Source organism: Artemia franciscana, chromosome 3 (genome assembly GCF_032884065.1).
Source record: "Artemia franciscana chromosome 3, ASM3288406v1, whole genome shotgun sequence".
Taxonomy (NCBI): Eukaryota; Metazoa; Arthropoda; class Branchiopoda; order Anostraca; family Artemiidae; genus Artemia; species Artemia franciscana.
In genome coordinates this window covers 43,284,544-43,539,933 of record NC_088865.1, presented here as the reverse complement: position 1 = coordinate 43,539,933, position 255,390 = coordinate 43,284,544, and the positions used below count along the sequence as shown (strand labels likewise).

The following is a 255,390-nucleotide window of genomic DNA, read 5'->3' as shown; positions in this document are numbered from 1 at the left end:
CGAAAACCATAATAACTATGTCTTTGGGGATGACTTACCCCCCACAGTCCCTGGGGGAGGGGCTGCAAGTTACAAACTTTGACCAATGTTTACATACAGTAATAGTTACTGGGAAGTGTACCGACGTTATCAAGGGGATTTTTTTGGTTTGGATGTGGGGTTCAGGGGAGGAGGCTATATGGGAGGATCTTTCCTTGGAGGAATATTTCATGGGGGAAGAGAAATTCAATGAAAAGGGCAGAGGACTTTCTAGCATTACTATAAAAAAACAATGAAAATATAAACATGAAAAAGTTTTTTCAATTGAAAGTAAGGAGAAGCATTAAAACTTAAAACGAACAGAGATTATTACGCATATGAGGAGTTCTAAAAACACTTTAGCATAAAGAGCGAGGTATTTAGGAGGAGATAAATACTTCGCTCTTTATGCTAAAATTTTTTTAAGTAATTTCAACTATTTATTCTACGGCCTTTCTGATTCAGGGGTCATTCTTAAAGAATTGGGACAACACAAAATTTAGTGTGAAGAGCAAGGTATTAACGAGGGGACCAGCCCTCTCATATATATAATCAAAAATATAAGAATATAAAAGTTTGTTACGTAAGTTAATTCTTAAGTTACGTATTTTTTTTTTTTTAATAAAAACGTTCGTTAAAAATTAAAAGATCTAGTTGCCTTTTTAAGTAACCTAAAAATTGGAGGGCAACTAGGCCTCCTTCCCCACCACTTATTTCTCAAAATCGTCTGATCAAAACTAAGAAAAAGCCATTTAGCCAAAAAAAGAATTAATATGCAAATTCCATTTTAATAATTTATGTACGGAGAGCCAAAATCAGACATGCATTAATTCAAAAACTTTCAGAAATTAAATAAAAAAAACAAGTTTTTTGAAATGAAAGTAAGGAGCGACATTAAAACTTAAAACGAACAGAAATTACTCCGTATATGAAAGGGGCTTTTTCTCCTCGACACCCCGCTCCTTGCGCTAAAGCTTGATTCTTTCTTGCAGCTCTACTTTTTAAAACAATAAAAAACTTTAGCGTAAAGAGCGAGCTGTCGAGGAGAAAAGCCCCTTTCATATACGGAGTATTTTCTGTTCGTTTTAAGTTTTAATGTCGCTCCTTACTTTCATTTCAAAAAACTTGTTTTTTTTATTTAATAATATGAAACTCATATGGTACAACTTGTTTATTGGAACAATGTCACTCACTGCAAACAACTTTGACTATATATTGGTGTTTTGTCACAAATCACACAACGAGCTACTGGCCAAGAACAGGGCTGTGGGGTCGGTTATAAATTATAACCGACTGCGAATCCAGACATTTTCAATATACTGGCTCCAACTCCGACTCCATTCAGCAAAACTAATTGTAATTTTGACTCCACAGCCCTGGCTAAGAGCCTATTTGGTGAAAAAGAGAAAAACAAAAAAAAAAAAAATGTATTGTATACTCTTTTGTAAGGACCAAAGAAAAATATTTTAACCAGTTCCCTCAACACAAGACTTTAAGTCCCCTTCCCCTCCTGAAAAACAGTCATGAAAAGTCTCAACTTGGTCTTCGAGCTGTGGGACAAAACAGAGCACACCTACCAAATTTTGTTACAATTCCCACCTCTTAATGAAAGCTATTCACTGTATACAGTCTCTTGACCCTGTATGACATTAAATAAAAAAAAAACAAGTTTTTTTAACTGAAAGTAAGACGCGACATTAAAACTTAAAACGAACAGAAATTACTTCGTATATGAAAGAGGCTGCTTCCTCATCAGCGCCCCGCTCTTTACGCTAAAGTTTGACTCTGTCTCTCAATTCTTCTTTTTAAAACAGTAAAAAACTTTTAATGCTGATTTTAGTCTTACGCATCAAAAGTTACGAGCCTGAGAAAATTTGCGTTATTTTAGAAAATAGGGGAAAACACCCCATAAAAGTCATAGAATCTTAACGAAAATTACACCATCAGATTCAGCGTATCAGAGAACCCTATTGTAGAAGGTTCGAGCTCCTATCTACAAAAATGTGGAATTTTGTATTTTTTTTCCAGAAGGCAGATCACGGATGCGTGTTTATTTGTTGTTTTTTTTCCCAGGGGTGATCGTATCAACCCAGTTGTCCTATAGTGTTGCGAGAGGGCTCATTCTAACTGAAATGTTCTAGTGCCCTTTTTAAGTGACCAAAAAAATTGGAGGGCACCTAGGCCCCCTACCACGCTAATTATTTTTCCAAAGTCAACTGATCAAAATTCTGAGATAGCCATTTTATTCAGCGTAGTCGAAAAACCTTATAACTATGTCTTTGGAGACGACTTACTCCTCCACAGTCCCCGTGGGAGGGGCTACAAGTTACAAACTTTTACCAGTCCTTACATATAGTAATGGTTATTGGGAAGTGTACAGGCGTTTTCAGGAGGATTTTTTGGATGGGGGAAGGGGTTGGGAAGAGGGGGATATACTGGGGTAACTTTCCATCGAGGAATTTGTCATTGGGGAAGAAACTTTCCATGAAGGGAGCGCAGGATTTACAAGCATTATTTAAAAAAAAACAATGAAAAAATAAATATGAAAAAGTTTTTTTCAGCTGCAAGTAAGGAGCAGCATTAAAACTTAAAACGAACGGAAATTATTACCCATATGAGGGGCTCACATCCTCCTAATACCTCGCTCTTTACGCTAAAGTATTTTTAGTAATGTCAACGATTTATTCTACGGCTTTTGTGATTCAGGGGTCATTCTTAATGAATTGGGACAAAATTTAAGATTTAGTGTAAATAGAGAGGTACTGACGAGGGGGCGAACCCTCTCATATGTGTAATAAAAACATGAGAATAAAAACTTCTTTACGCAAGCTAATTTATAAGTTACGTATATCTTTTACTAATAAAAAGATTCGTAAAAAATTTAAAGTTCCAGTTGCCTTTTTAATTAACCAAAAGATTGGAGGGCAACTAGGCTTCCTCTCCCGCTCTTTTTTTCTCAAAATCATTCGATCAAAATTATGAGAAAGCCATTTAGCCAAAAAAGATAAATATGCAAATTTCGTTTTAATTATTCCTCTGCGGACAGACAAAATCAAAACATGCATTGATTCAAAAACGTTCAGAAATTAAATAAATAAAAAAAAGTTTTTTCAACTGAAAGTAAGGAGGGACATTAAAACTTAAAACGAACAGAAATTACTTCGTATATGAAAGGGGTTGCTTCCTCATCAACGCCCCGCTCTTTACGCTAAAGTTTTTTACTGTTTTAAAAAGAAGAGTTGAGAGAAAGAGTCAAACTTTAGCGTAAAGAGCGGGGCGTTGATGAGGAAGCAGCCCCTTTCATATACGAAGTAATTTCTGTTCGTTTTAAGTTTTAATGTCGCTCTTTACTTTCAGTTGAAAAAACTTGTTTTTTTTTATTTAATTAGTATCAAAATTCCCTTTTTTAGAGTTTCGTTTACTATTCAGCCGGGTCGCTCATTACTAAAGTTCGTTATCACGAACTGTTTCGTCAATGGTAAAGCTATTTATGGGATGCCAAAAAGAGCTGCCACGTCAAATGATAGGATAAACTAGGGAGTTGTGAGTGGTCATTCAATTTTCAAGATTGATTACGCAGGAAAACATGTAATTTATATTTTGAAAGAAATCAAATAATTTAATTATATTTGAAACATGCTTTCAAAATGGAATGCACTCGAAAATATGTAATTTTTATCCTTAGATGTATGCTTTTTAAAGTTTAACTGAGCATCAAACATTACACAAAGGTCCGTAACTGAATAACTCAATTGAATACTATAACCTGATGAAGCATAAACAATCATTTATTAAAATTAATTTTAAAAGAGTTTGTTCACAAAAAAGTTTTTCAGAGAAAGGTGAAAGAGGTAAATGCTCAAAGATGAGTAGAGTTAATAAGAAATTATTAATTTTCTATTATATCAAAAAATATCGTCATCATAAATAAGATTACTGAAAAAAAAAAAAACAAGAATGTGGATTGACAGTTTAGAAAATATACTGATATTCATTCCTCAAATTTTTTAAGTATTTTGGATTTATCAAACTTAAAAAGAATAACATTTAAAATTTATTTTGCATTCACTAAAGAACAAATTATTCTTTAATCATTATTAGAGGTCGAGTATCTCAATTCATAAAAAGGTGGTAGGGAGGGGGGATTTCCACTCTTTTAAATCACTGGGAAAGGGGCAGCTTTATTCTATTTTTTATTTTTTTCAATGAAAAGACTGAAAATAGGTATTTTTTTCAGATTCCAGATGGTCTAAAAAATCTAGTGGGAGGGGCAATTAAACTCCCCCATTTATGCATCTGTTAGAGATGAGCAGGATTCATCTGAAATCCATGAACTTGGATAAAGAACCTCAATTTGATGGGCTGTCAAAATTTTAGTATCTTTGGTGTTCCCCAAACTTTTAACCTAACCTTGAACATAAGCAGAGGATATTGAAAAACTGAGTTTCTTAAATAATCCTATTATTAGATGTTTGGATCGACATATTTATAACAGAGGCAGATAATCATAATGGAATTTCCAGGTATGCATGAAAAACAAATGAAAGAATAATCTTTTATAAATTAGACCATTTAAAAAAATATATACAATTTAAACGGTACAATTTTAACTTTTACAGTTTAATAGCAAGCTCCAAAACATTGTAAAAATGGTCACTTGGTCTGAAAAAAAAATATCACTGTTTGCTAGATATCCGAAATTGGAAGGAAGTCCAGGTTTGGTTATTTTCGTCTGATTGTTACATTTATGAAAAACTCTCTGGGGTGCCAGTTAGGAGGCAGTGTAGGGATAGAGAAATGGCCCCCATCCCAGATTTTATTCTGGTCCTTGTTAATTATTCAGAACACACTCAAGAAGGTTGCTTTGTTTGGTCTGAGTAAACCGGTTTTTTTCTCGTATTCGGTTACAATTAGCTTATTCTTTCGTTACAGGTAAATTTTAATTAAATATTTAATACATAGAGTTGGTTAGGTTAGGTATTTAAAATAATACGTTTTGGGTAGCCTGTAAATCATCAGGGTCTCATGCAGAAATATGATGAAATCACTAGGAGATTTTAACGCCCAGGCTGGATGAAATAGAGATAGATGGTATCCTAGCCTAGATAAATTTGGTGTTGGAAAAGAAAACAGTAATGGCAACAGACTTTCGCAATTTTGTAGGTACAGCCATCTAGTTATAACCAAAACGGTATTTGGTCATAAAATGGCCCATAAGTTAACATGGTATACACGTAATGGAAAGACAGCAAAGCTTATTGATTATGTTATAGCAAACTGAAGACTGGCAGGATTAATACAAGATACTAATGTATACAGGAGTGCTGTTTTTGATGTTAAAAATGACGATCACCCTCTAGTAGTGTCTAGGGTTAATTTAAAGCAAAAATTTCAGGAGGGTAACTACCTCCCACGAAATTATGATGTTGGTAGACTCCAGGATGAGAATTTGAGAGAAACTTTTTAGGAACAGTTGAATATTAAACTTGAGAAGTAAAAATTTTACAATGTGGAAGATGGTTGGAATAACTTTAGAAAAACAATTTGTGAAGTTGCTGAGGGTGTCTTAGGAAAGAAAGTTAGACCTGCAGCTAGGAATAGTAGTGAAAAAGCCTTATGGTTTATAGAGATGATAAGGGGCTTGTACAAGAATTTTTTGAGTGATAGATAATACAAAAACAAAAGGAATGTAAAGAAACTGGAGAAAACCTGAAAATATGAACAAAGCTGATGTGACGCGGAGGCCTTGGATAAAATTGCCGCGGATCTGGAAGATTCAGCTAGACGGAATAATACTAAAATATTGTACTGGCATATTAATAAATTAAAAGGGAGTAGTCAATCCGGACTTTTACCAGTTAAAGATAGGAATGGGCCACAATTGGTGATAAGGAAAGAGTTAAAGAGAGATGGACAGAACATTTTGAGAATTTGCTAAACCGAGATAGAATTGCAGGAAAAGATACAGAGGAAAATGAAAAGGTTTGTGATATCTTGGATGTGAAAGAAGATTTTATTGCGAGGAATAATTAGCGACGGTACTAAAACGATTAAAAAATAATATGGCTCCAGGTGCTGATAGTATGTTAAATGAGTTTTTTAAGTATGATGGCTCTGAGGTTAAAAAAAGGTACTGAAGATTATCAATATGATTTTGGAAAAATGGGAAGTCCCTGACGATTCTAGGAAAACCTTAATTTAACCACTACATAGGAAAGGTGACAAGAGTGAGTGTGGTAATTATTGAGGCATTAGTCTGCTCTCTGTAGGTGGCAAATTGCTTGTAGGTGGCTAAGTTAATATTTATAATATTACTTAGGGATGCTGTAAACAAAGTTTTAAGAGAAGAACAGTGCGGCTTTAGAAAAGGTAGAGGATGTGTCGATCAAATTTTCACTCCTATGTTAATAATTGAGAAGTGCCTGATTTGTCAAACATATCTGGTTCTTAGTTTTATAGTTATGAATAAGCGTTTGGTTCTGTTGATAGAAAAGCTTTAGCAAAGGTATTATCAAAAATTGCACACCAGAAAATAACACTGCTTCGGTTAAGGTAGGAAATGAGGTTACCAGTCAGTTTTGTATTAAGTTTTGTATTAAAGGGTTGTGTTCTATCCTCCTTTATATGGATTATTTTGATGAACTTCGTCATAAGGAGCACTGGAAAGGCAATGGGAGACCACCGAATCAAATGGGGAGGAAAAACTCTCCTGGACTTAGCGTTGAATTTAAGCATCCTTGATGAAAGTTTGAGCAAAATGAATGAACTTCTAGAGGAGTTGCGAGTTCAAGGTGCTAGAACAGGTTTGAAAAATAATGTTAAGAAGACAAATTCACTAAGGCTAGGAATAAGTGAAGATGAAAAGATGACGATGGGTAAAGAAAAAATTGATCAGGAGGGCAGCTTCAGTCACTTTGGTAGTATCATTAGTAAAAGTAGTGGGAGCAGTGAAGATGCTGAAAGTAGAATAGTAAAGGCTCAGAGTATTTTTTTTTCACATTCAAAAAAGCTTTTGAAGAATAGGTGGATAATTCTGCAAACCGGGATTAAAATATTAGAAGCTACAGTGATGACAGTGGTTCTGGCTCTGAACCATGGCTCTATACATTGCCCTGAAGCATGGGCACTCCAAAACTGTAGGCTGTAAGAAAAATGTGGTTCAATCCCTCTTTCTAGGGCTACAATGAAAGAAAGGCTGATATGGTTAGGGCACGTTGTACGGATGAAGGATGCCAGATTGCCAAAGATTGTCTTTTTTGGCCGATCGTCTAGGAACGAAGGGAAAGCAGGTCGTCCTTGTGTTGGGTGAGAAGATGCCGTAAAGAAAGATTTAAAGGAAATGGGAACTTTCGGGGAAGATGCAAAAAAGGGAGGCTTTGAATAGATTGGGATGGAGGAGGAGCGTGCTTAGCTGTGTTGGCCTCAGGGGGCTTGGTGCTGCAGTGGTAGTAGTAGTTGTTGTTGTACTGTTTAGATTTAACGCAGTGACAATTGTAAAATGGAAATCCTCTTGCATGGGATTCAAAAACATGAAAATCACAGAACGAACAATTTTTGACTTGCATTGCAATATCTCAACACAACTTATGCAGGTTAAATATTCGATATTTAATATCATAATTGTTCGCAAAGGTGCAATTTTCACATGGCCAACTTCCAAGAGTGTACAAACACGGGGGGCAATACGGAATATTTTAGGAAGTCACATGGAAAAAATTCCTTGATGCGATATGTTGAAAAAGTTCTTCTTTTATATGTGTAATGGCCCTGCCTAAATAGCCTATCAAGCAAAGTGGATTCATCGTATTATTTATTTATTTTTTATCTTTTCAGCAATCCACTTCGCATGGAAGGTCTTACCCTAGTAACTTCAGATGGTGTTCATTCATCTGGAAATTGAAAGTTCTAGTGCTCTTATTAAGAGTGTTTTAATGGCAACCAGCCACCTACCACGCCCTTTTTATTGCCCTCTCCCCAAAGATTTCCAATCAAAATTTTGAGATACGCATTTTGTTTATGCTTCTGAGGATAAGATTATAAATGAGAATCTTTCAGGGAATGTTGTGGGGGAAGTTGAACTAAATAAGACAAACTATGTGTTGGCAGGTTGTCAAAAGTACCTATCAGTAATAAATCAGGAATAGCTTAGTGTACTAAGTTTATACTTTCATAGCATGTTGAGTGAGATGCTGAACTAATCAAAAGATCCTGTGTGCATACAATTACTACTATCAATCCTACTATTGCTGCTAGTTCTACCACTACTATTACCACTACCAATACGGCTTCTATTGCCACTACTACTAGGACCGCTACTACAGTTATGAAGGCTAAGGGTATTAAGATGCAACATTAAGGAAATGTTGAACTAAATCAAAATGTACTGATTGAATGCAGGCTGTCAAAAGGGTGCATCAGTACCCTTTGGAATTTTCAAATATTTCTACTAATACGACTACTACTATTACTACTACTGCTACTATTGCTACTAATGCTTCTGCTTGCTTTAAACCACTAAAAATAAGCGTATCCATTATCGTTTTCTGTTCTATATCAACAAGTTTTAGTTCAATCACTTCGATTCTGTCTTCCAGAGATGCAATTCGCTTTTTGAGCCCAGATAACATTTTTTAAAAGCACTGAACTTTGCCGAGTATTCAACCAAAATTGAATCATAGATTTTACAGACAATGTCTTCTGTAACTGATGATGCTAGCCCTGTAGAAGGTACCGTGTTCAAGTTGTCACGAACCCTTTGCTCAATTTCATTTCTCAAACCGTTTCGCAGATTTACAAGTTCTTTTTGAGCATTGTCCACAACGGAGGCAAGAGAAGCCCGATCCAAGTTTAACTTTTCTAAGTAAATATCCGGGAAAGCGGTAACTTCGCTGAATGCATTTGCTACTCCTTTGGTTTTTTTCTTCACAGCCTCATCAAAATTATAAACTCATAAAAAAAACTCATAAAAAATCACAAGTCCTCTAATTTCGAATCCTCCAGGCATATCGGATAATTAGAAAAGTGTTACCTTTTAATTTCCTTTCTTATTTATAGACGTGCCAGCCTTCGTCTGTTTCTCATTAAAATTATCAAGAAAAAGTATCAAAAAAAGATTTAATTTCTTTGTCATTGAGCAATTAGATCCAGTACTTTTACAAAACGTATCAGTTAACTCTATTGCGTAAGACTTAAAATACTATTAAATAAAAAAAAACAAGTTTTTTAAATAAAAGTAAGGAGCGACATTAAAACTTAAAACGAACAGAAATTACTCCGTATATGAAAAGGGCTTTTCCTCCTCAACGCCTCCCTCTTTACGCTAAAGTATGACTCTTTCTCTTAACTCTACTTTTTAAAACAGTAAAAAGTCTCTTCCCCCGTGAGAATTTTTTCCATGGAAAGATCCTCCCACGTAACCCCCCCCCCCACCTCAACTCGCCCTCCCAAACCAAAAAAATGCCCCTGAAAACGTTCGTACACTTCCCAGTAACCATTACTATATGTAAACACAGGTCAAAGTTTGTAACTTGCAACCCCTCCCACGGAGACTGCGGGGTATTAAGTCGTCCCCAAAGACAGTTGTTAGGTTTTTTGAATATGGTGAATAAAATGGCTATCTCAGAATTTTGATCCGGTGACTTTGGGGAAAAATGAGCGTGGGAGGGGGCCTAAGTGCCCTCCAATTTTTTGGTCACTTAAAAGGGCACTAAAACTTTTAATTTCCATTAAAATGAGTCCTCCCGCGATATTCTAGGAACACCGGGTCGATACAATCACCCCTGGAAAAAAAACACGCATCCGTGATTTGTCTTCTGGCAAAAAATGCGAAATTCCACATTTTTGTAGATAGGAGCTTGAAACTTCTACAATAAAGTTCTCTGATACGCTGAATCTGATGGTGTGATTTTCGTTAAGATTGTATGACTTTTAAAGGGTGTTTTCCCCTATTTTCTAAACTGAGGCAAATTTTCTCAGGCTCGTAACTTTTGATAGGTAAGACTAATCTTGATGAAAGTTATATATTTAAAATCAGCATTAAAATGCAATTTTTTTGATGTAACTATTGGTATCAAAATTCCATTTTTTAGAGTGTATGTTACTATTGAGCCGGGTCGCTCCTTACTACAGTTCGTTACCACGAACTGTTTGATTCAAAATAATCCTTTTTCAACACTGGTCTTAACTGGACGAAGTCTGAATGAATACTGAAATGCTGTATATTCGCAAGTTTTACGTAGTAACAACATATATATATATATATATATATATATATATATATATATATATATATATATATATATATATATATATATATATATATATATATATATATATATATATATATATATATATATATATATTTACAGGTGGGACATAGGGACACAATTACAATGGCGCGTAACTAATTTGGCGCGTAACGACTTACGCGTGCGGGGGGGGGATTGGGGGGGGGGCGAAGTGCCCCCACCATCTAGGTGCTGGTGTGGTGCGAAGCGCCACACCTACAGCTAGTATTATATAAGATAGCTGAGTTTCCAAATTTAGTCAGTTAATTATCCAACACAATTTGTGTAGAAAGTCCCAAAAACAAAAAATTGTAGTTGCAGCTACTGTAAATAAATAAAAAAACAAGTTTTTTTTAAAATGAAAGTAAGGAGCAACATTAAAACTTAAAACGAACAGAAATCACTCCGTATATGAAAAGGGCGTTTCCTCCTCAACGCCCCTCTCTTTACGCTAAAGTTTGACTCTTTCTCTTAACTCTATTTTTAAAACAGTAAGAAACTTTAGCGTAAAGAGCGGGGCGTTGAGGAGGAAAAGCCCCTTTCATATACGGAGTAATTTCTGTTCGTTTTAAGTTATTAATGTTTGCTCCTTACTTTCATTTAAAAAACTTGTTTTTATATTTAATTTCTGGACGTTTTGAATTAACGCAGGTTTTGATCTTGGCTCTCCGCACATAAATAATTAAAACGAAACTTGCATATTAATTAATTACAATTAATTGGAATATTTTGAGAAAAAGGAGCGAGGGAGGAGGCCTAGTTGCCCTCCAATTTTTGGATTACTTAAAAAAGCAAATAGAGCTTTAATTTTTTACAAACTTTTTCATGGGTAAAAAATACACGTAACTTAGGAATTAACTTACGTGACGAACTTCTATATTCGTATGTTTTTATTGCGTTTATGAGGGGATTCAACCGTCGTCGATACCTCGCTCTTTACACTAAAGCTGAAATTTTGTCCAAACACCAAAAAATTGTATCAGTAAATTCTCAAGGGAACGGCTTAGAGTATAAATTTGAGACTTTCAGGGCATTTCGAGGGGAGCCTTGAACTAGCAAAAAGGTACTATGCGCATGTTGCTACTTCTACTAGTGCTAGGACTATTACTAAGGCTAAGGGTATAATATGGAGATTTCCAGGAATATTGAGGAAGTTGTTGAGCTAATCAAATGGCACTATGTGCATACTCTTCCTACTACAATCCCTAGTGTTGCTACTAATACTACTACTACTACTACTCCGACTATTACTACTAATACAACTTCTGCTATTACTACCACTACTACTACTACTATCACAGCTACTACTAAGGCTAAAGTTACAAGGGCGAAACTTTAAGCGGATGTTGAACTAAATCAAAATGCACTATGGGAATGTAGGTCAGCAATAAATCCCGAAAGGCTTAGAATATTAATTTTAAACTTTCAAGAAATGTTCAGAGGATCTTGAACTAAACAAAAGGCACTTTGCATATACTACTAATACTCCTACTACTACTACTACTACGACTACTACTACTACTACTACTGCTACTACTACTATTACTACTACTACTATTATTATTTACTACTACTACTACTACTGTCACTACTGAGGGTGAAGTTATAAAAGTAAAGCTTTCAGGGAACATAAAACCAAATCCAAACACGCTAGGTGCATGCAGGTTATCAAAAAAGCGAATCAGCAATGTCGCAGGAACAGTTTAGGGTATTAAGTTGAAAGTTTCAGGAAATAATAAGGGGGATGTTGAACTAAATAAAAAAAAAACCTATATGAAAGCACGCTATATATGCATATATATATATATATATATATATATATATATATATATATATATATATATATATATATATATATATATATATATATATATATATATATATTGCAAGCAGATCGTCTTCGGTTGGGATAGAAGGCGCCTTTGTGCTGCAGTGATTTGTAGTAGTAGTGTTAGTACTATTATCTACGCACTATTACTACCATTACTATTACTACTACTACTACTACTACTCCTAAAGCTGGGGTTACAAGGGTGAAACTTCTAGGAAATATCAGATTTTCGCTTCTAGGATTTTTGGCTTCTTGAACTTGAATTTCAAACCCGTTAAAATCATGGAGGATGCTGTCAATAACAATGACAAACAAGAACACAGAAAAAAACAGAGTCCTATTTTAGGTCAGATATTATGTATACATATTTGGTTCTCCTTTCTTCAGTCTGAACACAGCATTCTGCGGTTTCATTTAATGCAACAATTAGGGTATACTATTTGTGAAAAAACTTCAAAATTTCTCAGGATTTTCAAAACGTGCCTTGGTCAGTGGAGTCAAAGGCTTTTTTTGAATTTTGAATAAAACCAGGTACATTTTTCTCCACATTCATTTAATTCACCCCTTGATCTTTGGATTTCTTGTAAGAGGTCCTTCAGATCGGTAAAGCACGAGCGGGAACTTACCCTTAAATCTATTTTGTTTGTATGAATATTTTACAAGTAAGGGTGCAAAAGGTGGAAAGATATTAAGAGTGAGGTTAATATTTATTGTTGCGAAGATTCTTTGAATGTTAAATATAAGAATATACTTTCATACTTACCTAGAGAGGTGGAAAAGCCTGGGCATCACCATAGATGAAAATGGAAGCAATGGTCGATGTGATGCATTTAAATTGACAGGAAGTATGCATTAGGGAGATTGCCTCTTCTAGACCCCCTGAATTTTTCGGGAAGAGTTCGTAAGAAACATCTAATATAGATGAATTGCATGGAACATATACGCAAATTAAAGCAAGAATCTCAAAAACTTGAATTTTTCAGGAGGAGGGGGGGAAACAAAATCCTCCTTTGCCTTGAGATTTGCCTGATGTCTCTGTTATTGTCTGCAATGATCTGGGAGATATTCTGTTTTACATTATTGGCCATGTATCAATCAAAGTTTTCCCATTTGGCAGTTAATACCCCAAAATTATGCTTTTTCTCAGGGGCGCCAATTCACGAAAATAAAAAAAGATTTAAATGAAGATACAACAATAAATATTTTCAGCGTGGTGATGAACCTCCTGATTCCTCTTAATTGGCATACGTGATTTTGATATATCAAATATAAAAAGTTATCCCATCTTTTTTCTTACATTGCAAAAACACAATCAATTATTGGATGGAGTGTCCAATGTTAAAAATTCCCAAACATAATATCAAAAAATTACCATGTTTTTGCTGAATTGTGCTAATAGTATAGGGAGAATTTTAGAAGACAGATCATTTCAGAGGGCGGGAGCACGGGATAAATGACGCACTCCTCTGTACATTCCTCTTTTTAACACTTATACCACTTCAACTAATACAATCTATCATTTAAAGTCATAATTCAAATCATCCTCCTTGACAAAAAAAAATAAAATAATATAATAATTGGTCGTTTTCAGCAGATGGCCAAAAGCAAATGGTATAGGATTTTCGCACGGTACAAAATATTTTTACTTCATACAATATATATAGTTTATAGGTACTCCCATATAATCCAGAACACACTCGAGAAGTGAAGTTAGGTAAATTCTAATGAAATTTACCATATACGATGAAAATATAATACTTCAGTAACAAAATAATAGGAACTGCAACTTCAAATTATGGAAAGCACCCGACCTAGAGCGGATTATATTAAATACCTAATTTAACATAAATTAACCAAAATACCAACTCTCTATATTAAATATTCAATTAAAATATAGTTACAATGCAGTTTATTTCAGTGAGCCTAAGCTAATTATCTCCGAATACAGAATAGTAAACCGTTTTTTTGCTGATTCAACTGAACGAACTTCCAGAGTGTGTTTTGGATTGTATGGGAAGATAGACCAGTTTATAAAATGTTGTATATATATATATATATATATATATATATATATATATATATATATATATATATATATATATATATATATATATATATATATATATATATATAATACTTTATTTATAATACTTTATTGTATATATATAATACTATACTTTACATATATATATATATATGTAAAGTATATATAGTTTGTAAAATATGGTTTATGAAATATTTTCTAGGATATTATTTATCATATTTTTTTTTTAGGCAGGTACGCATAAGTTTGTGTTTAGGGATCGGGAGGCTCAATACTATAAGAAAGTATTTTATTTGATGATATGAATAATGAGTGCCAAGAAATTCAAAGAAATTAAGCGTTTAGGAGCAGGCCCAGAGCCCCGATTTTCCGTAGTCGGGTATGAGTGGGATCAAGTCAAAGTCAAGTCAAATGGATACTTTCTCTATAACTATGCACAACTGTACGTTTCGATCATTATTTTTTGAGACTTATTCTTAACATTACTTCAATAATTTAGCAAATAAAATGAGATTCTAAAAACACTTGATATATATATATATATATATATATATATATATATATATATATAAATAAGTTGTCTGTGGGTTATGTCTGTCGAGTGACGTCATGTCATCATGTCGTCATGAAGTTAGTTGTCGTCATGTTTGTTATGACGATGACGTCATTAAAGGTATTTAAGAAAATCGTTCAAAGACAAATTTTTAATTTTAAGAAGATCGTGGACGGAAAAATGTTTGATTGTAAAATGACTGAAGAACCTACAATGGCAACAGCCGAGGAAGCTGCTCAAAGAGTCTATACCAAAAAACTTGCGGCTGATAGAGAAAGTAAGAAAAGAAAGCGTGCCGAGGAATCACAAGAACAGCAAGAAAACAGGCTTGCGGCTGATAGAGAAAGTAAGAACAAAAAAAAACTAAAAAAGGTAAAAACTACAAAGCTGTACTTTATCCTGAAAAGGGGGGATAAACGCCCTAATATCAAGGATAATTCTATTTTGCTGTGGAAAGCAAACTCTCTTTACGAAAAAAAAAATAACAGTACAATCGCTAATTACTTCAAAGAGGGTAAAAGTTTGACAGAAAATAGGTTAATAATCGGGCAGTGTCTTGACCGGATAATTGCATGCTGTTAATCTCAAAAAAAGGCTTCACACATGCATCTAGATTCTTAATAAATGTCCTACTTTTGCCAGAAATCCCAAGAAACCATGGGGAAATTCAACATTTCACAAAATTTCGGGTGGGTCCAGGCCCGAAGCCCCCCCCTTGCTTACGTGCCAGTTTCTCAGTCTAGCTGAGCAAGCAGTTAGAATTACAACGTTAAATAAAGTCATAAATTGTACGCCATCCGCATAATTATGCCTGGTTCTACCCGTTCTGAATCGAGTTCTTTTAAATCGTGCATCAAAAAAGAAGCTGATGGACCAGTTGACTAAAAACCCAGCAAAGCTTACGCAAATTTGGAAGAAAGATTGCAGTTATTTCTGCTGTCTGTGTGTAGCAAGTGGATAAATTGTTAACATGAATGTATTTTAACAGTGTATTTTAGGGAAAAATTCTATGGATTAGAAAAGTAAATATAAAACTTTTTTAAGGATATTATAGTCATGTATGGTCATCATCACCATACAATACACCCTCCCCCTCTTGATTTTGGGTATATCTTTAGGCTATGTACACAATTGTATTGGTTACAGTAATTTTTTCTATTTATTTTCATCGACAGTTTGTTCGTAATGCAAAATAACTCCAGCTTGAAAAAAACACAATAAAATTGTGAAATTTATAGATATAGCACAGGACTGTATCCATGTACTGGGAGAGGGAGAAGTGGGTGCTTTCTCACGGTAGTAGGTGCTATATGTGGAAAGAGTTTTAAACAAGAATTGAATGATTTTAGTCTTTTATTGCTAATGCAGCTAGTTTACAAAGAGACTGATTGCGCAAGCTTTCAGATAGTGAGCTCCCTGTATTCGTCGGAATAAAGCAAGGAGCCATTGCATCACCGATTGTCTACAGCAACGCGTCTTTTCCAGCGCAGATTGGCTTACCTATTAGTTGCATTTCAAAAGAGATGGATACATCAGTGCTTTGTTATGCGGAGGAACTGTTAAATCCTTGCGGGTTAATAGCTAGCCTTCAATAGAGTTTTCATAACCTATCCGATAGATATGTATAAATAGGACTAAGTATGAATGCTGCTAAGTCCCAAGTCCTCTTCTTTAATTTTCACGGTTATTGTGTGCCCGATAGTGTCTGTCTAGGTGATAGTGCGGTGGCACCCACCACTGCACTCACATATTTAGGTCTCTCGATAGTCAATGTTCCTATTACCTGAACAATTGTTTAGGGATATGAAACTATTGTTAATAGATGCATTTTGACTTTTGGAACATCTCTTCACTCTTGCAAAACTACCGCAAACTCATCGTTATGGAGTTATTATATATTTGCACATTAGGGGGGGGGGAGTAAAGCATAGCATATATTAAATACAGCAATGATTAGTTTACGTATTTAATATATGCTCTGATTTACCCCCACTCCCCTAATGTGCAAATATATAGCCCAAATTTGTTTCTAAACTATTACAGATTCGCGATTTCAAATTTGCGAACGAAAATGCAAATGATTGCAATTCTATATGTATAAATACAAGAATATTTGGGCCGGAATAACTCCATAACGGTGAGTTTGCGGTAGTTTTGCAAGAGAGAAAAGATGTTCCAAAAGTCAAAATGCATCTATTAACAATTGTTTCATGACCCTAAACAATTGTTCAGGTAATAGGAACATTGACCCTCTCGATTGGGTATTCGATTAAGAATAAACGAAAGCTTTAGCTTCGGAATGCTGATAACAAATTTAGAATTGCTTATGCTAGTGTGGTTACATCGCAGCTTAATCTGGAACGGAAAGCCCTTTCTCAAATATATAACAGTGTGGCTCTCCCACATGTTCTATATTTGACCCCATTTTGGGATATTTTCACTGAGTCTGATAGGCGAAGGTTGCGACAGTGCTATTTTAAGTAGGCTACAGGCCCCACAAAAACAAGTTTTGCTTCAGGCCCCCAGTGGCTCAAGGATAGGTACATCGTTAACCGTTTGGGTGTGATGGAACCACTTCAGGTGATGAACAGTTTCAGAAACTGAGTAACCAGCCCTCTTCTCGTCTGTGGAAGGGCGCACTATTGTAGTCGTGGCATTATTTGTAATTTGTATATATCTTTATGACATGTCTATTTTATTTTACTTCCTTGTGTGCCCAATAGTGTCTGTCTAGGTGATAGTGTGGTGGCACCCACCACTGCACTCACATATTTAGGTCTCTCGATAGTCAATGTTCCTATTACCTGAACAATTGTTTAGGGATATGAAACTATTGTTAATAGATGCATTTTGACTTTTGGAACATCTCTTCTCTCTTGCAAAACTACCGCAAACTCACCGTTATGGAGTTATTATATATTTGCACATTAGGGGGGGGGGAGTAAAGCAGGTTGCGACAGTCACTTTTTATTTTTTGTACTACATCGTCTTCTTTTTATGTTTATAGATGGGTATTTAAGAACATTCATTCATTCATTCAAAAAGTAGATTTTTTCAGCCCTTTTTGATACTATGCGTAAAATAAAGAGCGCATAATGATTTAAACTTGTATCTTGCAAAGTAGCATCATCGGATCCATAGGTCTCCACCCGAATAGTTAAGACCACAATTCCCCAATATGTAATCGCAAAGAAATGCGATTTATTTTACCTAAAAGACGAATGCTGCCCTCTTACTTTTGTCATAAATGAAGTGTTTCTCTGTACCAAAAAAGGTATTGCAAAACCATCTTACAAATTAGCAACAAATAAAATTGTGATTACGGCTCATGGCGATGTTATCAAGCAAAACGACAACAAAATGGTATTTTACAAATTTTTTTGAGAAGCACGTCAGCTAAAAATACTAGGATTTCCCTTTCTTATACACAATGTCGTATCTTTGCTTAAAAGCATTTTCTGGCTACGGTGTGAATACACCGGTTTGTGGACATTAAGGGGGTTCGACCATTTTAAAATCAAGATATTATTTCTGTTCTACTTGCTGTTTTTTTCTGTATTTGAACTTTTTTTCAATTTGTTATTTTCACTTTCTTTTTCTAGGGCGATTAGCCATCAATGATGTACAGAGTAATATCAAGATCATTTCGGAAGAAGAAAAACATTTTAAATCTGTTCTTGGTCTCACTTGTGTTTTTTATTTGTTTGAATGTGTCCATGCGGGGAATACGGGACAGTCCCATTAGTGACGATGAAGTTATTTCCATAGAACCAGAATCAAAAGCCAAAAAGGTAACTGATCTATGTAGTTTGTTTCGTTTTATTGTACAGGCCTTTGATGCTATCAAAATATACTGGCTGACCCCCTAAATGTTCTAATTGTAATTTCTATAAGAAAAGTCTTTTAAGTTCCTCTAATCTTCATTAGGGTCGTGATTCTTTTGTTGCTGTTGATGTCAGTCAAAACAACACTGTTAAAAATACATTTGTTTTAAGTAATGGGCAAATGACAGTAACGCCCTTTAGAAGGTTTGAGAGAGTTCAAAATTGCTCAGTATCTTATTTGCAGTAGCTCTTATTTTTAAACCTTGGCCTTCCTTACAATTCCATTTTGCTACTGCGCTCTTGGTAATGTCAGGACAAAACAATAAACAAAACACAGTGCTTAAAATTTTAGTTGTTTTCAGTAAGGCGCTAATGACACTCTGGTCCTTTGAGAGCTTATGGTGGAGCCCTGCTCTTTTGTTTGTTTAGGTCTGTTCGTATTATGGTTACTTAATTATTCATTCTAATATGTGTTCGTTTATGTGCAAATGTACATCTACATGTTTTACACGTCTTATATAATTTTTAAGTCTAATTTCTGCTTTCTTGGTCCGTTTTAGGTTTTAACTGGGCTCTTTATTTTCATTTTTTGAAAAGATTCTCTTTTAGGGAAATTTGTTTTCCTTATAATATTTTTTTTTAAATTAATCAGATAATAAAAAGTAGGTTGAAGGCCTGTCATTTAACGTACACTAAATAAAAAAAAATCCTCAAATGAAACTTAAAGGCAATGCTAAACCTTCAATCGAACAGAAATTATTTTGTTTATTAGGAAGGGAGGGAGGGGTGTTGAATACTCAATATCCCCCTCCGACCTTAGTTACACTTCAATATTATAGTTTTTTTTTTTTAAATACACCATACTCCAACCCGGTGGAACTTGTGTTTATGAATCATTCTTAGAGAGTCACTCTTAGGAGTCCTCTGGCATATACGAAATATTTTCTATCCGTCTTAGGCTTTAAATTTGCTTATTAATAACATTAAGTTTATATGTTTATTTGTAGGCTAACCGAAACTGTTTTTTTTTTTTATGTTTGATTAATGTCTTGAATCTGTCTTGGCTTTCGAGGTAGGGTACTCATAACTGATTCTGCTCGTTTATTAAATAAAAAAATAAAAAATTTCCGTTGAAAGTAAGGAGTCACATTAAAACTTAAAATAACAAAGTTATTATATATTTGGGGGGGGGGGGGGTCTTGTACCCTCCTCAACACCTCGCTCTTCACGCTAAAGTTTTCAGGGCTTTAAAAAAAGCTACATACTGGTCTAATTGAACAGTTGTTCAATTAGAAAGGTTCCAATTACAAGGTTCAAATACCTTGTGTTTCAGGAGTCGTTTTTAAAGAACTGGGACAAAATGCTAACTTTAATATGAAGAGCGAGGTGTTGAGGAGGGGGAAACTCCCCGTATATACATAATAATTTATGTTCGTTTTAAGTTTTAAAATTACTGCTTACTTTCGGTCGAAAAAACTTGTTTTTTTGTATTTAATTTCTGATTGTTTTTCTTAAATAACAACAGGATATATGGCTCCACCTCCACAGAAAAATACCCCTTCAAATGGAACATTCCTCTGGATAATTCAATCCTTGCAAAAATTAACCCCGGATAGTTACTCATAACATATCCACGCGTAAAATTTAATCGGGAAAGAGGAACCAAGATATATAAGGAAACTTTGTATAGGAATTTTGGCAAAATCCCCTAGTGTAAAATTTCCCCTGCATGGTTCACCCCCTGCAAACTTCCCTCTCCATGGAAACTTCTCCCCGTGCAAAATCCCCGCAGTAAAAAATTTTTCCTCCCTTCCCACCTGAAAAATATATGAATATTCCCCGATAACAAATACTATACTTAAACAATGGGCAAATTTTATAACTTAAAGATCTTTTCCCAGGGGCTGTTGGGAGTCATGTTATCTTCAAAGACACGGCTATTGGGCCTTTCAGCTAAGCTAAAAAAAAAATTGTATCAAAATTTTGATCAGACGATTTTGGGAGAAAACATGGCGTGGGAGGGGGCCTAGTTGCCTTTCAATACTTTTCGTCACTTAATAAGGGCACTAGAACTATACATTTCCGTTAGAAAGAACACTTTTCCAACGTTTTAGGCCTCACTGGAAAACTTTTTTCCTCACTGGAAAAAAATTGAAATCCGTGATCTTTCTTCTGGCAAAAATTACAAAATTCCACATTTTTGCAGATAAGAGCTTGAAACCTTGTATATCTGAAACTTGTCAATTTTTATAACCCAAATTCACATACTGTCATTTCACCGGTAGTACTATTATACCATGAAAAAATCTTAGTTGGTTTACACGTGCGGCGTCCTAAAATATTCAAATATTCTTTAAGCCTAAGGCTCACATAAATATGTTTCTTCAGACACCAAACAAAACAAATTTCGATATACCTGTTTCAATTTTTGATTTGAGGCAGAAAAACATTTTGGGGGACCTGTTATGTTTTTTACGGAAATTTTTTGCAGACATTGGGGGAAATTTTCGATAAGGACCTATCTTTCCCAGTTCATTAAAATTAACGTAGAAAATGTCGTAAACGCTCTAGAAAATGCCAAATTTTACGAATCCGCACTCTTTAAAAATTTGTTCAACTATAGTCAGTAAAATGAGAATAAGTATCAATCTACATCGAATGGTCATTTGGAACAACTATCGTTACTTGTCAGTTATTAAAGAAAATTTTTTTTTTTTAAATGAAAGTAAGGAGCAACATTAAAACTTAATACGAACAGAAATTACTCCGTATATGAAAGGGGCTTTTCCTCCTCAACGCCCCGCTCTTTACGCTAAAGTTTGACTCTTTCTCTTAACTCTATTTTTAAAACAGTAAGAAACTTTAGCGGAAAGAGCGGGGCGTTGAGGAGGAAAAGCCCCTTTCATATACGGAGTAATTCCTGCTTTTTTTAAGTTTTAATGTTGCTCCTTACTTTGATTTTTAAAAAAAAACTTGTTTTTTTTATTTAATTTATGGACGTTTTTGAATTAATGCATGTTTTGTCTTGGCTCTCCGCACATAAATAATTAAAACGAAATTTACATATTAATTGATTGCAATTAATCGGAAGATTTTGAGAAAAAAGGAGCGAGGAAGGCGGCCTATTTGCCCTCCAATTTTTTGATTACTTAAAAAAGCAACTAGAACTTTTAATTTTTTACAAACGTTTTCATTGGTAAAAAATATACATTTTTTTTATTAGTAAAACTAAATGTTTTTATTAGTAAAAGATATACGTAACTTATGAATTAGCTTACGTAACGAACTTTTGTATTCTCATGTTCTTATTACATATATGAGGGGGTTCACCCCCTCGTCGATATCTCGCTCTTTACCCTAAAGCTTAAATTTTGTCCCAATTCCTTAAGAATGAGCTCTGAATCACAAAGGTCGAGTTAGAGTAAATAGCTGAAATTACTAAAAATACTTTAGCGTAAAGAGTGAGGTATAACGAGGAGGTAAACCCCTCATATGCGTAATAATTTTTGTTCGTTTTAAGTTTTAATGCTGCTCCTTACTTTCAGTAGAAAAAACTTTTCATATTTATTTTTTCATTGTTTTCTCAAATAATGCTAGAAAATCCTGCACCCCCTTCATTGAAATTCTCTTCCCCCATGACAAGTTTCTCCATGAATATACCCTCCCACGTAACCCCCCCCCCTCAAACCTCCTCCCTAAACAAAAAATCCCCCTGAAAACGTCTGTACACTTCCCAGTAACCATTACTATATGTAAACACAGGTCAAAGTTTGTAACTTGCAGCTCCTTCCACGATGATTGCGGGGGAGTAAGTCCCCTAAAGACATAGTTATTAGGTTTTTCGACTATGGTGAATAAAATGGCTATCTCAGAATTTTGATCCGGTGACTTTTGGGAAAATGAGCGTGGGAGGGGGCCTATGTGCCCTCCAATTTTTTGATCACTTAAAAAAGGCACTAGAACTTTTAATTTCCGTTAAAATGAGCCTTCTTGCGATATTATAGGACCACTTAGTCGATACAATCACCCCTGGGGAAAAAACAAACAAAAAAACAAATAAAAACGCATTCGTGATCTGTCTTCTGGCAAAAAATGTGAAATTCCACATTTTTGTAGATAGGAGCTTGAAACTTCTATAATAAGGTTCTCTGATACGCTGAATCTGATGGTGTGATTTTCGTTAAGATTGTATGACCTTTAGGGGGTGTTTCCCCCTATTTTCTGAAATGATGCAAATTTTCTCAGGCTCGTAACTTTTGATGGGTATAACTGATCTTGATGAAACTTATATATTTAAAGCGATTCTTTTGATGTAACTATTGGTATCAAAATTCCATTTTTTAGAGTTTCGGTTACTATTGAGCCGTGTCGTTCCTTACTACAGTTTGTTACCACGAACTGTTTGACTGGAAACACACTGGAAAAGTGAAGTTAAGCTAATTTTATTGAAAAATAACAAAAAAGAATAATGATAAAATTATACTTTAGAAACAAAATCATGGAAACCTAGCCTAACCCCCACCCCCATTTAATTTACAAATATACAGCCCAAATTATACAAGTCCAATGCTTTCTGTCTAAGTCTAATGTATTGTATCCTCCATCATTTGTTTTTGTAGCTATGAAACCGGTTTTCTGAGATGTAACCTAAGCATAATTCTTGAATGGGTTTTTAATTATCGACAAGTACCCAACTATCTGCTAGCAATTACAATCACATAATAATGTACTCTTATAGTTTTAGCCACGAGGAACTACCATGAAGATATCAAACAGTTCGTGGTAACGAACTGTAGTAAGGAGCGACCCGGCTCAATAATAACCAAAAACTCTAAAAAAATGGAATTTTGATACCAATAGTTACATCAAAAGAAACACATTTTGACGCTTATTTTAAATATATAAGTTTCATCAAGTTTAGTCTTACCCATCAAAAGTTACGAGCCTGAGAAAAAATCACACATCAAACACAAATAAAAATCACACCATCAAATTCAGCGTATCAGAGAACCCAATTGTAGAAGTTTCAAGCTCCTATTTACAAAAATGTGGAATTGTGTATTTTTGCCAGAAGGCAAAAATAAACCAAGAAGGTTTATTTGTTTGTGTGTTTTTTTTTTGTTTTTTTTTTCCAGGGGTGATCATATCGACCCAGTGGTCCTAGAATATTGCGAGAGGGCTCATTCTAACGCAAATGAAAAGTTCTAGGGCCCTTTTTAAGTGACCAAAAAAATTGGAGGGCACCTAGGCCCCCTCCCACGCTAATTATTTTTCCAAAATCACCAGATCAAAATTCATTCACCAGATAGCTATTTTATTCAGCGTAGTCAAAATACCTTATAACTATGTCTCTGGTGACAACTTACTTCCCCAGAGTCCCCGTGGGAGGGGCCACAAATTACAAACTTCGACCAGTGCTCACATATATAGTAATGGTTATTTGGAAGTGTACAGACGTTTTCAGGGGGATTTTTAGGTTGGGGGGATTGAGAAGAGGAGGATATGTTGGGAGAACTTTCCTTCGAGGAACTTGTCATGGGGGAAGAAAATTTTCATGAAAGGAGCGCAGGAATTTCTAGCATTACTAAAAAAAAAACAATAAAAAAATAAATATGAAAAAGTTTTTTCAACTGAAAGTAAGGAGAAGTATTAAAACTAAAAACGAACAGAAATTATTACGCTTATGATGGGCTCACCTCCTCCTAATACCTCGATCTTTACGCTAAAGTATTTTTATTAGTTTCATCTATTAATTCTACGGCTTTTGTGATTCAGGGGTCATTCTTAAGAAATTGGGACAAATTTTTAACTTTAGTGTAAAGAGCGAGGTACTGACGAGGGGGTGAACCCCCTCATATACGTAATAAGAACATGAGAATACAGAAGTTCATTACGTAAGCTAATTTTTAAGTTACGCATATATTTTACTAATAAAAACATTCGAAAAAAATTAAAAGCTCTAGTTGCGTTTTTAAGTAACCAAAAAATTGGAGGGCAACTAGGCCTCCTCTCCCGCTATTTTTTTCTCGAAATCATTCGATCAAAACTATGAGAAAGCCATTTAGCCAAAAAAAAAAAATATGCAAATTTCGTTAAAATTATTCATCTGCGGAGAACAAAAATCAAAACATGTATTGATTAAAAAACGTTCAGAAATTAAATAAAAAAACAAGTTTTTTTTTAACGTAAAGTAAGGAGCGACATTAAAACTTAAAACGAACAGAAATTACATCGTATATGAAAGGGGCTGCTTCCTCATCAACGCCTCGCTCTTTACGCTTAAGTTTTTTACTGTTTTAAAAAGTAGAGTTAAGAGAAAGAGTCAAACTTTAGCGTAAAGAGCGGTGCGTTGATGAGGAAGCAGCCCCTTTCATTTACGAAGTAATTTCTGTTCGTTTTAAGTTTTAATTTCGCTCCTTACTTTCCGTTAAAAAAAATTGTTTTTTAATTTAATTATAACAAGAGACTTTCGTATTTTTTTCAAGTTAGTCCTAAAACATTATTCCACCGTTTCTTTACAACCACTGACGCAAATTTCTAAAAATGAACTCGCACAATAGTAGTGATGAAAAAATTAGTCTTTTTGATTCTGAAGTATAAAAAACTGTTTTTAAAACCACTGTTAGTGTAGCTAGGTAATATCCAGTATAAACAAAAATAAAAAAATAGATAAAAAATAGGTAATTTTATTACCAATTAAAATTGGATTTTTACTGTCGATTCGTAAATTCTGCACCTTCAACTTCACCATTTTGAGGGAGTCTATACCAAGGAGGTGAGGAACTAACACATTTTCTTTCCATTAAATTGCTCACCGACTACATGAAAAATAATAACGAAGGGTTCTAATTAGTTAATATGTAGCTAACACATAAAAGTCTAAAATGCACAGTAAAACATAAACAATTAAAGTAATAAATAAAAATAAAATAAATAAAAATAACCTTTTAAACCTAATGAATGAACAAATAAACAAAAAACTACCCAAATAAAAAAAAAACTAAGAAAATGGAAATAAATATAGAATGCTCGGTAAAAATATACCGAGAAATGGCATGCCTACCATTGCCCCAAGCTTCATAGCGTCATGCCGCAATTTTCACGTAACGTGGTTGTCAGCCTTCTTAGTTCGGAGCGAATATATCAAGGAATTTTTCATTTTCGCACCTGATATGTTTGGTTTCTACAAAAACAAGCAGCTCCTGTGACAGATTTAATGTGTTCTTAGAATGATTGGCTAAAACAACTGCTGAGAGTCTTTGCCACCGATCCTCAAGCTTTTGATATAGGTCCTTCAAGTATTAAAGCAAAAACAAAAAATGAAAAACAATATATGAGGGCAGCTGTTCCCTTCTCAATACTTCTCTCTTCACACTAAAGTTGTTTATGACTCGTAAAAAGCTTCTTTATCTACTTAAGTGGCCCTTATATTTTTTTTTTTAATGAATTTGGACAAAAAGTCAAATTTTAGCGTAAAGAGTGGGATATTGAGGAGAAGGAGAGCTCCCCCCATATAGGGATAATTCTTGTTTCTTTTTAAGTTTTAATATTGCTTATTGCTTTCAGTTGATAAAACTCATTTTTTAATGTAATTTTTGACCGTTTTTCAAATAATATCGGTAAATCTGACTACTAATCCATGGAAAATCTTCCCCATAAAAATTTTCCATGGAAAGATCCTTTTGTATAAAAGAATCCCCCTCCACTAAATTATTCCTAGATAATTCCATCCTCGCTGCAAACTCCCCCCAGAAAGTTTTCTTGTGGAAGATTTCTGCTTGAAAAATTCTCCTTAGGATACTTTCATTTTATAGAAAGACTCGTTTTTTACTTACTTTCTGATGTGGGCTTCAAATCAAGCTAGAAATCTCACTTATTTGAAAAATTTTCCCGAAAATCCCCCCCAATAGATAATTTTTGAAGACCATACTGCTTTTGCACGGTGAACAAAATGGCTACTTCAAAATCTTGGTCTGTTGACTTCGGGCTAAAATGATAGGGTTAAAATAGAACTTTTAATTTGGGTTAAAATGAGCTCTCTCCTGATCTTTTAGGACATTGGGTTGATACGATCACCCCTGGGAAAAATAAAAAATAAGTTAACACACTTCCGTGATCTTTTTTCGGCAATTTGTCAGGCTCGTAGTCTTTTATGAGTAGCCTAACATTAAACTTATGGATCTTAAGTATTCGAAATCAGCATAAAAATCTAATTCTCCTGATATTTCTATTATTATCAGAATTCTGTTTTTAGAGTTTCAGTTGGTATTGGACTGAGTCGCTCCTTACTTACAGTCGGTTACCACAAATATTTTGACATTTCCAAATAAAGGGTTTCTCTGCATCATTTTGGCAGTAGTTACCAGTAGCACCTACTTCCGAAAATTTAGAGGGGGAAAGTACTTTACAAAATCTAAGAGGTTGGTACATTTGTCGTATAAATCTATATTTAAAAAAACAAAACAAACAAACTAGAGATTTCCTAGCTACCTCACATAAGGGGGTTGCTCATGATCCCAACCCCTCTAACATAATCCACTTGTCCTCCCCAGCAATGAGTTGATAAAGACAATGCTCGGGAGCCTGTAAACTATGTATTTTATTTTCCTCAAAAGAGGACCTGTAACTGCATGTATATCAGCTGTCAATGTGTCAACTACGCAATTTGTTGAGTTATAGTAATCGATTGCTCTGGGTTTTTGATATGGATAGCCCACATAAAGCTATTAATGCACCGCAAAAGACCATTTTGGATCGTTCAGGCCTGACCATTATTGACCTTATGCAACCGTTCCTAAGTTTCGCAAGATTAATAGTCCAGATATGAAGCCAAACAGGCCTCCAGGATGAAAAAACGTTTTATTTTTTATGATTTTCAGCTAATTCAACTAGCTGTTATCGAACCTACCTGTTCGATTTGCGAAGTAGTAAGAATCATCTCGGTGGGGATGATATTCTGCAGGAAGAATTTTTTTCCAGGAAAATTTTACGAGGGGGATTTTTCAGTAGGGAATGCGCTGAACCTTGAGGATTTGAAGGAGGTTTTAACGAGAGATGGATGGAATAGTCAAATGGTCTTCCCTCAGCCTTCGTCTTTAACATAAAGCCTTAACATATCATCCCTGGCTTAGGTGTCCTTTGTTTTATCCCTTTTTCATGGGCATCACAGGACAAACTGATTAAATGAAATGGCCGAAAAAGTAGAGAAAATAACTGCAAGTCTGTAAGAAGTCTTGGTAGCGATATTTATAGTTCCTTAGTTATCACAAGGAAATTTTTGTCGTAAGATGGTGAGTACAGTCACACTTAGTCCATCATGAAATAAATCATGAAATAAATTCTGAGACACTCATGAGTATTTTGTTTCGACATCGGCCTGTTTCACCAGGTTGGCTAATTTGTCAAAATTGCAAAATACGGTAATTTCTATGAATGCAAAAAGGGTCTGCTACACGGAATCTCAAATAGCAAAACTCACCCTTGTCGGTGGTTTGTCATGTCTTTTTGCTTGCTGAGACCTTTAGCCCACAAGAACAGGCTGAAGCCTCCAACCCTCACAAACAAGGTTTCACATGCTAAATATTATTACTTATCCTTCCGCTGGGTGATGTTCGAGCTTTCGAACCATTTCACACAAAAAAAAAATTAACCATGATTAATTAAAGCATAAATTGTTAAAGTTAATAAAATTTACAGCTTCTGATTATTCCTAATGTAACTACAACAAAATCACTGACATTCCTAAACATTTTACACAATTTTCATGGAACACATTTCCACAATAAGAAGAGTAAAGATTCGCTTAGCGGAATTAGCAGCTGAGAAGGGGCACTTGTAGATATGACCATATTTTAACAAATAACCATATATAACCGTATATTCTAAAATAAATCCCTTGACATCATGAGAGTTCAGGGAGTCCTTTCATACAGCTCCAATGTATACTTAACTACCAAGGATTGATACAGATAAGTTATCAAATAGTTAGTGGTAATGAACTGTAAGTATGAAGTGATGCAACACCAAAGTAGCCAAAAATCTTAAAAATGGAATTTTGACATCAATAATTATATTAAAAGAATCGGATTATTATGCTAATTCCAAATATATAAGTTTCAATAAGTTTAGTGTATCTCATCAATAGAGCCTGAGAAAATTTACCTGATTTTCGAAAATGGGGAAATACCCCATAAAATTCAAGAAATCCTAATGAAAATCACACGATCAGATGCAGCACATTCGAGAACCCTATTGTAGAAGATTTAAAATTCTATCTGCAAAAATGTAGAGTTTTGTAGTTTTTGTCGGGAGTAAGATCACGGCTGCGTGCTTATTTGTTTGTTTGTTTTTGCTTTTTTTTCCCAAAGCTGATGGTATTGAACCAAATGTCGCTAGAATATTGAGAAAAAGCTCATTCAAATGAAAATTAAAAGTTCTAGCGCCTTTTTTAAGTGACCAAAAAGGTTGGAAAGCAGCTAGCCCCTTAACCATTTTCCCTGAAGTCTTCTGATCAAAGTTTCAAGGCATTTTATTCATCATAGTTGAAAGATCTAACAACTATGTTTGAGGATGACTTAACCCATATAGCTTTCAGCGGAAGGAATAAAAGCTCTGAGCTTTGCCCGTTGTTTACACTTTGTATTGGCTATTTGGAAGTATACAAAAATTTTTTTGGGGAGGGGTTTTTCAGGGGGGTTGGGGGTATTTATCATCTGGGAGGAAGGTTTAGACGGGATGTATTTTTCTTGGAGGAAGGGATTTTCCATGGGGGGAGCCGGGGTTCCCGATATTATTTTCAAAGATCATAAGTTAAAAAACGAGTTTTTTTTCAACTGAAAGTAATGAGCAACATTAAAATTTAAATTGAACGAAAAATCTTATGAATATAAGGGGGATTGTCCCCTCCTTAATACCTCACAAAATAGTTTGAACAGAACGTCAGGCTTTAGCGTAAAGAGTAAGATATTGAGGAGGGGGAAACCTCTCTCATATTCGTTATAATTTCTGACTATCTTAAGTTTTAATGTTGCTCCTTACTTTCAGTTGAAAAAACTGTTTTATTAAATTTAATATACTTAAAAGACCTGAAAGTTTGTCTCTAGTCCAATACTTAGCGTTAAACCTTGACAAGAAAAAATTACATCAGATTTAATCGATGTGTCGTCTAGTCTCTGTTATAGTTTCCTTTTCGCCAGGAACCTGAACAAGCAAACTGCAACTCAAAGAAAAAATCTGTCAAAAGTTGGTTTTACACAGCCTTATCCTGTCTTGTCACAATATGTTTGACTTTTGGCTCCCCTAAGGGAAGCAGATATGGCATCTCCGCTTCGAAACCTAAAACAAGTTATTTAGCCAAATAAAGTGCGTTAAAATTTTATTTAATATACCAACCAATATTTGAAATACTAACTAAAGAAGGAAGTCCTTATTTAACTAGCTTATTTAACCATAAGAAAACAGTTACATACACTTACTATCGTTAACAGATGTTTCCGAAAATTTCAATCCGTTCAAAATAAAAGGACTGAGCACTATGAGAGACTGATGTATCCAATTCTGTGACTTCGATCATCGACCATGCTTTATTCCAGAGAGAATATCTTTGGAAGCCATTTATCATATCTTCCTCTGCCTCTCTAAGCGTCCATGTTTCAGAACTATGCTTGACGCTTGTCATCACCCTGGCTTTCAGTATACTAATCAAATTTCTAAGCCTTATTTTCTGGAATATTTTCTGGCTTGTCCAGCCCTTTTCAATTTAAAACACGCGATTTATTATTTAATTGACCGTATGTTCACTTGGATTTTGTTGTTCTTTTGAACATATATGTTCTTACTATTTTACCAGAAGGTGTTGCAAAAGTTACCTAGCTGTGTGATCAACTTTGATTTTTTTTTCAGTTTGACGAATTATTTTACAAAGCTATTAAAATCACCATTAGTTTTTAAGATTTACAGCGCAACTAAAATCATCATTGACAAGTTATGCCAAATATTCAAACTGTATGATTATTAGTTTTGTCACAATTTTTGACGAAAACTTTGTTTTGTGAAATCAAACCTGCTTATTTGTTTATATGCTTTAGTCAAAATATATTTTAAAAACCAGTTAGTATTGCAGACACGTGCTTGAGAATCTAAAGACGGTGCCTTTCCTCCCTGCATGAATATTTGTAAAATATGCAAAACTAGCACTTCACTGAAAACACAAAATTCGCACGAAACATGCAGGATGCTTCTTTTTACAAACTAGAAAATATCCTAAAATGCTTTATTTTTCTAATGGACGAAAAAATCCTACTTTGTTTTATGTTTTTAAACGATAGTTTTTTTTCAGAATTCTATAAATGTAGTTAAATATTTTGAGTTGGTTCATTTGAGTTAGCTTTACAGATGTAGGCTGCGAAGCAACAATTTCTGGTCACTTTAAGTTTCAAGCCTGTTCTTCACTCCCGTCAAAGGAACTATGTTTCTTGTCTCAATCCATCACGCAGTCGATGAATCATCGCCTGACCTGTTCTTCATTTATTGGCTGATGCACCTCTTCCCTCCTTCTGTGATTAAAATAAATGAAACTATTGAAAAATTAATGAAACTTTTAATAAGATAGTGAAGTTTTCAAGGGCATAAACTATACAAATCAAACAGTTCTTGGTAACGAACTGTAGTAAGGAGCGATACGAGCCTGAGAAAATTTGCCTTATTTAAGAAAATAGGGAGAAACACCCCCTAAAAGTCATAGAACCTTAACGAAAATCCCACCATCGGATTCAGCGTATCAGAGAACCCTCATGCAGAAGTTTCAAGCTCCTATCTACAAAAATGTGGAATTTTGTATTTTTTGCCAGAAGGCAGATCACGGATGCGTGTTTATTTGTTTGTTTGTTTTTCGTTTGTTTAGTTGTTTTCCCTGGGGTGATCGTATCATCCCAGTGGTCCTAGAATTTTGCGAGAGGGTCCATTCTAACGAATTGAAAAGTTCTAGTGCCCTTTTTAAGTGACCAAAAAATTTGGAGGGCACCTAGGCCCCCTCCCACGATAATTATTTTCCTAAAGTCACCGGATCAAAATTCTGAGATAGCCATTTTATTTAGCGTAGTCGAAAAAACTTATAACTATGTCTTTAGGGACGACTTACTCCCCCATAGTCCCCGTGGGAGGGGCTACAAGTTACAAACTTTGACCAGTGCTTACATATATAGTAATGGTTATTGGGAAGTGTACAGACGTTTTCAGGGGGATTTTTTGGTTGGGGGGGGGAGAGGTTGCCAGTAGAGGGATATGCTGGGGGAACTCTCCATTGAGGATTTGTCATGGGGGAAGAAAATTTCCATGAAGGAGCGCAGGATTTTCTAGCATTATTTAAAAAAAAAAAAAAACAATAAAAAAATTATCAGGAAAAAGTTTTTTCAACTGGAAGTAAGGAGCAGAATTAAAACTTGAAACGAATAGAAATTATTACGCATATGAGGGGCTCACCTCCTCCTAATACCTTGCTCTTTACGCTAAAGTATTCTTATTAATTTCAACAATTTATTCTACGGCTTTTGTGATTCAGGGGTCATTCTTAAGGAATTGGGACAAAATTTAAGCTTTAGTGTAAAGAGCGAGGTACTGAAGAGGAGATATACCCTTTCAAATACGTAATAAAAACATGAGAATACAAAAGTTCGTTACGTAAGCTAATTTGTAAGTTACGCATATCTTTTACTTATAAAAACATTCGTATAAAATTGAAAGTTTTAGTTACCGTTTTCAGTAACCAAAAAATTGGAGGGCAACTAGGCCTCCACACCACTCCTTTTTTTCTCAAAATCATTTGATAAAAACTACGAGAAAGCCATTTAGCAATTTAGAAATTTCGTTTAATTATTCACGTGCCGAGAGCCAAAGTCAAAACATGCATTGATTCAAAAACGTTCAGAAATTAAATTAAAAAAAACAAGTTTTTTTTAACTGAAGGTAAGGAGCGACTTTAAAACTTAAACCGAACAGAAATTACTTCTTATATGAAAGGGGCTGCTTCCTCATCAACGCCCCACTCTTTACGCTGAAGTTTTTTACTATTTTAAAAAGTAGAGTTGAGAGAAAATAGTCAAACTTTAGCGTAAAGAGCAGGGCGTTGATGGGGAAGCAGCCCCTTTTATATACGAAGTAATTTGTGTTCGTTTTAAGTTTCAATGTCACTCCTTGCTTTCAGTTAAATAAAAACTTGTTTTTTTTTTATTTAATAACGATAAAAGTTCGAATACTTCGGCCTCACCATGGAAAGCGTTTATTCAAAAAAAAAGAATAGGGAAAAGCTAGCTTAAACAAATAAACAGTGCATAAAAAGACTAGAAAAATACAAATGCCAGACAAAGAAAACAGGAAAAACTAAAAACAACGTTTTTTCTTTTTTGCCATATTTTAATACTATTTTATTTATAAATTAAATAAAAAAACAAGTTTTTTTAAATAAAAGTAAGGAGCGACATTAAAACTTTAAACGAACAAAAATTACTCCGTATATGAAATAGGCTTTCCCTTCTCAACGCCCCGCTCTTAACGCTAAAGTTTGACTCTTTCTCTTAACTCTACATTTTAAAACAGTAAAAAACTTTAGCGTAAAGAGCGGGGCGTTGAGAAGGAAAAGCCTCTTTCATATACGGAGTAATTTCTCTTCGTTTTAAGTTTTAATGTCGCTCCTTACTTTCATTTAAAAAACTTGTTTTTTTTATTTAATTTCTGAACGTTTTTGAATCAATGCATGTTTTGATTTTGGCTCTCCGCAGAGGAATAATTAAAACGAAATTTCTATATTTATTTTTTTTTGGCTAAATGGCTTTCTCATAATTTTGATGGAATGATTTTAAGAAAAAAAGAGCGGGGGAGGAGGCCTAGTTGCCCTCCGATTTTCGGTTAATTAAAAAGACAACTAGAACTTTTTATAAGTAAAAGATATACTTAACTTATAAATTAGCTTACGTAAAGAACTTTTGTGTTCTCATGTTTTTATTACATATATGAGGGGGTTTGCCCCCTCGTCAGTACCTCTCTCTTTACACTAAAGCTTAAATTTTGTCCCAATTCATTAAGAATGACCCCTGAATCATAAAAGCCGCAGAATAAATAGTTGAAATTACTAAAATTATTTAGCGTAAAGAGCGGGGTATTAGGAGGAGGTGAGCCCCTCATATGGATAATAATTTTTGTTCGTTTTAATTTTTAATGCTGCTGCTTACTTCCAGCTGAAAAAAAACTTTTTTATATTTATTTTTTCGTTGTTTTTTTTAAGTAATGCTAGTAAATCCTGCGCTCCCTTCATGGAAATTTTCTTCCCCCATGACATATCCCTCGATGGAAAGTTCCCCCAGCATATCCCCCTCTTCTCAACCCCTGCATCCAACCAAAAAAATCCTCCTGAAAAAGCCTGTACACTTCCCAATAACCATTACTATGCGTAAGCACTGGTCAAAGTTTTGAACTTGTAACTCCTCCCACGGGGACTGTGGGGGAGTATGTCTTCCCCAAAGACATAGTTATAAGGTTTTTCGACTACGTTCAATAAAATGCCCATCTCAGAATTTTGTTCCGTTGACTTTGGGAAAATAATCAGCGTGGAAGGGGGCCTAGGTGCCCTCCAATTTTTTCGGTCACTTAAAAAGGACACTAGAACTTTTCATTTCCGTTAGAATGAGCCCTCTTGCAACATTCTAGGACAACTGGGTAGATACGATCACCCCTGGGAAAAAAAACAAAAAAAACAAATAAACACGCATCCGTAATCTGCCTTCTGGCAAAAAAAATATAAAATTCCACATTTTTGTAGATAGGAGCTTGAAACTTCTATAGTAGGATTCTCTGATACGCTGAATCTGATGGTGTGATTTTCGTTTAAGATTCTATGACTTTTAGTGGGTGTTTCCCCCTATTTTCTAAAATAATGCAAATTTTCTCAGGCTCGTAACATTTGATGGGTAAGACTAAACTTGATGAAACTTATATATTTAAAATCAGTATTAAAATGCAATTCTTTTGATGTAGCTATTGGTACCAAAATTCCATTTTTAGAGTTTTGGTTACCATTGACCCGGGTCGCTCCTTACTACAGTTGGTTACCACGAACTGGTTGATGGAATGGTAGTATGGTCTAAGATATTACTTCCCCTAGTCTGAAATATCAGAGCCCTCCGACATGGTGTTCAGCAATTGTGCCTGTTCTGATAATGCTTTTTAGCCATCTTTTTACTCTTTGAGCCTATGTCTAGTGTGTTTGACCTTGTCACTGCGGTGGCTCATGTCCTTGTTTTCAGTTGAATGATAGGGCATTTACGCATTATACCGACCACATTGTTGTGCTTGATCTGTTTAAAACTGGTTTCTCTTTGTGCAGTCGGATATAATCAGCTTAGTTTGAGTGACATCAACTACTATGCAGGTATATTTTAGTTAAATATTTAATATATTTAATATATAAAATTATTTTATATTTTAATATTTAATATATAGAATTGGTTAGGCTAGGTATTTCATATAATGTGTTCTTGATGGCCTGCGTTCCATAATTCTCTGTTGGAGTTTCCATAATACTGTTGCTAATATATTTTATTTTGATTTTATTTTGGCATTTTCCGTTAGGACTAACCTAACTGAACTTCTTGGGTGTGGTCGCTATAACACGTAAGTGTCCAAGATACAAAGAAGTATAGTGAATCGACTAATGAACATTAACAGTCCACTAATCATTACTCAGCACATTGCCTGACATGAACTTGCCTGACATGTTCTTCATTTACCAGCTGATGTCCTCCTCCCCCCTATATGGAATATTGGAACGCTTCAAAACGAAATCCGGGACACATTCAAGCTCTCACAACGTCTTTTAACCTGCTTTTGGTTCTTTGACCCTATATTCTATGCGTTTGACCTTGCCATCGCGTTGGCCCAAGTCCTCCGATTACAAGATAAAAACCAGTCTAGTGAATATATCAATGAGAAAAATTCAATTAACGAGCAAATTTTGCAAAAAAAATAACCGTGATAAAAAGATTTCAGTGGAGAACCCTTTTGCGTGCAACTAAGACTCAATGAACAGGTCGATCCTGTTTTATGGCCGGTCAAAAGTCATTGTACTTTGGCGTGGTCGTTCTGCTTTACCTGAATGATTAATGGTCTAATCCCTCTCTCTTGTTTAAAAAAAAAAAAACAGAAACAATTTGTTCAAAAGAGAAAGGATTTCTTAACATGGCAAGGTCAACCCTCGTAGTAAGTTTATACCGGGTCATTGAAAACAAAATTATTAGAGGGAAAACTTATGCAATACTAAAATTTCTGAATGGATTTACACGAGTGATACTTAAGGCTATTGGATTTTTATACGATTCCACGAAACCGTCATTGAAGCATAAAGTACCAAGGATAGTGAAAGTGAAACCTAAATGCCTTGAACAGGCTAGGAGGCAACTTATGCAACATCCATAGCAAAAAATTGGTAAAAGCTAGATATTTGTTTTCTGAAAAAATGTAATTATGCAGTTCCAGTAGTAGCGGGCTTCACATTTAAAATAAAGAAACATGGGTGAAAACTCAGTAAAAAAAAAACAACTAAAAAATATATGATTTAAAACCGCTTCGAAACAATACCTTTGAAGGTGTAGTTATTTATGAGAACAACAATGTTGAGTTTTTACGGATGAAAAAAATTGTAAAATTTAATTAATTAATTAACTTGTCACGGCTGTGCTTGACGGCATTGACAAAAGGCGAGACTGCCCTAAAAACCGTATAATTTGGCATGACGAAAAGAAATACCGCATAAAATCATGTTTTTTTGGCATGAATAGACTTAAGATGGGCTCAGGGGGAAGCAAGCTTGTATTTTAATGTCTTTGGTAGGCTACTTTAACATGTATAAGGTGAAATATAAATATAAAATTTATTTTTTTTATTGTTTATAAAATAATAAACTAGCAGTTGTAACCACTAACAAATCTGTTCGTAACAAAATCATTAGAGGAAACAAAAGGGTACCAAAATGGTAGCCTATATCGGTTAGGTGAATAAAGCATGACAAAAACAGAAACGAGTGCTTAGTAACTTCTAAACTCGCAAATTGTGAATCGTAGTTACCTATTCAGTTTTATTGTATTCAACGAGTTTATTATACTATATTCGTATCTTCACTTTACTATATCATCCGTCATCAGTTTATTACATTAAAATTATTTATTTGGTTTAATATTTTCAGTATAAGGGACTTCTATAGGATTTTTTTTAAAACAAAATAGCCCTTGTAGTTAACCAGAATGAATTGTGTTTTTTTTAGATGTTTTAAAGCCTTTTTTTGCATCTGCTTCAGTGATTTTTACTTTACAGAATAGTAGCGAGTTTTTAGATGTGCTATGCCATTTCTTATCCTCTCTCCTGAAGCAGATATATGAATCTAATTTATCTTTAAGACAAAAGTTTTAAAATAACTTTCTTTTTTAGTTATTTTGATGCCCTTTTCCCCTATTTTCAACACCTTTTATCTTCCAGAAAAGCTACGAGTTTTTAGATGAGCTCGCCAAGCCAATAGCTCCAGACACTAGAATTGAAGATATTCCAAGTTACAAAATACCGTGTAATACAATCAGTGCAACTGCAAAAAATGCTTTAAAAAGGACGAAAACAAATCGATGTCGGCAAATGATTGCCGACGCGGCGTGTAAACTTAGCTACAATGTTGCCATTCCTACGACTGTTCATAACACGTGCAAGAGATTTGAAAACGCTACGTCAGTGAAAATTCGGCATCATGGTTGTCACAAAGATGATAGAAAAAATAGAGTGTTAGGAGTGTCACATAAATGGTTTCATGATGATAATACAGTGGAACTATGTATTGATTTTTGTAGAGATGGAATGGGAGCTGCATATGCTGGAGTTGAATTTGGGTAAGAAATTTCCTTGTGAATATAGCGTAAGCTTGAAAAATATTTGTTTTAATCAATATGTAGTCCGAAACGTTTGACTCTTTCTATTAACTCTACTTTTAAACAGTAAAAAACTTAAGCGTAAAGAGCAGGGCGTTCAGGAGGAAAAGCCCCTTTCATATACGGAGTAATTTCTGTTCGTTTTAAGTTTTAATGTCGCTCCTTACTTTCAGTTAAAAAAAAACTTGTTTTTTTTATTTAATTACCACCATAGTGGAAGGTCCTGTTATATAGAATATTAAGTTAACGCTGTTTAGGTTAGAGGACTCTGAAGTCCAAACGGGTTAGGTAAAGGGTTTACTCGTAAGTCTAAATTGTTTTTTTTGTTTTTTTTTTAAAAGAGAAATACAGATTATGGTTTTTGAAATTAGACGCTTTCAAACGCATAATACGTTAAAAAGATGAAATAAAACATTTGCTTTTTTCACAAAATCATTGAAAAGAGAGCTTAAGGTTTAATTTCCCTTTGAAATATGTATTTTTGTAACAAGCCTGCAGATATGAATTACATCGAAAGGACAAAGAACTTGTATCATTGGATTCACTTACTTTGATCTATTCGTCTAGCCAGGATCCTGATTTTTATTGCAGAGCTTTTTCTTAGAGAATAATCTAAATTTGCCAAAAGAAAAAAAGGGGGGATTGTACATTTTTCATGTTTTTTAAAAGCTTCTTCTTGTTCTCTAAAATGTTCTCTACATTTTCATGATGTTCTCTAAAATACTGGTGATAAGCAAGACAGAGTTTCATTCTTAGTTTTTCGCTTTGCTAATATGGTAAAAATTGAGATAAGTAGGCAACGCAACGAAAAGCTGTTTTTTTTAAATATGAAAAAAGGAGATTTACGCAAGAGAGGTAAACTGCAAGATAAATGAAGAAAACAAACACAGCTAATGTGTTTTGTCACAGCTTTTTTGTGTACACATTTCGTTTTAATCACGGTGTAACTCAGCTGTGCAACCAGACGCTACTACTCCTTTCGGTCTCTTTCTCAGGGGCTGTTCAACTGTCTGTGAGTCTACATTAATTCCAGCTCGTATCGTTCCAAGTCTTTTATGAAACGTAATAAGCGTTACTGTGACCCAATCTACTTCTTGGGTCTATCTTTTCTTTCTTGAGTTGTCTCATCGGCCTTTCTGAAGCTACATTCAAAAATGACAAGGAGATGAAGACTGCTAAGTTTTGAAACAGTTTCTCTTCCCCAGCGGTCCCTCATACTTAAAGCCAATCTTCCGCTGTCGCTGAAACTCTCAGAATATTTCCACCGCTCTTTTTTAAGTCTCTCTTAACTACCACCCTGGCAACGAGTAACGTTCTAAATAATGCACAAGTCAAAGCCATTTCTAGTTTTGGTGACCCCCTAGAGAAAATTAATTAAAGCCCCCTCCCCCCCAAAAAAAAAGTTTAAGAAAAAAGACTGTATTAAAGTGAAAAATCGGATCAAATTTGTCAATCCCCAAGGCGCGGAGTCCTCTTCACAGCTTTGCTGCCCAAGGTACAAGACCCAGTCCCCTCCCCTTAGGAACAGGGTGAGAGGGTTTCTTGACTTGGTGTTTTTGGATTTAATAAAACTAACAATCTTAAAAACAGGGCTTATGCTTTCACCGATAATATAATGCCACTAAATTATTAAACTAAGCAAAACTAAAAACCGCACAAATCATAAGAATAGCAAAACAAGCTTGAGCATGAGGCATGTTGATTTCAAATAAGATAGTGATGGGCAATCTTCGGCCAGTGGAACCGATTGGGGGGGGGGTATATTTCTCCCTATATTTTGAAAATATATTTTTGGGAAAATTTGTATTTTATTTAACGAAGCATAATTTTTTTTTCCTTTGAAAAATTGTAATAACGCAAAATTATTCCCCCCCATGGATCTTTAAATATAAATTTTGCTGCCTCCCCTTAAATTTTTGCTATCTGACATCACTGGCTTGGACCTTTCTGGAAAAAGTCTGCTTCGTAAGGCTATATCCAGGCCAAGGGGGGGGGTTGGTTGATTGGTATACAATTCCAAAAATACCCATTGTAATAATAGAAAGAGGGTTGAGTAGCAAACCTAATTGTATTTTCATCTTAACGAAGAAAACAAAAATCCCAAAAAGACCAGAGACAACTGCCATATAAAACTAAAAATAGCAACTAATCAGGATATAGCTTAATGAAGTTTATATGGAGCTTAATGAAGCTTAATGAAGAATATAGATTATGAAGCTTAAAAGACTGTTCAGATACTTTTCAAGGTGGTGAAAAACCTGGAAAGCCTATATTAGAACCTCTGAAGCTTATAAATTGCGAAGCCCATAATCTAATTTCTTTCCGTAGACTATTTTGTTTTTACAACCCTAAATATAACACTAGTCCAAACTCAAGCCTGTATGATATTCTCTGAATTTATTCTCATCTCAAGTTCATATTAAATAAAAAAACTAGTTTTTTTTAACTGAAAGTAAGGAGCGACATTAAAACTTAAAACGAACAGAAATTACTCCGTATATGAAATGGGTTGTCCCCTCCGCAATCCCTCGCTCTTTACGCTAAAGTTTTTAATTGTTTTAAAAGTAGAACTATGGCAAAGATTCAAACTTTAGCGTAAAGAGCGAGGGATTGCGGAGGGGACAACCCATTTCATATACGGAGTAATTTCTGTTCGTTTTAAGTTTTAATGTCGCTCCTTACTCTCAGTTAAAAAAAAAACTATGATCCGTCGAACTATCATTGATCCGTTGACTTTGGGAAAAAATGAGCGTGGGAGGGGGCCTAGGTGCCCTACAATTTTTTTGGTCACTTAAAAAGGGCACTAGAACTTTTCATTTCCGTTAGAATGAGCCCTCCTGCGACATTCTAGGACAACTTGGTCGATAAGATGACCCCTGGGAAAAAACAACAACAACAAAACAAATAAACACGCACCCGTAATCTGTCTTCTGGCAAAAAATACGAAATTCCACATTTTTGTAGATAGGAGCTTGAAATTTTGTTAAAGGGTTCTCTGATACGCTGAATGCGATGGTGTAATTTTCGTTAAGATTCTATGACTTTTAGAGGGTGTTTCCGCCTATTTTCCAAAATGAGACACATTTTTTCAGGCTCGTCACTTTTGATGACAATGACTAAATTTGACGAAACTTACATATTTAAAATCAGCATGAAAATCCAATTCTTTTTATATATCTTTTAGCATCAAAATTCCGTTTTTTAGAGTTTCGTTTACTTTTGAGCCGGGTCGCTCCTTACTACAGCTCGTTACCACGAACTGTTTGATAGTTTCAGTCTCGTAACAAACTCTACGTTTGTTGAACCAATTTTGTCACCAGCTTAATCAAAAGGTACACGGAAAAGGCACTCAAAGTAACATTTCGTGGGGATTCAGAGTTTTAGGTGGAGTTCCCCCAGAATATTCTTTTTCTTTGTCAGGAGGTGGATTGGGAAGTCGGTATATCCGCTGAGAAAATCGGTAGAAGTGGAAGCCGGTAGAAAAACAAGTAGAAGAAACGGTAGAAGTGGAAGAAGTGCATTTTAGTGAAAAATGTTTTATGTTTACGGGTCCCAACGTGTGTTCTATCACAAATCAATACAATTTACGTTCATTTATTTCCTTTTTATTGATTAAATCTTATATAATCTTGAAAAAAGTGGCGAAAAAGACAAAAAAAGATGAGATTAAACAACTAGCACATACTAGAAAATAACATAAAAACATCAGAAATAAGACAAACACTTTACAAAATAAATGAAAAAAGAAACTCACATTAGCGGGGCGTGTGTAACTCCGTCCCATTCAACTCAACCCATTTAACTGAATCTTTGTTCAACTCAAATCCTATTTAACATAATCCACGTTTAAATCAACCACCCTTTATGTCAACCCGTGTTTAACTCAACTCAGCATCAACTTAACTCCATTCCACTCAACCTTTGTACAACTCAACCCCTGTGCAACTTAACCCTCATTAATTTCAAACCCCGCACAATTTGACCCTCATTTTAACTAAAATCCAATTCAACTCAAACCTCGTCTAGCTAACTTGTTGAAATCAAACCTCATTTAACTAACCTATTTGACTTAACCCCAATTAACTCAACCACCATTTAACACTACCCAGGTTTTGGCTCAAACCCTATTCCAATTGGTCTACAAGTAAATTTGGGGGTAAATGAAGCTTAAAGTGAAATAAAGATTTTAAAGTTTTTTGGGGTAAAGCTATTGGTATAAATAAAGAAAAGGTTCAAAAATGGTACATGAATTTTTATACCAATACATATGCATAAGAAATTAGCTTATTATGGTGATTCAAAATATATAATTTTCATTAAGTTAAATGTTATTCATCAAAGGCTACAAGCCTGAGAGAATCTGTCTAATTATCGAAAGAGGGGGGGGGGCAACCGTTAAAAGAAAAAAACTCAGTGCAAATCACATCACCAGACTCAGCATATCAGAAAATCTATTGTAGAGGTTTCAACCTCCTGTATGCAAAAATGCGGAATTTTTCTATTTTTTGCCAGAAGAAAGATCACGGATGTGTTTTTTTTTCTTCCATGGGTAATCGTATCGACCCAGTGGTATTAAAAATTGGGAGAGGACTCATTCGAATGGAAATTAAAATTCTAGTGTTATTTTTAAGTGACTAAAAAAATTGGAGGGCAACTAGGCCCGTTCCCCCGCCCCTTTTCCCCAAAATTGTCCGACCAAAATTTTGAGGTAGACATTTTGTTCGTCATAGTTGAAAGGCTCAATAACTATGCCTTTGGATATGGGTCCCACAGGCCCAGAGGAAAGGTCCGTAAGCTGTAAAATTTGCCCATTGTTTACACATAGTATTAGTTATTGCATACATGTTATATGCATATATTTTCGAGTGGGGGGTGGGACAAATCTCTTTCTGGGAGGTTTTTCCATGGGGAGGGAAGTTTCAGGGGAAGTTTTACAGTGGGGGAATTCGCCATAACTCTTATACAAAATTCTTTTTATATGCCTTGCTTTCTCTTTTCTGTTTCAATTTTACACGTGGAAATGTTAAGGTAATTGTCTGGGGTAAATTTTCACTAGGAATAAACTGTTTAGAGCATATTTCTGTGGGGACGGGGATTTCTCCGTGGAGGCACAGCCAGATTTCCTTGCATTATTTAAATAGCGATCAGAAATTGAATGAAAAAATAGGTTTTTTCAATTGAAAGTAAGGAGACGCATTAAAACTTAAATTGAACAGAAATTGCTACGTATATGAAAGGGGATTGCCATCTCCTCAATGCCTCACTCTTTACGCTAAAGTTTGGATTTTGTCCCAATTCTGTAAGAACGACTCTTGAAAAACAAGGGTTGTTTAAATAGAAGAATAAGAAGCTTTTTCAAAAGTACTAAGAAACTGTAGCGTAAAGAGCGAGGTTTTGAAGAGGAGGCAATTTCCTTCGTAATCATAACAATATCTGCTCATTTTGAGTTTTGATGTTGCTCCTTACTTTTCTTTGAAAAATTTGTCTTTTATTTAATTTTATCCAGAAACAGCACTGAATGGCGAACCGAAGATATAGCTGTGGCTGCAGCCATGAAAATCAATCATGTTCGGGCCCAGGACATGACGATTTTTGCTTATTTGAAATATATAAGACAGAAGGATAAATTTTTGCTTTTTGTTGGAAGGGTTACCAGCTTTGCCTCTCACTCAAACTGTCTGCCTTGGCGATTTCTTTAATCATCCATGGCTTGATGGCAACTTGATTTTAATCCATAAATCAATGTATACAAATCTGAAAAAGGCACAAGTCTTTTTCATTTTTATATAATTACTCTTTGCCAATGATAAAGGCAAGAGGCATAAAGATATTGAATTAAATTTGCGGGTGAAATTGTATTAAAATAAGCTGAAAAAACACCTGGAAGAATACCAATTGTAAAATTTTAGTTTAAACTTTGGCTATGCAAACTAAGCAATTAATGAAATAACAACCGGGTGATTTACCTTTAAATATTCAGTGAATAAGATTTATTGTGGCCTCCTTGGACTTGCTTGCCTAGTAGAAAACTTGAAGTTTCCTCATTGGACCGTCTACACTAACAGGGGTGTTTCTTGTTAAACTTCATGTTGTTTAAAGGTTGATCTTAATGACTAATTTGTTTTTTGAAAAGATTAAGTCTTATGTATTACTTGAGGGCAGTTATTGAATTTAAATTGTGTTTAATCTTTTCTAGTCTCTGACTCTAGATCTAGACCTGATTCTAGATTTTTAGATCTAGGCTAGTGGGGATAACCTTCTCATTGCGCCTTTGAGAGCGGTAAGAATAAATAGGACCAGACTACTAGTAATTTCAGTCAGCGTCCAGTCACTGGTCGTCTTGCCCAGTATCTGACCACGAATTAGGATATTTTGTGAAATAGGCTGCTGGGAGGGCATTTACTGAAAGCCAATATGCCTACCAATATCATTTCCAGTTGGTCAATGATGGATATTTGAAGTTCCGACTGTTGAGTAGGAAAAAATCCACTGAGGAGGAATCCGAAGTGGGGTGAAGATGTTTTCTTGCTAGTAGTTTTATTGGTTTTGAGGTCGTTTGCCCTTGCCACTGATGACTAGAAAGTGGTGGGTGATTCTTTTCTCTATTTTGAGGTAGAAATGCTGCTTTCAAATTCGGTTGGAAGCTGGTGGGAGGGTCGAGGGGTCAAAGATTGGGAGAAGACAACGTTAAATACCTTAACAACAACAATTAAAGCTCTTCTACAAAGGAGAAAAAGAGATAGGTAAACCATATTGAAAATACTTCGCTCAAGGTGACTCAATAGCCTGTCTTTATTGGTGCTACATTAAAATGTTTTTATTATTATTGATTGTGAAGGCAATGGGGCTTCGTGGCTTATGTCTCGCCTCACCTTTGTGAGTCTCCCAGAACAAATATCATGTCTGATCCATCTTTCTTTTTCTTATGTTCTCTCGTGAAATTATTTTGATGGGTATTTTTATTTATTACCAAATTTTTGGGTGTTAATCTATATTAATGACTTTTCTGGTTGATTACATTTTGATCGATTGTGGTTTTGAAAATACAATTTACAATATATCTTGCTGCTCTCATCAAAGGGGAATATAGGGGAAAATATCGGGGAGAGGACTATATGACAAGGGCGCAAATAAGCAAAATCTTATTGCGGGGCCCAATGGGACAAGGGTGCCAATAATTGACCAAATCGACAAATCTATTTAATAAAAGAATAAAAAAAAAACAAGGAATGAATGTGCCCGAAAAAATCCTAGGGAGGGTAGGGTCCTCATCTTCCCCAAGATCTTCTAGCGCAATAACCTATAGCTATTTGCAGTTGCGTTGGTTATCCCAATATCTTTCTCAAAAAAAAATCTTCAGATATTCTATTCTATTTAATCATGTGCCGAATTGATACCAAGTTGGCACCTACGGACTGCTTTCTTTCGAGAGCCAGCTAACGACACTGCTGTTGCGAAATATTTTAGTAATTCCCTGATAGCTAATACAAATGAAACATGTTTGCAAAATCAACAATCTTAGTGTTTCAAAAAAGAAAATTGGTATAATTTATAGGACATAAAAGGTTCAATGACACGGCAAGTCTCATATTCAACTTTTTTAAAACAAGTGACAAAGAAATTTATAAAACTAGTTGCAGTTGGGTATAAAGGACCATTGCTCAATATTATTTTTCCCTTTTAATTTTCTATTTTGCTATGCAATATAAGGTCAGCCATATTACAGGATCAAATAGACAGGGTACCAGGTAGAAATATGGTGTTTTTGCTAGGAGACTTAACGCCCAGGTTGGTTGAAATAGGGATGGATGGTATCCTACCACTAGGTAAATTTGGTGTAGGAAAAGAAAACAGTAATGGCCACAGACTTTTGCAATTTTGTAGGTATAGCAGCCTAGTTATAATCAATACGGTGTTTGGTCATAAAATGGCACATAAGTTGACATGGTATTCACGTGATGGTACGACAGCAAACCTTATTGGTTACGTTATTGTAAACCGAAGACTAGCGGGATCAATACAAGTTACTAGGGTTTATAGGAGTGTTGTTATTGATGTTAAAAGTAAAGATCACCATCTAGTAGTGTCTAAGGTTAATTTAAAGCTGAAATTTCGGAAGGATAACTACCTTCCCTCAAAGTTATGATGCTGGTAGACTCCAGGATGAAAATTTGAGCAAAACCTTTCAGGAATAGTTGAGTACTAAATTTAAGAGTTTAAAATTTGACAATGTGGAAGATGGACGGAATAATTTTAGAAAAAAAGTGGTGAAGTTGGTGATGGTGTCTTAGGAAGAGTGCAAGGACTGCAACTAGGAATATTGGTGAAAATGCTTTATGTTTAATAGAGAGTAGAAGGGGTTTGTATAAGAATTATCTGAGTGATAGATCATATGAAAACAAAAGATCATTAAAAAATAAAATAAGGAGATGTGAAGTGGAGGCCATGGATAAAATTGCTGAGGATCTGGAAGATGCAGGTAGACGGCATAATAGTAAAATATTATACTGGCATGTAAATAAATTGAGAGGGAGTAGTCAATCCGGACTAGTCCCTGTTGAAGATAGGATTGGGGCTACAATTATTGATTAGGAAAGAGTTAAAGAAAGATGGGCAGAAAGGAAGAGGCTGTAGACCCAGTTTTTAAGGGAAGAACAGTGCGGTTTTAGAAAATGTAGAGGATGTGTCGACCAAGTTTTCACTCTTAGGTTAATAATTGAGAAGTCCCTTCGTTGTCAAACACCTTTGGTTCTGAGTTCTATCGATTATGAGCAACCGTTCGATTCTGTTGATAGGAGAGCATTAGTAAAGGTCTTATCCTTATTTGGTATACCAGACAAATATATTAAAGTGATTTGTGCTATGTACGAGAATAATACTGCTGCGGTTAAGGTAGGAAATGAGGTTAGCAACTGGTTTTGTATTAAATCAGGAGTTAAGCAGGGTTGTGTTCTATCTCCTATTATATAGATCATTTTGATGGGGAGGTTAAACGATCCTGGACTTAGATTATGCTCATGATTTAAGCATATTACATGAAAGTGTGAGCAAGGTGAATGAATTTTTAGGGGTTTTGCGAGATCGAGGTGCTAGAATAGATTTGAAAATTAATGTTAAGAAGACTAAGTCACTAAGGCTAGGAATAAGTGAAGATGAAAAGGTGACGTTGGATAACGAAAAGATTGATCAGGTTGGCAGCTTCACTTACCTTGGTAGTATTATTAGTAAAGACGGTGGGAGCAGTGAAGATGTTAAAAGTAGAATAGCTAAGGCTGAGGGTGGTTTTTTCACAGTTGAAAAAAATAAGTTTGGAAGAATAGGAAGATAAGTCTGCAAACCAAGATTAGAATATTTTAAGCTCCAGTGATGACAGTGGTTAAATATGGCTCTGAAGCTTTGGCGCTCCGAGAAGCAGACGAAAATTTACTAGATTTTTTCCATAGAAATTGCCTACGGACTGCTCTGGGTACCCGGCTGACTGTCTGTATTTCATTCAGTAGGTTGTACAAAAAATGTGGTTCGATCCCGCTTCCTAGGGCTATAATTAAAGAAAGGTTGAGATGGCTAGGCCACATTCTGCGGATGAAAGATGACAGATTACCGAAAATTGCCCTTTTTGGCCAATCGTCTGGGGCTAAACGGAAAGCAGGTCGTCCTCTTCTGGTTTGGGAGGATGTCATAAACGAAGATTTAAAGGAAATGAGAACTTTCTGGGAGGGTGTGAAGAGGGAGGCCTTGAATAGGTTAGGCTGGAGAAAGAACGTGCGTAGCTGTGTTGGCCTCAGGCGGCTTGGTGCTGCAGTTTTTTATTATTATTAGTAGTAGTAGTATGATAGAACTTAACCTTTTTCTATCAGTAAACTTCACAATTTTCAGAAAAATTGGGTAGAAACATAATGCAAATAGTTTTATCAGTCATAAATAAACTTAAAAATTTTGAATGAGATGTAGAGTTTTTTTCAATTATTTTAGCTATATGGAAATTGGAATGGCACAATTCTATAATTCCTAGGGTTTTTTTCCTTTGATAAGCAAAAAAAAAATTTTTTTAATTAAATGGATAAGCGAAGTAATTCTTGAGATATTCTAATTTGATTGAAACTTTTAATTTACAATCGAATTAACCCCCATTTAAAATTTCAATGATATTGTTAATTATGATAGAGCAGCGCTGTCTATGATATTGTTTATTTGCTCGTTTTAAACCTGCATGCATATAGTTTTTTTTGTTTAATTTAAACTCCCCCTAAACGTTTGCTAAAAGTTTGACTTAAATGCCCTTGGCATCATTAGTTAGAGTAACTGTAGTGGTCTTGTTACTAGTATACACATAGTGCCTTTTGGCTAGTTCAATATCTGCTATAACTTACCCTAAAAGGTCTAACTTTATAATTTAAGCCGTTCTTCCGATGTTACTTGTTATGTTACCGATGTTACCGATGATACATTGCTCGTTTTGATTCAGTTCAACATCTTCCTAAATATTCCCTGAAACCTTCCCCTTAGTACCCTTAGCTTGCGTAGTAGCATTAGTTATATTAGCAGTAGTGGCATTATTAGCAGTACGCGTTTAGCACATTTGGTTTTCTTCAACATTTCCTTCAACAAATGCTGAAAGTTTCAACTTAGTACCATCAACCGTTTCTGAAGCATTGCTGATACATTATCTTGACTACCTGTGTCGGCATAGTATGTTTCGATTTAGTTTAATAGAGATTCAATATTTTGCAAATTTTCTGCCTTAGTACCCTTAGTTTTAATAGCAGTAGTAGTAGTACCAGAAGTAATAGTAGCAGCAGTAGCAATAACAGTAGCAGTAGTAATAGCAGTAGTATGAGTAGAAGCAATAGAATTAGGATGCAAATATTGTCTTTTTGTTAGTTCAATATCCCCCACAGCTTGCCCTGTAAGTTTCAACTTCACTCACCAATCTGTTTCTAAGATATGGCTGATACGCCCTTTTGAAAACTTGCATATAGACATTGAGATTCAGTTTATCTTTCCCTCTCAGAATTTCCTGAAAATTTCACCCTTGTGCTCTTAGGCGTGGTTGCAATAGTAGTCACAGTAATAATAGTGTTAGTAGTACTAGTAATAGTATTAATAGCAATATGTTAATGCAGCTAGCCTTACAAGTTGCTAAAGCAGAAATAGTAGTTGAAGTACTAGTAGTAGTTAGTAGTAGTAGTAGTAGTAGTAGTAGTAGTAGTAGTAGTAGTAGTAGTAGTAGTAGTAATAGTAAATATAGCAGTAGTAGTAGTACCAGAAGTAGTAATAGCAGCAGTAGCAATAACAGTAGCAGTAGTAATAACAGTAGTATGAGTAGAAGCAATAAAATTAGGATGTAAATATTGTATTTTCAATAGTTCAATATCCCCCACAGCTTGCCCTGTAAGTTTCAACTTCACTCACCAAACTGTTTCTAAGATATTGCTGATACGCCCTTTTGACAACCAGCATAAAAAATTGAGATTCAGTTCATCTTCCCCCCTCAGAATTTCCTGAAAATTTCACCCTTGTACTCTTATGCATAGTTGCAATAGTAGTCACAGCAATAAATAATATTAGTAGTACTAGTAATAGTATTAATAGCAATATTTTAATGCAGTTAGCCTTACAAGTTGTTACAAAAGAAATAGTAGCTGAAGTACTAGTATTAGTAGTAGTAGTAGTAATAGTAAGTATAGCAGTTGTAGCAGAATTAGTAGTAGCGTGCAAATATTGCCTTTTGGTCAATTGGTCTTCCCCTTGAAGTATTCTCTGAAAGCTCCAACTGAATACCTAAATCCGTTCTTGAGATACATCCCATTGACAATCTCCATGCACATAGTGTCTTTTGATTTGGTTCGAATTTCCATGCACATAGTGTCTTTTGATTTGGTTCGAATTTCCTCTCAATATTCTATCAAACTTTCAACTTCGTAGGCTTGGCCTTAATAGTGCTCGTATCATAGTAGTAGTGGTGGTAGTAGGAGAAATAGTGTCAATAGTAGTGTTGTATTAGTAGTAGTATTAAAAGTAGCAGCAACAGTATTTGTAAACAGTAGTAGCATGTACATGGTGCCATTCGGTCAGTTGAACATCCGCCTCATGGCTACCCGGAAGCATCACCTTGATACGGTAAGCCGTTCCAAAAATATTGCAGATGTACCCTTTTAACCCCCTTTTGACGCCCTTTTCATCTAAATACTCTTAGGCTTACAATAGTTGCATCGAAAAAGTAGTTGGATTAGTTTAGTACCAGTAGTATTAGTAGTAGCAATACCAGTAAAAGTAACACTGGTAGCAAAGTTAGTAGTAGCATGCCCATATTTAATACCCAAATACATTCTTGAGATACGCCATTTTGAAAATTTGTATCCACGTAAATTGTTTTGATTTAGTTCAAGTTCCCCATCAATATTCTGCCAAATTTTCACCTTCGTATGCATAGCCTTAATAGTATTAGCATCATATCAGGATATTAATAGGAGCAGTAGTAGCAGTAACAGTACTATTTTGTAGTAGTAGTAACAGTAGTATCCGCAGTATTAATAGAAGTAGTAGCAGGTACATGTTGCCTTTTGGTTAGTTGAACATCCCACTACTGATGCCCCAAAAGTTTTATCTTGATATGGTAAGTTCCAAGAATTCAGCTGATACTTCTGTAATAGCAATCTGTATGCACATAGTAAGTTTTTATTTAGTTCAACTTTCCCCTCAATATTTGATCAGATGTTCAATTGAATATCCTCAGCCTTGGTAGTACTCGGTACAGAAGCAGTAGTTTTAGTGGTAGCAACGGTAGCAGTAGTAGTAGTTGTAGTAGTAGTAGGGTGCAAAAATGGTCTTTTTGGCCAATTCATCGCAACCCTTATCATTTTCTGAAAGTTCCAACTTAATTTACCTAGTCATTCCTGAGCTGCATCGTTTTGACAAATCGTATGCATATAACGTGTTTTGTAATAGTTCAACACTCCCATCAACATTCTCTGAAAGGCTCGTCTGAATGACCTTCGCCTTTTCGGAAAGTAAAGGTCAAACCTTTCTCAATAACATGTACTATATGTCGACAATTGGTGAAGTACTAACCTACAGCCCTATCCATGTGGGCTGAGGGGAGTTGACATCCCCAAAGACATAATTAATGGACCTTTCAACACTGCTGAAAAAATATCTATCTCACAATTTGGGTTAAATGTGCTTGGAGAAATGATGGGCGTGGAAGAGGGGATGGTTACCCTCCAGTCACTTTTGACTCTTACAAAGGACACTGGAACTTTAGTTTCCAATTTAACGAGCTCCTCTCGAAGTTTCTATCACAACTTTTATACGAAGTGTCTTGGTCAGAAAAAAAATAATACATTGTTCCCACTTCGCTCTTCACTTACGCAGCGCTGCTTTGCTGCCTATGACATCTGCTATTTTTACCAGTCCCATTAACTGAAATCTGAGGTAAATAAAATGGATACAAATTCATCCAAATAGTAAAGAGAAGAAACAAAATAAAACAGTCATGAAAAATACTAACGATATGGACATTTTGTGGGTACTGGCCAGAATCTTAGAGATTTTGGGACTCAGTATTCCAACTGAGTCCGAAGGTTCTCTGACAGTCTAGCTGAATGAAAGACGATGATTTAGCACGAGACCGGCTTCCTTGTGCATATAAACTACCAAGGGCATTAACATTAAAACATATTTTGCTTCATAAGCCCTGCCGAAGTGTATTTATACCTAATAACTAAGATTTTATTTTGGTTGTATAAAAAACTATAAGGTTCTTCGAGGAGCACAATCTTTTCTTCAGTGCTGCGAAATTGAACCGTAATAGTAAATAGTTAAAATTAACTAGTTAAATTTATCAACACTTTTCATCCATAAATAGTACACTTAACATTCTGTTGACTACTAAATACAACAAAACCTTCAAAGAAAATCTCTGACCTATTGGGTCATTTTGTGCCGTATGATTTAGCTTACTTTTCGCTGATTTTTTACCTGCGTTTTTTTTAAACTTATTGGGTCATTTTGTGCCGTATAATTTAGCTTATTTTCGCTGATTTTTTACCCGCGTTTTTTTGTTTTTAATTAGGTGCCCGTTACAACCGAAAATTGAATAGCTGCCTAAGGATGTATTTTAAATTATGAATTGAATTATCGATAATTATTAATATTTTTAAGATATGTCAGTGTTCACTACCTTTGGTACCTCAAGCCTTACTAAGATATTTTTTGCTTTACTTTACATATTATTTGTATGCTATTCTTCTGCAGTATAATGTTTTTAATGTTTCAACGTAAGACACCCTTTTTTCTATACTATTCAATAGTCAAGCTTCGGTTTTACCCATTTACTGATTCATGCTTCTGAAATTTGCTTGGGATTTTTAGACTGAAAAATATGTCAAAAATAGGCAAAAAACGTGAAAAATAGGAAAGTTATTTTATTTTTTTTAGCAGGATCTGATTATTTCTAAGAAAAATATAACTAATGACAAATATCTGGCCTGGCCAAGAAACTAATAGGTCAGAAATTGAAGACTCCAATTATATAAGCATTTCGCTGCAGCGTTAAATACGGCAAAAAGATAACTACTTTTAATAAAACCCTTTTGTTACTAAAAAATTCCACGGAGGAATTTTTCATGGGGGGAATATAATTTCTACGAAGGGTGCACTCGATGTCCCAGCATTATTTAAAAAATGATCTGAAATTGAATTAAAAAAAACAAGCTTTTTCAACTGAAAGTAAGGAGTAACATAAAAACTTAAGACGAACAGAACTGTCGAACAGACAGTTCGGATTATTTCTAAGAAAAGTCTTAGGAATAACATAAATCTGGCTCGATGAATGAATAGATCAGAAACTAATGAATCCAATGACATAAAATAATAAAATATAAGATTATATCTTTTGGCCTCAAGCTACTACAATAGGTTTTTGGCAGAATCACATCTTTCACATAAACCTTTATACCTTAAGTGTTAAATACGGCAAGAAAGAATTAGAATCAAACACTCCAGTTCTAAGCTAACTTCGTATATGATAATCAACAATATAATTTATCAATATGACTGGACAAAATACACAGGGCCAATCCATAGAACTTGAATAAAAAAACAGATTATTTCAACTGAAAGTAAGGAGCAACATTAAAACTTGGAAAGAATTTGAGAGGGTTCACCCCCTCGTCAATACCTCGCTCTTTACGCTGAAGTTTGGATATTGTTCCAATTCTTAAAAAATGACCCCTGAATCGCAAAGGCCGTTTAGTTAGAATAAATAGTTCTTTTGAAAGTACTAAAAAAATTAGCGTAAAGAGCGAGGTATTGACGAGGAGGTGAACCCCTTCATATATGTAATAATTTCTGTTCGTTTTAAGTTTTAATGTTGGTCCTTATCTTCAGTTAAAACAATTTTTTTATTTAATTTCTGATTGTTTTTAAATAATGCTGGGAAATCCGGCGCCTTCTTAATGTAAAATTGCCTTCCCCAATGAAAAATTCCTCTAGGGAAAGGTTATCCCATGTAACACCCTCCCCCGACCTACTCTGCCAGAAAATATCCCCCGGAAAACGTCTGTATACATCCCAATAAAAAAATTCTATATGTAAACAATGGGCAAAGTTGATAACTTGCAGCCCTTCCACTGGGGACTGTAGGGGATTAATTCATCCTAAAAGACATAGTTATTAGATTTTTCGAATATGCTGAACAAAATGGCTATCTCAAAATTCTGATAGGGCAACTTTGGGAAATAATGACAGTGGGAGGGGCCTATTTGCCCTCCAGTTTTTTGGTCATTTTAAAAAGGCACTAGAACTTTTAATTTCCGCTCCAATGAGCCCTCTTGTGGTATCCTAGGACTACTGGGTCCACACAATCATTCCCAAGGAAAAAACAGCATAATAATTATATTCTTTTGATGTGTCTATTGTTATCAAGATTCCGTTTCTTAGAGTTTCAGTTGCTATTGAGCCGGATCGCTCCTTGCTTACAGTTCGTTACCATGAACTATTTGATATTCAGCTTAAGATGGTTTATAAATTCCAGTTTAAAGGTATAATATCATGGTTTTGTCAGCCAAAACAAGTACACCACCGTGTAAATCAAACAGTTCGTGGTAACAAATTATAAATGAGGAGTGACCCGGCTCAACAGTAAGCGAAACTGTAAAAAACTGAATTTTGATACCAATAGGTACACCAAAAGAATTGAATTTTTATACTGATTTCAAATATATAAGTCTCGTCAAGTTTAGGCTTAACTATCAAAAGTATCGAGAAGAAACATCCCCTAAAAGTCATAGAATCTAAATGAAAATCAAATCATAAGATTCAGCGTATCAGAGAACCCTCTAGAGCTTTCAAGCTCTTATCTGCAAAAATGTGGAATTTTGTATTTAATGCCAGAAGAAAGATCACGGATAAGTGTTTATTATTTTTTTTTCTAGGGGTAATCGCACTGGTCGTATTTCTCAGTGGCCTATAATATCGTGAGAGGGCTCATTCAAACGGAAATTCAAATTTTTAGTGCCCTTTTTGAGTGACCAAAAAATTTGAGGGCAACTAGGCCCCGAGTCACGCAAATTTTTTTTCCAAAGTCACTTGATCAAAATTTTGTGATAGCTACTTTGTTCAAAATAGTTGAAAAATCTAATAACTATGTCTTTGAGGATGACTTAATCCCCCGCAGTCTCTTGGGGAAGGACTACAAGTTATCAACTTTGCCCAATGTTTACATATAGTACTGGTTGTTGGGATGTACACAGACGTTTTCAGGGTTTTTATCTGGTGAGGGGGTTGGAAGGAAGGGGTTACGGGAGTGGATTTTTACATGGAGGAAGATTTCATAGGGGATGGGACATTTCTATGAAGGGGGTTCTGGATTTCCCAGCATTATTGAAAAATGATCAGAAAACAAATAAAAAAGAAGTTTTTCGACTGAAAGTAAGGAGCAACATTGAAACTTAAAACGAACAGAAATCATTACTTATATGAGGTGGGTTCGCCCCCTAGTCAATACTTTACTCTATGCGCTAAAGTTTTTCCTAGTACTTTCAAATGAGCTATTTATTCTAATTAAAAAGCCTTTGTGATTCAGGGGTCAATCTTAAGAATTGGAACAATATCCGAACTTTAAGTCAGGATGGACTCCCAAGGAATCTTCCTATACCTCCCATGTTAAACATTTGGAGTTTGCCTGACGTTCCTGACTTAGTGATCTCGGCGGCGACTTATATAGAAAAATATCTGGTAAATATTTTGATCCAATCAAATCTTAAAGCCGACAATTATATTTTTTATAAATCACAAATAATTATAAAACCTGTTGCGGGTTTGCATCCTAGATTGCTCCACTTGACCATTGTTGTTGTGGGGTATAAAAAATAGAGCAAAAAATATTATGTTCAACAATCAGAAACTTATTTCTATAATATATACTTGCTGGCTGCAGTCCCTTCAAATACTTCACATATTTATATTCCGAAGTCAAAAATTCCCCCCCAAAAGACTAGATGCAGCTGTTATCAGAGCGCTTGAGAATTCATGAACTAGACCAAGGGACTAACGACTCGGATTGTTCTTGATTGGTTCAGTGAAGTATTAGTTAGTTGTAACCGCTGTTACCAGAAATTGTCGACGGAAGTTTGCCAAGAAGTATGGAGACACGGGAACCGTTTATATGAATACAATTATGCTAGGTGTAGGTAGTTGTCATGTGTAATTACTGTCTTATTCGAATACAAATTCAGATATACAAATGCACAAGCAGCACTCACGCTCTAGGATTTTTTTTTATGGACCCGTATAGATAAATAAAATAAAGTAAATTGGTCACTTCGCTGCAAGCAATTATTTAAATTTTATTTGTTTAAATAAGTCTGCCTGAAGTAAACACCCGAAAACATGTACTTTTTATTTGTAATTTCCACAACTTTTTACCGCACCCTGGCAAATAATGATGACCAGACCACAGGCACGCACGCTGGGGAGGGATTCGCCCCCCCCCAACTTTTCAAAATGTTTAATTTTCCCGTGTTTTCCTGGTATTTCTCCCTTAAGAGTTGACCCCCCCCCCAAAAAAAAACAAAAATCTCCTCGAATAATAATTTCTATAATCTTCTCCTTGAATAATAGTTCTTTTGCAAATAAATCTTCCTATTTACTTGCCAAATTACGAAGAATAACAATGCAATAATCGTAATTTTGAGTGAGAAACCCCTTGAGCTTAACCTTATCATATTTGTTCAGTAGAAGCGGTGAAGAAAACTGATAGATTTGTCTTTAACCGATTTGCTGCATCTGAAAAAGAATTGACTAGGGAGTAAAATGTCTGGACTTCTGCTAGGCCCTAACGTGATGAGCCAGATATTAACTAGGGGGCGAGCCATCTCATATAAGTAATATTTTCTGTTTGTTTAAGTTTTAATGTTGCTCCTCACTTTTAGTTTAAAAAAGAACTAGTTTTTTTTGTTTAATTGGTATAAAAACCGACCACGAACCTTTTTTGTTTTCTATTTTTTGTTGTTGTAATGTTTTTAATTGTTATCTTGGGAGTATTAGTTTTAGATATTTTACTTGATTGTTTGGAGTTAAACTTTGAGTGTTTATTCGGAAAATAGATTTTGGAAAAAATTTGCTTATATAGAAGAAAATAGTTTTTAATTAGAGTTGCAATATGTTGAATTGTGCTGATTGGTTTGTGCTATTGTTAAATTGAACCCAAGAGAAAACATTTGATGTTATTCGGTATCATTACAGTTTTTACCATAATATTGGTTACCTTAATTTACAACAAACATGAAGGCTACAAAATTGACGTTTCCGTGTAAGCTTTGCTTCGTCATCGACAGACGAGTGATTACGCTGGCGAAATTTCATAGACAAATACTCAACAATTTCCATACGATGAATCAAATTAAAGAACAGGATTTTTTGTGTATAGCACTGAAATTAGGATAAATTTAACAAAAATTATAGAGATACTAAAGAAACGTAGAGAGCAAATTTTTTATCTTCAGTGTGCTAGTTGGTAAAATTCCTCTTTTCTGATACCAAAGGATTTTAGCCATGGGCACAAGCGGGGGGGACAGGGGGGTCCTGCCCCCTGTAAATTTGGAACCATAAAATTAATTATAAGGACACCAAAGGAAAGAAAGCAGAATAGGGAAAAACCATGGAAAAAATGTTTGTTGCCATATTGTTGGCTGCCTGCTAACAGATTTTGACCCTTAATAAGGAAAATATAAGTTCTATGTGACTGAGTGACCCCTAGCCAGTTTTCCACAAGCATTTTCTTGATCCTAAAGATGTAATTGTTTATTAGTAATTAGTGCAGTTATTAAAACTCAAGAAAGTTCGCATAATTAAAGAAAATACTAGGAAAACCACTTAAGAAGGGGCAATTTTGGTAAGAATATGTCAACAACTTTTGCTTACATTGCAAGTATACGCATGAGTTGATATAAGAAGCCACTATAATTAGAAATATTCCCCTGAACGGAATGCTGGGAATTTCTGTGTTTTATTATAAATTTAATCCAGGAGTGATTGTATTTATCTAGTTGTCACTTAGAAAATGATTTATTTTTTTAAAGTTACGAAGTATAAAGGTGTCAAATATACTGGCTTTTGGTATTCAAAATTAAATTAAACATATTAAATTAAGCATTTTTATTTGATTTTCTCAATTTTATTTTTAATGTTTTTCTTTGAACCAACTACTTTGATAATGCGTTACTTCTTATAAACACTGAGTCTAAAGGCATTAAGTATTTTGGTATTGGATAACCAAGTTAAAAACTGTCGATATTGTTAAATGATATACGTCCAACGCTTCGACATTGCTCAACAGAACTGAATGCTGGGAGTCTATATCTTAGTTTTTGTAAATAGGCTATCATGTGGTAATCATTGTGATACACTTCCTTGTTATAATTCTTTTAAGTTTAAAATATTTGTCAGTTACGGGATCCTCAGTTATATACTTATGTTTAAATGAGGTTTAGCCGGATCTATCTGGAAGATGTTTTCTGCTTAGTTCTTATTACCATTTCCATCATACTAGGAATGCAGACAATCTGGTATGTGAGAAGAGAAATACAATGAGGTCAACCCATGTGGTTCGTTACGTGGCTGCAACCCTTTAGAATAGCCTATCGAACTGTACTATGGGCTTTAAATTAATTTCTTTTTTTAAACCGCTGGTCAAATTGTTTTCCTTAATCACGATGCAGGGCGAGAGCATGTTCCTTGTGAAGACTATTGTTTAGGTTTTGACCTAATTATTTGACCTAATATTTTTTGAATTGATTTTTTTTTTCTGTGTAAATTGATCAAAGTAAAGAAATCTGTCTATCTATTTATTTCGTACCGTTTTTAATTTAGTTTTTTTTAGTTAATAATCTTCTAGTAAATAGACTATAGGCGTTTTATTTTCCTTTTGCTATAATAATTTTATTAATCAACTGAATTAATATGTAAGTAGCTACTTGGAATTCCGCGCGACTACAAGCCCAAAATAGGCTTATCTCCAGCGTGAAATATTATTTTTTTATTAGTTTACTTGTGAATACTAAAAATAGACATAAGAACTAGAATTCACTAGAGTTTACATGAGTCAAATAACATTTTAACTTACGTTGGAGGTGAGGAAGATAGTATGTTATGTCATAAATAATATTTCTTCACGTGAAAATTCAATTATATCTTTTCTCTTTTTTCTAGTGCTGAATGTCATTGTGGATATAAGATTAATTCGATTCAAGAGCTGAATTACAGGCAATGCAACATAGCCTGTCCTGGTGATAGTTTACAGAATTGTGGTGGAGATTTAGCGATTAATGTATTTTCCACCGGTGCAACTGGTAATCATGTTTACGTAGTATTTTACCTTTTATGCCATTTCTTTCTTTAGGCCCAACCATATTTTATATTCGCCAAAGGTCTTTTTTTAGACAGTGATTCCGCATTGACTAGATATACCTATAATATCGGGTTTAGTATGATTACATAAAAAAAAAACTAGTTTTTTTAACTGAAAGTAAGGAGCGACATTAAAACTTAAAACGAACAGAAATTACTCCGTATATGAAATGGGTTGTCCCCTCCGCAATCCCTTGCTCTTTACGCTAAAGTTTGACTCTTTGCCACAATTCTGCTTTTTAAAACAATTAAAAACTTTAGCGTAAAGAGCAAGGCATTGCGGAGGGGACAACCCATTTCATATACGGAGTAATTTCTGTTCGTTTTAAGTTTTAATGTCGCTCCTTACTTTCAGTTAAAAAAACTAGTTTTTTTATGTAACTCCTGAACGTTTTTGAATTAATGCATGTTTGATTTTGGCTCTCCACACATAAATTATTAAAACGAAATTTGCATATTAATTCCTTTTTTGGCTAAATGGCTTTCTCTTAGTTTTGATCTGACGATTTTGAGAAATAAGGGGTGGGGAAAGCCTAGTTACCCTGCAATTTTTCGGTTACATAAAAAGGCAACTATAAATTTTAATTTTTAACGAATGTTTTTATTAGTAAAAAATATACGTAACTTAAGAATTAGCTTACGTAACAAACTTTTATATTCTTAAATTTTTATTATGTATATGAGGGGGTTTGTACCCTCGTTAATTCCTCGCTCTTTGCACTTAATCGTAAGTTTTGTCCCAATTCTTTAAAAATGACCCCTGAATCTGAAAGGCCGTAGAGTAAATAGTTGAAATTACTAAAAATACTATAGCATAAAGAGCGAGGTATTTATCTCCTCCTAAATACCTTGCTCTTTATGCTAAAGTATTTTTAGAACACCTCATATTCGTAATAATCTCTGTTCGTTTTAAGTTTCAATGCTACTTCTTGCTTTCAATTGGAAAAACTTTTCCATGTTTATTTTTTCATTGTTTTTTTTTATAGTAATTTTAGAAAATCCTGCGCCCTTTTAATTGAATTTCTGGTCCCCCATGACATATTTGTCCAAGGAAAGATCCTCCCACATAGCTCCCTTCCCTCAACCCCACCCCCAAAACCAAAAAAAATTCCCTGAAAATGCTGTACACTTCCCAGTAACCATTATTATATGTAAACACTGGCCGAAGTTTATAACTTGCAGCCCCTCCACCAGGGACTGTGGGGGAGTAAGTCATTCCCAAAGACATAGTTATTATGGTTTTTGGCTATGCGGAACAAAATGGCTATCTCAAAATTTTGATCCGTTGACTTTGGAGAAAAAATGAGCGTGGGAGGGGGCCTATGTGCCCTCCAATTTTTTGGTCACTTAGAAAGGGCACTAGAACTTTTCATTTCCGTTAGAATGAGCCCTTTTGCGACATTCTAGGACCACTTGGTCGATACGATGACCCCTGGGAAAAAAAACAACAACAAAAAAAAAACAAATAAACACGCACCCGTGATTTGTCTTCTGGCAAAAAATACGAAATTCCACATTTTTGTAGATAGGAGCTCGAAACTTCTACAATAGGGTTCTCTTATACGCTGAATCTGATAGTGTGATTTTCGTTAAGATTCTATGACTTTTAGGGGTTGTTTCCCCCTATTTTTCAAAATAAGGCAAATTTTCTCAGGCTCGTAACTTTTGATGGGTAAGACTAAACTTGATTAAACTTATATATTTAAAATCAGCATTAAAATGCGATTCTTTTGATGTAGCTATTGATATCAAAACCCCATTTTTTAGAGTTTTGGTTGCTATTGAGCCGGGTTGATCCTTACTACAGTTCGTTACCACGAACTGTTTGAGACGTAAGAACATAATGTTGTTCCTGATTGGTGAATTAAATAAAAAAAAAACTAGTTTTTTTAACTGAAAGTAAGGAGCGACGTTAAAACTTAAAACGAACAGAAATTACTCCGTATATGAAATGGGTTGTCCCCTCCGCAGTCCCTCGCTCTTTACGCTAAAGTTTGACTCTTTGCCACAATTCTACTTTTTAAAACAATTAAAAACTTTAGCGTAAAGAGCGTGGGACTGCGGAGGGGACAACCCATTTCATATACGGAGTAATTTCTGTTCGTTTTAAGTTTTAACGTCGCTCCTTACTTTCAGTTAAAAAAACTAGTTTTTTTTTTATTTAATTTCTGAACGTTTTTGAATTAATGCATGTTTGATTTTGGCTCTCTGCACATAAATTATTGAAATGAAATTAGTATATTAATTTTTTTTTGGCTAAATGGCTTTCTCTTAGTTTTGATCAGACGATTTTGAGAAATAAGGGGTGGGGAAGGAGGCCTAGCTGCCCTCCAATTTTTCGGTTACTTAAAAAGGCTACTAGAACTTTTAATATTCAACGAACGTTTTTATTAGTAAAAAATATACGTAACTTAAGAATTAACTTACGTAACAAACTTTTATATTCTTATATTTTTATTATGTGTACGAGGGGGTTTGTACCCTCGTTAATACCTCGCTCTTTACACTAAATCGTAAGTTTTGTCCCAATTCTTTAAGAATGACCCCTGAATCAAAAAGGCCGTAGAATAAATAGTTGAAATCACTAAAAATATTTTAGCATAAAGAGCGAGGTATTTATCTCCTCCTAAATACCTCGCTCTTTATGCTAAAGTATTTTTAGAACCCCTCATATGCGTAATAATCTCTGTTCGTTTTAAATTTCAATGCTATTCCTTACTTTCATTTGAAAAAACGTTTTCATGTTTATTTTTTCATTGTTTTTTTATAGTAATGCTAGAAAATCCTGCGCCCTTTTCATTGAATTTTTCTTCCCCCATGACATATTTCTCAAAGGAAAGATCCTCCCACAAAGCCCTCTCCCATCAACCCCACCCCCCAAACCAAAAAATCCCCATGAAAACGTCTGTACACTTCCCAATAACCATTACTATATGTAAACATTGGTCAAAGTTTGTAACTTGCAGCCCCTCCCTCAGGGATTGTGGGGGAGTAAGTCATTCCCAAAGACATAGTTATTATGGTTTTCGACTATGCTGAACAAAATGGCTATCTTAAAATTTTAATCTGTTGACTTTTGGAAAAAAATGAGCATGGGAGGGGGCCTATTTGCCCTCCAATTTTTTTAGTCACTTAAAAAGGACACTAGAACTTTTCATTTCCGTTAGAATGAGCCCTCTCGCGACATTCTAGGACCACTTGGTCGATAAGATGACCCCTGGGAAAAAAAAACAAAAAAAAAATTTTCGTTAAGATTCTATGACTTTTAGGGGATGTTTCCCCCTTTTTTCCAAAATAGGACAAATTTTCTCAGGCTCGTAACTTTTGATGACAAAGACTAAATTAATTGAAACTTATATATTTAGAATCAGCGTAAAAATTCGATTCTTTTGATGTATCTTTTAGCATCAAAATTCTGTTTTTTAGAATTTCGTTTACTATTGAGCCGGGTCGCCCCTTACTACAGTTCCTTACCACGGACTGTTTGAAAAGAAAATAATTCGGTATTTCGGGGCTTCTGACATTATTACTCCTTTGCGGAAGTTAGGCTCAAAATTGAAAAAGGATTATATTTTTTCTCTGGGCCCCTTCCACCTCTTAGTTCGTTTATTTTCCCGTTAGTTTTCACCTGTTTTCGCTTTATAGTTGTGTTATCTCTTAGCAGTTCTTTCGTTAGTTGAGTTATGGTTGTGGTATATATGTTTTATCGCTCGTATAGTTGTGTTATTTTCAAATTATACTCCATAATAGAGAGGCTCCGAACACCCAGCATTGTATGTTAAGCTCTTAATTTGACGTTTTTTTCTAACGTGACCACATTCGTCCTGCGCCCTTTTCATTGAATTTTTTCCCCCATGGCATATTTCTCCAAGGAAAGATCCTCCCACATAGCCCCCTCCCTCAAGCCTACCCCCAAAACCAAAAAAAATCCCCCTGAAAACGTCTGTACACTTCCCAATAACCATTATTATATGTAAACACTGGTTGAAGTTTGTAACTTGCAACCCCTCCCCCAGGGACTGTGGGTGAGTAAGTCATCCCCAAAAACATAGTTATTATGATTTTCGACTATGCGAAACAAAATGGCTATCTCAAAATTTTGATCCGTTGACTTTGGGAAAAAATGAGCGTGGGAGGGGGCCTAGATGCCCTCCAATTTTTTTGGTCACATAAAAAGGGCACTAGAACTTTTCATTTCCGTTAGAATGAGCCCTCTTGCGACATTCTAGGACCACTTGGTCGATACGATGACCCCTGGGGGAAAAAAAAAACAAAAAAAAAAACAAACAAATAAACACGCACCCGTGATTTGTCTTCTGGCAAAAAATGCAAAATTCCACATTTTTGTAGATAGGAGCTTGAAACTTCTACAGTAGGGTTTTCTGATACGCTGAATCTGATTGTGTCATTTTCGTTAAGATCCTACGACTTTTAGGGGGTGTTTCCCCCTATTTTCCTAAATAAGACAAATATTCTCAGGCTCGTAACTTTTGATGGCTAAGACTAAACTTGATGAAACTTATATATTTAAAATCAGCATTAAAATGCGATTCTTTTGATGTAGCTATTGATATCAAAATTCAATTTTTTAGAGTTTTGGTTCCTATTGAGCCGGATCGCTCCTTACTACAGTTCGTTACCACGAACTGTTTGATAATTTTAAGCTAATCCATGACGGACTATTGTGCAAATTCATAACCTAAGTCTACGTAATGTCAGAGATGGTAATCTGTATCGGCAGGAATGTACATGCACAAAATTTTATTTTGGGGTTGGGGTATAAGTTAATCAAAAACTTGGAGAAAATATGGGTTAGGTTCCTAAAAAAAAATATAGGCAAATACAAAATACATTCTGAAGATCTGGGTATTAGCGATACCATCGCTCGTATTCCCAAAAAATGACAGCTTCTTGTCGTGGGTTTAAGTCTCCCTCTTGTGGATTCTATCACCTGGTCAGAGCGTGCTCATTCATCTCGAAACCATTTGGAAAGGGATTTCTATTCTTACTTCCAATAATTACTTATGAAAGAAAGCCCGATGCTTTTACCATAAGTATATCCAAGGCTTTTGGTTCGGTCCATCACTCGCCAGTTATATTGGTGCGGCTGGAGTGCAGCGCAAACCCAATCATCAACCCCTTTGCAAACCTTTTATGGCAATGATAACAGACGACATCGCTAAACGTATGAGTGGAAGTAGTTGGTTCTTGTAGTTGTTGGAAGTTAACGCTTTGAAATATTAAACTAGGTTATGCGTTAAGTCCTACATTTTCCAGCAATGCAATTTATTCTACTGCCCATGAAATACCTATTTTTCTCCTTATGTCATCAATCGAAGAGAATCATCTTTTAAACGTTCTTAATTGTGTCTTAAAAGAAAAAAGAGATTTTTTCGCCATTTAATAGGTTTCTAAGACATCTTCTTATTCTGATTCGCACCCGAAACAAGTCCACATCAAGACATAATGGGGTCTTGGAAATTTGTAAGAAAATGTATGGCTTTGTATTTGCATTTAAAGGTCGTTTTTTTTTTTATCAAGTATCCTCTTTGATTTTAGGCTGAATAATCTTTGACAGATGTTAGATATTTGGGTTTTATTTCCATTTTTCTTATTTGTACAGATACATGTGTTTTCCTAGTTTCAAGATAATTTTTCTTCTCTTGTTTTTTTCTCTCCACACTCTACTGGAGGACATAATTAAATTTTTGATATTGTTGATCATTCTCAGAGGGATTGTGTTGATGAGCTTAGACACATACTAGAAAATAGGTTTTTTTTTCATAGACAGAGTTTGTCTAGAAAATTAATGCTGCTTACCTTTTATTCAAGAAGAAAGTACGCCTTACGTTACCTTAGAACTTAGATCCGCCTCTTCCTCCGGAGGCACCCAGGGCATCAAGAAGGAGCTGCCTATCTTCACGTAAATTTGCTATTGCCAGAATATCCTTCCACTAAGACTGGTTTGAGGTGTTTAGGTTTTGAAGATCTGTCTGGCTCGTTCGGTGCATGGTGTTACTGGGTCTGTTTCTGCGGCATGTGCCCGATGGCGGCCAGTGGAACGTTACGTTCGATAGCTGGGGATTGTCCATACGTAGTACGCGGCCAAGGTATCTCCATCAACCTTGATAACTCTTTCTCATCCTTACTTTATGTTTAAGTAAGCCGTTTCTTTCTTTAAGAAAAAAAGAACCAATAAAAGACTAAAACACAATATATTCGATTAAATATACAAACATACAAATTGTGAACGGAGGGCATTATTGACCATCCAAGGGTATTAACTATCGCGAAAAACAAAGCTACCTCTGTTCACATTTTGTTTTGGTTGCTTTTCCGTGTTACTTTACCCACATCCAGTAATTATAATCATTTGACGAGACTAAAATCATACAAAACCAATTAAATACTGCCTAGAATTATTGGTATCTGTCTTTTAAAGCTTTATTTTCCTCTTTCAAATAAAACAATTTTTCGGTGAATGAAATATACAATAACATAGCCCAAGAAAAGTCTAAAAAATTAAACTTCAACCACCTTCGAACGGAAAGGTAAGTTCTATTTATGAGAAGTAATAAGAAAAAAGATGCCTTTAATGGCTCTTAGCTGATAAATTGAAGCCTGCATTCGAACACTCAGATTGAACGAGCTGTCGGCCGCCCTTATATATTTTTTGCTATGACCCCTGGACGGTATTTATACTAAATACTTAATACCTGCTATTATAATGGAAAAATACACAAGGAATAAGACAAGAGAAAGGCAATTTTTTACAAGATTCATCGACCTCTATTGCGTAACTTCGCATAACTCGTGGAGACACTTATCGTAAAAGAGAACCGGTCATAGGCTATGGCACACCCAATGCCCTCTTGCAACATGATAACCTGTCAAGACATACCGGCTAAGAGTCCTATGACTAGAATATTTGGTACAGTTATGTTGATGCTAACATTAGAATCAGGCTTGTTAGAGTTGTTTGTAGATAGTAAATTGAACTATAAAAAAGGGACCCATTTAAACACAGATAAAGCAAGTCAGAGATGAATTCGTTTTTAGAGTATTGAGGCTGGATAAGGATGGAAAATACTCTTCGGATGGAAATTTTGTTCAAAACTGCAAACTTAGTGGAATAGTGCTGTTCAGTTTGAAACAATTGAAATACTTATTTGATTTTCGTATTCAGTGAAAGGGAGTTATGAACTTTGGGCTTCCACTGTGAAGGGACATTAGAAAATCAAAAATAATGAAATAAAAAAGGAAAAGGAAACTCACGACAAATAAACTGCATTGGAAATAATTAACAACTATATAAATCAAAAAGTATTAAAGAACGTAAGGGGATGATGCAACCGTAGGCAAGCACCGGAGTAATTTTACACTGATGATGGGTTAGATTAGGCATAGTAGGCTATCAGAAGCACTTGGCATAGTGACAAATTTCCTACTCTGATCAAAACCTGGCAAATATAGAAGAAATTTGCAATACCGGTAGAAAATACCAATTAGATTTAAAACACTTTTCCAAAACAGAGGGTGGAGTCCAGACGCAAAAGGTCTAGCATTATCAAAGACGTTGAATCATGCTTCTTGAAACTGTTCCTATAATAATGACCACTATTTGGTGATAATTTTAGCATAATCCGTTTTCACAGTTTGTTGTTAGTAACAGATACATTGTCACGTCGCAGATCGGACAAAGCGTCCCATGGTGACATGGGCGCCCGTAAGGAGGGGGGCAGGGGGCGTCAGCCCCCCTGGCTGTATGAAGTCACCTTATATTTTTATATTTTTGTTTTGAGATATCTATTATACAGCAATGGAAATGCCGATTAGACCAGGTAAACCTCCCTAAAAATCAGTTTATGTGCGCCCATGCAAGGTTAGATCCTGAAAAGAACACACCTTATAACATTCTATGGCAAACCAACCTTACACCAATTAATTAGTTATATGTCGTCGGTGTTTCCAGGATAAGACACATCCAAAAACCCGGAAAAACAAAGTAAAAGATACACCCACAATAAAAGCTATTATAGATAAGTAAGCACTAGAGTTACTTGTTACTCTCTGTTACTCTAGAGTTACTCTCTGTTAAGCTCTGTGGTGGACAGGTTTATTCCCGGAAATCCGACTGCTTGATTTTAGTCACACAACAGAATTAAATTATTAAGGTTTCAATATCGAAACCTTAATAGAGATTTAATAGAAGTTTTAGACCCAAGCTCAAGTAAAGAGTAAAACATGCGAACAGTCATATTTATTTTTTCATTGTTTTTTGTTTTAAATAATACTAGAAAATCCTGCGCCCCCTTCATGGAAATTCTCTTCCCACAAGTCAAATTCCTGCATGGAAAGATCGTCCCAGATAAAACCTTCCCCTCAACCCCCCAAAAAAAGAATCCCCCTGAAAACGTCTGTACGCTTCCCAATAACCATTACTATATGTAAACATGGGTCAAAGTTTGTAACTAGCAGCCCCTCCCCCGAAGACTGTGAGGGAGAAAGTCGTCCCCAAAGATATAGTTATTAAGTTTTTCGACTATGCTGAACAAAAAGGCTATCTTAAAATTTTTATCCGTTTACTTTGGAAACAATTGAGCGTGGGAGGGGGCCTAGGTACCCTTCAATCTTTTGGTCACTTGAAAAGGGCACTAGATCCTTTAATTTCCGCTAGATTGAGCCCTCTTGCGACATTCTAGGACCACTGGGTCAATACGATCATCCCTGGGAGGAAAAAGAAAAACCAAAAAACGAAAAAAAAAAAACAACAACAAATAAACACGCACCCGTGACCTGTCTTCTGGCAAAAAATATGAAATTCCTCATTTTTTTTAGATAGGAGCTTGAAACTTCTACAGTAGGGTTCTCTGATACACTGAAGGCGATGGTGTGATTTTCGTTAAGATTCTATGACCTTTAGGGGGTGTTTCCCCCTATTTTCTAAAATAAGACAAATTTTCTCAGGGTTGTAAGCGTTGATGGGTAAGTCTAAACTTAATGAAACTTATATATTTAAAATAAGCATTAAAATGCGATTCTTTTGATGTAATAATTGTATCAAAATTCCATTTTTTAGAGTTTTGGCAACCGAAAAAAAGGGCGATTTTTTTTTATTCTATGTGAAAATGTCTTAAAAATATCATATGTAATTGATCTACTACGCAATAGGATTAAAGCTAAAATTGCTCTTTAAGTGATAATTGATCAGGAATTTTGCTTTTAAAAATTATTTACATCAAAATTCAGTTTGCAAAAAATTAGCCTAGGTAGGCCTTGGAAGACCTTGAAAGGCTAAATAAGATAGCCTATTAGGGACATAATTCCATTTTTATCCTTGCATGCATTTGAAATATCTGAAAAGACAAGTTAACAGCAGTTGAAACACTAAACTAAACACTAAACTTTAAACACTAGATTTCGTTGTTGATACCCGTCTCCCATTCTCTTTGATGCCACGACCTCCTTGTGTTATCAGGAAAAAGTTGGTAATTTAAAATAGTCTGGGACTTATCTATGACAACTAAATTATTTATTATATAATTATTAATTATAAATTATACGTTTACTTTGGGAACAAATGAGCGTGGGAGGGGGCCTAGGTACCCTTCAATCTTTTGGTCACTTAAAAAGGGCACTGGAGCCTTTAATTTCCGTTAGATTGAGCCCTCTTGCGACATTCTAGGACCACTGGGTCAATACGATCATCCCTGGGAGGAAAAAGAAAAACCAAAAAACGAAAAAAAAAACAACAACAAATAAACACGCACCCGTGATCTGTCTTCTGGCAAAAAATATGAAATTCCTCATTTTTTTAGATAGGAGCTTGAAACTTCTACAGTAGGGTTCTCTGATACACTGAAGAAGATGGTGTGATTTTCATTAAGATTCTGTGATTTTTAGGTGGTGTTCCCTCTATTTTCCAAAACAAGCCAAATTTTCTCAGGCTTGTAACTTTTGACGGGTAAGACTAAATTTGATGAAATTTATATATTTAAAATAAACATAAAAATTCAATTATTTTGATGTGTCTATTAGCATCAAAATTCCGTTTTTTAGAGTTTCGTTTACTATTCAGTCGGGTCGCTCCTTACTACAGTTCGTTACCCCGAACTGTTTGATACTATACAAATATAATGAAGTGATAAGTGCTATGTACTAGAACAGTATTGCTGCGGTTAAGGTAGGAAATGAGGTTAGTAGCTGGTTTGGTATTTAATTAGGAGCGAATTTCGGTTGTATTCTACTACTATTACTAATAGTAATAATAAGTCACTGCAGCATCAAGCCGCCTGAGGCCAACACAGCTACGCCCGCTCCTTCTCCAGCCTAACCTATTCAAGGCCTCCCTCTTTACACCCACCCAGGAAGTTCCCATTTCTTTTAAATCTTTATTTATGACATCTCCCAACCCAGACGAGGACGACCTTCTTTCCGTGTAGCCCCAGACGGTTGGCCAAAAAGGACAATGTTCGGCAAACTTTCATCCTTCATCCGCAGAACACGGCCCAGCCTTCTCAACCTTTCTTTCATTATAGCCCTAAAAAGCGGGATTGAACCACATTTTTCGTACAACCTACTGTTTGAAATACGGTCAGTCAGCCGGGTACCCAGAACAATCCGTAGGCAATTTCTCTGGAAAAAATCTAGTAAGTTTTCATCTGCTTTTCGGAGCGCCCATGCTTCAGAGCCATATTTGACCACTGTCATCACTGTAACTTCCAATATTCAAATCTTGGTTTGCAGATTTATCTTTTTATTCTTCCAAACTTTTTTAATTTCGAAAAAACACCCTGAGCCTTAGCTATTCTACTTTTAAAATGTTCACTGCTCCCACCGTCTTTACTAATAATACTACCAAGGTAAACTGAAGCTGCCAACCTGATCAATCTTTTCGTTACCCAACGTAACCTTTTCATCTTCACATACTCCTAGCCTTAGTGATTTAGTCTTCTAAATATTAATTTTCAACCCTATTCTAGCACCCTGAACTCGTAAAACCTCTAAAAGTTCATTCGTTTTGCTCACACTTTCATCTAAAAGGCTTAAATCATCAGCATAATCTAAGTCCAGGAGCGTTTTCCCTCCCCATTTGGTTCTGTGGTCTCCAATTGCCTTTCCTGTGCTCCTTAAGACGAAGTCCATCAAAATGATCCATATAAAGGGGGATAGAACACAACCCTGCTTGACTCCTGATTTAATACAAAACCAGTTGCTAACCTCATTTCCTACCTTAACAGCAGCAGTATTATTCTCGTACATAGCACAGATCACTTTAATGTGTTTTTCTGGTATACGTTATAGGGATAAGACCTTTGCTAAAGCTCTTCCATCAACAGAATCGAAAGCCTGCTCATAATCGATGAAACTGAGGACCAAAGGTTTTTGACAATGAGGGGACTTTTCAATTATTAACCTAAGAGTGAAAACTTGGTCGACACATCCTCTACCTTTTCTAAAACCGCACTTTTCTTCCCTTAAAACTTTGTCTACATCATCTTTCAGTCTAAAAAGTATCATATTACTAAGTAATTTGCTACCTACAGAGACCAGACTAATGCCTCGATAATCACGACACTCATTATTGTCACCCTTCTTATACAGTGGTTTAATTAAGTTTTTCCTAAAATCATTAGGTACTTCCCGTTTTTCAAAAATCATATTCATAATCTTCAGTAGCTTATTTCCAACCTCAGAGCCACCATATTTAAGAAACTAATTTATTACACTATCAGCACCTGAAGCCTTATTATTTTTTAATCCTTTTAGTACTGTCGCGCTAATTCTTCCTCACAAAAGAAATCTTCCTTCACATCCAAGCTATCACAAACTTTGGTACACAAGGTATCACTTGCATTCGATCTGCATTTATACCATATTGATGGATATTTCCCTAAAGGAACAAGGCAAAGGCTTTGGGAAAGTAAGGAATCGAGTGGACGGTAGAACTCTCCCATACTCTTATTACGCAGATGATTTCTCGTGTCTTAGATAAAAATGCTAGCTCAAATATATAAACGATGTGAGAGTTCGTGGTGCGAGACTAGGTTTGAAAATTAATGTTAAAAAATGAAGATGAAGCTGAATAAATAGAGGTAAACAGGTAGTTTTGGGTAACGAAAAGATCAAATACGTGGGTAGTTTCACTTACCTGGCTAGTATTATTGCTAAAAATGGTGGATGCTTTGAAGATGTAAAAAAGAAGAATAGCCACGGAACAGGGTGTTTTTTTCCCAGCTACAAATTTTCGAAAGAATAGGAAGATAATTGTGACCCAAGACTAGAATAGTGAAAAACCCCAGCGATGGCAAAGCCAAGCATAGCTCTGAAAATTGGACACTTTAGAAGATAGTGGAGGTTGTGTTAGAGTTTTCCAAAGGAAAACATATTGTTTCCAGGGGAATTGTCTACGGATACTAATAGGGTACCCGTTTGATAGACCGTATATCAAACAATAAATTTTACTAAAGATGTAGTCCTATCCCCCTTTCTAGGTCTATAACAAGAGAATATTGAGGTTGACATTTTTTTTTTGCCGATGAAGGATGACAGATTTGTTGGTCCTACGGCAAGCTATTTAGAACCAAACAAAATACAGGTCGTCCCCAGATAGGAAGTGTTTATAAGGAAATCTAACTTCTTGTGAGTGGGTGAAGCTTTAAATTGATTGGGTGGAAGATAGGCGTGTGTGGCTGCATCGGCGTCAAGCGGCCACTACTACCACTAATATACAGCTATATAGTAATACAACTAGAAAACAGTACAGCAATGTTTTAGTTGTACCATAATAAAACAAAAAGTTGTCAAGTTTCACTTTCTGTGTGACAAAAAAAAAGAAAAATAAAAGGAACAAGGAAACTATTCATCGTGAAGCAACATTTTTAGTTCAAATCTTGCAAAATGTGAATTGGCTAATTTTGAAATAAAAAGAAAATACATTTGTAAAAATAAGGGATCCATGAACCAAAACTCTAAAAATGGAATTTTGATACCAATATTTACATCAAAAGAATCGCACTTTAATGCTGATTTTAAATATATAAGTTTCATTAAGTTTACACTTCCCCATCAAAGGTTACAAACCTGAGAAAATTTGCCTTATTTTAGAAAATAGGGGGAAACACCCCCTAAAAGTCATAGAATCTTAACGAAAATCACACCATCAGATTCAGCTTATCGGAGAACCCTATTGTAGAAGTTTCAAGATCCTATCTACATATCTAAATGTCTCCTATCAAACAGTTCGTGGTAACGAACTGTAGTAAGAAGCGACCCGGCTCAATAGTAACCAAAACTCTAAAAAATGGAATTTCGATACCAATACCTACATCAAAAGAATCGCATTTTAATGCTGATTTTAAATATATAAGTTTCATCAAGTTTAGTCTTACCCATCAAAAGTTACGAGCCTGAGAAAATTTGCGTTATTTTAGAAAATAGGGGGAATCTTGACGAAAATCACACCATCAGATTCAGCGTATCAGAGAACCCTACTGTAGAAGTTTCAAGCTCCTATCTACAAAAATGTGGAATTTTATATTTTTTGCCAGAAGGCAGATCACGGATGCGTGTTTATTTGTTTTTTTGTTTTTTTTTCCCAGGGGTGATCGTATCGACCCACTTGTCCTAGAATGTTGCAAGAGGGCTCATTCTAACGGAAATGAAAAGATCTAGTGCCCTTTTTAAGTGACCAAAAAAATTGCATTGCACCTAGGCCCCCTCCCACGCTAATTATTTTACCAAAGTCAACGGATCAAAATTCTGAGATAGCCATTTTATTCAACGTAGTCGAAAAACCTTATAACTTTGTCTTTGGGGACGTCTTACTCCCGTGGGAGGGGCAACAAGTTACAAACTTTGACCAGTGCTTACATATGGTAATGGTTATTGGGAAGTGTACAGGCGTTTTCAGGAGGATTTTTTTGGTTGGGGAAGGGGTTAAGAAGAGGAGGATATGCTGGGGGAACTTTCCATCGATAATTTGTCATGGGGGAAGATAATCTCCATGAAGGGAGCGCAGGATTTACTAGCATTATTTAAAAAAACAATGAAAAAATAAATGTGAAAAAGCTTTTTCAGCTGGAAGTAAGGAGCAGCATTAAAACTTAAAACAAACAGAAATTATTACCCATTTGAGGGGCTCACCTCCTCCTAATACCTCGCTCTTTACGCTAAAGTATTTTTAGTAATTTCAACTATTTATTCTACGGCTTTCGTGATTCTGGGGTCATTTTTAATGAATTGGGACAAAATTTAAGCTTTAGTGTAAAGAGCGAGGATCTGACAAGGGAGCGAACCCCCTCATATATGTAATAAAAATATGAGAATACAAAAGTTCTTTACGTAAGCTAATTTATAAGTTACGTAAATCTTTTACTAATAAAAATATTCGTAAAAAATTAAAAATTCTAGTTGCCTTTTTAATTAACCAAGAAATCGGAGGGCAACTAGGCTTCCTCCCCCGCTCTTTTTTTTCTCAAAATCATTCGATCAAAATTATGAGAAAGCAATTTAGCCAAAAAAAAAATGCAAATTTTGTTTTAATTATTCCTCAGCGGAGAGCCAAAATCAAAACATGCATTGATTCAAAAACGTTCAGAAATTAAATAAAAAAACAAGTTTTTTTAACTGAAAGTAAGGAGCGATATTAAAACTTAAAACGACCAGAAATTACTTCGTATATGAAAGAGGCTGCTTCCTCATCAACGCCCCGCTCTTTACGCTAAAGTTTTTTACTGTTTTAAAAAGAAGAATTGAGAGAAAGAGTCAAACTTTAGCGTAAAGAGCGAGGCGTTGATGAGGAAGCAGCCTCTTTCATATACGAAGTAATTTCTGGTCGTTTTAAGTTTTAATGTCGCTCCTTACTTTCAGTTAAAAAAAACTTGTTTTTTTTATTTAATCTAAATGTAGAATTTTGTATTTTTTTTGCCAGAAGGCAGATCACGGATGCGTGTTTATTTGTTTTTTTTCCCAGGGGTGATCGTATCGACCCAGTGGTCCTAGAATGTTTCGAGAGGGCTCATTCTAACGGAAATGAAAAGTTCTAGTGCCCTTTTTAAGTGACCAAAAAATTGGAGGGCATCTAAGCCCCCTCCCACGCTAATTCTTTTCCCGAAGTCAACGGATCAAAATTCTAAGATAGCCATTTTATTCAACGTAGTCGGAAAACCTTATAACTAAGTCATTGGGGACGACTTACTCCCCCACAGTCCCCTTGGGAGGGGCTACAAGTTACAAACTTTGGCCAGTGCTTAGTTTTACATATATTAATGGTTATTGGGAAGTGTACAGACGTTTTCAGGGGGATTTTTTGGTCGGGGGAGGGGTTGAGAAGAGGGAGATGTTTTTGGGGAGCTTTCCATCGAGGAATTTGTCATGGGAAAGAAAATTTCCATGAAGGGAGCTTAGGATTTTTCAGCATTATTAAAAAAAAAAAAACAATGAAAAAATAAATATGAAAAAGTTCTTTCAACTGGAAGTAAGGAGCAACATTAAGACTTAAAACGAACAGAAATTATTATGTATACGAGGAAAAATCAGAGGGCAACTAGGCTTCCTCCCCCGCTCCTTTTTTTCTCAAAATCATTTGATCAAAACGATTAATTATTCCTCTGCGGAGAGCCAAAATCAAAACATGCGTTGATTCAAAAACTTTCAGAAATTAAATAAAAAAGAACAAGTTATTTTAACTTAAAGTAAGGAGCGACATTAAAACTTAAAACGAACAGAAATTACTTTGTATATGAAAGGGGATGCTTCCTCATCAACGCCCCGCTTTTTACGCTAAAGTTTTTTACTGTTTTAAAAAGAAGAGTTGAGAGAAAGAGTCACACTTTAGCGTAAAGAGCGGGGCGTTGAAGAGGAAGCAGCCCTTTTTTTCTGTTCACTTTTAAGTTTTGACACGTCCTCTAAACTCTTCAAAGTCATTTTCATGGAAAATAAAGTATAATGGTACAAGTTAGAAAAACTTAATATTTTGTTTGGTAACAAGGATTTAATAGGTAGAGTAAAAATCACACTTTTCCTCGCTGGCATTACCTTGAGCCAGGAGTGTAGCTCCATCATCTTTATTGGTGGGGGTGATTAAGAGGGCTCTACATCCAGAGATTCAAGGGTCATGGACTATATAATAATTTTTATTCTAAATTATTGGTGGGGTAGCTGCTTCCTAGCCCTCCCCAAACGACGCCACTGCTTTAGACAAATCGGTGTCCACTAGAAACAAAATACTGTCCATAACCAAGTCTACCAAAAATGGTAAGAAAATTGAAATTCGTATATATTTTAAATTATTGATGGTATTTGCAGCACAATAAGAAAGTTTAGTTATTTATGAAACTCATGAGAATTAGTATGCGACATTTGCAACATTCGTGTTTCCTATATTGTATTCAGTCTTGTATGTCTTCTTGCTTGAATATGTCTTGATGAAACGATTCACTGGAAATGAGGAAATATTCACTCCGTAACTTTAAACAATACTCATTTATTTTGCAAAATTGGATGTAAGTTAAGAAAAGAAAGAAAAAAATAGATCGATCGCATACTAAGTTCACATTGTTTTTAACGAAATTTCTGCTAAAATGACAGTGTTTTTTGAGTACCTACTGAGTCACCTTCTCAGTAGGGGCCTACCCCAGGCCACTCAGCGCGTCCCCAGGTGGCGGATAGGGGAAAGCCTTGCAGATATGCAGGGTACCTCCAGTGGTGATGGAGGCGCGGAGCAAGGGGGGACCCAGCCCCTGGGGGTCTTAAAATATAACTGCGGTACCCTCTCCTGGGGGACATAAATTCAGGTGGAGGAGAAAGGAGGCCCTTCTGATGTAGACTGTGCTGGGCCCACCAGCGTGTGTGGATATGTCCTGTCAGCTTCAAACCTTCCCCCAAAAATGGGTAAAGTCGTAAGGTATGGCAGATTATCATCGTGGGAGGATCCTCTTCAGGAGGAAAACTGCGAAAGTACGGATGATTTAGCGACGAACAACGGCCTCTGCAAGTTGACGGAGACGAGTGGCTTACCGCCGTCTCCTAACCAGCCTTGAAACCTTTCCTTTTAACAAATGAATTATGGGCTCTATGAATCAAAGCTGAATTACTACCGCGTCCGGGGAAACCGACGAACCTAGCGATTTGATGATGATGATGATGATGGCGAATGGAAGTAATATTGAACATACTACCGCGTACGGGGAAGCCGACGAACATGCTACCGCGTACGGGGAAGCCGACGATCATTATAGGCCTATGACGACCCCCGGATGGGATGAGGATACCCTGCGACCCATCTCTACTAAAACTGTACTCAACATAGGAACACTCATCACCCGGACTTTGGCCAAACCAGGAAAAATGGATCTACTACTGAGAGAACTATACCGATACAATTGGGACTTAGTCAGGCTATCTGAAACACACCTCTCCCGAACCGGTGAAGAAACTATTTCTGGAACCTCTCTCCTACTCTCGGGACGCACCGATGGCACTCACAGACAGGGTGTTGGATTCATCCTCTCACCAACTACAAAAAAGGCGCTGATCTCCTTCACGCCCATATCAGAAAGGATAGCAGCCATTAGACTAAAGGGATCCATGTCAAGCCTTACCATCATCCAGGTATATGCTCCTGACTCTGCTCGAAGCGATGAAGAATGTGAACATTTCTACTTTCAACTTCAAAGTGTCACCGACCAAACACCAAAGAAAGATAGGCTCATCGTCATGGGCGACTTCAACGCTATCACGGGCAACGATCAGATTGATTGGAGAGATGTAATGGGACCACACGGCCATGGCCGACTGAACGGAAGAGGTGAAAGGCTAATTAGTTTCTGTAGAGAAAACAACCTGTATATAACTAACACCGCCTTTAAACACAGACACCGCCGTAAGGTCACGTAGAGATTCCCCGACGGAGTAATCGAAAACTTGATAGACTATGTGCTGATATCTAAACGCTGGAAGTCCTCAATAATGGATACTGTATCCCTTCCCGGTGCAGACTTTGATTCAGATCACTCACTCCTGATGTCCAAACTCAAGCTAAGACTGATACGACTCCCTAAGACGACAAGAATCCCTAGATGCAGGACAGAGCTGCTTCGCGACCCCATAAAAAAGGCGCCTATACCACCAGCCTATCGTCAAAATTCCAAGCTATCCTAGGGAACTTCACTTCCCTCACTACCGTCGAAAAGATTGGTCAACTGGCTGAGCATGCAACTTCTGCAGTTTTGGAGACAGCAAATGATGTCCTCGGGAGGAAAACGAAAGACGAAAAGCCGTGGATTACTGAAGAAATAATCCAACTATTCAACCAAAAGCGTCTCTGCGACAACAAAGCTGACCCATGCAGCCGAGACACCTATAAATATCTCAAAAGGAGAGTCGAACGGGAAGTCCGAAAGGCCTTGCGTAACCATGTTACCAAGAAATGCAAGGAATGCGAAACCCAGTTTAGGAACGGAAACAGTCAAAAAATCTTCAAAACAGTTCGTAACTGTCTAGCAGGAAAGATCCCATCTCCACAGAAATCATAGACAAATAAAAAAATCCCATCAACGACGCAAAAATGAAACTCGAACGATGGAAGGAATATTTTGAAAATAAATTAAATCCACAGAACATTGCCGATCCCAGCATCCTAAACTCCTTTCCCATTAATGATCGAGAACCTCCACAACCACTCTTAAAATCAGAAACTGAGGCAGCGATAAGATCCCTGAGACGAAGGAAGGCCCCAGGACCGGACGGTATCACTGATGAACTAATTAACATTAACTCAGAGGACGTCGTCGAATTGTACCACAAAGTTGTGTCAGCCGCGTGGTCAACGGGCCACGTCCCTCAGCTATGGTGTAAGGCAGCAGTGGTCCCAATACACAAAAAAGGCTCAAAAAGAGAGTGTGAGAACTACCGCCCGATCAGATTGACCAGTCATCAAACCAGAATTATGACCAAAATTCTCCTACGTAGAATCCAAGCTATTGTAGCCTCCGTTCTGGGTGAATACCAAGCTGGCTTCCGACCTGGACGATCGACCATTGACCAAATCTTCACCGTTCGTCAGCTCATGGAACGCTTTGTCGAGTTCAACAGAGACCTATATCATCTCCTTATTGACTTTCGGCAAGCCTTTGATTTAATCTGGAGGAAAGTTCTGTGGCACATCCTAAGACGTTACGGTATCCCCGACCAAATCGTCACGATTATTGAGAATATATACAGCCAATCCAGAAGCCGGATACTCACCACTGATGGACTCTCTGATGAATTCTCAACATCCTCGGGAGTTTTACAAGGATGTATTCTGTCGCCTCACCCGTTCAACCTGTTTCTTCACGCCATACTGTCACTGATACCAAACGAACATGGAGCTAAAATAGGTGGAGTCCTAGTAAACAAGGTCGCCTATGCTGACGACATCGACCAGCTCTCTGCAACGGCCGCTGATCTCCAAAGACAAGCAGACTGTCTCAACGAAGCCACAAAACCTTTTGGCATGCAAATTAACGCCAAAAAACGAAAGTTATGATCACGTCACGCCAAAAACAAGCAGCTACTCCTTCCATAATGATTGATGATCAGCCAGTTGAAACGGTCGACCAATTTGTCTACCTGGGCAGTCTCCTCACAGCGGACAATTGTCATACCTTCGACATCAAACGCCGTCTAACTCTTGATAGCTCCTGTTTTAATAGGCTCACAAATATCTGGAAATGCTGAAACCTATCGAACCATTGAAAGTTCAACTTTTCAACAGCCTGATTGTGCCAATTGCTATATATGGGTGTGAGACCTGGACCCTGAAGATTGAAAATGAGCGCAACCTACTTGCATTCGAACTGAGATGTCTCCGTTGCATCCCAAGAATCACCTACACTGAACATGTGACCAATGAGGAGGTGCGAAGACGGCTGAAGTCCCCCGACACAATCCTAAATAAAATCAAACGACAACAACTGCGATGGCTCGGGCATGTCAAGAGAATGGACCATGACCGTCTACCAAAAATCTCCCTCGAAGGAATCATAGACGGATCTCGACCACGAGGAAGACCCCGCAAGAGGTGGATTGAAAACTTTGACCGAAAGCGGATGATAGAGTTGACTCGAACTGCACACGATAGAACAACGTACCGAGCCCTAGTTCATGCCCTGTCAAAAGAGCCCCAAAACGTCCCGTGAGGATGGACGGGACTTAAGTAAGTTAAGTAAGACAGTGTTTTTTTTATTTATGTGAGAAAAAAACGTATTAATGAGTGGAATTCTAGTGACCCCAAAGAATAGAGATTAGAAGCCAAGTGGAAAGAGTTGGGCTTGATTCTTATGGTTCTTGTATTTGAATTCTAATACTAGCAGGCTGCCATTTGTTTATGAAAAAGGACTGCTGATGATTTTATCACCTCCTATGAAACAAGAAATATACTTCATTTTAAACACTAGTTGATATTTTCTGATACACCATTTCACAATGATAGCAATAATAAAACTTCTATCCTCTAAAATTGTGATGATACAAGAAGAATACAAAATTAGTAAAAATGAAAACTAATCTACTAATAATAACTACTGAACTGCCTACTAGCCTAACCTACTAAAAATAAAACATGAAACAAACCTACTAAAAAACACAATAAAAAACACAGTGGATGACAAGAGGACTCTTGTTTGGGCTACATGAAATATCAGTTCCGCTATGGTTTTTAATACTAAAAGTTAGTTTAGGAAAATATAAGAAAAACTTACAATATTTGGAATAATTCACTCGTGCAATCCCCGTGTCTGCATCAAGCAGGATGCTCCAGTAAATAATTTAAAGACAGCACATGCATACGTTTAAATGTATATTTTGATTACCAGTAACGGTTATAACAACCTCTGTCAGGATCTATTTTTGGCTGACTTACTTTATGATTTGACTTCGTTTTGTTTGACTTTTAAAAGGTCACATGTTCAAGCCACACGACAGCCACGTCGATAAAATTCAAGATGTGAGATAGATTCATGTCCTTCGTTGGTTTCAACTTCGCACTTGTGCTACAGTGGTGGACAATTAAAATGATAAAAATTCAGTTTAAAAATCCTGTATCTGAACTAAATTTTTTACAGCCATTTTTTACTAATAAAATACATTTTGTAAAATTTATCGAACAGATATAAAAATTGTTATTCAAGCTACTAATTTTTTTATATGAAAAAAATGTCGATCTTAAAACTCCACTTTGACGGGCTAATAAAAAAATTCATGCTCGGAAATAGATAATTGCTCAACTCACCAAATTACACACATAATGCATTATTTGTGCTGTAGTACAGAAAATATTTGTTTTCATCAACGAGTGCCACCATATTACGGCCATATAACGATATAACTCTTATTTGACTTATCAAATAGTTCTTATTATAATTTTACTCTGACAGCAATTGCTAGTTAGACTTAAAATTTATCATAGATGCTTAGCGGAGCATAAATTAAATTTTCATTTTTTTAATGTTCCACTCGTTTGTTTGTCTTTATTTATTATTATTTTTTTTATGGAACCAGAGTACAAAAATGTATTGGAATTCTGGTCTTGACGATTACCTTATCTTTAGAATATTTTACCATATTTTTTAAATTATTAAGTAACTTCGAAAATTACTAGAATTAAAATTTGGTGTATTTTAACACACGGGGATTATATCAGAGAAGATAATAGTCCAGGACTTTTAGGGTTTGACCCGGACAAAATTGCAATATAAACGAAAATGGTACCAAAATGATCAGAAAAAAATTCTGTACAACATACTAAAAGTCCCCATAAATCCGAGTGGGGCGAGTACCCGAAAAACAGGGGAAAAGGGGGAAATACGGGGGAAAATGGGAAAAATGCCGAACATGCCCAGAAAATAGTTTAAAGTGAGTTTTCTGGGGTTTTCACATACGCTGATTACGAAATTGACATCTAAAATTCAGTATAGAAAAAGAGTACTGCGGAAAACGGGGGAACAGGGGAAAGAGGGTTGAAAAGAGAAGAATACAGGGTAGGGGTAGAAAGCGGTTTGAAAGATATTTTCTGGGGTATTCCTATCTGGTGATTACGAAATTGAGAAATAAAATGATATAAAAAAATCGATTAACATAAAACGGGGAAATGGGGGGGAGGGGAAAAGGGAAATATACAGGGTAGGGGTAGAAAACATGTGGAAATGTGTTTTCTAGGGTTTTTCTATCTGCTGATCACGAAACTGACCCCTAAAATGAAGGAAAGAAAACGAGAACCATGAAAACCGAACAAAACTGGAGGAAACAACGGAAAAGGGGAAGGGAGGCCTGACTCCTGAGCCAGCTGCTAATGGCTAATAAGTAGGCCTATGGACAAAATAACTCGCTTAAGTATCAAACTTGTACTTTCTTGAATCACAGACATTTCTTACAACCATTTGAATTACTAAACATAAAGAAAACAACCGCTTGGCAGTTATATATAAAATGGCTATTATATGTAAAATTTGCACTTTCGAAGGCAGTATAGTTGACTTGAAAAACACAGCATTGATATCACTAGTCGAGCTCCTCGTCTTCGACAATCTCGTTGTCCCTGTTCAAACAGTTGATACCCTGACATTCTCCGCACGCGAACGTACACGCTAATCCATTTTTCTTGCAGCTGCATCGCGAGTTCTCGCAGCCTGTCTTACAGTTGCATCTCACGACACTCAAAAGAGTCTGAGGTGCGGGCAACAAATGGGTCATCACAGGTGAGTATTTATGGTCTCTGAGGACCCAACCCCAGTCAGCCGGGTCGAGGTCAGCTGGTTCCCCTTTCCAACGGGATACCTGGAGGCGCACTCGCTGGGAGTGGAATGAAGCTGCAGCTTCGGTTGGCGGAAGCCTTTCAGGCTTAACAAACGCCGTAGTATTAGACGAAGAAACTTTTTCCAAGAAAATTCGATGTCGCAGCTTAGTGAGATCTTCGTTTGGTCGTGCTTTATACAAGCTGAGGAGAAGATATTCACCCGCTTTCACAATTTCATCTTTGGACGATGATTCATCCAGAAACACTTTGCATTTTTTTCTGAACACTTCGCTCTTCTTCAAAAGAGGTAGCACAGCTTGCTTTCCAAGTCCGAAAACTCGTGAGGTCGTGTCACATCCCAAGAGTGCGTGCCCTACCAGAAGCAGCCTGGATACTTCTCGCATTTTTTTTTGCACTTCGTTGAGGCACCAGAACCGTGTTATCGCTTCTTTTGCGTTCGTTGACGATTCGAAGTAAAGTGTTTTTGCATTAGGCGGGAGGTGATACAAGAGTAGAATCAGAAGGTCAGTGTCGTTGCCAAGAACTATTGTTTCAGAGTTTTCTGCTTTCGTTACGGCAGTCTTCACGATTAGATAGTCAGCATCGTCCTTCGCATGGACGACTTCAAATCCTTTGGCTCTGAGTTTTTCCCCGATGTAGCTTATAATTCGCTGTTTGTTCTGAGAGTTGCTCAAAAACTCTTCCTTCTTTTTCTGGAGCTTCATCCCTAAACTGAAATCGATCACTTGATGATGGCTTCCCTTACACCGTCGGTTGTGCGTAGCATCTTTCGTGGTTGGACCAGCGCTGTATCCATCGAAGACAACAGTAGGGGAGGTACAGCGTCGAGTAACGAGTCCTGTATTTGTTCTCGAACTTTGTTTTAGATGTCAATTTTATAATCAGCAGATAGAAAAACCCTAGAAAACACATTTCCACATGCTTTCTACCCCTACCCTGTATATTTTCCTTTTTCCCCTCCCCCCCATTTCCCCGTTTTATGTTAATCGATTTTTGTATATCATTTTATATCTCAATTTCATAATCACCAGATAGGAATACCCCAGAAAATATCTTCCAAACCGCTTTCTACCCCTACCCTGTATTCTTCTCTTTTCTCCCCTCTTTCCCCTGTTCCCCCGTTTTCCGTAGTACTCTTTTTCTATACTGAATTTTGGATGTCAATTTCGTAATCAGCGTATGTGAAAACCCTAGAAAACTCACTTTAAACTATTTTCTGGGCATGTTCGGCATTTTTCCCATTTTCCCCCGCATTTCCCCCTTTTCCCCTGTTTTTCGGGTACTCGCCCCACTCGGATTTATGGGGACTTTTAGTATGTTGTACAGAATTTTTTTCTGATCATTTTGGTACCATTTTCGTTTATATTGCAATTTTGTCCGGGTTCGACCCTTTTTTGAGCTAAAAGTCCTGGACTATAAGCATTGGGCAGTGTTGGCTGACAAAAGCGACGTTGGCTATATTTACCAACATTTATTTGGAAAGCATGGATCTAAGTCCTGGCCATGTCCTGGCAAGCTTATTTATAATAAAGTTTAATTATTGCTAAGAATTCATTGACAACTAAATCATGTTTCCCTTTTATCCATTCTCGTCATTTGACCTTAGAAATTCAACGGTAGAATATATAATTGTGATTATTTTTCAAACTTGAAAATCTAGCTTCCAAGACTTCTTAAGATGTTAAGCTTTTTTAAAGCAAGTTTCAATTACTGAGAGAATTTGACATACTTAGATTTTTGCCAATAACTTACTAGCATTTTTGGTTGGATGTTATTTTTTGGTATCCTTGGACAAGATCCAGTACTGAATTTTGACAAAAATTAATTTCTTTCAACTTATTCTGATCGCTATTTTAATGTTTTCGATATTTGAAACAATAACTTTCTTGCCAAAGTTTTTAGGCCGTTTTAAAATTGATGTCATCGAATAAGTAGAAGATTTGTCAAACGAAGTTGGTCGTGCAGTAACGTATTGATGCCCTATGAGTCGAAGGACGGGGAGATAGCGTCTAAATCCTAAAACCTAAGATATTATAAAGTATCTAAAATCAGGAACGCAGCTCGATAGTTTTAATATTTTATCAAATAGATAAAAAAAACATACATGGCATATTGGTATCTTATGAATATTATCGGATACTGATTGCTAGAGGAACGCACCCAGGAGGGGGGGTGCCTTGAGTTTGCACTCTCCCTAATTTCTTTACGGTTTTCCCATATTTCTTGTGCTTTTCGTATAATTAATACATTTTTGGTATTTTTGCCTTTTTTTTTCGAAATATATTCTTTAATATTTAGTAAGTGATATGTCAGTGGTAATGGAGACAGCCATTGAGTCTCATGGATGCCAAATTAGTGCTCAACTTTCTTAGTTTTAGATTACGAGGAATATCTTGCTATTCTAGCGAGAAGCGTAGAAGGTGTCGCTAAAGGTGCTACAGAGAAAGAGAGAGAGGGGGGGGGGAGAAGAAAGAGAGAGGAGAGAGACAAAGAGTAAAAAACTGAGACAAGCAGAGAGACAAAAAAAAGGATAAGAGAAAATGCTTTTTTTTTTGGAAAAAGAAACTTACTAAAAATAGCACCCACATAACAATCCATGTTAACTTTTAGAGAAGTTAACATGGCTCTGGCATATAACTCAAAATTAACGATGATTTATACACCAATAGTCTTTGACCTTCTGAATGGGAGCAATTAAATAATTGGCTAAGTAATTAATCGGCAAATTAATTAAATAATTGTGCTCTATTTTCTCGAATTCTAATAGTTTAGAATCATTCTAATGTATTCTTTTTTTCAGAAATCGAGCCCCCAAAGCTGCCAAACCATGAAACTTCTCCCGCCGTTTTGGCTTTTCATATAGGTCTTAATGGAAGAAAAATCCGGCAAATTAAACAAATGCTACAAGCCCTCTATTCTCCAAAGCATTATTATTTGTTACATGTTGACTTGAGACAGGTAAATCTTTGTATTTGAATAGTTTCACTTATAGAATATGAGCATAAATAAAAGTTCAAATAGGGATAAAATCCTTTTAATAGAAAGTGATAAATCAAACAGTTCGTGGTAACGAACTGTAGTAAGGAGCGACCCGGCTCAATAGTAACCAAAACTCTAAAAAATTGAATTTTGATATCAATAGCTACATCAAAAGAATCGCATTTTAATGCTGATTTTAAATATATAAGTTTTAACAAGTTTAGTGTTACCCATCAAAAGTTACGAGCCTGAGAAAATTTGCCTTATTTAGGAAAATAGGGGGAAACACCCCCTAAAAGTCGTAGGATGTTAACGAAAATGACACCATCAGATTCAGCGTATCAGAGAACCCTACTGTAGAAGTTTCAAGCTCTTATCTACAAAAATGTGGAATTTTCTATTTTTTGCCAAAAGACAAATCACGGGTGCGTGTTTATTTGTTTGTTTTTTTTTTTTGTTTTTTTTTTTTTCTTTTCCCCAGGGGTCATCGTATCGACCAAGTGGTCCTAGAATGTTGCAAGAGGGCTCATTCTAACGGAAATGAAAAGTTCTAGTGCCCTTTTTAAGTGACCAAAAAAATTGGAGGGCATCTAGGCCCCCTCCCACGCTCATTTTTTTCCCAAAGTCAACGGATCAAAATTTTGAGATAGCCATTTTGTTCAACATAGTCGAAAACCATAAAAACTATGTCTTTGGGGATGACTTACTCCCCCACAATCCCTGGGGGAGGGGCTGCAAGTTACAAACTTTGACCAGTGTTTACATATAGTAATGGTTATTGGGAAGTGTACAGACGTTTTCAGGGGGATTTTATTTTGCTTGGGGGTGGGGCTGAGGAGAGGGGGCTATGTTGGAGGATCTTTCCTTGGAGGAATCTGTCATGGGGAAAGAAAAATTCAATGAAAAGGGCGCAGGATTCTCAAGCATTACTATAAGAAAACAATGAAAAATAAACATGAAAACGTTTTTTCAAATGAAAGGAAGAAGTAGCATTGAAACTTAAAACGAACAGAGATTATTCCGCATATGAGGGGTTCTAAAAATACTTTAGCATAAAGAGTGAGGTATTTAGGAGGAGATAAATACCTTGCTCTTTATGCTAAAGTATTTTTAGTAATTTAAACTATTTATTCTACGGCCTTTCTGATTCAGGGGTCATTCTTAAAGAATTGGGACAAAACTTACGATTTAGTGTAAAGAGCGAGGTATTAACGAGGGTACAAACTCCCTCGTATACATATTAAAAATATAAGGTTATGAAAGTTTGTTACGTAAGTTAATTGTTAAGTTACGTATATTTTTTACTAATAAAAACGTTCGTTAAATATTAAAAGTTCTAGTTGCCTTTTTAAGTAACCGAAAAATTGGAGGGCAACTAGGCCTCCTTCTCCACCCCTTATTTCTCAAAATCGTCTGATCAAAACTAAGAGAAAGCCATTTAGCAAAGAAAAAAGAATTATTATACAAATTTCATTTTAATAATTTATGTGCGGAGAGCCAAAACCAAACATGCATTAATTCAAAAACGTTCAGAAATTAAATAAAAAAAAAATAATTTTTTTAGCTGAAAGTAAGGAGCGACATTAAAACTTAAAACGAACAGAAATTACTCCGTATATGAAATGAGTTGTCCCCTCCGCAATCCCTCGCTCTTTACGCTAAAGTTTGACTCTTTGCCACAATTCTACTTTTTAAAAAAAATTAAAAGCTTTAGCGTAAAGAGCGAGGGATTGCGGAGGGGACAACTCATTTCATATACGGAGTAATTTCTGTTCGTTTTAAGTTTTAATGTCGCTCCTTACTTTCAGCTAAAAAAATTATTTTTTTTTTATTTAATCTCACTAAAATAACGACATGTTGGTAATCGAAAATTGATGGATAAAAGGAGGACTATCATATTTAGAGTACACCAACATGATACTAAGATAGAAAGTTTAAAAATAAAACCTTAGATTTAATATATATATATATATATATATATATATATATATATATATATATATATATATATATATATATATATATATATATATATATATATATATATATATATATATATACGTTATCTTTACAAACGAGGGGTAATTGTATTAATATTTATGTAGCCTATCTATTTATTTTTTCTTGAAAATGGCTCCATTGCATAAAAATCGGCTTCATCTTGTTTTTTCTCCCATAAAAAAATGATCTAGACAGATCATAAGTCTGAGAAAATTCAATAACAGCCTTAATTTTGAAAAAGAGATTCACGTCAGTGACGTCATTTGTCTATACATCATTTCAGTACTACAATGACGTTGTCACACTTACGTGGAAAAATTGATGATATTCATGCATGGAAAAGCTTACATTAAATTACTTAAACAGCAAAAACTGGTAAATGCAAAAATATTTGTATATATTTTGACAAGGGATTACAAAAATTCAAAAACCATAAAAAAGAAAGCTGAAAGTTTGAGCCTTAGTAAAAATCGTTGGTGAAAATTGTACTTGGTCGAATAATCAAATATCTTTGAGAATTAAAATGATCAATCATTGGAACCACCTTAACTATCAAACGTGACAAGACCAAGAGAACACCCCGAATAAATTAAATTCACAACGGTTGAGAATCAACAACATGGACTATGAAATGAGACAAGACCCAAAAAACGAAAATTTAAAAGTGTTATAAATGATAATTCGTCGGAAAAAAAAGAAGTTTTTGTCCCACCACCTGACAATTAACAAATCTTCAACCTGGACCGGAATGTGAAACTAGACCAATAGGGACAACTAAAGTTAAGACAATTGGCAAATTGTCTCAAGAAACGAAAATCCAAATGAAGGAGAAAGAAAAATAGGGTTAGAAGTTAAGCGACAGCGGAGTCAAAACTTACCAAAATTGAAAATGATAATTATGATAATTGTGGTTGGGATTTTGATATGTATAAGTTCATCAATGCTTACCATGCCTTTGGTTAAAAAAAAAAAAAAAATTTCTGCCATAAGTATTTCGTAATGACAAAGGATAAACCGGGGCTAAAGTTGACGTTTAACACTTTATAAAAGCTCCAAGCAATGAAATAGCTATAAATAACGACGTTAGGTTTTATAAGGACGTTAGCCAAGAACCTGATATTGCATCAGCCTTGGTTAAAAAACAAAGTTTTGGCGTTATGTTTTTCAAAATGACAAAAGACAGGCTAAGGCGAACGTCCAACAACAAAAGAATTGTAGTTCTACAAAGGCACCAATTCTAATGCAAGGTTATATAAAAAATTTAAGGGTTTCATTGATGAAAATGAAGCACAGATAAATATGATTAGAAAACTGGTGAAAGTGAGAATCGCAACAGCTAAAGAAAATGGCAGGGAACAAACGACAGTGAAAATACAATTGAATTTTAAACAAAATTTTGAACATCTGTAAAAAATTTTGATCTGTAGTTGGAAACTGGAAAAGAAGTGTTGGTTTTGTGTAACGCATTAGGAAATTAAATGAGATGATGTATGAATCTAAAAAAACTTTCTGAGGTATAGATGAACAAGAATTTACAATGACATCTACATTGCCAGTATGAAATCTACATTTTTTCTTGTTGGGAAACAAGAAACAGCGATTACTGGCCAGAAAATGAAACTTTCATAGGTAAAGATGAACAAAAACGGACAAGTAAATCTAGGGTTGGAAAACAAGGAACAGCGATGACTGGCCACAAAATCAATCTAAATAGGTCAGGACTTTAAGAAAGAATTCGTATTTTTCACAGAGCAGCTGTATCAAACTTTTGGTGACGTCAAGACATTAAGAAAAGGCTCAAATTAACTGCGGTTAGAAGGCAAGTGACAATAAGAATCCATATATAGAAGCCTGCCACGTGCCGAAAACGTGGCACAGCGGTGAAGCCGTCTTCTTTAAAAAAGAATTCATATTTTTCATATTCACAGGATAGCTGTATCGAACCTGTGGTTTGCGTCATGACATCAAGAAACCGCTCAAATTGTCTGCGGATAGAAGACAAGTGACAACGAGAATCCATATATTTAAGTATATATATAAATATATATATATATATATATATATATATATATATATATATATATATATATATATATATATATATAGTTAGAAGCTAGAAGTTTATTATTCAATACAATACAATACAAAATTCAAAATGGAATTACAATACACTTATTCCCCCCCGAAAGGCTCCATGGCCAGGGATACTAGGGGGATGAAAAAAATACAAGCAACAACTTCAATATAAGCAATATATATAAGGGGGATGCAATATAAGCAACAACTACAAAAAAAGAACAATAGAACATACCTGAACATAGAGAACATACCTGAGACCTGAGAGTCAAAGCGCAGAGAAGACAACCATACACCATGAACAGAACTCAAGGGACATCAACTCCTCACAGAAAAAAAAGTTATTCTATTTAATTCTTTATTAAATGATCCTTAAGAATCCTTTTAATAGTCCCAAACAAGTGGCATCTCTATACTGAAGAAGGTAGTGAATTCCAGACATGTTGACAAGTAATTAGAGGATTGAAATCTGATCAAATAGTATGGTTAGGCGGAATGTAGATATTATTTTGGAAGATTGCCGTAAAGCTGATGAAAGACAAAAGAAGCACAAGAAATAATGTAAATAGACCGTATATTTTACAGCGGTGTTAGTGAGGAACGGTTGGTGTCCATAACCAGATGCCGTGCTCTATTATACATGACAGAAATTGACCACAGTGTAGACGGAAAAGTAGATATCCATACAATGGGACAATAAGAAACATATGACTGGACAAGACAGAAAAAAAGAAGTTTCAGAGTAGATCCAGGAAATGTGTGTCTAAGTTTTCGAATGATACCCCAACTCCGTGAGACCTTAACCCTAATCATGGCTATATGGTTTCAGAATGAAAGGCTCTCATCAAGCAGGATACCAAGAAACCGGACCACCCGATTCTCTGGTCTACACAAGGAGCCTTGTGATACCTGAAGGTGCGTAAGCTGAGGGAAAGCTATACCAATTCAGGAAAAGATAAGAAAATGTGACTTACTACCATTCAAGACAAAGTAATTCGCATTAAACCATGAAATAACTCTCTTGAATAATGCCACAAAGTTAGACTTGATATCACATTCAGTCTTCCCAAGAGTCCCGCAAAAGCAACAAGAAAATCTTCGTTAGAAGTAGTATTGGAACAAGACCTAGCATCAGGATGACACAGGTTGTAGCATGCCAGAGGCCTGGTGTTTTTTTAGCGCCTAATTCAGATCATTAACATGAATCAGAAATAAAATGGGACCAAGAACAGATCCCTGAGGGACGCCATAATATACTTTAGAAGGACTCCGGAAAAGCAGATCAAGTGAAATAAGCCTACCAGAAAGATATGAATCAAACCAAGAAAAAGTGTTTGATCTTATACCAATATGCGATAGTTTACAAAGAAGAACCCGATGAGTCAAGGAATTAAAAGCTTTACGGACATTCAAAAATAAAGCTGCAGGGATATGACCAGAATCTATTGCCAAATGAATGAGATTCGAGGAAGCTGCGCAAGCATGCTCCGTAGAGTGACTCGCTCGGAATCCAAACTGGAAATCATGCAAAAATTCTTTTGCATCCAGAAAACTAAGAAGCCTGGATAGAAGAAGCCTTCTCAAACATTTTGCTGAAAACAGATAGGAGAGAAATTGGCCTATAATTAGGAGGATCACTCCAAGAACCACCATTATACAGCAATAAAACCTTAGTTCGCTTGAGCGATTCAGGGAAAATTCTTTACTCAAAAGACAGATGGACAAGCTTAGTCAATGGTGACAGAATAGCAAGCAGAATGGCACGGATAACACTTGTAGGAATTTTGTCCGGTCCTGAAGAGGATGATCCTTTAAGAGCATTCACGATACGAGCTACCTCAAATTCAGAAACAGAATTCAAGATCATCGACTTTAAACATGAGGGTCCAAGATAGGTTCTGAAATATATATATATATATATATATATATATATATATATATATATATATATATATATATATATATATATATATATATATATATATATATATATAGTAAGATACAGCCAAAATTTTGATGAAGAGTATTTTTCAGGTGTTTCGGGAAAGCGACTCTTACTTATATGTGCAAACGGCTTATTTTGAACAATTTTTTGGTGAATTGCCTAAAAAAGTGACAATGCTATGCCGTGTTTTTTGTTTGAATGGTCCAGAAACCTCCATCGAAAACATTTTAGGGCTCCAATGACCTTCTCTTTTTTATGCATAAGAATGAATTATGCAATGCCATGTTCTATTCAAAATAGCAAATTGATAAGCTTTCGGAAATAGATGACCATATTGTAACATTTTAAAATGAACATTGAGAGACGAATAATTGTATGGGAACACAACCTCTTCCCTGTATCACCCCAGACTACGGTCACAATGACCACTCAAGATTTAATTGATGGTCATAGGATATTGGAAGAGGACTACTTTGAATGAAAACTGCGATCTTTAGCTATTTTTATATGGATTAGCGTGATTCCTCATCTTAAACAATATTATAACTTGGATGTTGTTTTTTTTTATTTAAAGAAAGCGTTATAATATTTTTTAAATTCACATTTCCTGATATTTTAATTGATTTGTAGAATACCAAAGATTCTATTTTTGTCTTGTTTTACTGTAAATTAAGCTTTCACATTTTTTGTAAAAAAGTTCATACACTTAGTTCAAACTTTTTCTTGGCTTATTTTACTGGACCTGGTGGCTATTTTTATTAATAATGTTGTATGGGTTCCCTACTTTCTCTCTTTTTTTCTCTCACTCACTTTCTCTGTTTTATTTAAACTTCGATATCTTATTGTCTTAAATAATAATTTCAAATTCTATAGCACCTCTTTTATTATTTCAATTTTGCAGGACTATTTATACAACGAGTTGAAGAAGCTGGAAGACATGTTTCCAAATGTCCGACTCCAAAAACATAGGATTAAAGGTATATGGGGAGCCCCCTCACTCTACCAGCTCCTTAGACATGGTTTGAAGGAGCTATTGGAGTGGGCACCGGACTGGGACTTCTTCATAAACCTGAGTGAATCTTGCTTTCCTTTACAGTGAGTAAACACTCTTATATTGAGTGAAATCAATACATTTTGAAGCTTTTTCTCTAAATAATAAAGGAAGCCTAAGAAATAATGCCAACTACGGGAAATAACCATATATCCAATACACTCACTAATATGGCTAAAATTGGCAATTAAGGCTCTAAATTTGGCTCTAAATGGTAATCAAGAGCCAATCTAACCAGTAATCCCAACAGACATTATTTGAAAGAAGCTAAATGAAGTATATGACAGTCATAGGCATGACAATTCAAATAATAGTTCAAAAATTTAGTTTCGGTAAAACAAAACTTCCTGTTTTTCCCTGCTTTTTAAAATTTAAAAAGTAAAAAAAGAGCTAAAGCCAATGAGAACAAAACGATAATTCAATTTAAAAATGTTGTTTATAGCTATTTTATTTCTTCGATGGAGAAGGCGTTCCAATATACTGTTGTCAAAAGTATGATAAGCTACTCCTGAAAAGGGGCTCAAACTTTTTTTCAGAAAGTAACTTGAAACTAAAGTGTCAGGAGGTAAGCAATATTTTTTTACTCTTAAAACATTATTAAAACTCACCGTAAAATAACTGTCATACGAAAATGATAAGTTGTTTGCAACTAGAAGATCCGTAAGACCAAGCTTTGTCGTATTAATGTGCTTTAATTTCTGGGTAATGATCCATTGGCAAACTTAGGGATGGCATTGGGGCTGTGAAAGCCAAAAACCTTTATTTGCATTAAAGCTATCTAGATCGTTTAATTAAAATCCGATGTTTGGAGTTTTTAAAGAAAATTTAGATTTTAAGTTTTTTTAATTAAAATTAGATTTTAAGTTTTAGTTAGTTTTTAAAGAAAATTCTCAACAATGTGTTTCAATCTCTTCACTCTCACATGGCATGTATTTAGTTTTGAATTTAATTAGTATTATAGAGTGGAGTTCAATATAGAGACATAGAGTCTAAAAAATATATTTTTCCAAGTGCTTTATCCAGTTTGATACCTTCTTTTGGTAATCAGAGGTACTAAAATGATTACCACGTCGCCTGAAGATATCGTGTTAATATCCGAAAAATATCGGGGTATAATCTAAGTTTGCATTTTGTTTTTTATGTTTTTAGTTTTCATTGTGTTGCTACAGCATTCCTGATGCAACCAATTTGGTTCTACGAAATGATACTAAACTAAGGATTGTACCCTCCGTGTTATATGGACTCGTATTTTTTTTGTGTATGAAGAAATTAATTGACAGAGAAAAAAAAAAAATCAATCAACAAAAAAAACAAAGATGAATACAATTTATGCATACAGACCTGTTCTCGAGAGTGGCAAAATACTCCAAAATAAGTTTCGTTTTGGACTTACTCGGAGGGACGAGCATTTGGAGCTGTGTCTGCTCCAGAAGAGTGGGCAATACAATGAGTTTTCTGTAGTAACAATAGTGGTGGTAAGTCGACAGTAAGCAGATGATCAAGCAGGACGGTGGAAAACTTTAACAGTAAAGGTTTCTAGTATTTTAGGATCTGATCTGATCGATGCAAACAAAACTATTAGCTAGAGAATTAATTCTGCTGTGGCTATTTAATTATAATCATTCTGAAAATACGTAATATGGCTAGCTCAAAACATTTGATGGTTCTAGAAGGATAATGGAACTGGGGAAGAGGCTCAAGTATCTGGAGAGACGAAACTCTTGTTTGGTCCCTAAGGATTTTAGTCTATTTTAAGTAAATTTTAAAAATGCGTAATAGGTTAATACTCATATAACGATACTCAAGGTTTTTTTTATATATTTTATAGAAAATTGGACAAAATTGAAAAGTATTATGGTGCCAACCAAGGGAGGAATTTCTTTTGGTCTTACTCAAGCCTTCCAGATAGACGGTTGAAGCAGAATCGACTACAAGAACACTTTGTTGAATGTGATGACTATGTATACATCGTAGGGGTAAGTTTCTTCGTCAATAATGATCTTAATATTAATTTCTTTTAAAGAAACAATAAAAACAACGTGATCTTTCTCCAATATTTGAATATGTGTAATAGTGCCTCATTTAATTTTATTTTTATAAGTTCTGGACATCTTCAATTTTGTACATTTAATTTCATTTCCTTTAACATCTTAAAAATAGATAAATCTTTAATGATATTTAGATTTATGCACAAAAAACACTAAAAACATAAGACTTAGATTTTTTGGGAGCGCAAAAATTCCAGACGGTCTGGAGTACTTCCCCTTGTAAATTTAATTCAATCATTGTCACCCTGTTCGTATTTCATGAAATGACATCCCTCCCTGTGAAAAATTAGGAGATTAGTAGTCCAATTGAAGGTAAGTTGAGCAGAAAAATCCTGTTCAGAAAAGCATTAATTTTAGAACTCCCTCATTTAAAATTTCTTGGAAGTAATTAGGACTAATCTTGAATTTTCATTCAAGTACCAACCAGTGATTGACAGAAAAAATTTGTGGGGCAGCATTGCCACAACAAGACCTGTCTCACTATAATTCATAAGCTAGTATATCAGTTGGCTGATTTAGCATCAATAATTATGACCCAGCTTGCTTTTCGCGAGACTCGCAAAAATTGAAGACAATCATGTAAATATGGGGAAAGGTACCGTCTTTTCTACGGAACAAAAATTTTCTACAGTATATTAACCAATGATTTTCACACAATAATACTGTATGACAAAGTCGTAGCCAGAACGCGGTGATTCTCGTGGTCTTTTATCTGGAACAAGAAATCTCTATAGTATAATAACCAATGATTTTTACACAACAGTACTGTATGAAAGAGTTGTAGCCACAACGAGTGATTCTCGCGGTCTTTTGTATGGAACAAGAATTCTCTATAGTATATTAACCAATGATTTTTACAAAATAACATTGTATGACAGATTCTTAGCCACAACAAGGTGATTCTCGCGGTTTTTTGTTTGGAACAAAAATTTTCTATAGCTGATTAACCAATGATTTGGACACAAAAATACTGTATGACAGAGTCGAAGCCACAACAAAGTGATACTCGCGGTCTTTTATCCAGTATTAAATAAAAAAAATAAAATAATTTAACTGAAAGTAAGGACCGCCATTAAAACTTAAAGGAACAGAAATTATTCCGTGTATGAAAGGGGCTGTCCCCTCCTCAACATTCCACTCTATACGCTAATGTTTTTTATTGTTTTAAAATTCAGAGTTGTAAGAAAGACTCAAACTTTAGCCTAAAGAGCGGGATGTTGAGGAGGGAACAGCCCCTTTCATATACGGAAAAATTTCTGTTTGTTCTAAGTTTTAGTGTCGCTCCTTACTTTCAGTTAAAAAACCATTTTTTTTTTTATTTAATTTCTGAACGTTTTTGTATTAATGCAGGTTTTGATTTTGGCTCACCGTATATGAAAAATTAAAATGAAATTGGCATATTAATTTTACTGTTTTTGGCTAAATGGCTTTCTCAAAGTTTTGATCAGACGATTTTGAGGAAAAAGGGGCGGGAGAGGGGGCCTAGTTGCCCTCTAATATTTGGTTAACTAAAATGGTCACAAGAATTTTCAGTTTTACTTACGAACGTTTTTATTAGTAATAAATATACGTAACTTAAAAAATTTCTTACGTAACGAACTCCTATATTCGTATATATTTATCACGTATATAAGGGGGTTCGCCCTCTCGTCAATATCTCGGTTTTTACGCTAAAGTTCGAATTTTTTTCCAATTCTTTAAGAATGACCCCTGAATCACAAATGCCGTTTAATCAGAATAAATGGCTCTTTTGATATTACTAAAAATACTTTTGCGTAAAGAGCGAGGTTTTGAGGAGTGGAAGAACCCTCTCATATACGTAATTATACGTAATAATTTCTGTTCGTTTAAAGTTTTAATGTTACACATTACTTTCAGTTAAAGAAACACCTGTTTTTTTATTTTGTTTCTTAACGTTTTTAAAATTATTGCTGGTTTTGATTTTGGCACACCGTATATGAATAATTAAAACGAAATTTGCACATTAATTTTACTTCTTTTTTTTTTAGCTAAATGGTTTTCTCAAAGTTTTGATCAGACGATTTCCATAAAAAAGGGGCGTGGGAAGGGGATTATTTTCCATCCAATTTTTTTTATTACTGAAAAAGGCCACTAGAACTTTTAATTTTATTTATGAACATTTTTATTAGTAATAGATAAAAGTAACTTACAAATTAACTTATGTAACAAACTTCTACACTCGTAGATTTTTATTACGTATCTCGCTCTTTACACTGAAGTTGGAATTTCGTTCCATTCATTAAGAATGACCTCTGAATCACAAACGCCGCTTAATGAGAACAAATAGCTCTATTACCAAAAATACTTTAGCGTAAAGAGCGAGATATTGAGGAGGGGACTAACCCCCTTATATACGTAATAATTACAGCTCGTTTTAAGTTTTAATGTTGTTCCTTACTTTCAGTTGAAAAAACTTGTTTTCTTATTTAATTTCTCATTGTTTCTTAAATAATACTTGAAAATCCAGCGCCCCCTTCTTGGAAATTTTTCTTCCCCCATGATAAATTCCTCCATGGAAATATCTTCTGACGTAACGCCCTCCCCCTCCCACCATCAGAAAAAATTCTCTCTGAAAACGTCTTATTAGATTGTCTTATTAGATAAACGTCTTATTAGTTATTAGATTTTTTTACCATACTAAAAAAATGGCCGTAGTTAATTTCCTTTTAGATGAGCCCTCTCGCGACATTTTAGGAAAACTGAGTCGATACGATCACCTTGGTTGAAAGAAAAAAAACAACAAAAAAACAAATAAACACGCATCCGTGTTCTTTCTGCTGACAAAAAATACAAAATGAAAGTACAGCAAAGTTTTCTGATACTCGGAACCTGATGGTGTGATTTTCAGTATGATTCAATGACATTTAGGGGTTGATTCCTCCTTTTTCGAAAATAGGGCAAATTTTCTCACGCTCATAGGATGGGTAAGACTAAACTTGATGAAACTTATATATCTAAAATCAGCATAAATTTTTATTCTTTTGATGTGCATAATGGTATCAAAATTACGTTTTTTAGTGTTTCGGTTATTATTGAGTCTGGTCGCTCCTTACTACAGTTCTTTACCACGAACTGTCTGACAAGAATTCTCTATAGTATATTAACCAACGATTAATACAACATAATACTTTCCTGCTAATTCTAAGATATAATTGGGATCCTAGGACAAAAAAGCCTAATATTATTGAAGGCCAGCCTTAGGTCCTCATTATCAAACATTCAAAGAAAGCCAATTTTATTTTAATATAACGTAGCAATGTTTAATAGCTCTTATGATAAGAACTATTCTTTTTTTGTGGGGGAGGGAGGGGCATTTTTGTGTTATCGTTTATAAGGCATTTATTGTTTGTTTTTCACATAGGAATGTTGAGATGTTCTTGAACCAATCTCAACGAAATAAAAAAAGATCTGCATATGCAGGTATACCCGTACATATCAACTCGCCATCTGTATTGGATACAATCTTGAAAATTAATCTAGAGCAGGCCTACTGGTTTTGATAATTTGCCATCTGATTTTGTTAAGCTTTGATATTCTTTTGTCCTGGGATCAGCAAGCTAGCTACTGAATGGTCCCATCTGGATACTAAAAGCCTGTTTTCAGTTTTACCGAGTTTTCAAGACCTTCTTCATTTTGGCATAATATAAACAGTAAATAAACAGTAAATTTTGGTGTAAAATATAAACAGTAAGGAATCTTGTTTAAATGGAATGTCAATCCGGCTAAAGAGAATTTTTGAGCTTTGAATGTAAGAAATTCAGAAGGTAATGTATTAGCACTGAAGTTAATACTTTTTATTTCTTAAACAAGAGTTTTGTCAATTTTTAAATTCAAAATGAATGAGCTGATGAAAACTATACGTTTCTCCACTTGTACAGGAGATTGTGAGTTTTACTCAAACAGCAGGTGATTGCACTTACTCTCTTTAAGTTAATTCATACAATGTGTCAATCTTTTTTCTCCATTCCTTTTTATATTAAGCAAGCTTTATTTCGATACTAATAATTTTAACCTGCAGATAATACGATAGACATTCTTTTTAGGAAAGAAAATGGCCGAAGAATCTAAGAGTCGATAGCGGGGCTGACTGGTATACTATGCATCGAAGTTTTGCTGAATTTGTCAGTGACCGTAATAATCCTTTAATTCAAGAGTTGGAAAAGATCCAGAACTTCTCTTTTGTACCAACTGAGGTATGTAGCTGTGGCTTCACAAAACCTCCAATCAACTGCAGATCCAATGAACACCTTGCTGTCTGGTTCGACTTAAGTGACTTAAGTCGACTTAAGCGCTTTTGTGTGGACTTGAAATGAAGTAGATAAGTTCGAAGACCACACTGCCTTTCCATGACGAAAGTAAAACAGTTCAAAATAGGGATGATACCTTTTTATTGACAGTGAATAGATATAGCAGTAAAATGAGTTTTACTGCTGATGATGAACACTGTATATGTGTTCGAAATATCCAGTTAAATAATTTATATCTATTCACTGTCAATAAAAAGGTATCATCCCTATTTTGAACTGTTTTACTTTTGAAATGAAGTATTACTTTCTGACTTGCACCGGAAGGATCCGTCCCTTTTCTTTAGCCCATGGCAATTTGTATCATTCCAATAATATGAAAATTATAATTTGGAGCGTTACATTGCTAAAAAGAATTATTGTATTGATAATTTGAGGGACGAACTCGAACGGTTTGAAATGGACTTACTAGGAGGTTCAGAAAATCACCTTTCATGGTTAAGAAGCATGAAATTTAAGCGATACAGAATACATTTATTCAGGTAGAAAGGCTGGGGTACATGGGCAGGAAGTAGGGTCATGCGAAGCGTATGATTAGGCCGGTAGAAGAGCTATAGTGAAGTGCCTATGCTTGTATGGTATACCAGATAAGGAATTTAAAGTGATCAGGAATATGTCCAAGAAAACTATTGGTATGATGAAGATAGGAAATGAGGTTAGTAGCTGATTTGGTGTCGAAACAGGACATAAACTGGGTTGTATCCTATCCCCATTTGTATGGATTATTTTGACGGACCTTGTCCTAAGGAACATGGCAAAGACTATGCACAACGATACTCCTATCTAGATGCCTGTTTCACTGATGACTGTGAAAATGACTGTCAAACAACAAGCTAAACATAAAAAATGTGGTTTTATCCCACCCTCTAGTGCTCTAATGATAGAAAGTGGCTAGAACACATTTTGCGGATGAAGGATGGCAGATTGCCAAAGACTGTCCTTTTTGGCTAACCATCTAGGACTAAACAGAAATCAGATTGTCCTCAGTTGGGGTGGGAGGATATCGCAAAGAAAGATTTAACGGAAATGGGAGATTCCAGGACAGGTGTATAAAGGGAGGCTTTAAATAGATTGGGATAGAGGAGGAGCATGCGTAGTTGTGTTGGCCTCAAAATTAGTTCTTTTTGCCCATTTACGAGGACCGATCGAAAAGGACCCCCAAACTAAAAGGGAAGAGGTTATAAGGAAGGATAGGGGAAATGGGGGCTTCATGAGAGGGGGGTAAAGACTGAAACTTTGAGCAAATTTGGAAGAAAGGAGAGTATGCGCAGCTGATTTGGCTTCAGGTGGCTTCATGCTGCGTTGAAGTGTTAGCAGCAGCAGTAGTAGTAGACAAAGGGCTGCAAAAGATCAAAAACTTAATTTTTTTAACTAAGTGAGGTGTGTAGCTCTAAATCTGTACTTACGACAGTTTCATGAAGGCTGTACACACTTATGTTTTATAGCCATGCTCAATAGTAGAACACTAAATGAAAATCAAAACAACAGTAGTAGAACAGTAAAATCACGCGATTCAAGAATTCTACAGCCTGTATATATATAAGGCAAAAATTGGCTGAATTCCGAGGCTTTAGGGTATAGATAGACATAACATATGGTTGAGAATGAAGAGTTTGTCATAAACATATGAGAATGCAAATGACACAGCTATGGGCCAAGTTACAGGATTGCAAGGAACACGGATAGACATTATATGTATTTGACAACATTGCAGTTGATACGTTCATTTGAAAATATAAATGGAGCAAATACGAGCCCAATCCGAGGATAGACACAATGTGTATTTGAGAATGATGCATAGACACATGGATTTAAAAATTTATAGATATAAAACAAATGTGGAGCAAGCTCGAGGATTTTAAAAGATACCAATAGACGCAATATGCATCTTAGAATATTAATACTCTATGAGTATTTATTATTTTTCTAGTTATTCTGAAATCAATTTAATTGACATCTGATATGCTGAAGGACTAACTGTATAATGCTTGAAGTATTACCTGCTATTATCCGACTGAAAGTTTTTTTTTTATAATTTTTAACTCACTTCATTTATTCTAATGTTAGATTCATTGAGACCTTCTTTGCAGAATAATTAGTTATGAACCGGGTCGCGGTTCATAACTAATATGTGTTATGATGCACCGCCGGTTATGCACCGGATTGTGTTTACTACAATTTTTTATTATGAAATAAAACACAAAGTAAACACAAAGTGATTGTGTTACTACAATTCTCTACAGCCCGGACTGTGTTATGCAACGCCGGTAGGGACTGTAAAGTCCAGTGCCGTACTTTTTTTTCGTGTGGGAGAGGTGGTCAGAGAAACTCGGAAAGGGGCTATACCAATTAAAATTGAAAGTTCTTGGGCTTTTTTAAGGGTCTAAAAAAAAAACAATAACATAAACATAACATAATAATACTTTTCAACCGGGTCGCGGTTGAAACTTCAGCCAACATTAGCGTTCTCTTTGACGGACAATTTAAGTATGTTCGTTGACATTATATATATATTTTTTTTTCTAGACTTCTTCTGCTAGAGGCTTAAGTGTAAATTGAAAATGATTGTAGCCAACATTGTTATCTGACTGAGAATTAGAATTATATTTAATCTGTTATTAATTTCATATTATTTAAACTAACTTCTCTAGATGGTTATGTACTAAAATACAAGAAACTCCACGCAATACTTAATTATTTTAGTGATTCATTGTCATCCCGTTATATGTGAACTCCTTTAATTAATTTAAATTATGTCTGTTTGTGTTAAATTTTAATTTATTTTCATTTCCTACGCTGAAAAATTATTTAATTAAGACATTTGACAGGCTGTTCAGCCCATCAAGGAGGTGCTAGATTAATTTCTTCCACAGGGTTCTGTCGTCTGTGTGTGGTCGAATAAACTCCATAAACATCATTATTGAATATATTATGCCGAGATCTCAACTGATCACTTGTTTTTTTTTTCTTCCCTGTCAAAGAATACGGGGCTGATAATAGTGCTAGGCATGCTAGGGTATCGTCCGAGAGCCTCATTGCGAGATCCAGCCATTTGAAACATATTATTTGTAATTATTCAGGGAAGTCAAATGTTTGTCCACCAACTTTTATGCAACAGATTCTTTGCGATACTTTTCGACAACCTTATATTACAAATGCCCCGAAGACATTTCTGAAGAAAAGGGTCAAGTTAACACTACTTCTGCTATTAAAAGCAAATTTACAGGTTCTACCCTAGATTTAGTGAATTATGTTTTAGGTAACTGTACTTAAAATGATACATTAGACATACTAGGGTAAAATCAAAAACTAGTTAGTAGATGAAAGAATGTGGATGTTTAGAAATTCAGAAATTTTTATAAGAGTATTCTAATATTTCAAAGTTTATAAAAGCATATTCAAAAACTGTTTGACTATATTATTTACGAAATACTGAGCAGTCAACTTTATATTATTTTTTTTCCCTAATCCTCATCCAAATTAATGTTCAGGGTATTTCCGGACTCTATGGACTCCTAATTTTAACCAACAAAAATTTGAATTTGCAAAAATTTTCGATGGTAGCTCTGGTTTCCTTATCTCTGAATCAAACCTTTTGATGGATCCAGAAACCAAATGCTTGAGCCTCGCCATACTCATCCTTGTTGACACATTGACCTAGACATATGAATGATACGTATTTTTGGTTGATTATAATGTCACAGTTTTAATACACGAGTATATCTTCTCTTGTTTCAAAACTTTATTGACTGAAAGTGTTGAACAGAGTTATGCGGGGAATATATTATTGATGATTTAGTCGCAGTTAAATTTATTTTTATCTATAATTGCGACTACAGTATGGACTGAACGTGACGTTGATTTTTTTTATTATTTTAGAACTTCTTTCATATGGCATTACAAAACTCGCAGTTTTGCTCTACGAGATGGAATGAAAATCACCGAATTCTGAGCTGGGGAGATTTTCCTGACGGTCAATGCAACCATAATGAATTTGGAGACTATGGAGGGTGCAGCCCACAAGCCCTAAAATTTGAGGTGAGGATTATGTTGTAGAACTAAATAGTGTCTAATTGGCCCCCGCGAATTAGATCACTTAGCTTCCTATGTACCTGACTGAATGTGCATAGTCCTTGCTTAGACTTCGCTTCACCCTTAGAAAATTCAATCAGAACTGAACAATATTAAAATATATATGACGCAAGCCAGAAAATTTGAAATTTTTATTAAGTAGCACAACCACATAGTGTAAGCATCTAAAGGGAACGATTTTATGTCAGTTATGTGAAACGGTGTAGCATTTTCGGAACTGGTTTTACACAATCAAACAGTTCGTGGTAACGAACTGTAGTAAGGAGCGACCCGGCTCAATAGTAACCAAAACTTTAAAAAATGGAATTTGGTACCAATAGCTACATAAAAAGAATCCCTTTTAATGCTAATTTTAAATATATAAGTTTCATCAAGTTTAGTCTTACCCATCAAAAGTTACGAGCCTGAGAAAATTCGCGTTATTTTAGAAAATAGGGAAACACCCCCTAAAAGCTATAGGATCTTAACGAAAATCACACCATCAGATTCAGCGTATCAGAGAACCATACTGTAGAAGTTTCAAGCTCCTATCTACAAAAATATGGAATTTTATATTTTTTGCCAGAAGGCAGATCACGGATGCGTGTTTATTTGTTTTTTTTTCCAGGGGTGATCGTATCGACCCAGTTGTCTTAGAATGTTGCGAGAGGGCTCATTCTAAAGGAAATGAAAAGTTCTAGTGTCCTTTTTAAGTGAACAAAAAAATTGGAGGGCACCTAGGCCCCCTTCCACGCTAATTATTCTCCCAAAGTCAACGGATCAAAATTCTGAGATAATCATTTTATTCAGCGTAGTCGAAAAATCTTATAACTATGTCTTTGGGGACGACTTACTCCCCCGCAGTCCCCGTGGGAGGGGTTACAAGTTCAAAACTTTGACCAGTGCTTGCATATAGTAATGGTTATTGGGAAGTGTACAGGCGTTTTCAGGAGGATTTTTTTGTTGGAGGCAAGGGTTGAGAAGAGGGGGATATGCTGGGGGAACTTTCCATCGAGGAATTTGTCATGGGGAATAAAATTTCCATGAAGGGAGCGCAGGATTTACTAGCATTACTTAAAAAAAAAACAATGAAAAAATAAACATGAAAAAGTTTTTTTCAGCTGGAAGTAAGCAGCAGCATTAAAACTTAAAACGAACAGAAATTATTACCCATGTGAGGGGTTCATTTCCTCCTAATACCTCGCTCTTTACGCTAAAGTATTTTTAGTAATTTCAACTATTTATTCTGCGGCTTTTGTGATTCAGGGGTCATTCTTAATGAATTGGGACAAAATTTTAGCTTTAGTGTAAAGAGCGAGGTACTGACGAGGGGGTGAACCCCCTCATATATGTAATAAAAACATGAGAATACAAAAGTTATTTTTCGAAGCTAATTTATAAGTTACGTATATCTTTTATTTATAAAAAGATTCGTAAAAAATTAAAAGTTCTAGTTGCCTTTTTAATTAACCGAAAATCGGAGGGCAACTAGGCTTCCTCCCCCGCTCTTTCTTCCTCAAAATCATTCGATCAAAATTATGAGAAAGCCATTTAGCCAAAAAAAGAATATACAAATTTTGTCGTAATTATTCCTCTGCGGAGAGCCAAAATCAAAACATGTATTGATTCAAAAACGTTCAGAATATGAATAAAAAAATAAGTTTTTTTAAATGAAAGTAAGGAGCGATATTAAAACTTAAAACGAACAGAAATTACTCCGTATATGAAAGGGGCTTTTCCTTCTCAACGCCCCGCTCTTTACGCTAAAGTTTTTTACTGTTTTAAAATGTAGAGTTAAGAGAAAGAGTCAAACTTTAGCGTAAAGAGCGGGGCGTTGAGGAGGAAAAGCCCCTTTCATATACGGAGTAATTTCTGTTCGTTTTAAGTTTTAATTTAGCTCCTTACTTTCATTTAAAAAAACTTGTTTTTTTTTATTTAATTACAATTATAGGCGGGTTATGAGATACCTATAATTGAATTGATAAAAAGATGATATACCTAGAGCTTTCAATGTATATATATATATATATATATATATATATATATATATATATATATATATATATATATATATATATATATATATATATATATATATATATATATATATATATATATATATATATATATATATATATATATATATATATATATTCGTGATGCCAGTATTCTAGAAACACAGGACCTGATATACCATTAGTCAACTTTATACCCTAAACTTTCACTAATGCTATTTGGAACTCCTTTTAAAGAAATGAAAATGTTGGTTTTCATGGGTAACATCACCAAGGAAATCATTCCAAATATTGGTGCAACTTCTTATAAAGCTGTTCCTTAATCTTTATTGCGGGTTCTCTCCTCGTATGGGTGATCACACCGTACCTTTTCTTTTCGTGTATACTGGCAAACGGCAGTACAAGTCAAGATATTTCGTGTGAGTAGATAGTTCGCTGCGACTCGGTGTTGGATGTATTTGTAGAATACAGCCGTTGATGCCCCGTCAAATATCTTCAGTAAAGGCTGCAATGGTACCCGACCAGCACTTCAGCTTGCTGTTGAAGCTGTCTATGTGATCCTCCGGATGAGTGTCAGTAGGGATTCAGGTGCCCCTGCAAACGTTAGTAACCGTATTTAGTAGTTGGTGTAAGGCGAGACTTTCGCAGAGAGATGGCCGAGCTAAATGGTAACATACTCTTAGATTGAAGTGTCAATCCCATATTTCTTTCCCAAGAGAACTGTGCCTGCTCGTGATGGGTACCCATGATAGGTCTGAGGATAAACGTATTCTCAAAAGTCCAAAAGACGAACTTTGATCTATTATTTGTCCTGGTTTACCTGATTACTTTAAGGCACTGTATAGTCTGTTGAATTTCCAAGCAGAGTAGTTAGTGCAGTCGAAGGTGGTATCTATGGGATGAGGGAAGTCAGTGCTCCTTGCCGATTTTACCCCTCGGTAAAGGCCTTGGCAGTCATATTTCGCCTAAGAATCTTGGATCTTAACCCTGTTGGTCTTAAAGAAGCGAATGGGTAACCCCTTTGAAAATAGCAATGCCTTCTTAACAACTCTCCACCAATTTTGTGGTAAAATTCTCCTTTTGCCGTAGACAGGATCGGAGCACCACCTTTGTTTTTAATACATTGTTTAGTTCAAATTGTTTAACTCATCGTTTTTCATCAACGCTGGTTCTATTCATTTTTAACCATCTTTTGTTTAAATACCCTACTTGTATGGAAGTAGGCTTTGCAGAAATTCCCCCAGATATCTGCGCTTTTCAGATTTTGATCGCTATTAAAAATTGTTCTTATTTTTGCTCGTATAATTGAAATTTTTCTATCGGAGACGATTTAGTTATTTATTACACGTTAATTTGAAGGGTCACTTGGTGACAAATCTAACTGTAAATTCAACTCTTGCGAAAACCGGAAGAAGAACGGGTTCCAACATTTACAATTAGAAACATCAAAAACCTGGACTAAATTGGAATTAAATTCCTTGCTCTGTATCCTAAATATCTCTACTATTTATTTTTATTTAATTTTATGTATTTTTATCTTATTTTATCTAATTTTAGTTAAATTGACCTAAACAAAACATGCAAAACCATACATTACAAATTTTTGGCTTCAAATATCCGCAATAAAGTTCGTAGAAATTGTAAGAATTTCATAATGCTAATAGGGATTGTTTGAATTAAAACAAAACAACCTAAAATGGAATCCATCTCATGATCAATTATGCATTGCAATCAAACTAACTTCGTGCCGAATAACTGCCTGCGTATTTCAGTGAAAGATTTCTTGACATATGGGGTTAAAAAAAGCTTATATTTAGGATACATTTTACAAATCCATAGTTGGACTAGAAACAAGCAGAAATATCAATGAATAAAATTGGATCTATCCTTCCACCCCCAACCAACTCTCACGCTCTCTGATCACCTGAGTATCATTTGTGCTTTACTGAAAACTAAATTTATCAGATCTTTTATTCCAAAATTCATGATTATGAGCTTCATTTTTTATTTGTAAAGAAGCAAACAGTTTACATGAGTAAACACTTACATTGGGCTTTTCATTAATCTTGTAATATCGATTTAGCTTGTTTTCTATGAAGCAAAATATCGATTTTATTTTACTTTGTAACGTTTCACTGCCTTTTTTTTTGAAAAAAATAGTTTTCTATATTTGAATGTAGTGAAATAATGCACTCTTGGAGACTGTTAACAGTAAATAATATTTTTAAATAGCAGTTTCAGCTAATTATTCACTAATTACAAATATATCTGGTAGTTTTTGCAAATTCTGAATCAAATCCAATATTTCCCGTCAATTTCATTTGATAATTAACTATGTAGACTTCCTTTTCAGGACATCAAAAAACTCAAGGATTTGGAAGGTTACAAGAACTTTTTTGCAAGAAAATTTGATAGCACCGTTTCTCAAACTGTACTTACTGCCATGGACGAAGAAGTTTTCGGAGAGTATCATCAAGGTAAGATTAGAACTTCCCCTTTAACAGACAAATCCAGTTTCTTTCCTGCCAAGCAAATCAAGTATCCCTTATTGAGTGAAAAATAGCCATTATTTGGTAGAATTCAATGCTTTACCTTGATCTAGCAGAAGAACAGTAGACTTACCTACATCGTAGAGTCAGGTGACATGTTTTAGCTGCTTCAGCCTTCACATGCATAAACCCAAAAAATTAGACTGAGCACAGTTGCCGCTTTTCGGCTAATCTGCTTGTTTTTTAACATCTACAATACAGAGTACGAAGGGCTATTCTCTTAAAAAATTCCCAAAACTGTAGTCTAAATGCACTATCTTTCACGTCCCCGCCTATAATTTCATGTCGGTGGCAAAACAGAACCCCATAGAGGCAGCTTTCGCCGCTAGTTCATTCAGATTATGTTGAATGTGGTCCTATCAGTGAGCCACGAGAACAATATCGTCAGCAAAATCACGGTCGTGTATTTGACGCTCGGGGCTTAGTTGTCTGCCTCCTCTAAAATGGCAAGCTCGAAGCACAAGTATGATCAGTGGCAAGTCAATCACTCTTTACTGACTACCATGTTCAGACTACATAATGATTTAGTATTTGCGCTATAGTGATTAGCTTTATTTCCCAGTACTTTATTCAACTTTAGTTAACTGCATACCAAAGCTGACTAGCATTTAACATATGTAAAGAATAATACCTGGTCTAACGTACTTACAGCTTAAGAGAGTATTGAGGTGATAGATTCTCTGGTTTAATGCTCCAAAATAATCATATTATTAGGCTCTTGAGGTAGTGGGGAGCCATAGATGGTAACTTTAAGCTACCTGTTCATCAAATTACTTGTCATAATTTGGGTGTATTTAAAGTAATTTTTTTTAATCACTATCTTTTGTATTTAAGATGCTTTGAAATGTAAATAACTGAAGAAGCTCTTTCTATATCATCGCCTATATAGTATTATAGTATTAGGGTCACCGTTTCATACCTTATACTTGAGCCAAAATTATCTCTCGCGTTTTTTTAGAAAGTTTTTTGAGGAAGTATACATGAATTTGTGAAATCTCTCCTAGTTTGCACTCTTACTTGACCAATCTAAAAAAACACAAAACTGGGACCAAGTTTCAGCTAAAAAATAAAAGTAATTATTTTTAATTTCATACTATAAATTTGACTAATTGATTCTGTCTGAGAGCGTCTTGCAGATTTCTTTTTTGCAACTGTACTTGAGTGATATTTAGCAAAACCAAAATTTTGACAATAAATTATTTTTTGTTATGGTCTATTGCCTTCTTATTGGTTAGGTCTTTGGAACTGCAGTGGTTTGTCATAACTCAAATTTTTCTTTTTTCTTTTTTATAGTTTCTTATAGTTCTTATATTTCTTTTTATAGTTCTATAGTTTATCATTCTATAGTTCTTTTTATAGTTCTTATAGTTTCATTTTTCTTTCAACTGTTTCAAGGATCTTACAAAGTTGACGAAAAAGGACGAATAACTGAAAAATACACCTTTCTTTCAACTTTCTAGCAGCTCCAGAAATTTCAAATTTCCAGTAGTTCCGAGGCTGTTCTCAACCTTTGAAAGTTAATTTTTGCAAGGTCATATCAATATAAAATTGGAAGAGAATGAAGCTATAACAAACACAGCATGTAGAAGTTACAAAAAGGATGCAAACAGTATATTCTTCCATCTAATAAAAAGAGCCAAAAAAAAACAACAATTGGTTTATTATCCTACCGTTAATTAGAATATGGTATTATTAGCTGGTCCATTTGCACAAGTTGTTCCTGGGCATTGACCAGACCTCTGTAAAGATTCTAGTTTTCTTTATGATTAATATTGCTGTAAATATGAATTTTTCGTGATTTATTTTTAGATTTGAATATAAGTTGCGTAGTTTTACTCAATCTTTTTTAAAGAACGGCTTCCTGACAATTGTTTGTTGGTCAAACCATTCAAGCTTAACAGTCAACTCTCAATGTAATTAAGGTCGTAAACCCTGTCCATATTTAAAAAAAAAATGGTTTTCAAAGGGTGCTAACTTCGTCGGAGGATATTCAAGACCATTTGTTGATCCACTCGAACAAAGATTCTAGTGACAAGCCGAGTAGTAATACTGTTTAAAGGATCTGCGGCACATCATGAGCTTTAGACATATCCAAAGGCCAGATCACATCCCATTCGACTTTACAGTCAACTCTTTATGCAGTAAAATCATATATGCCGGTCATATAGAAAAGCTGCACACTTTGATAAGGCATTTTCCCAGAGGAAGTTTTACTATCAAAGTCGTTTTCTATTCGGTCTACCAAAAATCCTAGAGACAAACTGTATAGTGACACTGGCTAAACAACCTGCGTCACAGCCGTCACAGCCACAGGAAATGCTTTGGAATAATACAGTAATGCGCGTTCCTATCTTTTCCATTGACGAGTTTTCGGGCACATCATGTCTTGCGCATTTCTCCTTGACTCCTCCTTCGTACGTGCATGACAAATTTATACCGATGACTGGTCGTATATGCGGTAGATAGTGTTGAAAAAACTCCAACAATAGTTCTTCCGCTTACCACATCAGTTTATGGCGTTGTGATATATTCATTTTCTTTAAGGAATGTGCATTGCTTTGTATACCTTTGCTGTGGTCACGCCACAGACTTTGGACATTCATAGGCCCCGCAAATCAAATTATTAAAAATAAATTTGATAAACATTCATTACGGTAAATATAATTAATATTTATATAGCATTATCAATGTTAATTAGTTTTAAAGTGACAAATGATCTTAGGCTAGCATCTTTCAGCCATTAAATAAAAAAAAAAAATAACTGAAAGTAAGGAACGATATTAAAACTCAAAACGAACAGAAATTATTGGTATATGATAGGGGTTGTCTCCTCCTTAACGCCTTGCTCTGTACGCTAAAGTTTGACTCTTTGTCACAACTCTACTTTTTAAAATAATAAAACCTTTAGCGCCAAGAGTTAGGCGTTGAGGAGGGGACAGCCCCTTTCATATACGGAATAATTTCTTTTCGTTTTAAGTTTTAATGTCGATCCTTACTTTCAGTTAAAAAGACTTTCTTTTTTATTTCTGAACGTTTTTCAAATAGCGCAGGTTCGAATTTGGCACACCTTACATAAGAAATTAAACAAAATTAACATTTTAGTTTTGGCAGATTTATTCCGTAAATGAAGAGTTGCCCCCTCTTCAATACCCTGCTCGTTACGCTACCTCTGTTAGCACTTAAAAAAAACTTCCTATCAAACAGTTCGTGGTAACGAGGAACTGTAGTAAGGAGCGACCCGGCTCAATAGTAAACGAAACTCTAAAAAACGGAATTTCGATGCTAAAATATACATCAAAAGAATCAAATTTTTATGTTGATTTTAAATATATAAATTTCATCAAATTTAGTCTTTGTCATCAAAAGTTACGAGCCTGAAAAAATTTGACTTATTTTAGAAAATAGGGAAAAACACCCCCTAAAGGTCACAGAATCTTAACGAAAATCACACCATCGCATTCGGCGTATCAGAGAACCCTATAGCAGAATTTTCAAGCTCCTATTTACAAAAATGTGGAATTTCGTATTTTTTGCCAGAAGACAAATCACGGGTGCGTGTTTATTTGTTTGTTTGTTTTTTGTTTTTTTTTTATTTTCCCCAGGGGTCATCGTATCGACCAAGTGTTCCCAGAATGTCGCAAGAGGGCTCATTCTAACGGAAATGAAAAGTTCTAGTGCCCTTTTAAGTGACCAAAAAATTGGAGGGCACCTAGGCCTCTCCCACGCTTTTTTTCTCCAAAGTCAACAGATCAAAATTTTGAGATAGCCATTTTGTTCCGCATAGTCAAAAACCATAATAACTATGTCTTTGGGAATGACTTACTCCCCCACAGTCCCTGGGGGAGAGGCTGCAAGTTACAAACTTTGACCAGTGTTTACATATAATAATGGTTATTGGGAAGCGTACAGTTGTTTTCAGGGGATTTTTTTGGTTTTGGGGGTGGGGTTGAGGGGAAGGGGCTATGTGGGAGGATCTTTCCTTGGAGAAATATGTCATGGGGGAACAGAAATTCAATGAAAAGTGCGCAGTATTTTCTAAATTTAACTATAAATAAACAATGAAAAAATAAACATGGACATGTTTTTTCAATTGAAAGTAAAAAGTAGCATTGAAACTTAAAACGAACAGAGATTATTACGGATATGAGGGGTTCTGGAAAACTTTAGCACAAAGAGCGAGGTATTTAGGAGGAGATAAATACCTCGCTCTTTATGCTATAGTATTTTTAGTAATTTCAACTATTTATTCTACGGCTTTTCTGATTCAGGGGTCATTCTTAAAGAATTGGGACAAAAATTACGATTTAGTGTAAAGAACGAGGTATTAATGAGGGTACAAACCCGCTCATATACATAATAAAAATTAAAGAATATAAAAGTTTGTTACGTAAGTTAGTTCTTAAGTTAAGTATATTTTTTACTAATAAAAAAATTCGTTAAAAATTAAAATTTATAGTTGCCTCTTTATGTAACCGAAAAATTGCATGGCAACTAGGCCTCCTTCCCCATCCCTTATTTTTTAAAATCGTCTGATCAAAACTAAGAGAAAGCCATTTAGCCAAAAATGGAATTAATATGCGAATTTCATTTTAATAATTTATGTGTGGAGAGCCAAAATCAAACATGCATTAATTCAAAAACGTTCAGAAATTACATAAAAAGCTAGTTTTTTTAACTGAAAGTAAGGAGCGACATTAAAACTTAAAACAAACAGAAATTACTCCGTATATGAAATGGGTTGTCCCCTCCGCAATCTCTCGCTCTTTACGCTAAAGTTTGACTCTTTGCAAAAATTCTGCTTTTTAAAACAATTAAAAGTTTTAGCGTAAAGAGCGAGGGATTGCGGAGGGGACACCCCATTTCATATACGAAATAATTTCTGTTCGTTTTAAGTTTTAATCTCGCTCCTTACTTTCAGTTAAAAAAACTAGTTTTTTTATGTAATTCTAATTAAAACCCCATTTTTCAGTCTTAGTAAACAGTCAAACTTTACTGTAAAGAGTATCGTATTGAGGAGGGGACAACCCTTTATATGTGGAATAATTTCTGTTAATTTTTCGAATAATTCCGGTAAATCTGGTTTACCCTCTATGAAATATACCCCTCCCCTCACGGAAAACTCCTCTGTGGAAATTTCATCCGAGGTAAAGTGCACCCCCCCCCCCGGTCAAATTCCCTCCAGATAGTTCAATCCTTATTTCGTATATGAAAGAGGCTTCTCTTTCCTCAACGACTCGCTCTTTACTATGAAGTTTGACTGCCCCTTTACAGCCCCTATCATATACGGAATAATTTCTTTTCGTTTTAAGTTTTGATGTTGTTCCTTACTTTCAGTTAAAGAAACTTGTTTTTTATTTAATTTCTGAAGGTTTTTTAATTTCTGCAATTTGGATCACCGTACATGAGAAGTTAAAATAAAATTTGCACATTAATTTTGGCAGATTTATTCCGTATATGAAGGCTTGCCCCCTCCTCAGTACCTTGTTCTTTACGCTAAAGCTGTTAGTTCTTTTAAAAAAGCTTCCTATTCTAATTAAACTGTCACGGGTTACCCCGTCTTTCAGTTTTAGTAAACAGTCAAACTTTAGAGTAAAGAGCAAGGTATTGAGGAGAGGACAACCCTTCATATATGGAATAATTTCTGTTCGGTTTTCATGTAATGCCGGTAAACCTGGCTCACCATCTATGAAATATACCCCTCCCCCTCACAGAAAGCTCTTCCGCGGAAATTTCATCCAGCGTAACGTGCACCCTCCCCCCGCTAAATTCCCTGCAGACAGTTACATTCTCGCTGAGAATCCCCCTCCCTGTATGATTACATGCGGAAGATTCTCTGAAACATTCTCCTTAGTATTCTTTTGCTAGAATAAGGCTTTAATCTCTAATCAGTTTCTCGGTCATTAAAGAAATGCCCCCTTCCTTGAAATTTATTTCCCAGAAAACAAAACTCGTGGAAAAATACCCCTAGATAATTCCCCCAGAACATCTCCTCATTAACAATTTGGTAAAAAGAATGCGAGACAATTAAAACAAATTTCATATAACAATTTTGTCAAATCCCTCAGTGTAACATATCCCCTGGAATATTCAGACCTCCCTCCGCCGAAATTTTCCTATTCGAGGAAGATTTTCTCCGCTGAAATCCACCCCAAGCACATCCACCCCCCCCCCAAAAAAAAAAATTTATGTATACTTCCCAATAACAAATTTGCATTTGCCATTTGCAGCAGTTTCTCCTGCATCTCCGTTTGTGGCACGCAATGGCGACATCTCTAAGAAATATAAGGTCCCCAGCCCTTCCATGGCCATAGAGAGAAGAATCTCGAAATTCAGTACCAATGTTTTAAGACCCAACCACCCCTGGACTAGTGTTATTTTATAATATTTGTAGTGGAAGTGTATTTAAATTTTTGTGCTTTTCTTTCTTTTTCTTTTAAATACTCCGTCTTTTCCGTTTTTGACGGGTAATAAATTATTATTATTAATAATAAACACTATATATAAACAACGGGCGGATTTCATAACTTACTGGCCTCTCATTACTGACTGTCGGGGGTCATTTTACACCTGAAGACATAGTTATTTGATCTTTCCACAATACTGAACAAAATGGCTATCTCAAAATTTTGATTAGATAATTTGGATAAAAATAGGCACGAGGGCGGGCCCAGTTACCCTGTAATATTTTTGGTCATTTAAAAAGTGCACTAGAGCTTTTAATTTCCGTTCGAATGAGCCCTATCCCGATATGATCACGGGTTGATACGATCACCCAAGAGAAAAAAACAATAAACAAACATCCGTGATCTTTCTTCTGGCAAAGAATACAGAACTCCACATTTATGCCGACAACAGTTTGAAACCTCTGTAGTAGGGTTCTATGATACGCTGGATCTGAGGGTGTGATTTCCATTAAGAAAGTATGACTTTTAAGGTGTGTTTCTCCCTTTTTTCGAAAATAAGGCAAATTTTCTCAGGCTCATAACCTTTGAAGAGTAACACTAAACTTATCGAAACTTATATATTTGAAATCAACATGAAAATCCGATGCTTATGACATATTTATTAGTATTATTTATTAATTAGGTTTATTAATCACTATAAGTATTATTATTTATTATTTATTAGTATTAGAGTTTCGGTTACTATTGAGCCGGGTCGCCCCTTACTTACACTTTGTTACCACGAACTGCTTGATTAGATCAAATCGACTTGAAAAAGGCCTTCTACCAAATTCAAGTAGCTAGATGTATTTACCAGTGAATCCAGCTTAGATGAGTCTGAAATTTAATCTCCTTGGCCAATATTCAAGTATCTATTTGGCTTATAATGTTCAAGCTTTCATCCATGTTGGAACTAAAGTCTAAAAATGCCTATAAGATTTCATGCCAAATTTCAGAAACGCTCGAGTCCAACAATTTATGGTAACAAAATATAAATATTGAGTAACTCAGTCCAAAGCCACATCCGCCTCCAAAGTTTCTACAAGAGCCCCATTCATACAAAGTGGCCTGGGAAAGAAAAAATAAATGATACGATGAAGCCTTATTGGTTTTTACTGAGGCAGCACTATTGTCTCACCTATGATGACAAAGCTGGGCCGACAAATTTGACCAATAAAAGAGAACCGATGTGTAATTACTGAAAACTGAATTTATCTAACAGTTGTCAATCAAACCAGGACCCTTTTTCTCTCAAACCAGGACACCTTTTCCTTCTATTCAGTCTTCTATTTCAATTGTGCGCATCAACTTTGCCGTTTTGTTCGATTAATCATATGTTTTTTGTACGCTTGAATTGTACACTACACCTCACTTATATCAACCCGGGTGTTTTGCAGAAACCCTTGGTGATATAAATTACACGACTGAGGTAAATCCCAACTGAAACATATAAATAGGTGTCTAAAGTTTGATTGCTGATTAAAGGAGTCCCGTGCACAATAGGAAACTTTTGAATTCAAATCATCCTCAAAAAATTGTGATACGTACGGCTTTTCCTGCAAGTTATCATATTTCCCATTGAATTTGCAAATGTTTGTGATTTTTCTAATACCGTGTAAACTTTTATATATGTTCCTTTGTAGAAGCAATCCCTTAAAGATACTTTTTATTTCAGATACTCCTGCACTTGACAGCTTTTGGGAGTGTATATACCACCATCAATATGACAGTAATCCTTCAATGGTACAATTCTCTAAATATCTTTTTTCATATATGGTCGGTCAGAAGAAGATAGATTTCATACAACAAAACACGAAAGTCATTGGTTTAGAGGAAATTAACACTTTTTACCACGATGATAGATATGAGGTGGGTTCTTCCAGAAGCTATAATGGTTATCTAAAATGTTGTATTTATAGAAGGAATTTTCCAAGTGTTTCTTTCCATTTATGGAAAGAGACTCTTCGAATTTGAAATAGCTTTGAAATAGAGCAACGCAATTAAAGCAGCCACACGGTACCCAGCCACATATGTGATAGGTGGCCATTATCGTATGCTGATGGTATTTTGTAGTTTTTGGACAATTTAGTATACATGCAGAAAACAATGAATATATTAAATCCCATCTACGATTGGTTGAAATCATGGTTTCAATGTCATTCAATTATGGTGGCATCATAGAAAATTTGTAATAAAGTATCCATTGACACTTAAAGCTAAGAGCGAGTTGGTATTATCGCCTGTATTGGAAAAACTTCAGAAAAGCTTATAGCCTGCTAGTCAGGGTGAAAGATAGTTTTAATAAACAGACTCTTGCTAAAATTTATAATTCAAATGCTTCTGCTCCATGTATTTTGCGTTGTTTAATTTATGAAAATTTTAAGTAAAAGTGATGGAAATTGTATCCGTTTGTGCTTTTTCTGGTTTTGTAAATGTTTTCTTGGAATCCCACTAAGGCTCAGAAATAGGGTACATTATCCTAAAATCTGGAAAGTTTGATAGAACTTCAAAATAGTATCAACAATACGATTGATTTCTTTGACAATCTAGAGAAAATCAAATCGATTTTCTCTAGATTGAAAATCAAGTCGATTTTCCCCTTAACCGTCTTGTTGATATATAAATAGTTTTGTAGCCATAGCCTTAACAAAACTGAGCTATACATTATGAGTATTTATTAGTTATTAATTTTCAAGCTATTATAAGCTATTTATTATCTATTCATAAACTATAATAAGCATTGTAAGCTATTTATTATCGTCCTTTTCTTCAAAAAAGTAATTTATAGTTTTAAGTAGTTTCCAGTGAGCTATCGTCCCTTTCCTCAGAAGTTTTATTTTGTAGTTTTATTTTGGAGTATTATTTTGCAGTTTTCTTTTCGTTTAATTCCAATATTTCTCTGTGCACATTCATGGATGTATAGAGACCATAAAAGAATTATTGTTTCTATTATATGGTTGAATTTTATAAGATAGATTTACCACAACAAAACACAACGTTCAATGATTTATATGATAGGCTATTATTATCATTTATATTATGATCTACAAGAGGTTTGAAAATTAATGTTAAGGAGACTAAGTCACTAAGGCTAGGAATAAGTAAAGATGAAAAGGTGACGTTGGCTAACGAAAAGATTGATTATGTGGCACAACTTCACTTACCTTGGTAGAATTATTAGTAAAGATGATGGGTGCCTTGAAGACCTTGAAAGTAAAATAGCCTAGGTCCAGGGTATTTTGTCACAGCTGAAACAAGTTTGGAAGAATAGGAAGATAAGTCTGCAAACCATGATTAGAATATTGGAAGTTACAGTGATGACGCTGTTCAAATATCGTTTCTGAAGCATGGGCGCTCCGAAAAACAGAGGAAGGTTTGCTAGATGTTTTCTAGAGAAAATTGCCTACGGATTGTTTTGGGTAGCCAACTGACTAACCGTATTTCTAAAAGTGGGCTATACGAACAGTGTAGGTCAATCCCGGTTTCTAAGGCTATAATGAGCGAAAGGTTGATATGGCTAGGGCACGATCTACGCATGGTCAATAACAGATTGCCAAAGATTGTTCTTTTTGGCCAGTCGTCTAAGGCTAAAAGGAAAGCAGATCGTCCATGGTTTGGTTGGGAGGATGTCGCAAACGAGGATTTAACAGGAATGGGAACTTCATGGGGGCTGTCAAGAGGGAAGTGTTGAATAGATTGGGGCGGAGGCGGGGCGTGGGTAGCTGTGCTGGCCTCAGGTAGCTTTGAGTTGCGATGAACTGTTAGAAGTAGTATTAGCAGTAGCATGTGCAAGAGTTTTTGTTTCTCTCTGTAGGTTTAGGCTTAAAGGTAGGATTTTCTAATCGTCTCTTTTTAAGTATGGGATAACATTCTTAGAGATACAGTTTTATGATAAAACAAAATAATTTGTTGATTTGTGAGTTTTCAAAGAGAGAACTTAGTTATATATATTCAGTTCTATTTATTTACTATTACTTTTCTATTATTTACTATTTTTCTTTTATTTACGTTTCTTTTGTATTTTATTACCTAGTTGTATATATTCAGTTCAAAAAGTAAAAGTAAAAGTAAATAAAATTAAAAATAAAAGTTATGTCCATCTATCTAATTCTATCTTATTACTACTATTTTTTTTCTATTTTTTTTTTTGCAGTATGCCCTCTCAAGCTTAAATTTGACATGCTGCTAATTTTTTTTTAATGTATTCTTAATTATTATTTCACTGCTAAATGGGTTTCAATAAAATATTTGCTATTTAATTTTTCCCTAGGTCATTCAAACGAAATGTTTTTGTTAAGTTTGTCTATTTACCAAAGTATGAACTAATTTTTAGAAATCAACCGCATTGGTTTCGAAATTTGACAGTTTGCTTTGGCAGTTCGGCTGTCCTCTTTAATAGTTAAGTTTGAATGTATTGAAAAGTAAAATCTGAATAAAAAAAATAAGGATTTGGGGTGAACAAAAACTCTGCAATTTGCCCCAGTCTTCTTTAAAAGTATCACATGACTCACCAACAATCATAAAATACATCAGTTTAGCTGACATGTTTTAATTATTTCACTTATGTAATGGTCTAAGGTTTGTTAATATCAAAGTTCCAAGGAAATATGAATAGACGTATTTTTACAATGTTTTCCCCGCCCTTGACCCATCTTACATATACTAACACCCAAAAAGCGTGATTTTTAAGTTTTTTCTGTTGATTCTTACGAGAGTATTTAGTTTCAAGGGTAGTACCACATTTGCCTTAGTGTTGACACCTTGAACTGTAAAAATAAATAAACAAGAATAATTTGTTAAATTTAATGTTTTCTGTCCGTCAGAACTCAAATATTTTAACTTTTTAATACAGGCCTAGTAACCGCTAGTAGCAAAAAATGCATATGGTTGGTATATTTTATAAAAATTGAATTCAACAGGAAGATTTCGTTTTCACTGCCTTTATGCTTTAAGGCTCGGGGCTACTAAGTTGGCATCGCAAATGAAGGCCAAACACTATGCAATAGATGCTACACTTTGCATTACAATTTGAAAAATGCACAGCTCCTGCCATAAAAAAAAAAAATAAAAAAGTCATTTGTATGCAAAAAAACTGTTTGCACTATAATAAAGTATAATAGCTATGACAATTGTAAAGGTAAAGTAAAGGATACGGCATTAGACTTTACAGTCCCTACCGGCGGTGCTGATCTCCGTTTCTTGGCCCTCTGATTAAATGGTTGAATTGGGTCTCACCTTAGACGCACATTAAAGATAGACCTACAAGGCTGTCCTAAGTCAATTGGACAAAAAGATGGATTAATCGACTACACGAAAAATTCATATTAAGGAATTGTAAAAAAAAAGAAAGAAACATTGAATTGAAAGCACAGTTGATCCTGGTTTGAAATATTCAATGACTCCTAACTGTTAGATAAGTCCGTAGATCATACGTTGTAGACGCTGCCTTTTCAATGGAAAAACCGCCGTATTTATTCAGTGAGAGTGGCGTTAGATTTTGAGGTACTTATGTACTATAGCGACCCCACTCAAGAAGTGAAGTTAGGTTAAACCTAATGAAATATATCAAAATATAATGAGAATATAATGCTTTATTAACAAAATTATGGAAACTAAGAAGAAAATTATGGAAATTAGGCCGCCCAGAAGGCACAGATCAAACAGTTCGTGGTAACGAACTGTAGTAAGGAGCGACCCGGCTCAATAGTAAACGAAACTCTAAATAACGGAATTTTGATGCTAAAAGATATATCAAAAGAATCGGATTTTTATGCTGATTTTAAATATTTAAGTTCCATCAAATTTAGTCTTTATCATCAAAAGTTACGAGCCTGAGAAAATTTGCTGTATTTTGGAAAATAGGGGAAAACACCCCCTGAAAGTCATAAGATCAAAAATCTACTACTACTACTACTACTAATAACTCACTGCAGCACCAAGCCGCCTGAGGCCAACACAGCTACGCACGCTCCTCCTCCAACCTAATCTATTTAAAGCCTCCCTCTTTACACCCTCCCGGGAAGTTCCCATTTCCTTTAAATCCTTATTTATGACATCCTCCCAACCCAGACAAGGACGACCTGCTTTCCGTGTAGCCCCAGACGGTTGGCCAAAAAGGACAATCTTCGGTAATCTGTCATCCTTCATCCGTAGAACGTGGCCTAGCCATCTCAACCTTTCTTTCATTATAGCCCCAGAAAGCGGGATTGAACCACACTTTTCGTACAACCTACTGTTTGAAATACGGTCAGTCAGCCGGGTACCCAGAACAATCCGTAGGCATTTTCTCTGGAAAACATCTAGTAAATTTTCATCTGCTTTTCGGAGTGTCACTGGTGCGTGTATGTTTGTTTGTTTTTCCCAGGGGCCATTGTATTGACCAAGTGGTCCTAGAGTGTTGAAAGAAGCCTCATTCTAACTGAAATGAAAAGTTCTAGGGCCTTTTTAAGTGACAAAAAAATTGGAGGGCAACTAGGCCCCCTCCCACGCTCATTTTTTTCCCAAAGTCAACGGATCAAATTTTTAGATAGCCATTTTGTTCCTCATAGTCAAAAACCATAATAACTATGTCTTTGGGGATGACTTAACCCCCCCCCCTCCCCAGAGTCCCTGGGGAAGGGGCTGCAAGTTACAAACTTTGACCAATGTTTACATACAGTAATGGTTATTTGGAAGTGTACCGACGTTTTCAGGGGTTTTTTTTTGATTTGGGTGTGGGGTTCGGGGGAGGGGGCTATATGGGAGGATCTTTCCTTGGAGGAATATTTCATGGGGGAAGAGAAATTCAATGAAAAGGGCGCAGGATTTTCTAGCATCACTATTAAAAAAACAATGAAAATATAAACATGAAAAAGTTTTTTCAATTGAAAGTAAGGAGAAGCGTTAAAACTTAAAACGAACAGAGATTATTACGCATATGAGGGGTTCTAAAAATACTTTAGCATAAAGAGCGAGGTATTTAGGAGGAGATAAATACTTCGCTCTTTATGCTAAATTATTTTTAGTAATTTCAATTATTTATTCTACGGCCTTTCCGATTTAAGGGTCATTCTTAAAGAATTGGGACAAAACTTAAGATTTAGTGTAAAGAGTGAGGTATTAACGAGGGGACAAACCCCCTCATATATATAATCAAAAATATAAGAATATAAAAGTTTGTTACGTAAGTTAATTCTTAAGTTGTTAACGTAAGTTAATAACGTTGTTAACGTTAAGTTAACAAAGTGTTGTTAAGTTAACAACGTTGTAAGTTAATTAACGTTCATTAAAATTTAAAAGTTCTAGTTTCCTTTCTAAGTAACCGAAAAATTGGAGGGCAACTAGGCCTCCTTCCCCACCCCTTATTTCTCAAAATCGTCTGATCAAAGCTAAGAGAAAGCCATTTAGCCAAAAAAAAGAATTAATATGCAAATTTCATTTTAATAATTTATGTACGGAGAGCCAAAATCAGACATGCATTAATTCAAAACTTTCAGAAATGAAATAAAAAAAACAAGTTTTTTGAAATGAAAGTAAAGAGCGACATTAAAACTTAAAACGAACAGAAATTACTCCGTATATGAAAGGGGTTTTTCCTCCTCGACACCCCGCTCCTTGCGCTAAAGTTTGATTCTTTCTCGCAACTCTACTTTTGAAAACAATAAAAAACTTTAGCGTAAAGAGCGGGGCGTCGAGGAGGAAAAGCCCCTTTCACATACGGAGTAATTTCTGTTCGTTTTAAGTTTTAATGTTGCTCCTTAGTTTCATTTCAAAAAACTTGTTTTTTTATTTCAAATGTCATTAAGAATCGCGTTGAAAGGAGCTCTGCCTTTTGCCGTCCGCCACATGTACTCCACTTGATATGATTTCGAATGATGGCAAGCTGTACCGTTGTTTTGGGCAACACCTCCTTATCCTGGAAAAGTCCAATTGCCTATTCTTTGGAAATCCCTAAATTTCATTTTAAAATCCATGGTCAGATATTATTTTAAACCAATTCCATCCACGGTCAGAGAAACCGGTTTTACTTAGATCAAACAGTTCGTGATAACGAACTGTAGTAAGGAGCGACCCGGCTCAATAGTAACCGAGACTCTAAAAAACAGAATTTTGATATCAATATTTGCATCAAAAGAACCGCATTTTAAGGCTGATTTTAAATATATAAGTTTCATCAAGTTTAGTTTTACCAATCAAAAGATACGAGCCTGGAAAAATTTGCCTTATTTTAGAAAATAGGGGGGAATCACCCCTTAAAAGTCATAGAATCTTAACTAAAATCACACCATCAGATTCAGTGTATCAGAGAACCCTACAATAGAAGTTTCAATCCCCTATCTACAAAAACGAGGAATTTTGAATTTTTTGCCACAAGACAGATCACGGATGCGTTTTTTTTCAGGAGTGATCGTATCGACCCAGTGGTCCTAGAACGTTGCGAGAGGGCTCATTTTGATGGAAATTAAAAGTTCTAGTGCCCTTTTTAAGTGAACAAAAAAATTGGAGGGCACTTAGGCCCCCTCCCATGCTTATTTTTCCCAAAGCCACCGGATCAAAATTCTGAGAAAGCCATTTTATTCAGCATAGTCGAAAACCTAATAACCATGTCTTTGTGGACGTCACACTCCCCCACAGCCCCCGTGGGAGGGGCTGCAAGCTACAAACTTTGACCAGTGGGGACCAATGGGGGGAAACTTTCCTTGGAGTAATTTGTCATGGCGGAAGGGAATTTCCATGAAGGGGTTGCAGGATTTTCTAGCATTTTAAAATAAAAATAAAAAAATAAATATGAAAACGTTTTTTCGACTGAAAGTAAGGAGTAGTATTAAAACTTAAAACGAACAGAAATCATTACACATATGGGGGTTCACCTCCTCCTAATGCCTCACTCTTTACGCTAAGATATTTTAGTAATTTCAACTATTCATTCTATGACCTTTGCGATTCAGGGGTCATTTTTAAGGGGTTGGGACAAAATTTATAATTTAGTGTAAAGAGCGAGGTATTGACGAGGGGGCGAACCCAATCGTATACGCAGTAATTACATACGAATAAATAAGCTCGTTACGTAAGTCAATTCATAAGTTACGTATATTTTTACTAATAAAATTGTTCGTAAAAAATTAAAATTTCTAGTCACCTTTTTAAGTAGCCAAAAAATTGGAGGGTAGCTAGGCCTCCTCTCCCGCTCCTTTTTCTCAAAATCGTCCGATCAAAACTATAAGAAAGCCATTTAGCCAAAAAAAAAAAATTAATATACAAATTCGCTTTAATTATTCATGTACGGAGAGCTAAAATCAAAACATACATTAATTCAAAAACGTTCACAAAATAAATAAAAAAAAGTTTTATTAGCTGAAAGTAAGGAGCGACATTAAAACTTAAAACGAACAGAAATTACTCCGTATATGAAAGGGCCTGTTCCCTCTTCAACGCCCCATTCTTTACGCTAAAGTTTGTTTTACTGTTTTAAAAAATAGAGTTGAGAGAAAGAGTTCAAATAGTTCGTGGTAACGAACTGTAGTAAGGAGCAACCCTGCTCATTAGTGACAGAAACTCTAAAAAACGGAATTTCGATACCAAAAGTTACATCAAAAGAATTGTATTTTTATGCTGATTTTAAATGTGTAAGTTTCATCGAGTTTAGTCTTACTCATCAAAAGTTAGGAGCCTGACAAAATTTGTCTTATTTAATAAAATAGAGGAGACACCCCCTAAAAGTCAAAGAATCTTAATGAAAATCACACCTTAAGATTCAGCGTATCAAGAGAACTCTACTGTAGAGTTTTCAAGCTCCAATCTGCAAAATGTGGAATTTTGTATTTTTTTCCAGACGAAAGATCACGGATGCGTGTTTATTTGTTTTGTTTTTGTTGTTGTTGTTTTTTTTTTGTCCCAAGTGGGATCGTGTAGACTCGGTGGCCCTGTAATGTCAAAGGCTCATTCTAACAAAATTTAAAAGTTCTAGTGCCCTTTTTAAGTAACCCAAGAAATTGGAGGGCAACTAGGCCCTTCCCCAAGCAAATTTTTCCCAAAGTCACCAGATAAAAATTTTGAGGTATCCATTTCGTTCAACATAGTCAAGAAACCTAATAACTATGCCTTTGGGGACGGTTTAATTCCCCACAGTCCCAGGGGGAGGCACTGCAAGTTACAAACTTTAATCATTGTTTACATATAGTAATGGTTAATGGCAAGTGTACAGACATTTTCAGGGGGACTTTTTCACGTTGGGGGGAAGGGGGTTACGTAGGAGGGTATTTTCAATGATGAATTTATCATGCGGGAAGACAATTTCCATGAAGGGGGTGCAGGATTTTCTAGCAAAATTAAAAAAAAAATCATGAGAAAATAAATAAAAAAAGTTTTTTCAATTGGAATTAAGGATCAGAATTAAAACTTTAAACAAACAAAATTAATACGTATATTAGGGGGGTTCGTATCCTCCTCAATACATCGCTTTTTATGCTCCAGTATTTTTAATAATTTCAACTGTTTATTCTATGGCCTTTGTAATTCAGGGATCATTCTTTAAGAATTGGGAAAAAAGTGAAACTTTAATGTAAAGAGCAAGGTATTGACTAGGGGATAAACCGCCTCATATCCGTAATAAAAATATACAAATATAGAAGTACGTTACGTAAGTTAATTCGTAAATTACGTATATTTATTACTCATAAAAAAGTTCGCAAAAAGATTAAAGTTCTAGTTGCCTTTTTAGGTAACCAAAAACTGGAGAGAAATTAGAACTCCTCCCCCACCTATTTTTCTTATTAAAATCTTGCGATCAAAGCTATGAGAAAGCCATTTAACCGAAGAAAAAGTAATATAAAATTTCGTTTTAATTATTCATGTGCGGTGAGCCAAAATCAAAGCATGTATTAATTCAAAAACTTTCAGAAATTAAATAAAACAAGTCTTGTTTTTAACTGCAAGTAAGGAGCGCAATTAAAACTTGAAACAAACAGAAATTATTCCTTATATGAAAGGGGTTGTCTCCTCCTCAATGCCTCGCTTTTTACGCTAAAGGTTTTTATTGTTTTAAAAAGTAAAGTTCTGAGGAAGAGTAAAACTTTAGCGTAAAGAGCGAGGCATTGAGGAGGGGACAACCCCTTTCATATGCGTAATAATTTCTGTTTGTTTTAAGTTTTAGTGTCGCTCCGTACTTGCAGTTAAAAAAAATTATTTAATACTATATACATATAATATATTATACTATATGCAATGGAACGTATTTATACTAATTTTGCTTAGCAAGAGCACACACATTCAAAAAACAAGCTCGGCCTTTTGGGCAGAAAAGGCATTATTTCAAAAATTTTGAATCATGTCAAACCGGACACCAAAAACTTGCTTAAACAATCAAGAAGTATTCAAACATATTCAGCGAGACTGGATAACTGATCTCATTCAATATATGTGATAATCCAAAAAAAAAAAAATTCTGGTTCAAAATTGGCACTTATGTATTATAGGATCCCACACAAGTTCTTGATTAAATAAAAAAACGAAACTTTACTATACTATATGCACATAGTATATAGTATATATACTATATATATATATATATATATATATATATATATATATATATATATATATATATATATATATATATATATATATATATATATATATATATATATATATATATATGTATATAAACGTTCATACAGGATAATTCCATTTTGATAAAAATCGTAGTTGTCATACTTGCATTTAGTAACTATGATAATTGTGCTTCTCAGGGATCACTTATCAAATACCGGATTAAAAACCCCTCACTCGTTTATGAAGTCGATATGGTGCCAAGAAGACAGATGATCCGACCTGATATGAGAAGATTGAAACAAGGTCGTCTAAAGGTAAATAATTCTGTTTTTCGTTCTTCAGAGTTACAATCACAAAGAAGAAAATATTCAAAAGATATTACATTTTATTATATATAGGGGTTGTAGCTCTATTCCTTTTGTGGTAATTTCTTTGTGTTTCAAGTTCGACTTCATTATTTGTTTTATATCCTTTTCGTCTTAAGACTCATTTATTCAGCTACAGGAGGACTTGTTTTCATTATTTTTTATCAGATTATTCTTCTTTTTTCTATTCCTTTCGAATCGTGTTTATCTATTGATTTGTTAAAAAAGTAATCCACTAAAGAAGTTTGTTAAAGAAAAGTAAAGAACTACGTTAAACCGAAGAGGATCATAAACGAATTCAAATGATTTTACCTGCATAAAACTACCATATAGTTATTAGTTAATAACTAAAGAAAACCCAAAATGCTCAGAAATTACAATACATAATTAAGTAAAACCAAAAAAGAGCAAGATCTAACACAAAGACAAGAAGCCCCCGGTGCCTTTTAAAGATTAAATAAAAAAAACAAGTTTTTTCAACTGAAAGTAAGGAGCGACATTAAATTTAAAGCGAACAGAAATTATTCCGTATATGAAAGGCGTTGTCCCCTCCTCGACGCCTCACTCTTTACGCTATTTTTTTTTTATTGTTTTAAAAAGTAGAGCTGTGAGAAAGAGTCAAACTTTAGCGTATAGAGCGAGGTGTCAAGGATGGGACAAACTCTTTCATATACGGAATAATTTCTGTTCGTTTTATTCAATGTCGCTCCTTACTTTCATTAAATAAAAAAAACAAGTTTTTTCAACTGAAAGTAAGGAGTGACATCAAAACTTAAAACGCACAGAAATTACTTCGTATATGAAAGAGGCTGCTTCCTCATCAACGCCCCGCTCTTTACGCTAAAGTTTGACTCTTTCTCTCAATTCTTCTTTCTAAAACAGTAAAAAACTTTAGCGTAAAGAGCGGGGCGTTGATGAGGAAGCACCCTCTTTCATATACGAAGTAATTTCTGTGCGTTTTAAGTTTTGATGTCACTCCTTACTTTCAGTTGAAAAAACTTGTTTTTTTTTTATTTAATTTCTGAACGTTTTTGAATCAATGCATGTTTTGATTTTGGCTCTCCGCAGAGGAATAATCAAAACGAAATTTGCATTTTTTTTTTTTGGCTCAATGGCTTTCTCATAATTTTGATCGAATGATTTTGAGAAAAAAAGAGCGGGGGACGAAGCCTAGTTGCCCCCCGATTTTTTGGTTAATTAAAAAGGCAACTAGAACTTTTAATTTTTTACGAATCTTTTTATTGGTAAAAGATTTACGTAACTTATAAATTAGCTTACGTAAAGAACTTTTGTATTCTCATGTTTTTATTACATATATGAGGGGATTCGCCCCATCGTCAGTACCTCGCTCTTTACACTAAAGCTTAAATTTTATCCCAATTCATTAAGAATGACCCCCTGAATCACAAAAGCCGTAGAATAAGTATTATTTCGGTAATTGAAATTACCGAAAATACTTTAGCGTAAAGAGCGAGGTATTAGAAGGAGGTGAGCCCCTCATATGGGTAATAATTTCTGTTTGTTTTAAGTTTTATTGCTGTTCCTTACTTCCAGCTGAAAAAGCTTTTTCACTTTTATTTTTTAATTGTTTTTTTTTAAATAATGCTAGTAAATCCTGCTCTCCCTTCATGGAAATTTTCTTCTCCCATTACAAATTCTCGAAGGAAAGTTCCCCCAGCATATCCCCCTCTTCTCAACCCCTCCCCCAAACCAAAAAAATCCTCCTGAAAACGCCTGTATACTTCCCAATAACCATTACTATATGTAAGCACAGGTCAAAGTTTGTAACGTGTTGCCCCTCCCACGGGGACTGTGGGGGAGTAAGTCGTCCCCAAAGACATAGTTATAAGGTTTTTCGACTACGCTGAATAAAATGGCTATCTCAGAATTTTGATCCGTTGACTTTGGGAAAATAATTAGCGTGGGAGGGGGCCTAGGTGCCCTCCAATTTTTTTGGTCACTTAAAAAGGGCACTAGAACTTTTCATTTCCGTTAGAATGAGCCCTCTTGCAACATTCTAGGACAACTGGGTCGATACGATCACCCCTGGGAAAAAAACAAAAAAAACAAAAAAACAAATAAACACGCATCCGTGATCTGCCTTCTGGCAAAAAATGCAAAATTCCACATTTTTGTAGATAGGAGCTCGAAACTTCTACAGTAGGGTTCTCTGATACGCTGAATCTGATGGTGTGATTTTCGTTAAGATTCTATGACTTTTAGGGGGCATTTCCCCCTATTTTCTAAAATAACGCAAATTTTCTCAGGCTCGTAACTTTTGATGGGTAAGACTAAACTTGATGAAACTTATATATTTAAAACCAGCATTAAAATGCGATTCTTTTGATGTAGCTATTGGTATCAAAATTCCATTTTTTAGAGTTTTGGTTACTATTGAGCCGGGTCGCTCCTTACTACAGTTCGTTACCACGAACTGTTTGATTTGAAAAAAAAAACTTTTTTTTTTATTTAATCATGTTAAGGAATGATAAGGACTTGTTAAAGTAACAAATCCTTTAGTCTAACTTTGTTTCTCAGAGCCTCAGCAAAATCTTTTGTCATGATTTTGAGCTTACTCTATTTAAATCCAATGATTTTAACATGCTCTATTACAAATTGAAACCTTTAGCTAATATACTGAATGTAGATCTTTACAAATGGGGTATCCCCTTATGCAAGAAGTTCAGACTGACTTCTGAAAACACACAGCATTTTAGTATTTTAATTTTAAATGGAGTAGACCTCGACTTGTTAACAGGTTTGCATATTAATGCAGAAAATTTAAAAAGAACGGCTGGAACGGTTTAAGGATTAGTGGAGTATGAAAATAATAACGGGAAATGCCAACAAAATAGCCCAATAATTTATGAAAGCTGATTTATACAGATAAAAATGGGAAAAATGGGAGTTAGGGATTAATTATAAAAAAGAGCAGAAACAATTTGGGGCTGGGGTCCCAGATTTTAAAAATGCCTGTTTTGGTATAATACATGTTTTTGGTATTTTCATTGAAAATTAATTGAAAAAAAAAATTGTATAAATTACACTTGTATAAATTAATTGCATATAATTGCAACTTGTATAAACTAGAGCAAATATACTATGAGGGGATATTTAATTGAAAAAGCGTGACCACCACAACTGTTCTTCGTCTGTAATAGCAAGGACCCTTTTAAGTAAAGGGCAAAAATCATTCTTTGAAATATTAGTCATAATATTATTAAAAATTGAAAATTTGAATGCTATTAGATATTCAATGTCACTAGACACTATAAAACTTTCAAATTAAATATAAAATTTCATTTATTGAAATAAAAAATTGTTGCATCAAAGACTCGTATAATAGTTCCCTTGCGCTGTGAGGGTTTGAAAATGAGTACTCCGGATTAGAAAGCCTGGTCGTCTCCCCTACACCAGCGCAAGGGTGACAATATTAATATTTTTAATCTTTATTTTAAGTAAAAGAATAATTATTTTCTATCTTCAATTACTTCTTATTGTAGTGTTGTTCAAAGCTTCAATTATATGCATGGATAGTAAATAGTACGAGAATTTTGTCAAAATAGTTAAGAAGGAACTCCTTTATTTTTAAATGGTTTGTTTAGTAATGAGTTATTACTGGAACTGTTATTGCAATTAAATTGTTATTAGCTAACACATGCGAGAAACATTAATAAAAACTTAGCAGATAGGTACTTTAGAGAGAAAAAAATTAAAACGAGCATAAATTACTATAAACAGGAGTTTGGAAACTAAATTCAATACTTGTCTGTCATAGCATAAAAATTACCTTATAAAAACTTATTAAATAATTTCAACGGGTGGTTTCAAATACTGACAGAGTTTTAATTTAATATGTCTGATTTTATCCCCAAGGTTGACAGTGGTGTGACCCAGGTGTATCCCCAAGGTGTGACCCAGGTGAAATCCTTGATTGCTTTATATTTGTCTTCTCATGACATTCTACAGTCGTGACTTGTAGCTTACGGCACATTTCCCACCGGTTGGGTATGACAATATTTTGTTGGGTCATGGGCAGTACGTGCACCCTTCGGTTGAGTTTACTTTTTAACATTTATTTGACAAACAAAAAAAAACATTTTTCATGTTATTGGCGTCACGTTCAAATACATTTAAAAAGCAACAAACACATGGTAGTGTTTCAATGACATCATTCATTGCATAAAAGAGGTGTGCGTGTAACTGAACCCACGTAACTGAGATTTAGCGCCACTCAGCTCCGTTTAACTGAGCCCTCGTGCCTGAACCCCATTGAACTGAAGCCACGTGCAACTTAGTCCTATTTAAATAAACACTCTTGTAACTAGACCCCTGTGCAACTCAACCCACGTGGACCCCCTTATAAATCAGCCGTATTCTGACTTAACGCTTATGTAACTCACCCGTATTTAAATTAAGGCTTGATTCACTGAACTCCACCAAAGGCCTAAGAATATATTTGATCTAGAACTAATTAGAAGCTCGAAATAAGCTTCTGGCTTCGTTCAGAGTTGCTATCTTGTATTACCCACCTAGTTGGTGGGGGCGCTTCGCACCCCCCAAGCCCCCCCGCGTGCGTAAGTCGTTACGCGCCATATTAGTTACGCGCCATTGTAGTTGTGTCCCTATGTCCCACCTGTGATATATATATATATATATATATATATATATATATATATATATATATATATATATATATATATATATATATATATATATATATATATATATATATATATATATATATATATATATATACTAGCTGTTGGGGTGGCGCTTCGCGCCACCCCAACACCTAGTTGGTGGGGGCGCTTCGCGCCCCCCCCCCAAGCCCCCCCGCGCGCGTAAGTCGTTACGCGCCATATTAGTTACGCGCCATTGTAGTTGTGTCCCTATGTCCCACCTGTGAATATAGATATATATATATATATATATATATATATATATATATATATATATATATATATATATATATATATATATATATATATATATATATATATATATATATATATATATATATATATATATATATATATATATATATATATATATATATATATATATATATATATATATATATATATATATATATATATATATATATATATATATATATATATATATATGTTTTTAACTACGTAAAACTTGCGAATATACAACATTCTTTGCTGTCCCATTGTCTGTGCATATAAATAGATTTTCAGGTTTACCGACTCTTGAACATGCAACATATAATGGTCCATGGGAAAACAATCCGTATTCAGATCTATACCTCATGATTCTAATGATTGCCCTTGAGCTTTGTTGATGGTGATTGCTAATCGACCATTCCCTGAGTCGCCATCGTCATTTATATATCCCCCTGTGCACCCCGGCGTCCCCTTTGTAGTTATGTCCCTGTGTCCCGGTCGTCATTTATATTCCCTGTGTCCCGGTGGTCATTTGTGTCCCGGTGTTCCAGTCTGTGATTTCTCTTTGAGTGTCCCGGGCGTCATTTATATTCCTTGTGTCCCGGTGTCCCGGTCTTTTTTAGTTTTTTTAGTTTTTTTTTTACTTATGTCCTGGTCGTCATTTATACTCCCTGTGTCCCGGTCGTCATTTGTGTCTCGGTGCTTTGTTGATTGCTAATTTATATTATATTTATATTTATTTTTTATATTTATTAATATTTTTTTAGTTTTCTTTTTCTCTTATTTTTCAGTTTTTTCCTTTTTTTAGTTTTTTCTTTTTTAGTTTTTAGTTTTTTTTGTTTTTTACCTTTTTTTAGTTTTTTTTTTTTTAGTTTTTGCTTTTTTTTAGTTTTTTCAGTTTTTTTTAGTTTTTAGTTTTTTACCTTTTTTTAGTTTTTTTTAGTTTTTTAGCTTTTTTAGTTTTTTTTCTTTTTAGTTTTTTTTGTAGTTTTTACCTTTTTTAGTTTTTTTTCTTCTTTTGTATTAGTGTGAAATAATTCAGACGTCATATGCGGACAAACACGACGTCACTCGACAGACAGACAGACAGACATAACCCACAAACAACTTATTTTTATATATATTTATTCATATTTTTTTAGTTTTCTTTTTCTCTTTTATTTTTCAGTTTTTTCCTTTTTTTAGTTTTTTTCTTTTTTAGTTTTTAGTTTTTTTTAGTTTTTTACCTTTTTTTAGTTTTTTTTAGTTTTTTTAGTTTTTTAGCTTTTTTAGTTTTTTTATTAGTTTTTATTTTTTTTGTAGTTTTTGCCTTTTTTTATTTTTTTTCGGTTTTTTTTTAGTTATTAGATTTTTACCTTTTTTTAGTTTTTTTTAGTTTTTTAGCTTTTTTAGTTTTTTTTTCTTTTTAGTTTTTTTTGTAGTTTTTACCTTTTTTGGTTTTTTTCTTCTTTTGTATTAGTGTGAAATAATTCAGACGTCATATGCGGACAAACATGACGTCACCTGATCCACGATCCACAGATCCACAGACAACTTATTTTTATATATATAGATTTAGCTTTTTTAGTTTTTTTATTAGTTTTTATTTTTTTTGTAGTTTTTGCCTTTTTTTATTTTTTTCAGTTTTTTTTTTAGTTATTAGATTTTTACCTTTTTTTAGTTTTTTTTAGTTTTTTAGCTTTTTTAGTTTTTTTTCTTTTTAGTTTTTTTTGTAGTTTTTACCTTTTTTGGTTTTTTTCTTCTTTTGTATTAGTGTGAAATAATTCAGACGTCATATGCGGACAAACATGACGTCACCTGATCCACAGATCCACAGTATATATTTATTCATATTTTTTTAGTTTTCTTTTTCTCTTTTATTTTTCAGTTTTTTCCTTTTTTTTAGTTTTTTTCTTTTTTAGTTTTTAGTTTTTTTTAGTTTTCTACCTTTTTTTAGTTTTTTTTAGTTTTTTTAGTTTTTTAGCTTTTTTAGTTTTTTTATTAGTTTTTATTTTTTTTGTAGTTTTTGCCTTTTTTTATTTTTTTCAGTTTTTTTTTAGTTATTAGATTTTTACCTTTTTTTAGTTTTTTTTAGTTTTTTAGCTTTTTTAGTTTTTTTTCTTTTTAGTTTTTTTTGTAGTTTTTACCTATTTTGGTTTTTTTCTTCTTTTGTATTAGTGTGAAATAATTCAGACGTCATATGCGGACAAACATGACGTCACCTGATCCATCCACAGATCCACACACAGACAACTTATTTATATATATATATATATATATATATATATATATATATATATATATATATATATATATATATATATATATATATATATATATATATATATATATATATATATATATATATATATATGTTTTTAACTACATAAAACTTGCGAATATACAACATTCTTTGCTGTCCCATTGTCTGTGCATATAAATAGATTGTCAGGTTTACCGACTCTTGAACATGCAACATATAATGGTCCATGGGAAAACAATCCGTATTCAGATCTATACCTCATGATTCTAATGATTGCCCTTGAGCTTTGTTGATGGTGATTGATAATCGACCATTCCCTGTGTCGCTGTCGTCATTTATATATCCCCTTGTGCCCCCCGCGTCCCCGTTGTAGTTGTGTCCCTGTGTCCCGGTCGTGATTTATATTCCCTGTGTCCCGGTCGTCATTTGTGTCCCGGTGTCCCGATCTGTATATACATTCGTTTTTGAATTGGTCTTTATTTTAGTTTTTAGTTTTTTACCTTTTTTTTAGTTTTTTAGTTATACCTCATGATTCTAATGATTGCCCTTGAGCTTTGTTGATGGTGATTGCTAATCGAACATTCCCTGTGTCCCCGTCGTCATTTACATATCCCCCTGTGCCCCCGGCGTCCCCGTTGTAGTTGTGTCTCTGTGTCCCGGTCGTCATTTATATTCCCTGTGTCCCGGTCGTCATTTGTATCCCGGTGTCCCGGTCTGTATATACATTCGTTTTTTAAATGGTATAAGATGAAATAAATTTTTGTATTTTTCCCCTTTTTTTCTTTTTAGTTTTTTTTTTATTTTTATTTTTTTAGTTTTGTTTTTCTCCTTTATTTTTCATTTTTTTCCCTTTTTTTATTTTTTTTTCTTTTTTAGTTTTTTAGTTTTTTAGCTTTTTTAGTTTTTTTATTAGTTTTTAGTTTTTTTCTTTTTAGTTTTTTTTTTAGTTTTAACCTTTTTTTTATGTTTTTTTAGTTTTTTTTTACGTATGTCCTGGTCGTCATTTATACTCCCTGTGTCCCGGTCGTCATTTGTGTCCCGGTGCTTTGTTGATGGTGATTGCTAATCGAACATTCCCTGTGTTCCGGTCGCTTTCTCTTTGAGTGTCCCGGTCGTCATTTATATTCCCTACTAGCTGTTGGGGTGGCGCTTCGCGCCACCCCAACACCTAGTTGGGCCCCCCCGCGCGCGTAAGTCGTTACGTGCCATATTAGTTTTTTTGTAGTTTTTACCTTTTTTAGTTTTTTTCTTCTTTTGTATTAATGCTAAAGCCAAGGTTCAAACCTGGAGCCTCTCGGACCTAGAACCTGAAAAATAACGCTTTACCAACTCAGCTACTTCGGCTTGAATACATTCGTTTTGAGCAGCTTCCTCGAGTGTTGCCATTGTAGGTTCTTCAGTCATTTTACATTTAGAAATTTCTCTTTCAACGGTCTTCTTACAATTAAAAATTTGTCTTTGAACGATATTCTTAAATACCTGTGTCCTGGTCGTCATTTATATTCCCTGTGTCCCGGTCGTCATTTGTGTCCCGGTATCCCAGTCTGTAATTTCTCTTTGAGTGGCCCGGTCGTTATTTATATTCCCTCTGTCCCGGTCGTCATTTGTGTCCCGGTCTGTATTTCTCTTTGAGTGTTTTTTCTTTTTAGTATTTTTTAGTTTTTTACATTTTTTCTTTTTTCAGTTTTCTTTTTCTTCTTTAATTTTCAGCTTCACTATGAAATACATATCGCCGAACCTTTGTTTTTTTAACTAAAATCTGGTAGGCATTGATGACCTTATCCAAGTCAAAATCCCAAACCCAATCATCATCGCTATCATTTTCAGTTTTGATATGTTTTGACTCTCGCTGTCCAGGTGGATCTTCATCTAACTGCGCGGTTTTGCGTTCTTTAGCCTCAAGCCTGTTTCCTTGCTGTTCTTTTGATTCCTCGGCACGCTTTCTTTTCTGACTTTCTCTATCAGCAGCAAGTTTTTTGGCATAGACTCTTTGAGCATCTTTATCGGCTTTTGCCATTGTAAGTTCATCAGTCATTTTAAACTTAAACATTAATAGATTTCTACGTGAACATATATGTCTTAAAGCTAAACTAATTTGGACCACAAAAAAAGATCCAGCAGAGCTGCCATTGCAACTAATTTCTCTCACTAACAGCCAACAAAACCCTTCTCTTTCAGGGGGGTGCTTGCGTGTATGAAAGGTTTTTCAGGAAGGTTTTTGTGCATGACAAAGTTAATAATTGCTCCATTCAAGTAGGACCTTATGCAGTTTCCATTTAAATGAATAGATTTTGATTTATTTACTTGGTCAAATATTAAATCATTTTTTTTTCAACGAGCGAATGAGGATGAGGAAGTTTCGTTGAATTTGGGCATCAGCTTTAAGATTAGAAATAGCTTTTAATCTGTTTGGATTTTAAATTTGAATAGGGTGTAGCCTCCTGTCTAGGAATACACTAAAAGTCAGATATAATTTGAAGAAAATTGAAAGGTATTGGGAAGAAACCAATACTTTACATGCTCAAAATTCTGTTGAGAAAAATTCTGAAAGACACTTGTGACAGGAGCGATTACTTTGGTTGCAAGCTGGTTTGAATAGTGAATCAATTGCATTTTAATTTAAAAATTTTGTGTGAAGTATGTTTTGTAACATCAAACCAGTCACCAGTTAATGCACACATTTTTTGGGTGGGGGAAATAAATAGTAATTCCAAGAAGATTGAAAGGCTATCCTTTCCAGTGTTCCTAATAGGTTCTAATGACCGGCTAGCGCAATGGATTGCTAGTTTTTTTTCAGATTTCTTTTTTTGCTTTCCACTCGCAAAGCTGACTGGGTAGGGGAGTATTCTAGAAGAGGAATTTAAAAACCTGCATGAGGATTTTCAACCCTGGGGATTTCAGCGGTAGTCCCTCTATGGTTTCTAGCATTTACTTTCCAGGAAGTTGGATTTTGGTGCCATAAGTCATTCTATGATGGTAATGCAATGAAAAACATATAAAAAGCGTTTAAACATGAATAATAGATCCCCGATAACATTAAACAGCTCTCTATTATAGTCTAGTGCCCTATCAGTACTGGGGAAATAAAACAGAACAAGAGCTAGGAGCTTATATGGCACTTATGACGAGGCCGGAAGAGCCGAGAGCTAAGAGCTCATATGTCATGAGCTCTAACAAAAGTCTTAAAATCAATAGTTTGACTTAAAAGGAAGGTCAGAGGCTTAATGCCGGTTGGGATTTGAAATAAGAGCTCTGAGACACGAGGTCCTTCTAAACATCAATATTCATTAAGATCTGATCACCCACTCGTAAGTTAAAAATACCTCATTTTTTCTAATTTTTCCTCTCCCTTCAGCCCCCCAAATATCGGGGAAAACGACTTTATTCAGTCAATTTTTGCAGGTCCCTGACACGTGTACCAATTTTCATCGTCCTAGCACGTCCAGAAGTAGCAAACTCGCCAAAGCACTGGGTCCCCCCTTATTCCCCCAAAGAGAGCGGATCCAGTCCGATTACGCCAATTACGTATCTACGACATTTGCTTATTCTACCCACCAAGTTTCATCCCTATCTCTCCACTGTAAGCGTTTTCCAAGATGTCGGTTTCCCCCGCCAACTCCCCCCGCTCTTTACGCTAAAGTTTGACTCTTTCTCTTAACTCTACTTTTTAAAACAGTAAAAAACTTTAGTGTAAAGAGCGGGGCGTTGAGGAGGAAAAGCCCCTTTCATATACGAAGTAATTTTTATTCGTTTTAAGATTTAATATCGCTCCTTACTTTCAGTTAAAAAAACTTGTTTTTTTTTTCATTTTCTGGACGTTTTTGATTTAATGCATGTTTTGATCTTTCTGGCTTTCTCATAGTTTTAATCGGAAGATTTTGAGAAAAAAGAGTGAGGGAGGAGGCGTAGTTGCACTCCAATTTTTTGGTCACTTAAAAAGGCAACTATAGCTTTTAATTTTTTATCCATGTTTTCATTAGTAAGAAATATACGTAACTTACGAATTAACATACGTAACTAAATTCTATATTCATATGTTTTTATTGCGTATATGAGGGGTTCGACCTCTCGTCAATACCTCGCTCTTTACACTAAAGCTTAAATTTTATCCCAATCTCTTAAGAATGACCCTTGAATCACAAAGGCCGTAGAATAAATGGTTGAAATTACTAAAAATACTTTACCGTAAAGAGCGAGGTATTACGAGGAGATAAACCCCTCATATGCGTAATAATCTATGTTCGTTCGTTTTAAGTTTTAATGCTGCTCCTTACTTTCAGTTGAAAAAACTTTTCATATTTATTTTTTCGTTGTTTTTTTTAATAATGCTAGAAAATCCTGCGCCCCCTTCATTGAAATTCTTTTCCCCCATGACCAATTCCTCCATGGAAAGATCCTCCCACGTAACCCCCCCCCCACTCCAACCTCTCCCCCTCCAAAAAAAATCCCCATGAAAACGTCTGTACACTTACCAATAACCATTACTATGTGTAAACATAGGTCAAAGTTTTTAACTTGCATCCCCTCCCACGGGGACTGTGGGGGAGTAAGTCGTCCCCAAAGACATAGTTATTAGGTTTTTCGACTATGGTGAATAAAATGGCTATCTTAGAATTGTGATCCGGTGACTTTGGGAAAAAAATTAGCGTGGGATTGGGCCTAGATGCCCTCCAGTTTTTTCGGTCACATAAAAAGCGCACTAGGACTTTTAATTTCCGTTAGAATGAGCCCTTTTGCGACATTTAGGCCCAATTAGTCGATACGATCACCCCTGGGAAAAAAACAACAAAAAAACAAATAAACACGCATCCTTGATCTGTCTTCTGGCAAAAAATGCGAAATTCCACGTTTTTGTAGATAGGAGCTTGAAACTTCTACAATAGGGTTCTCCAATACGTTGAATCTAATGGTGTGATTTTCGTTAAGATTGTATCACTTGTAGGGTGTGTTTCACCCTATTTTCTAAAATGACGAAAATTTTCTCAGGCTCGTAACTTTTGATGGGTAAGACTAATCTTGATGAAACTTATATATTTAAAATCAGCATTAAAGTGCAATTCTTTTGATGTAACTAATGGTATCAAATTTCAATTTTTTAGAGTTTCGGTTACTATTGAGCAGGGTCGCTCCTTACTACAGTTCGTTGCCACGAACTGTTTGACTAAAACTTAATTTACATTTTACTGAAAATATTCTTTATTTTGAGCAATATATTATTTTTCACAGTATCAAAAAAGATCAAGATCAAGAATAACCAAGATCAAGAATGATCTTGTTATAGCAGTAGTACCAGTAGTAGTAGTAGTAGCAGTCGTAGCAGTAATAGTAGCAGCGCGCACTTGCTGCCTTTTTTCAACAGGTCATCCCATTATGCCGTGAAGTTCGAACTTAGTTCGAACCCTAACAAGCTCCTGAGATAAGGCATTTTGACAACTTCAATGCACGTAACATGTTTTGATTTATATCAACACACCCTAAAAATCTTACCTTAATACCCTTAGCCTTTTTCAGTAGCATTTTATTTCCCGTTGAATGAACATCTCTGCTGTGTACTGTTTGTTAGCTGCTGACGTCGTAAGAGCAACTGTGATTTTTGAATATAAATTTGAGCTGGGTAATTTGAATAGCAGTAGTTTGGGATGTCAGAACACGGTGGGAAAAATTGACAGGCTCCCATGTATCACGAGGTTCCCATCCATAAGGGTGTCTGCCTCCGCATAACGTGGCCCTGTCCACTAAAGATAATTAAATTTTCGTTTTGTTGGATCCTTATTTTCATCCTGGTACAGTTTCAAAAGGGGGATTTGGCGTTAGCACAGTTCAAGAGATATCCCCTTTGACCAATTCGGATTGTTAGCATTACTAGCTAAGAAGAATCTATGCCGAAATTCATTGTATTTTGCCATGTATCCCCATGACTTTCAAAATGTGTTAAAAGCGAATCTTCTTTCGTATAATGACAATTATTCGGAAGCTTTAAAAAAAACAGCGAAGGGCGTTAATCATGCTTTCCGCGAGTAGGAATCTTCTCCTTATATTTACCGTCAGTTTTTGAAAAAGAAAACTGCAAAAGGCCTTGACGCTGATCCAACAGCTATAGCTTTGATAGAAAAGTCTTCAGTCCGAAATCCGCTAATTTTAGCACAAGATCAAACTATCAAAGCTTAAAGATGGCCTAGTTAAAGATATATAGTAAAAAGTTCAAGAAAAAGTGGATTCCGTCAGATGTGCAGGAGGCTCAGCGCAATTAGCTACTACGAACTCTGAGTTGATTGTTCCTGAAATATATGATTCGTTCACGCTGGAATACAACGAAAAATTTTAGAAAATTGAAAAAATTGTTTTCCTCTCTGAAACACCAGATTGAGTTAGAGGTTCGGATAGCTACTATGCAGGAGAAGTTGGATGATTATGAACTGGAGTGTCTACTTGATTTTTTTGTGTTTTTTTGGGAGGTAAACAGGCCCCCGGAACTAACTTGGGCACTGCCGTGCTGGACAATGAGTGTTAATGTTCATAGAGAACAGACGTTCTCTATGAACGTCAAATAACTAGACATTCAGACATTCAGACTACCGAACGCAACGTCAAATAACTAGACACCATCACCCATTGCGCCAGTTCTCGTTAAATTTGTGACTAAAGATATGACGCATACTGTTTTCAAAGCGAAATCAAAGCTCACTAATTCAGGTATATTCTTTCGAAAGCAAAAAGTCGATTCTTGAAGGTGCAAGAAATCGATATGGTGTAAAGAACGTGTGGACTGATCGTTGCGGTGTTTTCAAGCATGAGCAAGCTGGTAACCACCCAAAACACATACGTTCACTTGTAGACTGTTTATTTTTTGTTCTATTTGTGATTTTGTGTTTAATTTTTATTTTTTGTTTTTTTTTGTGTTCTTTTATTATTATTTTTTTCAGTATTTCAGTTCTAATTTCATAATTTTTTTCTTTATTTTTCTCGATGGGATGATGAAATTAGTTTTTATGGCACTTGGTATCTACCAAGTGACACATATCGATCGCAAATTATGTCGGTCTGTCGGTCTGTCTGTCTATCCTGGTTTTGCTACTTTTGGCACTTCCAAGTAAGATAGGACGATGAAATTTGGCAGGCGTATCAGGAACCCGACCATATTAAATTAATAATTGTCGTTTTCCCGATTCAGCAATCTGGGGGCTGAAGGGAGAGGAAAAATTAGAAAAATCGAGGTATTTTTAACTTTTAATGAGCGGGTAATCAGATTTTAATGAATTTTGACATTTAGAAGGGCCTCTTGACTCATAGCACTTATTTTAAATCCTGACCGGCATTAAGCCTCTGATTTTCCTTTTAAAGCAATCTATTAATTCTTAGAATTTTGCTAGAGCTCATACCATATGAGCTCCTGGCTCTTCCAACCTCGTGACAAGTACCATATGAGTTCTTAGCTCTTGTTTTTTTTATATATGTTGAGTGATATTTCTTCATTGATGAGATTTATGTGTAATCCAATCAAGCTGGGGGCTGGGTGGTACGTGATGAATCCTAATTTGATTGTACTTTGATTTTGCCCGAATCTAGCTCCGGTGACATCCTCTCCTGGGGTGAGCGACTACTTCAGCTCCAAAATAATCCACTTGATGTTTTTAGTTTAATAAATAATTCAATAGGTCAGTATAATCAATTTACATCAAATCCCCATTTTTCAGTTGTCAGTAAGTATATTTCGAATTTGGAAAAAGTTTTTAAACGAAGTGGTAGTTTTTCTGTGCTTCAGCTAAATGTTCAAGGTCTTTCCTCTTCAATTGATTAGTTAAAACAAATGGTATGTAGTGTCCACCCCGATTTTGTTGGTCTTTGTGAGACTCCCTCGGTTCGAAAACTGAATCTCTATTGCATCTCCCTGGATATAAGATGGAGTATTTGAACTGTAGTAGGATGACTAAAGGTGGCCTTGCTGTTTATGTTTCGGAATATCTTCAGTACCCTGAAAGACATGACCTGTCCAGAAATGAAGAAGGGGTTTTTTAATCCATGTTTCTTGAGATTAAAACCCAAACTAAACCTCTGATTGTTGGTGATATATACCGGTCTCCTAGTGGGTCTGTTCCCTCTTTCCTTTAGATTCTTGATGAGGCTTGGGAAGCAATCCATCAACATTCATGTGAACTTGTCATTGTGGGTGACTTCAATGTTAATTTGTTCGACCGGAAGTCATCTCTTCTTTTGATTTTCTCTCAGATACGCTTGCTTGTGGTGCATTACGTATTCCAACTCGCATAACAGATACTACTGCTTCTTTGCTTGATAATGTTTTTTCATCTTTGACTAACATGCAAAATTCTGTATTGGTAGGTGATATCTGAGACCGTTTACCTGTTTTTTCCGTGTATGATTTTTCTGACTCTTTACCTAGGAGGCACCAAGGAGCTGGCTTTTCATCTTCAAAATTTAATAAACAGGAATTGGCTCTTCTTAGACTGTGGTTGGCAGATAATTCGTGGTGTATTTTTGAAAATGAATCTGATTTAAATTCACTTTTTAATTCTTTTTATGATTCTTAGAAAGAAATTATATTCTGTTAAAAGTTTCAGATCAATCTTCACGGTTATTCCTGATATATGGCATTGTTCTCTATTTTGATAACCTGGACACTTTGTTTCCTTTGATTTACGTTCTGCCCTCCTCCAAAGTCCCTGAACTTTGAGATCCACTTGGCCTTCCAGTGACTTCAAAAATTTAAACTTCGACCCCCCAAGTAGTTCTTGAGATAATGCAGATATCCTATTTTGATAACCTGGATATATGCGGTCACTTTCAGTCAACATCACTACACTACTGGGAATAGATTCAACAGGAACTATTAGTGTCAAAAATTCAAACATATTAGAGACCCAAATACTTAGATCCCTTAACTCTGCTCTCTTCCCCAATTCAAGCCTCGAGGTACACTTACCTCCCTCCTCCCTGCCCCAATACTCCCTAAAAGTTTAAAATTGATCCGCAAAGCCGTTCACAGGATAATGCAGATACACCGTTTCATCACCTCCCAACACAAAGTGTCTATTGTTTTACGTCAATTCCTAATCGTGAATACGTTATAGTTCCCATCAATTTTTTTTGTTGCAAAAATATAGAAAAAAGGTTCTTCCATGTACTTGTCATTGCATTGTTCTCTTAATCTATCTCAAAATCTTTTTTAAAAAATTGGCTTTTTCTTTTTTTTTCCCTGGAAGACTGATTGTCAGGTGGAGACGCATTTTTTTTTTTTCTTGAACTGTCCGGATAGTCAAACGAAAAACAAGCCTTTTTAAGGAATCATCTTGATTGTCAAATGAAAACAAGCCTTTTTCAGGAATTGTGTGGATTGTCAGATGCAAACAAGTCCTTTGCTGACATTTTCTGGATTTTCAGATGAAAACAACCCTTTTTCCTGAATTGTATGGATCATCAGACGAAAACTAACCTTTTCTAGAATTGTTTGTACTGTCAGATAAAAACAAGGCTTATTATGAAATTTTTCGATTTGTCAGGTGAAAACAAGTCTGATTCTGGAATTGTCCGGATCATCGAATGAAAACAAGCCCTATACTGAAATTTTCAGGATTTTAAAATGAAAACAAGCTTTTTTCTGAAGTTGTCTATATTGTCTGATGTAAATAGGCCGTATTCTGATTTTTCTTTTTTTTCGGATTGTCAAATTTTGTCTGGAAGTATCTGGATCATCAGATGAAAATAAGCCCTTTTCTGGAATTTTCTTGACTATAAGATGAAAAAAAGCCTAAATGCATGGTCGCATTTCGCACTCCGTAGGATACCTCATAAATTCTCAAGTACTAATTAATAGCTAATTACAATCTGATTTATTCTATATTTCATTGGTATTCTTAGCATGAATATGCACCTTTTGAAAATATTTTATTTATACTATTGTATTTAATTCCAGTTTGCAAGGATCGGTCCAGACTACAACAAGAAACAAAGGATGTTTAAAAATCCTTTACTATATATCAGTTCAAAATCAAAAATAATCACGGTTGAACATATGTGGGAGATCTCAGACAATACAGAAAACGTGACATTTTATTGGATCGGCCCATCCAATAATATTTACAACATATCAGTTGTTGAAATCAAGGCGAGACAAGAGGTGAGGTGAATTTTAGCTTTTGTTAGTTTTAAACGGTTTTCCAAAAATTAAAGAATAGTGAAGAATGGTATCAAAAGTAAAAGAATAGTAGAAATTTATAATAAGTCAAACTTAAAAAATGAACTGAAATTGTAATGAATGAATAAATTAGATATAACACAGAACTATGTCAAATTTAAAAGTGCCAGATGTTACTATAGATGAATAAATGAAACCTAATTCAAGCAGAAACCAAGATGGAAAATCAAGTCAAATTGAAAAAAGGAAAGAAAATGCAAAAAGTAGAAGTTGGGCTGCCTTGCACGTCTGTTCTGGTCGTCCACAAAGAAAAACATGGTCGAATCGATCGGAAACGGCTGGTCCAGTCCGAAAATAGTAAAAAAAAAAGTCAAATCATCCTTTCAAACTTGTAGGTGATTTAAGCTACTTCTTATAGAAATATTCAAGAAGATTTCAAATTGCTGATAGCCAAAGTTTTCGGAACATTTTGATTTAACAAATATTTTTCATAGCTTGTCCGAGGCTTAACTTCTTTTTCCGTAGCTTCCTCTATAATTGTGCTATTACCTGTGGTTTTTTCAGTACTTTAAAAGCGACGGATGTTGTTTTTTTTCTTTTTTTTTGCGGAATTTCGAAAGCAAATGATTAAAAAAACAAAAACAAAAAATATTTGTATATAAACCTGAAGAATATTCTCTAGAATCTTAACAAGCTGGACTAGGTCTAAATGTATTAAATAAAAAAAAATAGTTTCTTCCAGTAATTATATAAAAAAACTAGTTTTTTAAACTTAAAGTAAGGAGCGACATTAAAACTTAAAACGAACAGAAATTACTCCGTATATGAAATGGGTTGTCCCCTCCGCAATCCCTCGCTCTTTACGCTAAAGCTTTTAATTGTTTTAAAAAGCAGAATTGTGGCAGAGTCAAACTTTAGCGTAAAGAGCGAGGGATTGCAGAGGGGACAACCCATTTCATATACGCAGTAATTTCTGTTCGTTTTAAGTTTTAATGTCGCTCCTTACTTTAAGTTTAAAAAACTAGTTTTTTTTATATAATTTCTGGACGTTTTTGAATTAATGCATGTTTGATTTTGGCTTTCCACACATACATTATTAAAATGAAATTTGCATATTAATTCCTTTTTTGGCTAAATGGCTTTCTCTTAGTTTCCATCAGACGATTTTGAGAAATAAAGGATGGGGAAGGAGGCCTAGTTTCCATGCAATTTTTCGGTTACATAAATAGGAAACTATAAATTTTAATTTTTAACGAATTTTTTCATTAGTAAGAAATATACGTAACTTAAGAATTAACTTACGTAACAAACTTTTATATTCATTAATTTTTATTATGTATATGAGGGGGTTTGTACCCTCGTTAATACCTCGTTCTTTACACTAAATCGTAAGTTTTTTCCTAATTCATTAAGAATGACCCCTGAATCAGAAAGGCCGTAGAATAAATAGTTGAAATTACTAAAAATACTATAGCATAAAGAGCGAGGTATTTATCTCCTCCTAAATACCTCGCTCTTTATGCTAAAATATTTTTAGAGCCTCTCATATGCGTAATAATCTCTGTCCGTTTTAAGTTTCAATGCTACTCTTTACTTTCAATTGCAAAAAATTTCCATGTTTATTTTTTCATTGTTTTTTTTATAGTAATTTTAGAAAATCCTGCGCCCTTTTCATTGAATTTCTGTTCCCCCATGACATATTTCTCCAAGGAAAGATCCTCCCACATAGCCCCCTCCCCTCAACCCCAGCCCCAAAACCAAAAACAATCCCCTGAAAACGACTGTACACTTCCCAATAACCATTATTATATGTAAACACTGGTCAAAGTTTGTAACTTGCAGCCCCTCCCCCAGGGACTATGGGGGAGTAAGTCATTCCCAAAGACATAGTTATTATGCTTTTTGACTATGCGGAACAAAATGGCTATCTCAAAATTTTGATCTGTCGACTTTGGAGAAAAAATGAGCATGGGAGGAGCCTAGGTGCCCTCCAATTTTTTCGGTCACTTAAAAAGACCACTAGAACTTTTCATTTCCGTTAGAATGAGCCCTCTTACGGCATTCTAGGACCACTTGGTCGATACGATGACCCCCGGGGAAAAGAAAAAAAAAACAAACAAACAAATAAACACGCACCCGTGATTTGTCTTCTGGCAAAAAATACGAAATTCCACATTTTTGTAGATAGAAGCTTGAAAATTTCGCTATAGGGTTCTCTGATATGCCGAATGCGATGGTGTGATTTTCGTTAAGATTTTGTGACTTTTAGGGGGTGTTTTCCCCTATTTTCTAAAATAAGGCAAATACTTTCAGGCTCGTAACTTTTGATGACATAGACTAAATTGGATGAAACTTATATATTTAAAATCAGCATGAAAATCTGATTCTTTTGATGTATATTTTAGCATCAAAGTTCCGTTTTTTAGAGTTTCGTTTACTATTGAGCCGGGGCGCTCCTTACTACAGTTCGTTACCACGAACTGTTTGAAAGTGATATATGTAAGCTGAACTTTAAAATAGCTTAAATTGTCCTACAAATTAAAAGTGCTTCCACCCCATCAGTCCTCCATTCTTTACAGTAAGGCCTAGCTCTTTTATTGAAAGCAATTTAGGGTGCAATATAGACAGCCGATTGGTGTGAAAATTTTATTGTTTAACTCGAATTCAGACAAATAAGCCTCTTCATCCTCAAAGCAGTGGGACAATAAAAAGGACTCTTTTTTTATCACCTTACTCTAGCTAAAAAGTAAGTGCTAGAGCGGGTTGTTTAAGGGGGGTTATCCCCCTCTTATGTAGAATAATTTTTCTTCATTTTCAGTTTTATGTCACTCTTTACATTCATTTGAAAAGTAAAGTTTTTTCTATTTAATTTATTTTCTTTTTAATGTCATATCGAGAGGATCCTCTCTCCAGAAACATAGTTAAAAAAAATATTTCATTGGATTAACTATTTAGTTTTTCAATCCACGTCATGTTCCTACAACAGAAAAAGCAACTCTTCTGATATTCGACGGAATTCAGATTGGTTCAAGCAACCCTCGTGGCCGTATTTTAAGGTATAAATAAGGTAGACAGCACAGAATCCTTCAGTCCTGCAGGACTGAATGTGGCTTTAGAAAGCCCTGACTGTGGCCATATGACCGCGACACTTTCTTTCGCGCTGACTTTTTCTGCTGCTTCAGTTATAGATGATCAATTGCTGGACCACCATTCTCGACTTGCTGAGCCAGATCAACACGAGCTGGACCATGGTGATGAAAAAAATCAAGAGCCTTTTGTAGTCTTTTCCGTAACTAATGAGCAACTAAGACCATTTCCACGTGTGCCACCTACAATTACCTAGGGTAGAGGAGTAAAATAAAGAGGAAGAACTAGAATACTTACAAAAACACCGGAAAAGGTGAACTAGAGAGAATGGTAGCAAATAGAAAAAATCTTAGAAGAAAGTTGTCACCACCCTTCCAAAGAAAGCATGCGTGGCTGACCCTGGGCGAAGATGTTTAGTTACAAGAATGTCTTTTCGTGGATGATAGTTCTGATGAATTTCTACATCACGGAAAAACAAAACCAGACAATCTGTTTAATGGAAATATTCTAGCTGCTGATGACTTTCTGCTCGCGATGTTTTTCATCAGAAAAGGAAACGTTTTTTATGTTGCACGTGTTGCAGAAATTGGTGTTTCCAAAAAAGGGGACAGACTTCGCTTTTCCTTATCCTTTTGACCAGATTTCAGTTTCGAAAAATTATATTGTCCTGAAGCTTACTTGCTCAGTTTCGATAGGTGGTACAAAGAGAGCTGCGAAAGCTCTCGGCTTAAACTTTGATTTTTCCAAGTTGAACTTTCGCTAAAGAAGTTTTGTATTAAGATGCTTAGTAATAATTGAAAGTTCTATAACTATATTACAAGGTGTCCAAAGCAGCCCGTGGCATGTCCGAAACAACCCCGTACTCTGGGTTGCTTTGGGAATTTTTTTTTAAAACCGTTTAAAAAAAAACTGCAAAGAAAAAAATTGAGAGAGATTCTTGCAAAGCCTCTCTCTTTAAACCCTCCCAGGAAGTTCCATTTCCTTTAAATCTTTCTTTATGACATCCTCCCACCCCAGCCACAGACTACCTGCTTTCCCTTTAGCCTTAGACGGTTGGCCGAAAAGGACAATTTTCGGCAATCTGTCATCCTTCACCTGCAGAACCAGCACTAGCCATCTCAACCTTTCTCTCATAATAGCCCTAGAAAGCGCGATTGAACCACACTTTTCGTCTCCTTACTGTTGGAAATACAGTCAGTCAGCCGGGTACCCAGAACAAACCGTAGGCAATTTCTCTGAAAAACATTTTGCAAATCTTTATTCGGTTCTCGGAGGGCCAATGCTTTAGTGCCATGTTTGACCACTTTCATCACTGTAGCTTCTAATATTCTATTCTTGGTTTGCAGATTTATCTTCCTATTCTTCCAGACTTTTTTTTAACTGCAAAAAAATATCCTGGGCTTTGGCTGTTCTACTTTTAACATCTTCACTGCTCCCACCGTCTTTACTAACAATACTACCAAGGTAAGTGAAGCTTTCCAGCTGATCAGTCTTTTATTTACCCAACATCACGTTTTATCTTCACCTATTCCTAGGTGACTTAGAAATAAGTTATGGTGACTTAGTTGATTAGAAATAGTGACTTAGACTTCTTAACATTAATTCTAAACCTATTCTAACACCCTTAACTCGCTTTTGCTCATTCCCGAGTTTGCTCACACTTTCATACATGATACTTAAATCGTCAGCGTATTCTAACTCCAAGAGAGTTTTCTCTCCCCATTTGATTCCGGGGTGTCCCATTGCCTTTCTTCTGCTCCTTAAGATAAAATCTATCAAAATGATCCATATAAAGGGGGATAGAACTCTACCCTGCTTAATTCCTGGTTTAGTAAGCAGCTAACCTCATTTCCTACCTTAACCACAGCAGTGTTATTCTCATAAATAGCTCTAAGCACTTTAATATTTTTGTCTGGTACACAATACAAGGATAAGACCTTCGCTAAAGCTCTTCTATCAACAGAATGAACGCTTTCTCAAAATCTTTAACCTAAGAGTGAAAATTTGGTCGACACGTCCTCTACCTTTTCCAAAACCGCACTGTTCTTCACTTAAAACCTTGTCTACTGCACCTTTCAGTCTAAAAAGTATCATATTACTAAGTAATGTGCTACCTAGAGAGAACAGACTAATGCCTCGATAACTACCCCACTCACTCTTATCACATTTTTAATACAGTGGTTTAACTAAGGTTTTCCTAAAGTTTTTAGGTACTTAACCTTGTTCAAAAATCATATTCATAATTTTCAGTGGCTTATTTTAACCTAGAAAACCACAATATTGAAGAAACTTATTTACCGCACTCTCAGTATCTGGAGCCTCATTGTTTTTTAATTATTTTAGTACTGTTGCTAATCCTTCCTCACAAAACAAATTTTCCCTCGCATCCAAAGGTATTACAAGATTTTTCGTTTTCCTCTATATATTTTCCTGCAACTCTGTCTCGGTTTAGCACATTCTCAAAATGTTCTGCCCATGTCTCTTTAACTCTTTCCTTATCACTAATTGAGGCCCCGTTCCTCTCTTTAATTGGAACAAGTCCAGATTTACTACTCCCTCTCAATTTATTAACATGCTAGCACTATTTTTACTATTATGCCGTCTATTTGTATCTTCTAGATCTTCAGTAATTTTATCCATGGTCTCCATTTCACACCTCCTTAGCTCATATTTTAATGCTTTCTCCATTTTCTTTACATTCTTTTTATTTTCATATGATCTATCACTCAGATTATTCTTGTACAAGCCCCTTCTCCTCTCTATTAAACATAAAGCCTTTTTACTAATATTCCTAGCTGCGGTCCTAAATTTCTTCCCTAAGACATCATCAGCAACTTCACAAATTTTTGCCTAAAATTATTCCATCCATCTTCCACATTGTCAAACTTTATTTAATGATTCAAATGTCACCCATCCTTTACAGGCCTTAGACCCTTTTTTTTAGGATGAGTTAATTTTTTTTAGGATGTTTAATTTATTAATTTTCCTCAATTTTCCCAGGCATGGATACCATCTATCCCTATTTCTACCGACATGGGCGCTAAAATATCCTAATAAACACATCATATTTCTACCTGGGACCCTGTCTATTTGCTCATGTAACTGTAAGTAAAATTCATCTGGTTCACTAGTATCTCCGTCATTCGGTTCTACAGGGACATTATTATACTACTATAACTGATACCCTGAACTTTTTGGTCATAAAATGAGAATTGGTATTGTATTATCAATATCTTCCCAGTCTCAACAAGACTTAGCAGCATCCTTATTCATTACGAGCCCTACTCCCTGTTGATGTACCCCATCCGTAGAATGAAAGTCAAATAATCTTAAAATGGTAGTTTAATTAGAAGAAGTGGCCTTTTTGTAAGTTTTATAAACTTTAGCGTGAAGACTGAAGACTATGGCATTGAGGAGGGGACGATCCCTTCATGTATGGAATCATATATGTTCATTTTGAGTTTTAATGTTGCCCCTTACTCTCAGTTGAAAAAACTTGTTATTTTTATAGAATTGATTAAGGGCTCGACCATTCTCTTTCGGAGCGAAGATCGGAACAATTTCAAAGGGCTATTTTTCCTTTTATGCAAGTTTTTCTCATGCTAATGACTTATGATAACTAATGTTATACTTGATAAGTCTTACAAGTCTGAGACCAACACTAAATTAACGTCATTTCGATTTAAAAAATTATTTCTAAAATGCCGTTATTAGAGTTTAGGTTACTATCCCCGTTTGTAACGTTAGGTTGGTTCGTCATCACGCAATTTTTAGGTACCAATAAGAGAAGTAGTGTTTTTAAGACCAATTAAGATTTATTTATAATGAATTAAACTTGCAGTAAATATGTGACACTAATTCTAAAAAAAAGGTCTAAGGCCTGTAAAGGATGGGTGACACTTGAATCATTCAAAAACTACAACGGAGAGAAAAAAAGTACATTTAAAATAATCTGATTTAAACTTGTATCCAATTTTTGAATATGATCCATAAGGTTTTGTAGCTAGAAAAAAAAACGGTTTTGCCGTGGAGAAGTAACAAACTGTTGGAGTTCAAAAATTTTTGCTTTGGTCATTAGACATGCTCAGATATGGAGTAAGCATGGTAAAAACTCATTGCGTAACTAGTAGTTCCAATTCGTAAAACTGATTGGCATTTTAGAAACAACAAAATATGGTCTAAAATGTGTGGCTTTTTGCACTGTCTTAATTGTTAATATGACATACTAAGAAACATGTATTAAGTGTGGATTATAAAAATAAGCGTTGTAGCTTTGTTTTAGTTCTTACATTGAATGAGAAGGTTGCTTCTAGGTTTTTGTTTTCCTCTTCAGTTTTATATTTTTAGGTTTTCTTGTTTATTACGTTTTTCATGCAATTGCGCATCAGAAAAAAATAGTAACACAGATTTTATTTATCAGAGGTGCTTCTCTAAATAATTTGCACCAATGGTGGACTAACCATGGCTATAAATGAATGTTTTTTGACAAGACCACTGCAACATTCGTGGTAAGCAAAATAGAAATATTGAAAGAAATCTATAAAACATAAATTTGTTTTTTAGCGCTTTGAATAATTCAATTCAGCGTCTTTGAATAATTCTTTTTTTTCCTACAACCGTTGTTTTCTCACAACTGCTAATGTTTTTGGAAAAATCTTGACCCTAGATTGAAGCTCCCCCTCCTTCCTGTGCATTTCATTTTTTGGATATATTACCCCCTTTACAATTTTGAATAAGAAAGAAGCTTCCCCCATCTCGTAGCTTATTGTCAGTGCTTAATCGAAGTATATCCCTTTATTTAAAGGGTAGTTGGGAGGTAGAAGCAGCCCCTCCTCCCCCTGCCCTCCAGAATGAGCCGGATTAGTTTTTGGAAAGTTTCATGTAAAAAATGTACTTTTGAGGCTTAAACCCTCGTCCCCACCGAACGAACCCCTGACCTTCCACTTAAACATTTAATGTTTTTTAAGGAGGAAATTCATCTGTAATATTATGATAAAGTCTCAAACAAATCAACTCATTTAAAAGAGGCCTCAACGTTATACTGATGGATTTCATACAGGCATAACAACGGAATGCTCCAATCCAATCTTTAGAAAATGGAACATTTTATACAGGCTTCTTCCGTAGTTTCGGTCTAAATTATTTATTTATTATTAATTATTTATTTATTTTCTATAATTATTTTCGGTCTGCCTAATTTATCCTCACGTGGCACAAAACAACTTAAATCGACACCTTTCCACGGCATAGTCTTTTTTTAGTTAAAAGGGAAGCTAGAACATTTTTTTTTTCATGAAGCCTCTCAATATTTCTCAAATATTAGCTCGATAAGATCAATCATGAAAAAAAATAGATTAATAATATACCTATTTCCCTGGTCGGAGTTCTTAAGGGATTTGAGGAACAGTGTTTTCGTAGGTTAAGGATTGGAACCTTTGGTCTTAGATTTTTAGATCTAGTGGTACAGTTTTCTTCAAGATTGCAACAATTCTGGGGAGGGTGTCGTTTCTGAAAAATCGGACTTATTTTCTTATGCTCTTGACTTTTGAACTGTTGTTTTAAAGTTAGTGAATTTTACATATTTGGAATTAGCATAAAAAGTGGGCTCATTGATTTATGTATTGTTATCAAAATTATCTTTTTGGATTTTTGGTAATACTCGCATATTACCAGCATATTCATTGCCAGCAGCAAGTTACCAAGAACTGCTTGGTCTTTTTCCGCTTAGTTTCTTGTATATTTGAATCTATCTGAAATTCCTAGATAAACTCATCGGCTCTGTGAAAAAAATAATATTGGTGTTCCGTAAAACTGGTAAAAATTGCAAAAACAGGTGAATGCAGAAAACAATTTAATTGCCGAAGGTAGTTTTTCCAGGATTTCTGTAAAATCTCTGCATCCATGGCTTATCATCATGCTTTCAACTGTTCTCAAGTGTCTTTAGTAGTAACTGAGTAGTTGAGTTGCAAAGGCAGATTTAAAATTTAAGATCAAAGACAGATTTAGGGGGCGGGGGAGACCTCTGTTACACTTCCAGGAAGTTTCGTTTTATATAGTTTTACTTATAGACCAGGCTAACGATTATAAGGAGATGACTGCCACCCCACTTTTTTTTACATTGATTACTTCAATAGGAATCTATGGACCAAAAAAAGAAAAACAAAGAAAAGCATCAGCATATTCATCAGCACTCTAGCCTACTAAAAAATAGTTATAAATGTTTACCATCCTGATTCATCTTCTGAATGACTCGACTGTCTATTTCATTTTTATTCTTTCTTTTTTCAGATGACATTTTTAATATTTCACATGGAAAAAGATTTGCAGCCTGGTGTTTGGAGTCTGCTCATTGAAACATTTGGGAACTTGGTTGGATACGTAGACTTCCCAGTTTTTCCAGAAACACTAGATACCAAATTGAACAATCCGTAAGTATACACATATATACATATATATATATATATATATATATATATATATATATATATATATATATATATATATATATATATATATATATATATATATATATATATATATATATATAAATTTATAGTACTATCAAACATTTCGTGGTAACGAACTGTAATAAGGAGCGACCCGGCTCAATAGTAACCGAAACTCTAAAAAATGGAATTTTGATACCAAGGGTTACATCAAAAAAATCGCATTTTAATGCTAATTTTAAATATATGAGTTTCAACAAGGTTAGTCTTATCCATCAAAAGTTACGAGCCCGAGAAAATTTGCCTTATTTTAGAAAATAGGAGGGAAAACCCCCTAAAAGTCATACAATCTTAAAGAAAATAACACCATCGGATTCAGCATATTAGAGAACCCTATAGTAGAAGTTTCAAGCTCCTATCTACAAAAACGTGAAATTTCGCATTTTTTGCCAGAAGACAGATCACGGATGCGTGTTTCCATGGAGGGATCTTTCCATGGAGGAATTTGTCATGGGAGAAGAGAATTTCAATGAAAGGGGTGCAAGATTTTCAAGCTTTATTAAAAAAAATAATGAAAAATAAATATGAATAGTTTTTTTCAACTGAAAGTAAGGAGTAGCATTAAAACTTAAAACGAACAGAAATTATTACGCATATGAGGGGCTCAACTCCTCGTAATACCTCGCTCTTTACGCTTAAGTATTTTTAGTAATTTCAACTATTTATTCTACGACCTTTGTGATTCAGGGGGTCATTCTTAAGGAATCGGCACAAAATTTAAGCTTTAGTGTAAAGAGTATTGACGAAGGGGTTATCCCCCTCAATGGGGGGATAACCCCAACTTATGCGTAGTAAAAACATACGAATATAGAATTTCGCTACGTAAGTCAATTCGTAAGTTATGTATATTTTTTACTAATGAAAACGTTCGTAAAAAATTAGAAGTTCTAGTCGCCTTTTTGAGTAATCAAAAAATCAGAGGGCAACTAGGCCTCCTTCCCGGCTATTTTTTTTCTCAAAATATTCCGATTAAAACTATGGGACAGACATATAGCCAAAAAAAATTAATATGCAAATTTAGTTTTAATTATTTATGTGCGGAGAGTCAAAACCAAAACATGCATTAATTCAAAAACATTCAGAAATTAAGACCATGATTTGAAGTTTCGAGGCTTATACAATTTCATAACGTACGAAATCAGTTTCCTTTCATGCACAAAGCAATATAAAATCTTTAAAAATAGTTTATTCAATGATTTAGTGTTTGTGCGAATTTTTCGGACAACAAAGTGCTTGTAAAATGTCAGCAATACAATTGCTGAAGTCATGAAAAAAAATCGCTTCAGTTTCACTCTTATTACCATATTTTGTTTATTTTAAATGTTAATTGTGTTAATTTTTTTCTGATTTTATGGTTGTAAGCAAAAGTTAATCTTTTGCTAAAATATCACCTTATTTTCTCAATTACAAATCCATTGCTAGAAATTGCTAAATTGAACAGTGTACTCCTGTTTTATATGTCAACATTTTCAAATTTTTAAATGTATCCGCAGGGCAGCCTAGCAAACATTTTTCTTTGGAGGTGGACTGTACTAGCTGTCTTCCTTGCTTTTCCCGTTGGTTTTTCTTGACTTTATTACTACTTTTCTCGGATTGGTTTCTTTGAGCCCGGCTTCCGAGCCAGTCTCCCTGCCGGGGATGTTGTGTGAATAGTTTTAAATATGTATAGTTAAAGAAAAAGAAATATAAGGAAAAAATATATATGAGCATGTTTTTATTTTTCTTTAGAGAGAGCCTTTTGAGAGGCCCCGCATCGGTTGGCGTAGAAATCAACGAATTTCTGTCCAATCGAAATTGGCCTGAAATATACTCTGCTGAAGAAATGGCGTACTTTCTTTTGAAAAAGTAAGTTGTTTTTCCTTTTTATTTTGATGATTTCTATCGCCCTTTAACCTAAGGTAGCACCAATTCTTTCCTTAAAGAAAAAAAATCTCTTGTGATGTGAAACAACTTTTCTTTTTGAAATGGCGAATAGTTTTTGGGCCATTGGCCCATGTTGAAAGATGTCCATGCATCATACAAAACCCAGCGGACAGAGAAACAAAAAACAAATGTTTCTTCTTGCATGTTCTCAAATCATTTTGTCATGGATAATTCGTCGGTCGCATGTTCCCATCTAATTTTGCAGATTCCCTTTTTTATTTTCCGTTGTGATTTCATCAAGCATGATTCGTGAGTTGGCATCAGCACTTGTGCTTTCGACAAGAAGCATTTTAAACTTAAATAGGGTTTTTATTTTGGGGAATTTTAGCTAGTGATGTATGTTTCGACAACATATTTATTGATTAATTTATAGTTTAATTTACGTAATTTCATTATTTTATATAGTTACTAGCTGTTGGGGTGGCACTTCGCGCCACCCCAACACCTAGCTGGTGAGGGCGCTTCGGCCCCCCCCCCCCAAAGTACCCCCGCGCTTGCAAGTCGTTACGCGCCATATTAGTTACGCGCCATTGTATTTGTGTCCCTGTGTCCCACCTGTGAATATAGATAGATATATATATATTTTTAACTACGTAAAACTTGCGAATGTACAACATTCTTGGCTGTCCCATTGTCTGTGCATATAAATAGATTGTCAGGTTTACCGACTCTTGAACATGCAACATATAATTGTCCATGGGAAAAACAACCTGTATTCAGATCTATACCTCATTATTCTAATGATTGCCCTTGAGCTTTGTTGATGGTGATTGCTAATCGAATATTCCCTGTGTCCCTGTCGTCATTTATAAATCCCCCTGTGCCCCCCGGCGTCCCCGTTGTTGTTGTTGTTTCCCTGTGTCCGGGTCGTCATTTGTGTCCCGGTGTCCCAGTCTGTAATTTCTCTTTGAGTGTCGCGGTCGTCATTTATATTCCCTGTGTCCTGGTGTCCCGGTCGTCATTTTTGTCCCGGTCGTCATTCGTGTTACGGTGTCCCGGCTGTAATTTCTCTTTGAGTGTCCTGGTCGTCATTTATATTCCCTGTGTCCCGGTCGTCATTTGTGTCCCGGTGCTTTGTTGATTGTGATTAGTAATCGAACATTCCTTGTGTCCCGGTCGCTTTCTCTTTGAGTGTCCCGATCGTCATTTATATTCCCTATGTTCCGGTCGTCATTTGTGTCCCGATATCCCGGTGTGTAATTTCGTCAATCAACAAACATGACGTCAGTCGACACACAAACATGACGTCACTCGACACACACATACAGACAACTTATTTTTATATATATAAGATGTCCCGGTGTCCCGGTCGTCATTCGTGTCCCGATGTCCCGGTGTGTAATTTCGTCAATCAACAAACATGACGTCACTCGACACACACACACACACACACACACACACACACACACACACACACACACACACACACACACACACACACACACACACACACACACACACACACACACACACACACACACACACACACACACACACACACACACACACAGACAACTTATTTTTATATATATAGATTAAGTATTGATTAATTTATCCCGTACTGATGGTCATTTGGTATTGGTTTTGTGACTTACACTGGTTTTTACGAGTCTTTCTTAATTAGCCATGTAAATATAGACCTTTAGTTACAAAAGTTATGGTTAAAACGCCTATAGCTACAACAAAACATATCTTTCAGTCAATATATCACTACAAAACCGAGACTACTAAGTAGTCTTATTACTACAACCGCCTCTCTTCTTCATTGGGAACAAAAACAAATTTTAGGAAAATTCTAAAATAATGTGAAAAGACAAAGAAAACCAAAACAACGCAGAGAGTTGACGTGAAAAAAGAACACCAATATAATCCAAAGGAGACCTAAAATTAGATGATAAATAAAATTCAATAAAATCAAAAATTAGAAGAATTACAATCAAATATCTAACAACAAAAAGCGAGTCACTCACCAATACCCACGATTAGCAAAAAATCCAAAAACTTTTCAGCCGCTCTCGAAGGATATTAGTAAATGACATCAATAAAAGTCATTGATGAAAATATCTTTAAACTAATTTGATACAGGACATTCATAAATGTGTTATATTTTAGAGGATCTTATTTTTGGACACCCCCTCCACTGCTGATTATGTCAATCCTCGTGGATCTTACTTTGTTTTAGCCTTCATTTCCCCGTATCCTCCCTGACTGTAGCTATTCCCTAACAACTTTTGATTGAACACGCGTAAACTTTTAACAAAAATCGCTGAGAATCCTACCATAAGAAAAAGCACTAGAGAGAAGCAACACCGCTAAATCCAAAAACAAAAGGGTGACAACCCTGTTTGAATACCTCTAATTTGGTCATGTTTAATTTCAGGTTTTATAGAGTTAATTCACATTGTGTCCTTGAAGATGGAATGGTCGAAAATTTTACATCTGTCACTGACAACTGCAAGTCAACCAAATGGAGTTCCCTGTCTCCAGATCCTAAATCTGAGTTTATTCGACTGAATGGATAGATAATATATATGCTTTAAAAATTAAAAACTCTAGCGGATGGTGCCACCATCTTTGTTTTACAAGGAATGTCAATGGAGTAATAACTTCCATGAGATCACATTAAGCCAGGAATTATGCCCTGTGATCTTTAAGATATATACTATTTATTTTAACTTTATGTTTGAAGAAGAATTCCAAGACATAGGGTGAGTTTCATAGTGCATAGTCGATTTTGTTTGGCACTTAATTAAGCTATCTTCTGCTTTGAGTCAATTTTCGCTTTCAGAGCCAGATTTTAATTGACCCGATAAAAAAAATCTTCACCTGGGTAAAAAAATTGGTATTGTTCTTTTATAAAAATAGCTCTGTTTAGGCTTTTTGTGTTCACAGAATTATTTACTTTTTAATACAATAAATTATCTATTTTTACTTTATTCTTCATTTTTAATATTTATTCCTTTGTAAATACTTTTTTGTCAATAATAGAAGAGATTAATTATCTGAAGAAAAAAACACTTTATTTCAGAAACATTTAAATCTGTTGAGTGCTTCGGAAAAATCGGATCTGAAGATACGTTTAACGATTCTTCTTTGGGGGCAGAAATATGAATTAAAAGAAATTGTTAAAGTCAGTTGTATTAACTAACTTAACGTTAATTGAGTTTTAATTAAGCGCTATGAAACACGACTTCAGAATAAACACAAAATATGGGGTGTGTTACACCCTTTTGTTAGTTAGGTGTGGGTTATGTTAAGAAATATCTTTGAGATATTGGGGCGTTAAAGTGGCAAAAAAAACGTTCCAAATGGTGCCCAAAAATTTTTTAACCTTTGCCTTGCTTATGTTAAATTATTTTTCCAAAGCCGTTTAAGTGAAATATCTTTAGTCAGATAAATGGTACATTTTGAGTGTTTCGTTATTTCTTATGCAGTTTTGACATATAAACCAGTGAATTACTTTAATCAACTGCCAGTTTCAGTTTGATGTCTATGTGACGATTTTCATCTTGTGATATTGTGATCTGTAAAATACCTTAAATAAATTGTAGAAATAAATAATTGCAATTTTCAAACGAATGTGTTTTGTAGCTAGTTTAGAGCTTCATTAACCCGTTAAATTGATGCTTATTTTATAATATTAAAGTACCAAAAATATTAAAATTAAAAAATATAAATAAAAAAATTAAAATTATATATACATATATATATATATATATATATATATATATATATATATATATATATATATATATATATATATATATATATATATATATATATATATATATATATATATATATATATATATATACCCTTGGAAAAATACGAATTCTTTCTTACAATTGTCATTTATTTAGATCATTTTTGTTTATCCCGTGTTGTAAGACAAAAAACTAACCATTTCTCTTTGGGCTGCCCCCTCCTGAATACCTCGCAGTTTACGCTGAAGTTCTTCAATACTTTAAAAAAGCTTTCTGTTGTAATAAATCGGCCATTGTGTTTCGGGATTCCATCTTAAAGAATTGGTGCAAAAATTAAAACTTTAGCATAGAGAGTGAGCTAATGAGGGGTGGCAGCTCCCTCATATACAGAATAAATTATATTCGTTTTAAGCGTAGTGTTACTCCTTGCTTTCAAGTGGAAAAACTTTTTTTTTTACTTAATCATTAAAATGTGATGATCTGATGGTCTTTTTTGGCTGCTGTACTTACACAAGAACGGAAAAACCTCAAAAAAAAATCTCAGCTTATAACATACGAGGGAAAAGTATAATCAGGATTATTAATAACGATCATTAATCTAAGGTTTTGGTTCTTGCTGCCCTTTTTCAATGATTCTGATATAATTCCATAGCAGTAAAATCAATACTAAGAGACGTTTCATTTATTTATTGCCATATTTAATTTGACGTTTGCGACAATTTTGTTTTATTCTTCGCTGTTTCGACTGCTCGATAGTTCTGACCAAATCAAAGAACATTCTTTTTTTAGCAAAATACTCTTATCTATTTAAAAAGAATATTATAAATTTTTATTGTTATTCAGTTTTAATTCAATCGAATTCTTCTCAAACGGAAGCGTAAAAATTATTTTGGAATGAAATCAGTCCAACATTTTCAAATCCTTATCTACTTGGAGCGGAGACTTAATTTATGATCCAATTTTGCAAAGCCTCTCCAGCAGAAGGACCTCCACATAGTTTTAGCTTATATTGCTTTATATTTGCCCTTTTTAAGTGACCGAACAATTGGAGGGCAGCTAAGCCCCCCCCCACGCTCATTTTTCCCCAATGTCACCGGATCAAAATTCTAAGATAGCCATTTTATTCACCATAGTTGAAAAACCCAATAACTATTTCTTTTGGGACGACTTACTCCTCCACAGTCCCCGTGGGAGGGGCTACAAGTTACAAACTTTGACCAATGTTTACATACAGTAATCGTTATTGGGAAGTATACAGACGTTTTCAGGGGATTTTTTTGGTTAGGGGGGGGGGTTGAGGGAGATTACGTGGGATGATCTTTCTATGGAGGAATTCGCCATGGGGGAATATAATTTCAATGAAGGGAGTGCAGGATTTTCTAGCATTATTTAAAAAAAACAATGAAAAAATAAATATGAAAAGTTTTTTTTTCTACTGAAAGTAAGGAGCAGCATTAAAACTTTAAACGAATAGAAATTATTACGCATATGAGGGGTTCACCTCCTCGTAATACCTCGCTCTTTACGCTAAAGTATTTTTAGTCTATTTATTCTATGGCTTTAGTGATTCAGGGGTCATTTTTAAGGAATTGGGACAAAATTTAAGCTTTAGTGTAAAGAGCGAGTCATTGACGAGGGGGTGAACCCCCTCATATACGTAATAAAAAAATATGAATATATAAGTTCGTTGCGTAAGTTAAATTCGTATATTACGTATATATTTTACTAATGAAAACGTTCGTTAAAAATTAATAATTCTAGTTGCCTTTTTAAGCAATCAAAAAACTAGAGGGCAACTAGGCCTTCTCCCCCGCTCCTTTTTTTCTCAAAATCTTGCGATTAAGACTATGAGAAAGTCATTTAGCCAAAAAAAAATAATATGCAAATTTCGTTTTAATTATTTATGCGTGGAGAGCCAAAATCAAAACATGCATTAATTCAAATACGTTCAGAAAGTAAATAAAAAAAAAACAAGTTTTTTTTAACTGAAAGTAAGGAACGACATTAAAACTTAAAACGAACAGAAATTACTCCGTATATGTAAGGGAATTTCCCTCCTCAACGCCCTACTCTTTACGCTAGAGTTTTTTACTGTTTTAGAAATTAGAGTTAAAAGAAAGAGTCAAACTTTAGCGTAAAGACCGGGGTGTTGAGGAGGAAAATCCGCTTACATATACAGAGTAATTTGCAAACCCCTCATCGCTGAAGATGACTGTCGCCTAACAGTCGATTATTGCTTACAAGTCCCCAACATGTCTTACAAATACACCTGAAACAAATAATAGGTACACCGACTAGCAAAAGCTGCGAACCCCTCACTGTCGAAGATGATTATGAGCTAACAGCCGGCTGTTGCTTAAAAGTCCCCTTTATGTCTCACAATTAAACTTTCAAACTGGTATATCTCATGAAGGAATTTTTCTACCAAAAAATGGATGACATATACTTTGATCAGCTCATCGAGAGCTATCGATTCCCGTCGAAAAGAATCTATCTATCTTAGTTCAAAAGTTGACTTTCTTGCCGTAGGCCAAGTTTCTAACGCCATCACTTAGAAAGGAGCAAAGGATAAACTCTAATTTCCTTAGCAATGAGAGAACTTTTAAAGTTTGAGGCACATCTGATACCATTTCTGTATCGGCCTCTTTTTGGTTTCAGCGTGCACCTTACTACTGAAGTTGTCAACCCCTTTAAACTTTCAAACTGATATACCTCATGAAGGAACTTTTCTACCAAAAAATGGATGACATATACTTTGATCTGCTCATCCAGAGCTATCGAATGCCGTCGAAAAAAAACAACTATATGTCTTAATTCAAAAGTTGACTTTTTTGCCGTAGCCCAAGTTTTTAACGTCATCACTTAGAAAGGAGCAAAGAATAAACTCTAATTTCTTTAGCAATGATAGAACTTTTAAAGTTTAAAAGGCACATCTGATAAACCGAATGATAAACCCAGCTAAAATCACGAAGGGAAATGGGTAGAATTAATAGATTGTTGGCCCCAGGCAAGAGTTCTATGAAGCTTTCCAAAATGCAAAGTCATATTCATCAATCTGGCCTAAGGTTGATACTCTCCGTAAAAACCGCAGAGATTAGACCCTTACCACTTTCCAGGAATAAGCTTAAATCGGGGTGCTAGGAAAAAAAAACACGACAAACCAAAGTGTTGTTCTCGCAACACAAATGCACCTTTGTTCTCGTTTATTTTAAAAAATGGAATATGCCTTGGCAAATATGCCTGTTGAAAATGGTAGATAAGATATTTCAACGAAACGTCACAACAGTTATTAAACCCTCAAGTTGTGACAAAACTAGGGCATTAGTAATTTCTTAGATTTTTATTGGTAACCTATGCTTGAAGAAGTAGAGTAAATTTGTAGAGCAGAGCAAAAGTGCGATTTCCACTACTCCTCCCCAATCTTCTTAATCTTCAACCTTGGCTCCTTCCATAAAGTTTTAATTCCTTCAAACCATTTTTACGACCTCTTCCACCCCAACTGAGGACTTCCAAATAGATTTCCAATCTATATACCCTAAAATCTTTCCAGGTGTTACTAATGATGTATAAAACTAATAAGTCATTAGTTTACAAATCTTTCCGGATTCGCAGTTGATTCGTATGACGTAAATACAAAATTAACTGTAATTTAAACTAGGAATATTCCCGCGGTTTACTGCTGCTATTGAATGAGAAAATATGTTTTGATAGATCTTCAGGAAATGCAGAATGTTTTCGGAAATTGCACAAAATATAACTTTGTCCTAAATTCAATTTTTTGCTGTATGGGCTGTTTCGACCGTGATTAAATTGAAAAACCTGGTCAGAAAAACAATTTTAGAGCTTCATTAAACCAAAAATGTGCAGAAATAAAGTCTTCCAAGAATAAAACTACTGCAAATCACCATAAAAAAAAATAATTGAAACCAAAAACCTGTAGAAATTCCAAAAATAATCGAATAAAACTCAAAACGAGCAGAAATTAACATGAGCAGGGCTGACGCCCCTATGCCTTCTGAGGACCAGAACATAATATAAGGCTCCAGGTGTTGATACTGTGGTAAACGAATTTATTAAATATGCTGGCTCTGATGTTAGAAATAAATTACTTAAGATTATAAATAAGATTTCTGGAAAGGGAAGTACCTAGCGATTTTATGAAAACCTAATTAAACCACTGCATAAGAAAGGTGATAGGAATGAGTGTGGTAATTATCGAGGCTTTATCCTGGTCTCTTTAGGTAGTAAATTAATTAGTAATATGATGCTTTTCAGACTGAGAGATACTGTAGACAAAGTGATAAGAGAAGAAGAGTGTGGTTTTAGAAATGGTGGAGGATGGATCGACTAAATTTTCACTCTTAGGTTAATAATTGAGAAGTGCCTGAGCTATCAAACACCTTTGGTCCTCAGTCTTATAGATTATGAGCAAACGTTCGATTCTGTTGATAGAAGAGCTTTAGCGAGGGGCTTTAGCAAATATATACCAGACCCATACGTTAAACTGATCACTTCTATGTATAAGAATAACGCTGCTGCGGTTAAGGTAGGAAATGAGGTTAGCAGCTGGTTTCATATTGAATGTGGATTTAAGCAGGGTTGTGATCTATCCCCCTTTATACGGATTATTTTGATGGACTTTCTCCTAAGTAGCACTGGAAAAACTATGGGAAAACACAGAACCAAATGAGAAGGAAAAACTTTCCTAGACTTAAATTACACAGATGATTTGATCATCCTAGATAAAAGTGTCAGCAAAATAAATGAGCTTTTAGAGGTTTTGCGAGTCCAAGATGCTAGAATAGGCTTGAAAACTAATGTTAAGAAGATTAAGTCGCTAAGGTTGTGAATATATGACGATGAAAGGGTGATGTTGGTAATGAAGAGATGGATCAGGTGGACAGCTTCACTTACCTTGGTAGTATTATTAGTAAAGACGTTGGAAGCAGTGAGGATTTTAAAAGTAGAATAACCAAGGCTTAGGATGTTATTTCACAGTTGAAAAAAGTTTGGAAGAATAGGAAGATAAGTTTGCAAAATAAAATTAGAATTGGAGGCTACAGGGATGACAGTGGTCAAATATGATTCTGAAGAATGGGTGCCCCGAAAAATGGATGAAGGTTGGCTAGATGTGCTCCAGAAAAGTGGCCTGTTGATTCTTCTTCCGGGTGACTTGCCGTGTTTCAAGCAGTAGGCTGTACAAAAAGTACGGTTCAATCCTGCTTTCTAAGGCGATAATGAGAGAAAGGTTGAGATGGCTTTGGAATGTTCTCCAGATGAAGGATGACAGATTGCCGAAGATTGTCTTTTTCGGTCAAACGTCAAGGGTTAAGAGGAAAGCAGTCATCAACGTTTGGGCGGGAGGATGTCATAAAAAAAGATTAAAAGGAAATAGGAACTTCCCGGGATGATGTAAAGAGGGAAGTTTTTGAGCATGTTGGGATGGAGGAAGAGCAAGCGTAGTTGTGAGGGCCTCAGGAAGCTTGGTGGTGCGGTGAGTTGTTAGTAGTAATAGTAATTCCCTTAGCTTTAGTGGCACTAGTAGCAGTGGAACGAATAGTGATAGTACTAGCAGTAGTAGTAGTAGCTGTAAAATTAATAGCAGTAGCCTTAGCTTTAGTAGCTATAGTAGCAATAGCAGTAGTAATAGAGGTAGCACTAGCAGTAGTATTAGTATGAGTAGAAGCAGCAGTATTAGGATGCAAATATTGTATTATGGCTAGTTCAACATTCACCACAGCAAGCCATGTCAGTTTCAAATTCATACACCAAACTGTTCCAAGATATTGCTGATATGCCCTTTTGACAACCTGCATACAGAAGCCGTATTGTGATTCAGTTCACTTTCCCCCCTCAACATTCCCTGATAATTTCGCATTTATGAAATTAGGTATAGCTGTAAGAGTAGTCACAGTAGTATTATTAGTGCTATCAGTAGTATTAACAGTAATAGCACTAATACTAGTAGCAGCAGTAGTTGACGTAAAGGCAATTAAAGTTTTACCTTTTGGTCAGTTGAACATCCCCGCATAAAGTCCTGAATATTTCATGTTAATACAATTAGTCGTTGCTATGACAATGTAGATGCTCCCTTTTAATAACTTGTATATTCATATGTTTCCTAATATTTTCATTTTAACACTCTCAGCCTTACAAGTAATTGCAATAGAAGCAGCAGTTGGAGTAGTAGTAGTAGTAATTTTCACCATCATAAACTTAGCCTTAATTGTACTAGTGTCATAGTAGTAGTTGTAGTAGTAGGAGAAGTATTATTAGTAGTAGTAACAGTTGTAGCAGCACTATTATTAGCAGTAGTAGCATGTACATCCTGGCTTTTGGTCATTTGAAAATCTCCTCATGATAGTCCAGAAGTTTTGTCTTGATATGGTATGCCGTACCAAAATATTGTTGATGCGCCCCTTTGACCCTCTTTTGACGCTCTTTTCATATTAATACTCTTAGCCTTACAAGTTGTTTCAGTTGAAGTAATAGCTGGAGTAGTTTAGTAGACGTGATAGTAGTAGCTGCAGTAAAAGTAGCAGTGATAATAGTATTAGTATTTGCATGCACATATTTAATTTTGATCAACTGATCTTCCCCTTAAAGAATTCTTTGAAACTTCCAACTTAATATCTATATACTTCCTTGAGGTATACCATTTTTGATAATCTGGATGGACAAAATTTGATTTTATTTAGTTCAAATTTCACCTCAATTTTCTGTAAAATATTCAGTTTCTCACGCTTAGCCTCAATAGTACTGGTTTCGTTGGAGTAGTAGAAGCAGTAGTAACAGTAAGTGTTGTATTAGTAGTAGTAGTAAAAGCATTAGCAGCAGTATTAAAAGCAGTAGTATCTGAACCCCAAGAAACTAAATAAATCACTGTAACTGAACCACCTTGCAACTGAACCACCGTGTAACCGAACTACTATGCAATTGAACCCCCTTGCAACTGAACACCCGCATAAATGAACCCTCGTGTAACTGAGCCCTCCTGCAACTGAATCCCATTTAACTGAGCCCTCATGCAAATTAACCCTCGGGCAACTCAACCCCATTTAACTAAATCCCCGTGTAACTGAGCCCTCGTGTAACTGAACCACCATGCAACTGAACTACCATGCCAATGAACCACCGCGCAACTGAACCACCGTACAATTGAACCCTCATTAAACTGAACTCTCGTGCAACTCAACCACCGTGCTTATATCGGGTAAAACACAAGTTAAAATCTTTACATGCTCAACCTTGTTAGAATTGTTTGCTTTTGAAAGTCATAGTATAAATGACTGTTAAGATGAGTAGAAAAAAGCCAAAAAAGCTCTGTTTTGTTGTTACAAGAACAAAGAAAATCGGACGTCACAAACTCTTAAAGCTAGATTTATTTCTCCTTTTTATGTCTGTCAATGGGGGTTCCCTTCGACCTGTCACTGTCTACTTGTCTAGGGCTTTTACCTCGACCTTTCTCCCATCTAAAAACTCTTCCTTGGAAAATACCCCCCCCCCCCGCGAGAAATATGGTTTTCCAAAGTGAAACATTTTATTTGGGTTCTGTTATTTTTTAGTTTTGCTGAGAAGTGCTAAGGGGTTATGCTTCTGGGGTTGAAATCCCCAGCAGCAGGTCCTGGAGAAAAGGCTGTAAGTTAAGCTAGTTGCTCAGTGTTAACACATAAGGTTTTTATGGAAAAGTTTTTTGTGTGAACTTGGGAGGGGTGATCACTCGATTGGAAATCAAAAGTTCCAGATCACTTTTTAAGGATTGAAAGTGATAGAAGGGCTTCCACTCCTACCCTCTTTTTTCCACAAATACATCTGATCATAATGTTAAGATGACCATTTTATTTCAGCCAGATCAAAGATTTAATATCTATGCCTCCAGGGTTGACAACCGCTAGCCCCTGGTGCAAGGGCTGTAAGCTATGCAAGTTGCCTATTGTTAACATACAAGGTGTTTCTTTATCAAAAAAAGAGGGAATGTTTAATCCAATAAATAAAAAAGCAATAAATAAAATATAAAAACCCAATCAAAAGACAATTTTTCCTTTATTGACTGTGAAACGGAAATACCAGCAATATCTACAATGTCTGATGGCATCAGCCATTACATCATTTGGAAAATGATTAGGAGCATCTTCAACTAAATTAAGAGGTACTTTGTACATCCTGTTTTACAAGACGACGTATCTGCAATGTGCCGAGAATAGCTGAGGGTATAAACTTGAGGGAATGAAGTTTAAACTTTCTGGGTATGTAGAAAGATTGTTGAAAAAAGGCTATAGTGCAAACCGTCCCCCTCCCATATCCTTTTTAGCTGCAATCTCCTCAAAGACATCTGATGAAAATTTGTTATCTACGTTTACTAAGGTAAAATAGTTTTGACACATATAATTATTACTTAACGTCCAGAAAGGTATGACTCATCTGAAAAAAAAAAGAGAAATACATCAGCTTTAAGGGTTTGTGACATCGGATCTTCTTTTTTGGCAAAAATATGATCTTGACAGGCGTTTATATCATGATTTTAAGAAACAAACAATTCAAACAATGTTGAGCAGGTAAAATTTTTACTCGTGTTTTACCTAATAATATTGCCTCGTATTTTTAAAATACTGTAAAACTGTGTTCAGTGGTTCAGTTACACGATGGCTCAGTTACAGAAGGGTTCAGTTGCAAGGTGGTTCATTTCAAGGTGGTTCAGTCGCATGGTGGTTCAGTTGCACGGTGGTTTCACTTGCACGGTGGTTTAGTTGCAGAGTGGTTCAGCTGTACAGGGTTCAGTTACACGGGGGTTCCGTTAAATGGGGTGAGTTGCACGGGGGTTTAGTTGTATGAGGGTTTAGCAAAATGGGGTTTAGTTGGCTCGTGTTTCAGCTGCACGAGGGTTCAGTTGCACAGGTGTTCGACTATAAAGGGTTCAGTTGCACGGTGGTTCAATTACACGCACACCGTAGCATGTATATACTGCTTTTTGGCCAATTGAACATCCCCTTCACGATGCTCCAGAAATTCCAATATAATACGATAAGTCGAAAATTTTTGAAAATTTGTGTGCTCATAGTACGTTTTGATTCAGTTCATTTTTCCCCGCCACATTTCCTCAGATGTCCATTTTAATATCCTAAGCCTTGGTAGAACTCGCTACGGAACGCAGTAGTTTTAGTGGTAGTGGCAGTCGTAGTAGTAGTAGTAGCAGTGGTAGTTGTTGTAGTGGTAGTTGCAGCATTAGTGTGTAAATATTGCTTTTTGGTTAATTATCATCTCCCTTATTAAAGTTGTAAATTAATATACTTAGTTATTCCTGAGTTACACCCTTTTGACAATCATTGTGCACATAATGTTTTCTTTATTTATTTCAACCCTCCCCCTCAATATTCTCAAAAAGGCTCACCTGAATGCCCGTAGTCTTTTGGGAAAGTAAAGGTCATACTTTCCCACATTTCTTAATAACGTATACTATATGTAAACAATGGAAGAATCACCTAACTTACTGTTCTTGCCCTGAGGGCTGCAGGAAGGATAACATCCCCAAAGGCTTCCATAATAAACTTATACACCACCAGGGCGTAACTTACAACCCTTGCCCCTGGGCTATGAGGTTTCGTGTCAACCCTAGCGGCATTCTAATATGATCTTTCGGCTATTTTGACTCTGACTATTTTCGAACATCTCAAAATCTCGATCGGATGCATCTTGGGAAAAAAGCGTGGGTAGGGGGCTAGTTGCCCTCGGATCCCTTAGGACTCATAAAAAGGGCACTCGAAATTCCGATTAACAACCCAATGACCCACCTCTAAAAATCATACGACGACTTCTTCCGTAAGAACCTTATAAAATAGCAAGGACAACTAGCATAACTTATAACCATTGCTCTGAGAGCTTTAGGGGAAGGTTGAGATACCCAAAGACATAATTACTGGACCTTTCAACTATTTTGAACAAAATGGCTATTTGAAATTCTGATTGGGTTGCTTCGGGAAATGATGGGCGTCCTGGGTGGTGGGGTTGGTTTCCCTCCAATGGCTTTTGACTTTTGAAAAGAGCACTAGAACTTTTAATTTCCTTCCGAACTTCCTACAGCAGTTCCTTTTATACGAAGTGCCATAGTAAAAAAAAGTACATTATACCCGCATTGCTATTTGCTTAAGCAGCGCTATTGTACTACCTATGAAAATGCCAAAAACAAGCTGAAGCGGCTTTCACATTTTATATGCAAATTTCTATGCTAAGGGGTTTAGTCATATAGAATTCAGTACATTTTATTGCCCTTAAATAAGTCTTCTCACACTAGGGTAATCTTAAAATTGACATGGCCATCAAAATCATTGTCTAAAATCATTACAATCGTCAAAAGAAAACTATTGAAAAATCGAAAGCGTGAAATGGAGATTGAGATTCAAGCTCAGGTCAAGTGAGAAATAATTTCTAAGAAAATTTTGTTTCAAAATTGATTGATTGCCCATTTTTCGCTATTGTGTTCCATTAAGTAATATAGACCCCCATAACGCAAAATTTTATGGAGAGCTTAACTCTACTTGGCACTGCCTATGATAGGCCTACGGACATAATTTGCTATGTAAGGTTGAGTTACATAACGCAACGTCTTAATCTTCGTCTTAATCAAACGTCTTAATCAACGTCTTAATCTTCTGCAACGTCAACGCTAGTGTGGAAGATTTTAATGCATAGCGTGAAAAAAGCGTTGGACCATACCAAATTGTTCCTTTTTACCTCTTAATTAATCTTTTACAGGTCTGTCTAAAGTAAGTACTTCCAGATATATGTGAAACAAGTTGAAATATTTCATGATTCTCAGATCGTCAGTCAGTTGCACTCTTGTATTGTATAACAGGTAGTTAACAGGTAATCAGTTGTTCTGTGATTTCAATTTGTTGAACTATTCCTTCCAGAATATATTGTAGTTATAACTCTAATAGTCATGCTGCTATTCACCTTGTTGATTTCGTAAATAATTTTCTAGAAAAGGGCGAAATTCCCCTAACAGTATCCTATGATTTAAAAAATCTTTTGCTACGGTTGATTTTAGTATTCTATTGCAAAGATCGGAATTTATAGGTATAAAAGGATCATGCTTTAAATAGTTTGGAAATTATTTGAATGGTAGGTATTGATGATGTTGCTTCTGCCCCATTTCCTTTGGCTTGTGGGGTCCCACAAGGCTCGGTGCTTTGTCCTCTGCTGTATTTGGTATATGTTGATACGATGAAGTTTTATCTACCAAGTGTCTTGCCTCACCTCGTTTGCTGATAACACTGCTTTACTATTTTCTAGACAGTGCTTACATAGTTCGATTTTGAAGGCTAATCCCGTTTTAGATAACTTTTACATTTTTACTAGTTTAAGCTTACTCTCTGTTAATATTGCAAAAGCAAGTTTTATTTATACTCAAGAGGATTTGAGCCCCTAGACATTAATGGAAAAATTTTGTTTGAAAAAGAGCCAGTGAAACAAGAGCACCATACGCGATACCTTGGTTTCTACCTAGATTGATGGAAAAGACTTAGAGATGTTGTTACAACGAAAGCCATTTTAAAAGCAAAGCTTTCCGACTTATTGGTTGATACTTGGAAAAAGACAATGACACTGAGACATGTTATAATAAACTTAAAGTGTTTAATATTGGGCAACCTCGTGACTACCAAGCAGGAATATTGTCGTATCGGTGTTGGAACTGTATCAGACCTGAGGTATTTTATGGTTTTTAGAGAGCAAATAAATCACTTTATAGTTATAGTACCCGCAATGCTGATAATCTAGTCACTGAATACAGAAGAGGAACTAAAGCAGGTTTTTCGATCGAGATATCTAGGTCCTAAAGTTTGAAATTCTCTTCCAGAGAATTGGTTTACTTAAGAGAAAAATAAAAAAAAATCTTTTGGTTCTTGGTTCTAAGATGGTTTTTGTTTCGTTTTTCCTTTTCTTTTCGGTTTTTTATGATTAGAGGTTCGTCATATTCTTTTGTTTATTTATTATTATTTATTTCCTTTTTTGTTTGTTTTGTTCGTTTGTTATGAGTTTTGTTTGTTATATGTGTGGTCGCCCAGTACCAAGTGCTTTTATGTCTTTCTTTGTGAATCCACTTGGATTAATGTTATGCGTTTCATCGCTCTGTAATAAAATGAATTGAATTGAATACAATAGTGCTTATGAACAGGCCTACCCATATTTATAGTTTAACTTGATGTCACAAAGGGATTATTAACTCAATACTGTATTTAATAGCTCATGCTTTGTAATGGTTATGGTAGCCTTAATAAAGCCTATCGTAGAGTCTAGATTTCGTTTATAAGAGTGTCGTACTAATAAACTTTTCATGGTGCTTTGATGTAGTTCCTGGAGTGGTGCTTGAAGATTTAGGTGGAGTGACCAAACTTACATATTAAGCACCAGATAGATATGGATTTTAACAGTTCCTAGAAATAAGCTTTGATCTAATTGTTTGAACTTCATAACACAACTTGTGTCATTGTTAATAGTAGGATACCATATTTATAATAACCTCAGCAATATATTCATTATTGGTGTGTAGTTTCTCTAAGTGAGTTCGACTTCTAGTACGAAGCTTCTTGCTCTGATAAAGATGCTCAATTTTCTCTTCCCAGAAATGGCTTAAAAGTTTGCCCAGATTTTTATCTTCAGATTTTAAAGACAGTACATCTTTTGCTATCTGAAAAAGAAAAATGACTTAGACAAATACAGACTAGATAAAATGTGTCTACATCAGACAACACATTTACAAGAAATACATTGGGGAAGGTCAGTATATATGATAGGGCTGGAGTTGCTGTTGGCCTGGCCCAAGTTAAATAGTCTTTTCCAGGGCTATTCAACTTGGAAACTACGGTCGACACCTGCGCATCAAAAATCCTCGTTTTTGTCCATAATCCTCAAGGCACTGCTTTGCAATTTCCAAATACATCACTGAACAGGAATAGGACGAAATATAAAGTTCATAAGTGTTCCGTAGTTTTGTATTGAGTGAAAGGAAGGGGACAAAAGCTAAATATGTTCTAAGTGACCGGTTGGGCTTTGCCTGAAGTGCACGTAATTGACTTGCCGTTTTTTTTTTATTTTGTTCGTATTCTCCGGAAATGTCCGGTGCTCTTGGATTTACGGGAAATTTATTTGCATGGGATTAATTTGATGCTTCCGGGTATTCTACAAAATAGTAACCCAACCACAATATTTCGAGTGGGAGTATATATAGATAAATGTTTAATAAGAAGAAAAAGTTTTATATGAATAATTTCTTTTGTAGTTAGATTAGGTACTTTTTGCGTTGAATTCTGTTTTTTTGTGCGTGTTCGTACTGTTGTTAATTTCCTTGCTTGTTTGTTATTTATTTATATTTTTGTGTGTATATGGCCCACGGGTTTTTGAAATACACCTATCTATCTATCTATCTATCTATCTATTTGTTTATGATCTTTATGGGAGGGGAGCGGAAGTTATTAAAACCTTGGGTAGGGCATGGACCTCAGTTCCCTATTATTGGTGACGGCGACCAACTGGTGTCACTGGATTAAAGGAACGGCTTTTCCGAACAGTAATCATAAAGTAATATCTATTAATAAAATAATACAGGTACATTAATTTCAACTTTCTTTTTTTTCGGGTCACTTTGAGAATCTTAAGATTTAAAAACAGAGATTATCTTCCGTATATGAAGGGGTTAATCACCTCCGAAATAATTTGCTCTTCATGCTAAAGTTCTTAGCACTCCTAAAAAGCTTAATGATTTAAAATCTTAAAATCTTAAAAATCTTAAAATCCTAAAATCTTAAGATTTCATCATCCGAGCTATGCATCGTCCTTATTTGTTATTTACACCAAGTTGAAATGGTTTTAGAATTATTTGAGCTTGATACAAAACGTAACGGTATTACACAAATTTAAACGTCTGATTCAACAGGATTTGGGAAGGAGTTGGCAATGTGTGGCACTGGTGTTAGTAATAAGAAACGTTCTTCAGCTTTTGTTGAAAATTAAATAAAATTTTCAACTCAAAGTAAGGAACAACATCAAAACTTAAAAACAGAGATTATCTTCCGTATATGAAGGGGTTAATCACCTCCTAAATAATTTTCTCTTCATGCTAAAGTTCTTAGCACTCCTAAAAAGCTTTTTATCGTAGACAGCGCAATACCGCAGCCAAAGTAAAGACCGATGTTGACGAGCTTATTATTTATTTATGCAATTTTTTAATAACAGGGTGTTTTTTATAGAAAAAATTAACGTAGAAACTTTGAAAGGGCCTTGTTCGATTGGAAATTGAATGTTGTATTACACTTTTTAATTGTCAAAAGTGACTGCAAAGCAACCCTTCCCCCACGCTCATCATTTCCTCAAACGACTCCAATCATAATTGTGAGATAACCATCTTGTTGAACATTGTTAAAAGATCTAGTAAGAATTAAAACCCCCGCCCGACTCGGGTTGTAAGCGAGACTTGTAAGCTATACCCCGAAGGCTGTCATGTTCTTATGGAAAGGGTGGTCACATAGGTCATATAGGATTCAGAGGGAGCTCCTAAGATCGAAAATTTGAAGTTCTAGAGCTCTTCTTAAGAGTCAAAGCAATTGGAGGGCAACTAGCCCCCCTTAAGTCCTATTTTCTCCAAATGTATCCAGTCAAAACTTTGATAAAGCCATTTGTTCAAAATATAGTCCAAAGATCACACAAATGTTGGCGTTGACACACCCAGAGCCGGGGGTCAGGGGCGGTGAGTTATACCCCGTGGCCATATAAGTTCTTATAGAAGGGGTGGTCGTTTAAACTTTAGATGAGGCTTATTTGACTTGAAATGGAAAGTTCTAGTTCTTCTTTAAGAGTAAAAAGGACGGAGGGTGGAAATCTCCTCACCCGAACCCCTCTTTCTTCCGAACGCATTTGATCGAAGTTAGGGATGTAAGTTATGCCCTGGGGCATATAAGGCATTAATGGAACGAACAGTCGTGTAAACTTCGAATGGGGCTCATTTGATTAGAATTCGAAAATTCTAGTGCCCTTTTAAAGAGTAAAAATGAAATTAGAGCAACCACCCCCAACTCAAAAAATACGCATTCCACAAAACATATCTGATCGAAATTTTAAGTGAACTATTGTGTTCGCTCCAAATTCAGAATGGTGTGCAAATTGAAATTTACTTTCCAAAAAGACAAAGGACAGTCAGGTGAGCCTTTCAGTGCATATTGAGGGGACTATTGAACTATATCAAAACACGTTTTGTGAATACGGATTATCAAAAGAGCGCAACTCAGGATTGACTGAGTATATTAATTTGTAACTTTCAGGAAAAATTGAGACAGACGATAAAAAAAGGCTATATTTGCATGCAACCACTACTACTTCATCTACTACCGCCATTACTGCTACTACTAGTACTTCTATCACACTTTTCAATTTCCACTATTGAGGGGAAGTTTGAACTTCCCCTCAATAGTCCAAAGACACTATGTACCGGCACATTGTTAAAAGACCGTATCTTAATAATTGATATGGGTATTAAGTTAGAATTTACCGAAAATACTGAAAGGGTACAATCATGTCACTAATAGTGTTATCACTGCTACACTTACTACTAATGCTACTACTGCTTGAACTACTACTTCTATTGCAACTACTTGTATGGCTAAGAATATTATGATGAAAATTTCAAGAAGTATATGAATATTTAGGTCATCAAAAGAACATATTGTCAATTTAATTTGCAATGGCTGATTGTATTAAGTTGAAGCCTCCCAGACTGGATAAAAGGGATGCTCAACTGTAGGTCAATACGTTAATGCTACTGCTGCTACTAGCTCTACCATTATTACTATTAGTATTAGTAATACCAATGCTACTGCTCTGACTACTATTAAAACTGTGTCCATGGATATGGAAAAGGAACTTTCAGGGAACTTTGAGGAGAGGGGCTGAAAATTATTACCACTCACTGTCCTATATACAAGTTTTGAAAAGGGTGTAACAGAATTATAATAGGAACAGTATGGTGTGTGAAGTTGAAACTCACAGGGCTTGTTGTATGGATGCTGAACTAACCAAAAGGAAATACTCGCAACCTAATGCTACTGCTTCTGCTCATATTTCTACTACTGCTACTATTATTACTACTTCCACTTCTACTCCTGCCACTAAAGCTAAGGCTACTACTTTTATCTCTACTGCTACTGTTATTACTGCTGGCACTACTGCTGTTGCTATTAAATCTAAAAGCATTAGGGCAAAAATGTGAGAAATATTGAAACTACCAACTAAATCAAAACACACGATGCCCAACCTGGTTGTCAAGGGACGTATCAGAAATGCTTCATGAACGCTTAATGGTATTAAGTTGAAACTATCAGCGTGTGTCTAAGCGGATCTGGATGAAAATAAAGGTCCTTTGCGCATACTGTTACTTATTCTACTACGACTATTGCTACTACACATTCTAAGAGCATTAAGGTGAAGCTTTCAAGGAATATTTAGGTGAATTTTGAAATACATCAAAACGAACTATGAGGATGTAGAATTTGAAAAGATGATGAAGCAATATCTCAAAAACGGTTTACATTATTAAGTTAGACACTTAAGGGTAAGTTGTAGCTGATTTTGAAATAGCCAGAAGGCACGTGTGTATACTATTGATGCTACGCCTACAGTTACACATGTTGTTTTAAAACAAAATCAAAAGGCGGCGTATCTATGGTTGCCAATAAGACACCTCAGAGATATATCGAGAATGACTGGGGGTATTACGCTGGTACTTTCAGGGCTACTACCATTACTATTTCTGCTCTTATAATTAAAATAAAATCGAAAGAATGTAAATGCATCTAGGCTGTCAAGGATCATAGATATAAATTCTTGGGAATGGTATTAAGTTTTCGTTCTTAGGTCTACTTGAGGAGGTATAAAATAAAATTAAACAATACTGTTCTTGTCAGGATTAAAATTCGTTTGAAAAGTATCTCCAACACACAAATAGCAAGCCAAATTATGGATTCTTGTAGAAAAAAAAACTGGGAAGATATTAAAAAATAAATTTCACGAAAAAGATTATTTCAATAAAAGCGAACAGAAACTATTTAAAATGAACAGAAACTACTTTTTTCCAATAAAACTAGTTTTTCAAAGAAAAGTAACCGATAGAGCTCCATTAAACCAAGAATGAACAAAAATGAAGTCAAATAATCTTCGAAGCGTAAGACTAACACAAATCACCATCAATAAATAAGTGAACTAAAAACCAACAGGCAGTACAATAAATAACTGTGTCAAACTTAAAACGAAAAAAAATTAAATGAATAGTGCTGACAACCCCCATGCCTTCTTAAGACTAGAGCATTATTTGTACTTTACTGAAAAAAATTACCATAAACTGTCAATACAATAAACGTATATTGATAATTTTTCCTTATTTAAAAATCTTTTTATGTATGACAGTAAAAAAAAAAAAAATATCAAAAATGTATTTTGCTTTCAGCAGTGTGCAAATTATGTTCTGGTCTTAAGAAGGCTTGGAGTTGTCTTCCCCACTAATGCTATTTTCAGTCGTTTGGAGTTTGGCTTGGTTATTTATTGTAATTTATGTTCGTTTCGGGTTTCCCTTTTCATCTGCAATTGCTTTTTCTCGTTTTTTGGTTCTTCTTCTCTCTTTTCTTTAAGAAGTTTGCATTTTCAGTCGGTTTCTTTTGCGTGACAAATAAGGCGCATCAAATTCTACCTCTTTGTCTACTTCTGTTAAAAGTTAAGGACCCGTGTAATTTGTTTACTAAGTAAAAAAATTCTACGCTCCTAATTGACCATAATATCCTAATTAGCCGTGGCAGCATCAGTGGACATAGGCCAATTTTTCAAAAGGGAAAGAACACTAGACATTTTGAAGGAAATAAAGCTATTGAAAAATAATATTTCTGTAATACACATGAAGAAGAGATGTACTATGAAATATGTGAAAAAATTGTAGAAAAAACGAAGAGTTTCAATTAAAAACATTCTAAGTTTGAGCATAATGTGTTAAACAGAAATCTTCAATGACGAAATTTACTCCGGTTATATATGACCCGTAATATATCAGCTTATTTGCTTTAATATCCATTGAGCAAGAGCTGGGACGAAACAGTCGACCTTAATCGTTCATTTGCGGCATTTAAAATCTTAATTCAACCGTTAAAACAAAAATTTCCAAACAATTATTGATTTTTCATTAAGAAACAGCAAATAGCTGTTAAATTGTTATGATTATCTGACAACAACTAATACATTTAGAATATAATCTTTTTTATTACCCGAATGTTCTATAGTTTAATGGCTGAACAATTTGGAGGGAGCACACAGTAGGCTAATGCTTTTGCTAAGGATATCAAAATGTCTTGAGCTGGCCTCGTTCCCAACTATAAAAATAATTAGAGGCTGGCCTCTCCTCATTTATTTTGAGCCCTACTCGTTATTGAGCCCTACTATATTCAAATCTTTTTACCTTAATAAATAAGTTATATAATTAAGTAATAGAATGTTCCTTAACATTAGTATAAACGCAAATTTGAATTTTAGTTTAACTTATTTTGTGATTAATTTCAATTGACGCTTTAGAACGTCCTAATGCTATTTTTTAAATTTCTGATAAATGCCAGAGTTTGTCCTTGACATGTTCCACAAATTTGCACAAAATTTTGAATGTCGTGACGATTCAGAATTCTGATAATGGTGAAAATAGTCCTGATAAATTGAAATAACAAAAAAATCTACAGCGACATAACAAAATCTCTATGTTTATGGTTTTGTCGCCAAGTAAAGGCAGTCGGTGAATAGAAATTTGTTCTAATATAAGGAGAAATGGAAGCGAGAAGGAAGTATTTTGGAAAAATCCAGCATAGTGAAGCTTCTTATTAATACATAATGTGTGTGAGTGTTAATAAAGCCCTTGATCACCTCTTATTTGTTACTAAAGAGCTGAAGTTGGTGAAACTTGAGGTTTTTCGCATTTATGAGGGAGAGACATGTTTTTTTCAAAATTATTTAAAAAGGGTTTTGGGTCTATAAGATGATTGGGTGAGTTTGTTCAGATAGCCATGAAATGTAGGGAGGTATCTTTAATGAGTGTATAGGTCTGTGTGTCATTTCCATTTCTGTATGTGATATATAACCATTTTATATTATGTAATAATCATAATCTATAATTATGATTCTTAATGCCGTAAAATATTAATTGATAAAATTATAACCGAATAGAATTATAGTTGACTATAATATTTATAATCATTATTCCATTTTATTATGTAATTATAAATGGTATTTTTTTTTTTTTTACTTGTTCAACTTTGTTTAGCTATATTCCATGGGGCTTTCGTGTTAAACAGTATTATCTAACAATCTAACAATGCTATTGGAAAAAATAATTGTAAAGACAATAAAGCAAAAAGAATTTGTTGGTAGTAAGGCTCAGGCTAAAGATGGTTAAGGTATTATTTGGCAGGATGGTTCGACTGAGCTGAAGCCAGCTCAATTAAACATATAACAAAGATTTAAATGTAAATTTTTGATAGCTTTACCTGGTTTAGTTCTTCATTTATTGGCTTTAAGAGATGCGGCTCTTGCGAAGCTTTCAGTTTGTCTTTTAAAATGCGATGTAAACTTCTAGATACTACAAGACCCAGCAAATTTGAAGTCGTTTTCTGAAAAAAAACTTAAATAATTAAAAGGTAAACGTAAATAATTTTACTTCTTTACTTGGTTTAAAAAAAAGAATAATTTTGATGACAATAAACCTTAAGCTAATTAAGATGTCCTATCAGACAGTTCGTCGTAACGACCTGTAAGTAAGGAGCAACCCGGCTCAATAGTAACCGAAACTCTAAAAAAAGATTTTTGATGCAAATAGATACATTAAAAAAATTGGGTTATTATGCTAATTTTTAAACATATAAGTTTCATCAAGTGTAGTTCTACCCATCAAAAGTTACGAGCCTGAGACAATTTGCCTAATTTTCGAAAAAAGGAAGAAGATCCTCTAAAAGTTATAGAATCTTAATGAAAATGACTCCATCAGATTCAGTATATAACTGTACTCTACTGTACTGTAGAGTTCTCTACTGTAGAGCTTTCAAGCTCCTATCTACAAAAATTGGAATTTTGGATTTTTTGTCGGAAGAAAGATGACGGACGCGTGTTTTTTTTTCAGGAGTAAGCGTAATAACCCAGTGGTTCTCGAATGTCGTGATAGGGCCCTTTCGAACGGACATTAAAACTCTAGTGCCCTTTTTAAGTGACCAAAAAAATTGGACGGCAACTAGTCCCGCTCCCAATCCCACTTTTTTTCTCAAGGTCACCGGATCAAAATTGCGAGATAGTCGTTTTGTTCAATATAGTCGTAAAGTCGAACAACTATGTCTTTAAGGACTTCATCCCCCACAGTCCTCGGGTGAAGGCCTGCAAGTTATAAACTCTGCCCATTGTTTACATATAGTATTGGTTATTGGGAAATATCCAGATATTTTTAGGGGAGATCTTTCTGGTGGGGGGGGGGTCAGGGTAGAAGATTACGTGGGAGGATATTTCCATGGAGCAATTGTTCACGGGGAAGAGAATTTCCATAAAGGGAGCGCTGGATTTCCCAATATTATTTAAAACAATAAGAAATTAAATTTAAAAAAACAGGTTTTTTTCAGCCGAAAGTAAGGAGCAATCTTAAAACTTAAAACGAACAGAAATACTTACGTATATGAGGGAGTTTGCCCCCTCGTGAACACCTCGCTTTTTACGCTATAGTATTTTCGTTATTTTCGAAAGAGCCAATTATTCTGATTAAACGATCTTTGGTATTTCGTGGGCATTCTTAAAGAATAGGAACAAAATTCAAACTTTAGCGTAAAGAGTAGGGTATTGCGAGGGGGCGAACCCCCTCATATTACATATATGAGGGATTTTCTTCCCCTCGTCAGTATCTCACTCTTTGCACTAAACTTAAATTTTTTTTATATAATTGCCAATATAAACAATAATTTGTTTGTGTTATTTTGGTCAATCTTACCATTTAACATTACCTTAAGCAGCTTCTTAACTATTATTTTTATGTCAAAATAAACCAAAGATATTGTGTTTTCGGCTTTTGCTTTTTATTGAATAAAAAAACAAGTTTTTTCCAACTAAAAGTAAGGAATAACATTAAAACTTATAACGAACTGAAGTTATTCCTTCTAATTATTTAAGAACGACTCTAGACACACAAGGACCTTTAAATTAGAATAATATGCTTTTTACACATTCGCAAACACTTTAGTGTAAAGAGCGAGGTACTGAGGAGGGGAAACTCCCTCATATACGTAATAGCAACCAAAAGAAAAATCTGAGAAAATTATAGTTTAAACAATTTGTGGTAACGAAGTGTAAGTAAGGTGCGACCCAGCTCAAAAGTAACCGAAACTCTAAAGAGCGGTTTAAAAATGGATTTTGATACAAATAACTACATTAAAAGAATTGGCCTTTTAATCTGATTAAAATATATGAAATTCATCAAGTTTAGTCTTACCTATCAAAGGTTACGAGCATTTTTGAAAAAATAGGGGGAACCCCCTAAAGGTCAAGTTACCTTAATGAAAATCACAGCAGCAGATTCAGCACATCAGTGAACTCTACTGTGTAGGTTTCAAGCTCCTATCTGCAAAAATGTGGAATTTTGTATTTTTTGCCAGAAGAAACATCAAGGGTGTGTGTTTATCTGCTGTTTTTTTCCCAGGGGTGATCGTATCGACCCAGTGGTCCTATAATATCGAAAGAGGGCTGATTCTAACGGAAATTAAAAGTTCTAGTGCATTTTTAAGAGACTAAGAAATTGGAGGGCAACTAGGACACCTCCCCTGCTACTTTTTTTTCCCAAAACCATCCGATCAAAATTTTGAGATAGTCATTTTATTAATCATAGTTTAAAGCCCCAGTAAATATGCCTTTGGGTATAACATGGCTCTCCCCCCGCCAAAACCAAGGGAAAGTTCTTTAATTTATAATATTTGCCCATAGTTTACGCATAGTATTTGTTATGGGGATGTATACATACAGTTTTGAGTGGGGGGGGGTCTGTTGGGGGGGTTTTTTACGGGGAATTTTCCACGAGGAAGAAAGTTTCCAGGGAGTGAGCTTGTCAGGGGAAATTATACTTGCCAGAATTCTTATAAAAATTGTTTTATATGTCTTGTTTTCTCTTTTCTCTCTCAATTTTACGCGCGGAGAGGTTAAGAGTAATTGCCCGGGGTATACTTTCACCGGGATTGAATTGTCTAGAGGATATTTCCATGGCAAGGGGGTTTCTCTGTGGAGGTGGGGTCCGAGTATTATTTAAAAATGATCAGAAATTGAATTTAAAAGCAAGTTTTTTCAACTTAAAGTAAGGAGCAACATTAAAGCGGAAAACAAGCGGCAATTATTACGTATATGAAGGGGTTTCCCTTTACTTAACGTCTTGCTCTTTACGTTAAAGTTTGAATTTTGTCCCAATTCTTTAAGAATGACTCTTGAAAAACACTTAGATTTAATCAGAACAATAAGAAACTTTTTTAAGTACAAAAAAACTTTAGCGTAAAGGGTTGGGTGTTGAAGAGGGGGCAAACCCCTTCATATACGTAATGATTTCTGTTCGTTTTAAATTTTAATGTTGGTCCCTACTTTCAATTGAAAAAAAAAACTTTTTTTTGGTTTATTTACTGCAGAACAAGAGTGACAAGAGATTTTAACAAATATACAGATTATACAAATATATAGCATATATGTTATACAAATATACAGAATAAGAGTAATAAAAGACTATAAACTCTGCAACTATAATCCTATTATCCAAATCTTCCTACCTAAACAAGAGTTGGAAAGCTTCCTAATTTGTTACCAGTCCTACTCCCTGGTTATCTACCCCATCCTTCTTACATGAATAAATGAATTCTGTGTCACCCACTTTCATGATTCATAACCTTGGAATATAGTTTTAGGGTTAAGAATAGTTCAGTCCGAAAAAGTACAGTTGAAGTGCCAAAATTTGTTTGTGAAAATGTCAATACGACAGCTTAATAACGTCAATACGATACAATCATGTCAATAGGACAGCGTAATAATGTCAATACGACAACTTAATAGCGCTCTGTATACCTACTAAATAAAAAAAAACATGTAACTAAAATGAAGGAGCAAAATTAAAACTAAAAACGAACAGAAATTTGTAGCGATATATGGTGGGTTGCCCCCTCCTCAATACCTCACTCTTCATGCTAAAGTTGTTTAGCACTCTTAAAAAGACTTCTTATCGTTCTAATTAATCGACTCGTGTGTTTCAGGAATGGTTCTTGAAAGATTGGAACAAAAACTTTTCTTTTGTTTGAAGAGCGAAGCTTTGTGGAGGGAGCAACCCACCTCATGTTCGTAATAATTTCTGTTTGTTTTCAGTTTTAATGCTGCTCCTTATTTTCAGCTAAAAACCCCGTTTTCTATTTAATTTCTGATCGTTTCTTAAATAATGCTGGGAAGTCTGGCTCCCCCTTCAAGGAAATATCCTCTAGACACCTCAATTCCGATGAAAATTACCATTAACATCTTTGGTAAAAAAGACAACTACCATTAATAGCTTTACATGTAAAATTGTGTTGGCAAAGAGGGATGAGACAAATAAAAAGGATTTCTTATAGAAATTCTGGCAAATCCTCTCAGAGTAAAATTTCCCCTGAAAAGTTCACCCCGAAAACCTCCCTCCCCCAACCGAAAAATCTATGCATACTTTTGAGAATTTTTAAAAAAGCTTCTTATTGTTCTAATTAAACGACCTCTGTGTTTCAGGAGTCGTTCTTAAGGAATTGGGACAAAACCTAAATGTTAGCGTAAAGAGCAAGTTTTAATGTTTTAAATTTTAGTGTTGCTCCTTTCTTTCAGTTGAAAAACTTAATTTTTATTTGTTTAATTTCTTATCGTTTTTAAGCAATGCTAGGAAATCTGAGCCCTCCTCCTTCACAGAGAAATCCTCTTCCCCACAGAAATATCCTCAATACAATTCAATTCCCCGAATAATTACCCTTAACAGCTCCACACGTAAAATTGAGACGTAAAACAGAAAGCAAGACATTTAAAAAGAATTTGTATAGGAATTCTGGCAAATTCCCCAAGTGTATAATTTCCCCTGATAAGTTCATCCCCTGGAAACTTCCCTTCCCATAAAGAATTCTGTCGGAAAAAAATTCGCTCCCTCCCCACCCCAAAATGTATACATAAATCCAAATTACAAATACTATGTGTAATAAATAGGCAAATCTTATGACTTAAAGACTTTTCCCCTGGGACTATGGGGGGGGGGGGGTTCACAGTATATCGAAAGGAATAGTTATTGGGCTTTACAACTATGACTAACAAAATGGCTATCTCAAAATTTTGGTCGGACAACTTTGGGAAAAAGGAGAGGGGGAGGGGGCTAGGCCACCCTCCAATCTTTTGGGTCTCTTAAAAGGACACAAGATCTTTTTCCATTCGAATGAGCTTTCTCGCGATATTCTAGGACCACTGGGTCGATACAATCACCCCTGAAAAAAAAACAAATAACACATAAACACGCATCCGTGCTCTCCCTTCTGGCAAAAGGTATAAACTTCCACATTTTTGCAGATATGAGCTTGAAACCACTACAGTTGGGCTTCTGATGCGTTTGATTTGGTAATGTAATTTTCATTAAGATTCTAATACTTTTAGGGGGGTTCCCCACCCCCCTTTTTTGAAAGTCAGGCACATTTTTGAGGATGGTAACCTTTAACCGGTGAGACTAAACTTAATGAAACGTATATATTTAAAATCAGAATAATAAGCCAATTCTATTGGTATAAAAATTCGTTTTTTAGAGTTTCGATTACTATTGAGCCGGGTCATTCCTTGCTTACAGATCGACACCCCGAACTATTGGACTTCGTGTCTTAGAGTTTCGGTTACTATTGAGGCTCATCGCTCCTTACTTGCAGCTCTTTAACATGAACTCTTTAATTGGCATATCAGTTACATCACTGAAATTCTTATGACCCCAAGAAGAATAATGGGTTCGATCAGTGCAGGCCAGCCCCTAATAAATCTTCCTCGGGTAAACTTCAAGCATTAAAGCTTGGTTACAACCAGACAGAGAAAAGTCTTCGAGAACTCAATGTGAATCAAGACTTTATTCAAGCCAAGGTTTCAGGAACTTAGAGATGTATTCCAATCATCACGATCAGAACTTCTGCACATATAACCCTAGGCTTGTTGCTTTCAACGCACAATATATTCTTCCTCGTATATATTATGCTACGATGAAAGGACATCCCATAATAAATATGGCTAGGAAATGGTTAACAGCCCAAAGAATCCCACTAAAACAAGCAAATCCAGAGTAGCTCTCGATTAATAAAAATCCTTTGCAAATCTGTGTCATTTCCAAACCTAAAATTACGACAAGACCCACCACTTCTGAAGGTCACCCGCAGTAGTGTTTGCAGTCGTGGTTATGGGTACGGAAACTCGTGAATGATCCACCTTGAATTCATTATATGGCCATGTAGGCAGGATGTCCCTTCTTGGTTATGTATTCTGTTTAGAACCTTTCTACAACTACTGAGATAACTCCGCTACTACCGAAACTATCAGTCGGCTCATAAATGCACCGACCAATGATGAGTTTCATCCATAGATTCGTTACATGAATAGACACTAGGAGCCCCTTTTTGTCTTCAATTTTTTAGATCATGGGTGAGCATTTGATCCAGCTCATGGAAGAGCTTTAGCGGAGGCCCTATTCTTGTACGGTATATCTGACAAATACATTGAAGTGAAAGCGTAATATGTGAGAATAGTATTGCTGGTTTCGTATTATATCCAGATTTAAGATAGGGTGTTTCCGATCCCCATTAATGTAGATCATTTTGATGGACTTTGTCCTAAGGAACACAGCCAAGACAATGGGGGAACACGGAATTAATTGAGGAAGTAAAACTTATCTAGACTTAATATATGCTATTGGAAGCTACAGTGATGATTTTGGTCAAGTATGGTTCTGAAACGAGGGCGCTCCGGAAGACAGTGGCGAATTTGTTAGTTGTTTTCCAGAGAAACTGCCTACGGATTGTTTATCTCAAACAGTATCCCAAGCAGCAAGCTCTACGAAAATATGGGTCAGTCCCACTTTCTAGGGCTTTAATGAGACAAAGGTTGAGATGGCTATGCCACGCTATGTGGATAAAGAATGATGATTGCCAAAGATTTTGCTTGTCAGCCAAGCGTCTAGGGCCAACCAAAAAGCAAGTCGTCCCCTTTTGGGGTAGGAGGATGTCGTAAGCGAAGATTTAAGGGAAACTTTCTGGAAGGATGTAAAAAGGAGGCTTTAAATAAATTGGGACGGAGGAGCGTGCCTAGTTGTGTTTGCCTCAGGTGGCTTGGTGCTGCAAATTTTTAGTAGTAGTGGTAGTAGCAGTATTAATATAGAAAAGCATAAGAGTCCATAACGTAGACAGCCATCTTGCATCCAACAAGAATGGTGGCAAACAACCAGTCAACACAGATGGCAACCGAAATAGCTGGTTTTGTCTTTTAATAATACCATGGGAAACTATTTGGTGTCACTGAAGAAAAAGCACAAGGTGCTCATTTAAACATTCTGGCATGCAATCTATGGGAAATAATACATCTATGGTTTCAGTTATATTGAGATAACGGTATTAAAAAAATGGGGAAAAGGAAGATTGACTCAAATACAAAAACATCCACATACATAGGTTAACAAAGTTGTTGAAGAGAAAACTTACTTTCCAAACCATTTTTTGGAGCTCAGAGGCTAATTTTCTTTCGTCATCCAATTCTGTTATAGCTTCGTTTTCAAGAAATATGGTCAATCCTTCAACTGCTATAATAATAAAAAGTGCATTAACGAAGCGAATTTACGTAGTTTTTTTTTAATCTGGTGTGATAAGTGATAGCGAATAACAATAACAAACAATATTGCTTAAAAAGACAATAATGACTGTTCAAAAACTTAGCTTTTTCAGCAAACACTAAGTCACTTTTGTGCACCAAATTGAACTGGTGAAGCAAAAAATAAACAAGTTTATCTAAATGATCTTTCACTAAACCTTAGAAGATTCCAAATGAGTAATCCTCTGAAACACAGAGGGCTACAAAAAATAATTGCACAAAATACTATTCAAAAATACAGTAAAGACTGCACAAAAACTCAGCAACTCATCAAACACTAATTTTTTTTCTGCACCAAATTGTAATGACTTACTTGACTTAAGTCCTCTCCCGCCTTTGTGACTGTATTGGCGCTTCTTCTCTTCTGAGCAAATGATGAATGTGGCGACGGTAGTTCAATCTATCTGGCGCTAGACGAAGTAGCTGGGGGAGGTTTTCGGCTGGGAAGTTGTCGGTCCATCTCTTACGAGGTTGGCCTTTAGGTCGTGTGCCGTGAATCCGTCCTTCGAATGTGGTTTTTGGAAGCTGGTTGGCCGACATTCGCTGGATATGGCCAAGCCAGCGGAGTTGCTGGCTTCTGACCCGGTAAATGATGGTGCGGGGACAACATAGTAGTTTTCGGAGGTCTTCGTTTGAGACTCGGTCAATGTAGCTAATCCTTGCAATGCGTGTAAGGCATTTAGTTTCAAATGCGGAGATTCTTCGCTCATCATCAGCCTTTATTGACCAAGTTTCGCTTGAGTATAAAGCAATTGGGATTATGAGAGTTTAAGAGTTGCACCTTCAGAGAAGGTGACAGAGTCTTGTTTTTCCAGATTGGCAAGAGGTTCTTGAAGCTGGCACCTGCCAGGCCGAGTCTTCGTTTGATCGATTTCGAGCAGTCGTTTTCAGAGGTTAGGAGGCTCCCTAGGTAAACGAAGGAGTCAACATTTTCTACTGGCTCTCCTTTTATTGTTAGCTGCACGTTTCTTGAAGCAGGGTCTCAAGGCACCCGCATAACCCTGGTTTTGGCTGTGTTAACGATCATCCCAAAGGCCTCGAGTGCCGACACTAGTTCGTCGGTGTCAGCTTGGAGTAGATATTCTTGACTGTTGAATTTCTCGATGTCATCTGCGTATGCCAATTTATCGATAAGCTTCCCTCCAATTTCTGCACCGTCAACAGTCTCGGCAAATGATAGCACTGCGTTGAGGAATAGGTTAAAGAGGTGGGGTGACAAGAGGCAACCTTGAAAAACGCCCGCCGATGTCAGAAACCCCTCTGTCAATCCCTCGGGCGTTTGGACTTGGCTGACGAAATGTGAATACATGTCTCTTATCAGGATTTCTATGTTTTCGGGGATTCCATAGTGTAGCAGGATGTGCCATAATCCATTTCGCCATATCAAGTCAAAAGCCTGCTTGAAATCAATGAAGAGTAGTAGCAGTTCTTTCGCAAACTCGATATGCTTCTCCATCATTTGCCCAGTGGAAAAAATCTAGTCTATGGTAGTGCAGTCTTTTCGAAAGCCTGCTTGGTATTCCTCAAAGATATGGTTTGTCGGAGATTTCAGACGGTCAAGGAGTATTTTTGTAAGAATCTTCGCTGGCTGGCTAGTTGAACCTATTGGTCTGTAGTTGTTACAGTCGCCCTTTTCCCCCTTTTTAAAAAGGGCGATGGTGGCTTTCGCCCAAGATCTGGGGAAGTGGCCCGTTTCCCAGACACTTGTTATAACTTTGTGATAGATATCGACCAATCCTTCTGGGCCTGCTTTTAATAGTTCTGACTGAATACCACCCGGGCCTGGGGCTTTATTAATTTTTAGAGATTTTATTGCTGAGAGTACTTCATCTCTTAGTGGAGGAGGGCTTGGGTCTACTGGGTACTGTGGTAGTGGGAAAGATAGTAAGATGTTCGGGTCGGCCGTTATTGTGGGGTTCAGTTTTTCGCTGAAGTGATCCTTCCATCGTTCTCGTCTTCCCTCAGATCCCGTGATTGGGATTCCGTGCTTATATAACAGTGTAGGAGTAGCCGAGGACTTCTTTTTTGATAGTTCACGGACTTTCTTGTACATGAAGTGGCTATTAACTTTTTGAAAGACTTCTTCACACTCACGACATTTGTCATTGACGAAGTGTCGTAGAGCTTGCTGGATTTTCTTTTGCACAAGGCGCTTCATCCTCCTGTACTCGTCCTTACTTTGTCGATCTACCTTGTTAGCATGGGCGCGCTTCTGCAGAGATAGATCAATAATTTCAGGGGTGATCAACGGTTTATCCGAATGGGTCTGAACTACCAGGATTCCATTAGAAGTTTCTCTGATGATGGATGCGCTTTCGTCAACCAATCGGTCAATTTGTTCTGCTGTTGGAGCTTCCACGGGTTAGATTCTTGACAACTTGTTTGAGAGTGCTGTTCTATACCTGTTCCTTGTTTCTATGTTTTTCAGCAAATTGACACGATACCTTGGTAAGCTTTTCTTAGGCTGTTGGGGCTTCCGAATGTGCAAAGGGATCTCAGACATGACCAGAACGTGGCCCGAGTCGAAGTCGCCACCGGCTATGAAGACTGTGTTCAGTACTGAAGATTTCCATCACTTGCCGACAAGTATGTAATCAATCATGTTTGCAGTGCAGCCGTCAGGTGATCTCCAAGTAACTTTCCTTCGTTTTCTATGACGGAACATGGTGTTCGTTATGAAAATTTCCTTATCCCGGCAAAACTCGATGAGCATTTCACCCCTGTGGTTCTGCCGCCCACGCCCGAACTTGCCCATGACGTCTTCAAGTCCATCATTTGAGTGTCCGACAATGGCGTTGAAGTCCCCAATCATGAACAGAACATCTTTCTGGGGAGCCGTGTCAACGGTGTGTTGCAGTTGGCTATAGAATTCTTCGGCTTCTTGGTCAATCCGGAACGAGTCTGTGTAACCGCCGGGACATGTCCCCACAATGGTGGGCCCTGCATGGCGTACATAAGGGGGGCCTTATTCCTCCTCTGTCTGTATTTCTGACTCCCGGGTGAGGGTGTCCCAGTTTCAATTATGGACCCCCAGGAACTAGGTCCCCCCTTGGTCCGCACCTTCTATGAAGGTATCCTACATATCTGTAGAACGTTCCCCTATCCACCACCTGGGGACGCGCTAAGTGGCCAGGGGGAGGCCCCCTACTAAGAAAAGACTCAGTAGGACTCAGATCCTACTGAGTCATAGAAATTGTAATGGTGAAACAAAAAATCAACAATTTTGTCTTATCTTTCACTAATTCTGTAAACCCCAAATGAGTAATCATATGAGACCCAAAAGACGCTCAAAAAGTAATTAAATAAAATACTACTCAAAAAGAAAATAAACACTACACAAAACGCAGCAATTCAACAAACACCAAACGACTTTATGCACCAAATTGAACTGGCAGAGAAAAAATATAAACAAATTGATTCATTGAAAATGCCAAATGAGTACACCTGTGAGACTGCAAGGACCACAAAATGTAATAATAAAAAGTATTGCTCAAAAACACAATGAAGACTGTACAAAATTCAGCTACTCAGTAACCACTAAATAAATTTTGTGCATAAAGTTGAACCAGTGGAGCAAAAATAAACAAATTGGTCTAAATGATCTTTCACTAATCCTTTGAAAATCCCAAATGAGTAATCCTGTAGACATTGAGGACTACGAATAGTAATTACACGGTACTCTAAAATGGAATAAAGGCTCTACAAGAACTCAGCAACTCAACAAATACTAAATTACTTTTTTGCACCAAATTGAAATAGTGGGGCAAAACATAAACAAATTCTTCTGATCTTTCACTAATCTTGTGACTCCAAATAGGTAATCCTGCGAGACTCTAAGGATGCAGAAAAAAATTATACAAAATATTGAACAGAAATGCAATAGAGACTGCACAAAAATCAGCAATTCAATAAACACTAAATACTTGTGTGCACCAAATTGAGCTGCTGAAGCAAAAAGTAAACAAATTTATCTAAAGGATCTTTTTTAATCCTTTGAAGATCCCAAATGAGTAATCTTGTGAGATACTGAGGACTACCAAAAATGATTAAACACAATATTACTCAAAAATATAATAAAGGCTGCACAAAAGCTGAGCAACTCAACAAATACTGAATTACTTTTGTACACCAAATTGAACTGGTGGAGCTGTGACCCCAAATTGGTAATCCTGCAAGACTCCAAGAACGCAGAAAAAATTATACAAATGTTGCTCAAAAACGCAATAAAGACTGCACAAAAACTCAGCAACTCAACAAACACTAAATCATGTTTGTGCACAAAATGAAATTGGTGGAGCTAAAAGTAAACAAATTAATGTGAACTTTCACTAATCCTGTCAACCCCAAATGAATAATCCCACGAGGCCTCAAGAACGCACAAAAAATAATTACGCAAAATGTTGCTCAATAAGACAATGAAGCCTGCACAAAACTCAGCAATTCAACAAACAGTAAATTACTTTTGTGCATCAAATTGAACTGGTGAAGTAAATGTTTATCTAAAAGATTTTCACCAGCACTTTGAACACCCCAAATGAGCAGTCCTGTGAGACACTGAGAGCCACAAAAAATAGGTAAACAAAATATTACTAAGAATACAATAAAGACTGCACCAAGACTCAGCAGTTCAAAAAACACTATACTACTTGTGTGCACTAAATTGAACAGGTGAAGCAAAAATAAACTGGTGAAGCATGACTGTCACTAATACTTTTAAGACCCCTAATGAGTAGTCCTGTGAGAAACCAACGGCAATAAAAAAAAAATTATACAAAATATTACTCAAAATACAATAGAGACTGCACAAAAACAGAGTATTTCAAAAACACTAAATTACTTTACTGCACCAAATTGAACTGAAGAAGCCAAAAATGAGTAAATTTTTGGGGATTTTCTATGTCAGTAGAAGATTCCAAATGAGTGGCAATTCTAAATACTTGAAGGCAGTGTTTAATACCAGGAAAATGTATTTAGTTAATGTCCCAGTCGACCCCTTATATCCCAGGATCTGATTCGAATTAGAAATGGAGCATCTAAGACATAAAAATTTGTCTATATATCAAGTTTCATTAAGATCCGATTACCCATTCGTAAGATAAAGATATCTCAATGTTCACGTTTTCCAAGATTTTCGGTTTCCCCCTCCAACTCCCCCTAATGTTACCGGGTCTGGTCGAGAGTTAGAATAAGAGCTCTGAAGCACAAGATCCTTCTTAATATCAAATTTCATTAAGATCTGATCACCCGTTCACAAGTTAAAAACACCTCATTTTTTCAAATTTTTCTGAATTAACCCCCCCCCCCAAACTCCCCAAAGAGAGCGGATCTGTTACAGTTATGTCAGCCCTGTATCTTGGACTTGTGCTTATTCTTCCCACCAAGTTTGATCCTGATTTCTCCACTCTAAGCCTTTTCGAAGATTTCCGGTTCTCCCCGCCCCAACTCCCCCCAATGACACTGGATCCGGTCGTAATTTAAAATAAGATATCCGAGTTATGAGGTCCTTCTAAATATGAAATTTCATTAAGATCTGATCACTCCTTCGTAAGTTAAAAATACCTCATTTTTGTAATTTTTCAGAATTAACCGTCCTTCCCTAACTCCCCCAAAGAGAGCGGATTCGTCCCGGTTATTTCAATCACGTATCTAGGACTTGTGCATATTTTTCCCACCAAGTTTTAACCCGATCCCTCCACTCAAAGCGTTTTCCAAGATTTTAGGTTTCTGCCTCCAACTCCCCCCAATGTCACCGGATCTGATCAGGTTTTAAAATAAAAGCTCTGAGAGACAATATCCTTCTAAATGTTAAATTTCATCAGGATCCGATCACCTGTTCGTAAGTTAAAAATACCTCAATTTTTCTAAATTTTCCTAATTATCCGACTTAGATTTTGTAATTTTCGTCTAGGAGTTTTGCCTCTTCAATGAGCTCAAACAAAATCAAGGTATTTTGCTTAAAACAACAAGGATACTTTAGGAATATTATGCTTCTCTTTCGAACCCCCCCCCCCCAAGCCCCCCGCGCGCGTTAGTCGTTACGCGCCATATTAGTTGCGCGCCATTGTAGTTGTGTCCCTGTGTCCCACCTGTGAGTATAGATAGATAGATATATATATATATATATATGTTTTTAACTACGTAAAACTTGCGAATATACAACATTCTTCGCTGTCCCATTGTCTGTGCATATAAATAGATTGTCAGGTTTACTGACTCTTGAACATGCAACATATAATTGTCCATGGGAAAACAATCCGTATTCAGATCTATACCTCATGATTCTAATGATTGCCGTTGAGCTTTGTTGATGGTGATTGCTAATCGACCATTCCCTGTGTCGCCGTCGTCATTTATATACCCCCCTGTGCCCCCGGCGTCCCCGTTGTAGTTGTGTTCCTGTGTCCCGGTCGTCATTTATATTCCCTGTGTCCCGGTCGTCATTTGTGTCCGGGTGTCCCAGTCTGTAATTTCTCTTTGAGTGTCCCGGTCGTCATTTATATTCCTTGTGTCCCGGTGTCCCGGTCGTCATTTGTGTCCCGGTGTCCCGGTCTGTATATACATTCGTTTTTGAATTGGTCTTTTTTCTAGTTTTTTGTTTTTTACCTTTTTTATTTTTTTTTTAGTTATACCTCATGATTCTAATGATTGCCCTTGAGCTTTGTTGATGGTGATTGCTAATCGAACATTCCCTGTGTCCCCGTCGTCATTTATATATCCCCCTGTGCCCCCCGACGTCTCCGTTGTAGTTGTGTCCCTGTGTCCCGGTCGTCATTTATATTCCCTGTGTCCCGGTCGTCATTTGTGTCCCGGTGTCCCGGTCTGTATATACATTCGTTTTTGAATTGGTATATGATGAAATAAATTTTTGTGTTTTTCCCCTTTTTTCTTTTTAGTTTTTTTTTGGTTTTTACTTTTTTTAGTTTTTTTAGTTTTTTTTTCTTTTTTCTTTTTAGTTTTTTTGTAGTTTTTACCTTTTTAGTTTTTTTATTTTTATTTTTTTTTAGTTTTGTTTTTCTCCTTTATTTTTCAGTTTTTTCCTTATTTTATTTTTCTTTCTTTTCTAGTTTTTTTAGTTTTTTAGCTTTTTTAGTTTTTTATTAGTTTTTAGTTGTTTTTTCCTTTTTAGTTTTTTTTTGTAGTTTTTACTTTTTTTTAGTTTTTTTAGTTTTTTTTACTTATGTCCTGGTCGTCATTTATATTCCCTGTGTCCCGGTCGTCATTTGTGTCCCGGTGCTTTGTTGATGGTGATTGCTAATCGAATATTCCTTGTGTCTCGGTCGCTTTCTCTTTGAGTGTCCCGGTCGTCATTTATATTCCCTATGTCCCGGTGTCCCGGTCGTCATTTGTGTCCCGATGTCCCGGTCTGTAATTTCGTCAGTCGACAAACATGACGTCAGTCGACACACAAACATGACGTCACTCGAGACACACACACACACACACAGACAACTTATTTTTATAAATATAGATAGAGTCAGTGGTAGTAGGCTTTACATGGTCTGTGTAGGATTTCGACTCCTTTGATAGAAGAGCATCGCCAAGTGCTGAAAACCATGTTGTAACCAAGATGGGCCCATGATTGCGCAAGTTCACACTGGAGATCCCTGGGACTTCCTGCTGCCCGGTTCTATGCCGGCTTAAATGCTTCGGTGTAGACTTGAGAGGATGAATTGGTCCCCATCCTGCACTGTTTTCCGGGACCATCGCTTTTCCTCAGGTCAAATTAATTTCAACGATGTAAAGTATATAAAAATCGGAACATTGAATGTTACTACGTTAAGAAATAAATGTCGTCATGACATTTTAACTGACGAATTCGGACGATTCGAAATGGACTTATAAGGAATTTCTGAAACTTGAATCCCATGGGTTGAAAGCATGAAATTAGGTGATATAGAATTTGTTTACTCAGACAGGAATAATTGGGTGCATAGAGAGGGAGTAGAGCTCATGATGAATAAAGAAGCTACTAAGTCATGTTTAGGCTGGGAAAGTATTAATAATGGGATAGTAATCATTTACCTTAGTACTAAAAAGTGCAGGGAATCAGTTTTGGCAGTAAATGCTCCTGTATAACAAAACTGACGGATATAGTACTGTTTCAGACGAACTTTCAAACAGTTCGTGGTAACGAACTGTAGTAAGGAGCGACCCGGCTCAATAGTAAACGAAACTCTAAAAAACGGAATTTCGATGCTAAAAGATATATCAAAAGAATCGGATTTTTATGCTGATTTTAAATTTATAAGTTTCATTAAATTTAGTCATCAAAAGTTACGAGCCTGAGAAAATTTGCCTTATTTTGGAAAATAGGGGGAAACACTCCCTAAAAGTCATAGGATCCTAACGAAAATCACACCATCGCATTCAGCGTATCAGAGAACCCTATTGAAAAATTTCAAGGTCCAATCTACAAAAATGTGGGATTTCGTATTTTTTGCCAGAAGACAAATCACGGGTGCGTGTTTATTTGTTTGTTTTTTTTTTTTTCCAGGGGTCATCGTATCGACCAAGTGGTCCTAGAGTGTTGCAAGAGGGCTCATTCTAATGGAAATGAAAAGTTCTAGTGCCCTTTTAAAGTGACCAAAAAAATTGGAGGGCACCTAGGCCCCCTCCCACGCTCATTTTTTCCCAAGTCAACGGATCAAAATTTTGAGATAGCCATTTTGTTCCTGCATAGTCGAAAACCATAATAACTATGTCTTTGGGGCTGACTTACCCCCCCCCCATAGTCCATGGGGGAGGGGCTGCAAGTTACAAACTTTGACCAATGTTTACATACAGTAATGGTTATTGGGAAGTGTACCGACGTTTTCAGGGTTTTTTTTTTGTTTGGGTGTGAGGCTCAGGGGAGGGGGCTATATGGGAGGACCTTTCCCTGGAGGAATATTTCAAGGGGGAAGAGAAATTCAATGAAAAGGGTGTAGGATTTTCTAGCATTACTATTAAAAAAAAAACAATGAAAATATAAACATGAAAAAGTTTTTTTCAATTGAAAGTAAGGAGAAGCATTAAAACTTAAAACGAACAGAGATTATTACGCATATGAGGGGTTCTAAAAATACTTTAGCATAAAGAGCGAGGTATTTAGGAGGAAATAAATACTTCGCTCTTTATGCTAAATTATTTTTAGTAATTTCAACTATTTATTCTACGGCCTTTCTGATTCAGGGGTCATTCTTAAAGAATTGGGACAAAATTTAAGATTTAGTGTGAAGAGCGAGGTATTAACAAGGGGACAAACCCCCTCATATATATAATAAAAATATAAGAATATAAAAGTTTGTTACGTAAGTTAATTCTTAAGTTACGTATATTTTTTACTAATAAAAACGTTCGTTAAAAATTAGAAGTTCTAGTTGCCTTTTTAAGTAACCGAAAAATTGGAGGGCAACTAGGCCTCCTTCCCCACCCCTTATTTCTCGAAATCGTCTGATCAAAACTAAGAGAAAGTCATTTAGCCAAAAAAAGAATCAATATGCAGATTTCATTTTAATAATTTATGTACGGAGAGCCAAAATCAGACATGCATTAATTCAAAAACTTTCAGAAATTAAATAAAAAAAACAAGTTTTTTGAAATGAAAGTAAGGAGCGACATTAAAACTTAAAACGAACAGAAATTACTCCGTATATGAAAGGGTTCCTCCTCGACACCCGCTCTTTACGCTAAAGTTTTTTATTGTTTTAAAAAGTAGAGTTGCGAGAAAGAATCAAACTTTAGCGCAAGGAGCGGGGTGTCGAGGAGGAAAAGCCCCTTTCATATACGGATTAATTTCTGTTCGTTTTAAGTTTTAATGTCGCTCCTTACTTTCATTTCAAAAAACTTGTTTTTTTTTATTTAATACTTACAGGTACAGGAACAAAAAGACAGGTTCCCATGTAGAAACATGGTGTTCTATTGAATGAACGAATGTTCTTTATTACCCATCTATAAACAATAAAAAAACGATAGAGTACAATAACAGAAAGGATAACAAAACAAACGTGTTATAAAGATATACACAAATTACTAATAATACCAAATCTAAAATAATGTGCCCTTCCACGGGTGAGAAGAGGATTGGTTACTCAGTTCCTGAAACAATTCATCCCCGGCCTGAAGCGGTTCCACCACACCGAAATAGTTAAGAATGCACCTATTCTTGGACCACTGAGGGGCCTGAAGCGAAGACTTCGCGCTCTTAGAATAGCACTGTCCCAACACTCGCTTATAAGTTCCAGTAAAAATGTCCCAAAATGGTGTCAAATATACAAATACGGGAGAGCTACACTAGGTCGTGGTGTCTTAGGGAAAAAGTTTGGAGCACAGCCAGGAATATTAGCGACAGAACTTTGTGTTTAATAAAGAAGAGAAGGGGATTTTAAATAGATTATCTGAGTGATAGATCATATAAAAATAAGAGGAATGTAAAGAAAGTGGACAAAGCATTAAAATATGAACCAAGGAAGTGTGAAGTGGAGACCATGGATGAAATTACGGAAGACCTGGAAGATGTAAAGGGAGTAGTTAATATGGACTTGTCCCAGTTAAAGATAGGAACGGGCTATAATTAGCGATAAAGAAAAAGTTTAAAAGGGTAGGACACTTTGAGAAAGTGGTAAATCGGTATAAAGTTACAGGAAAAGATCTTGAGGAAAATGAAAAAGTTTTATGATGCCTTGGATGCGAAGGAAGATCTGTTTTTGAGGATGAATTTTAGGAGAACTAAGTCGTTAAGGCTAGGAAAAAGTGAAGATAAAAAGGTGATGTTTGGTAACGAAAAGGTCGATCAAGCGGACCGCTTTACTTACCTTGGTCGTATTATTAGTAATGACGGTTGGAGTAGTGAAGATGTTAAAAGTAGAATAGCCAAGGCTCATGGTTTTTTTTCACAGTTGAAAAAAGTTTGGAATATTAGGAAGATAAGTATTCGAACAAAGATTAGAATATTGGAAGCTTCGGTGATGACAGTGGTTATGTAAATATGATTCCGAGTAAATATGATTCCGAAGCATGTGTGCTTTAAAATAAGGACACAGATTTGACGCATGTTTTCCAGTGAAATTGCCTACGGATGTTTTGGGTACCTAGTTGGGAGGCCGTTTTTCAAATAGTGGACCTTACAAAAAGTGTGGTTCAATCCCGCTTTCTTGGGCTATAAGTAGAGAAAGATTGAGATTGCTAGGGCATGTTCTATGGATGAAGGATGACAGATCGCAGAATATCGTCTTTTTTTGCTAACCGTCTTGGGCAAAACGGAAAGCCGGTCGTCTGCGGTTGGGATGGGATGATGTCATTAAGAAAGGCTTAAGGAAAAGTTTTAAAGAAAGAGGCTCTGAATAGATAAGGATGAGGGAGCATTTTTAGCTTTGTTGGACTTGGGTGGCTTATTGCTGTGGTGAGTGGTTAGTAGTAATTGTATTAGTTTTATTTTTGGCACACTATAAGTTCATTATTGGTTTATTTTTTGTTAAGTCTAATACCTGTTTCTTTTAACTTTAATATCTGTGTTTTATTGTTTTTTTTAACTATTATTGGGGTACAAGGGAAACATCTATCTTGCATAGGCCTATATATATATATATATATATATATATATATATATATATATATATATATATATATATATATATATATATATATATATATATATATATATATATATATATATATTGCAATAAAACGCAAATGATGGGAAAGACTTTAGAATGTTTATGGCGAAAGAGAAAGGGGGGCTTAGCCAAACTTCTCTTTGTAGTAATTTTTGTTCGTTTCAGCTTTGACTTGAGTATTCATTTAAATTTTTAACTTGTTTTAGCTTTTATTATTCATCTATACCAGTATTTGTTATCTTCATATTTGATGTGCTTATCCTTTTTAATTTATTTTGATTTGGGGTGTCATTATTCATTGGCAACAATTTTTATTGTTTTAAGTTCGAATTATTATAGGACTTTCTTTCTACCCCGCTTAAATTTTAATATGACTCCTTTCTTCATTTGAGAAACACTAAATGTTTCCCTTGAAATATTGTTCTACAAAAGTTAATCTTTGATGTGAAGAATTAACATTTGAAATAATTTCCCTCTATTTCAGTTTTAATGTTTCTATTTGCTTTTATTGGAAGAAACTTTTTTTTTCATTTAATTTTTTATTAAGCAGGTTTGCAAGCCTTTTATTGGCCGTTTAATTTGTTTATTTCTGTTGTTTGGGATTTCAGGGAAAGGAAATGCAAAAAAAGCATTTCAACTTGGAAGGGAAATTTGTTTAATATGCCAATTTTAGTTTATTTGGAACCAACTCCCTGATAAGCTTTAACATGGCAGAAGCATGTGTAGATGTTATTAGTTTATTTTGTTTTATGGGCCCATATATCAATAAAAGTGATAAAAAATATATTTACCTTGATCAATAATACCATGAAAAAAGTGGGATAATTCTTTACAAACTTCATCCAGTTTTTTGTCAGCTTTGTCATGTACATCTAAAATTATATGAACAATATACTGTAAATTGATAAAGGTTAAATTTCAAGGTTATGTTTGTTGCTAGCAAAAGTTGGTAACAACGTTTTATGGTTATATCCAAATGTATTTCCCAATAGCCGAAAACGTTAAATTCACAGAACGTGTCTTTGATGTGGAATTTGTGTGTAGTACTTCAAATATACCTCAGCATACAATTCCTAGCAGTAGAATATTTGGTAATCAGGAATGTTTGGTAAATTTGGTAAACAGGAAAGTATCTTATAAACGCTTTACCATTTTCTATATGACTGTCCAAGCAAAGAGTAGATGTTTAAGGATTTGAAAACTATCTTAAACATAGTTTAAGAAAATAGGAACAGTTACAAGTAGTCAAAAATAGTCGCCGTCGCAAGTAGTCACAGCCACCAGTAGTCGCAGTTGCAAGTAATCACAATTAGTGTTATAAAAAGTCGCAGTTGCAATTCGCAATAATCACAGTCACAAGTCATAAGTCATTGCAGTCGCACTCGGAGCAGTAGCAGTAGCAGTTGTAGCGGTTAAACTCTCACCTTAATATCCTTAAACGATTTGTACATACCTAGTGTCAAACATTTTTGCTTTTCCCAACGATAAATATTATACATAAACAATGGAAAAATTACACAATTTACAACTTTTATCCAAGGAGCTATGGGGTAAAATCACCCCCAGCGGCATAGCAAATTATTGATCTGTCTTGAGCAGTTGAAAATGGATAAAGGGGAATGATTGTCCTTTAATCGTTTTCCAACGTTCCTTTTAAAATGCCAGAGAAGTTTCAATTTAATACCCTCAGCCATATTTGAAACATAGCTGACAAGCCATTTTGGCTACCAGAATTCACACAGGATGCTTTGATTTTGTTCAGCGTTGCTTCAATATTTCTTGAAAGTTTCGCCCTTAGCCTTTTTGAAGATCCTGAATCAAACATGTCCTACTTTACCAATAGTAAACACTATGTGTGAAGAATGGACAACTTGCCTAACTTACATCCCATACCCCAAGGGCCGTGGAGGGTCATGGCAATTTTTATTAAAGTTTTTTTTAAGTTTCGTTTACTATTGAGAAGAGTCGCTGCTTTACTTGCAGTTTGCTACCACGAAGTATTTGAAATGTTTATCAAATGCGTACATGAAAAAACCTTCTTAGCAGGTCCTAGAACGAACAACGTTGTAATCACTTTACCCAGGCCATTCATCAAACTTATTAAAGCCAAAAACTTTCCCAAATTTAGAGGTTCATAATGCACTGATTAAATAGCGTATATTACATAGGTGATAACAAACATTCTTCTTCCTGCAATATTAATATTACTTTTTTTTTCTTTTCTCTGGAGTCTAAATTTTTAATCCAGATATTTTGACGTATTTGCTATTAAATTAGCATAGCCCGTCTGTCAAAGGATAGAACCAAGTAACATAGTCTATTTTTGCCTTTAAGAAATTTCAACGTCAGAAACCCTATTGTAACTCACCCCTTTTACCTACTCAACAGAATTTTCAGAACCAGAAACGTTTTGACCAAAGGACGGTTTTACAGGAGCTCTACTAAGTGTACAGCGTGCAAATTTTTGCTTGCCATCGATGATGAAAACAGATTTGTCAGAGAATGATTCAAAAATAGCAAAGTTGTCCTTAGTAAGTAAGTGCTCTTGAGCAAACAGATTACTTTATACTTAACTAGCTGTTGGTGTGGCGCTTCGCGTCACACCAACACCTAGTTGGTGGGGGCGCTTCACGCCCCCTCCAATCCCCCCCTCTGTGCGTAAGTCGTTACGCGCCATATTAATTACGCACCATTGTAGTTGTGTCCCTGTGTCCCACCTGTGAATATAAATAGATATATATATGTTTTTAACTACGTAAAACTTGCGAATATACAACATTCTTCGCTGTCCTATTGTCTGTGTATATAAATAGAATGTAAGGTTTACCGACTCTTGAACATGCAACATATATTTGTCCATGGGAAAATCAGTCCGTATTCAGATCTATACCGCATTTTTCTAATGATTGCCCTTGAGCTTTGTTGATGGTGATTGCTAATCGAATATTCCCTATTTCCCCGTCGTCACTTATATTTTTCCCCCCTGCCCCCCCCCAGCGTCCCCGTTGTAGTTGTGTCCCGTCGTCATTTATATTCCCTGTGTCCCGGTGTCCCGGTCGTCATTTGTGTCCTGGTGTCCCGGTCTGTAATTTCTCTTTGTGTGTCCCGGTCGTCGTTTATATTCCCTGTGTCCCAGTGTATTGATCTTGATTTTCGATTTGGGCACCAAACGATGTCATTTGGAAAGATGAGTTATATTTTCTGATGTTTAATAAAAAAACGCTTAGATTCTGACGTAGTTCCAGTAAGTAAAGTCTTCAATGGCTCTGGTAGTGCCGCCAGTTGAAGAAGTTTAACTTTTCCTGAGGCGCAACACATCTACTCAAGCTATAATCATCGACTGGTCTGTACCTGATTCCTTGGCACGCTTTCTTTTGGCATTATCTCTTTGAGCCGTAGGCCTGTTTTCACGTTGTTCTTGTGATTCCTCGGCATGATTTTTTTCGGTAATTTCTCTTTGAGCCTCAAGCCTGTTTTCACGTTGCTCTTGTGACTCATCGGCACGCTTTCTTTTGGTAATTTCTCTTTGAGCCGCAAGCCTGTTTTCGCGTTGTTCTTGTAATTCCTCGGCACGCTTTCTTTTGTTACTTTCTCTCTTAGCCGCAAGCCTTTTGGCATTATCTCTTTGAGCCGCTTCCTCGGATGTTTCTTCTGCCATTGTAGAATTTATACTAAAATTTCTCGCACGATTTGATTCCTCGGCTGTTTCTTCTGCCATTGTAGGATTTACACTGAAATTCTTTTTGAATCGCCCCCTTATATACTTATGATGACGTCACATACAAAGCCTTATATACTGATAATGACTTCATATGCGTACAAACAAACAAACATACAACTTATTTTTATATATATAAGCCCTTGTTTAAAGCTCTTACATCAGCTCATCATATGATAGCTTCTCCTTATTCAAATAGAGGTATGTCTTTAAAATAGTAGCCCAATAGTTTCCTGGAGCTCTGGAGTTTCCGAACTCCACTTCAACTACAACAGAAAATTGACTTCCTGGTCTTTTATAAGAATGTCCACTGGTTGCACATAGAAAACATCATACTAATTTTTAAAAATACTATTTCTTAGGTTCCAGTTGTCTCTATATAAGGGCATCTTTTTTCCTTTAATGGAAGTAAATCAATTTTCCGTTGCTATAAACACAGCTCTCCAAACAATCAATTCTCCAGAAGATCTATGACAGGCCCTACAGGGGTGAGTCTATCACTCGCTTTAGGCTATTATTATCGCTTTCGTTATGATCTACAAGAGGTTCAAAAATTAATGGTAAGAAGACTAAATCGCCAATGCTAGGAATAATTAAAGATGAAAATATGATGTTGGGTAACAAAAGAACGATCAGTTGGACAGCTTCACTTATCTTGGTAGAATTATTAGTAAAGTGGATGGGTGCCTTGACGACGTTAAAATTAAGTAGCCAGGGCCCATGATATTTTGTCACAGTTGAAAAATGTTTGGAAGAATAAGAAGATAAGTCTGCAAACCAATATTAGAATATTGGAAGCTATAATAATGAAACGGGTCAAATATGTTTCTGAAGCATGGGCGCTCCGAAAAACAGAGGAAGGTTTGCTAGATGTTTTTCAGAGAAATTGCCTACAGACTTTTTGTGTACTCAGCTGACTAACCGTATTTCAAACCACTCTCTCTGTGTGTATGTGTGTGTTTGTGTGTGTGTGTGTGTGTGTGTGTGTGTGTGTGTGTGTGTGTGTGTGTGTGTGTGTGTGTGTGTGTGTGTGTGTGTGTGTGTGTGTGTGCGTGTGTGTGTGTGTGTGTGTGTGTGTGTGTGTGTGTGTGTATGTGTGTGTGTGTGTATGTGTGTTTGTCTCTATCTCTGTGTCTCTCTGTGTGTGGGTGTGTTTTTGCGTCTCTCTCTATCAATGGGTAATATAGCCTATTGCTAAAAGCATAAGCAACTAGTTGGTCCTGGTCGTCAACAATTAGTTTCAGGCTTGCAGCATTTTTAAGGACTATCTTCTCTTGAAACGTTACTTTCGCATATCCACCGTCATAAGAGTGATTTATTTTCGATATCGCAAAGGAATGTTATCTCTTACCGTCATGAGAATGGACGCAAACACTTCCAATAAGATCTCGTTTGTTACTTGTTTCATAGTTCAAATGTCTGTCTTTGTCGGCATTGAACACTACGATAACTCTATCATGTATACACACTTTCTTGAAATATTTCATCTTCACTTCTTAAACTAAGATGTAAGTGTTTATCCTTCCAAAAAACTATTTATGTCTATCAAAACATTCAATAAACTAGCTAATCTTGGTGGCCAGCCATAGAGTATCGCGGGAGTGGGGATATTAAAAAACTCAAAAACAAAATTCACCCCTACTTCCCTCTCCAAAATAAAACACGGTGAGTATACTACATTTAAAGGATATAAGCTTTTGTACTGGAAATAACAACTAAAGCCTCACCTCAACCTTATAAAAAAATTATTGTGAGTATAATCATCACTTTTTCATTACATCAAAAATATAGTACAATTTTAACCAGAAATATTTCATTGTGAAAACCATTTTACAGCTAGTGATCCGTTTCACATGGTCAGGTGATTTTTCAAACAAGATTATATTTTGACAGGCAGCATTCATTGTAATTACGCAAAATACATCCGAAAAAGCTATTTTTTATTTGACACGAATAAAATTTTTACAATATTTTGTCACAAGACAATGAGACAAAACAAATTTCACGGAAGGAGAGATTGAAACAGAGATAGATGTAGGATAAGAGAGAGAGAAAGTAAAAACATTAGCAAATATTTTGAATATTTATGACACATTATAATGGGGGATTCTATCATGGTAATGCTCAAACTCATCCCATGACTTCCTTAATAAACATAAAAATGCGTGGATTAAATCTTTTTGTAATTCTTGTACCGTTAACTCTTCTTGATAACATGCAGATTGTACACCCTAAAGAAACAAAAGAGCTACTTGGTTCACTACCTGTCAAGTTGATCAATAAATTCTTACGTAAGGCATTTAATAGGAAAACAAAACAGGCCCGTAGGATCCATGAGAATTTCTTGTAGTGAAGCGTAAAACCTTGCACATAAACAAATTATTGTGTAAGCTCCACCAAAACAAGTATCGTTGAATCTCAAAACTATGTCTGTGACAAGGCATTTTGAATTTATATAGGTAAACATTAGGCTATCGTCTTGATACGTCTTAAGTGGGTACCAAGAACAATTTTTTACATGAGGGGGTTCTCCACTTCACTAACACCCTGAAAAATCCCTTGAGGGTTTTTCTAATTTAAAATTATTGAGGGATTGGTGATTCCTTATGGCTCCACATATAACCCCTATGGACCTCACAGGCAGCATTAATACGTAACTACCCTCACACATCTCTTAACTTTTCTTGGTAGCCTTCGTTACTGTTTTGACTTGCAAGCCTTTTATAATAGTACTAGCTGTTGGGGTGGCGAATCGCGCCACCCCAAAAAGTTTGGAAGAATAGAAAGATAAGCCTACAAACCAAGATTAGAATATTGGAAGCTACAGTGATGACAGTGGTCAAATATGGCTCTGAAGCATGAACACTCCGAAAAGCATATGAAAATTTACTAGATGTTTTCCAGAGAAATTGCCTACGGATTGTTCTGGGTACCCGGCTGACTGACCGTATTTCAAACAGTAGGTTGTACGAAAAGTGTGGTTCAATCCCGCTTTCTGGGGCTATAATGAAAGAAAGGTTGAGATGGCTAGGCCACGTTCTACGGATGAAGGATGACAGATTACCGAAGATTGTCCTTTTTGGCCAACCGTCTGGGGCTACACGGAAAGCAGGTCGTCCTTGTCTGGGTTGGGAGGATGTCATAAATAAGGATTTAAAGGAAATGGGAACTTCCTGGGAGGGTGTAAAGAGGGAGGCTTTAAATAGATTAGGTTGGAGGAGGAGCGTGCGTAGCTGTGTTGGCCTCAGGCGGCTTGGTGCTGCAGTGAGTTATTAGTAGTAGTAGTAGTAGTAGTAGTACACTGTACGACAAGTACGGTTCAATCCTGCTTTCTTAGGCTATAATTAGAGAGAGGTTGAGATGACTAGGGCACGTTATGTGGATGAAGGATGACAGATTACCGAAGATTGTCCATTTTGGCCAACCATATAGGGCTAAACGAAAAGCAGGTTGTCCATGGTTGGGGTGAAAGGATGTCATAAAGAAGGATTTAAAGGAAATGGGAACTTCCTGGGAAGGTCTAAAGAGAGAGGCTTTGAGTTGATTGGGATGGAGGAAGAACGTGCGTAGCTGTGTTGGCCTTAGGTGGCTGGGTGCTGCGATGAGTTGTTAGTAGCAGTAGCAGTAGTATATAATCTATAAGCTATGTCCTTCTTATTGTGAGGAATGGAGGATGCTAGCCCTTTCCTTAGAGGGGATTAGCCCTCCTCCCTCAAAGTGGTATGTATAAAAAGAAAAATTTAATAAGTAATAAAGTGTAGCCCAAAAGAAGACTTACAGCCTAAATACTTTACTACTGCAGGCTAAACCGATCAACCTGTTTCTTTTTTTTCAATAGTCATACCTTTGGTTTGCTTGGCCAGTGAATCGTTTTGAGAGGTCAAGGACACTCCTTTTCTTAAGCAAGATTGTATCTATAAATTTTGTCTAATCAAAATCATTATATATTTTCATATCTTACAGAACCCGTGTCAATTTCCTAATATTTTAATATGTCTGAAACGACATTGTTCAAATAAGGAACGGATACTGTGTATAGGTGGGAGGGACATTGAATATTTTTATCTTTTGCTCTATTAATCAACTATACCTTTTTTGCCATTTTGAAAAATTTGTTCCACTCTCTACCCTAGTTGTTGGGGGCGCTTCACGCCCCCCAAGCCCCCCGCGCGCGTAAGTCGTTACGCGCGCGTAACGACTTCGTCCCTTTCCTTGTCCCTTTCCAAAGAAAGGGACATTGTAGTGGTGTCCCTGTGTCCCACCTGTGAATATATATATATATATATATATATATATATATATATATATATATATATATATATATATATATATATATATATATATATATATATATATATATATATATATATATATTTAACTACGTAAAACTTGCGAATATACAACATTCTTGGCTGTCCCATTGTCTGTGCATATAAATAGATTGTCAGGTTTACCGACTCTTGAACATGCAACATATAATTGTCCATGGGAAAAACAATCTGTATTCAGATCTATACCTCATTATTCTAATGATTGCCCTTGAGCTTTGTTGATGATTATTGCTAATCGAACATTCCCTGTGTCCCCGTCGTCATTTATATATCCCCCTGTGCCCCCCAGCGTCCCCATTGTTGTTGTTTCCCTGTGTCCCGGTCGTCATTTGTGTCCCGGTGTCCTAGTCTGTAATTTCTCTTTGAGTGTCACGGTCGTCATTTATATTCCCTGTGTCCCGGTGTCCCGGTCGTCATTTGTGTTTCGGTGTCCCGGTCTGTAATTTCTCTTTGAGTGTCCTGGTCGTCATTTATATTCCCTGCGTCCCGGTCGTCATTTGTGTCCCGGTGCTTTGTTGATGGTGATTGCTAATCGAACATTCTTTGTGTCCCGGTCGCTTTCTCTTTGGGTGTCCCGGTCGTCATTTATATTCCCTATGTCTCGGTGTCCCGGTTGTCATTTGTGTCCCGATGTCCCGGTCTGTAATTTCGTCAGTCGACACACAAACATGACGTCACTCGACACACAGACACACAGACAACTTATTTATATATATATTGAATAGATTAACGTCATTCCAGCTTACGTCATTATATAGGTTTTACTTTTACGTCATTTATGGTAGTAACTTACGATTATGACATGATTTTTTTTTATCTACTTGCTAACTAAACATCTAGAGCCAAACGAAAAGCAGGTTATCCCAAAATAATACACACAGGAAAAGAGCCTTTGGCATTATCATAGCAGAAACTAGTAAAAAAAAAATACACTATCATCGCTCTTATCCAAGACAAACTCTAAAGTATATTTAATACAGACTTGCAGATCTCTTAACTTTTCTTGGTAGCTTTCATCACTGACTTTACTTGTCAACCTTTTATAATAGCATTAATTCATTGCAACTGATACTATTATGTAGGTTTTATTTTGACGTCATTTGTAGTTGTAACCGAAAATTATTATGTGATTTTTGGTATATACTTGTTGGCTAAACATCAAGAGCCGAACAAAAAGCAAGTCATTCCCGAATAATGCACACAGGGACCTTTTGCCATCTTAGCAGAAACTAAATAAAAAAAATTAAGTTGTCATCGCTTTTATCCAAGACACCCTTTAAAGTATATTCGATGCAGCCTCGCAGATCTCTAATATTGTTTTGTTAGCTTTCATCACTGACTTGACCTGTGAGACTTTTATAATAGTACTAACGTCATTGAAACTGATGTCATTATAGGTTTCACCTTAAAGTTCTTTCTGGTTGTGACCTATGATTAAGACGTCATTTATGATAGTATACGAAGTTGAAGTATTATGCTTTTATCTTAAATGTTGTGTTTTGTTAATTACAAAAAAACCCTAGATGTAATAATTTTCTCTACAACAAACCCTTAAACAGATCCATATGATGCCCCCCTTAAAGAGTGCCCCACTACTGGTAAAAATAAGATACGTCAGTGCTCTCCATGCAAAACAATGTTTTTTCTTGTTATTCAAGTCAGGGGACTGTAACTTTCCCGTAGAAGGTTTTCGGCCAAGGCAATTACTTTTTGTATCGATCCAAAGAACAAAATTTAGAGGTTTCAGGCTGTTTTCAAAATTCTCTTAAATTGATTCTCAAAATAAAATTTGACTATGAAGAATAATTGAAATAATAGTTACCTTTTCCGAATCAACTAGAAATCAAAACTCTTTCCCACGTGCCAGTTTTTTTAAACACGTTTTTTTTGGTACGATGAGCCGTGGTTCTTCCTTTACTAGATACAATAAAAAAAACTAGTTTTTAACTGAAAGTAAGGAGCGAAATTAAAACTTAAAACGAACAGAAATTACTCCGTATATGAAATGGATTGTCCCCTCCTCAACGCCTCGCTCTTTACGCTAAAGTTTTTAATTGTTTTAAGAAGTAGAATTATGGCAAAGAGTCAAACTTTAGCATAAAGAGTGAGGGACTGCGGAGGGGACAACCCATTTCAAATACGGAGTAATTTCTGTTCGTTTTAAGTTTTAATGTTGCTCCAACTTAAACTTGTTTTTTTTTTATTAATTTCTGAACGTTTTTGAATTAATGCATGTTTGATTTTGGCTCTCCGCACATAAATTATTAAAATGAAATTTACATATTAATTCTTTTTTTGGCTAAATGGCTTTCTCTTAGTTTTGATCAGACGATGTTGAGAAATAAGGGGTGGGGAAGGAGGCCTATCTGCCCTCCAATTTTCCAGTTATTTAAAAAGGCAACTAGAACTTTTAATTTTTAACGAACGTTTTTATTCGTAAAAAAAAATATACGTAACTTAAGAATTAACTTACGTAACAAACTTTTATATTCTTATATTTTTACTAGCTGTTGGAGTGGCGCTTCGCGCCACCCCAACACCTAGTTGGTGGGGCGCTTCGCAACCCCCCAAGCCCCCCCACGCGTAAGTCGTTACGCGCCATTGTAGTTGTGTCCCTGTGTCCCACCTGTGAATAGATATATATATATATATATATATATATATATATATATATATATATATATATATATATATATATATATATATATATATATATATATATATATATATATATATATATATATATATATATATATATATATATATATATATATATATATATATATATATATATATATATATATATATATATATATATATATATATATATATATATATATATATATATATATATATATATATATATATATATATATATATATATATATATATATATATATATATATATATATATATATATATGTTGCATATAAATAGATTGTCAAGTTTACTGACTCTTGAACATGCAACATATAATTGTCCATGGGAAAAACAATCCGTATTCAGATCTATACCTCATTATTCTAATGATGTGTCCCTGTGTCCCGGTCGTCATTTATATTCCCTGTGTCCCGGTGTCCTGGTCGTCATTTGTGTCCCGGTCTGTAATTTCTATTCGAGCAATCCCTGTGTCCCGGTCTTCATTTATATATCCCGCCTGTGCCCCCGGCATCCCCGTTGTAGTTGTGTCCCTGTGTCCCGGTCGTCATTTATATTCCCTGTGTCCCGGTCGTGATTTGTGTCCGGGTGTCCCAGTCTGTAATTTCTCCTTGAGGTTCCCGGTCGTCATTTATATTCCCTGTGTCCCGGTCGTCATTTGTGTCCCGGTGTCCCGGTATGTAATTTCATCAGTTACAAACATGACGTCAGTCGACAAACAACTTCATGACGCATACAGCTCAATCCTTATAATGACGTCAGTCGACAATCATGACGTCAGTTGACACACAAACATGACGTCACTCGAAACACACACACATACAACTTATTTTCATATATATAGATTATGTATATGAGGGGGTTTGTCCCCTCGTTAATAGCTCGCTTTTTACACTAAATCTTAAGTTTTGTCCCAATTCTTTAAGAATGACCCCTGAATCAGAAAGGCCGTAGAATAAATAGTTGAAATTACTAAAAATACTTTAGCATAAAGAGCGAGGTATTTATCTCCTCCTAAATACCTCACTCTTTATGCTAAAGTATTTTTAGAACCCCTCATATGCGTAATAATCTCTTTTCGTTTTAAGTTTTAATGCTACTCCTTACTTTCAATTGAAAAAACTTTCTCATGTTTATTTTTTCATTGTTTTTTTTATAGTAATGCTAGAAAATCCCGCGCCCTTTTCATTGAATTTCTCTTCCCCCATGACATATTCCTCCAAGGAAAGATCCTGCCACATAGCCCCCTCCCCTCAACACCACCCCCAAACCAAAAAAAATCCCCCTGAAAACGTCTGTACACTTCCCAATAACCATTATTATATGTAAACACTGGTCAAAGTTTGTAACTTGCAGCCCCTCCCCCAGGGACTGTGGGGGAGTAAGTCATTCCCAAAGACATAGTTATTATGGTTTTTATTATGCGGAACAAAATGGCTATCTCAAAATTTTGATCTGTTGACTTTGGAGAAAAAATGAGCGTGGGAGGGGGCCTAGGTGCCCTCCAATTTTTTTGGTCACTGAAAATGGCACTAGAACTTTTCATTTCCGTCAGATTTACCCTCTTGCGACATTCTAGGACCACTTGGTCGATAATATGACCCCTGGAAAAAAAAAATAAACACGCACCCGTGACCTGTCTTCTGGCAAAAAATACGAAATTTCATATTTATGTTGATAAGATCTTGAAATTTTTTCAATAGAGTTCTCTGATACGCTGAATGCGATGGTGTGATTTTTGTTAATATTCTATGACTTTTAGGGGGTGTTTTCCCCTATTTTCCAAAATAAGGCAAATAGGGGTTTCAGCTGTGAAAGTTCAAACGTTGCGATTTTCATTTCTGTTCGATACATTTTTGTTGGATTTCAGGGTATTTTTTGAACTTCTTACAGGTTTCTTTTCGCAAAACTGTTTTCAAACAGTTCGTGGTAACGAACTGTAGTAAGGAGCGACCCGGCTCAATAGTAACCGAAACTCTAAAAAATTGAATTTTGATATCAATAGCTACATCAAAGGAATCGCATTTTAATGCTGATTTTAAATATATAAATTTCATCAAGTTTAGTTTTACCCATCAAAAGTTACGAGCCTGAGAAAATTTGCCTTATTTAAGAAAATAGGGAGAAACACCCCCTAAAAGTCGTAGAATCTTAACGAAAATGACACCATCAGATTCAGCGTATCAGAGAACCCTACTATAGAAGTTTCAAGCTCCTATCTACAAAAATGTGGAATTTTGTATTTTTTGCCAGAAGACAAATCACGGGTGCGTGTTTATTTGTTTGTTTTTTTTTTTTTTCCCAGGGGTCATCGTATCGACCAAGTGGTCCTAGAATTTTGCAAGAGGGCTCATTCTAATGGAAATGAAAAGTTCTAGTGCCCTTTTTAAGTGACCAAAAAAATTGGAGGGCATCTAGGCCCCCTCCCACGCTCATTGTTTTTCCCAAAGTCAACGGATCAAAATTTTGAGATAGCCATTTTGTTCAGCATAGTCGAAAACCATAATAACTATGTCTTTGGGGATGACTTACTCCCCCACAATCCCTGGTGGAGGGGCTGCAAGTTACAAACTTTGACCAGTGTTTACATATAGTAATGGTTATTGGGAAGTGTACAGACGTTTTCAGGGGGATTTTATTTTGTTTGGGGGTGGGGCTGAGGAGAGGGGGCTATGTTGGAGGATCTTTCCTTGGAGGAATCTGTCATGGGGGAAGAAAAATTCAATGAAAAGGGCGCAGGGTTCTCTAGCATTACTATAAGAAAACAATGAAAAATAAATATGAAAACGTTTTTTCAAATGAAAGGAAGAAGTAGCATTGAAAGTTAAAACGAACAGAGATAATTACGCATATGAGGGGTTCTAAAAATACTTTAGCAAAAGAGCGAGGTATTTAGGAGGAGATAAATACCTTGCTCTTTATGCTAAAGTATTTTTAGTAATTTCAACTATTTATTCTACGGTCTTTCTGATTCAGGGGTCATTCTTAAAGAATTGGGACAAAACTTACGATTTAGTGTAAAGAGCGAGGTATTAACGAGGGTACAAACCCCCTCGTATACATAATAAAAATATAAGGTTATGAAAGTTTGTTACGTAAGTTAATTCTTAAGTTACGTTTATTTTTTACTAATAAAAACGTTCATTAAAAATTACAAGTTCTAGTTGCCTTTTTAAGTAACCGAAAAATTGGAGGGCAACTAGGCCCCCTTCTCCACCCCTTATCTCTCAAAATCGTCTGATCAAAACTAAGAGAAAGCCATTTAGCCAAAAAAAGAATTAATATACAAGTTTCATTTTAATAATTTATGTGCGGAGAGCCAAAACCAAACATGAATTAATTCAAAAACGTTCAGAAATGAAATAAAAAAAAAACTAATTTTTTTAGCTGAAAGTAAGGAGCGACATTAAAACTTAAAACGAACAGAAATTACTCCGTATATGAAATGGGTTGTCCCCTCCGCAATCCCTCGCTCTTTACGCTGAAGTTTGACTCTTTGCCACAATTCTACTTTTTAAAACAATTAAAAGCTTTAGCGTAAAGAGCGAGGGATTGCGGAGGGGACAACCCATTTCATATACGGATTAATTTCTGTTCGTTTTAAGTTTTAATGTCGCTCCTTACTTTCAGCTAAAAAAATTAGTTTTTTTTTATTTAATTACCATTAAGATTAGTCCGAATCACGGTTACCACTGTTTCTCACTTGATAGTTTTTTTTTTTTTTTTTTTTTTTTTTTTTTTTTTTTTTTTTTTTTTTTTTTTTTTTTAAGAAGTTTGAAAATTTTCGTTTACTATGGACTAGGGTTTGTTCTTAAGGGAGCAACCATGATTCGTTGACAGGCACTCTCTTGTTAGTCACGTTTAAAATCTATCACGGCTCCCATCTCTTATAGCTACAAATTATGGGGGGGTTACTTCCCCCAAGAAATTGTTGCATGTCATCCTAAAAACGACCACTTACTGTCAAGAGTAATTCAAATAAAAGAAGAGTCCATGCTTAGATGGAAATATGAGGTAACAAGGTTTGATAATACAATTCTCCGACTTAGGCAGATAAAATTGCATGTTCAATTTGTAATCATATATTACAATAAGTAGCTATAAGAATAAAGCACAAAAACAAAAAGATTGACTTCGCAATCATAAACGATTCCTAACAAAAGTTAGTTTTCAAACCTTACCTGTCAAAGCTATCATTGCCATGAATAGTGAGTTACTTGATTGACTAGCATCTTGCTGGACTGTATTTCTGCTTTCTTCTATTAGGTTATTCCATGCACCATCTAAATCGTTTTGAACTTCCTTCAACATGGCATATTCATATTTTTCCAGAATTGAGATACTTTTGGATAAATTTTGAAATTGGCTGAAATGGTCAAGACTGCAATTAACCAAATAATGTTTATTGTCTTAGCACTAAAGTACTTCATGGAATAACTTACAGTTCACAAATCAGCTTACACGAATCACGAATCAACTTACAGTTGACACAGTTAAAAAAAAAAAAAATTTAATACGTTCTTAAGGGCTGTTCCCCTCCTCCCCCTTACCCCAAAATTTTTTTTAATTACAAGGTTACCCATCCCCGAAATGTAAGATTTTTGGGGGACAACCTTACTTTTCAAAATATAGGGGGTTTCAAGTAACAACTTGAAAAGTTGTTACTTTTCAACAACATTATTTTGTTGCTTTTTTCAATTTTTTCAATGGAAATACTAAAAAGATTAAATTTAAGGAAAATACAAAAAAAAAGTATTTACACAATTTAGAGGGAAAAATCAAAGGGGGCAACTGAACCCATGCCTTGCCTTCCAATTTACGTTCCAGCTCTGCATGTGCCGTTTTTAATTCCAGAAAAAGAACGAACTTTTTAATGGAATACCACGCTCTTACATATGCAAGAGAGAAGGCTTGGAACAGTAATATAACTCTGATATGGGAGCTTTTTACCAAATATTGGCCCTGCTTTGTTCTCTAGAGGAAAAAAAATCAGAAGTAGTAGAGGACAAATGGGATAAGAAGAACAGATCATCATTCTATTTTTGTATCCGAAAAACAAAATGGACAATATAGTAGAACCAAAAAGGTAATCGGAGATCTAAACATTTTTTATGGTCCGGGGCACAAATTAGGTGGCGGGCAAGGGGGAATAGCCATAGTTGCTTACTGTCCTTAAATTTCGAAGAACAAATTTTTGTTTCTTTTTCATTAAAAAAATAGAAAAAACAAAAAATCCCCCCCCTAAGTAATATTTTTTAAAATATATTTTTATATCTTTTATTCAGGAAAAAAAGGTAAAATTGTCTCTATCTCCCCTCCCCGAAATTTATGCTAACTGGTGCCCCTGTATAGTAGACTATATGGTGAAGATACAGTATATAAAAAAAACAATCTCTTAATCAACTAACAGATATTTTTTTTTTTAACTAATAAAAAGTTTTATCACAGGCTACTAAAAAATGAGAAATAAATTCAAATTAAAAAGAAAAATTTCATCTCAAAAAGCTCCAAAAACTAAATGAGAATTTTTTGTTATCAGGAAAAACTGTAATTTTTGAAGACTAAAACTGAAAGGTAGAGGTGGTAAAAGAGGTCGTGACTTAAAAGTTGTCTTTCAAAGAATCATGACCATCCAACATCATTATTGCCCCAAGTTTTCACCTTTAGTTTGTTTGTTTTTTTAATCAGTTATTTCTAATTGAGAAATAATTTCTCGTTGAGATGGCTAGGCCACGTTCTGCGGATGAAGGATGACAGATTGCCGAAGATTGTCCTTTTTGGCCAACCGTCTGGGGCTACACGGAAAGCAGGTCGTCCTTGTCTGGGTTGGATGGATGCCATAAATAAAGATTTAAAGGAAATGGGAGCTTCCTGGGAGGGTGTAAAGAGGGAGGCCTTGAATAGATTAGGTTGGAGGAGGAGCGTGCGTAGCTGTGTTGGCTTCAGGCGGCTTGGTGCTGCAGTGAGTTTAGTAGTAGTAATAGTAGTAGCAGTAGTAGTAGTAGTAGTAGTAGTAGTAGTAGTAGTAGTAGTAGTAGTAGTAGTAGTAGTAGTAGTAGTAGTAGTAGTAGTAGTAGTAGTTATTTCTCGTAAAACAGTTGGAATAGTTTCTCAAAATAATCTTTTGACTATATTGTGTTTTGAAAAGTTTATAAGAAACATTATCTCAGGAAATAATATTTCCAACTTGACATGAAACTCACGACACGATTCAGAAAAGCTTATATTAATATGCATTACAACATCAATGTTTTAGATAAAATTCGACCAGGAAAAGGATTGAGGAGAAAGTCCCCAACCATATTGAACTACAATACAAAATATAGGGGTGCATCAAACTAAAATATAATATGCAGATTTTGACCTTCGGGAAAAAAAATTCGAATAATACCAATATTTCTAGCTAATATATTTCAAGCTTTCTCAATATGACCTTTCAATGAGAGTGATTGGTCCGCAATAATACCAAGATATCGCAAACTTGCCATCCTTTGTGTTGAAAGGCCACCAGGTGCAACAGAAGATATCAATGGATAACGATCGACGGACAGTCAAAAAACTACAAAATTAGTTTTATTCAGGGTTTCTACCCCTAGTGATTTATCACTATTTCTATTGATCACTAGATTGTTGAAGAAATTTTCAAATCAACCAAAAAATCCCTAATTCTAGGGATTTTTTTTTCTCCCCGGGTGGCAACCCTAGTCTTATTGTTATCAATAGTAATCTCGGTGGACCTTATCCAAATGGGTATCTTCTGAAAAGTATTAGAAAATAAAGTAACCATCAAATCAGTCGTTTTTGCAGTCACAATTAGAGTTGTATCATCAGCAAACATCGGAACGGAAATATTTATCTCTTTTTCCGTTAAGTCTAAAACCTTAATCACAAGTGGCTGAAGGGAAGAAGGACAATCATTTACATAAATCAAAATTAAAAAGGGGCAAAAAATAATCCTTTGTGGTGCGCCACATCTAATAAGTAATGGTTGATATATTAAGTCAGATATTTTTATTCTTTGTGAATGAACAGAAAGGAGACTAATTATCAATTTGCGAAATCTTCCAGCAACGTTATCTCTTCGCAACTTTTCAGTATAGAATTGTCAACAGTATGAAAAGATTTATTAATATCTAAGAATAATGTTGCAAACCGTATTATCACCTTCACTCATAAAGAGAATAGGCGGTCTCCCATAATAAACAAGTTTGTAAGTAATTAATGGTGTGGTTAGGGTTATATAGTGAAGATACAGCAAGGCCACCACCCTCTCATCTTCAGCGCCAGATTCCACCTTGCAAAAAGAACGACGGTTGGAAAACAGCACTCAGGGGATGTCTTAAGGAAGACTCTACACTGTTCAGATCACACTTGGAAAATCTTTGATTTTTACCTGAGACTTTGTCATGGAGTGTTATCTTTGTTGCCTTATGTACCATTGCACCAATAGGTATAAGAAACCCTTGTTAAATAAGTGACAAGGGTATATTTAAATATGCGGAAGCACTTAGCTCAAATCATAACCCTGTGGTGATCATTAGCGATAAAAAGAATGAACAGGCTATCTTAAATCATCCTGAAAGTCGCAAATACTTTCGTTATGACGCTTCGCATGCTACAGCAATCGTTGAAGCAATGATCTTGAACATTAGCCAATCTAGTTGAAAGTTGATTTAAGGAAGTATTTTCCAAGAACGAGGTTATTCGAAAAAGTGAAGAGCTATATACCTAAAATGAGCAAAAAAAGGTCATACAATAATCAAAGCTTAAAAAACTGTAATTATTTTAAATAAATATTGAAACCCAAAATAACAAGGAATGAAAAAGAACAGTTACATCACGCATGAACATAACATACTCGGTTATGGAAAAGTAATGGGAACCAAATTAAACAATGAAGTCAAAATGGAAACGGGTAGAAATTACCAGAAATAAGAACAGAACTTCTTGTAGATCCAATGGATAAAGAATAAAATAAATTTTTAAATAAATAAAGATAAAGGTACTAACACGGAGTCCGGACTGATCTGTGGCATCAGCTCAATTAAATGTTCTGGTTGTATTTGAAAAAAGACTGCGTTGAAAAACGTCTCCATCTCTGAAAAATAAAGGTAATCAGCAAGAAAAGAGTATAATGCAAGAAAATTGTTCACCAACAGCAAAAACAACGTATGATACACGTCTAGAGCAGCTCTTAGAAAGCACAAACACAGACAATCGGCATTTATAATTTTTTTTTTCATTGTAAAATAACCAAGTTCAAAGCAGCTCTTTGTGCGGTGCATAAATATGGCTTTATGTATTGTTAATATGATGGATGCAGAATCTTTTCAGTGTGTTCTGCTAATGTGCGCAATCTCTCACCAAACTGTTTTATTTTTCACCAAATCTCATTTCTTATGCTCCACGTACATCAAATGCTGTTACGGGAGGAGCAAAGACAATTATTGCAATCTATTATTAACAGTTCAAATAGGCATAGTAAAGGGTATCTGAGAAGTAAATCCTATTCCTGTTATGGCATTGAGACGAAGGTTGTTTTTTTTCCATCCTTCCATTTGTCTGGGAGACTTCGTTTAACTATTCATAGGGAGAAGAATAGCGCTGAGAAAGTAAAGAGTTATATGGCTTCCATGTATTATTTATTTGTTATTCTTTTAACCAGGCCACATTGTTTGGAAGGAGTGGTCGTAAAGGTTTCGGGGCTAAGTTTCTTGTACTTTTTTGAGAGTAGAAAAGTATTAGATGGCTACTAGCCCCTACGAGCCTCCTTTTTAGCTACCTCCCCCTCCACTCCCCCTTTAAGCTACCTTTCCCTCTAAAACTCAAAGACATCAGATCAAATTTTGATATAATCATATTTTCAGAATAGTCAAATGGATTAGTCTAAGGGAGTGGCATGATCTTTCGCACCCCCTGGTTTAAGGGCTGCAAATATTTTAGTTTTTGAATTGCTTACATATAGGTTTTAAAATAGAGGAGGTGGACATGCCTGATCCTGGGTGTCTAAAAAAGCTGAAGGTATCCAATCGATCAAACATCAACCCATATATTTATACTAAAATGATTGGGAATCTTTTGGGGATCTTGAACTAAATAAAAAAAAACCTATTTACATCCAGGTTGTGGAATCCGTAATGACTCAAGAAGAGCCAAGGGTGTTAAGTTGAAACTGTCAAAGAATGTTGAAGGGGTGCTGAACTAAATGGAAAGAAACTATGTGTATTCATGTTGTTAAAATGGTGCATTTGCAATATCTTAGGAACGGCTGAGGGTATTCAGCTGAAACTATCAAGGAATATTGGAGAGGATGCAGTACTAAATCAAAGGACATTACGCGCATCAAAGTTCTCAAGTTAACGTACCAAGAATACCGCAGGAAAAGCCAAGAGTATTAGGAAAACGTTTCAGGACACGTTCTTGCAGCAAGACTGTCAAAAGGAATTGCCTGCAATTGCTATTTAGTATTAGGAAAACGTTTCAGGACACGTTCTTGCAGCAAGACTGTCAAAAGGAATTGCCTGCAATTGCTATTTAGTATTAGGAAAACGTTTCAGGACACGTTCTTGCAGCAAGACTGTCAAAAGGAATTGCCTGCAATTTCTCCAGAGCTGCTATTGCTATTTAGTTGGATCTTAAAAATAATGTTGAAGGGGATGTGGAACCAAATCAAATGAAATTAAGCACATACACTTTGTTAAATGACGTACCTGGAATGCCTCAGGAACGGCTAAGGGTATTAAGTTGGAGCTATTAGGGAATATTCAAGGGGCTGTTGAACTTCAAAAGACAATATGTCTGTCCAGGTTTTCAAAATGGCACAACTAAAATATATCAAGAAAAGCTAATGGTCTTAAGTTGATGTTAAATTACTTTGAAAAACACTACCTGCATTGAAGCTGTCATAATGGCCTCTGTGTAATATTAAATAAAAAAAACTAGTTTTTTTAACTGAAAGTAAGGAGCGACATTAAAACTTAAAACGAACAGAAATTACTCCGTATATGAAATGGGTTGTCCCCTCCGCAGTCCCTCGCTCTTTACGCTAAAGTTTTTAATTGTTTTAAAAAGTAGAATTGTGGCAAAGAGTCAAACTTTAGCGTAAAGAGCGAGGGACTGCGGAGGGGACAACCCATTTCATATACGGAGTAATTTCTGTTCGTTTTAAGTTTTAATGTCGCTCCTTACTTTCAGTTAAAAAAACTAGTTTTTTTTATTTAATTTCTGAACGTTTTTGAATTAATGCATGTTTGATTTTGGCTCTCCGCACATAAATTATTGAAATGAAATTAGTATATTAATTTTTTTTTGGCTAAAACGTCTGTACACTTCCCAATAACCATTACTATATGTAAACACTGGTCAAAGTTTGTAACTTGCAGCCCCTCCCCCAGGAATTGTGGGGGAGTAAGTCATTCCCAAAGACATAGTTATTATGGTTTTCGACTATGCGGAACAAAATGGCTATCTTAAAATTTTAATCTGTTGACTTTTGGAAAAAAATTAGCGTGGGAGGGGGCCTATTTGCCCTCCAATTTTTTTATCACTTAAAAGGGCACTAGAACTTTTCATTTCCGTAAGAATGAGCCCTCTTGCGACACTCTAAGACCACCTGGTCGATACGATGACCCCTGGGGAAAAGAAAAAAACAACAACAAACAAACAAATAAACACGCACCCGTGATTTGTCTTCTGGCAAAAAATATGAAATTCCACATTTTTTTAGATAGGAGCTTGAAATTTTTGCTATAGAGTTCTCTGATATACCGAATGCGATAGTGTGATTTTCGTTAAGATTCTATGACTTTTAGGGCATGTTTCCCCCTTTTTTCCAAAATAGGGCAAATTTTCTCAGGCTCGTAACTTTTTATGACAAAGACTAAATTAATTGGAACTTATATATTTAGAATCAGCGTGAAAATTAGATTCTTTTGATGTATCTTTTAGCATCAAAATTCCGTTTTTTAGAGTTCCGTTTACTATTGAGCCGGGTCGCCCCTTACTACAGTTCTTTACCACGAACTGTTTGAAAAGAAAATAATTCGGTATCTCGGGGCTTCTCATATTATTACTCCTTTGCGGAAGTTAGGCTCAAAATTGAAAAATGATTATATTTTTTCTCTGGGCCCCTTCCACCTCTTAGTTCGTTTATTTTCCCGTTAGTTTTCACCTGTTTTCGCTTTATAGTTGTGTTATCTCTTAGCAGTTCTTTCGTTAGTTGAGTTATGGTTGTGGTATATATGTTTTATCGCTCGTATAGTTGTGTTATTTTCAAATTATACTCCATAATAGAGAGGCTCCGAACACCCAGCATTGTATATTAAGCTCTGAATTTGACGTTTTTTTCTAACGTGACCAGATTCGTCCTGCGCCCTTTTCATTGAATTTTTTCCCCCATGGCATATTTCTCCAAGGAAAGATCCTCCCACATAGCCCCCTCCCTCAACCCTACCCCCAAAACCAAAAAAATCCCCCTGAAAACGTCTGTACACTTCCCAATAACCATTATTATATGTAAAAACTGGTTGAAGTTTGTAACTTGCAGCCCCTCCCCCAGGAACTGTGGGGGAGTAAGTCACCCCCAAATACATAGTTATTATGATTTTCGACTATGCTGAACAAAATGGCTATCTCAAAATTTTGATCCGTTGACTTTGGGAAAAAAATGAGCGTGGGAGGGGGCCTAGATGCCCTCCAATTTTTTTGGTCACTTAAAAAGGGCACTAGAACTTTTCATTTCCGTTAGAATGAGCCCTCTTGCGACATTCTAGGACCACTCGGTCGATACGATGACCCCTGGGAAAAAAAAAAAAAAAAAAAAAAAAAAAAAAAAAAAAAACAAACAAATAAACACGCACCCGTGATTTGTCTTCTGGCAAAAAATGCAAAATTCCACATTTTTGTAGATAGGAGCTTGAAACTTCTACAGTAGGGTTCTCTGATACGCTGAATCTGATGGTGTCATTTTCGTTAAGATCCTACGACTTTTAGGGGGTGTTTCCCCCTATTTTCCTAAATAAGGCAAATTTTCCCAGGCTCGTAACTTTTGATGGGTAAGACTAAACTTGATGAAACTTATATATTTAAAATCAGCATTAAAATGCGATTCTTTTGATGTAGCTATTGATATCAAAATTCAATTTTTTAGAGTTTTGGTTACTATTGAGCCGGATCGCTCCTTACTACAGTTCGTTACCACGAACTGTTTGATCTAAGAAATAGTGAAGACTGTTAAGTTGTAACTTTAAGGATATTTTTAGAGTTACGCTTGATGAAATCAAAAGACACTGTAAGCATCCAGGTTGATAAAATGGCCTGCCTGTAATATTTCAGTACCATCTAAGAGCATTAAGCTGGAACTTTCAAGGACGCTGAGGAGGATGTTGAACTAAATCAAAAGATACTACGTTCATCCAGACTATCAGAATCGAATATCTTCAAAATATCGGTAAGGGCTAAGGGTTAGGTTAATTTGAAGGTTAATTTGAAGCTTTCAGGGAAATTTCGGGGAGATATTGAACTAAATCAATAGGTTGTCAAACATGCAAGCAAGGTTTGTAAAATGAGTCCCCATCAATATCTTGGAAACGGCAAAAGGTATTAAATTGAAACTTTCAGGGAATGCTGAGGGAGATCTTAACTAAATCAAAAGCCACTTTGTGCATCCAGGTTGTCAAACATGGTATTTATAATGTCTTAGGAAAGACTAAGGGCACCAAGTAAAACTTTAATCAGACGCAAGGCTATAGCGTTGTCTATAGGTAAGGCCATATGGCTCCAATGTTTTATTATTTATTTAATTTTTTCTCTCAGAAACACTTCATATGGAAGGAGTCATCTTATAAACTTCAGACGTCCCATCTGAAAGGGTCGTCGTCCAATCATTTGATTGGAAATGGGAAGATCTAGTTCCCTTTTTAAGAGTAAAAAGTAATCTGAGGGCAATTTGCCCCCTTTTCCGTTTTCCCCCGAATACATACAATGAAAATTTTTAGACAGCCATTTGGCTGAAAATAATTCAAAGATCATATGACAAAACTCCAGGGTCGACAAAGTCTCCCAGGGCCCGGAACAGCCGTTTTAAGATATGCCCTGGGGCATATATGGTTCCTATAGATGGGATGCTCGTATAAACTTCAGAGAGGGTTCATTTGATTGGAAATTAAAAGCTCTAGTTCGCTTATAAAATTCAAAAAAAGAGACCAGAGGGCAGCTAGCCCCTCCCAATTCCTTTTTTCCCAAAACTTATCCGATCAAAATTTTGAGATAGCCATTTTGTTAAAAATAGTTCAAACATCAGATAATAAAAACTCTTAGAGTCGACAAAACCCAAGATGGCCCGGGGGCAGGTGTTGTAAGCTACACCTTGGGCCATATATATTTCTTATAGAAGGAATTCTCTTATAAACTTCAAAGAGGGCTGATTTGATTTGAATTTGTAAGTTGTAGATCACTTTTTAAGAGTCAAAAGAGATCAGAGAACTAGACCTCCATACCCTTTTTCACCGAGCCCATTCAATACAAATTTTGAGACAGCTATTTTGTTAAAAATAGTTCCGATATCAGATAATAAAAACTCCAGGGTCAAAAAACCCGGTGGCAGGGGCTGTAAATTATGTCCTGGGGGCATATATTGTTCTTATAGAGGAGATGCTCGCATAAAACTGAAGAGAGGGTTCATTTGATTGGAAATTGAAAGTTCTAGTTCACTTTTAAAGAGTCAAAACAGACCAAAGGGGGACCATCCCCCTCCCCCAAATCCATCCGAAAAAAATCGAGATAGCCATTTTGTTAAAAATAGTTCAAAAGTAAGATAATAAAAACTCCAGAATCGACACAGACCCCAGAGCCCAAGGGCAAGTATTTTAAGTTACGCCTCGAGGGCATACAGGGTTTATGTGTGGTCGTATAAACCTCGGAGGGGACTCAAATGATTAGAAATTGAGTTCTAATTCCCTTTTTAAGAGTGATTCAACCCCCCCTCCCAACCAACCCTCTTTTCTCCGAATGCGTCCGACTGATTTCTTATATAGCTTTTTTTTTTTCAAATTAGACCAAAGATCATATAACAAAGACTCCGAGGATAACAAAACGCACCAAAACCAACTATTCTAATTATGCACCGAGGGCATATAAGGTTTTTATGGCAGGGATGGTAGTATAAGCTTCGGAGGGAGCTCAGTCGAGCGTAAATTGGAATTTCTAGTGCCCTTTTTAAGAGTCAAAGGTAATCGGAGGGCAACTAGCATCCCCAAGGCCCCTTTTTCCCCAAATGCATCTGATCAAAATTTTAGACTACCATTTTTTTTCAAAATAGTTTAAAGATCAAATAACAAAACTCAGAGGTCAACTCAGGGGAGAAGTGTTGTAAATAATGCCCCGGGGGGCAGATAAGGTTGTTTTGTAAGGGGTGGTCGTATAAACATCAAATGTGGCTGATTAGAAATTGAAATTCCTCATTACCTTTTTAAGAGTCATCAAAAGTGACCAGTGGGCAAATACCTCCCCCACCCTCTTTTCTCCAAATGCCTCTGATAAAAATTTTAAGATAGTCATTTTGTTTTAGATATTTCAACAATCAGATGACTAAACTTTAGGGTCCACATAACTCCCCCCCCCCAAAAAAAAAACCAGCAACTAATGCCCAAGAGCATATAAAGTTTTTACGGAAAAGGTGGTTATATAAACTTCAGAAGGGACTGAAATGATTAAAAATTGGAAGTTCTAGTTTTCTTTTTGAGATCCAAAAGTCATCCAATGGCAACTAGCGCCCCCTACCAATCCCTAGGCCATATGGCACTTCACATGCAAGGAGTGGTGTTGTAAACTTCGGAGGGGGCTCATTCAATTGGAAATGATAATTTCTAGTGCCCCGTTAAAAAGTCAAATATAATAGGAGGCCATCAAGCCCCCTCCCCTTCCACGCCGTCTTTTCCCAAACGTCTCCAATCAAAATTTGGAAATGCTCATTATGCTCGAAGTAGTCAAGAGGGTGAAGTAATTATTCCTCGGGGGTAGATAAAATCTCCCACTGCACAAAGGGCAAGGGCTGTAAGCTATGTAAGCCTTCTATTGCTTATATATAAGGTTTCTTATAAGGTTTTTTATAAGGTTTTTTATATATAAGGTATCAAAGGGGTAATCATATAGACATCAGAAAAATCTTATTCGATTTAAATTGAAAGCTATAGCTCCATTTTTAAAAGTCAAGAGTAATCAGACGGTTGGCAGACCCCCCCCCTCCTACGCCTTTTTTTCTAAATGATTTCGATAAAAACTTTGATTTAGCCATTTTGTTCCAAATCTTCCAAATGTCATATAGCTATGGTTATGTGTTTGACCCCCCAGCCCTAGGGAAAAGGGCTATAAGCTAAATTAAAAGTCCATCGTTAAAATATAAAGCTTTTATGGAGGGCGTGGTCGTATAAACTTTGAATGAAGTTCATTCGGTCCGAAATCAAAATTTATTGCACCCTTTTTACTAATCGACAATTATTAAAAAGTAACAAGACCCCCACCCTCCTTGTGCCCTTTTCCCCCACATGTATCTTATAAAAACTTGAAATGGTTGTTTTGTTCCAATAGTTCTAAATTCAAATTGCTACATTTTAGGGTTTGAGAAATCCTCCACTGCCCTCAGGGAAAGGATTGTAACTTCTGCAATTTGTCCATTATTGAAATATAAGTTCGTTGTGGAAGAGAGTATTAACTTTTGAGGGGGTTTGATTTAATCAGAAACTGAAACTTTTAGCTCTTGTTTTACGATTCAAAAATGATAAATGGGTAATTAGCCCACACCCAATTTTCCTAAAGAGTATACGGTCAAAACTTTGAAATAACCAATTCGTTCAAAATAGTTCAAAGGCCAAATAAACATGTTTTCAGGTTTCAATCCCCACCTCAGCCCCAGGGAAATGGTTCTGAATTACGGACCATGCTTTTTCTTATCAAGATACTTAGTTTAGCTTGATACCTTGTCTACTTATATGTGTTTTTTTTTACTTTGATACTTTTGTACTTTGATTAAATAAAAAAAGTTTTTTTTAAACTGAAATAAGGAGCGACATTAAAATTTAAAACGACGCTAAGGTTTGACTCTTTCTCTCAACTATACTTTTTAAAACAGAAAAAAACTTTAGCGTAAAGAGCGGGATATTGATGAGGAAGCAGCTCCTTTGATCTACGAAGTGATTTCTGTTCGTTTTAAATTTTAATATCGCTCCTTACTTTCAGTTAAAAAGCTTGTTTTTTTTATTTAATTTCTGAACGTTTTTGAATCAATGCATGTTTTGATTTTGGCTCTCCGCAGAGGAATAATTAAAACGAAATTTGCATATTTTGCTTTGTTTTGGCTAAATCGCTTTCTCATAGTCTTGATTGAATGATTTTGAGAAAAAAAGAGTGGGGGAGGAAGCATAGTTGCCTTCCTATTTTTTGGTTACTTTAAAAGGCAACTAGAACTTTTAATTTTTTACGAATGTTTTTATTAGTAAAAGATATACGTAACTAATAAATTAGCTTTCGTAACGAACTTTTGTATTCTCATGCTTTTATTACAATTATGAGGGGGTTCACCCCTTCGTCAGTACCTCCTTCTTTACACTAAAGCTTAAAGTTTGTCCCAATTCATTAAGAATGACCCATGAATCACAAAAGCCGTAGAATAAATAGTTGAAATTACTAAAAATACTTTAGCGTAAAGAGTGAAGTATTAGGAGGAGGTGAGCCCCTCATATGTGTAATAGTTTTTGTTCGTTTTAAGTTTTAATACTGCTCCTTACTTCCAGTTGAAAAGACTTTTTCATATTTAGTTTTCAATTGTTTTTTTTTTAATAATGCTACAAAATCCTGCGCTCCCTTCATAGAAATTTCCTTCCCCCATGACAAATTCCTCGATGGAAAGTTCCCCCAACATATCCCCCTCTTCTCAACCCCTCCCCCAACCAACAAATCCTCCTGAAAATGTCTGTACACTTCCCAATATCCATTACTATATGTAAGCACTGGTCAAAGTTTGTAACTTGTAGCCCCTCCCACGGGGACGGTGGGAGAGTAAATGGTCCCCAAAGACATAGCTCTAAGGTTTTTTGACTGCGTTGAATAAAATGGCTATTTCATAGTTTTTGGAAATAATTAAATAAATAATTTTGGGAAAATAATTAGCATGGGAGGGGGCCTAGGTGCCCTCCAATTTTTTTGGTCACTTAAAAAGGGAACTAGAACTTTTCATTTCCATAAGAATGAGCCCTCTCGCATCATTCTAGGACCACTGGGTCGATACGATCACCCATGGGGAAAAAGAAAAAAAAACAAATAAACACGTATCCGTGATCTGTCTTCTGGGAAAAAATACAAAATTCCATAATTTTGTAGATAGGAGCTTGAAATATCTATAATAGGGTTCTCTGTTACGTTGAATCTGATGGTTTGATTTTCGTTAAGATTCTGTGACTTTTAGGGGTCGTTTCCTCCAATTTTTTAAAATAAGGCAAATTTTCTGAGGCTCGTAACTTTTGATGGGTAACACTAAACTTGATGAAACTTATATATTTAAAATCAGCATTATAATGCGATTCTTTTGATGTAGCTATTGATATCAAAATTCTATTTTTTAGAGTTTTGGTTACTATTGAGCCGGGTCGCTCCTTGCTACAGTTCGTTACCACGAACTGTTTGATACTAGTTATGATATTTCAATGTAAGATTTGACGTTGAAAATAAACTGATTTTGAAATAAGGTATATCTTAAAAACTTGAAAATTTTTGCGATAAAAAATGGACATAAATTAATTTTTGTCAAAGTTTGAAAAACTTTCCGAAAAAGAAGTTTTTCAAATAAAAGCAAAGGCCATATTAAACTTTAGACCATCAGGTACAAATACCTGTTAAAATTCAAACTAGAAACGACAAGAATTTACTGTTAAAGAATAAATGAATCCCAAAACGAAGAAAATAAGCAATCATAGCAAAAAAAACATACAACGAGTACTAATATAAATGAATAAATTACAATAAACTGATATTGAAGTATAAATGAAACCCAAAACGACAGAAATTAAATAAAGAATCACAGAAAACAAACATACAAAAGGTTCTAATATACATGAATTAGTAAATCTTAAAGCAATTGAAACTTAGATTGAATTTGCAAATCAAGCTTGTAACGAACAAAAATCACTGCAAACAAGAGTTTGCGTTTTGCCTCCTTCTTTCATTTCAAAAGTCTCAAACCTACTGCCCAAAGCCACAGTTCAGCGACCAATTGCACCCCCAAAATTGGAGAAAAATGCCGATGATCAATTTTATCCAATATTGAAAGTTGTAACAAAATGAGGTCAGGATGGTATGAGCCATATTGAGGGTTAGCTATTAAGCTAATCAGCCATATTCAGCCATATTGAGGGTTAAAGCTATTACTAAACTTTGTTGATATATTTTGTTTAAAATATAAATAGCATGCCAAAATATTAATTCTGAAACAAAAAAGCGAATAAAGCCTCACAAGTGATCATTTTACTAACCAAAGAAAAACATATGTCAATTAAAAGCAAACAGAAATGAATCAAAAAGTATTTTTTCTGAAAAGAAATTTTTCAAATAACACAAGAGAGAGATATTTAACCATGACGATAGAATAAAAGATAAACCCATATAATAATACAAATTAAAACAAACGGAAATTTCTATAAACAACAAAAAGAGATAAATCTCTAAAAAAAAAAAAAAAAAAAAAAAAAAAAAAAAAAAAAAAAAAAAAAAAAAAAAAGTTCAAACGAGACTACGGCCAGTAGAAAGAAAAGACTAAAATACTAAACTAGGCGTCCTCAGCACAAGATAAAAAGAAATAACACCAAACTAAAAACATATAAAACCACCACCAATAATAATAAATACAATTGTCGCTACTGATCTACGTAGGGAAAGTGGCTATTACAGTTACTTCAATGCTACTAAATAACACTCAAAGGAACAGAATTATAATGAATGATCAAGTCAAAAGTATGAACAGAAATACCACAAGCAGGAGTAAGACTAACTACCCTTATCTCTTTTAAGGGTTAGAGCGTCATTTGCACATTTTGGTTAGTTTCATTTCATTTTTATTTCAGACACCAATTGAATTTAATGCAAAACATATATTTAATTCCAAAATATTCACAAAATTACTAAACTTTGAGTCACCACATACGTGTTATGATACTCATTAATTCATGTTCAAACATGTGAGCATGTCCGATGTAGATTTCTTTCTTATTTTATGGAAAATGCTACAATGTTAATGGTTTATGGTAGGAGTTTTTAAATATTTCAGTGAAAGAAATGAATTCTTGCTTTGGCCATCGGGAAACCCATGCTGAATTGAATAAATTATTGGATTTTTAAATATTTACTAAATAAGCTTAAACTGAATCACAATAATAAAATAGCGATATACACCATGACATTCATTGGACGTAGGTTGCCATCCAAACTGATTTATCAGCCCGCTAGGGTGGAACAGATGAAAATTTAAATTCAGATACACGAATATTTCGAATGTAGGTTGTTTTGTTAATGCTATTGTTTTAGTGATTCATTAGTGGAGTTTTGAGGCATTTAATAAATTAAATATGTGCTTTGACGATGCGAAAACTCTAATTGAATCGAATTAAATATGTATTTTTATTCTAAGCACACACTTTGGTAAACTTCAGCCAGAATAACAGAATCGTGATGGACACGCAACGGCACTACTTATATTTAAATGGTCATTGAAAATACCTTATTATCCCTTTAAAGTAGTTACCTGCTAGAGTGAAACAGATGAAAATTAAAGTGTACGAATACGAGTAGACAATCACTTTTTACAAAGAATGCAAGAACTCATGTAGTGAACCACTAACTACTACTACTACTATTAATAACTCACTGTAGCACCAAGACACCTGAGGCCAATGCTCAGCGTGTTGAGGCCAACACGCTCCTCCTCCAAAACAATCTGTTGAAGGCCTCCCTCTTTACATCTTCTAAGGAAATTCACATTTCCTTTAAATTTTTATTTATGACATCCTCCCACCCAAGACAAGGACGACCTGCTTTCTGTTTATCCCTAAAAGGTTGGCCAAAAAGAAGAATCTTCGGCAATCTGTCATCCTGCATCCTCAGAACGTGGCCTAGCCTTTTCAACCTTTCTTTCATTATAGCCCTAGAAAGTGGGATTGAACCACATTTTTTGTACAGGCTACACTTTAAAAAACGTTCAGCCAGGAAATCGAAAGGAATCCTACATCGGGCATGCTCATATGTTTAGAAATGAATCAACCAGTGTCATAATACGAACATCGTTATTCAAATTTTCGCAAATTGTGCGAATATTTTGGAATTAAAAATATGTTTGAATAAAATTCAATTTGTATGAATACAAATAGAATGCGGATTTTTTTTTTTTTTTTTTTTTTTTTTTTTAATACTGAAATTTATGTGACCCACTGAAGGAGTTTTTAGTTTTTCCATGGACCAAATAGATATTCTAAATGATATGAACTAAATATATATATTTTTAATTCCAAGACATTCAGAAATTAGCTGAAATAAAGGTTTTTCAGAGAAGTCAAGAAAATGTACTCATTGTCAAATTAACTGAATAGAAGTACGGCAGCTACTGCAGTTTAAGTCAATTATTATTTTTTTTTTAATAAACATAGTCGCGTATAATTTTATCACTCCCTTCTAGAGCCTGACTATAATAGGAATAATAACAACAATAATAATAATAATAATAATAATAATAATAATAATAATAATAATAATAATAATAATAATAATAATAATAATAATAATAATAATAATAATAATAATAATAATAATAATAATAATAATAATAGAAAATTACATTACAAGATAGATAAAGTAAATAATAATCCCCCTCCCCCCCAAAAAAAAGACTTCGATCACTTCACCACTTCTTTTGCATATTTAAAAACCTGTACAATTGTCCTTTATACAATACGCCGTAGAATCTCCCAGGGACTCGAGGGTATCACTCTAGAAAATATGACTTCTTAAACAAGAAAGTTTTTGGCACCCAACAAGAAAGAGGGCCACACTTCCGATCTATAAATTAAATTTAGGACAAGAATGATCCACATCTGTAGTCAACCTTAATCTTTCATAAACACTTTTTCTCATGTTTAGGGGACTCGATTCGTTCAAACTTGGAACCAAGCCCAGTATCAAAGATTAAATAGAATCCAGATTAAAAAGACTTCAAAGGTATAACTAATCCAAACGTTTGACGCAACTCAACTCCAACCGCCTTAATGACTGTTCCGGTTTACTTCCAGTTTTCCAACACATCAGCCCTGATTCTGCACAAAGATTATCTTTAGGCTCAATTTCTAGCAACTTCAAATCAACTTCTAAACTGTTAATCTGCATCACATTCTGAAAATTTCGAGCAAAAAGAAAATTTTAAACGGCCTGTGTTTCCAATCGAATTTTATTTCTTAAAATATTTTGCCCTTCTCCGTTAATAAGTGCACAATATTAAGTCTCGACAAAAATAATTATTTATTTCAAAATGAACCATCCTTTATCAAAAACAGAAACCATAATCTAAGGAAGAAGAAAATACTAAAAGACATTACCCTCAATTACTCCTACCGCAGCTGGCCTAATTATGCCATAATAAGCTTCTTCTGGTGAGTATCGGTCACATTTTTCTGACTGATGTACCTGACATCTTACGAGCAACGAAGTGAATAAAAGCGAAACCACAGCCTGCAAAAAAAAAATAATACATTGCATAGATTTACCGCTTGAACAGACGGCAGCCAATATAGAAAAAAATTGTAATACGTGAGCTGGCAGCTGACGAGAATGGTATTAATCAACTATCTATGATGTTTTCCTAATTATTCGAATTTGAAAACCTTTTCTGGTTCCATTCTACTCTGAAATAGTTTGAAAATCACTGATATAGCTGTGAATTAGTATGTCAAAATATTTTTCCAATAAATAAAATCACTTTTAGTCTTCTGGTTTCTATTTTCTTTGTATTTGCTGTTATACAAGACGTGAGTTTTTAACAGTGATAAAAAGATTCTTATTGCGCCAATATAAGCAGAAGTGTGACACTAAAAAATGGTAACACATCCAATAGCTGGTTATGCCCAAGGGGTAGACATTGGACGAGATAGACGGACAGCCTTCAAAAGCTCCTCGACATGGCCGACATCACCGCTGTCGTGTCACGTCTCCTAACAGCAGATCGATCCACCTGGAGTGGTAAAGTTGATGTGGTCTGTATGCCATATATCCTACGGCAGGAGCCTTAAGTCAGGTCAAGCAAAACTTTTCATTTCGAACTTAGTCAGACCTTAATATAAATAATAGAATATTAATTCTGTAAGCATTATGACTTTGAAAGGTTGACTGTGGCTCACTTTCTGTCTGGAGGTGGCATGGCTGCAAGCAAGTATGTGCTTAAGAATAGGATCCCAAGGTCTTGCCTTCTGTAGAATTGCTTCTCTTTTCCAAGCGAAAAGCGAAAGGTAGGCTTTTTGCCATTCTCGTTGCTCCAAAACTAGTCGATAAATTTTGTGTTTCTAGCTTGATTGTTTAAGATTATGTCCTCATGGACTATTTGTCATCTCCTTCTGCTTGTTTCTTGTGACGTTATATAGCACTTCTTAACAGCGACGGTCCTTGTGTTGGTCTATTCTTATAGCTTGTGTCTAAACTTATAATTTCACAACAATTCTTCCTATATTTAATTGTTTCTATTTTGATTAGTTTCTATTAAATATTCATTTTTTTCTAACTAGCATTTGCACATACACAGTGTACACAAAAGACACCAATACGTTCTGTATTTATCCTAGTTAAGAAGCAGCCGGCTTTCTACCTCTTGACCTATGTTCGTCAGGTCAGGCCTTCGTGCATCACAAAATATGGTTCTTCAGGCCTTGCCCTTAGGGCTTTGTGTGTGTGGGGGGGGGGGCATCCACAAATTTCTAACTAAATTTGTGTGCATAAATATTTAGTCACGGTTCTCCCGGCTCAGAGGGGGAAAGGACAGGCAGGTCATCATTTGCCTTACCAGGAAAATCTTGGGGAGTGGATAGTAACAAGCACTCCCATGAGCTTTGTTTTCACCGATTTTTATTGGTAATTTTCCTCTTTTGCTGAACAAAATTTTTGTAATGTATTTAAGCTAATGCATACAAAGTATTGAAACATTTGAGAACACTATTTTGGAGGTCGTGATGCCTTCAAACACGTAGAAGACCATGTTACGCACAACTTCCATCCGCATGGACAATAATACCCGTCTCCGTCCACCCGAATCTTTTAAGTAAAATTAATATAAAGAACTTTTTGAGCAAAACTACTGTTCATAGAAAATTTTGACTAAATAATTGTCCATAATTTTACTTACAATCCAATATTTGAATTCTCAAGCAGAGAAGTGAAATAGTGACAAGTTACCAACTAATTTATAATTACTGGTACATACACTATAATAAACAAAAATAACTTCCAATTTCCCTTCTAAGGAATATGTTGAATTATCCAGGGAAACATGGATGGGAATTATGCAGGAGGAGATGAATATGCCAGCCTCCGTGTGTTATTACTATGTAATGCGTATAGATGTAAGTTACTTAACTGTCTTTAATACCCAAATTTTCCTATTCAGATTAGACAGATGTACTTTAAAATTAACTGAATTTCCTTTTATGTTGGGATTCTCCAAAAGCGCAAGTAGAAGCAATTAGGCTTTTCCAGAATAAGGGGGTATTACCCAAATCAAACCCTTTTTGGAGATGTTCAACAATGCAGGAAAAAATTCTGTCTGTGTGTCAACTGTCAATACATGGTTTGTTGACAGTAAAATTGCATTGCTTTCCATAAATTTATTCTGTAGTTTCCCTAATTTCGTTAATAAAGTATTATATTTTCATCAGATTTTGGAATATTTCGCCAAACTTCGCTTCTTGAGGGGGGTTGCTTTAATAAATTAGTACCCTATTCCTTTAGGGATAAAATGAATCCCACTGTCCGTGGGTAGAGGTCTTTATGTTAAGAAATGTGCCCCTTGTTTTACGTATGGTATTTATTATTGGGAAATATATATACAGACATTTTTCGGATGGGGGATTTTGTACTTGGGGCTGGGATAATTGTGTTTGGGGCTTTCAATTGGGATAATTTTCCTTGAGGAAGGAAATTTCCAGGGGTTGAACTTTTCAGGGAAATTTTACACTGGGGGAATTTGATAGAATTCCTATACGATATTATTTTAATTTGTCTTACTTTCTTTTTGCCTACTCAATTTCGCATGTGGAGATGCTACCGGGAATTATCCCTGGGCATTTTCAGCGTATTTTGATTTATGGGAAAGATTTCCAAGGAATTTCCGGGGGATTTCCATAGTGGTCGAGAAAACGATTAAAAATTAATGTATTTTTTGATTATAAGTATGCTAAGAACGATTTTTCTGGCCGAATCGTCCACGAGAATTCTTACAGAATTTTCAGCAAGGATGGAACTGTCTCGAGAAAATTTTGAAGGAGGGGGTGTATATTTTACGTAGGAATAAATTTCTACAGAGAGGGGGAAGGAGAAATGTTTCATTGAGGGTGAGCCAGATTTACCGGCCTTATTCGGAAAACGATCAGAATCTTTTTTTTAATCAAGTTTTCTAATAGAAAGTAGGGAGCAATATTAAAACTCAAAGTGAACAGGAATTGTTCCGCAAATGAAGGGGTAGCCCGCTTTCTCTAACCTTGCTCTTTACGCTGAAGCTTTAATTGAAATAAGCTGAAGGCAAATATAACCGCATGCTTCCAAGAAAATGTATTCAGGCATTAGTTTTTACATACTATACCCATAAAATAAAAAAAGCAAGAATTCCTGTATCAGTACTTATATATGTTTTTACTGTGTACTGTGTCGACAAGTCTTTGCAGTCCTTATCTTTGAAATTTCTCTAATTGGGTTGGATTAAGAGAGTGGCAAGGTTTTTCTCAAAATCACGGGAAAGTATCTTTTTGATTTAGTTGTTTATATATTCATAGTATCTAGTCTCTTCAACCACCGCTCCCCAGCCCCTCCGCGTAGTTTTCAAATATATTCTACATCTTAGAAAGAGTTTCCTGGACGAACCCAGTAAAGAGAAATAAAGGTTTAATTTTAATAAAGGTGTATTCCTCAATATTAAAAACAGTGTCAGTTTAAAGAGGAACCATAATTATTTTTATCAACTGCAGGTGCAGCTGAAGTCTTGCTGTTATCCATGTGGAAAACATCAACAGCGATACAAATTTATGGCAACAGAAAATGTTCAGAAGTTTCATAAATTTTATATGGAAGCTTTGTTTGCTGAAATGTTGGATGGAAGACTGTCACATAATATGGCAATCTGTGAGCTATTTCTGGGCGAGTTTTATGCTATAGTAATATCCCCTCTCTATTCTAGGCAGACCCAATACCACTACTCTTTTCTTCCTTTTATGATTTATGATAACGAAGAAGTGTGACGGCGATCCCCTCAAGACGCAGCTGTTATTAGTTTTTTAAGAGATGTAGCTATAGAGATTTAGGGCCAGGAAAAACCTTCTTGGACACAAAAAATATTTTTTCTTTGGTTGTTATGTTAAAAATATATGAGGGGGAGAAAAAACCCTCAGGGCCCTCTAATTATGCAAATAATTTCTTACGTTGTTATGTAAAAGGGTTTGTTTACATTTGGTTGCTATGTAATAAGGATTGTTTTCTTCAAGACATTTCAAGACTTTTTTATGAAATTTTTCTCCAAGACATTTTTCAAGACGTTTGTTGAGACTTTTTCTTCCACGTTTTTCAGAAAGTTTCAAGATATTTTAAGAGGTTCCAAGTTGTTTTCTAGATTTTTTCAAGACGTCTTTCAAGACCTTCCAAGATATTCAAAACATTTTTAAAAAAAATTCTTCAAGACATTTTTTCAAGACATTTTTCATCAAGACATTTCAAGACGTTTTTAAGATCCTTTTCTTCAAGATGTTTTTCAAGCAGTTTCAAGATATTTCAAGACGTTTTTAAAGATGTTTTTCAAGACATTTCGAGACATCTTAAGACATTTTTCTTCAAGATGTTTTTTCAAGATGATGCAAGACATTTCTTAAGACATTTTTCCTCAAGTGGTTCTTTCAAGATGTTTTAAGACATGTTTCTTCAAGATATATTTCAAGACGTTTCAAGATATTTCAAGACGTGTTTTAAGACATTTTTCTCAAGATACTTTTCAAGAGCTTATGGTTCTTATGTAATAGGGAATAATTACCTGTGTTAAAGATGACGCAGTCTCGTAGTACTTGTTTCCACGAGGACTATTGGAAGATCCTTGCTTATAACAGAGGAGAGATCACACGTACGGTGCTAAGTAATGACGATACAAACGTGAGTGTTACGTAATACATAAGAGATTTCATTTCATTCAATGTGTTTTTTTCTCAAGGAACCTTTATATATTAATATCTTGGTTCGGGAAATACTTTTTACGTGATAACATATTCCAAACACGAAGAATTCCCTGTCCTGCTTTCGAGAACAGGTCCCCATTTTCTAGAATGATTAAATGGATCGCATGTTTCAAACCCTCTCTACATGAGAGCATGCAAGCATCCTAATGCTATGGATTTTATTATCTATTAGATGATACTGACTATTAAATTCCATTAATCGAAATCTTGGTGCTAGCAAAATCACATTTTGAAACACGAAACACACAAACGTAGAAACGAAAAGACATACTTTTATATTCGGTTATTTCTTAGAGGTAATGATAGAAATGCCACATTTTTGAGTCAAGGCTATACACATTCACGTCACAGTGACAGTATGTAGCTAACCCACCCTAGAATGAAATTCCACTGTTGGATATTATTAGAGGTAACTTTAAGCCAAATAAAGAAATATTTCGGAGAGGTCTTTATGAAAATGCTTCGTTTCTATTGCTGTATTAGAGGCAAACGAAGGAAAAGATACATTCTTTTGCATTGGTTATTTCTGAGAGGTTTTAATGACAATTCCACGTTTCTTTTGACCCAAAACTATCTGTATTCACGCAATGGTGATAATATGCGGCTGGCCCACCCTTGTTGGGAGGGTTGTTGTTAGAGTTAAAGATAAGCCATTATAAGAACTATTTCTAGGAGGTCTTAATTAAAAAGCTTGAATTTGGTTGTATCTGAGAGGTTTTAATGAAAATGCCACTTTTCTTTGAGTCAGGACTACGTATATTCACCCCACCGTGGCAATATATGGCTAAACTAATCTGGAAAGCCATTCCAGAGGGGGAGGTTTTTGCATGGGGTAAATCTAAGCCAAAATAAAGTATATTTCTGGGATTTCTTAATAAAGATGCCTTGTTTCTATGATTGGAAGCTGGATTCCAGTCCCCACCTACCAAAAATTCCTTTAATACCTCCCACTCTAACTTTAAGGTGATGAACAAAATGCTTTAATTCCATTGGTTTGTGTTTTGGCAATCCACCCCCAAAGTGATGCCTTCATTGCGATTCGCGCCACCGTGGCAAACTCTTGATGGCAAAGACATATTTTGGCACCCGTCATCATTTCTAAGACATTTTTAAGGTATTATTTTGTGAAAAATATGCTTCAAATCCATTGGATCGTGTTTCCACGTGCCATCATAAACGTGATACACCATGTCAATTTACGCCATCATAGCAGTAGGTGGCTGGTCCGTGACATTCCTAAGGTGCATATTATCATTCCTAAGACATTCTCAGACATTTTATTGTTAACAATTATGCTTGAAATCCATTACTGTTTGATTTTAAAAGCCATTCTCATTGCCTCCTAGGCATTTTCAGATTTTTGTTTGATAGAACAATATCCTATGTGGTACTTTATGGCTGCTCATCGACAATAACTAGTTGATTGTATTTTTTCGAAGAATATTATTTGAACAATAAAAAGATAAACGCTTCCATCTTAATTTGAAAAGTGATGATGAAATATTTTAAGAAAAAGATAAAGTTATCGTATCTTTAAAGTTACCGTAAAGGTATCATGATAAGGTTATCATAGTATTGAATACTGATAAGAGAAATATTAAAACTATCAAACAAGCATTAATAGGGGTCCTACTGGAAATGTATCCGTGCTGTTTCATGACACTAAGGTGTAAAATTCCTTTGGAATACCCAAGAAATTAAACATTATTTGGGGCTTTGGATATGCAAGAGTAGCATTTCAAGAGATGAGTACTTAAAGAGAATGTGAAACTAAAGATTTTAGCTGATGACCAAGGCCAACTCCTTACTATTACTGCCTGTAATATATTACCCATTGATAGATCCTATCACCATCTTTCTGGCATTACGATTCGAAAGAACACAAGAAGAAGACAAGCCTACTGTAGTACCACGGTCAGAAGACATATCTCATCCGGGTGTCAAAACCGCAGCCTACGTAATAACAAATGTTTTGATAGACGTGAAACGGCAAATAAAGTAAAAAGGGCATTGATAGACAATATCACCATGGAACATAAAGATTTTGTAGCTGTCTGAACTGGTCGGCTGCAGGTACCCAGGGTGCCACGTTTTGGTTGTTGGTATCTGGGTTATTTATAGTGCTGTTTAATGTACCAATGCTGTTGGAGATGGTACTTTTAGTGGACAACGACTGCTTCCCTGCGTCTTGAATAAGCCTGGATCATTCTCCAAAAATAAATCTCTAAGAATTTGAACAAGTTTGCATCATTCTCTATGAAAACATCTCCAAAAATTCTCCCAAATTCCAGCTCATCTCTGTCTGATTTTGGTAAGAAATACCCTAATAACCCATCTCAGACTTTAGTAGACCCATATTGAAGGTAGTAGCACCTATGACTCTGAAATTTCCTCTTCCTGCCTCTTTGACTTTTGAATAACATTTTAAGCTTTTGAGTTGTTTGCAGACCCTAAAAATAATGGAAAGATATAAAAGTAATGCAAAGAAACATATTTTGGCTAAAATAATGGCGTGTGAAATATCATCATAAAAATGAATGCTTCGATTCCATCTCATAAATACTTAATGATACTTTCAATTGAGATGTCCTATAATCCATTTTGCGGTCATATACAAATTTTAGCAGCCTCGCAATAAATTTCATCAATGATACTTTCAGCTTCATAGACAACATCTGCTGGTAAAAGTGTGATGGTGCTAGTAACATTTGCAGGTGCTTTATTTTTCATCAATTTGTCTTATATTTTTGGTGATATTGTCTGTCAATGCCCTTTTTATTTCGCTTGCGGTTTCACTGTCTATTATGGCATGATTTTTACATGGATATGATATACCATATACGATATATCGGCACCTGGATACGATATACAGTATGACCTTAGTGCTTTAGTAGGCTAATCTTCTTCATGGCTTCTTGTGAATGGGAATACCAATAAGATTGTGATAAGATATTACAACGGGTAACAGGCTACCAGTAGGTGTAGCAAGAAGTTATTCTTCGTCAGGAACTAATAGTCTTAGGTTTGCATGCTGTTTGAGCACTATCATTTCTGTAAATATTACTCTTGTATATCCACCACCACCAGTAATGTTGGATTTTCTCGGTATTTCAAAGGAATTCAATTCCTTAGTCATGACAAGGCACGAATTAATTTCCAATAAAATCCCCATTAATACATTGTTTCATAGTTCTATTATTTATCTTTATCAGATAAATATTTTATCATGAACACATACGCTCATAAAATATTTCATATTCACACTTAAAGTACGATGTAAGTGTTCATATTTCCTTCTTCTGTATAAATGACACTGTTCGAGAACGTACAATTAATTACCTATTGTCGAAGAACAGCCACAGAGTGCCACGGAACAGCCTCATTAAAAATCAAAGAATTTGCGGAATTCAGAGTGAAACCGGGTGAAATTGGAACCTTGGGTATGGGAGGGGGTCAGAGGAGGCGTAACCAAATCTGACGGAACCATAAACAGCAAACCTGACGGAACCATAAACAGTGGAATCAGGACTGGGACTGGAGTCGGAGTCGGAAAAAGCAAAATCGGATCTAGGATTGTCGTAATCGAGACCTTTAGCTGAGGACCAGAAATTAGAAATAGTTGTGTTTAAAACATATCTGAAAATATCAAGGGAGTAATGAGATTGGCCTGTAAAAGCACACAAAAATGGATATAAAGCATAATTTTTATCTCAAAACTGTGTTAGAATAGCTTGTAAATGATGATATGTATCATATGGATGTTATAGACCAGCCAAATATAGCCATGGTGTGAATTAACATGGGGTATTAAGCTTAGGATGGCCTATGATAACACGATCCAATGGATTCATAGCATATTTTTAACAGGAAAATACCTAAAAATGTGTCTTAAGAATGATGGGGACTTCCAGAGCGTGTCTTTTGCCATCGATAGTTTGCCACGGTGGCGTGAATTGCAATGGGGGGGACTCATATTAGGGTTAGATTGCTAGTACACAAATCAATGGATTTAAACAATATTTTGATCAATAAAATATCTGAAAAATGTTTTTGGAATGATGAAGGGTGTCAGAGGGTGCCGTATGTCATCAACGGTTTGCTACCAAATTGTCTGGGACTAAAACGTTCTACAACTTAAACTTAAGGTGGGAGATGCTAAAAGAATTTTTCAGCACAGGAAGACAAAAATATCTCTTAATATGGCTTAATTTTACCTTAAAAACAACCCTATCCTCTGGAATTGCTTGCTAGGGTGGGCTAGCCACATAGTTCTGGCTCAAAGAAAAGTGGAATTTTCATCAATATTTCTCAGAATGCAAAATGTCTTTTTTTCCTCGTTTGTGTGTTTCAATTTGTAAATATAATCTTGTTAGTATCAAAATTTAAATTAATGGAATGTAACAGGCAGAAGCATCTAATAGAGCAATAGAAACGAGTCATTTTCATTAAGGTGTCTCACAAATATATCTCAATATGGCTTAAATTAACCTCTAATAACACCCCCCTGTAATTTCCTGTTACGTTGGGGTAGCCATATATTGTCACGTTGCCAAGAATTCACATAGTCTAGGCTCAAAGAAACATAGTAATTTCATTAAAACTCTCAGAAGCAACCGAATACAAAAATGTGTCTCTTTTTCCTTGTTTTTTGTGTTTCATTTTTCAAAATGTGATTTCCAAGATTTAAATTAATGGAATATTGAAGGTAGGTTCATCTAATAGGTCAAAAATCAGTAGCATTGGGATGCTTGCACGCTCTCATTTGGAAAGGATTGGAAACATGCGATCAGTTTAATATTTCTAAAAAGCAGAACAGAGAATTCTTTGTGCGTGGAATAGGTTATCACGTAGAAAGTCTTGTCTATTGTCAAAGCTGTCTAGCACTCAATTCCGTTGAGGGAAATTATCTTTCAAATGCTTATGCGAGCAAAAATATTCGGAATATTAAGGTCCCCTTAGAAAAAAAATACATTAAAAGAAAATGAAATCTCTTAGAGTATTACGTTACACTCACGTGTGCATCGTCATTGCGTAACATATCACGTGTTTACCCTCCTCAGTTACAAGTGGAAATACACCACGGTCCCCCTGAAGAAACAGGTCGTGTGAGTTGGTGTCTTCCTTAACAAAGGTAAACACTCTCTATTACGTAAGAACCAAAGAAATCTTGAAAAACGTGTTGAAATGCCTTGAAATGTCTTGAAAAACGTCTTGAAGAAAAATACCTTTTAAAACGTCTTGAAAAAATGTCTTAGAGGAAAATGTATTAACAAAGTATTGAAATGTCTTGAAACGTCTTGAAAAATGTCTTAAAGAAATATATCTCAGAAACTAAATCTTAAAATATGTCTGAAAAACGTCTTGAAAGGGCTTGAAAAACGTCTTGAAAAATACAGTCTTAAAAATGTCTTTAGATTTTTTAAAATGTCTTGAAACGTCTAAAAAAGCGTCTTTAAGAAAAGAGTCTTACGAACATCTTGAGATGTCTTGAAACATCTTGAAAAACGTTTTGAAGAAAACATTCCCTATTACGTTACAACCTAAAGTAAACAAACCCAATTACATAACACCCCAAGAAATAATTTGCATAAGAAGGGGGTCTTTAGGGTTTTTTCCTGTCTCCTCGTAGAATTTTAAACATAACAACCAGAGAAAAAGTGATTTGCTGGGCCCAGGAAGGTTTTTTTCCGGTCCTTATGGGTTTTTAGGTAATTATCACCTCTATCTCTTTGAAAACAAACCCCAATACGTAGCAAGTACCTGCATTTCTTAGAAAAGAGTCCTCTATTATCCAACAGACACCTAAATCTCTTAGAAGATTAATAACAGCTGTGTCTTGAGGGGATCGCCGTTAAACTTCATCGTCATCTTAAATCATTAAAGGAAGAAAATACTAGTGGTTATGGGTTTGCCAAAAAGCAGAGAGGGGTTACTACTTGTTATTGTTCTCTATTGTACCTTTATATACGTTTCTTAGCAGCCTCATCATTAAAACTTGTCCATTCAATTTAGGATAAAATTTTGGTAAGGCGCGGTTTCGAATTTTATTTTCAACTAAAATCTCCTAGTTGTTTATATATAGTACACAGACAATTCATCATCTCGTAACCCAAAGAAAGGACTTTTGAACTCAACTTTCAATTATTTTTTAGTTGTTTGTGCATTTGAAGTTTCTGGTATGCCCCCCCCCCCGAATAATTCCCTCCCTAGACGATTAGCCTACCCCATGGAAGATTCCTTCTTATAAAATTTTACTCATTTGATATAGTTATCAGTTCAATCAAAATTCAATCTCTTATACTTATTTTATGGCACTTGGTATTAACCAAGTGACATATAGCGATCACAAATTCTGTCGGTCTGTCTGTCTGTTGGTCTATCTGTCCCGGTTTTGCTAGTTTAGGCACTTATGGCAGGCTTATCAGGGACCAGACCAAATAAATTAGAAGTATTTTCCCCCAATTCCCTGATTCGACTATCTGGGGGTGATTGGGGGACGATTAATTCGGAAAATTGGAAAAAATGTGGTATTTTTAACTCACGAATTGGTGACCAGATCTTAATTAAATTTGATATTTAGAAGCATATGGTTTCTCAAAGCTTTTATTTTAAAACCCGATTGGAACTGGTGACATTGGGGGGATTTTGAGGGGGAAGCCTAAAATTTGGAAAACGCTTAGAATGGAGGGATCGGGATGAACTTTGGTGGAAAAAATAAGCACAAGTCCTAAATACGTGATTGTAATAACCGTAGCGGATCCATTTTCTTTTTGGGGGAGCTGGGGGGAGGGTAGTTCTAAAAAATTTGAAAAAATGGCGTATTTTAACTTACGAAGGAGTGATTGGATCTTAATTAAATTTCATATTTAGAAGGATCTAGTAACATAGATCTCTTGTTTTAAATCCTCATCGGATCCAGTGTCATTGGGGAGATTTGGGGTGGGGGAGCCGGAAATCTTGGAAAAGGTAATGTCATAGATACGTGATTGACGTAACCGGACCGGATTCACCCTCTTTGGGGTTATTTGGGGGGGGTTCAAGTGCTTTGGCGAGTTTGTTGCTTCTGGACGTGCTACGACGATGAAAATTGGTAGGTGTCTCATGGACCTGCACAAATTGACTTGATTAAGTTGTTTTCCCCGATTAGACCATTTAGAGAGCTGAATGGAGAGAAAAATTAGAAAAAGTTAGGTATTTTTAACTTATGATTGGGTGATCAGATCTTAATGAGTTTTGATATTTAGAAGGACCTCGTGTCTCAGAGCTCTTATTTTAAATCCGGACCGGCATTAAGCCTCTGGTTTTCTTTTTCAGTCAATCCATTGATTCTTAGAATTTCACTAGAGCACGAGCCATATGAGGTCTTGGCGCTTCCAGCCTTGTCACAAGTACCATATGAGCTCTTAGCTCCTATTTTCGTTCGTGATGGTGCAATGTATTCGTGGAGACAAACCTGCTCATTTGAAAATGTCAGCTTTTCAAATTTGATAAGAGACGCAAATCAAGTTCTTTTTAACTGATCTTGATAACCAAGTCCTCCAGAGAGGTTACTATTCGCAGCTTTGTCCAATTTACCGACAAGACAGAGAGGTTGAGAATCAAGAAATAATTTTTAATATCGTTGGTCCTTAAGTCTTCTCCAAAAGTTTCAACTTAATGCCCAAACCAATTCTTGACATACGCTCTTTTGACAGGTATATACTCGTAGCTATATACTCATAGCGTCTTTTGATTTAATTCAAATTTCTCCTCAATGTTGGAAGGGGAGTAATGTGGTAGTCGTAGTTGTTGCAGTAATAGTGGAGACAGTTGTAGTAATAGTAATAGCATACAAATATTGTCTTTTTGGTCATCTCTCGTATCATTTCGAGAAAGTCCCAAATTAATCTACTCAGTCAATCTTGATTTACGCCCTTTTTACAATCCTTATACAGGTAACCTGTCTTGATTTAGTTTAACACGTCCCTCAAAGTTCTCTTGAGGGCTCAACTGAATACCCTCTGTCCTTTTGGAAAGTAAAGTTCCAACATGCATACCTTTCTCAATAGCATATACTGCATATAAACAATGAACGAATTGCCTAACTTACAGCCCTTACCTTAAGGACTCTGGAGAGATTGACAACCTTAAGGACATAATTAATGGATGTTTTAGCAATGCCGAACAAAATAACTTCTTAAAAATTTGATCGGATATGCTTTGGAGAACAATACCTTGGAGGGACTGGTTGCCCCTCATTCACTTTTGACTCTTAAAATGGGCAATAGGAATTGAAACTTCCAATAAAACGAGCCCCGTCTGAACCGAAGTTTTTTTGAACACCCATTCCATAAAACTTTATTTGCCCCAGGGAATAACTTAAAACCCTTGCCCATGGACTTTGGGGGTTGTGTCCATCCTAAAGATATTGTTATATACTCTTGGGACTATTGTGAAAAAAATAAAAAAAAAAAAGGTAAAGGATACGGCATTAGACTTTACAGTCCCTACCGGCGGTGCTGATCTCCGTTTCTTGGCCCTTCAGCCAGGAAGTGCAATGGGGGGTTGGGGGCCAGCCATCCTGTGCTTTCACACACCCTTCCTGTTTACCTTCCCCAGATTTCTGGGGAAGTAACTATTTCACAATCTCAATAAGCTGCATTTTTGGGATAAAAAGTTGTCAAGGAGAGGGAGGCTAGTTGCCTTCCGAAGCTTTTTACCCTTGAGAGGAAACTAGAACAATACATTTCCAATCAAATAAGCCTCCTCAAAATTTTAAACGACCACCCCTTCCTTAAGAACCTTATATGCCCCCGAGACATGTTACAATCCTAGCCCCCAGACTCTTTGGAGTTGTGTCAACCACAAGGACCTTGTTATGTGATTTTCGGACTTTTTTTGAATGACTGACTATCTAAAAAATTCTATTGGACACTTCTGGGGAAAAAACGATATAGGGGGAGGTAGTTGCCCACCGATCACATTTACTCTTAAATAGTGCACTAGACCTTCTTATTTCCAGTCCAATGAGCCCCCTCTGAAGTTCATATGACCAACCTTTCCATAAAAACCTTATATACCCCCGGAATATGGTTTACGACCCTGATCCTTAGCACTGTGGGGGTTGGCATCTTTAAAGGGATAATTTACGGATTTTTACACTACGCTGAACAAAATGACTATCTTCAAATTTTAATTGGATGCGTTTGTAGAAATGCTTGGCTTGGGGGGGCTGATTTCCCTTCAATCATTTTCAACTATTAACAAGGGGCTACAGGCTGGTTTAACACAATTGACTATTGGGACTTAAAAACAGAACTATGACATAAAGCATCCAATGAAATAAGCCCGTCCAAAGTTCACATGACCAACTATTTCATAAAAGCCTTCTATGCCTCATGGGAATAGCTTAAAACCCTTGCTCTTGGGCTCTGTGGGCGTTGTCAACCTTAAAGGCTTTGTTGCATGTTCTTTGGAGTATTGTTAACAAAATGGTTATCACACAATTTATAGCAAATACGTTTAGGGAGAAGAGGGTGTCAGGGGGGGAGTGTGCTCCATTACTTTTGAGTCTTTAAAGGGAACTAGAGCTTTTAATTTCCAATTAAATAAACCTTCTCTAAAGTTTATACGACCACCCCTTCCATATAATTCTTGTATACCTTCTGGTCATCACTTAAAACCCTTGCCCCCCCCCCGATTCTGAGGTTGTTTAACCCCGAAGACCTTGTTATATGATCTTTATACTTTTATAAACAAAATGGCCAATTTCAATCGGATGCATTTGGGGAAAAGAAACAGTGGAAGGGGCGCCATTTTCCTTCTTGTAACTTTTGACTCTTAAAAAGAACACCAGGACTTTTGTCTTCCAATTGAAGCAGCAACAGCCAATATTTATACGGCTACCCTTTCTATAAAAAACCTTAATTGTTAGCAATGGGCAACTAGTGTAGCTTCTAGCCCTTGCCCTGGGGGATGTAGGGAGTGGGGGTTGTGATTCCCAAATACATAATTACTGGGATTTTCAAAATTGCTTAACAAAATGGCTTGTCATTGTTGTAATTGGACTAATTGGGGAAATGATGGGTCTAGGGAGGTCTGGCTGTCCCCCAAACACTTTCAACAATTAAAAAGGATATTGAAACTTTCAATTCCCGATTGATTGAGCCTTATTTAAAGTTCCAATGACAAGTCCTTCAATTCGATCTATACAAAGTGCCCTGATCTAAAAAAAATACATTGTGCCCACATCACACTTTACTTAGGTAGCGCTAATGCCTGCGATTATTGGGCTAATTTTGAGCAAATGGATACCCCAAATTTCTAATGGATGTAATTGGGGGAAAAGGACACGAGGGGGGCTAGTGGCCGTCCGATCGCTCTGACTCTTAAAAAGGGCACTAGAACTTCTGAAATCTACTTCAATGAGTCCCCTTTGAAGTTAACGTGACTACCCTTTCAACAGAAACCTTATATGCCCCCGGGGCATAGCTTACAACCCTAGCCCTGAGGGATCTGGGGAGGGGAAGTTGTCACCTTCGAAGACATAATTACTTGGCATTTCAACTACACTGAAGAAGATGGCTATCCCTAAAAGTTTTCTGAATTAATTTGGGGAAATGATGTGCGTGGGAAGGGGGCTTGTTGCCCTCCAATCACTTTCAACTATTAAAAGAGTTACTAAAACTTGCATTTTCCCGCTGAAAGAGGCCCTTTCGAAGTTTCCACGATAACAATAACTGTTTCTGTACAAAGTGACCTGGTCTAAAACAAATAAACCAACCAAAAAATAAACAAATAAAATATTGTATCAAATCGCTCTTTACTTAGGCAGCGCTCTTGGGCTTCCTATGATAGTGGTAGCACTAGTAGCAGCAGCAGTATTAACATGTTACATTTAGAAGTAGCTGCAATAGAAGTAGTAGTTTAAGTAGTAGTAGCAATAGGAAATTTAGAAGTGATAGTAGTATTAGTAGTGCTTCGCACATATTGTCTTTTGGTCAGATGATCTTCCCCTTTTAGTATTTTCTGGAGGTTCCATCTTAACACCATATCAATTCTTTAGATACGCTCTTTTTAAAATGTACAAGCACTTACCTTCTTCTGAATACGGTTAAATTTTCCCTCAATATTGTAAATGGAGTAGTGTAGTTGTAGTAGCAGTAGTAGTAGTGGTAGCAGTAGTAATGGCAATAGTTGTAGTAATAGTGGAAGTGTGCAAAACCCTTAATGATCCTCTCCATTATCATTTACTGAGAGTTCCAAATTAATGAGCCCCAGTCATTCCAGAGTTACACCCTTTTTACAATCCATATACACATAACGTGTTTTGATTTAGTTCAACACTTCCCTAAACCTTCTCTGAAAGGCTCAACTAAATGTCCTTAGTCTTTTTGGAAACGTTCAGAAACGCATAACTTTCTCAATAGCATATATTGTATATAAACAATGAACGACGTGCCTAACCTGTAGTCCTTGCCCTGATGACTCTGGGGAGGTTGACATACCCAAAGATATAATTACTGGACCTTTCAATGTTACCTTTTTGCTCAATTGGCAACCTCCTTTATCATTTCCTGAAAGTTCCAAATTAATATACTCAGTCATTATGGAGAAAAGCCCTTTTGTTGACCCGTATACTCATAACGTGTCTTGATTTAGTTCAACGCTCCCTTCAACACTTCCTTAAAGGCTAATCTGAATGTCCTTTGTCTTTTTGGAAGCAAATAATTAAGCTTTAGTAAACATTATTGTTACTTTCCAAAAAGAAAAAGGGCATTCAGGTTCTAAAGATTCTTTATGGAAAATAAATGACATGTGATATTTTTAAACAAATTGCCCAAATTATAGCCCTTGCCCTGAGGTTTGTTGGAGGGGATTGACATCCTCTAAGGCGTAACTTCTAAACCTTTCAACAATTCTAAAGAAAACAGTTCTCTCAAAATTTTGATAAGATGTTTTTTTAAATGACTAAGGCGGGGGGGGGGATTTTCATCCTTCAATTACTTTTGACTCTAAAAAGGGCCCTATAGCTTCCAGTCAAGTGCTGCTTCCAAAGTTTATTTGACCACCCATTCTACAAGAGCCTTATATGCCCCCAGAAAATAATATAAAACCTTTACCCTATAAATCTGGTGGCTTACGTCAACTCTGGAGGCATGGTTATATATCCTTTGGACTATATTGACCCAGATGACGACCTCACAATTTTGATCGGATGTGTTTTGGGGAAAAAGGGTGCCAGGAAGTTGGGGCTACTTGTCTACCACGACTTTTGACTCTTAAAAAGGAGCTATAGCTTTAAATGTCCAGTCAAGTGAGTTTCCTATGAGGTTCAAACAACTATCCCTTCCATAAAAACCTCATAAGCCTTCGGGATAGAATTTACAACACTTGCCCCTAGACTCTGAGGAATTTTATCAACTCCAAAAGCCTTGTTATGCCATCTTTGAATTGTTTTTGAACAAATAGCTTTCTTGAAATTTTTATCGGATGCATTTTGGAAACATAGGCCCGGAAGCCCTTGTTGTATGATCTTTACACTATTTAAAAAAAAACACGGGCGGTGAATTTTTGCCTTCCTATTAGTTTTGACTCTTAAATAGAATACTAAGACTTCTGATTTCCAATTTAATGAGCCAATTCCAAAGCTTATGCGACCATCTTTTCCATATGAGTCGTAAATAGTAACAGTGGTGAACTAGAATAGCTTACATTCCTTGCTCTGAGCGCCATTAGGGGTAGTCATTCCCAAGGACATAATGACTAGACCTTTCATTTATGCTTAACGGGATGGCTATTAAAACTTTAATTGGACGTGTTTAAGGAAAAAATTGGCAGTAGAGGGCTGGTTGCTTTCCAATTACTTTAGACAATTAAAAAGGGCACTAGAACTTTCAATTTCCAATCGATTGAGCCCCTTTCAAAGTTTATACGGTAACTCCTTCTATACGATCAATACAAAGTTCCCTGGTCTGTAAAAAATAATACAAAGTACCCACATCACTCTTTGCTTAGGTAATGCCATTGCACTGTTTTTGATCTTTGGACTATTTTTGAACGAATTGCTATCCTAAAAGTTCTATCGGATGCAATTGGGTAAAATAAAACGTAAGGAGAGGAGGGATGCTCGCCCTCCGATCACTCTGACCATTAAAAAGGACACTAGCTTTTCTGACTTCAAATCCGATGAGCCCCCTCCGAAGTTAATACGACTTTCCCTTCCACAAAAACATTATTTGCCACCTGAGCATAACTTACAACCTTTACCCTGAGGGTTGCACATATTATCTGAAAATCAGATAATCTCTCCCATTTTGCATTTTCTGAAAATTCCAACTTAAAACCCAAATCAATTCTTAAGATACGCTCTTTTAGAGTGTAAATGCACACAGCGTCTTTGATTTAGTTCAAATTTTCTTTCGATATTGTAAGTGGATTAGCGTGATAGTAGCAGCAGTAGTGGTAGCAGTAGCAGTGGTGATCGTTGCAGTAGTAGTGGTAGCGTACAAATATTCATCTCCCTTATCATTTTCTGGAAGTTTGAAATTAATATACCCAGTGATTCCTGTGTTACGCCCATTTGACAATCCGTGCACGTATAGCGTGTTTTGATACGGTTCAACACTCCCCTCCAGGGACATACCCAGGACATTCATTCGGGGGGATAGGGGGGCGCGAAAATTCTTCTCGTTTTACTTATTCTAACGGTCAACCGTGGAGACCGTCAGTCCGCCCCTTTCGAACAAGGTTGCGTCCACTAGGCACACTTTTGTATTTTTAAGGGCTTTCCCAAAAACACAGAATTGCCCAATCAGGACCATGTCCAGATAGATCTGTAGCTGGCACAAAACCAAGAAAATTCTAATGAAGATTTCCAGCAGAGGTGTAGCGGACGCAAACACATAGCTGCTCTATATTAGAAACGTCGGCCGTTTCGTCGGCAAGCACCAAAAAGCAAGGACTTTCGTTTAGTTTTTCGGCAATAGACTGTTAGAACAATCCTCGACAAGTGGCAATAAGACCATTCTAAATCTTTGGCGAAACATACGGGGCATTCCCTGCTGTGAAAAAAGATGTTTCATCAGAGTTCCGTCGCCAACCATTCTCTTAGTTGCAAAAGAGCTTGGAAATTGCCATCATATTGAGATGGTTCTGGATCCGTCAGTGAAGAGGGACCGGGATAATCCATACCCCAAAGTGTAAGATGTTACCTTCCGTATAATATTACAGTCTCAACAATCGGTCTCTGTTTCTGACGATTTTCCTGAACCTGCTCTGCCCTTGCTGTGTCTATCTGGTTGATAATGTTACCCTGCCTTTTCTCCACAACAGATATGAAATTGTCTGCGGTTAAAGTATATTTTTTTTTGAAACTGTGTTTTTCGGTGGCTTGTGTAGCATTCAATTGCATCCTTCCAGTTCCTGGTGGGTTGGCTGACAAGCTTACCTAAGCTCTGTTGCTGCCTTTGCCACCTTTTTCGAACAGAAAAAGAAGACAGAATCGACAAAAAGCACCGTCCTCAGATGGCGAATAGGACAACCAGCTGAAACCAACCATCCAACCCAACTGAAACTTCAGCTTTCTTTCCCAGATATTGGAAAAATATATGCAACATTTGAAGTCCAAGGACTCTTTAGCAGACGAAGTTAGGACGCTGTGCTGAGTGACGACGATTTGTGAACAAACCGTCTATTGTCAGTTGAAACCAATTAAGATTGGTTAGTTGCGTGCTGCGAAGTGAATGTATCAAGTGGACTGGCATGTGAATCACGTTTAGCGTCCCCAAGCTTAACCTGAGCATTAGCAATCGCTTCCATGTTATTTAAGCCCGTAGTGACAGATGAACAATCCGTAGACGACCCGCCAACTTCACTATTAGAAATAACTAACCTTTTTCGCTTGGGTGCAACAAAACAATGTTGTATCACATTTCCTTTTTAATTTTTCAAATCGCTATTCACTGAGAAAATCTGGTTACTGTTTGCAAAAATTCGTTTATATTCATTTTTGTTATTTTTGCACGATTCTGTCAAAATTTTTGGGGGGAAGTGGTTCAAACAGTGCACCCCCTCCCTGGGTACGGCCTTGCTCCCCTCAATATTCTCTGAAAGGCTAAGTTGAATGCCCTTTGTCTTTTTGCAAAGTAAAGTTCAAACATTCATACCTTTACCATAGTATATCTATATATAAAAATAAGTTGTCTGTGTGTCTGTGTGTCGAGTGACGTCACTGTCCGCATATGACGTCTGAATTATTTCATCACATACCAATTCAAAAACGAATGTATTCAAGCCGAAGTAGCTCAGTTATATAACTACCTGTGTTGGCGCAGTGGGTTTGACCTTAGCGTGGTAATACGAGACCCAGAGATCGAACCATGCTGCAGGAATGCACTACAGGGCCGACGCAGGGACCTTAGTAATCAAGAAACGTCGTTAATCCGATACAAATACAAATACAGTAGCTCAGTTGGTAAAGCGTTATGTTCCAGGTTCTAGGTCCGAGAGGTTCCAGGTTCGAACCTTGGCTTTAGCATTAATACAAAAGAAGAAAAGAAACTAAAAAAGATAATAACTACAAAAAAAACTAAAACGAAAATACAAAAAAAAAGCTAAAAAACTAAAAAAAAAACTTAAAAAAGGCTAAAAAATTAAAAACTAAAAAAGTAAAAAAAAAACAAAAAAAACTAAAAAAAGGTAAAAACTACAAAAAAAATAAAAAGAAAAAAAATAAAAACTAATAAAAAACTAAAAAAACTAAAAAAACTAAAAACTGAAAAAGAAAAAAAACTAAAAAAATAAAAAAAAAACTGACAAATAAAGGAGAAAAAGAAAACTAAAAAAAAAAAAAAAAATAAAAATGAAAAAAAAACTAAAAAAGGTAAATTTATTCAAGCCGAAGTAGCTGAGTTGGTAAAGCGTTATGTTCCAGGTTCTAGGTCCGAGAGGTTCCAGGTTCGAACCTTGGCTTTAGCATTAATATAAAAGAAGAAAAAAAAACTAAAAAAGAAAAAAACTAAAAAACAGGTAAAAACTACTAAAATAACTGAAAAAGATAAAAAACTAAAAAAAAAACTAAAAAAGGTAAATAACTAAAAACTAAAAAAGAAAAAAAGAAAAAAACTAAAAAAAAGGGTAAAAACAGCAAAAAAACTAAAACGAAAAAGAAAAAAAACTAAAAAGCCAAAAAATAGGTAAAAACCAAAAAAAAAAACTAAAAAGAAAAAAAAGGAAAAAAACAAAAATTTATTTCATCATATACCAATTCAAAAACGAATGTATATACAGCCCGGGACACAGGGAATATAAATGACGACCGGGACACTCAAAGAGAAATTACAGACTGGGACACCGGGACACAAATGACGACTGGGACGTGTGTGTCGACTGACGTCATGTTTGTCGACAATAAATGACGACTGGGAAACAGAGACACAACTACAACGGGGACGCCGGGGGGCACAGGGGGATATATAAATGACGATGGGGACAAAGGGAATGTTTGATTAGCAATCACCACCAACAAAGATCAAGGGCAATCATTATAATAATGACGTATAGATCTGAATACGGATTGTTTTTCCCATGGACAATTATATGTTGCATGTTCAAGAGTCGGTAAACCTGACAATCTATTTATATGTACAGACAATGGGACAGCAAAGAATGTTGTATATTCGCAAGTTTTACGTAGTTAAAAACATAAATATGTATATCTATCTATATTCACAGGTGGGACACAGGGACACAACTACAATGGCGCGTAACGACTTACGCGCGGGGGGGGGCTTGGGGGGGGGCGTAAAGCGCCCCCACCAACTAGGTGTTGGGGTGGCGCGAAACGCCACCCCAGCAGCTAGTCTATATATATAAAAATAAGTTGTCTGTGGGTCTTTCGATTGACGTCATGTCATCATGTCGTCATGAAGTTAGTTGTCGTCATGTTTGTTATGACGATGACGTCATTAAAGGTATTTAAGAAAATCGTTCAAAGACAAATTTTTAATTGTAAGAAGACACCGGGATACAGGGAATATAAATGACGACCGGGACACTCAAAGAGAAATTACAGACTGGGACACCGGGACACAAATTACGACCGGGACACAGGGAATATAAATGACGATCGGGACACAGGGACACAACTACAATGGGGACGCCGGGGGGCACAGGGGGATATATAAATGACGACGGCGACACAGGGAATGTTCGATTAGCAATCACCATCAACAAAGCTCAAGGGCAATCATTAGAATCATGAGGTATATATCTGAATACGGATTGTTTTTCCCATGGACAATTATATGTTGCATGTTCATGAGTCGGTAAACCTGACATTCTACTTATATACACAGACAATAGGACAGCGAAGAATGTTGAATATTCGCAAGTTTTACGTAGTTAAAAACATATATATCTCTATATATAAAAATAAGTTGTCTGTGTGTGTGTGTGTGTGTGTGTGTGTGTGTGTGTGTGTGTGTGTGTGTGTGTGTGTGTGTGTGTGTGTGTGTGTGTGTGTGTGTGTGTGTGTGTGTGTGTGCGTGTGTGTGTCTGTCGAGTGACGTCATGTTTGTGTGTCGACTGACGTCATGAAGTTAGTTGTCGTTATGTTTGTTATGACGATGACGTTATTAAAGGTATTTAAGACATTCGTTCACGGAAAAATGTTTAATTGTAAAATGACTGAAGAACCTACAATGGCAACAGCCGAGGAAGCTGCTCAAAGAGTCAATGCCAAAAAACTTGCGGCTGATAGAGAAAGTAAGAAAAGAAAGCGTGCCGAGGAATCACAAGAACAGCAAGAAAACAGGCTTGCGGCTGATAGAGAAAGTAAAAACAGAAAGTGTGCCGAGGAATCACAAGAACAGCAAGAAAACAGGCTTGCGGCTAAAGAACGCAAAACCGCACAGTTAGATGAAAATCCACCTGGACGGCGGGAGTCAAAACATATCAAAACTGAAAATGATAGCGATGATGATTGGGTTTGGGATTTTGACTTGGATAAGGTCATCAATGCCTACCAGATTTAAGTAAAAAAAAAAACAAAGGTTCGGCGATATGTACTTCATAGTGACGCTGAAAAATAAAGAAGGAAAAGAAAACTGAAAAAAGGTAAAAAACTAAAAAAAACTGAAAAGAAAAAACACTCAAAGAGAAATTACAGACCGGGACACAAATGACGACCGAAACAGAGGGAATATAAATGACGACCGGGAACCTCAAAGAGAAATTACAGACTGGGACACCCGGACACAAATCACGACCGGAACACAGGGAATATAAATGACGACCGGGACACAGGGATTGTTCGAATAGAAATTACAGACCGGGACACCGGGACACAAATGACGATCGGGACACAGGGAATATAAATGACGACCGGGACGCTCAAAGAGAAATTACAAACTGGGACACCGGGACACAAATGACAACCGGGACACAGGGAATATAAATGACGACCGGAACACAGGGACTTATCATTAGAATAATGAGGTATAGATCTGAATACGGATTGTTTTTCCCATGGACAATTATATGTTGCATGGTCAAGAGTCAGTAAACCTGACAATCTATTTATATGCACCGACAATGGGACAACGAAGAATGTTGTATATTCGCATGTTTTACGTAGTTAAGAACATATATTTATATCTATCTCTATTCACAGGTGGGACACAGGGACACAACTACAATGGTGCGTAACTAATATGGCGCGTGACGACTTACGCGCGCGGGGGGCTATATATATATATATATATATATATATATATATATATATATATATATATATATATATATATATATATATCAATATTCACAGGTGGGACACAGGGACACAACTACAATGGCGCGTAACTAATATGGCGCGTAACGACTTACGCGCGCGGGGGGGCTTGGGAGGGGCGCGAAGCGCCCCCACCAACTAGGTGTCGGGGTGGCGCGAAGCGCCATCCCAACAGCTAGTACTATATGTAAATAATGAACAATTTTTTTACTTACAGCCCTTGCCATGACGAATATGGGAGGTTGAAATACTTAAAAAAATAATTATAAGGCCTTCCAACAATGCTGAACTCTCAAAATAGATCTCTTAAAATCTTTATTGGGGATGTTTTGGGGAATGATAGACTTTTTCGGGCACCTTCACTTTTGACTCTTAAATAGAGCACTAGAACTTCTGACTTCTAATCAAATGAGCCCCACCGATCCGAAGTTTATACAAATACCCGTTCTATGAGAATCTTATATGCCTCGGGACATAGCTTAGACCCCTTGTCCCCGGGCTCTGGGGGAGCTGTGTAACTCTGAAGGCTTTATAATATAATCTTCGGAATATTGTGAACAAAATAGCTGTCCCACAATTTTGATCTGATACGTTTGGGGATAAGAGGGTGTCAGGAAGAGGAGCTTGCTCCTCTAAATCGCTTTTGACTCTTAAAAGTTAACTAGATCTTTAAAAGGGAACTACAGCTTTCAGTTTCTAATCAAATGAACCTAATTTAAGGTTCACAAAACAAATCCTCTCATAAAACCCTTATATCACCCTGGGGCATAGCTTAAAACCCTTGTCTTAAGAGTCTGGGGGGTGCTATGTTAATCCCAAAAGCCTTGTTATGTGATCTTTGGACTATTTTTGAACAAATGGCTATCTCAAAATTATTATCCGATGTATTTAGAAAAAAGTAGGCCGTGAGGGGACAATAAAATTTCCCATTTTCAATCCAATGAGCCCCCTCTGAAGTTTAAACGACCACACTTTCCATAAGAATCTTAAATGCCCCTGGTGCATAACTTACAACCTTTGTCCTGAGCGTTGTGGGAGGAGTGAGGTGTCTTCAAAGACTCAATTACATTGGACGTGGAGGGGCTGGTTACCCACCAATCACTTTTCAATAGTAAAAAGGACACTAGAACATGCAATTTGCAATCTAATGAGCCCCTTGTATACGAACAACCTTAATCAAAAACAAACAAACAAATTATATACTGTGCGAAATACTATTTTTTCAACTGAAATTTTGCCTATTTTAAAGGTTAATAAATCTGTCTTGCAAAAAGAAGGTACGCAAAAAACCAAGTACTCTCTAATTGTCAACTTTACTTTCCATTGATATTCCTGATCGGCATATTTTTTTTGTGGTTGCTGAACGTCTCACGATCCTTTTTAATAAAGGGAAAATCAAGCATAGGGCCGTGTCCTGGGGGGACTATCCTGCTAGAACTTCTTCCTCCAAAATTTGGTGTGACTCATATAAAGGTAACAGAAAAATATGCGAACAAATATGTGAACACATAAACCTTGATAATCACTAATATATTGCAGTCAATGAGTCATGCATTGCAAAATTTTTAATTTGGACATGGGTCTGAATGGGTGCGCCGAGCCACGGTGGCTAAAGTAGTTGATACTTTTTGTAACTTACCCCCCCCCCAAAAAAAAAAAAAATTGTGGAAAGCATTAGTTCATTAACCTGACATTTCAAAAATAAGGTTGGGAGTGTTTTTGGAAATGCTGTTTTTGCAAATGTGCTGCTTTACAGGAATTATCTCACACTATAGTAAAATAAAGTAATATCACCATTTTTCAGTTAAACAGCATCCAAATATGATGCTACTGACTCCATGATGCTACCAGGGTTTGAGGTGTGAATTTGAATATATATATATATATATATATATATATATATATATATATATATATATATATATATATATATATATATATATTAAAGAAAAAGCAAATCGCAAAGAAACATAATAAATTTTAAAAAATGTTAAATGCAGTTGGAAACGTCCAGCTGCAAGTGCAGTACACTGCATAATATGCAGTGCAGAAAATGGAGTGCAGTTGACCCTAGACGTCTGTGCTTGTCTTACCTTCGTAATTTTCCAAAGCATAGTAAGAAACCGTATTTTCTATTGATTGATTTTTTTATCCGTATGTCATTAAAGTATTACTAACCACTTCTTGCATATTATCTGCTCTTCTTTGAATACAATTGTAAACCTGTTTCTTATCTACTTTTAATTCAGTTTACAAATCTTTACTCTCAGATAAATCAAATATGGTAAACTGAGCGGCCAGAAGTTCATTTTTTTCTACTTAAGATGCTGATAACAAACGGCCATTGTAGTAACTGTAATATAATCAACGTTACTAACTGTTTAATCTGATTGTTTAGTAATGTGCAATAGTTATTAATGTTGCTACTGGTATTAGTACTCTCACTTATAGTTCAAAACTGACCAGTACCAAAGGAACCCCATTTACAGTCAAGACGTTGAAATGGATTTACTACCAGGTTTACGATTACACTGAATAAAACGGAGAAGTTTAAACCGACCCTCTTACTAACTACATTGTTACATGGCCTCCATTCTGACCTCCCCCTCTATTTTGGGATTTTTCAAAGACATGCAGCGAATAAACCTAAGCTTTTTTACACTATAACCATGAATTCACTCTAAAAATAATCTCAAAACTATGACAATGACCTGTAACCAGAAAATTCAATAGAAACTTGGCTGAAAAATAAATACCTTGCCTTAGAATGGACGAACGTCTGGGCCCAATCCGGGTAAAGAGAAGGAAAATTTTGGTTCTTTCGTAACAATGATTTGTCAATGCAGCTTAAATTCATATAGAATAATTTATCCCTCCCCCCTTCTCGCTTATCCAATGTACCATTTCGTTAAAACTGATCGAATTTTTTTTGCTGTCTTCAGACGCTCAATTAGAAGTAAATCCAAATTAGAACTAATCATATATTTAAGAATAGTTCTCCAGCCATTCTAACTGAAATTCACGCCCCTTAGTCACACAAAAAGTAAATTAAACATGTATCCCAAGGCTGAGCTAAGTACTCCAAAAAAGTTTTTAAGCATGTGCACAAAGTACAGGACTAAAATTGTATTTTACTGTCAGTACTAGGAAATCCAACAAAACTTCACTTAATCACTTTATAAAAACCTTGTTCCTTAAAGATAACCTAGAAAACCAAGAGTTAACAAAAATAGTTTTGCTTGAGGCTCCTATGAAAGGTGTTTATGCTGCGGTAAATATTTGTCTAGGACATGCTACTGACAACTACTACTAACCTAGACAAATACTACTAATCTAGACAAATTCTACTAACAACTACTACTAACCTAGACAAATACTACTACTACTAACATATGTATACTACTGCTAACAACTCATTGCAGCACCAAGTCGCCTTTAACCAAATTCCAGTCTGTTTAAAGCTTTCCTCTAAACACCCTCCCAGGAATTTCCCGTTTCATTTGAATCCGTTCTTACGACATCCTCCCACCCCAACCAGGGACAACTTAGTTTGGTTTGGCCCTAGACTGTAGTGTTTGCCCTAGAGAGTGAGATTAAACCGCAATTTTCATGAAGCCTACTGTTTGAGATACGGTCAGCCAGTCAGGTACCTTAGGCAATCCGCAGGTTATATCTCTGGAAAACATCTAGCAAATCTTCCTCTATCTTTCAGAGCG

The 255,390-nt window shown here is 35.6% G+C and overlaps 2 protein-coding genes across 6 annotated transcripts; one reads left to right on the top strand and one right to left on the bottom strand.

The window, feature by feature from the left end:
• Nucleotides 1-15,607: 15,607 nt before the first annotated feature.
• On the top strand, nucleotides 15,608-157,016 carry LOC136025295 (xylosyltransferase oxt-like). Of its 2 annotated transcripts, XM_065701185.1 has the most exons (16): nucleotides 15,608-15,754; nucleotides 18,335-18,523; nucleotides 37,076-37,473; nucleotides 58,225-58,364; nucleotides 84,021-84,178; nucleotides 91,123-91,316; nucleotides 93,101-93,248; nucleotides 97,385-97,534; nucleotides 101,525-101,683; nucleotides 106,085-106,208; nucleotides 114,399-114,592; nucleotides 124,450-124,566; nucleotides 141,704-141,907; nucleotides 151,301-151,440; nucleotides 153,247-153,363; nucleotides 155,822-157,016. In XM_065701185.1, the coding sequence occupies exons 2-16, from the start codon at nucleotides 18,350-18,352 to the stop codon at nucleotides 155,961-155,963; spliced, it is 2,559 nt and encodes an 852-aa protein (XP_065557257.1). In that variant the 5' UTR covers nucleotides 15,608-15,754; nucleotides 18,335-18,349; the 3' UTR covers nucleotides 155,964-157,016. The 2 variants fall into 2 exon arrangements, with proteins under 2 accessions (XP_065557257.1, XP_065557258.1); XM_065701186.1 differs by lacking the exon at nucleotides 141,704-141,907 and having other exon boundaries at nucleotides 15,615-15,754.
• A 12,582-nt stretch (nucleotides 157,017-169,598) lies between these two features.
• On the bottom strand, nucleotides 169,599-253,972 carry LOC136025294 (uncharacterized). 4 transcript variants are annotated; one of them, XM_065701182.1, is made up of 8 exons: nucleotides 253,853-253,972; nucleotides 228,028-228,160; nucleotides 214,412-214,499; nucleotides 210,583-210,767; nucleotides 196,486-196,566; nucleotides 183,935-184,032; nucleotides 176,702-176,824; nucleotides 169,599-169,830 (listed from the first exon to the last, which is right to left on the bottom strand). In XM_065701182.1, exons 1-8 carry the CDS (start codon nucleotides 253,862-253,864, stop codon nucleotides 169,633-169,635), a joined length of 918 nt encoding a protein of 305 aa, XP_065557254.1. In that variant the 5' UTR covers nucleotides 253,865-253,972; the 3' UTR covers nucleotides 169,599-169,632. The 4 variants fall into 4 exon arrangements, with proteins under 4 accessions (XP_065557254.1, XP_065557252.1, XP_065557253.1 ...); XM_065701180.1 differs by having other exon boundaries at nucleotides 253,768-253,903; XM_065701181.1 differs by having other exon boundaries at nucleotides 183,935-184,029; nucleotides 253,768-253,903.
• Between the last annotated feature and the right edge of the window lie 1,418 nt (nucleotides 253,973-255,390).

What these genes read in the sequence shown, in the direction of transcription:
- LOC136025294 (XM_065701180.1), bottom strand. Translation starts at nt 253,788, where the DNA reads ATGCTTTGGAAAATTACGAAG. An exon ending in TGCTTTGGAAAATTACGAAG is followed by an intron (nt 228,161 to 253,767) that starts GTAAGACAAGCA and finishes TTTTTTTTGCAG; the next exon opens with GCTGTGGTTTCGCTTTTATT. An exon ending in CAGATCAGTCCGGACTCCGT is followed by an intron (nt 210,768 to 214,411) that starts GTTAGTACCTTT and finishes TGACCATTTCAG; the next exon opens with CCAATTTCAAAATTTATCCA.
- LOC136025295 (XM_065701185.1), top strand. Translation starts at nt 18,350, where the DNA reads ATGATGTACAGAGTAATATCAAGATCATTTCGGAAGAAGAAAAACATT. An exon ending in ACCACGATGATAGATATGAG is followed by an intron (nt 114,593 to 124,449) that starts GTGGGTTCTTCC and finishes TGTGCTTCTCAG; the next exon opens with GGATCACTTATCAAATACCG. An exon ending in GCGTACTTTCTTTTGAAAAA is followed by an intron (nt 153,364 to 155,821) that starts GTAAGTTGTTTT and finishes GTTTAATTTCAG; the next exon opens with GTTTTATAGAGTTAATTCAC.